The sequence below is a fragment of the Vipera berus genome (assembly GCF_964194415.1).
Source record: "Vipera berus genome assembly, chromosome: 2".
NCBI lineage: Eukaryota > Metazoa > Chordata > Lepidosauria > Squamata > Viperidae > Vipera > Vipera berus.
In genome coordinates, this window is record NC_138203.1 from 114,460,409 (window position 1) to 114,699,664 (window position 239,256).

Sequence of the window (239,256 nt, forward strand, 5' to 3'; positions counted from 1 at the left end):
TAAAAGTGCCATTGAGGTCACCAGGGGCTGAGATTAAACTGAAGGAGGCTTTACCACACCTACAAAAGAATGTGAAGCCTAAAAAGTCCAATGCTACCCCTGCCCCTTCCTGTACTATCATGGAATGCCACACTTGGAACTTAGAGCTAAGTGAAATATTGTCGGTTTGGTTGAACACTTTTTGAGTGGCTGGATTTTTCATTAAAATTTCTAATATTAGTTCTCTTTCATTTGAAAATTCCTAAACAAACCTAGGATATGATCCAGAAAAAGTGATAGCTCCCAAAAGGAGGTAATTACACATTTCCTAGCTAGTTTGTCCTTTGACTGGAAAATATTAATTATTTTTCATGGTAAAGTATTAATAGGTTCAAGACTGCCTTTTGGAGAATATAGGTGATAGTTTCACTGAGTTACAAAAAAGTCAAATGTAATTTAATATATCTTGATGTAGAAAATGTCAAAATACAGATGGTCCTCACTTGACAACCACTTGCTCAGCAACTGTTCAAAGTTATGACAGTCTGAATGAGTGATACTTAACAATTGGGCCTTGAAGTTCATAGCATCCCTACACTCATTTAATCATGATCTGGGTGCTTAGCATTTGGCTCAGAATTTTCAAAAAATGTTTTATTCACTTGTTTATCAAATTTATCACCACACATCTTTCCTAAGTGACTTTGGACATTGCAGCATCCCATGGTCACATGATCACAACTTGTGATCTTCACTGCTGGCTTCTGACAAGCAAAGTCAATGGGGAAGCTAGTAGGATATTGCAAAAATGTTAAGTCACATCACACCTAACACAGGTACAGGGTTCACTTAACAAAGGCAACTGGAAGTGTTGGAAGTGCCATTGCTACATGATGTGGTCATGTGATGTCACACTTTACAACCACATTGTTAACTGAGGATGACCTGTGTGGTATCTATTAAAATTATTTAATAAACTATTGAACATCCATTTTTACAAACTGCAAGCAAAACAATATAAGTATATTGATGTAAAACAAACAAGTATTCATTGTTTCTATACACAGTTTTGACTGGGAAAAGACAGAAGTTACATTGTTGTGCTGATCGCTAGAATCTGCATAGGTTCAGCTTTTAGTTTTTGTGCTTGTTAGATATAATGAAATCTTGTGTTGATGAGATTTCTCTGTTGAACTAAAACCTTCTCTCACAAATCCAATGAAAATTTTCCTTGCATTCATGATCATACCACAGACTGTTTTGCATCAAGGCACAGTTCTCACCTTTTCCACCATTAGGCTCATTTTGATGCCAATAGCTACCAGAGAGAGAGAGAGAGAGAGGGAAGGAGGGTCAGAGAAAGGTCTTGGTTTAGAATGTCAGTTGAAAATGCTGGAAGAAAAGCCCAGGAACCATACTACTTTAACATGTGAAGTTGTGGGGCTGAATCTGTAGGACAAAAAACTACAGGCAGTGGTGGGATTCAAATATCGGTCCAGCCGATCTGAATCCGACCGATTGCGACTAAGAACCCATATTAGGTCTTATCTCACAGTGATGAGGGTGGCGAGGTCTAACTACTTCGCTGCCCTCATCGTGTCCGCAGATAATCGCCCGGCCGCCCTGTTTAGGGTGACCCGCTCCCTCCTTAATCAGGAGGTGAGTGAGGAACCCTTGCAGGGGCGTGCCGAGGAGTTTAGTCAACATCTGTCGGACAAAATCGCTCGGATTCGGACCGGTTTGGACTCTGACTGGGCAGCGTCGGACGATCAGGACACGAGCGGTCTTGTCAATGTTACCTGGGAGGAGTTCGATCCTGTAACTCTGGAGGAAGTGGACAGGATTATGGGGAGGCTGAGCTCCACCACATGTTTATTGGACCCGTGCCCTTCCTGGCTGGTTTATGCAGCCCGGGAGGGGACACGAGGCTGGTTCCAGGCGGTTATATCTGCCTCTTTGAGTGAGGGTAGTTTTCCCGCCGCCTTGAAAGAGGCGGTGGTAAGACCTCTCCTCAAGAAGCCTGCCTTGGACCCGGCTGTGCTAAATAACTTTCGTCTGGTCTCCAACCTTCGCTTCCTTGCGAAGGTTGTTGAGAGTTTGGTGGCGCATCAGCTCCCTCTGGCCCTGGATGAAGCGGATTATCTAGACCCGTACCAATCGGGCTTCAGGCCCGGGTACAGCACGGAGATGGCATTGGTCGCGCTGGTGAATGATCTCTGGAGGGCTCGGGACAGGGGATATTCCTCTGTCCTAGTCCTATTAGACCTCTCAGCGGCTTTCGATACCATCGACCATGGTATCCTGCTGCGGCGCCTCAGGGGATTGGGAGTGGGAGGCATGGTTCTTCAGTGGTTCTCCTCCTATCTCCTGGGACGCTCGCAGTCGGTGTTGGCAGGGGGGCAGAGGTCGACCGCGAGGCCTCTCGTTTGTGGAGTTCCTCAGGGGTCGGTCCTCTCGCCTCTCCTGTTCAACATCTACATGAAACCGCTGGGTGAGATCATTCGTGGTTTTGGAGTTGGGTATCATCAGTATGCTGATGATACCCAGCTTTTCATTTCGACCCCAAACCACCCCAGTGATGCCCTCGACGTGATGTCCCAGTGCCTGGAGGCGGTCCGGGTCTGGATGGGGAGGAACAGGCTTTGACTGAACCCTGACAAGACTGAGTGGCTGTGCGTACCGGCATCTCGGGATATTCAGGATATCCCACCCCTCACTATGGGGGGGTGAGTTATTACCCCATGTAGATAGGGCTCGCAACTTGGGAGTCCTCCTAGATTCACAGCTTTCCTTAGAAGACCATATAGTAGCTGTGACTAGGGGGGCCTTCGCCCAGGTTCGCCTGGTGCTCCAGTTGCGGCCCTATCTAGATTGGGATGCCTTACGTACGGTCACTCACGCGCTCGTGACCTCTTGTCTTGACTACTGCAACGGTCTCTACATGGGGCTACCCTTGAAGACCACTCGGAGGCTCCAACTGGTACAGAATGCAGCCGCAAGAGTTGTGTTGGGAGTTTCCCGACACTCCCATGTCACACCTTTGCTCCGCGAGCTGCATTGGCTACCAGTTGTCTTCCGGGTGAGGTTCAAGGTGTTAGTAATGACCTACAAAGCCCTACATGGCATGGGTCCGGAATACCTTGGGGAGTACCTGCGGCCGGCGTCAACTTCCCTCCGCCCAGTATGCTCCCACAGAGAGGGCCTCCTCAGGGTGCCACCGGTCAAAGAATGCTGACTGGTGGCCCCCAGGGGGAGGGCGTTCTCTGTGGGTGCACCGGATCTTTGGAACCGTCTTCCGGTCGAGCTCTGGATGGCGCCTGATCTCCGCTCCTTCTGGCACGATCTTAAAACCCATCTCTTTGAACAAGCTGGCCTGGCCTGATGGGACAGGGTTGGATTTTATAAATGGATTTTAACTGTTAATCTGTATTAATTTATTATGGACACTGTTTAATTACTTTTTAATAATTTTTAATTTTTGTATCTTGTTTTTATGTATTGCCCTGTTCACCGCCCTGAGTCCTTCGGGAGAAGGGCGGTATACAAATTAAATTAATAAAATAAAATAAAATAAATAAATATGTGAACAACCGGTTCTCTGTGTGGATGCCGCTTCCGGAAGTCTATTTTGGACCTGGGCAACAAAAAATCAGCTACCGGTTCTGCTGAAGTGGTGCAAACTGGCTGAATCCCACCACTGGCTACAGGCCTCAAACAGTAGGACCACTTCCGCTTGTACCTCCCCTTAGGCTCAGTCTGAGAGACAAAGCTACTCTCAACTGGCTTGCTCTTCTGGCAGATAGAAGAAGAGAAGTGAAAGAGGTAGTACATTCTACAGAGCTGCCTCTTAGCCTTGTAACATTGAGGCAATTGACTAGGGCAGGGCTTTTCAACCAGTGGTACAGGTACTACCTGTGGTACATTGGCACCTGGCAGGTAGTACACGACCATCCTAGAAAAGTGGTAGCGGGGAGGGGAATGAGCTGAACCGGTGGTAGCACCACACAAGCCTGACTGAGCGAGAGATGGCTGGAGCTGCAGGGCTGTCAGGGCTGAGCAGAAGCGCTGGAGCTCGGTGCTGATCCTGCCGCTTCTGCTGCGCCCAGAAGTGCTGATCAGCTGTAATGTTGCAGCATGTCCAGGGTGGGCAGGCAGTATAGTTATAAAATTTTTAAAAGGGCAATAGGTAACAAGGAAAACAAAACAAATTTCTAATATGCTATTTTTGCTGAAATAAAATGGACTTGATGAACAAATACTCCACCTTACTCCACTTTATTTGAATTTTTCTTTTGTTAACTTTTCTTTTGTTAATTCTGAGACTCTTCAAAGCTCTTGAATCCATTCTTTTTTGCCTTACTCCAGCAACTTTCCCCAAACTTCTTATTCTGGTATGTCCTGGTGTCCAAAAGTATTCAATTCTCTTAAAGCCAGTAAAGAGGGAAGAACTGGAATCCCTTGCAGGCAGTCCTTAGCTTATTTTAGTTCATTCAGCAATTGTTCAGAGTTATGGCACCTCTAGGCCTCCCACAAAACTCCCACTCCAAGGGAACCTTACTTGGTACTCCTATCCTTTCCTGCTTAATGACTCATGTGTCTTTGGCTGTCAATGGAAAATGGGATTGTCCAAGATTCCTGTCATTAATCAAAGCAATTACCGGTACATGATGTTGCAGATTACAATCACATTGCTTAGTGACAACAATCCTGGTCCCAATTGCTGTCATAATTCAAGGACTATCTATATGTAACCCAAATTTAATTCAGACCACGTTGATTGATCATCTGTTCTGTATCAGAGCTTGAAGATTGCCATTTCGCATTAATGAATCCTTCTTACTATTATCCAGCCTAGCAATGTCATTTTTGATTGATCAATATGGTTTCGGTAAGAATCTTTTCCCTTTATATATAGTGTCCAAGTGGGCACCAATGGCATTAAAAGGACTATATGTTTGTATACCATAAATCATGTTGCATGCCTATTCATTCATTCACATGTACCATTCTTAAGAGACCACTATACCCAAAGCTAACATTACCAGTGTTAGGCATCAAGCTATATAAGTCAAGTGTGATGATAGATAGTTCTTAGACATAAAGAATCTTATATAACTGTGATGCTGATAAATTAACTTCCTTAGGCTAATCTATTTCACAGAGAAGCAATCACTGAAAGAGATTTAGATATAAATGTGACAATATATGCATTAAATTATTATCCTATCTATACTTTGGAGAGTTCACTCTTAAATACAGGACAGCTTGTTTCTGAGTAATCATGCATAGGCTTATGTTGTACCTGAAGAGTCAGCAAGTTTCAGTTGTGCAGTACAGGTAGTCCTTGACTTACACTCATTCATTTATTGAGCATTTGAAGTTACAACAGTATTAAAAAAGTGACTTATGACTGTTTTTCACTTATGACTGTTGCAACATCCCTATTGTCACATAATCAAAATTTAGATGCTTGTCAACTAATTCATATTTATGATGGTTGCAGTGTCCCAGGACCATGTGATAATCTTTTGCAACCTTACAAGTAAAGTCAATGGGGAAGCCAGAGTCACTTAACAACCAAATTACTAATGTAACAACTGCAGTGATTCACTTAGCAAATGTGGCAAGAAAGGTCATAAAATGGGGTAAAACTCAGTAATATCTTGCTTAGCAACATAAATATTGGGCTCAATTGTGGTTGTAAGTCAAGGACTATCTGTACTGCATAATTTTATGTAGCGTGGAAATATCCCCCAATAAAATTTTAAGTTTTTAAATAATTTATTTTGTGTTAAATATAACAAATAAAATAAAAATGGCCCAACACTTACTGATTCTCCATTGGGAACATGGAATGTTCATGAAATCTCACCAGTTTAACATTTTTGTTAAATGAAAGTTGGTGGGTGTTATTTAGTGGTAATATGGGCACTGTGGTACCTGCACACATCAAGGGCATGTTCAGAGATACTAAGGAGCCAATAACAACTGCTGAATGGATTTCACAATATTAAGAGAACCCAAGCAGAAGGCAACAGAGCCTCTGAAGGTAGGCGCTCTGCTGCCTGAGCTGGGTTCTTACAACAAACCATTGGACCCCAAAATATAGCATACCTGTTGCCAGGTTCTATGTGTGTCCCATCCACCCACTTCCAGTCACCTTCAAGCACCTGGTCAGTAAGGCCGATCCAGCAGGAAGGAGCCTTCATGATGGTTGCAACATGGCCCTGTCACACATATACACAGACACAAAATAAATTCCAGAACAGTAGCTAATGCCAACAATTGTAAAACTTGATTTGTACAGCTTGATTTGCTAATAGTAGAAAAGTTCTAGTATTACTGCATTTAATCCAATACATGTTGTGTATTGAAAAAGATGCAACCTTGCTTTGAACATGAATTGGAAACTAAAATTGAAAAAAGAAAGCAAAAATAGGATATGGATTAAATAAGTGGAAATAGAATACAAATGCAATTTAGATATGTTTCGGCTAGGAAAGATATTCTAAACTGATATTATTGATATTATTAGAAAAAATGTAACAAATGTTGATATGTAATTGTATGTTTACTAATAATAATAAGAATTGTATTTCCTTAATGTGGAAAAATGGTTATTACCAAAAGCAGAGAGGGTGTACTGGCGGGTGTAACATTGGATCTAGTTGGAAAAACCTATATGTATCACCGAATTCTTAATGGACTCAGTCATCCCATTGTCTATTGAGCACTTGTTTGTGAAAATAGAAAATTAATAAAACATTTATAAAAAGAAAAAAGAAAAAGATGCAACCTCAAGTGACTCCTTCAAAGAATTGAGTAGTTTGGAATGGTTAAGTTTGGTTAAGTTTGGAAGGCAAACAATGGTTCTTGAGGTCAGGAGTGGCCCTGCTGCCCTTGAAACTCTTTTTTGTGCCCTTTCTACCTCTCTCTGGTCCCAGTTATTGAAAATTAATGGCAGTTTCCCATGAAGGCCTGGGGGAAAGTGAAACTGAACTGTGAGAACCCACAAAGTCTTCAAGATCGTTTCCCTGGAAGAATAATGCCAACACATAGAGTGACTGTTTCCAAAACATCTCTTTTAAACTTAATTGGACAATGAGAGATAGACAATTGGAAGGGACTAAGGGAGGAAAGTTAACTGGCAAAAGTCTGGTGCAAACTCTCAGTGCTGGCTTTACACTACTGTAATTCACTTGACTTCTAGTAAACTATACCTTTCTCAACAAATGGAGTTAAGGATAATTTTAACTTAAAAGCCAAAATTGAGGCAAGTCTGACACCTGGATGCTTTTGAGATACTGTTATGTGGGTCAGCTCCCACCATTCTCTATTCAACTGTTGAGAATTATGGGAACTGAAATCTACTTAGTTTGGGAAACAGTCATATTGAGAAAAGTTGGTATATAACTTCAAGATATAATAACCTAATCCTTCCTGTACATTCTGCTGAGTGGGAACTTGGACTTCTGCCAAAGTCGTGTCCCATTAGCCTCATTACCATGATAGTCTGAAATTAGCTACATATCCTTAACTTTTATAACTACACATTAGCTACACATCCTTACTTTTTAGCTACATATCAACTGAAGGCCAATTTTCAGGGAATGCTATATTTACTAATTAATTATATGGACATTAAAAAGATTTCTGTAGACTATCAGCACCCACATGAAATTGTTTAGCAGTAGATGCTCCCCACCTTTTATATATATATATATATATGTATATATATGTGTATGTATGTATATATATATATATATTTTATATGTGTGTGTGTGTGTGTGTGTGTGTGTGTATGTATATATATATATGTGTATGTATGTATGTATGTATGTATGTATGTATGTATATATATATATATATATATATATATATATATATATATATATATATATATATATATATATATATATTGATTTTTTAACATAAACACCTTGATATTTGGTGAACAGCATGTTGTCTGGGTTTATCTTTACAAGTAATCACTAATGGTTAGTTTCTAAAATTCCTAAAATTCCAAAATCCACATAATAGCTTTGCTTGATTTTCTCTTCTTCCAATAATATTCTCTTTGCAACCTTAAATTAATACAATTCTTATTAATTTGATAGGTAACAATTAAATATAAAGATTTTTCTAAAATTTCTACAAATAATAATTACATCAATATCATGCTTCTTTTCTATCTGGTCAACTTGGTTGCCTCATCATAAATTCGGTTTACAATTCTTGTTCTAATTTATTTTCCCTACAATGTTCAAAACATTTCTACGGGTTAAAATTTTCCCAGAATTAATTACCTTAAAGTATTTAAATCTATTTTCATGTCTTAAAAAATAAGTAAGCAAAAGACGCAAAAGAAAGACATATAGAAAAAGAAAAAATGTGAGAGAGAAAAAGAAAAAAAGGGAAAAAGGAGAAAAAAGGAGAAAATAATAAAATAATATACTACTTAAAATACATATTCCTCTTGAACTAATATACATTTATTTCCAATTTTTTTCTGTTCTCTTTACCCATAATTAAATCCAATCATCTAATCTTTTTGTTGTTGTTGTTAGTTGCGAAGTGGTGTCCGACCCATCGCAACCCTATGGACAATGTTCCTCCAGGCCTTCCTGTCCTCTACCATCTTCTGGAGTCCATTTAAGCTCACGCCTACTGCTTCAGTAACTCCATCCAGCCACCTCATTCTCTGTCGTCCCCTTCTTCTATTGCCCTCAATCTTTCCCAGCATTAGGCTCTTCTCCAGTGAGTCCTTCCTTCTCATTAGGTGGCCAAAGTATTTGAGTTTTAGCTTCAGGATCTGGCCTTCTAAAGAGCAGTCAGGGTTGATCTCCTCTAGGACTGACCGGTTTGATCGCCTTGCAGTCCAAGGGACTCGCAGGAGTCTTCTCCAGCAACCATAGTTCAAAGGCCTCAATTCTTTGGCGCTCAGCCTTTTTTATGGTCCAACTTTCACTGCCATACATTGCAACTGGGAAGACCATAGCCTTGACTATACGCACTTTTGTTGACAGGGTGATGTCTCTGCTTTTTAGTGTGCTGTCTAGATTTGCCATGGCTTTCCTCTCGAGGAGCAAGTGTCTTTTAATTTCTTGGCTACAGTCCCCAGGGCCGGATGCCATGATCTTGGTTTTCTTAATGTTTAGTTTCAACCCAACTTTTGCACTCTCCTTCTTCACTCGCAGCAAGAGACTCTTCAGTTCCTCTTCACTTTCTGCCATTAGAGTGGTATCATCTGCATATCTTAGGTTGTTGATATTTCTTCTGGCAATCTTAATTCCAACTTTGGATTCATCTAGCCCTGCCTTTCTCATGATGTGCTCTGCATATAAGTTAAATAGGCAAGGCGACAGTATACAGCCTTGCCGGACTCCTTTCCCAATTTTGAACCAATCAGTGGTTCCATGTCCACTTCTCACTGTTGCTTCTTGGCCCGCATATAAGTTTCTCAAGAGACAAATAAGATGGTCTGGTACACCCATCTGTTTAAGGACTTGCCACAGTTTGTTATGATCCACACAATCAAAGGCTTCAGCATAGTCAATGAAGCAGAAGTAGATGTTTTTCTGGAACTCTCTAGCTTTCTCCATGATCCAGCGTATGGTGGCAATTTGATCTCTAGTTCCTCTGCCTCTGTGAAATCCTCCCTGTACTTCTGGTAGTTCTCGATCCACATACTGCTGGAGTCTAGCTTGTAGGATTTTAAGCATAACTTTACTAGCATGAGAAATGAGTGCAATGGTGGGATAGTTTGAACATTCTTTGGAATGTTTGCCTTTCTTTGGAATTGGAATATAAACTGACCTTTTCCAATCCTGTGGCCACTGTTGAGTTTTCCAAATTTGCTGGCAAATTGAGTGTAGCACTTTTACTGCATCGTCTTTTAAGATTTTGAATAGCCCAGCTGGAATACTGTCACCTCCACTAGCTTTGTTGTTGCTCAGCTTTTCTAAGGCCCACTTCACTTCACATTCTAGGATGTCTGGCTCGAGGTCAGTGACCACCTCATTGTGATTATCAGGGACGTTAAGCTCATTCTTGTATAGTTCTTCTGTGTAATTTTGCCATCTCTTCTTAATCTCTTCTGCCTCTGTTAGGTCCCTGCCATTTTGGTCCTTTATCATGCCCATTTTTGCATTAAACGTTCCCTTCATCTCTCCAATTTTCTTGAAAAGATCTCTAGTCCTCCCTATTCTATTGTTTTCTTCTATTTCTTTGCACTGTTCATTTAAGAAGGCATTCTTATCTCTTCTAGCTATTCTCTGGAATTCTGCATTCAATTGGGCGTATCTTTCTTTTTCTCCCTTGCCTTTCGCTTCCCTCCTTTCCTCAGCTATTTGCAAAGCTTCCTCAGACAGCCATTTTGCTTTCTTGCATTTCTTTTTCTTTGGGATGGTTTTGGTTGCTACCTCTTGTACAATGTTGCGAACCTCTGTCCATAGTTCTTCAGGCACCCTGTCTATCAGATCTAATTCCTTAAATCTATTTGTCACCTCTACTGTATATTCAACAGGGATATGATTTAATTCATACCTGACTGGCCTAGCGCTTTTCCCTACTTTCTTCAGTTTAAGCCTAAACTTTGCAACGAGAAGCTCATGGTCTGAGCCACAGTCAGCTCCTGGTCTTGTTTTTACTGACGGTATAGAGCTTCTCCATCTTTGGCTGCAGAGCATATAGTCAATCTGATTTCTATGTTTACCGTCTGGTGATGTCCATGTGTAAAGCCGTCTCTTGGGTTGTTGGAAAACAGTGTTTGCTATGACCATCGTATTCTCTTGACAAAATTGCCTTGGTGGAGCAGTGGGCTAATGCCTCCTTAAGTAACACCAGCTGCCTGCAATTATTGCAGGTTCGCATCCCACCAGGCTCAAGGTTGACTCAGCCTTCCATCCTTCCGAGGTAGGTAAAATGAGGACCCAGATTGTTGGGGGCAATAAGCTGACTTTGTAATAATGCTGCTTGGGGGGGGGAGCAAAAACCCTAATAAGCAGGCATATACATAGAATGAAGGATATTGCTAAGCACATTTGATTTGTGCTTAGATTGTAAGCCGCCCTGAGTCTTCGGAGAAGGGCGGGATATAAATGGGATTAAAATAAATAAAAATAAAAATAAAAGTTCTATCAGCCTGTGCCCTGCTTCATTTTGTACTCCAAGGCCAAACTTGCCTGTTATTCCGGTTATCTTTTGGCTTCCTACTTTAGCATTCCAATCCCCCATGATGATAAGGACATCATTTTTTGGTGTTAGTTCTATAAGGTGCTGTAGGGCCAGTCAATTTCATCCTCTTCAGCACCGGTGGTTGGGGCATAGACTTGGACTACTGTGATATTGAATGGTTTGCCTTGGATTTGAACTGAGATCATTCTGTCATTTTGAGGATTGTATCCCAGTATTGCTTTTCCTACTCTTTTATTGACTATGAAGGCTACTCCATTTCTTCTGAGGGATTCTTGCCCACAGTAGTATACCTGATGGTCATCTGAATTAAATTCACCCATTCCTGTCCATTTTAGTTCGCTGATACCTAAGATGTCGATGTTCAGTCTTGTCATCTCTTGTTTGACCATGACCAGCTTTCCTTGATTCATGGATCTTACATTCCATGTTCCTATGGAGAAAAAATCTTTACAACATCGGACTTTCCTTTCACCACCAGACATATCCACAGCTGAGTGTCCTTTCAGCTTTGGCCCAGTCGCTTCATTCTTTCTGGCGCTACTAGTACTAGCCCTCTGCTCTTCCCCAGTAGCATATTGGACGCCTTCCGACCTGAGGGGCTCATCATATCGTTTTGCCTTTTGGTACTGTCCATAGGGTTTTCATGGCAAAGATACTGGAGTGGGTTGCCATTTCCTTCTCCAGTGGATCACGTTTTGTCAGAACTCTCTGCTATGACCTGTCCGTCTTGGGTGGCCCTGCACGGCATAGCTCATAGCTTCATTGAATTACGCAAGCCCCTTCACCACAACAAGGCAGTAATCCATGAAGGGGTAATCTTTTAATTCTATTCAAAATATTTTCCCCATTTTTAGTTATCCATTGGGATTTTCTTAAAATCAATTACATTTAAATATCTAAAACATTTCCTTTATGAGTTTCTTGTAAACAAACAATATCATTTTTATGTTGCTTCAGGTAGTGAAACACTTTCTTTCTTTTTTGTGGTGAATTTAAACCATTAACATTCCATGTCAAAAACTTTATCGCCATCCTCAGTGACCTGGAACCTCTGGAAGGCCACCTGGAGATCCGCAGTTAGTCTCTTCGGTCGCACTCCTCCCACCAGCTCCGTAGTAACAGGGCCTTGTATCATAGGCCCAGAGTCCATCTTCTGTTTCAATTGCTCCTTTTCTTTCCATTTGTGCGCAGCACGCATCATTCTCTGCTCTTTTGGATCACCCTTTAACAGCAAACTCTGTTCAGTGGATTCAGCCAATTGTGCCTCTCCAACAGACTGTGCTGATGCGCCTTCAACTTGTTTATCTTCTTCCACTTTCTTAAGTAATGGAGATTGTGGTGAACCTGCTTTCAGGACATAGGTATAAAAATCTTTTGCCTTTGCAATTGTATTAAGTCTATATTGTGTCACTGCATAATTCACCACTATTCCAATAGGTATTTGTCGATTTTTAAGCTCATCAGACAAAAAACCAAAATCCTTCCTTTTTCTCAACATCTTAGGAGGTATTTCTTTCAGAATTATAATATCTTGACCTGCAATTTGAAATCTCTGTTGATAGAAGGCCTGGATGATCGCATTTCGAAGTGACCTCTTAGAAAAATAAATCACCACGTCTCTAGGTAAATTTTCCTGCCTCGCAATCCAGGAATTGACCCTAAAAATTTTTCCACCTCCCTTGATAACTCCTTAGAATCCCATCCCAAGATGGGAGCAATGACTTTAATCACCTCTTCCAGTAAATCCTCACGAGGGTTTTCTCTCAACCCCCTTATTCTCAAAGCAAATTCCATTTCTTTATATTGTGAAATAATCACCTCATCCTCAGTTTTATCAATTTTATTTTCTGCTTTAGCAATTCTATTTTCAAGTTTTTCACTATTTTCCACAACCTCATCCACACGATCATCTAAACGTTCAATATGTGCAGCTAGCCCTTGAAATGCAAACAAAATGTCTTCTCTCATCTCTCTATTTTTAAACTCAAGAAGATCAGCTACCTCTTCCTTTATTTGTTGAGTCATTTCTTGTGCCTGCAGCTTCAAAGCATCCTGCAAGTCTTTAAGTGTAAGTGCTGGTGGTGGAGGAGAGGGTGGAGGGGGTCTGGGCTTTGAAGTGGATTGCGTTGCAGATTGTATTACAGGAGAAGAAATTGAGGTTTTGGAAACAACAGGAACTGCCTGCCGTCTTGAAGCCATTTTCCAACTTGCTACAATTCACTTTCTCTTATCACTTTCACTTTCCCTCTGCACTTCAAAAAATAAAATCCAAAAAAAGAGGAACCCTTAATAATAATAAGAATAAAAAAGATGAACAAAATTCTTTAAAACTCTAAAATCCAATATATTGTTTAAATTTTAACAAAATCTTCGTGCTTTATTCTTTCAAAAAAAACATTTCGGTGCCATCTTTTCTCTTTCTCTTTCAAAGTCTAATTTATGTATGGAGAAGATTAAAGCACCTCAAGTTTATTTATTTATTTATTATTATTTATTAATTTTATTTGTATACCGCCCTTCCCCTGAAGGACTCAGGACGGTAAACAGGGCAGTACATGTTAAAAGACAAAATACAAAAATTAAAAGAGATTAAACAAAATGCCCACAACTCTTACAATAAGTTAAAACACATTAAAAAGTAGGTTAAAACACATTAATAAAACCCAACCCCATCCCATCAGGCCAGGCCAGCTTGTTCGAAGAGGTAAGTTTTTAGATCGCGCCGGAAGGAGCGGAGTTCAGGCGCCATCCGGAGCTCAACCAGAAGATGGTTCCATAAATCTGGCGCGCCCACAGAGAACACCCTCCCCCTGGGGGCCCCTAGTCGGCATTCTTTGACCAGTGGCACCCTGAGGAGGCCCTCTCTGTGGGAGCGTACTGGGCGGAGGGAAGTTGATGCCGGCCGCAGGTGCTCCCCAAGGTATTCCGGACCCATGCCATGTAGGGCTTTGTAGGTCATTACCAACACCTTGAATCTCACCCGGAAGACAACTGGAAGCCAATGCAGCTCGTGGAGCAGAGGTGTAACATGGGAGTGTCAGGAAACTCCCAACACAACTCTCGCGGCTGCATTCTGTACCAGTTGGAGCCTCCGAGTGGTCTTCAAGGGCAGCCCCATGTAGAGACCGTTGCAGTAGTCCAGACGAGAGGTCACGAGCGCGTGAGTGACCGTACGTAAGGCATCCCGGTCTAAATAGGGCCGCAACTGGCGCACCAGGCGGACCTGGGCGAAGGCCCCCCTAGTCACAGCTACTATATGGTCTTCTAAAGAAAGCTGTGAATCTAGGAGGACTCCCAAGTTGCGAGCCCTATCTACGGGGGGTAATAACTCACCCCCCATAGAAAGAGATGGAATATCCTGAATATCCCGAGATGCCGGTATGCACAGCCACTCAGTCTTGTCAGGGTTGAGTCGAAGCCTGTTCCTCCCCATCCAGACCCGAACCGCCTCCAGGCAGTGGGACATCACGTCGAGGGCATCACTGGGGTGGTTTGGGGTCGAAATGAAAAGCTGGGTATCATCAGCATACTGATTGATGATACCCAACTCCAAAACCACGAATGATCTCACCCAGCGGTTTCATGTAGATGTTGAACAGGAGAGGCGAGAGGACCGACCCCTGAGGAACTCCACAAGCGAGAGGCCTCAAGGTCAACCTCTGCCCCCCTGCCAACACCGACTGCGAACGTCCCAGGTGATAGGAGGACAACCACTGAAGAACCGTGCCTTCCACTCCCAATCCCCTGAGACGCCACAGCAAGATACCATGGTCGATGGTATCGAAAGCCGCTGAGAGGTCTAATAGGACTAGGACAGAGGAATATCCCCTGTCCCGAGCCCTCCAGAGATCATTCACCAGAGCGACCAATGCCGTCTCCATGCTGTACCTGGGCCTGAAGCCCGATTGGTACGGGTCTAGATAATCTGCTTCATCCAGAACAAGAGGGAGCTGATGCGCCACCACGCTCTCAACAACCTTCACAAGAAAGCGAAGGTTGGTGACCGGACGAAAGTTATTTAACACAGCTGGGTCCAAGGCAGGCTTCTTGAGGAGAGGTCTCACCACCACCTCCTTCAAGGCGGTGGGGAAACTGCCCTCACTCAAAGAGGCAGATATAACTGCCTGGAACCAGCCTCGTGTCCCCTCCCGGGCTGCATAAACCAGCCAGGAAGGGCACAGGTCCAATAAACATGTGGTGGAGCTCAGCCTCCCCGTAATCCTGTCCACTTCCTCTGGAGTTATAGGATCGAACTCCTCCTAGATAACATTGACAAGACCACCCGTGTCCTGATCGTCCGACTCTGCCCAGTCGGAGTCCAAACCGGTCCAAATCTGAGCGATTTTGTCCAACAGATATTGACTAAACTCCTCGGCACGCCCCTGCAAGGGTTCCTCACTCACCTCCTGATTAAGGAGGGAGCGGGTCACCCTAAACAGGGTGGCCAGGCGATTATCTGCGGACGCGATAAGGGTAGCGAAGTAATTACACCTCGCCACCCTTATCGCCACGAGATAAGACCTAATATGGGTTCTTAGTCGCAATCGGTCGGATTCAGATCGGCTGGACCTCTAACCGCTCTCTAGGCCCCGTCTCCGACACTTCATCTCCCGGAGCTCCGCGGAGAACCATGGTGCCCACTGGGATCTGCGCCAGGTCAGGGGCCGCAAGGGTACAACTCGGTCAAGTGCCTCCGTGGCCATCCTTTCCCAGGCTTCCACTAAGGCATCTGCCGAGCTGTGAGCAGAGGAGGCAGGTGGGGACCCCAGCGCTGCCTGGAACCTCTCAGGGTCCATTAAGCACCTGGGGCGGAACCATCTAGTTGGCTCAACACACCCACAGTGGGGAGTAGCAAAATGGAAGACCAGCCGCAGGAGATGATGATCGGTCCATGACAGGGGCATAACAATTGGGGAGCCCCCACCAAGATCATCTAACCACCGTCCAGATAGAAAAACCAAATCCAGGGTGTGACCTCCCACATGAGTCGGTCCATGAATTACTTGCGTCAGGTCCATGGCCGTCATGGAAGCCATGAACTCCCGAGCTAACTCGGATGATCCTCCCAGGGATGGTAGATTGAAGTCACCCAAAACCATGAGTTTGGGGAACTCAACCACCAGCCCCAACAGGATATCGAGAAGCTCAGGCAGGGCTGCTGCTGCGTGACTAGGCGAAAGGTACACCAGCAGCAAGCCCAACTGCGCCCTAGGACCACACCTCAGTAAGAGAGATTCACTCCCAAATATCTGAAGAACGGTGGCCTCCTGCGGACATAAGGTCTCCCTCATAACCACAGCCTCTCCCCCACCCCTACCCTGAGTCCGAGGCTGGTGTAGCACCCGGAAGCCTGGTGGGCAAAGTTCAACCAGGGGATACCACCCTCTGGGCCCAACCAGGTCTCCGTGATGCAAGCCAGGTCCGCATGCTCACCCTCGATCAGATCCCAAATGAGAGGAGCTCATTAACGATGGACCTGGCGTTCAGGTACACCAGCCGGAGCTCAGGTGGCTGCACATCCTCGCTCCCGGGGCCTTGGGGTGAAGGCAGAGGGTCGGAGCGCCTGACCGCTTGTAGATAGCAGGGATGCCCTCCCGGATATCGATATGGCCCTCTGTTCATACACCTGCTGCCATTCCCTAACATCGTGGGAATAGGAAGTCCCACAACCTGCTCCCAAGCTCCGGAGGCAGCAGACCCTGGCTCCTCCCCCCCACGATCTATCCCAGGCCTGGCCTGAACAACGGTTGGTGGATTATCCCCCATTTCCAACCAACCACAACCCTCCCCCCTCCCTAACCCCACAAAAAATTTGACTAAAAAGGTAATCAGGGGCCTCTTATTAAATTTATACCGGAGGCCCCTGCCCCTGCCCAACCATCTCTCAGGGTCCCAGCAATCGGGCCCTTCATCAAGAGGAAGTGTGAAGAGTGAGGCGGGTCGCACCCAGGATGGGGGGGGCGCCCTGAGGGCGAACAAAACCGTGCTCGGATAAGTCAGATGCATGGTAGTTGTTAGACAAATCTGGCAAAAAGGCAGACCCAGATGGAAACGGGAGGATCTCAAGATAGAAGGAGAATGTCCAGAGTGCAAACCCAGCTCCACTGCCACTAGAGCTGGGTAACCCCGGGACAGATCGATTCCCGCCCTCTCACGACAGTCAGAACCGGGGAGCAGCCTGGAACATACAACCGGGGAAGGCAATACCGCCTAGTTCTGAATACTTGCAACTTTACTCCTCCTGGTCAGCTCTGTCTGCTTTAAAAGCAATTATAAATCACTGTAGTCCGCAGATGTGGATGTAGCATCTGGCTTCGCCCCTGCATGGAGCAAAGACGTCCTGGACTCAGAGAAAGCCTCGGGCTCCATGGGAGCTCTCACCCTCCGACCCCCAGATAATTCTGGGAGGTCTTGGGGAGCTCTACCACTACCCGAGGAGAGCTCACCTCCCCCTCTTCTCCCGAGGGGGAAGTTTACGAGCTGCAGGACAGCTGATTGTCACCGTCTCCACGGATCTAACGAAGCCTCAGGATGGGCGGCCAGAGAAAAGCTGCCATTTGGCGTGGCGTTGCCACCGGAAGAGTGTTTAATTTTTAAATATTCCCTCTGATACACCCCACCATCTAATTCAGGCATGTCAAACTTGTGACATCACATGACATTGCATGACATATCAGAACTTTTCCCCCATTACTGGTAATGGGGTGGGCGCAGTTTCAGTGTGATGCATCCGGCCCACAGAGCAGCATTTTGACATGCCTGATCTAATTCTCCAATTCTCACTTTAGCCCTCTTCTTTTGCCAAGCTTCTTTCCCAATCAATATATTCTGTTGCATCAAAGAGTCTTTCCATAATCTTTTAAATGTTGTTGTAGATATAGTAGGCAAATCAAACATCATGTCTTTGTAAAAAGATTTTGCCTCTTCATATTCATTGAAGGTTTCTCTCATCATCCCTTGGCTCCCTGTTTCTTATGGTATTCCCACAGCTCAGCAATCCATTTTGTCAAATCTTTTTCCTTATCCTCAAATTTACTTTGTGGTCTTAGAGTACAAGTTATCTTTTCCATGTTTAATGTTTCTTGTAAGTCATTTTCCACTTGAGTCTCCACTAGCTTATATTCAGTTGTCTGCTTTACATGATCTCTCTCTCTTTTTGTTTTCTGATCATTTGATTGTTGTGACGTTAAATTGAGAATGCATTCATTTAAATTTTCAAATTCATTTTTAATTTCCTCATGGTTTGAAGTTAATATCATTTGCATTTGTTGTAACAGAACATATATTTCCTCTTGGTAAGTATTTTTATTTTTTCTTGGTATGTTCTTTCTGCAGATCTCTGATACTCCATAATGACCAAAAATCCTTTCTCTGCCAATAACTTTAAAGTTGCAATTTAAAAAATATTTGTAATAAATATGGGACTAAAAAGTTTCATTTAGCATTTGAATAAGTATTGATGTGATATTTATATTGCTTGTAGTTATTTTATATGAGTTAAAGTGCAATAGATTTAATAGTTTATTGTTGTTTGCATAAGGTAGATTATGATTGTTTGTACTTTTATACCCTGTATTTAGCTCTGGGAAGTCGGGGAGGGGGGAGGGGGAGGGAGGGAGGTGTTGGGGAGGGTTGGGGAGAGGGGAGGGGTTTGGGAGGGGTTTTGTTTTGTTAAAAATAAAATGTACTGTAAAACTTTTCAATAAAAAAATATATTTGTAATCCAGGAAGGTAAATTTTTTCTAAGTTTTATAATTCTCACTTTGTGGATAATCCGCAATGTTTTCTTTTCTTTTGTTACAGCTGCTCTTTGTTTAATCAAAGCCCTGAAAGTCACAACAACAGGCTTTTCTTTCTGGGCTGTATATTTAGGGCAGTATTTTCATCCACCACTGGGTGTCAGCACCAGTCCATCTTTCACTTTTCTGTATTCCCCCCCCCCCTAAACTTGGGTTTAGAGGAGGATGGAACAAAGAACGCCCCACTCACTTTCAGAGGATTTTTACTTGGGTTTTTTCTTTTTTCTCAGGAAATCAGTCAGGTAGAAGAGAGAAAATCAATATTCTTACCCAGTTCAGTCATGCTGTTTACAATCACGCTTAATTTAGTGCTTTTTGGCTTTGGCTGCATGTAGCTTGGCTAGATTCATGAATGATGCTAGCCTTTCTTCTGTCAGTTTTTGGAGAGCTTTCCCCAGACGTCCTGATCAACCACCATCTCCCCAGGATCGGTGGGGCTTCCCTCCTTCCTTGCCATCTCTCTGCGGTGGCTTTGGGCCCATTTAGGATCCCCAAACAGAGAGAAATCAGCCAAGGGGTCAGATTGTCTCGATCCCTCGGCTGTCACACTAGCTGCACAGAACTGGAAGCCTCTCCCCACCTTTTTGATAATCTGGCTAATCCTACCTTTTCCTCTATGCTGTTGATCATCACTAAGTGGAATCCCATGGAGGTGCATGATTGGTTGGCCACATCCCAAGTTCCTGGAGAGTAGGAAAAGAAATAGTAGCTCCCCTGAAAGAAGGTCCAATCCATAGAAAAGGGGTTGCAAGCTGGATTGAGAAGGAGAAAAAATATTGCCACCTTAGAATTGATTCAGTTCTTAAGTGTTCTTAGTATGAAAATTATTGTGTGAACATTAGTAACGATAAACTACTCTGTTTGGTTGGAATTCCAGATTTAAGTACCATACTTGTCACCAACCCAAATGCTGACATGGGAACACCATCATTTTACGTGTGTGTGTGTGTGTATGTGTTTGTGTGTATTTGGGATTGTAAAAGACAGTCAATAGCTACTTACACTTCTAATTATTGTGGAGGAAATACATATACATAATCACAATGATTGCAGGGTAGTGGATGTGGACTGAAAGCAATACAGTTATCTCATTCAGATAACATAAACATTAAACTAAAAGGAGCTTAAATGTCAAGTGCCACTGGGAAAGATCTTGATTTGAACAATTGCAAAAGAGATGTCCATGATTTTCCTTGCAAGGAAAAAAAAGGCTTCCTCCTTCCGTTATATATTCAAGATGGACAGTATTTAATATTTTATTGTTATGTATATGTAGGGGTGTGGGTCTATACATATGTTGTATGTAGTATGTTTTAGGTGTGTGTCATGTATGTGTTTCACTTTGAGAGCGGACAACTAAATTTCATTTTTGATGTGTGCCGTTGTGCCCACAGTAAAGAAAGATGATCTTGCTTTACGATAAGAAGGTGGACAGGGCTTTTAAATCCCATATTCTTAGAACTGCTTTATTGCGTGTCTGGAAAAAGTATTATTATAAGTTAAATTATAAAATACCGATTTGGGGAATTCCTGGACACGCGATAGAGGGCGTATCTATGGGAGTGAGTTTGGATATGGTTTCTTATAAGGAATTACTTAGATTGCAAGGGAATGATTGGCAACTTAAATCATTAGATGAGTTAAGACAAGAAAACATAAGTTACTGTTGGTTTCAATATACCCAATTGAAAGCTAGGTGGAAGTCAGACCAAAAGGTTGGCATCACAATTACAGATCAAAATTTAGTAAAACAAATTAGAGATTTAAATCGTGCACATATAAAGAGGATATATAATGCTTTAATTGAATTGGATTCAGAAACGGAATTAGTTAAAGATTGTATGATAAAGTGGGCACAAAATATTCAGGAACCAATTTCGTTGGACACTTGGGAGATAATTTGGGTCAGAAATGTTAAATTTACTCAGGCTCAAAACTTAAGAGAAAATTTTTATAAAATGTTTTATAGATGGCATCTGGATCCCAAGAAGTTGTCTAACATGTATCCTAATTTACAGTCTAAATGTTGGAGATGTGGTAGTTTAGAAGCCACCTATTTTCATATGTGGTGGACTTGTAGAAATATAAAAGCTTTTTGGGTTAAAATTTGGTGGAACATTCAAAAGATTTTTAAGAGAAAGTTTTCTCCGCAATTGTTTTTATTGGGTATTGTTGTAGATTGTGATGTTAAAGAAACTAATTTGATGTTGAATATGATAACAGCAGCACGGTTACTGGTGGGACAATATTGGAAGAAGGATAGTTTGCCTACTATAGAAGAATGGGTGCTTAAAGTTTCGAATCTTGCAGAAATGTCTAAGATTTCTGCTTACTTGAAAGATCATTCACAGGAAAGATATATTTCAGTTTGGAGGAGATGGATAGATTATATTCAGAACAAATATGGGACTAAAAAGTTCCATTTAGCTTATGAGTAGATTTTAGTGGGATATTGTTATTGGTACTTTGTATGTAGTTATGTTAAAGGGGAGTTAAAGCACATTATGAATTTGGTTAATTGTATATTATGCATAATTTTTATTTAGAATATGATTATTATAACTATAATCCTGTATTTAGCTCTGGGAAGTGTGGGGGGAAGTGGGCGGGTTTGGGGTGGGGGGGATTTGGGGATATATTGTAAAATTTTGTTTTTGTAAAACTCTTTAATAAAAAAAAAAGAAAGTTGATCTTATCTTAAGTCCACTTAGTGTTATGTCTTTACTGAAGAGATAGAAGTACTGAACTCAACATGTTCTATTCTTATTGTACATAATGCAGATCAGGTTTATGTCTGGTAGAATAAGATTAGGTGGTGACTTCCGGTGGCGACGCAACGCTGAAGACAGCCATCTCCGGGCTGTCCGCTCCGCGGCTTCGTAGAACTGCTGAAAACAGCGCCGATCAGCTGTTTCAGCGGTTCGGAAGCCCCCTCCTCGGGAGAAGAGGAGGGGGTGAGGCCCCAGGTAGTGGTTGAGCTCTCCGGGGCCGCCTGAGCTTCTAGTTCGGGCGGCTGAAGGATCGAGCCCCCCCGAAGCCTGGGTTTGCTCTGTGCTGCGCAGCGTTTCTGCTTCATGCTTTTGGGAGCAGAACTAAGTGTTAGCAACCACCCCTGGCAGAAGGAAGGACTTTGGAGTGTGAAGAGGCAGGCAGAGCGATACAGGAGGTCAAGGTGAAGTGGATTTTTGTTCTCTAGTTCAATGGATTTTATGGACTTTAAAAGTGAAAGTGCGTAGCAAGTGAAAGTGGGGGAAGATGGCGGCTAAAACTTCTAAAGTTCTCCGGAGTGCGGGGGCTTCCCCGGTGCACAGTCCTCGCTGCAAGCCTTATTGCCTCCTGCACTGACGGTTAAAGATTTACAGGATGCTTTGGAAAAGCACTCACAACAAATAGCAGATATTATAGATGAAAAGATGGAAAAGCTGGAGGAGAAGATGGAAAAGCTGGAAGAGAAGTTTACAGCAATGAGGGCAGACATCTTGCCTGCACTTCAAGGTGTGGCTTTATGTATTCAATGCTTGGACGAAAAAATGGAAGATCTTAGCCAAAAGAATTCCAGATTAGAAGCAAAAGTGTTAGAGAATGAAAATGTGATGGATAAAATGGACGGTGATTTGACTCTGGTCCAGTACCACCAGATGGAGTTTGCTATCAGAATCAGAGGTTTAAAAGAGAATCCTAAAGAAGATTTAAAGCAGATAGTCTCTGAAGCTTTGGAAGTGGTACTGGGACAGTCAGCAGCTGTAATTGAGGGAAATATAGACAAAATCTTTCGTGTGAATTCATGGATTGCAAGGCAGAGGAAGCTACCTAGAGATGTGGTGGTTTATTTCACAAAGAGAGCAATCAGGAATGAAGTTATCCAAGTTTCTTATGATACTAAGCTTGTGGTTGCTGAGCAAGAAGTTTTGGTTTTAAAAGAGATTCCTCCAAGAATTTTAAGGAGAAGGAAAGATTTTGCTTTTCTGGCACAGGAACTTAAGAAATGCGACATCAAGTTTAGATGGGAGATACCAGTGGGCATGGTGGTGATGCATGAAGGCATGAGACACCGTTTGGTCACAGTGATCCAGGCACGTGATTTTTATAATAATGTTTTAAAAGCAACCTCTTTACCACCTTTGGAATCTGCAAAGAAAAATGGCAAGGGAAAGCCTCAAGATGCTGAAGGAACACAGACAGATGAGAAAGCTACTGGAGGGGATCAAATTACAGCTTCATCGGAAGATGCCAGAGAGCAGAGGATGACGCGTGCTGCCTTGAGACGAGCGAGACAAGAGCAAGAGCAAGACCAGCAGAAAGTTATGGAACCTCCAAAGCGTACCTATAGCGAAGCTGTGGGAGGGGCGCGGCCTAAGGAAGTTAAGGGACTCTTGACAGACGTGCTCCAGGAGCTTCGGGCCACCAAGGATGGCGACTAAGTTTCTAACTTGGAATGTCAATGGCTTAAACTCACCACAGAAGAGAAAGAAAGTTTTTCAATACTTAAAACAATTTAAGACTGATGTTATTTGCTTGCAAGAAACACATATTAGGGTTATGGACCAAAAGTACCTATTGAACTCTAGATTGGGTACACAATTTAGTGCTTCTGCAATGAATAAGAAAAATGGAGTGGTTATTTATGTCAAGAATACGGTGACAGCGGAGCTAATAGAAGCAGATAAACAAGGAAGATATGTTATAATAGATTTGCTGTTAGAAGGCAAAAAAACGCTTTTGGTTGGACTGTACGCTCCTAATCAACAACAAGCTGATTTTTATAGTTCATTACATAGTAAGATTATTCAGTTGGATTATAAATCTTTTATTTTTATGGGAGATTGGAACAGAGTCTTGGACGTACAACTGGACAAGTGTGGCTCTTTTAGGCATATTCCAAGCCACGCTAGATTGCTTAAATCTTTTTTTGAAATGAAGGATGATCTGGAGTTGCGAGACATTTGGAGAGAAATACATTTACAAGAAAAAGATTATACTTTTTTTTCTGATAGACATCAATCTTTTTCCAGGATTGATTTTATATTACTGACTAATGATTTTTTTTCCAGGATTAAAAAGATAAAGATTTGTCCAAGAACTATGTCTGACCATAGTCCAGTTTGGTTAGAGATTGACAAGGATAATAGAGATAGGCGCTCTTGGCGCTTAAATGAGAACTTGTTTAGAAATCAGAGAAATGTGGAAGAATGTAAAAAACCGATGAAGGACTTTTTTTAAACTAACATGAATAAGGGCACTTCTATGGACATGGTTTGGGATGCTAGTAAAGCTTATATGACAAGGGTGTTAATATATATGAATAACAAATACAGACGTAACTTGGAATTTAGGAGGAAGGAATTGGAGAATGAAATTAGAGAAAAAGAAAAGGCCCTAATTCGGAATCCATCGGATGTGAAGATCAAAGAGGTCATTAATTTGTTAAGAGGACAATTTGATAAGTTGATGGCTGATCAGGTGGCAACTAATTTACGGTTTGCTAGACACAACACTTTTTGCAATGCCAATAAACCAGGCAGATGGTTAGCTTACAGGTTAAGGAAGAAGCAAAGGGCTTCTAACATAGATAAAATAGAACATAAGGGTAAGGTTGTGTATCAACAGGACCTTATTAAGGAAGCCTTTCTGGACTTTTATTCCAAATTATATGCTAAAGATAAGATTAATGAAGCAGATATTGATGTATATTTGAGGAATGCTAACATCCCGGTTCTTACACAAGAACAAAATGAAGAGATTAATCAACTGATAACAGAAGAAGAAATCCTTTTAGCAATTAAACAATTGAAGGTGGATAAAGCGCCAGGCACGGATGGACTGACTGCGGTGTACTACAAAAACCTACAATTGGAGATGATAAAGCCACTAAGGGAATTGTTTCAGACAATTCAAAGGGGAGGAAGGGTGCCTCCGTCTTGGAGAACTGCCTTTATTTTTTTGATTCCGAAGGAAGATCAGGACGTCACTCAAGTAAGAAATTATAGACCAATATCACTTTTAAATACGGACTACAAGATATTTGCTAAGGTTTTAGCTAACAGATTGATGAGGGTTCTGCAACAGATAATTCATGGAGACCAAACTGGGTTCATCAGTGGTAGACAAATGAAAAATAATGTGAGGCATATAGTAGACTTGTTGGAATTTTTGGAAAGGAACAACCAGATCCCTGCGGCGCTGATCTTTTTAGATGCCAAAAAAGCCTTTGATCAACTGGATTGGCAATTTTTGATGAAAGTTTTAGATAAAATGAATTTTGGGGATAAATTCTTACAACCAATTAGGGCATTATATCAAAAACAAACAGCCTGAATAATAGTAAATAATAGTTTGACTGAAGTATGTAATATTGAAAAGGGCACAAGACAAGGGTGTGCATTGTCACCTTTATTATTTATCTTAACATTGGAGATATTATTGATTAAAATACGGAATTCGGAAAAAATTAAGGGAATTCAAATTAGAGATCAGGATTATAGACTGAGGGCGTTTGCAGACGATCTGGTTGTTACGGTGACCCAGCCAAAAAATTCTGTTGTGGACCTGATGGAGATAATAATGCAATATGGAAAGGTTTCTGGATTTAAGGTCAATATACAAAAAACTAAAATATTAGCCAAAAATATGACAGTATCGCAAAAAGCCCTTCTAGAAGGGTTAACTGGATTTGAGATTGGTGGAGCAGTGGGCTAATGCCTCCTTAAGTAACACCAGCTGCCTGCAATTAGTGCAGGTTCGAGTCCCACCAGGCTCAAGGTTGACTCAGCCTTCCATCCTTCCGAGGTAGGTAAAATGAGGACCCAGATTGTTGGGGGCAATAAGCTGACTTTGTAATAATGCCGCTTAGGGGGTGTGTGAAAGCCCTAACAAGCAGGCATATACATAGAATGAAGGCTACTGCTAAGCTTGTAAGCCGCCCTGAGTCTTCGGAGAAGGGCGGGATATAAATGTAATAAAAGTTATATAAAAATAATTATGAAAAGTTATGGGGAAAAATTCAAAAAGAATTGGAGAGCTGGGAAAAATTGCAGTTGTCTCTACTGGGAAGAATTGCAGCAGTGAAAATGAATGTTTTACCTAAATTTCTATTTTTATTTCAAATGATACCTATTCTTAAAAAAGACTCAAATTTGGAGGAATGACAAAAGGGTATCAATAAATTTGTATGGGCAGGGAAAAGGCCACGAGTTAAATTTAAGATTATGCAGGATACGCGTGAAAGAGGTGGTCTTAAAATGCCCAACTTTAAATTATATTATGAAGCTGCTGCGTTGTCAGCGATAAGTGATTGGATTAATTTAACACAAGGGAGATTATTAAATCTGGAGGGCCATGACTTGTTATTTGGCTGGCATGCATACCGTAGATTCCGGTGTATAAGACTACTTTTTAACCCATGAAAATCTTCTCAAAAGTCAGGGGTCGTCTTATACGCCGGGTGCTGAAACTTTAGGGACAGGGCTGGCTGGAAAACCTGGAGCGGATCTTCCATTTAGTCTGCGCAGGGAAAGCGGGACCAATTGGAGTAGAAGCTGCAGTCTGTGATTTTTTACAGGCTGGGGTCTGGGCTTCTTTCCTTCTAAAGTTGAAGAGCAGCTGTAGGCAGGTGGGGAATGCAAGAGCAATTTGAAAGGCAGGTGGGGAATGCATAGCCAGAGCAGCAGCTTAGCTCTAAGGAAACATTTGACTCAGGAACTGGGCGGGCTGGCTGGAAAACCTGGAGCAGATCTCCCATTTGGTCTTTTTTTTTAATCCCATTTATATCCCACCCTTCTCCGAAGACTCAGGGCGGCTTACAATTTAAAGCACAAATCAATGTGCTTAGCAATAGCCTTCATTCTATGTATATGCCTGCCTATTAGAGCTTTCACCCCCCCCCCACAAGCAGCATTATTACAAAGTCAGCTTATTGCTCCCAACAATCTGAGTCCTCATTTTACCTACCTCGGAATGATGGAAGGCTGACTCAACCTTGAGGCTGGTGGGATGAGAACCTGCACTAATTGCAGGCAGCTGGTGTTACTTAAGGCTCTGTGCAGGGAAAGCTTTAGAGTGAATTAGGAAAAGTGAAAAAGTGAATTAGGAAAATAGGAAACGGTTGCTGGAATTGGGTATGTGTAGTTTAACGAAGAGAAGGGTGAGGGGTGACATGATAGCAGTGATCCAATATCTCAGGGGCTGCCACAAAGAAGAGGGAGTCAAGTTATTCTCCAAAGCACCTGAAAGCAGGACAAGAAGCAATGGATGGAAACTAGTCAAGGAGAGAAGCAACCTAGAACTAAGGAGAAACTTCCTGACAGTTAGAACAATTAACCAGTGGAACAACCTGCCTCCAGAAGTGGTGAATGCTCCAACACTGGAAGTTTTTAAGAAGAGACTGGACAGCCATTTGTCTGAAATGGTATAGGGTTTCCTGCCTTAGCAGGGGGTTGGACTAGATGACCTCCAAGGTCCCTTCCAACAACAACAACTTCTTCTTCTTCTTCTTCTTCTTCTTCTTCTTCTTCTTCTTCTTCTTCTTCTTCTTCTTCTTCTTCTTATTATTATTATTATTATTATTATTATTATTATTATTATTATTATTATTAAGTTTAATCCACTTGCACTGTTTTATGTTTACATGTTTGATGACAAACAGCCTTATGTTTATAAGTGACAGTTTTCCTACTAAGTACCTGCATGTCATAAGCATTTGAATTAAAATTACCATATTAAAATCAAATCTGATGTTTTTAAATTTTTATTTGGTGTGCGTTGGAAGAGGGGTAGTCTTATACGGTGAGTATAGCCCAAACCCTATAATTTAACAGGAAATGTAGGGGGTCGTCTTATACACCCAGTCGTCTTATACGCCGGAAAATACGGTATTTATTGTATGATAAGAAGGTAGATAATGTGTTTAAAATGCACATTTTAAGACAGGCATTGCTGAGAGTTTGGAAAAAGTATAGACATAAGCTAAACTATAAGATACCTTTATGGGCAATTCCAAAACATGCAATAGAAAACATAAATGTTGGCTTCAAACATGATGTGACTACATACAAGGAGATCTTAAGTTTGGAGAGGAACGTATGGTGTTTGAAGCCGTATAATTTTTTACGAGATGAGAAGATTGTTCAAACTTGGTTTCAATATGGTCAATTACGGGCCAGGTGGAAAGAAGACCAGAAAATTGGTTTCTCAATGACTGATGAAAATTTGGTAAAGCAAATTAGAAATCAGGGTCCAGCACATATCAAATGGATATATCTTGCATTGATAGAAATTGACTCAGAAACAGAACTTGTTAAAGTTTGTATGATAAAGTGGGCTCAGAATATCCAAGAAGTTATCACAATGGACACTTGGGAAAAGATTTGGGTGAGGAACGTAAAATTTACACAAGCTCAAAACTTAAGAGAGAATTTTTACAAAATGTTTTGTAGGTGGCATTTACATCCTAAAAAGCTTGCAAGTATGTATCCGAACTACCAACCTAAATGTTGGAGATGTGGTGGCGAAGACGCAACGTATTTTCATATATGGTGGACCTGTAAAAAGGTTAAAGCTTTTTGGATTAAAATCTGGTGGAATATTCAGAAGATATTTTGTTGTTGTTGTTGTTAGCTGCGAAGTCGTGTCCGACTCATCGCGACCCTATGGACAACATTCCTCCAGGCCTTCCTGTCTTCTACCATCTTCTGGAGTCCATTTAAGCTCACGCCTACTGCTTCAGTGACTCCATCCAGCCACCTCATTCTCTGTCGTCCCCTTCTTCTATTGCCCTCAATCTTTCCCAGCATTAGGCTCTTCTCCAGTGAGTCCTTCCTTCTCATTAGGTGGCCAAAGTATTTGAGTTTTAGCTTCAGGATCTGGCCTTCTAAAGAGCAGTCAGGATTGATCTCCTCTAGGACTGACCGGTTTGATCGCCTTGCAGTCCAAGGGACTCGCAGGAGTCTTCTCCAGCACCATAGTTCAAAGGCCTCAATTCTTTGGCGCTCAGCCTTTCTTATGGTCCAACTTTCACTGCCATACATTGCAACTGGGAAGACCATAGCCTTGACTATACACACTTTTGTTGACAGGGTGATGTCTCTGCTTTTTAGTGTGCTATCTAGATTTGCCATGGCTTTCCTTCCCAGGAGCAAGCGTCTTTTAATTTCTTGGCTACAGTCCCCATCTGCAGTGATCTTGGAGCCCAGGAAAACAAAATCTGTCACTACCTCCATTTCTTCCCCATCTATTTGCCAGGAATTGAGAGGGCCAGATGCCATGATCTTGGTTTTCTTAATGTTAAGTTTCAACCCAAGTTTTGCACTCTCCTTCTTCACCCGCAACAAGAGGCTCTTTAGTTCTTCTTGACTTTCTGCCATTAGAGTGGTATCATCTGCGTATCTTAGGTTGTTGATATTTCTTCTGGCAATCTTAATTCCAACTTTTGATTCATCTAGCCCTGCCTTTCTCATGATGTGCTCTGCATATAAGTTAAATAGGCAGGGCGACAGTATACAGCCTTGCCGGACTCCTTTCCCAATTTTGAACCAATCAGTGGTTCCGTGTCCAGTTCTCACTGTTGCTTCTTGACCCACATATAGGTTTCTCAAGAGACAAATAAGATGGTCTGGTACTCCCATCTCTTTAAGAACTTGCCACAGTTTGTTATGATCCACACAATCAAAGGCTTTAGCATAGTCAATGAAGCAGAAGTAGATGTTTTTCTGGAACTCCCTAGCTTTCTCCATGATCCAGCGTATGTTGGCAATTTGATCTCTAGTTCCTCTGCCTCTTCGAAATCCTGCCTGTACTTCTGGTAGTTCTCGATCCACATACTGCTGAAGTCTAGCTTGTAGGATTTTAAGCATGACTTTACTAGCATGAGAAATGAGTGCAATGGTGCGATAGTTTGAACATTCTTTGGCACTGCCTTTCTTTGGAATTGGAATGTAAACTGATCTTTTCCAATCCTGTGGCCACTGTTGAGTTTTCCAAATTTGCTGGCAAATTGAGTGTAGCACTTTTACTGCACTGTATTTTAAGATTTTGAATAGCTCAGCTGGAATACTGTCACCTCCACTAGCTTTGTTGTTGCTCAACCTTTCTAAGGCCCACTTCACTTCACATTCTATGATGTCTGGCTCGAGGTCAGTGACCACCTCATTGTGATTATCTGGGTTGTTAAGCTCATTCTTGTATAGTTCTTCTGTGTAATTTTGCCACCTCTTCTTAATCTCTTCTGCCTCTGCTAGGTCCCTGCCATTTTGGTCCTTTATCATGCCCATTTTTGCATGGAATGTTCCCTTCATCTCTCCAATTTTCTTGAAAAGATCTCTGGTCCTCCCTATTCTATTGTTTTCTTCTATTTCTTTGCACTGTTCATTTAAGAAGGCATTCTTATCTCTTCTAGCTATTCTCTGGAATTCTGCATTCAATTGGGCATATCTATGTTTTTCTCCCTTGCCTTTCGCTTTCCTCCTTTCCTCAGCTATTTGCAAAGCTTCCTCAGACAGCCATTTTGCTTTCTTGCATTTCTTTTTCTTTGGGATGGTTTTGGTTGCTACCTGTTGTACAATGTCGCGAACCTCTGTCCATAGTTCTTCAGGCACTCTGTCTATCAGATCTAATTCCTTAAATCTATTTGTCACCTCTACTGTATATTCAACAGGGATATGATTTAATTCATACCTGAGTGGCCTAGTGCTTTTCCCTACTTTCTTCAGTTTAAGCCTAAACTTTGCAAGGAGAAGCTCATGGTCTGAGCCACAGTCAGCTCCTGGTCTTGTTTTTACCGACTGTATAGAGCTTCTCCATCTTTGGCTGCAGAGCATATAGTCAATCTGATTTCTGTGTTGACCGTCTGGTGATGTCCATGTGTAGAGCCGTCTCTTGGGTTGTTGGAAAAGAGAGTTTGCTATGACCATCGTATTCTCTTGACAAAATTCTATCAGCCTGTGCCCTGCTTCATTTTGTATTCCAAGGCCAAACTTGCCTGTTATTCCAGTTATCTTTTGGCTTCCTACTTTAGCATTCCAATCCCCCATGATGATAAGGACATCATTTTTGGGTGTTAGTTCTATAAGGTGCTGTAGGGCTTCATAGAACTGGTCAATTTCATCCTCTTCAGCACTGGTGGTTGGGGCATAGACTTGGACTACTGTGATATTGAATGGTTTCCCTTGGATTCGAACTGAGATCATTCTGTCATTTTGAGGATTGTATCCCAGTATTGATTTTCCTACTCTTTTATTGACTATGAAAGCTACTCCATTTCTTCTGAGGGATTCTTGCCCGCAGTAGTATACCTGATGGTCATCTGAATTAAATTCACCCATTCCTGTCCATTTTAGTTCGCTGATACCTAAGATGTCGATGTTCAATCTTGTCATCTCTTGTTTGACCACGTCCAGCTTTCCTTGATTCATGGATCTTACATTCCAGGTTCCTATGGAGAAAAAATCTTTACAGCATCGGACTTTCCTTTCACCACCAGACACATCCACAGCTGAGCGTCCTTTCGGCTTTGGCCCAGTCGGTTCATTCTTTCTGGCGCTACTAGTACTAGCCCTCTGCTCTTCCCCAGTAGCATATTGGACGCCTTCCGACCTGAGGGGCTCATCTTCCAGCGTCATATCGTTTTGCCTTTTGGTACTGTCCATAGGGTTTTCATGGCAAAGATACTGGAGTGGGTTGCCATTTCCTTCTCCAGTGGATCACGTTTTGTCAGAACTCTCAGCTATGACCTGTCCGTCTTGGGTGGCCCTGCACGGCATAGCTCATAGCTTCATTGAATTACGCAAGCCCCTTCGCCACGACAAGGCAGTAATCCATGAAGGGGTGAAGATATTTAAGCAAAGGATAAAGTTTTGTCCGCAATTGTTCTTATTGGGCATAATTACAGATACTACTGTTGTGGACACCAAGTTGATGCTGAACTTAATTACGGCAGCAAGACTTTTAGTAAGTCAATATTGGAAGAAGGAGGAACTGCCGACTATAGAAGAATGGACTCTGAAAGTTTCTGACCTGGCGGAAATGGCAAAGATTTCGGCTTATTTGAAAGACCATTCGCAACAATGTTATATTATGGAGTGGAAAAAGTGGATTGATTATATCCAGAACAAATATGGGACCAAAAAGTTTCATTTAGCATTTGTATAAGTTTTTTTTATGTGATATTAGTATTGCTTGTAGTCATTTTATATGAGCTAGAGTGCGATAGACTTAATAGTTTATTGTTGTTAACATATGGTTGTTTATGATTGTTTTTACTTTTATACCTTGTATTTAGCTCTGGGAAGTCGGGGAGGGGGGAGGGGGGAAGGGAGGGGGAGGGTTAGGAAGGGTTGGGTGGGGGGAGGGGGGGAGGGATTGTTAAAGATAAAATGTATTGTAAAACTTTTCAATAAAAAAAAAGATTAGGTGGTATCAGCGAGACAAAGATAAATGGCCTTAATTATAGCACATGTAATATAGAACTTTTGCTGCTAGGAAGATTCAAATTGTTATTTTGCCCCCACCCCACCCCCAATCCTCTGACTCTCTGCCTCATCTGATTTCTGATAAGATTATTTTAATTAAAAAAAGAAGTGCAGCCCCTTCTCCTCCATATAGGGTACTTGCCTTTAACACAATCCATATTTCATATAATACCTGTGCTCTAACGTAGCCTCACAATCACTGAGGATGGTGAGATTGCTGTAATTCAAAGTGTGTCTAACCAGCCACCTACAAGGGCGAAGTAAAGCTGAAGGGATGTTGCTATGTGTTCCATTGATAGGCTTTCCTGGATGCTTTAACCAGGGAAGTTTGCTTTCCAGGATATTATGAATATCTAGTGATAGGCTGTGCCAACCATTCTGAGAATGGCTCACTGAGCACTCCAAATCCTAACTGATTAGGAATTCCATATCTACCATTCCATATTTCTATCTTCATTTATAAGGAAACCATTCCCCCACCTCCGCTGTTAAAAAGAGCTTTTTCTCCATAAAACCTCTGAGTAAAGTATATCCCACAATAGATTTCAGAACAAGAGATTTATTTGGTCTTTGTGAAATGTTTGGACTATACTGCAGAAATCAGGCAGAACCAAGATGGAGGCTAAATTTCATTTAATTTAATTTAAAAGCAATTAAAATTAATTAAGTAAACACTAACAAGGCAGAGTGATGAAAGCAGGATAGGCACTATCTTCAAAAAGGATATGAACAGTCCCAAATATGTAATCCCTGAATTTCACCATCTGCTCCTTTCTCAGAAGACACCATACATTATCCATATACGATCCAAGCAGAGATCATAGCTGCAGACATGACCCATGTCCTGTAAGACATAGCATGAACAGCAGTTTTGGCTGTCAGATCTCATTGCATCTAGAGCCTCCAAGCACCAACACCCTTCCTTCCTGAATAAAGTGAAGAAGCCCTTGAAAAGAGAGATGTTGCAGAGACTCACTGCTGCAGATGTTGCTATATGTTCCATAGATGAGCCAGCGACTCCAGCGCCCATTTTGGCTATATAGCATTGCCAGCTTTTTGGTACTATTGCCATAGTTGAAGTACAGATCTGTGCCCTGAAGGGCCAGCAGGTCATGGTCGCGGCACTCCCAGTGTTGAAATGATCTTTGCACATTGCAAGGCTTCAGAAGGATAGCCACCCTGTTTTTTGCTGTGGAGGCTTCCACACATAGCTGTGATGTCACATGACGAAGGAGGCCTCTGGAGAGCCACTGAAAGTGCTGGCTTGGGACATCAGGGTCACAGGAAACTTTGATGAGATTGTTGGGCTCTTTCATAGTCATGCAAGCATTGTGAGCTTCATTGAACAATAAGAAGGGGTCAGGTACTGGAAGAGGGAGCAGAGTTAGTGTGGAAGAGGGATAGACAAAGGGTGAGCCAGAAGTGGGGCAGAAAGAGGGAGAAAAACAGAGAGGAAAAACTTAGGTCTCTGCTCAGCATCATCAAACAAGCACCAAAGGAAAGGAAAGACCCACAATTCAACTTTTTGAAATGTGATTTTTCTTTCTCTTTTAGGCATACTTGAAACAGTTTTAGATCCTGGCAGTCCTAGAAACTATCAGATGCCTGAGAGGGCCAGCTATTAATTCATACTAATGTGATCGCTACACTAATGTAATTGTATAAGATCTGAATAGCCCACAAATGAAATACAATCAAATATTACATGCCAAACATTTATGTAAGATTTTTCATCAGTCATAGATAGGAAAAGTCAGTTGTACACAACTATTCAGATAGAGAACACTTAATAAAGAAAAAAGTAGCAAAATACTTTAAAAATATTTTTTCAAACCATTTAAAACTGAGGGCAGAGCAGTAGAGGGAATCTGGAATGATGACCCACAAGCTTGCTACTCTGATAAAGTAGACTCTCTCTCACTACAAGATCCAATCTCTTTCATACATTTTTAATATTTGTCTAAATAACTGATGTTCTAACACAGTTTTGTTTGGTTTTGGTTAAGTTATTGCACAAACATTTATATTCCATTTATTTCAAAGACATTGGGCTGCTTAAAATAAGGTAAGAGACATAGCAACTCCCTAAACACAAAATTTACAAAATAAGCGGCACAAGTGTACTTTTTAGAATTAATATTAAAAGTGCAAGCAGAAAGATGATAAATATTTTAACAATGAATTTGAAACTTGAATAACAACAGCCAGCCAGATGATCCTAAAATGGTAAATAACAGGAAGAATTGCATATAGATTTTCATAAACTACATTAAAAATGAGACAATTATTTATTAAAACACATTTCCTATTTCTGCTTGCAATTCTCCTGGCATTAGTTCTGAAAAATACTCCAGTGAAGAAAAAAAGACTTTACTATTTAAATATTAGTTTGCTTAAAATCTTTCAGTGGAGAATTGGTCCAATTGTTTCTCTCCCAAGAAATTAACACTTTGACATAGTGGGGGAACAGTTAGAGCACTAGTGATTTTGAGTGCATTGCTAGTGGGAGATGGAAGTCCTGGCAAAATCCTGGCAAGGTCACTCTTGGTGATACAGTAAGGTTAGTATCTAAGCTAAGAAACTACTTAACAGGGTTGAAGATCAGTGGAATTTTGCCGGAGAAGGGGAACCAACCCAAGTAGCAGCAGGAATTCCAAAATCAGACCCAGAAGGTAGTGGCAAGTCATTTTTGTACTGGTGCTAGTAAACACTACATGGTTATGACTGTAGCATTTAAATGAATCTAGGTGACAGATGATGGAGTACCTAGTTTGGCAGGCATTCCTTTAGTTCAATGTTTTCCAAACTTGGCAACTTTAAGATACATAGACTTTAACTCCCAGAATTCCCCAGCCAGTTCTATTTACTGGGAAAGAACACTGAGTTTTCACGAGTAGAACTGATGATAGAACCCAATGTGAGCTGCAAGAAAGGATGGTAACTGATAGTGTCACTATTGAAAAAGAAATTTCTAGATGTAGAGACATAAATGTATGTATATACAGATATGAAGACATAAATAATTGGAATATAGAATGTAATGAGCATGAACCAAGGAAACTTGAGATTGACAAAATGGAAATGAAATAAACTGAATGTTTTAAGATGACGGGACCTTTGGTAGACCATAATGGGCTGTTTTAAATCAGATTATATTATTCAGTCCTTATAAGGGAATGGAGTGGCTATGACACTCCACAAAGATATTCATATGTATTAATTTTTAAATAATAAACATCAGAATTTTACCTGTCAGAATTAGTGGATATTCAGTGATTATTTTATATACATTTATGCATTTATTATAGGTGGAAAAATAAATGACATTGAAAAACTCTAATGCAAATTGCAAGTGGAAATAAATGCAACATTTAGAAAGAACATAGCTGTATTAGTGATTGGAATATAAAAATTGGAGAACCTGCAATTACAGGAATATTTGGGTTGGGTTGTAAAATGCAAGAGGCAAATACAGACTGTTTCTAAATATCACTGGATCGATGTCAGAATTAAATTGATTATATAACAGGAAACAGCAGATAGAGAAATGTAATTCTAACTGCCAGGGTACTTTCAAGTACAGACTGTGGAAAAGACCATGAATTATTAGTGTCAAATATTGGGTTACAACATTTCAAAAACAGCAGATATATTCTCAAGATTTGATCTGAACATAATGTATGCAAAAGAGAACTATGGGAGCTATGAAAGAGATAGGAGACTTCCTCAGAACAGAAGTAGAAAAATATTTCCACAGTATCAAAAAAGAAAAGATCCAAATAGTCTTCTAATCTAAGTCAGATTGTCTGGGAAAGATGGAGGTTGAAAACCTAGGGTAATAAAAAATCATGCCATGCAGACTTTCAGTAATGGGCAAGAAATTGTAAAGAAATCTGCATCAATAGAGAATGACAACAAACAAGAAAATCCTCAGAGTTATTTTAAAAAGATCAGGAATATCAAAGGAACACTTGCAAGAAAGGTAGGAACAGTGAAATATAGTCAGGAAAGAGGAGCAAATTAGGTTAAAAAAAGATGGAAAGGTTACATTGATGTTCCTTGCATGCTTCAGAGAGCAAAGCAAAATTTTAATTTATGACCATCTTCCCCAACTGTCCAGGATACTCACCTGCCTCTTGCAGCTGCTTGTTCTCTTGGTGTGCTTGTTCCAGAGTAGCAACCATCCTAGAATCTGTTCAGGCACACACAGGCAGACATATCTCAGAAAGAGCTACCAATCCAAAGGGCAATGCTGAGGCCACCAAAACAGTAGCATTTGCCAAATGAGGCTGTTTAAAAGTGTTGTCTTCCCCTGGCTTTTATTGGGACTACTAACATGGGACTATTCAGCATGCTCATGCAAATATCATCAGCTTTCCTGTTCATACTGGTTACCCCTTCTTGGGTTTTCTTTGATCATTGTTGTAATGTACTGGCCTTACATGCTGTAATTACTTGCTTATGTTTAAACTGTTTGCTAATGGCTGAATTCACTTGCATGTGTTGTAACGGTTGCTGGGCCGAACTAGACTGGCTGTCTCCAGCCAATTAAGTAGGTTTGTGGGTGGGAAACTGCTGCTTTAAATCTATTGGTCGCCACCTAGAGGCCAACTGTATAAATAGCTGGGCAGCAGCTATTAGATTGCTTCTGTTATGTTCTGACTCTCAATAAAGCCTGTTGCTGTTTGAACCCTCTGTCTCGCTCAATGTCTGCAAGAACTGAACACACAACAATTGTATTCTTAGAAAATTACCCCACCACATTACCCAGAGCCACAGCTGGACTTTATTATGGAACACTTTCTTATTCCTCGAGCAGAACCAAGCATGCAACCAAATTAAAGCTACCTTGTTTTGATGCACTTCAAGATTGAATGGTCTGTAACACAGTTGTAAAAAGGAAGCTAAGGCATATTTTTGCTATTCATGCATTAGATTTCTATCCTGCTTTTCTCTAGGTGTTCAAATAAGTTAGATAGCACTTTCTCCTTCACTTTTTTCCTACAGTAACAATCTTATCATAAACATCAGACTGAAAGAGAGATTGGCCCAAAGTCAAGTCATGAGCTTCTATGACTGAGGATGAATTTAAATTGAGGTTTTCCTTTTCCTGTTCCATCACCTTAATTCAATAACTTCCAACTTTTTTCCAGACCAGTGGGGCATAGCTGGAATTTTGAAAGAGTGGAAGAAATCTCTCACAAAATCCCTACTTTTGTGTTTAATCACAAAATGGCTGTCACTGGGTGGGGGTGGGATGGAGAAGCAATCAGAGAGAAAATAGCAATTTGCTTGGATCTCACCTGATACAACTCTTTCTAGACGTCTCCTCTATTAGATTCTCTTTACTATGCCTGTTTATCTTTCTCCTTTTCTGGGTAGGTGAGCATACTTCTCAATAAAGCAATGAGTTGCAATCCTCTTTTCTGGGGGGACAAAGGCACTCTTGGAAATAAAAAACAACTGGATATTGGGATTTTGTTTTGCTTTCCATTTTTTTAAAAGTAAAAAATTCAAGTGGGACTGGACTTGAAACTTGTTGAACACCAAGGGAAGTGTCTGCAGATACATTGGTGTTCCTGGGCTCCATGCTGGCAATCCCCAACTGATCACTATTCCAGTTAATAGAGAAACATGTGGCATCTACAGAGGCATAAGAGATGGCTTGAAATGGTGTATGGATATGATAAATATGCAAACCTGTCACCAGAGGCAGTTTAAACTATTTTGCTTCCAGTGGTCATCTTTGTGGATATCTAGGGATCATACTTAGCAATTGACCCTTCAGCTACATCAATTTTTTTTCTGATGGATCCGCTGCTTCCTACAAGTTCTGAGTTGGTGGAAGTCAAAAGAAGGGAGACTATCTTGGGGAATCCAAAAATGCCATGGAGTGCTCCAGGTTTCCCCCCTCCAAACGTTAAGCAGGAGCTCTATCTTCTATCACTAAGTAGTGGACCTAAGTCTAGATCCCAGGAAGACTTCCTGAATCCCACCTCTACACTCTGATTCTAAGAGAATATGCTGGGGGTTGCATGGATGCCCACAGTATAACCCATCATAATACAGCAGAACACTTACAGTGTACTAGTCCCAGAGCAAGCAGCAATACGTTCAGAGACACAGATGTGGTCAGCACAAGGGCACCAGTTACCATGCCAGCTCTGCATATGAAAGCCGGTTTCCAGCATGCTGCAAAGAACAGAGGGGAGGATTTGGGTTGCTCCTGCTCTCCTAGCAACTGCCTTTCCAGCCCCATATTACAAATGACAGCACTCTTAAAACAGAATAGGAATTAACCTAAAGAGAAATCTATGTAAAGTTGGGGCAAGGGGCCAAATTTAGCATGGTGAAGCTACCAGTTGAACAAAATCAAGCCAATAAAAAGAAAGAAGTCCCAAACTTGCAAAAGTTGTAACTCTTTCCCTGCAGCCCTTAATACTGGCCATTTTGGCTGTGATGGAAGTCCAAATGTATTGGCAGCATCTTGTGCTTTCCTGATGACAAGAGGGCAATTTTCAGGCACAAAGAATTAGGACCTTCATAAGAGTGCAGCACAGAAGATTTATTTAAGTTTATATACAAGAATCTGGTACACTAAAGTTCAACAGTAAATTGGTGCCAGAAAGGGTCAATGGAATTCAGGAGGGATTGCCCTTGGAGCGCTTGTGAGAATGGAACAACTCTAAACTGATAATGCGCTTAACTCTCCCCCTCCCCCCACAGCTCTGCCTGCTCTTCTACAGCAACTGAGTATATATAGAGAGTTAAGGGTTTATTCTATGTACCTTCAGATAGACATCTGAAGTAACTTCTTTCTGTCTTTCTTCTAGGTTTCAAATGCTTTGAGCTTTTCTCATGGAAACTAGGTAGGCTTGGCCCATTCATAAATAAAATACCTATACCCAGACCTTTCTGAGAAGCTTGTTTTTGGTCCTTCCATACCTGGAGAACAATCTGCAGGTAGTAGCTCTACTTCTTTCCCATTCAGTCTGATTGCTGGGTCAATAGGTTCATATGTACTCTCCACCTCTGGGTTCCCTTTGGACTCTGTTGGGAGGCAAAGGAGATTCTAATAAGACATTCCCGATTGCATTTTGTGTTACTGGTATGTCAAGCACAAGCAATCATGAACAAATGAAAGGTTAAATTGACTATTATATTCTATATATAATACAAGAATCTCCTCAGGCTTCTTGTCCTCCCTTGGGAACAAATAGAAAAAGTTCATGGAACTTAGGACAGGGACAATCCTAGATCTCTTGTAGCTAAATTCCCACTTGATCCCTCCTCCTTGCCTGGATGAGACTTTCCCAACATCATAAGGGAAGGCCAGACCAAGATTTGAGAAGTTGTGGGGCATTTGGGATTGACATATTAATCAAGACAGAACAATACTGGTTAGCATGAATTCTTGGGATCACAACAATATCTCCTACCACTGATAGCAAGCTCTTTGCCTATTTCTTATTTTGTAATGAGAAATAAAAAGTTAAAGAGAGAAATGGAATAAAGCTTCTCTCTTACTGTCATTAATGTAAAACAAGTGAAAGTTATCAATCTACTTATTAATATCAACTACAATCAACAGGACTGGTTCTATTAATGTAGGGAATCTTTGCTGAACGGTCAGAAATCAATCTTCAGTGATCTGGACAATCACAAATGGTTTCATGACATCAGCATTTTGCAATTTTGCAAAGTTTTAAATTATGATGTCATATACAGTATGTCATACAATATCTGAAAGCTGGAACAAATGGTAAGTATTTTGCATATTAAAATCAGAGAATCAGAGTGTCAACACTGCAGCAACCTGAACTGAAGCCATTTTCACTTCATTTTTGGTTGCCACATATTTAGAAAGGAGGGAGGGGGTGTAGTTCTGAGTTAGCCAAAACTATTTCATGTATGGGAACCAAGGTCACTACTGATAGTATTTTGGCGGGCTGGAGCTGGGAGGAGTGCCCGTGTTTTCTACTAATTGATGGTGATTTATGACATCTAATGGGGTGAGAAATGCAACTTGTAACTTTGTAATCAAGGGGAGGGGAATTTAATCTTGGGTTCACCTTTGTATGTGCTTTTATTTTGTAGCCAAATAAAAAAACTGAGATTGCTTTCTGTAAGGGGTTACAGAACTATTAAAAACTGGCAAAGATGGGGATAAACCACAACCAGGTCACCCCCTACACTGGAGTGCCAAGCCACTTTTGAAAATTTAAAAAGACTGCTGCAGAACCAATCCTCAAACACCCTCATCCTGAGGAGCAATTTGTTATTCAAGCTGATGCCAGCGATGTGGCTGTGGGGGCAGAGCTGTTACAAAAAAACCATGGAGAAAATTTACAACCCTGCGCCTACACCTAGAAAAAACTCACTGACACAGAGAAGTGGGCCATTTGGGAGAAGGAAGCCTTTGCAATCAGATGGGCGTTAATGACTTGGCGTCATCCCCTAGAGGGGTGCAAGGTGCCTTTTAAAGTATGGACTGATCACAAAAACTTAGAGGCACTGAAACCTACCTGTAAACTGTCTCCTAAACAAGTACGCTGGGTGCAATATTTTAATCATTTTAACTTTCCTCTGAAATACATACCAGATGGAAGAAATTTCTTAGCTGATGCTCCCTCTAGACCAGGGGTGTCAAACTCAATTTCATTGAGGGCCGCATCAGCATTGTGGTTGCCCTCAGGGGGCCAGGTGGGTATGGCCAGTGTGGGCGTGGCCTACTGGGTGGGCATGGCTAGAGTGTGTATGGCCTACTGGGTAGGCGTGGCCAGCTCTACATCATTTGCATCAAGGGTGCCTATGGGGGCCTGGGCAGGAGTGGGACAGATCTGAGGGTCTCTGGCAGAAGGAGGGTCTCTGGGCCAGGGCCAAGGCAGTGGGGGCCGTTCCCTCACTGTTTCCAGGATGGCTTCGCGGGCCACATGAAACCACTTCGCGGGCCGGATCTGGCCCCCGGGCCTTGTGTTTGACATATCTGCTCTAGACTGCCTCAATATAAAAGCCAATATGAACAAGTCATAAATTCTGTTATGCTACCACCTCAAGTTATTTCTCAAATAACCCCTTGGAAACAATGACACGTGAAGTCCCCTAACCCAGATGACCCACTGACAAAGAAATTAAAGCAAGAACTGAAAAATGACAAATTCCTCAAGGAAAATCAAACCATCCTAACCCATAGGGATGGGTTAGCTTGGAAAGGGGGAAAAATTATATTTGCCTAAATCACTCAGACTCCAAGTGCTCCAATGCAGTCATGACGTTAAACAAGCTGGTCACTTTGGATATTTAAAGACACTACACTTAGTTCAGAGACAATTTTGGTGGCCAGGCTTAAAGAAAGATGTGGAGAGCTATGTAAAAAGCTGTGCAGTCTGTGCTACCATTAAGAGGATCCCAGGAAAGCCCCCTGGACTATTACAGCCTGTCATAGATCCTTCTCAGCCATGGGAGGAAATCACTATGGACTTTATTGTTGAATTACTGGAGAGTAGAAGAAATACGGTAATATGGACTGTAATTGACCTTTTTTCAAAGCAAGCTCATTTTATAGCATGCTCTGGTCTCCCATCTGCCCAGAAGCTAGCCAAGTTATTCCTTAAGCATATTTATCGGCTGCATGGTATACGGCACACCAAAATGAATAATTTCAGACAGGGGAGTTCAATTTACAGCCAGATTTTGGAGGGATTTTCTTAAACTGATTGGTTTCTTGCAAGGACTGTCATCAGCTTTTCATCCTTTTATGAATGGAGCGGCTGAAAAAGCGAATGCAAATTGGACTGATCTCCTCCCTTTTGCTGAAGTAGCTTACAATAACACAGTACATAGCAGCACTGAACTTATGCTGTTTAAGGAATTTTACTCTGATGCTTGAATACCCCCAGGACCCCCCTACCTCTCAAACATTAGATCAGTGGGTGTCTGCTTGGAGAGATATTCGGGATAATACAAAAGCCTCAGAAAAGAAAAAAGCACCTCAGAAATCATTCTGTGTGGGGGAAAAGGTTTATCTTTCTACAAAGTATCTAAGATTTCAGTTACCTAGCAAAAAATTGGGGCCAAAATACCTGGGACCCTTTCCTATAGTTCAGATCATAAACCCAGTCACTGTAGAACTAAAACTTTCTTGTCTTTTAGGAAAGGTCCACTCATAGCAGTCTGTTAAAACCTTTCAGGGAGTTGACTTTAAGACCCCCTCCCAAGAAAGTGCCTGGCCCGCTTGTGGTGGCTGGAGAGACTCATTATGAAGTAAAACACATTCTTGATGCTAGGTTATACAAAGGCAAATTGCAATATTTAGTGCAATGGAAAGGGTATCTGTTATCGGAAGCCACCTGGGTAAAAAGTATTGATGTGAAAGCTGATGATACACAAACTCTATGACAAACATCCAAATAAACCAAGAGGGGACTCTTAACCTCTATTGTTGTTTAAATTGTGGGATTTCTCCTTTCTTTAAAGGGAGATGAATGTCAACACTGCAATGACCTGAAGCCATTTTCACTTCATTTTTGGTTGCCACATATTTAGAAATGAGGGAGGGGGTGTAGTTCTGAGTTAGCCAAAACAATTTTGTGTATAGCATTTTGGCGGGCTGGAGAGCTGGGAAGTGCCCATGTTTTCTAATAATTGGTGAATGTGATTTATGACATCTAATTGGGGTGGGAATTGCAACTTGTAATTTTGTAACCAAGGGGACGGGAATTTAGTCTTGGTTCACCTTTGTATTTATTTTGTAGCCAAATAAAAATGTTCTTTGAGGAAGAATTCCTTGTCTTGAAGTTCTTTTAATTGGTCTCATCTACCGGAACCATGACACAGAGGTTTAGAAAGGACCTCACAGATTTTCTAGTCCAACCCTCAATCCAGTATAGGAATCTTTATACCATTCTAGACAAATAGTTAACCATCCAGCTATTTCTTAAAACCTCCAGTGATGGTGCATCCACAACTTCAAGAGGCAAACTATTGCTGATAGCTCTCACAGTTAGTTCAAATTTGGATGTAAAGCTGTATATAGCTTCTGCCCACCAGTTCTTGTTTTATCCTCAGGTGCCAGGGAGAACATATTTACAGATTTTGCCCTGTGAAATCCCTTCATTTATAGACTGCTATCATGATTCCCCTTAGCCTTCTCATATCTCCTCTAAGCCTTAAAGGAGAGTTAGGGGAACTATAGTGCTTTAGTATTAATTCTGTTTCTTCTGTAATAGCTAGATCTAATTTTCAGTTTCCACTTAAAATCACTTTCCTGTTCATTTTCTTTTGTCTGTAAAATATTTTTTCCTTAAATTAGTATTGGATGAGGTAATGAGGATCCCAATCCAGAATGTGCTCAATGTCTTCTGTTTTGTGCTGCACAATTTGGGTCAAAGATGCAGCTGATTGTTATCCCAAATGCTCCAGAAATATACCCTCATTTGTACAAAAAACACAAATGAACTGGCATTCAGAAAAAGTAAATGGTTACGGGGGAAGAGCTATTTATTTTTCAGGTTCATATTTACATTCAACATTATTTAAACCACCTTTCTAATGTCATAGTGGACTCTCACTTGCATAGCTTGAGATGCCCATACGAAAAATCGTGTACACCCCTAACAATGGCCATGAAGATGCTCCTTTGCTAAGACCAGAAATTTTCTTCTTTGCTCAATTCACCCACTGCTTATTTCAAGAGTCTGTATCTCTGCTCTTTAGAACAGAGGTCCCCAACCTTTTGGGCACCAGGGACTAGTTCCATGGAGAGAGGCTTTTCCGTGGACTGGAGGGGGCATGGTTTTGTATGCTGCCTGCATCTCATGGATGGGGCTTTGCTTATTTGTGCGGACCGGTTGCTGGCATGCCCTGGCCCAGTACTGGTCCATGGACCATGGGTAAATGGATAAAATTTACATAGAATACATAGAATCTTAGGGCTGGAAGGGACCTCAGAGATCTTCTAGCCCAACCTCCTGCTGAAGGCAGGAGATCTTATACCATTCTGGTCAAATGGTTGTCCAGTTTATTTTTGAAAACCTCCAGTGATGGAGCACCCACAACTTCAGGAGGCAAGCTCTTCCATTGATTAAATGCTCCATCAACTGCATTGGATATCTCTTTAACAAGCTTCCACCCATTACTTCTTGTCCTACCCATTGGTCCTTTGGAAAATAAGTCAATCTCTTTTTCTCTCTTAGTCCTGCAAGTATTGGATGACAATTATCATGTCCCACCTAATCCTTAAAAGGGACGCAGTGGCTCAGTGGGTTAGGACACTGAGCTTGTCGATCAGAAGGTCAGCAGTTTGGCGGGTTGAATCCTGAGTGCCGCATAACAGAGTGAGCGCCTGTTACTCGTCCCAGCTTCTGCCAACCTAGTAGTTCAAAAGCACGTAAAAATGCAAGTAGAAAAATAGGGACCACTATGGTGGGAAGGTAACAGCGTTCCGTGTGCCTTTGGCATTTAGTCATGCCGGGCACATGACCACAGAGATGTCCTAGGACAAGCGCTGGCTCTTCGGCTTTGAAAAGGAAATGAGCACCGGCCCCTAGAGTCGGAAACGACTAGCACACATGTGCGGGGGAACCTTTACCTTTTTACCTTTACCTAATCCTTCTCTTTGATAGGCTAGACATACCTAGCTCCCACAACTATTCATTATTGTATGAAGCCTCCAGACCTTTTATCATCTTTGTTGCTCTTCTCTGCACACTTCCTAGGGTCTGTCTTTTTTCTATCATGGTGACCAGAACTGTATGCAGTATTCCATGTGTGGCCTCATTAGTGCAGTATAAAGTGGCATTATCACTTCTCATGATCTTGAGCTGCATTGACTTTTTTGATAGCTGCAGCACATTTTAACATTCCTCCAGTTATTTGATTTGCAAAATCCTCTCCTCATCCTTAACAACCATCTGGTTGCCAGTTAGGATGGTACCAATGAAGTATGTCTAGTCTAACAAAGAGAAGGACTAGGGTGACATGAGAGCAGTCTTCCAGTATTTGAGGAGCTGTTACAGAGAAGAGAGGGCCAACTTATTCTCTAAAGCACCTGAGGGTGGAAGAGTTTGCCTTTAGAAGCTGTTGGACTAGAAGACCTCTAAGGTACCTTCTAACCCTATTATTCTAGGTTCTATATCCTTTTTTACGTCCTTGCATACTGTTTGTAGGAAAGAAGAAAAATATGGACAAAAAGAGCAGATTTTCATTATTTATGCAATAGAGTGTTAAGTATTTGTTAATTTTTAAAGTAGTTTTGATCAACCAGTTCTGAGGGTGTGCAACTTCCCAAATCGATAATTTGTGTTAAAATAAATTCCTACTAATCTAAAATTAAAACCAAGACCATACATTATAAAAAAAACATATATACACCAGGAATCAAACATTCCCAAACCACATTTAAATCTAATTAATCAACCAGAAGGATAGTTATAGTAGCCTTGCTCCTCACAGATTTTCTAATGATCTGGAGGGTTAGGGCAGCCCAAAATCTCAGGTAGAAAATATTCCAGAGGAGGGAGGAAGCAACTAATAATTCAGCCCTGTGTTATTTGTAAGAGGTACTGCTGACACTGAGGACAGTTCATCACTATAGTATTGTGGCAGCTAAGCAACTTCTTAAAACCTTTAGGAATAAATCACTTCCTCTGGAAGTTCTAAAATAGGGAGTAAAACTTAAGGAAAAAGTATGCTTGGGGTGGGGTGGGATGGAAGGGAAGGGAAGCATCAGGGAAAGAGGCAAATGAGTGAAACTTCATCCTGTGTACATCTAGGATTAGGCATAATACTGGTGAAGAGGTGTCTCTAAGTTTGCCATCTTACACTCCCACTTGATCAGGTGTTATTATACTTGCAACTTACCTGCCCACTTTCTCTGATCAAGGGCTTTGGGGTCTTCTGTCTGTTGCTCAAGCACATCCATATTACTATAAAGTCCCTTCCATGATGCCATCTTGTAGAAATGTTCCCCTGCAAAACTTGCTGTGCAAAATATGTGCCAACTAATCAAGTTCTGTGCACACAAAGTGGGAGGAGCTCATCATTACTGACTGGCTGATGTGAAGGAAATGAGGCAGGAGTTATATAATGGTCCTGAATGCCAGCAAAACACAAAGAAAGGTCTTTCTACTGTAGGTCCTGCCCAAGTGCCCTAATGTAAAGAGTAGCAATTCGGTGAATAAGGAAAAAATATATCCTACCAAGTGAGTTGATCAAAATATGAAATCTTCAGAATGGATCAATACAAGTTGGACACTTAGATTTTTAAACAGAAACTTAAAAATTAACATGAATGAAAATGAATAAATGTGTGCACACTATATTTCAGAGTTTACAAATATTTCAATAAAGTATTTCTAACTAGCCACATATGATTGTAATCCATGTGATATAGGTGCCCAGGGCTTAGTACAGACTCAGAGGCTGAAGGTACAGTCCAAGACTTAAGAAGGGCCCTAGTTGGGTTACAGAAAATGGTACATGTCTCAGGCTTGATCTCTTGGTGTAATGTTTCTGGCATTGCTGTTTCAAAAAAGTGAGGGCTGGCAGACTTTCTGAATGGTAGAAAGTTGTGCAATTTCTATGAACCCATCTACATATTCTTCCCTCTTCCTTTCACTATTCAGATTGAAGTTTGACAGTCACTCTGCCAGAATAGCAGCAGTTTTTGAGACACATACAGTATATTTAGAATTATCCAGTCTTTTTGATCACATAGACATGTTCCATTTCTAACTCCAGCAAAGTTGCCTTGCTCCTCCCCCTCCAAATTTTTTTGTAGCCATGTTTGTTGGAAGGGGATATTTCCCCATGTAGTTATATTTTTACTGTTTATTGTTCTCCTAAAGGTGGTGAGTTTTAAGCAATTAGATGTTAATTATGTTGAAATTCACTCCATGGCAGCCTGGGTTTGTGCTTGTTCAGTGTGGTTGTTGCTGTTATCATTAAGTTTAAGACAGTGAAGAGCAATATGCCTCAGTTAGAAGCCCCCCTTTTAACATTCTTGAAGATACATTGCTACAAGGGGTGTAGTTAGTGACAAAGTCTCTGGGGTCGATAGATTGGAGTTTTTCAAAGTGGGAATGTTGAGGGAATTCTGACTTTAGCTAGAAAATGAACAAATTGAACAACCCAAAATTTTAATTACAACAAATTGCAAACAAAAAGAAAGAAAAGAAAGAAAAAAAGCTGAATATGATTATAGAATTATAGGGCTAAAAAGGACCTTGGAGATCTTTTAGTTCAACCCCCACCCCCACCCCCGTCCAAAGCAGGAGTCCTTATACCATCCAGGACAAATGGATGCCCAATCTTTTCTTGAAAATCTCCAACAATGGAGCACCCACATGTTCAGGAAGCATGCTCTTCCACTGATTAACTGTTCTCAATGTCAATTAAATTCCTCCTTAATTCCAGGTTGGATCTCTCTTTGATGAGCTTCACCTGTTGCTTCTTGTCCCGCCTTCTGGTGCTTTGGAAATTAAGTCAGCAGCCTTTCAATTACTGGAAGACAGCTATCATGTCACTTTCTCTTTGTTAGGCTAGACATAATTAGTTCCCTTAGCTGTTCATCATACAGTTTAGCCTCCAGACCCTTCATCACCTTTGTAGCTATTCTCTGTACTCTAAGGTCTCAGTATCTTTTTTGTATCATGGTGACCAGAATTGGATGCAGTATTCAAGGTGTGGTCTCACTAGTGCAGTGTAAAGCTGTACTATCACTTCCTCTGATCTTGATGCTATCCCTCTATTGATGCAGTCTAGAATTGCATTGCCTTTTTTAACCAGTGCAACACAATCATGGCCCATGCTTAAATGGTAGTCCACCAGGACACCTGGATCCCTCACAGTTACTACTGTTGAGCTATGTACTGCCTATTCTGTATCTGTATATTTCTTTTTTCCGGCTTAACTGTACAACCTTACTTTTCTCACCCCTAAACTGCATCTTATTGGGTAAGGCTCAATGCTCAAGGCTATCAAGTTCCTTCTGAATCTCGAGTCTATTTTTCAACAAGTTAGCAATTTTCCCAAACTGGTGGCATTTGTAAATGTGAGTTCCCTTTTAATCCGTCCATTTAGGTCACTTATGAAGTTCAATTGAGGACTACACATTGAGTACAGTTTGTCAGCCAATTACGAATCCATCTGATGGTGATCTGTTGTCTTACCAAGAAGCAGGCTGTGGTCTACTTTGTCAAATGCCTTACTGAAGTCCAAGTATACTACCTATATCCACAGCAATTCCTTGATAAGCAGTTATCTTATTCCTACAAATTACTAAGATTTTACTGGAAATTTAATGGGACAAATGTAATTGCTGTTTTGTATTCTCAGTGAAAAGTCATATGCCCTTGCAGCTAAGTAAACATTTCCTAGACATCCTGGTTGCTGGATAGTATTGGACTGATTTTGAGAGCAACACTATTCTAGCAGGCTGTAGTGGAGACTGGAAAATGTTAGACCAATGTCTAATTTTACATTATCTTACACCAAACATTGCCAGTTACTCTCACATAGTGGTTACTAAGAATAACAACTTATCTTTCCTGTCTTATGTTGGGCAGATTCAATAATCTTCCTGTTGATAGGCAGCTAGAAAAATGCTTTTGCGGGGGGGGGGGGCAGAGGAAAAGTGATAACAAGTCTCATTCTTTTCCTGTCTTGTCATTTTTATAGATGTTGTTTTTATAGAAGATTTAAACAATTTATGCCCTTATCCTGGAGCATTCCATAAGTAAAGGAAGGAAATCTGTATTGTATGCACCTTAACTTTTATCAGATTTATTTATTAGATTTATATATTTGGACCATAATCCTGAGTGGTTACAAATAACCATTACAACAATTTTAAAAATATCTCCATTATCCAGAGCTTCCGTTGGCCCTGCTGGTGAGAGCTAATTTCAGAATACGAATGGAGGCGGAAGCAGGCAATCCACTGCACGCCCTCTTATCATCCAGGCAGCCTTGTATCCTTTCCTTCTTCCATCCAGCTGATTTGAATACTCACATTCAAGTACATCCTCCAAACCTAATTTTCCCAATGGGGTAAAGTGCTTTCCATTTCCATTCTGTCTTTCTCTGGCTGTCTTCTAGGTACATTACTTTGAAGCTTCTTGACCCTCTGGATGCACTAAGGTTACAATGCCCAGGAACACTAGCCAGGTCTAGTCACTAGACTTTAATGCTGAGTTGTAACTCCAAATACACAGCTCCATATTTGGGAAGCTTGGCCTGAATGGGCAGCTACAACAACTGGCTAGATCTGTTCTTTTGGACTTTTCTTCATACTACAGTATTAAATATTTATATTCCTATGAACCAAACTAATGCAGTACCGTAGATTCCGGCGTATAAGACTACTTTTTAACCCATGAAAATCTTCTCAAAAGTCAGGGGTCGTCTTATACGCCGGGTGCTGAAAATTTAGGGACAGGGCTGGCTGGAAAACCTGGAGTGGATCTTCCATTTAGTCTGCACAGGGAAAGCGGGACCAATTGGAGTAGAAGCTGCAGTCTGTGATTTTTTACAGGCTGGGGTCTGGGCTTTTTTCCTTCTAAAGTTGAAGAGCAGCTGTAGGCAGGTGGGGAATGCAAGAGCAACTTGAAAGGCAGGTGGGGAATGCATAGCCAGAGCAGCAGCTTAGCTCTAAGGACACATTTGACTCAGGAACTGGGCGGGCTGGCTGGAAAACCTGGAGCAGATCTCCCATTTGGTCTTTTTTTAAAATCCCATTTATATCCCACCCTTCTCCGAAGACTCAGGGCGGCTTACAATTTAAAGCACAAATCAATGTGCTTAGCAATAGCCTTCATTCTATGTATATGCCTGCCTATTAGAGTTTTCACCCCCCCCCCACAAGCAGCATTATTACAAAGTCAGCTTATTGCTCCCAACAATCTGAGTCCTCATTTTACCTACCTCGGAATGATGGAAGGCTGAGTCAACCTTGAGCCTGGTGGGATGAGAACCTGCACTAATTGCAGGCAGCTGGGGTTACTTAAGGCTCTGCGCAGGGAAAGCTTTAGAGTGAATTAGGAAAAGTGAAAAAGTGAATTAGGAAAATAGGAAAAGGGTTGCTGGAATTGGGTATGTGTAGTTTAACGAAGAGAAGGGTGAGGGTTGACATGATAGCAGTGATCCAATATCTCAGGGGCTGCCACAAAGAAGAGGGAGCCAAGCTATTCTCCAAAGCACCTGAAAGCAGGACAAGAAGCAATGGATGGAAACTAGTCAAGGAGAGAAGCAACCTAGAACTAAGGAGAAACTTCCTGACAGTTAGAACAATTAACCAGTGGAACAACCTGCCTCCAGAAGTGATGAATGCTCCAACACTGGAAGTTTTTAAGAAGAGACTGGACAGCCATTTGTCTGAAATGGTATAGGGTTTCCTGCCTTAGTAGGGGGTTGGACTAGATGACCTCCAAGGTCCCTTCCCACTTATTATTATTATTATTATTATTATTATTATTATTATTATTATTATTATTATTATTATTATTAAGTTTAATCCACTTGCACTGTTTTATGTTTACATGTTTGATGACAAACAGCCTTATGTTTATAAGTGACAGTTTTCCTACTAAGTACCTGCATGTCATAAGCATTTGAATTAAAATATTAAAATCAAATCTGATGTTTTTTAATTTTTATTTGGTGTGCGTTGGAAGAGGGGTAGTCTTATACGGCGAGTATAGCCCAAACCCTATAATTTAACAGGAAATGTAGGGGGTCGTCTTATACGCCCAGTCGTCTTATACGCCGGAAAATACGGTAAGTCCTTCTCTCTCCCTACTTATTTAATTGTTCAGGTGCTCTTTCTCTAACTTGGGACCTCTACATATTTAGAAAGAACTCCTGGGAGACGCTTCATCAATGAAGATGAAAAACAATCACCCTCAAGCTCCATTTGGGCTCAGATAAAGTGTAACTATTCTCCAAAAGATTTTTGTAAGAATCAGGCTGATCTTCTCATGGGAATTATTAGTGGATAATGTAATAATTGGTAATTCAGAATTTCCTGCTTGTTTCACTTCTGAGGAAACCCAAGGAGAAGCAGGGAAAGGACATAATGGTAAAATATTTACTTTACATGACATCGCTTCCATGTTTAGTCTCGGGCTGAAGCTGGGGCATCAATTTTATCAGTGTCCTTAGTATTGGGCTAGATGGAACAGTAGCTGTGTCGATAACATATTCAATCCACAGTTTACTGAATTAATCCAATACCTTAGATTTGCATGAAACTCTAAGCCACAAAAAACATTTTAGGGTATTATGCTGGTTAAACTAGTCACTATGGAGCTGCTTTCTTCCCACTTTTGTCTAAGTATCCCAGGTCTCATCCCATTGTTTCTTCACCAGCATCCTTTTTATACCATCATAAACAGTATTTGCAAACAAGAATGGTTTTTAATATATAACTGTAGAGAAACTGGTGGAGAACCTCAGTCCTTTCCCCACCCAGCCAACATTGAGACCACAGCACTTGTTTGTTGCAAACTAATCACCACCATAGCCATTTCTTGGTAAGATACAAAAAATATGGGATAGAAGATCACCACATGGATTCATAACTGACCGACCAACTGCACTGCAACATGTAGGAACATTGAGGAACTACATTCACATGGAGGTAAGCATGAGCGCCAAAGAACTGAGGCCTTTGAACTATGGTGTTGGAGAAGACTCCTGTGAGTCCCCTGGACTGCAAGGAGATCAAACCGGTCAGTCCTAGAGGAGATCAACCCTGATTACTCTTTAGAAGGCCAGATCCTGAAGTTGAAACTCAAAATATTTTGGCCACCTAATGAGAAGGAAGGACTCACTGGAGAAGAGCCTAATGCTGGGAAAGATTGAGGGCAATTGAAGAAGGGGACGACAGAGAATGAAGTGGCTGGATGGAGTCACTGAAGCAGTACATGGGCTTAAATGGACTCCAGAAGATGGTAGAGGATAGGAAGGCCTGGAGGAACATTGTCCATGAGGTCGCGATGGGTTGGACACAACTTCGCAACTAACAACAACAAAGGATGCAGTGGGGTGCATTTTTTATTTAGATGAGGGGATACAAGGAGAACTCATCAAATTTGCAGATGACAAATTCCTGCAAGCTGGCAGGAATAGCCAACACTCCAGGAGATAGGCTCAAGATACATAATGATCATGACAGTCTTGACCCTAGCTAACAAAATGAAATTCAATGGTGAGAAAAGTAAGATTCTACATTTAGGCAAGAAAAAGCAAATGCACAGGTATCCAATAGGTGGTGCCTGGCTCAAAAGTAGCAACTATGAGACAGATCTGAGTCCTAGGGGATAACCACAAGTGTAAGCCAACAGTGGATTACAGCTCCCAAAAAAATGCAAAGTGTTTGAAGACTTGAGGGCCTGACACAAAGTAGAGGGGGTCAACCTATTTTCCAAAAACCTGGAAGGCAAGACAAGAAATAATGAATGGAATATAATCAAGGAGAGAAGCAAACTAGAACTAAGGAGAAATTTCCTAACAGTGAGAACAATAAACCAGTGGAACTGCTTACCTTCAGAAATTGTGGGTGTTCTATCATTGGAGACTTTTAAGAAGAGACTTTTCTGGAATGGTATAGGGTCCCCTACTTGAGCAGGGGGTTGGACAAGAAGACCTCCAAGGTCCCTGCCAACTCTGTTATTCTGTTAAAAAGTTGATGCAGTCCCAAGTTGCATCAATAGATGGTTAGTATCAAGATCATGTGAAGTGTTAGTACCATTTTATAATGCACTAATCAAATGTGGAATACTGCATCCAGTTTTGGTCATGATAGAAAAAAGAAGTTGAAACTCTAGAAGGAGTGCACAGAAGAGTAACAAAGATGATTAGAGGATTGGAGGATAAATCACATGAACATTTGCAGAAAGTGGATATGACTAGTCTAACAAAGAGAAGGAGTAGCAGTCTTCCAATATTTAAGAGATTACCACAAAAAAGAGGGGTCAACCTATTCACCAAAGCATCTGAGGGCAGAAAAAGAAGTAACAGATGGAAACTTATGAAAGAGAGATCCAGTCTAGAACTAAGGAAAAATTTCCTGACAGTGAGAAAAATTCATCAGTGGAACAGCTTGCCTCCAAAGGTTGCGAGTGCTCCATCGCTGAAGGTTTTTAAGAAGATACTGGACAGCCATTTGTCCAGAATGATATAAGGTCTCCCACCTGAAAAGAGGTTTACACTAGAAGATCTCAAAGGTCCCTTCCAACTCTGTGATATTTTGTGGTCCAGGACACTAAAATAAAAAACCTATGAGAAAAAATTCCAGATCCATTGTTTCATAATATATTTACAACTATCCCATGTGGTTTTTAAAGTGTGTACACACCTTTGGGCTACTTGCTCAGAAATCGCAGTCAAAACAAATGATTTGCAGAGGGGAAAACTCCATGGAGTGGGGCAGATTATAAAGTCTACCCCTTAGAAGTCAGTTTCATGACAGTGAATGTTTTTCCCCTCATTATAGCTGGTGCACCCAGCATTCTGGGACAAATACAATGGCTTATTTTCTGTGTGGCCTCCCCTGCCCCAATTCTCATGACTGTATTACCAATTCCATTCAAGCTCTTCCATTCTGATCCTGGAACTGTTCTTTGTTCTAGGAAGTCATCAAGTTTGATTCCACTTTATCTGAGCAACGTAATTCATTTTCAAATTCAGGACATCCCTTTGGTCCCCTGATGATGCTCATAGCACAATAAGCTAAAATACATTTCCTCTTTCATTTCCCAGTCAAAAGGACATGCAGCTAGTCATACATTAAAGCCCACTATTCACTGGGCAAGTCATTCCATTATTGTTATAGGTGACATGATAGCCCTCATAGAAGGCTATGGACTTCACAGACTTCATAGAAGGGTTATTTATTTATTTATTAAAAAATCATTCTGATAGATTTTCAGTATTCCAGTAGTCAGGGCACTACTGCTGCTCTTTCCAAGGCAAAAGGCTGCTGCTTCTGAAACAGTCTTACTCACACCATACTGAAAGGAAGCAGTGGCCCAAGCTTCCATTCCAGTTCATTTCCCCCTCCCTTTGGCTTGTCTTGATTTCACAAGTGCTGCAAACTAAAACATCATGGCTGTAATAGATGGATGACTATCCATCCACCCTTACCAGTGGACCAGCTGTGAGGCACACCTTATGTTCAGTCTTATGCTATTGATGCACCAGAGCATTCTGAATAGTCCCTCCCTTGGTGCAGTCACATCTCTGCTCCCTGCTCTACCGTGGTATGCAGTCTGGCCAGCTGCATAGACATTTACTCTGGAGGCTGTCATGCTCTCCAACTGCTGCCACATATCATCAACCTCCCAACTCAGTGATTCTGCACTTAGGGCTTCTTCCACCTAAACGCAATGGGGCAGACATTTCTCCTCATCATCTTGGTATTGTATCTGCAAACTTGATTAATGCATTCTGAACACGCCCTCTGAACATACCTATGCAACCTTCTCAGCAGCCAAAAAAATGGCAGTCTCTTTCCACCTAGATGTGGGACTGCTTTTGCTTCACCCTTAACATGTTCTTTACTTAGTACTCATTACTTGCCTACTACCACTCAAGAGGCTGTAAGTGGATGTTGTTTTAGTGAGCTCATGGAAGGGATCAATTACTTGAGGGGCATTTCACTCTTCACTTTCTGTCTGGGAGGCTCTCACAATGCAAGTCAGTATCTCCAGAAGCAGTGGAGGATGGACACATGGAGAAGATATAAGAAGGTCATCTACTGGAAATGATTAGTATTATGCTTGTCATCATTTTATATATACAGTACATAAAATGTGTTTTTTCTATGTTATTTTGGATTTTTCTGTATTGTTTTTCTGTTGTAATGTACGCCTCCCCGAATCACACTACTTGAGTTGGATGACCTTACAAATCTAGTAAGCAAATAAATAAGTATAAGTAAGTATATACATAAATAAAGCAGCCTCAGACAGTTTGTATGAGCAAAAGTACAACATTCAGAACTTCTAGTATTTGCACATCCCTCTACTCACATTTTAGAAATATCCCAAGCTCCTGCCATTTTGCAGATTTGTGAGACATACTCAAAGCTGTTGTATAGGGAAAGTTTTTTGTGACAATAGGGTGAACTCAAGAGGCCTCTTTGTCTGAGGTTATCCTGTACAACACATGCTTAATGAATGTGCTTTAGATTAGCATGTTGCCTGTATTTCAAAGCTTCAAAACCTTCAAAAATTTGGTTTAATTAAAAAGGCCTTTTGGCATTGTAAGTTGGAAAGGATGTTGAAGAGGCCTAGTCCAGCAGGACACTCTTGTAGCACAGTCAGCTGCGTACATAGTTGGGTCTCTTGACTCTGAGACAGAAAGGGAAAAAATAGTACCCGGTTTAAAGTCTCTCTCCCCCCTCCTCCAGCAATCGCTTGTCATTGCCAAAGCTGCAAGAATTTGCCATACTGTAGAGATCACCAATCATGAGCCCAGTATCATTTCATTTGTTTCATTTAAAAAACAAACAGAAAACAGTTAGTGCAGTGCATAGCTTAACCCCTCAGGTTGGCTAGGAATGTGAAGATGTGCTGGGGCTGAGCTTGAAGCAGGACTAGATTAGTAAATGCAGAAGCTATACAGACTTCTGTACCTCTTTCAATGAAGAGCTGAAATAATTGCTAGTTCTGGAGTGGAAAAGCTCAAGGAGCAACAGGAAAATATTGTCACATCAAATTCTACTTCTTTGGTGTGGCTAAAAGAACAAAATCAGGCATCAGGAAATGACAGGAATCTGAATCGTTCTTTTCAGGCACTGGTATCATTTATCATCCCCTGTACTGTGTTTAGTAAAGTGCTTTTCTGTTCTCCCTTGCTGCTTCAGAGTTATTTCATGTCACAGCAAGCTAAAGGGAAAGGGTTAGACACTTTCTCTCAATCTCATGCTCCTACCCTATAGACAAGTCATTCAATTCCAGATCTGAAAGTACCAAGACTGCCTGCCCTTCCTGATAGTTTTACACAGCCAGAACTGGACACTGTTGCAGGCAGGTAATACTGTGCCACATCCATTATGCAATGCTTTACAGTTTGTGGCAGGAGGAACAGTTCCAGCAGGTTTTCTGTAAGATCTTCTAAGATAGCAGCTGGTGCTAAAAGCATCCACAAGTTTCTTGACTGGGCCTGCCAGATAGTAAAACTTGTTACAAAAGTGATTTGGGGGAGCTGTACCTATGCAACACCTCATGATAAGTCCAAGAATTGTTCACAGAGACTCAGCATTAAGGCCCTTTGGGAGTTGCCAATTGGGTAGGAGGCGCCTGGGAGATTCCCTGGCGATGACGCAAACTTTTTTCTTCATCCTGTAGGAAAAAAAACAACACTGCTGTGAATCAGAGACCACTGCCAGTGGAGAATTGCCACCACAAAGTTAATTGCTTGTCAGATTCTTGTGTAAAATTCAGGACCGATGTTAAAAAAGTAATAATAATACTAATACTAATACTAATACTAATACTACTACTACTACTACTACTACTACTACTACTAATAATAATAATAATAATAATAATAATAATAATAATAATAGAGTTGGAAGGGACCTTGGAGGTCTTCTAGTTCTCCAGTGATCTACCAGTGCAGGGAATACAGGATTTAGTAAGATTCCTCTCAAGCCAGTGGAATGCCAAACACAATGCCAACATGACAGTTATGCTAGTGTCATGCCACTTATCATGGGATTTCTTTTGGATTTGGTGAATCAACACTACATCAAATTTTCCCCATGTTCAGGAAAGGCCAGAAAAGTATAATAAAAAAATCTCATAGTTACTCTCAGGGAGATCCCCTCCCTTGAAAGAACATAACGTAACCCTGAAATGTTTCCTTAAAGCATGGTGCAACTGAAAACAGGTTTTGCTCAGCCATTCTAGATAAGACTGACCCAGAGGTTTCCATCTCACCAAACCAAAAGGAAACTTTATGGTAAGTACCAATATTCCATTCTCAGTTTGTGCAAGGAGGCATCAAACAACAGGACACAGGCAAGCTGATTTCATATCAAAGGTGGGTGGGAGGCTGTATTTTAGATCAGGGGTCTCCAACCATGGCCCATTGGGAATTGGGTCTTGCAAGTGACGGGTCATGTGTGCATTTGTGTAAGCGGTGTGCATGCATATGAAACCATCCCCTCTCCTCCCAAGATGGCCACCGGTGCCAGTCTGCAGAGCCAAGGTTGAGGACCACTGTTTTAGACAAAGGAAAGACACATTTTAGCAACTTTCAAAAACCTGTTTCTGCCAAAGCAAAAATTCCTCATTAAGAATAACCTAGCATTTATTTGGTTTTCATTTATTTGACTTTTATCCTGCCTTTATTTTTTTGTTAACTCAAGGTGGCATACATACCTAATGATCCCTCCTCCAATTTTCCCTACAACTACTCTGTGAGAGGGGAGTTTCGATGAGAGACAAGGAGTGACCTAAAGTCAACCATCTGGTTTTCATGCCTAAGGAGGGTCTAGAACTCATTGTTTCTTAGTTTCTAGTCCAATATCTTACTGCCAATCAATCTGACACTACAACAGATGAAAAGGGAAATGAAAGTAGGAGCTTACAGTCATGTCCGAAATTGTTGGCACCCCAGAAATTTTTCCAGAAAATCAAGTATTTCTCACAGAAAAGTATTGCAGGAACACATGTTTTGCTATACACAGGTTTATTCCCTTTGTGTGTATTGGAAAACAACAAAAAAGGGAGGAAAAAAAGCAAATTGGACATAATGTCAAGCAAAACTCCAAAAATGGGCTGGACAAAATTATTGGCACCCTTAACTTAATATTTGGTTGCACAGCCTTTGGAAAAAATAACTGAAATCAGTCGCTTCCTATAACCATCAATAAGCTTCTTACACCTCTCACCCGGAATTTTGGACCACTCTTCCTTTGCAAACTGCTCCAGGTCTCTCTTATTGGAAGGGCGCCTTTTCCCAACAGCAATTTTAAGATCTCTACACAGGTGTTCAATGGGATTCAGATCTGGACTCATTGTTGGCCACTTCAGAACTCTCCAGCGCTTTCTTGCCATCCATTTCTGGGTGCTTTGTGACGTATGTTTGGGGTCATTGTCCTGCTGGAAGACCCAAGATCTCGGACGCAAACCCAGCTTTCTGACACTGGGCTCTACAGTGCGACCCAAAATCCTCCAGTAATCCTCAGATTTCATGATGCCTTGCACACATTCAAGGCACCCAGTGCCAGAGGCAGCAAAACAACCCCAAAACATCATTGAACCTCCACCATATTTCACTGTAGGTACTGTGTTCTTTTCTTTGTAGGCCTCATTTCGTTTTCGGTAAACAGTAGAATGATGTGCTTTACCCAAAAGCTCTATCTTGGTCTCATCTGTCCACAAGACATTTTCCCAGAAGGATTTTGGCTTACTTCGGGAGATAGGGCGGCATATAAGTCCCAAAAATAAATAAATAAATAAAATAAATTTTGGCAAACTGTAATCTTGCTTTTTTATGTCTCTGTGTCAGCGGTGGGGTCCTCCTGGGTCTCCTGTCATAGCGTTTCATTTCATTTAAATGTCGACGGATAGTTTGCGCTGACACTGATGCTCCCTGAGCCTGCAGGACAGCTTGCATTCCTTTGGAACTTGTTTGGGGCTGCTTATCCACCATCCGGACTATCCTGCGTTGCAACCTTTCATCAATTTTTCTCTTCTGTCCACGACCAGGGAGATTCGCTACAGTGCCATGGGTTGCAAACGTCTTGATAATGTTGCGCACTGTGGACAAAGGCAAATCTAGATCTCTGGTGATGGACTTGTAACCTTGAGATTGTTGATATTTGTCCACAATTTTGGTTCTTATGTCCTCAGACAGTTCTCCTCTTTCTGTTGTCCATGTTTAGTGTGGCACACACAGACACACAATGCAAAGACTAAGTGAACTTCTCTCCTTTTTATCTGCTTTCAGGTGTGATTTTTATATTGCCCACACCTGTTACTTGCCCCAGGTGAGTTTAAAGGAGTATCACATGCTTGAAACAATCTTGTTTACCCACAATTTTGAAAGGGTGCCAATAATTTTGTCCAGCCCATTTTTGGAGTTTTGTTTGACATTATGTCCAATTTGCTTTTTTTCCTCCCTTTTTTGTTGTGTTCCAATACACACAAAGGGAATAAACCTGTGTATAGCGAAACATGTGTTCCTGCAATACTTTTCTGTGAGAAATAGTTGATTTTCTGGAAAAATTTCTGGGGTGCCAACAATTTCGGCCATGACTGTATATATTGAAAAGAAATGTGCAATTTGATAGAAAGGAAAAAAAAACCCAGTACTTAAGGACAGTGATTCCCTAAAATAATGAAAGAGCAACTTAGAAAACAGAAGGATTTTTATAATAAGTCATATAAGCCTTATTTTGTAAATAAACCTATTTAGTGAATTCAAATGGTTGCTCCCTGTGTTTACTGTTGCCAGGCCCAAATTCAAAGACAGATTTGAATGCTGTGATAGGGTGGCCTAACTGATCACCAGAGGAGACAAAAAGTTGATTTCCCTCACAGTACTTTCTCTCTTCATTTTCTGGATCTGATGAATCTATTGATATTTAGAAAGGACATTGAAGAATGATACTGGATTGTTGCAAGGGCAAGGGAAATCTGCCTGGTGGATGGTCATGCCTCCTAGAAGGCTGCTGATTGAAGGGAGTGAACACCTCAAACCATCAAAGGTGTTCAGGGAGAAGGAAGACTTCCTGCGCCACCCAAGGCCACCTGGTAGTACAACAGGAAGAGGAAAGGGTAAAGGAAAGTATGAAGAGAAATCAAGACAATGAGCAAAGGACACAGTATACTGTAGTTGGCAGCTCAGTGTGTAATGGCAGAGCAGAATGACCAAGTCACATTTCTCACAAGAATTTTTCAAATATAAAGAAAATACTCCCTGAAAATACATAAAGAAACTGTTTTCTGGAAACCAAAAGCTTCCCATAACATGTTGTGTTGTGAAAGGAAAGAGGGTCTGGGACAAGAAATTGGAGTAAAATATTATAAACAGTTAGCAAATGTTTACAAGTCGTGCATTTTGCATCGCATTACGTTTCTCTCTTTTGCCCTGGGGGTAGCAAAGCTGGTCAATTTGCAAGCAAATTAATTTTTAGTTGCCTCACCTTCTTCCTCTTTTAGCAGAGCATAGGGGTTTCCCATAGGAATAGGAAAATATTCCTTGTATTCTACTGCTATCTAACCTTGTCGCTTACTCTTTAGACTACAGTGGTCCAAAGAGAAAAGTCAGCTTGTTAGGGGGAAATTCAGCCTTTAAACTGTCCTTTCTTGACAGAAGAAAAGTACAAACAACATATTCATGTTCCAAGGATGGAAACACTGTCCTTGCATGTAGGAAGAATCACTCATGACCTAGGAAACAGGAGCCATATCTCTCAAGGGCTGAATGCCAGATATGGGCTCCTGTGCCAATTCAACTCTTCTATGGACAGGCTCCTCTTGAGCTCAGAGGGGACTTACTGTTTCAAAGACAGCATTCTGTTCAGCAGGAGCAAATAGTAATTCCTGCCCCTCTTCCTCCCGTACAGCATCCATTCCTTCCTCCTCATACTCAGTTAGATAATCTGACTCTTCTCCTGGTTGTGGACAAAAAAGGCTTTGGTAAACTTTTATAACATTTTCTTCCTCATAGCACAGAAACCACCTTCAGTTCTTTGCTTGGTAGTTTGCTTTATTTATTTATTTGTTTTTATATACCGCCCTTCTCCCGGAGGACTCAGGGCGGTGTACAGAGAAATAAAGTAAGAATACAATAAAAAATAAAATTATTAAAACCCAAATCCATCAGGCCAGGCCGGCTTGTTGGAATAGATAAGCTTTTAGATCACGCTGGAAGGAGCAAAGGTCGGGGGCCATCCGGATTTCAGCTGGTAAGCGGTTCCAGAGGATTGGCACACCCACCGAGAATGCTCTCCCCCTGGGGGTCACCAGCTGACATTCTCTCACCGGTGGCACCCTGAGGAGGCCCTCTCTGTGGGAGCGCACAGGACGGAGGGATGTTGACGCTGGCAGTAGGTGCTCCCGTAGGTAATCCGGACCCATGTCATGTAGGGCTTTGTATGTCACCACTAGCACCTTGAATTTCACCCGGAAGGCAACTGGAAGCCAGTGCAGCTCACGGAGCAGAGGTGTAATATGGGAGTATCGGGAGGCCCCCAAAAGCACTCGTGCAGCTGCACTCTGCACCAGCTGAAGCTTCCGAGTGGTTCTCAAGGGCAGCCCCATGTGCAGTAGTCAAGACGAGAGGTCACAAGTGCCTGGGTGACTGTATGCAAGGCATCCAGGTCCAGATAGGGTCGCAGCTGGCGCACCAGACGAACCTGAGCGAAGGCTCCTCTAGTCACAGCTCCTATATGATCTTCTAAGGAGAGCTGTGAATCTAAGAGGACACCCAGATTGCGAGCCTTATCTACGGGGGGTAATAACTCGCCCCCAATATTAAGAGATGGAATACTCTGAATATCCTGACATGCCGGTATGTACAGCCATTCAGTCTTGTCCGGGTTGAGTTGAAGCCTGTTCTTCCCCATCCATTCCCGGACCGCTTCCAGGCAACGGGACATCACATCGAGGGCATCATTGATGTGGTTTGGGGTCGAGATGAAAAGCTGGGTGTCATCAGCATACTGATGATAGCCCACTCCAAAACCACGAATGATCTCACCCAGCGGTTTCATGTAGATGTTGAACAGGAGAGGCGAGAGGACCGACCCCTGAGGAACTCCACAAACGAGAGACCTTGGGGTCGACCTCTGCCCTCCTGCTTTAAATGCTTTCTTCGTTTAAATGGATTTCTCCCATTTTATTCTGGAGCACAGGTCAAGTATACACAGAAGTCAATTAGGCTACTCTTATTAAGTCTTTGGATTAGCAGAAAGGTGTCTTAGGGCCACTTGCTGAGTTGGAATGAACTCAGTGCTGTGACATCTAAACTGAACTCAGTAACCACTGATACTGTACTCACCATCAGCATAGCCCTCAGAGAGATAGCTCTTGGCTGGCTCAATGCGAGAGATAATCTCTGCTAGATCTGTGAATCCTCCACTAGGACACATCAACACCTTGGGAATGAAAAGAGATGCCAACATTATCTGAAGCTATCTTGCCACAACCTAGTTGTGCAATTTAAGTCTGATTCAATTTGAATATTCATATTAATTTGGAAAACTGATTTGATTTTACCATTTGAACTGATCTGGAAAATCAGGTCTGACTACATTAAATTTAATTTTAAACACTGAAACCTAGATCAGGTAAGTTACTGCTGTAACTCTGAGCACTATGGATAGAAAGACTGGGTATGATCCATTAAATAATATTGCTGGGCAATTTTACTCATTATTCCATGAACCATATTCAAATGATACCTATGTCAATGCTGCAAACATTGACATCTTTTTGCACTGACAATACAAGAGGCAGCCTTTTGTTTAAACTGCTTTGCTTTGAATCACAGAAGGGAGGGAAATGTCAACCGGATATTTTGAGAAGATAAGAAATAGCCCGTGCACAGAAAGGGAAGTGAAACTTCATATGTAAAACTAATTGGATAATGTGATTTATGACGTGTAAATAAGGGTGGGAATTGTGTATGATACGATGGGCTTAGGGCTGCGTTTCATTATTAAGCCTTTTTAGATAAAAAATGCCTGAATTTTGTGTGAACTGTCTCATTAATCAGAACTACGACATATCTGCACTTCTCAAACCTTTGTTATTTGGGAATAGCTAGAACTCTGATTCTTTATTATTACTTCAGATATTTTTTAATTAGCAGGAGAAGATACAAGTAGACAAAGTTCTGGCAGTTCCTTCCCTTATACTTACATCCATGCGTTTGCTCTCATAGAAGTCTGCTGAGTGCCGGTCCTGAACCATTTTTTCAATTATATCACCGCGGCACCAACCACCAAATACCACTTTTCCATGCTGATAACCTACATCCTAAAGGAGAGGGATAAAGAGGAGTCACTCCAGAATAGAGGTAGTCTTCGACTTATGACCACAATTGAGCCCAAAATTTCTGTTGCTAAGACAGTTAAATGAATTTTGGCCCATTTTAAGCCCTTTCTTGCCACAGTTGTTAAGTGAATCACTGCAGTTGTTAAGTTAGCAACATGGTTGTTAAGTGAATCTGGCTTCCCCATTGACTTTGTCAGAATGTCACCAAAGGTGATCAAATGACCCCCTGGACACTGCAAGTGACTTAATATGAGTCAGTTGACCAGCATCTGAATTTTGATTACATGACCACAGGGATGCTGCAATGGTTGTAAATGTGAAAAATGGTCATAAGTCATTTTTTAAGTGCCATTGTAATTTTGAATGGTTACTAAACGAACTGTTGTTAGTCAAGGACTTCCTGTATTCTGATCCTGTAGGAATATTTCAAGAAATGATCTGTACTAGACTTCAGATCAATTGGGACTAACACTTATTCCAGCTAACATGCAAAGCAAATCCAGGATCCAATTCTCAAGAAAATGAGCCAAGAAATTCCAAAGGAAGTCAAACGTGTTTCAATAAGACTAGAAAAGTGTACCCAATACAACTTTATTCCCTGCATCTCAATGGAAGACACTAGCCAAGGGCATTTCTGCAGGCAGTAGTTGTTCAGGATCTTATAGTGGAAGGGGCAAATCAACAATTTTACACGGTTTTGTATCCAGGTTAAGTTTAAGTTTAAGTTTATTGAATTTATATACCGCCCTTTTCCTGTAGGACTCAAGGCGGTTTACAAGGTATTTAAAAATGTCAATACAATACAAAAGTTAAAAACAATTAAAAATAATTAAATTTGATCCCTGAAAAGTATAAAACCCCCAATTAAAAACTTTCAGCCTGGGCTGGAAAGCTCAAAGAGCCAGGTCTTCAGGTCCCGGCGGAATGAACAAAGGTTGGGGGCAGTCCTAAGCTCCACGGGCAGCTGGTTCCAAAGGGCAGGCGCCCCCACTGAGAAGGCCCTCCCCCTGGGTGTTATCTGCTGGCAGTCTTTTACCGGCGGCACCCTGAGAAGGCCCTCCCTGTGGGAGCACACAGGACGAAGGGAACTTGATGCCGGCAGCAGGTGTTCCCTCAAATATCCCGGACCCAAGCCATTTAGGGCTTTATAGGTCATCACCAGCACCTTGAATCTCACCCGGAGGGCAACTGGAAGCCAATGCAGCTCGCGGTGTAGAGGTGTTATATGGGAGTATCGGGAAACCCCCATCACAACTCGCGCGGCCGCATTCTGCACCAGCTGAAGCCTCATAGTGGTCCTCAAGGGCAGCCCCATATGTAGAGAGCATTGCAGTAGTCTAACCGGGAGGTCACAAGCGCATGGGTGACTGTGCGTAGGGCATCTCGGTCCAGATAGGGACGCAACTGGCGCACCAGGCAAACCTGGGCAAAAGCCCTCTGGTCACAGCTCCTATGTGATCTTCAAAATTGAGCCGTGAATCCAGGAGGACGCCTAAGTTGCGAGCCCTATCAACGGGGGGGGGGGGTAACACCTCACCCCACATCGTTAAAGATGGAATAGTCTGGTTAACCCGAGATGCCGGTATGCACAGTCACTCAGTCCTGGCAGGATTGAGACGAAGCCTGTTTCTCCCATCCAGACCCGGACCGCCTCCAGGCAACGGGACATCACGGCGAGGGCATCACTGGGTTGGTTCAGGGTGGAGAAAAAAAGTTGGGTATCATCAGCATACTGATGATACCCCACCCCGAAACCATGAATGATCTCACCCAGCGGCTTCATATAGATGTTGAACAGGAGGGGAGAGAGAACCGACCCCTGAGGACCCAGATTGTTGGGGGCAATTAAGCTGACTTTGTAATAATGCCGCTTGGGGGTGTGTGTGAAAGCCCTAATAAGCAGGCATATACATAGAATGAAGGCTACTGCTAAGCTTGTAAGCCGCCCTGAGTCTTTGGAGAAGGGTGGGATATAAATGGAATAAAAATAAAAAAATAAAAAAATAAAACTCCACAAACGAGAGGCCTCAGGGCGGATCTCTGCCCTCTTGTCAACACTGACTGCAAGCGGCCCAGGAGATAGGAGGAGAACCACCATAAAACGGTGCCTCCCACTCCCAACCCCCTGAGACGCCGCAGTAGGATACCATGGTCGATGGTATCAAAAGCCGCTGAGAGATCTAATAGGACTAGGACAGAGGAACAACCCCTGTCCCGAGCCCGCCAAAGATCATTCACCAGTGCGACCAATGCCGTCTCTGTGCTATGCCCAGGCCTGAAACCCGATTGGTATGGGTCCAGATAATCAGTTTCCTCCAGGAACAGAGGAAGCTTATGCGCCACCACACTCTCAACAATCTTTGCCAAAAAGCGAAGGTTGGAGACCGGCCGATAGTTATTTAAAACAGCTGGGTCCAGGGCAGGCTTCTTGAGGAGGGGTCTCACCACCTCCTTCAAGGTGGCGGGGAAGATACCCTCCTTCAAAGAAGCAATTATTACTGCCTGGAACCAGCCTCGTGTCCCGGGCTGCATAAACCAGCCAGAAGGGGCACAGGTCCAACAAACAGGTGGTGGAGCTCAGCCTCCCCATAATCCTGTCCACATCATCAGGGGAAACAGGATCGAACTCAGTCCAGATAACATGCTCAAGACCGTCCGATTCCTCCACGTTAGACTCCGCCCAGTCAGAGTCCAAGCCATCCCGGATCTGAGTGATTTTGTCCATCAGATGATGACTAAACTCCTCGGCTTGTCCCTGTAAGGGATCCTCCCTCACCTCCTGGTTAAGAAGGGAGCGAGTCACCCTAAACAGGGCGGCCGGGCAATTATCTGCGGACGTGATGAGGGCAGTGAAGTAATTAGCCTTCGCCATCCTCATTGCTGCAAGATAAGACCTTATAAAGGTTCTTAGCTGCAATCGGTCAGATTCGGATCGGCTGGACCTCCAACCGCTCTCTAGACCCCGTCTCTGATGTTTCATCTCCCGGAGCTCCACAGAAAACCATGGAGCCCAACGGGATCTGCGCCGAGTCAGGGGTTGCAAGGGTACAACGGTTGCAAGGGTACATCCACCAAGGCATCGGCCGGGTTGTGAGTGAGGGCGATGGGTATAGATCCAAGCGCCATCCGGAACTGTTCTGGATCCATTAGGCACCTGGGGCGGAACCGACTGGTCGGTTCCGCAGCCCAGCGGCGGGGGGTGGCATAACGGAAGACCAGCCGCAAGAGATGATGATCAGACCATGATAGGGGGACAATAGCTGGCAAACCCCCTCCCAGATCATCCAACCACTGCCCAGATAAAAACACCAGGTCGAGAGTGTGACCCCCACATGAGTCGGGCCCTGAATTACTTGGGTCAGGTCCATGGCCATCATGGAAGCCATGAACTCCCGAGCTAACTCTGACGACCCTCCCAGGGAAGGCAAGTTGAAGTCACCCAGAACTATAAGCCTGGGAAACTCCACCGCCACCCCTGGGATGATATGTTGTTAAACCACTGAAGATAAAATAAGATAACCTTTATTGTCATTTTTTTACTGTGGGCACAATGGCACACATCAAAAATGAAATTTAGTTGCCCGCTCTCAAAGTGAAACACATACATGACACACACCTAAACATACTATATACAAGTTATATACAGACTCACACCCCTACAAATACATAACAAATAAATATTAAATACTGTCCATCTTGAATATATAACAGGAGGAGGAAGCTGGAGAGTTCACAAGGTTAATGCTGTATGGAATGAAACTATGGATGAATCTGGATGTTCTGCTTTGGATACCACGAAGCCTCCTCCCAGAAGGTAACAGGGAAAACAGGTCATGAATACGATGTGTAGTGGCCCAGATAACCTCACAGACCCTGCTCAAGCAACGCTTCTGTGCTATGTCCTGGATGGGAGGGAGGGAACTGCCAATGATCTTTTCAGCCATCCTCACTACTCTTTGTACCGCTTTCCTGCTTTCAAGGACACAACTTAGTCCTCCAATCTAGGAATTTAAAAAAATACTTCTGGGTGATTTCCGGGTGGCGCTTCAGTGGTGCGGATGGTCGGGATCGCCAGCCTTCCAATTTTGTTAAAGCCGCGGAGCAGCTGACGATCAGCTGTTCCGCAGCTTAAAAACCCTTCCCCTCGGGCGAAGAGGGGAAGGGGAGACTCCGGTAGGGGTAGAGCTCCCCTAGAGCCCCAGAGTGTTTATTCTGAGGCTTGAAGGGTGAGAGCTCCCCTGAAGCCTGGAAATACTCCGGATCAGAAGATTTCTCTGCTTTAAAGCAGAGCAAGTCGCTGAATCCACTCCTGCTGGACTTGATTGACATCTTGAGAAACTGATGCAGGCAGAGCAGATGTGGGAGCAGTATAATCAGCAAGTATAAGACTTTAACTCTGGAATTTTAACTTTCTTTCTGTTGTCTTTAAAAGGAAGGGAAGATGGTGCCTGAATGATTCTTTGTAACAAAGAATCAAAAGTGTTTTTAAAGTGAAAGTGGCTGTTTGGACATTGAAAACTATAAGGATTACAAGAAATTATAAGAATCTTAAGAGGAGAACAGCAAGATTTTAAACTTATTGATTTGATAATACTTATTGGTTTAAGATGTTATTAAAATCATCGAAATCTGGGGTCTCCAGGAGCGCAGGGGCTTGCCAGCACAGCAATCAAATTTGCAGGCTTTAATGCCTCCCCCTGCGTCATGCCCACAAGCTTTGACATTAAAAGACTTGCAGGAGGCCCTGAAACCTCAAACCAAAGAAATAGAAAAAGAAATAAAAGATAAGATGGAGAAAATAGAAGATAAGATGGAGAAAATAGATGGAAAAATGAATGATAGATTGGAGTTAATGTCAGAAGAGATTGGAGAAATTAAAGAAACTATGCAGATTAAAAATAAAGAAATAAGGGAACATATTCTATTGGCATTTCAGGGGTTGGCACAACATATTCAAAACATGGATGAATGTATGGAAGAATTAACTCAAGGCAATATTGTTTTGGAAGATAAGACGACAGGCTCAAAATAAAATGGAAAAGATGGAAGATGAAACTGCAATGCTACAATATAGAGAAATGGAATTTGCTTTAAGAATAAGAGGACTGAAAGAGAACAAACAAGAAAATCTGAGAGAGATATTGGCAAAGGCCTTTGCTCCAATAATGGGTTGGCAAACTGAGGATTTCATACGGGAAATTGAAAAAGTTTTTAGAGTCAATTCCTGGATTGTGAAGCAGAGGAAACTACCAAGAGATGTGGTGATTTACTTTTCAAAGAGGATAATTCAAAATGAAATTATTCAAGCTTTTTATAATAGTAGTGGAAAATCAAGAAGTACTGATATTGAAAGAAATTCCTCCAAAATTTTTACGAAAAAGGAAAGAGTTTGCTTTTTTGGTAAATGAATTGAAAAAAAGGCAGCATCAGTTCAGATGGGATATACCAGTTGGAATAGTGGTGAACTACTTAGGTACTAGATATCGCCTTAATACAATAGGGAAAGCAAAAGAATTTTATTTTAATGTACTGAAAGCAGATTCGCCACCATTTCCTAATACAAAAAGCAATGAAGGAGAGACAAACCAGGTACAAATGGAAGGGAAGCAGACTCAGGCGGAAGGCTTGACTTTGCTGGCTGAAGAAGAATTACAACTAGTAGTGGATATGGATCAGCCTCCGTTACCAATAGAAGAACCTAGAGGTCAAAGAGTGACCCGAGCGGCAGCTAGACGAAAAGCGCAAGAGCAACAGAAACAGCAAGACCAAATTAAGACTCAAGAAGTTTCTAAAGTGGAAGCAATGGGAGGGGCAAGACCGAAGCAACAGGTTCATATGAATCTGCAGGATTTGTTCCAAAAGCTTCTAGTCACGAAAGATGGCGACCAAGTTTCTAACTTGGAATGTCAATGGCTTAAATTCACCACAAAAGAGAAAAAAAATATTTCACTATCTGAAACATGAAAACGATGTTATTTGCTTGCAAGAGACACATATTAGAGTAACGGACCAAAAGTACTTGATAAACTCCAGATTGGGAACACATTTCGTTGCATCTTTCGTAATTCCCAACAAGAAAAATTCTGGACTAAACTCAATATCTTGTTTCAATATTTCTTTCAGCCAGGTCCAAATCATTCTCCAAAATTTTTGTGTTTTACTGCAAGACCACCACGTATGGAAGTATGTGCCTATCTCTTCAGAGCACTTCCAACACTTGGGAGATGCTGTTATATACATTTTTGCTAGACGGGCTGGGGGAAGATGCCATCGATAAAACATTTTAAATAAATTTTCTTTGTACGAAGAGGCCAGTGTTATCCTTTTGTTTCTGTCCCAAATTGTTTGCCAAGTACCTAGATCAATGTTATGTCCTAAATTGTTAGCCCAGATCAACATGGGATCCTTCACTTGCTCTTCAAACAGTTTATATCCCAAAAGCAATTTATATAAATTCCTTATTTGTTTAGAGTCTGGTCCCAGTAATATTTTGTCCAATGCTGTTTCTGAGGTATATATCCCCCATTCATTTTTATCCTTCCTATATTTATTTATTTATTTATTTATTTATTAGTTTTTATAAACCGCCCTTCTCCCGAGGGACTCGGGGCGGTGTACAGAGGAAGGAAGGTATACAGACCGAACAATAAAATAATAAGAAACACTAATGAACACAAACTGGGACCCCAATTAACGTTATCATGCCAGGCCAGCCTGCTGGAACAGGAAAGTTTTTAAGTCGCGACGGAAGGTACGGAGGTCAGGGGCCATCCGGATTTCGGTTGGTAAGGTGTTCCAGAGGGCTGGCGCACCCACTGAGAATGCCCTCCCCCTGGGGGCCACCAGCCGACATTCCTTGAGCGGTGGCACCCTGAGGAGGCCCTCTCTGTGGGAGCGTACAGGACGGTGGGGTGCTGACATCGGCAGAAGGTGCTCCCGTAGGTAGTCCGGACCCATGCCATGTAGGGCTTTGAATGTCATTGTTAGCACCTTGAACTTCACACGGAAGGCAACCGGAAGCCAGTGCAGCGCACGGAGGAGAGGTGTGATATGGGAGTATCGGGAGGCTCCCAAGAGTGTCCGTGCCGCCGCACTTTGCACCAGTTGAAGCTTCCGAGTGGATCTCAAGGGCAGCCCCATGTAGAGAGCGTTACAATAGTCTAGGCGAGATGTCACAAGGGCATGGGTGACTGTACGTAAGGAATCCAGGTCCAGATAAGGCCGTAGTTGGCGAACTAGTCGAACCCGGGAGAAGGCCCCCTTGGTCACAGCTCCAATGTGGTCTTCCAGGGAGAGCTGCGAGTCTAGGAGGACACCCAGGTTGCGGGCCCTATCAACAGGGGGAAGTAACTTGTCCCCAATGTTAAGCAGTGGGACGTTCTGAATCTCCTGGCTTGCCGGTACGTACAGCCATTCAGTCTTGTCCGGGTTCAGTTGAAGCCTGTTTCTCCCCATCCATTCCCGGACCGCTTTCAGGCAGCGGGACATCACGTCTAGGGCATCACTGATATTGTTAGGAGTTGAGATAAAAAGCTGGGTGTCATCAGCATACTGATGGTACCCTACTCCAAAACTGCGAATGATCTCACCCAGCGGTTTCATGTAGATGTTGAACAGGAGAGGCGAGAGGGCCGACCCCTGAGGGACTCCGCAAGCGAGAGGCCTCGGGGTCGACCTCTGTCCCCCTGTCAGCACCGACTGCGAACGACCCTGGAGAAAGGAGGAGAACCAACGCAGAACCGTGCCTCCCACTCCCAGTCCCCTGAGGCGTCGCAGCAAGATACCATGGTCGATGGTATCGAAAGCCGCCGAGAGGTCTAATAAGACTAGGACAGAGGAATGGCCCCTGTCCCGGGCTCTCCAGAGATCATTCATCAGAGCGACCAATGCCGTCTCCGTGCTGTAGCCCGGCCTGAAACCCGATTGGTACGGGTCTAGATAAACCGCTTCATCCAGGATCTGAGGAAGTTGGTGCGCCACCACGCTCTCAACAACCTTCGCAAGGAAGCGAAGATTGGAGACTGGACGAAAGTTATTCAAAGAGGATGGGTCCAAGGTGGGCTTCTTGAGGAGAGGTCTCACCACCGCCTCCTTCAAGGCGGTGGGGAAGTGACCCTCACTCAGAGAAGCAGAGATGACCGCTAGGAACCAGCCTCGTGTCGCCTCTCGAGCTGCATAGGCCAGCCAGGAAGGGCACGGGTCCAGTAAGCATGTGGAGGAGCTCAACCTTCTCATAATCCTGTCCACTTCCTTAGGAGTTACAGGATCAAATTCTTCCCAGATGACATCGACAAGACTGTCCATGTCTTGTTCTTCCATCTCAGCCCAGTTGGAGTCCAGACCAGTTCGAATCCGAGCGATTTTATCCAGCAGATATTGACCAAATTCCTCGGCTCGACCCTGCAAGGGTTCCTCCCTCACCTCTTGGTTTAATAGGGAGCGAGTCACCCTGAACAAGGCAGCCGGGCGATTATCTGCGGACGCGATGAGGGTGGAAAAGTAGTTGGATTTTGCCACCCTTATCGCAGCGAGATAAGACCTGGTGAGGATTCTTAGTCGCAATCGGTCGGATTCGGATCGACTGGACCTCCAACGGCTCTCTAGGCCCCGTCTCCGACGCTTCATCTCCCGGAGCTCCTCGGTGAACCATGGGGCTCGCTGGGATCTGCGCCGGGTCAGAGGCCGCAAGGGTACAACTCGGTCCAGAGCCTCCGTGGCTGCCTTTTCCCAGGCTTCCACTAAGGCTTCCGCCGAGCTGTGAGCAGGGGGTGCATGCGAGTCCCTAAGCGCTGCCTGGAACTTATCAGGGTCCATTAGGCGCCTAGGGCGGTACCATCTGACTGGCACCGTGCACCCACGGTGGGGGGTGGCAAGGGGGAAGTCTAGCCGCAGGAGGTGGTGATCGGTCCATGACAGGGGCGTAATAGTTGTGGCACCCCCACCGACATCATCACGCCACCGTCCAGACAAGAACACCAAGTCTGGGTTGTGGCCTCTCTCATGAGTCGGCCCAGAAATTATTTGCAACAGGTCCATGGCCGTCATGGAAGCCATGAACTCCCGAGCCAGTTCGGACGATCCTCCCAGGGACGGTAGATTAAAGTCGCCCAAGACCATGAGTCTTGGGAATTCAACCACCAACCCTGAGAGGACATCGAGTAGCTCGGGTAGGGCCGCCGCTGCACGATTAGGTGGTAGGTACGCCAGCAGCAGACCCAACTGCGCCCCTGGGCCGAATCTTAGTAGGAGAGACTCACACCCGACCATCTGAGGGACGGTGGTCTCTCGCGGGCTAAGGGATTCCCTGATGATAACTGCCACTCCCCCGCCCCTCCCATGAGCCCGGGGCTGGTGCAGTACCTGGAAACCTGGCGGGCAGAGGTCAACCAGAGGAACACCCCCCTCTGGGCCCAGCCAGGTTTCCGTGATGCAGGCCAGGTCCGCATATCTCGATTGGATTTGTAAATAAGCCCACCAATCGAGTTTTATACCTTGTAGTTCTAGTTCATTCCTAGTTTTCAATTCCCCCTCCTCATTCAGAATATCCTTGTATGAAATTATGTTACCCAAATCAAATAGATTTGGGTAAACGATCGCTTCAAGGGTGGATAGCCAGACCGGTACTTTAGTGTAGTTATGAGATCTGATTTTTTTCCAGGTATTAAATAACGCATGCCTAATCTGATGTCTTTGAAAATGTGAGAAAAGACCTTGTTTCTCCGTCCATAGGAAAGCATGCCAGCCATATTGCAAATCGTGACCCTCTAAAGTTAGTAGTCTTCTATTTCTCAAGAGTACCCATTCTCTAATCCAACTCAGAGCTGCTGCATGGTAATATAATTCCCAGTCTGGCAATCCAAAACCCCCATTTTCCTTCGTGTCCTGTAGATATTTCAATTTAATTCTTGGTTTTTTTCCCTGCCAGACGAAATTTAATGATAATTTATTCAAATTTCGAAAAAATTTAGAATCGAGTTGTATTGGGATATTCTGAAATAGAAACAGGATTTTAGGCAGAATATTCATTTTAATGACAGCGATTCTTCCCAATAATGAGAGGTTTAGATTTCCCCATCTTTCCAGATCCCCTTTTATTTGATTCACTACGTTATCATAATTATCTTTTTTGAGTGAGGTGCATCTAGCCGTAATGTTAATCCCTAGATATTTTATTTTCTTAACTATCTCTATATCCATAATTCCAGCCAAATTTTCTTTTTGTTTATTGGTCATATTTTTAACAACCATCTTGGTCTTATTTCTATTTATTCGCAGTCCAGCGACCTCACCATATTTAGATAGTTCTTCCAATAAATTTGGTCCCGTCTGACATGGATCCTCCATAATAAAGACCAGATCGTCCGCGAAAGCTTGAAGTTTAAAGGTTTCCTTTTTAATGGTTAATCCTTTTATCTTTGGGTCATTTCTTATAGTTCTCGTTAATACTTCAAGTGATAATATAAACAGCAGTGGTGATAAGGGGCAGCCTTGCCGTGTTCCCTTTTGAATTTGAAACTTCCTGGATGCTTCCCCATTAATAATTATTTTTGCTTCCTGGTTGTCATAAATTGCCCTAATTACATTTATAAATTTTTCACCCATGTTCATGAAGCTAAGTTGTTGGTGCAAGAAAGACCATTTAACATTATCAAATGCCTTTTGGGCGTCTAAAAAAAGTAATGCCATCTGTTGACCACTATGTAATTCATAGTACTCCAACGTATCTAATATTATTCTAATATTGTGCTTAGTGTGTCTCTTAGTGAGAAAACCATTCTGGTCTGCGTATATGAAGTCGTTCAGAAATCGTTTCAATCGTTCCGCTATAATTGAAGTAAATATCTTATAGTCCGAATTCAGAAGTGATATGGGTCTATAATTTTGGATTAATGTATGGTCCGTATTATCTTTCGGGATAAGGGTTATGTTTGCCTCTGACCAAGATTTAGGCGTTCTTGCGCCTTCTAATACTGCGTTAAATACCTCCACTAGGGGTTGCGCTAAAATATTTTGTAATTCTTTATAGATTTCTGACGGGAGACCGTCAGGGCCCGATGCTTTATTGTTCTTTTGTGCATTGATAGCTTTTATCACCTCAGATAGCCGAATTTCCTCGTTTAGCATATTTCTAGTATCTTCTGTGACTTTGGGTAGTTTGGCTTTTTGAAAATATTCCTCCATTTTCTCCACACTTGCCTGGCTATCTTCTTTGTATAGACGCTCATAGAATTCCTGGGCTATGATTTTTTTTTTCTTCCTGGTGGAATATTCTCCCTTCCTCATCTCGTAATTCACGAATCCAGTTTTTCCCCTTTTGTTTTCCCAATTTATATGCGAGCCAACGGCCCGGTTTATTTGCATTTTCAAAGAAATTTTGTTTCGTGTTTCTCAGTTGTTGTGCTAATTTCTCTTTATCTAAAATGTTAAGCTTGTGTTTAATCAAATCCATAGATTGCTTAATATTCTCTTTTTGTGGGTCTTGTTGGAGTATAACTTCTAAGCTCTTATATTCCCCTTCTAATCTTTCCCGTTGTTGTCTTTTCCCCTTGTTTTTGTATACCATGTATGCCCTCGCTACCCCTCTCATCATTGCCTTGGCCGTATCCCAATTGTTTTGTACTGAGGTGTCTATGGCTTTATTTTCCTTAAAGAAAAAACTTAGTTCTCTCTCCATCTTAGATTTGAATTCGTCCTCTTTTAAGATTGCTCTTTGTAGCGTCCATCTAGGTATTTTTTTGGAACCTTTCCAGTTAAGTTTAATAGGATTGTGGTCTGCCCAAGTACCTATCGCTATATGCACCTCATCTATTTCAGAACTAATTTCTTCCGTCATCCATACCATGTCTATTCTAGACCATGAGTTATGTCGATTGGAGTAATGTGTATATTGTCTAGCCTTACGATTTCTTTCCCTCCAGACATCTTGAATATTTAGATCGTTAGCCAAGTTGAGAAAAGATCTCGGTAGAGTTCTTCTCTTCTTTTTCCTGAGCGTCTTACCCATATAATCCAAATTTATATCTAGGATAGCATTAAAGTCTCCTATTAAACAGATCTCCTCATAATCAATGCTACATATCTTATTGTGAAGTGTTTTAAAAAATTGTTCTTGATTATGATTTGGGGCATATATCTCTACCATCATGACCTTCCTGTGGTTTATTACAACCTCGACTATCAGTATTCTACCCTCTTTATCGTTATAAATTTGTTTTGCTATCAATTTTGGGTTTACATATAATGCCACTCCTCTCTTTTTCTTGTGTTGGTCTAAGGAAACGAATAGATTCCCTATTTTTGGTTGTACTAACAAATATTTTTGTTGTTCCTTTATATGGACTTCTTGTATTGCCACGATATCCAATTGTTGATGAATGAGCCTATTAAAAAATTTCCGCCTTTTCACTGGCGAGTTTAGTCCATTAATATTCACAGACATAATACCAAAATTTTTATTTTTGTTTCAAATGATACCAATAGTTAAGAAAGATGCAAATTTAAATGAGTGGCAAAAAGGTATTAATAAATTTATTTGGGCAGGGAAAAGACCGAGAGTAAAGCTTAAAATAATGCAAGATGCACGTGAGAGAGGGGGTCTGAAGATGCCCAATTTAAGATTATATTATGATGCAGTTGTTCTATCAACAATTAGTGACTGGTTTAATTTAATGGATGAAAGAATACTGAATATTGAGGGGTATGATTTATTGTATGGATGGCACGTGTATCTATTTTATGACAAAAAGGTGGATAATGTTTTTAAGACTCATATTTTAAGGAATGCTTTGTTTAGAGTGTGGAAAAAGTATCAATATATATTAAATAACAGAATACCTATATGGGCAATACCTAGACATGCAATAGGAAATATAAATGTGGAGCAGAAACAAGATGTGATTACTTATAAAGAACTTCTCAGGATGGAAGGGAATATTTTGAAATTGAAACCTCTAAATGTTTTAAAAGAAGAAAAAGAAGAAAGAAGAAAGAAGAAAAGATAGTACAGACTTGGTTTCAGTTTACACAACTACAAGTTAGATTGAAAGAAGATCAGAAAATTGGTATAATAAAAGTTGATGAAAATCTGATAAAGCAAATTAGAGATCAAAGTCACTCGCATATAAAAAGGCTATATAATGCACTAATAGAGATAGATTCAGAATCGGAGTTAGTTAAAGATTGTACGATAAAATGGGCTCAGAATATTCAAGAACCTATAATGATGGATACTTGGGAACAAATTTGGGTTAGAAATGTAAAATTCACACAAGCACAAAACTTAAAGAGAGAATTTTTATAAGATGTTTTATAGATGGCATTTAGACCCTAAAAAGTTAGCATGTATGTATCCAAACCAACCACCTAAGTGTTGGAGATGTAATAGCGAAGAGGCTACTTATTTTCATATATGGTGGAGATGCAAAAATGTTAAAGCCTTTTGGATAAAAATATGGTGGATTCTTCAGAAAGTTTTTAAGAAAAAGATAAAATTTACTCCGCAGTTATTTTTACTGGGGATTATTTTGGATTGTGCTGTTACAGAAACCAAATTAACGTTACATTTAATAACGGCAGCTAAACTTTTGGTGGCGCAAAATTGGAAGAAAGAAGATTTACCTACAATAGAACAGTGGACACTTAAAGTGATGGATGTGGCTGAAATGGCAAAAGTTTCAGCATATTTGAAAGAACAATCACAAGAAAAATATATTTTGGAATGGAAAAGATGGATTGATTATATTCAAAACAAATATGGGACTAAAAAATTTCAAATAGTTTATGAATAATTTTTAATAATTATAGATGTGTTATTATAATAATTTTAGTTTTGTTGTAAGGGAGTTAAAGAGTGGAAAGTTTGTTAATATTTTAATAGATATTTAGCATATGTTTGTATAAGATTGTTATATATAATACCCTGTATTCTGCTTTGGAAAGTCTGGTGGGGGAGGGAAGCGGGGAGGGCTGATGGGGAGGGGGGGTTATTATTAAATTTTGTAAAACTTTTCAATAAAAAAAACTTCTGGGTATGATTGCTTCTCTCATAGCCAGCTAGAAGGCAGAAATATAGAGATTAGAGGAAAATTTCTAGATTATCTGAATGTATTGCCTCTAGATGAAGAAGAGGACTGGCAATTTTTTAAAAATGGAAGGCTTTCAGTTTTCCACTATCATATACCGGAATGCGTTTCCAGTTTGGTGATCCCTGATGGAAGCCTACATTTTGGGCAAAATGTAACTGCCAATCACTAGGATTTAGATTAAATCTTGAGACTGATTTGAATGACAGCTCATTCTTGGAATGTACTGTATGCTGGAGATAGATTTAGATTTTAAAAAGTATGCTAAAGATGCTGTTTTCTTTTTGATAGTGGATAACAGATTGCAAAGTTGGTCTTTCTCGGTGCTCTGAATCAGCAAGATGAGGTTGCTTCACAGCAGCCCTTCTAATGTGGGAATGCCCCCTTTGTGATTTATTACTGCGAAACAACAGCTGACTCTCAAACTCACATAGATTTCGTCGAACTTTCCGAAGTCCATGGTTTTGAAGCGATCGATGGGAGGGCGAATGTACTCACAATATGAACTGCTCTTCACCACCTCCAGCTGTCGCACACATGAGACGTAAGCTAGGCGGGACTGGATTTCCGCCATGTCAGGTACCTGAAAGGCCAAGGTACTTATTGGTCACAGAGAGATATGTGAGGAGTTTCCCCTCTGAGCTTCTTTAATCAGTTTCCCCTCCTTCTAAATAGTCCTATGTAGATTGCACTGCAATGGTCCAAATGGGAAGTGAGTAAGGCACAAATGACCATGCCCAGGACCTAGAAATGGGTATAACTGGCATACAAGATGAATTTGTGCCTCTTGGCTATGGTTCTAATATGATTATGACCCCAGTGAAAGAAAGACAGGATGGTAAGAAGATGACTCTGAGAAACAATTGAAGAATCTTAGCAATCATACTGAAGCTGTCAGGAATATTAGAAGTATTTTCCAGTCCAACTCAGCCTGAACCTGCAGAACAAACTTAGAAAGACAGAGCAGGTAAGCCAAATCTGTAACCAGCCTTTGGTAATCTTGGGCTATTAAGATATGCTGCTTTACAGGAAACCACTGTATTGTGCAAGGCTTCTTTGAGTCAAGGGCAGTATTTAATATGCCAATTTGTTAACAATTCTGCAGATTTTTAGAATTATTCTAGTTCTAGGTATTTAATAAATATGATTGCTATGTAATGAAAAGTGTTATCTGTTAAAGTGCCATCCTATACATAAGCTTTGCTCCTGGAAGGCTTTAAGGTTTTGTGGAAGCTTTATTAGCTGCTACCACCATGAGAAAGATGCCAATGGAAGACCCAAAATTAGAGATAGAATTGGCTCTAATCCAAGACATCCAAGCAGATGTAGCAGCAGAAGCCAGAGAAGATTGATTTTCACATGTACTATTCTCACAAGATCTCTAGTATTCATGCAATAACATTTCATGCAGTGGTCTCAGCAAATAAAAATAGAGAAACATTGAGAAACATTGTAATTTGAATGCTTAGAAAACGTAACAGAAACAATTCCTTGAAAAAAATTCACCCAGCTAGTATCAGACTGGCATATCCAAGCAGGAATCTCCACCCACAAGCTACAGAAGAAAGAAGAGACTCACCTTGACCTTCTCAGCCCAAGGGTTGAGACGTTTCCACAGCAACCACCAACCTGACAGACTATCCCCATAGTTGCAGAGGTCAGTCTCATCCTGGCTTCCCACATCAATGGCAATGACCGTCTTGGCACCCATGTTACGAGCAATGTCAGCTACATTTAAGGGGGGGGGAGAAAGAGGGAAATGTTTCAGGGGAAAGACAATGTGAAGAGACAAAAGCTAAGAACATGCCACCACCACCACCAAATCAGAGAGCTGGGGAGAGCATTCTTTGATGTTGTAGAAGGCAATTCCCTCTGACCAACTTTCCTTTCTCAACATCAATCAATTGGGCCTCCTTTATAGGAAAAGTGGTTTGTCATCATGAATATAATTTCTTTGCCCTACTGAAAACTTTGGAATAACAACCCCTAAACTAGCTACAATTGGTCCTAGAAGGGACAGCACCTCCCTTTGTATTCATTTTTGGAGAAAGGTCTAGATCAGGGGTGTCAAACTCGCAACGTCACGTGATGTGTCGCGACGTATCATGACTTTTTTGCCATTGCCAGCAGTGGGGTGGGCACAGTTTTGCTATGATGCATCTAGCCAGTGGGCCGGCAGTTTGACACCCCTGGTCTAGACAGAAGGAAGGACAACTTGAATAACTTAAGTGTTATTCAATAAAGCAATATGAAGCAGCTGACTTATGCTTTCAGTACTGGGCAAACATTTATAGAAATAACAGAAGAGTTGGTTTTTCCTATTCTCATTCAGACATTATTCTTATAAGCCAAAGAATAACAGTAACAGGGGAGAAATCCTGCTGCTTTAGCTTTTTCTAACCTGACGTCTTTCAAACATGCCAATACTTAACACTCTGAAATTCCTAATGAGGGTAGCTTTTAATGGGAGCTAAAATCCCAAATACTTGGAGGACAGCATGTTGGAAAGTTAATTGTTAATTCAATTATATTAAATAGTATACCAGCTCTTTTAGCCAGCCCCAATTATTTGTAGTTTCCCATCTGAAACTTGCATGTTGGTTTAAAGTGGCATCTACTCTGTGGCTTGCTGAATGTGTAAGTGCAAGTACCTTCATGTAAACTGAACACAGCGGCCTTTTATTATTATCCCATATGCAGGGTGGTAGATAATGGTAAAAATATGAGGTAATGCCTCATTGCATTTTCAGAGTCAACAAGCAGATAAACAGAGGAAGAGGTTTAATATTCTTCATACTAGTTGCATAGTTACAAAAATATAGCAAAGAATATACAATGTGATCAATTTACAAAATGCTTCAAGCTTAAAGCCACACAAAAACTTACTTGCTGGAATGGACAATATGGCAAATACACAACTATTATTTCTCAGAAAACCAAGCAACACAAGAAGCATTTGGCAAAGCCAGATCAGGTTTGTTAAATCATAGCCTCTCTCAGTTCAGGCCTGAGAAGGCCTTTTCCAGGAAAAAAAAGATTGCTTGCCCAGCTAGGAGTGATGCTGAGAAAATGGTGAGTGAAACAGACTTAGAAAAGTTTACATAAATAAGTGAAGATCTAGAAAGCAAGTCACTTTAGAAAAATCATGATAAGGAAATAAGTAAGCTTAGCTCCAGGGAGCCAAAATTAAAAAGAAAACATCAGAATATGCTGATATTTCATGGACTTTTCAAGAGAAAGAACCAGTGAGCATATTTATTTGTTCCCATAAGTACAGAAACAAGAAAACACGTATCTAAATTTAAGAGAAATATCTGGAAAAGAACAATTTGCAATAAAGCTAACATATAAAGACATGACAAATAACATATCTAGAATGCTTAAGAAACCATTCATTGGAACCAAAAAGTAGGTTTACTGGCCATTGACTGGTTATCTAAAACTCTTGTGAATTCTGTCAGTTTACATACCTGACACTTGCAGGGCATGTGCTGGGTAAAATGGAACAAAGCTCCATAAAAAGTCATCTGAAATGCAAACTTTGGGAGGAAATGTGGAGATTATAGTTTGGTGAATATTCAGAACCAAACTAAGGACTATGCAGGACATCCATGAGTCTCCCAGGGTCTTTATTTCATAAAAAGTAAGGGAAGGGAGTCTGGGGCATGAGGGGAGATCTAGTCTATTTCCAAATGCAAATTCTGTATTCCCAGGGGAATACAGAATAACAGAGCTGAAAAGGGATCTTCAAGGTTTTCTAGTCAACCCCCTGCCCAAGCAGAAGACACTATGCCATTCCAGACAAATGGGGGGAAATATACAGTGGCTTATATAGTCTGTGATGTTTTCCATCTACAGTCAAGAACAAATCATGGGAGAGGACAAAAATTTCCATCAGGGCAGTAATATATTAATCCCCTCTTACTCACACAGAGTGGGATGCCTCTCAGTGAAAGCCCAACATCCCAGATTCTTGTGATTAGTAAGCCAAATTTTGTTTTCTGACCATTTTAAAAAAATAGCAAAAGAGACCCTAAAAATGTTTTCCTTACTAGAAGTACTACTCCCTTAATTCATTTCTCAACTCTTACCCCACCCTTTAATGGCTTCTATTGGAAGTCTTTGATCAACCACATCTTATTTGGTTGCATGATAACAAGAGGGACAAGAACAGCTCTCTCCCAGCCTAGTGAGCAATGCCAATCTCACTGGACCCGGCAATGGACAATCTGTCAGGTGAGCCAAAATATCTTCTGTAGATCTTTTCTTCTTTTGAACTTCTCCCTCTAGTGATCAGCAGCCCAAATTATAGCTGGCCAAATATTTCTGACACTGCATTTGTAAGCAGAGCTCAGTGGTACCTTGAATGGGAATCAGAACATCTGATCCTTAAAATTAAGATAATCTCAGCCTGCTCTCTGGCAGCTACTACTTCCACAGCACGCAGCAAAGAAACTGCATGGCAATACAACTGAGTTAACCCCTTCACTCCAACTCAGGTTTTCCCTAGTAGGATGTCCCAAACAGAAGATGCATTCTCCAAGGTACATGATTTGGCTCTGGCTTTCATGATTTTTCATTTGCTGTTCCCCCCCCCTCATTTAGGTGAAAAACTTAATTAGGCTTTAGTATGGTGATGGTGGTAAGACATTGCTCATGCCTTTCAAACTTTTGGGTTGCATTTATCTAAGTTTTCTTATATTTGTTTTGCTTTTCTTACACAAATTTGTTAGTTAAGCTATCAGTGTTTCAAACACAGTGAAAATCTATTCTAAGAAGCTTTGAATCCCTTCCTTTGTGGCCAGAGAGCTCCAAATGGGCTCTTGCTAGTTTGATAAAGTCACCAGTCTTAAAAGTCTCTCTTTCCCATATGGCCTCTTCAAGTCCAGGTTAGAGACCAGAAGACAATGAAATCCAGACAGAGGTAACCTACATGCCCTGAGAAGATAGCAGGTTTCACTTGGGGTCTCCTAGGTGCAATATATTCTTTCTTACTAAACTCTTCCCCTCCTTTGGCACAGATGTCTTTAATGTTATGACTTTTTATCATCTGGAGAAGCAGTCAACAAAGGGTTCCTGCCAGCACAACAAAGGCAGTTTGCATGAAATCTGAGAAGGTAAGCTGGCAGCCACCAGAACCTTCTGCACTAGATCTCACAGCAGTTGCTGCTCCTTATTTCATAGAAAACTGGGATTTCAGTGGCTCCTTAAGCCTGCCCCACCCCCTCTCCTCACCAAGATATTTGCTTGGTATTTACAGCAGAGAATAAGAGAGCTTCAGGGTGAAATAATGGAAGCCAGCCTCAGACCAGTCAGGCTTCACAGCCATCCTTCTCCTCCAGCAGATGGCTGTCCTGCTGTCACCAAGAGTGCCCAATACTTGCCTGGAAGGTTGTTGATGTAGCCGCCATCCATCAGTAAATTGCCATCCTTGGGGTCGCAGAGTGGCGGTAGGTACCCGGAAAGGGTCATGCTAGCTCGCACATACCGCCACAGCGAGCCTAACCATGTGGGAACAAATGCAATCAGAAGAACAGAGAGACACCCAGAGCAGCAACGAACCCTTCAGAGAGGGATGGATAGAGGTGCAGCCCAACTTCAGCCCAGCTGCTCAGGCAGAATTCTGCACAGCACTTTTATCAAGCAGCCAAGCAATATGCAGCCATCAGATTCATCACCCTGAGCCCTCATGTAGCCAAGTAGCCCACTAAACTTCCAAATCTACCTGGAAGCCAAGCAAAGCAATGCTTTGCATGTATCACCTAACAACCCAGTTTCCTGTGCCATGCAGAATTTCTGGCCTGAGCAAAAAGTGGCTGTGGGCAGAATCTAGGCTTGCTACCCCAAGCTTGTCATGCCCAGCCCTAGCAAAAGACAGATAATTGTGGTTCGGAAGGAGGAAGCCACATCAATTGACTGCCTCCATCCCTCTGACCCACCTGTGTCCCCAATGTCCATCAGCCAAGGTAGTGAGGCAAATGTGATGCTGACCTGGGACATTGTTAACATAGCAGCCATCCACAAGCAAGTGACTGTCCTTGGGGTCGCAGAGAGGAGGCAAATAAGGGGTGTAAGATGCACTGGCCCGGACGTAGTGCCACACACTGCCTGCCGGATGAAGATGGAAATTCAATCAAAGGGAAAGTGGGAGAGGAGGAAAAGAAAGGGAGCACAGGACAGGAAGTGACATCATGAGAGAAGCTTCAGAAAGACAAAATGCACCTGGGACAAAAGGGGGTTTCTGGAAGGCTTTCCTCAACAACTCAGCACCATCTTCTTGCCCAACTGGCTTCCCCCTTTCAACTAATGTTCCTTTCACCTCTTGTAGGTAAATATACCATTCCTAATGTTTACTGATGAGGGTTTTGATGAGAGCTATAGTTGTCATGGCTAACTCCATAGTCATGAGTAGACAACAGTTCCTGGTCCTTGTGACCCAGGACTCTGACACCACATGGATTAATCTGTCCTTGGCAAGTCATTTTTCTCTCTTGATGCTCCCAGCCATTGGCCAGAGGCACTCAAGACCAGGACTCTGTACAAGACAGTCTCAAATCAAGGGAGTCCAGTTTTATGGGGAAGAGTAAAATCCTTATGGGCAAGCATATAACACAGCAATACAGAAAACAACTCAAGAGAAATGATTCTACAATCCATCAAGATCAAGAACTCATGCTTCAAAACAGGAGGCTGGACTCTCTGATCATAGTGAAGCCAGATTGCCCCTGCCTATAAAATGGTCATAGAGGCTTACTTGGATAAAAAGGAATGACAAAGGGAGGAACCTAAAAAGTCCTGCTGATTGAAAGGAATGGGAACTGTAGTGTATACAACACAAGTAGCACAACAATTCACTTGCAAAAAAGAAGGCAAGGACAAATAAGTATTTTTTGAAGACTGCAACTACCAACTATTGCCAGAGTCTGAAAGCTGCACCTGCCTGGCCTAGCTTGCTATCCCACCAGGTATGAGAAGAGAAGCACACCTGTCCCCACAGAGAAAGACACCAAAAACTGTTTCTCACTTAAGTACTGCTCCATGGAGACCTAGCACTTCTAAGGTAGGCCATTCTGTGCTCTCACCTCAACAATCTCACACTTGCAGGTGAGAAGCATTGGTACTGAAGCTCCTCCACTTTAACTTGAAAATTCTGATTTCTTACATGAATAGGCCTTCCCCTACCTTACAATTTGCCAACCTCAACACTGCCTACCTACTGGAGACAGAAGAGGAAGTGTTAGCTGTGTTAGGAAGGGAAGGAAAGTAGGCAGAGAATGATGAGAGCCAGGCAGTTACAGCCTCTCCAGCCCCTGCCCTGCATGTGGGCATGGCTGCCAACAATGTCCCAGATGAGATCTGATGCTTGCTGCAGCCAGGGGAGGTCAGGGGTGTGTGTGTCACAAAAACGTCCCTCCTCCCTTCACATACAATCCATCCCTCTCTGAAGCTGATTTAAATTCCACTCATTCATTAGGTTTCACTAGCAATGAATCTTTCCCCTCCCTCTTCCCAAAATAAGCAGTGTTTGAATAACTAGCAACCCACAGTTTCTCTAGAAGAGCAGAGTTGGGAAACTAGATGAAGCCGCCAAGCTGCTCCAATAAATAAAAGGAACAGAACAGTTAGTGGGTTTAGTGAATAGCAGCAATGTTACCAAGGAAACGTAGATTCAAAGCTAGCCAAGATTATAGAGACATGGCAAGGGGCTCAAAGAAGCCATAGATTATAGGAGTTCTTTCCATTCTCCATTCTGCCTTTTCAGCCAAAGAATGGAATCCACTAGGCTTAAGGCAGGGGTAGGCAACCTCGGCTCTTTTATGACTCATGGACTTCAACTCCCAGAATTCCTGAGCTGAGAATTCTGGGAGTTGAAGTCCATGAGTCATAAAAGAGCCGAGGTTGCCTACCCCTGCCTTAAGGCTAAGATCATGATGCACCCAAGCATGCTACAGATGTTCTCACATAATGTTCTCCCTCCCTGGAGGAAGATAAGGAAGATTTACTCCTGGAGGAAGATAAGATAGGAATGGTCTTCCTAAGCTACACTAATGATCATTCTAATAGACAAACAGCACTACTATATATTTCCTACCACTGTATACAATAGGCTTCAGGCAAATTCCTACCCCCTCCCCAGATGGCACCATGTTCCCTGACCGTGCCGGGAAAAAAGGTGACCTTCCTCTAATGAAGGGTTCTTCAGACATATGCAGTCCCAAGCAAGCCCTGCAAGATCTTTGACAGTTCTAAAATCTATTCAAATGGAAATATTCATTTCAGACAATGAAAATTATTGCTGGACATGAATATAAGGCAATTCCCAGGAAACCACCTGGCATAACTCTCCTTAGCATGAGGCTGCAAAAGTGCCAGTATTGTTGTGGAAGGACACTTGAGGGTTCAGGTAGAAACGTACATCTTTTTAACATCTGGCCATTTTGTCTTGCACTTTCTGAAATTTAAAAAAATCAGAGGCCACAAAACAGATGTGGGTAGATCTCCTGTGGCCTTGGGAGGCCTTGGTGCATCTCTGCTCTCTGATATTTTGTAATTTATTTCCTTCTGGCTTCCCTGGCTCCTGCTGAAGTTCAGGAGAAAGTTGGAGGAGGAATGCATGCTGAATTACTAGTCAGTTATGACTACTGTACTGGAGGAAAGATTCACTTACCATCTTTATGCACACGCATGGCAGAAGCTGTGATGTCTGTTGTCACATTAAAATATGGAAGCCACAGATCCTTCAGTTGACAAAGTGGAAGAGAATGAAAATTACATGGAAGGTCACAGTAAGTGAGAGGGAGAAAGGCTACAATTTGTACATTTAATGTATCCTGAATACGTGCACATATATTAACCCAAATTCTGCAGTTTACTGCAGTTCATTTGATCAATAAGGGAGAAATTGTGCAAGCAGCCTAATTTATGTGTTTTCTGGCCACCACAGGACCAAAATCTGGACCAAAATTAACCTTCCCCTGGGTTTTGGAAACATCTACTATGGCTATTATGTGAAAACCTTTCAGACTGATGGATTTTGTGCAGCAAGTGGTCTTAAATGGAAAAGACCTTCAGCACTTTGTAGCTCATTCCTGTGTTGCTGAGAAAAGGATACCTCAATCTGTTTATCCTGGAACACTTTGTGAATACTGGTGTTGAAGGCAGAGCCAGAGAACATAGAGGTGATGGGGTAGGTGAGATCCAGCACAGTTGCAAACACTGAATTCATACTCTGTAGAAAGGATAAATGAGGACATGAGGCAGGAAACAAGCCATGAAAGACCCAGGACCGCTGCATTATGATCTTTCCAGAAACCAGGAGAAGAATAAAGACAGCAATCTAAGTAATTCCTTCTCTGAACAAATGCAATACAGGCCACACCAAAGAAGAAAGAGGGGTGTTCTTTGTAATAAGTATAACACAGAAATTGGAGGGGGTTAGAGAGTAATGGATGTGACATATCCACATACATCATACCTATAGTTAAACCATTTTTATAAAAAAACCAAACCCTGATTTCAACCTGTTGAATTAACATGTTAAAGCAAAAGGACTATTCATCTATATTTCATCAGCTGTAAAAATATGGCAGACCCCAAGAAGCCTGGGGATCATGGTACATTTCTTCTGCAGGAGCTCCAAAACACAAATACATGCTGAATCCTTAAGCCAAAACAGCTAATTCATGGCTTCAGAATGAACAATTGCTTTTTGTTGGACATGGAGCATCCTGAGATCCTGCACTGTAATTTGGAGGTGAATAGCTGAAACATGGGAATGTGATTTTCTGTGCATGGATGCATTAGGCCTCCCTCCAATCAACATTAGCTCTATTTCACTTTGTCCCCCACTGGAAACAGCCACTGAAAATTTTGAGCTCCTAAATGATAAGGTTGCATTTTATAACACTTTCTTCATCCCTCAACCACTTAAAACAGTTCTGCATAAAACAATCACTCTTTTAAAACAATCTATTGCTTTCTGGCCCCTTCATGGATTACTGCCTTGTCGTGGCGAAGGGGCTTGCGTAATTCAATGAAGCTATGAGCTATGCCGTGCAGGGCCACCCAAGACAGAAAGGTCATAGCAGAGAGTTCTGACAAAACGTGATCCACTGGAGAAGGAAATGGCAACCCACTCCAGTATCTTTGCCATGAAAACCCTATGGACAGTACCAAAAGGCAAAATGATATGACACTGGAAGATGAGCCCCCCAGGTCAGAAGGCGTCCAATATGCTACTGGGGAAGAGCAGAGGGCTAGTACTAGTAGCGCCAGAAAGAATGAAGCGACTGGGCCAAAGCCAAAAGGACGCTCAGCTGTGGATGTGTCTGGTGGTGAAAGGAAAGTCCGATGCTGTAAAGATTTTTTCTCCATAGGAACCTGGAATGTAAGATCCATGAATCAAGGAAAGCTGGACGTGTTCAAACAAGAGATGACAAGACTGAACATCGACATCTTAGGTATCAGCGAACTAAAATGGACAGGAATGGGTGAATTTAATTCAGATGACCATCAGGTATACTACTGCAGGCAAGAATCCCTCAGAAGAAATGGAGTAGCCTTCATAGTCAATAAAAGAGTAGGAAAAGCAATACTGGGATACAATCCTCAAAATGACAGAATGATCTCTGTTTGAACCCAAGGCAAACCATTCAATCTCACAGTAGTCCAAGTCTATGCCCCAACCACCGGTGCTGAAGAGGATGAAATTGACCGGTTCTATGAAGCCCTACAGCACCTTATAAAACTAACACCAAAAAATGATGTCCCTATCATCATGGGGGATTGGAATGCTAAAGTAGGAAGCCAAAAGATAACCGGAATAACAGGCAAGTTTGGCCTTGGAGTACAAAATGAAGCAGGGCACAGGCTGATAGAATTTTGTCAAGAGAATATGATGGTCATAGCAAACACTCTTTTCCAACAACCCAAGAAACAGCTCTACACATGGACATCACCAGACAGTCAACACAGAAATCAGATTGACTATGTGCTCTGCAGCCAAAGATGGAGAAGCTCTATACAGTCAGTAAAAACAAGAGCAGGAGCTGACTGGCTCAGACCATGAGCTTCTCATTGTAAAGTTTAGGCTTAAACTGAAGAAAGTAAGGAAAAGCACTAGGCCACTCAGGTATGAATTAAATCATATCCCTCTTGAATATACAGTAGAGGTGACAAATAGATTTAAGGAATTAGATCTGATAGACAGAGTGCCTGAAGAACTATGGACAGAGGTTCGCAACATTGTACAAGAGGTAGCAACTAAAACCATCCCAAAGAAAAAGTAATGCAAGAAAGCAAAATGGCTGTCTGAGGAAGCTTTGCAAACAGCTGAGGAAAGGAGGGAAGCGAAAGGCAAGGGATAAAAAGAAAGATACGCCCAATTGAATGCAGAATTCCAGAGAATAGCTAGAAGAGATAAGAATGCCTTCTTAAATGAACAGTGCAAAGAAATAGAAGAAAACAATAGAATAGGGAGGACCAGAGATCTGTTCAAGAAAATTGGAGAGATGAAGGGAACGTTTAATGCAAAAATGCACATGATAAAAGACCAAAATGGCAGGTACCTAACAGAGGCAGAAGAGATTAAGAAGAGGTGGCAAAATTACACAGAAGAACTATACAAGAATGAGCTTAATGTCCCTGATAATCACACTGAGGTGGTCACTGACCTCGAGCCAGACATCCTAGAATGTGAAGTGAAGTGGGCCTTAGAAAATCTGAGCAACAACAAAGCTAGTGGAGGTATTCCAGCTGAGCTATTCAAAATCTTAAAAGACAATGCAGTAGAAGTGCTACACTCAATTTGCCAGCAAATGTGGAAAACTCAACAGTGGCCACAGGATTGGAAAAGATCAGTTTACATTCCAATTCCAAAGAAAGGCAAACATTCCAAAGAATGTTCAAACTATCCCACCATTGCACTCATTTCTCATGCTAGTAAAGTTATGCTTAAAATCCTAGACTCCAGCAGTATGTGGATCGAGAACTACCAGAAGTACAGATAGGATTTCGAAGAGGCAGAGGAACTAGAGATCAAATTGCCAACATACGCTGTATCATGGAGAAAGCTAGAGAGTTCCAGAAAAACATCTACTTCTGCTTCATTGACTATGCTAAAGCCTTTGATTGTGTGGATCATAACAAACTGTGGCAAGTTCTTAAAGAGATGGGCATACCAGACCATCTTATTTGTCTCTTGAGAAACCTATATGTGGGCCAAGAAGCAACAGTGAGAACTGGACACGGAACCACTGATTGGTTCAAAATCGGGAAAGGAATCCGACAAGGCTGTATACTGTCACCCTGCCTATTTAACTTATATGCAGAGCACATCATGAGAAAGGCAGGGCTAGATGAATCCAAAGTTGGAATTAAGATTGCCGGAAGAAATATCAACAACCTAAGATATGCAGATGATACCACTCTAATGGCAGAAAGTGAAGAAGAGCTAAAGAGCCTCTTGTTGGGAGTGAAGAAGGAGAGTGCAAAACTTGGATTGAAACTTAACATTAAGAAAACCAAGATTATGGCATCCGGCCCTCTCAATTCCTGGCAAATAGATGGGGAAGAAATGGAGGTAGTGACAGATTTTATTTTCCTGTGCTCCAAGATCACTGCAGATGGGGACTGTAGCCAAGAAATTAAAAGACGCTTGCTCCTTGGGAGGAAAGCCATGGCAAATCTAGATAGCACATTAAAAAGCAGAGATATCACCCTGTCAACAACAGTGCGTATAGTCAAGGCTATGGTATTCCCAGTTGCAATGTATGGCAGTGAAAGTTGGACCATAAGAAAGGCTGAGCGCCAAAGAATTGAGGTCTTTGAACTGTGGTGCTGGAGAAGACTCCTGCGAGTCCCTTGGACTGCAAGGTGATCAAACCGGTCAGTCCTAGAGGAAATCAACCCTGACTGCTCTTTAGAAGCCCAGATCCTGAAGCTGAAACTCAAATACTTTGGCCACCTAATGAGAAGGAAGGACTCACTGGAGAACAGCCTAATGCTGGGAAAGGTTGAGGGCAAGAGAAGAAGGGGACAACAGAGAATGAGGTAGCTGGATGGAGTCACTGAAGCAGTAGGCGTGAGCCTAAACTGACTCCAGAAGATGGTAGAGGACAGGAAGGCCTGGAGGAACGTTGTCCATAGGGTCACGATGGGTCGGACACGACTTCGCAGCTAACAACAACAACAATTGCTTTCTGGCACTTAGGGAGACTAAGCTGGCAAAAAATTCAAAGACAGCTTAGTCTACCACTTCACCTAATTTCCTTTATCTAGTCTGTGATGCTTCAGTTCCTATGCACCGTACTCCAGACTGAAATTGCTGTAAAGAACCCCAGAACCTTTTCTCAGTTGCCAAAGGTTAGGCTCATGTATTTTAGTAAACAAACAGTGCAAATCTACCCTCATCTATTCAGAAGGAAGTTCAGGTGAGATCACTGTGATACAAACCCATTCAAGTATTTAGGGGACTGTAGCTTCAACAGCACACCTTCTCTTTTTGCTGTTTCTTTCAGCATTGCTGTTCCCCTGCCTACTTTCCTTCCAGGTTTGAATATATGCTTACCTTTGCCCATTCTCTGGCCCGCTGCTTTGTGCGTACTGCACTCCTCTCCTCTGCATAAAGGGCCCCTATGAAGGAGCCAATTGAGGTGCCGCCAATCAGGTCGATAGGGAGACTAGCTTCCTCCATGGCTTTGATCACTCCAATGTGAGAACAACCTCTGTGGGCAAGGGAAGGAACATCTTTGAAGCAAATCTGCCTCCCAATGTACTTTTGGTGTTCTCACCAAGTCATGAGAATGAGGCTGAATCTTTCATGCCTCTACTGTCAGGGAGGAGCCAAAGATGTGAGTGTTTAAAAAAGTATGGTGGTAGTAGTAGTCAACATTGATAGGGTAGTGGTGCTAGTCAAAAGTATAAGCTTCATGTTAAGGAGTACAGACCTCCCAACTTCCCTAAAATTCAGATGGGGAGAACAGTGGGATCCAGAAAAATTAGCCCATGGTGGGGGGAAAAGTCGCATCCTTCCTGCCTTTGGGAGATGAAAGTTCCCTAATTCCCTAATTCTTTAGGGCATATTACCTGGCTCCACCACCACCCAGAACCAGAGCGATGGTATTGCCTGTAAGGACTCGTGCCAGACGGGAGAAGTCACTGTGACGATCCGCATTCTTTTCAAAGACTTTCCCATACATCTCTCTCTGTAGTGAAGGATGGGAAGGAGAGAAGGAGTAAGACTATTTTCACCAGCTCAAAAAAAAGGGACCCGCAGAGGAAAGTTGTTTAAGTTCATCTGTTCCCATTCATCAATGTTTCCCCTCTACAAAGGAAAAATCAAATAGTCTTTGGACCCCACTTGGAGGGGGTCCAAGACTTTGCAGCAACTTGCTGTTCTTTATCTTCAAGGTGATGCACACCAAAGGAAGGAGTGGGGAAAAATCTGAAGTAGGAAATATTGACTCAGGATGAATAGTTTCAGGGGTCCCTGGGGGGAAGGAAGCCTACTATTCAGAAAAGTTATAGGGGAATCAACATCCTCAAGAAAGGTGGCTGTTCAGTCTTACCAGGTTCTCTGGCAAAGCAAAAGAGAAAGGCCTGACTAAGCCAAGAGATGCAATGGTGAACAAACAGAATAGAGGTACCAGTTTGTTGGGACTGCGTCGAGAAAAGACCCTGCGTGGGCACTTGATGTGTAGATGCCCTGAGCACCAGCTGCGCATGTTGAGCCACTCCACTGTACGGGCAGGGCTGGGGCCATCTTCACGATGCAGGAGGATAAGCTGCTTTAGGGCCCGCACTGCTGTGTTCTCCAGCATCTGTTCTAGCTGACATAGTGGAGGGAGAAAGGAGAAGTCAAGTCAATCACGTTCATTTCCATCACAACACACACAGCTGTCTTTGACTGATTATTTATTTATTTATTTTATTAGATTTATATACCGCCCTTTCCCAAAGGACTCAGGGCGGTTTACAGGGCATTTTAAAATCACACCAATACAAAATACAAAGTTAAAAGACAATTAAAAGATTAAAATATACCTGAAAATAAAACCCGTTAAAATTCTCAGCTTGGGCCAGAGAGCTCAAAGAGCCAAGTCTTCAGGTCCCGGCGGAATGAACGTAGGTCAGGGGCAGTCCTGAGCTCCACGGGCAGCTGGTTCCAGAGGGCAGGCGCAACCACAGAAAAGGCCCTCCCCCTGGGTGTTATCCGACGGCAATCTTTTACCGGCGGCACCCTGAGAAGACCCTCCCTCTGCGAGCGCACTGGACAAAGGGAACTTGATGCCGGCAGCAGGTGTTCCCTCAAATATCCCGGACCCAAGCCATTTAGGGCTTTAAAGGTCATCACCAGCACCTTGAATCTCACCCAGAGGGCAACCGGAAGCCAATGCAGCTCATGGAGTAGAGGTGTTACATGGGAGTATCGGGAAACCCCCATCACAACTCGCGCGGCCGCATTCTGCACCAGTTGAAGCCTCCGAGTGGTCCTCAAGGGCAGCCCCATGTAGACAGTGTTGCAGTAGTCTAAACGGGAGGTCACGAGCACATGAGTGACTGTGCGTAGGGCATCTCGGTCCAGGTAGGGTCGCAACTGGCGCACCAGGCGAACCTGGGCAAAAGCTCCCCTGGTCATGGCTCCTATATGATCTTCAAAATTGAGCCGTGAGTCCAGGAGGACGCCAAGTTGCGAGCCCTATCAACGGGGGGTAACACCTCACCCCCCATCATTAAAGATTATGTTCTTACACCATCTTTCTTATGGAGCCAGATCAAGAGAGAGCCAAAACCCAAGTCTATTATTAGAACAGGGAAGACAACCTATTAGCCGGAGAAGCAATATTGACAAAAAGGCTAATAAACTTTGATCCTATTGAAATCAATTTTAAGTTCTATGCAGTAGGATGTGGGTTTGTTCAATGGAAACCATTAATCAAACTCCCCCCTGCCCACCCAAGCAAGCTGTTGTAGAGTAACTGTACTTCTTAGATCAAGCTTCACTCTAGTCATGATGGCCCCCTTACCTCACCCAGTGTAGGCTCTTGGTCCCCCAGGCCCACAATGAGAATGCAGTCAGCTTGCCGGATGCAACGCACTGTCCAAGGAGTCAAGGTGTAATCAGTCTGGTACAAAACAATGCGATGAATGTCCTCTTGCTGAGCTAGCCAGCCAGACAGTCGATATTCATGGATACTGTAAGGGAAGAAAAGCAAAAGAAAGTTTTCTCATTCCAGTCTCACTGGCAGCACTGTAAGAAGGGAAGGGATAGAAAATACCCAGAAAAACAAGTCAAGATCAATTTCCATTGTGGACTTTACAGGATTCTAGTCAACTATCTTTGTTCTTCCAGAAATTCAACACTGCCCAAGTGTGGATATAAGCTGTTTCCTGTTGTTCCTTTTTCTTGATGATGAACATTTTTTTAAAAAAAGATGAAGATTGGCCTCTTTCAAATCATCTTACTCGAAGACTGAACCTATGCACAAACTCATACCAATATCCATATTATACTTATTGTTCAGACTCATGGAGGAACTCTATATTATGTACAAACTCTTTGCTGATTGAATAACCATGTTCCAATAGATAAGGGTGACTTTAAGAATCAGACAGAGGCATTAATATTGAGGTCTTGCAAGGTTGCTTTGAAAAAAATCAAACCATCCAAACTTCAGTTTTATAGTTGGAAAAAAATCAGATATTCAGAAAAAACATTTTCCAAATTCTATTAAAAGACTATTAAATTGTCTATTAAAGGGCAGTTTTTATGAGCTGCAACCACTTCATTAGATGAAAAGGAAAAAAAGCACAAATAAAGCACAACAAATAAACTAAAAATGTAGCACAACCTAGTTCCATCTGGATAACAGAAAACCCTCCTTGTATTTATTTGATGCTGCACACAACCTTCTTCCTTGGGAGTAAAGGACTCTCATAACATTTATGATTGTCATTATGACAATGCAGCCTAGATGCTTTGGTGGAAATATCTGCCAGTGTATTTCCCTACAGGACACCATGGACAGTTAGAATGGGTAAAACAGTATATATGGCAGATTGTGAATACTTTGGGGGAAGGAGTACAATATGCTATATTCCATCTCCATACTCCAGTATCTGTGATTATACGTTTCTGCTTACAAGCTTATGTGTGTTCTCAACCCACCTATCCAATGCTGATGCCCCAAGACGAGCACGGATTATGTCACTGGTGAGCAGCAGGGTTGGGCCTGTGAAGAAAAAGAAGAATGATGACAAAAGCAGCAGAATGAAGCAACACAAAGAAAGAAAGCACTAACAAGAGCTCACCAATTGCATTCAGAGCATGTTTGAGTTCTAAGGTGAAGGCTGCCATGGGTACCTCATCACACACTGGAAGGACTGCCACTGTTGAGAGATTACTAGCTGGATTGGTCAGTTCTGAGCTGGAGGTCACGCCAAGACCTGAACCTATATAGGAGATACAATAAACAGTGAAACAAATACCTGAAGTACCAGGCAGCAACATTAGATACTTGCAGCCACAACTCCATAGCTTTCTGTCATGCTAGGATGCTCTTTCAAGCTGTGATGCTTTTTAGGTCATATGGCAACAAGTTGGTGCATAGCCTGAAGTGGGACACTTACCTGGGAAAGGGCCATGTAACTGCTGCAGATTCCCCAGGATCTTCTGACTCAGTAGGTGGATAAGCCGGGTGACAACCTATATTGGGCATTAGAAGATTGGAGAATGCCAGTGCCCAGAATGTGAATAGTAACAAATACAGTATACACAACCATTTCTGTGAAATACCCAACTGACCTTCTTAAAATGATTTTCTCCCTATTCACATCTAAACAAGTGTTCACAATGCCTTGCCACTGCATTCCTCCATACTCTATTAAAATGCAACTCCACATGTATCCTGAAATATTTCCCTGGATATCATAGTATATCTTTAACTCCTTCTGGAAAAAGCATACTCTCAGCAATGAATCCACCTTGCTTAGAAGATAACTTGGTTTGCTACAACATGGAAAAGCAGCATTTTCTGTCATGATTTCCATTTGTAAACTTTTTGAAGACATGATGATTGTGGGGGTTAGTGTTTTTCTCATAATGCAATTGAGCCAGTTCACAGCAGACAAGAAAAACTCAACATGAGGGTTTATTTTCCAGCTCAGTTTTGATCATAAGGTTACTTTGAAAAAACTAGAAGCCTAAAACAAATGTTGTTTTGTTGGGGATATACAAAAGGTTTGTATAAGATATTAACAGTGCCATCATTTGTATTATTAACACATGGTGAGCTAAGTCAAATAATGAAGTGGAGCAGTTATCTACATATTCATTTTCCAGATCAGTATCTTATAAAGCTTTACAATCTTTCTTTACACTCAATATTTCTGAACACTTATAACTGTGTCCATACATATTATGCCACAAAGATCCTATGCATACAATGTGCATGCACATCCTGAGTGGAACAAAATCTGCAGAATGTCCCAAAGATGCTTTTTCATGAGGCAACTGGACTTTCTTGTTTTGCTTCTCATCCAAGAAGCTTCTTGGATGAGAAGTGAAATGTCTTCAAAGAAAAAACTAGAAAATCCAGTTGCTTCATGAAGAAGCATCTTTGGACAACTATGACCTGGATAACTGAGACTCTCCATAGACAAAATCTGTGGAGCCATTTGCAAATTCAGGAATGACTTGTACACCAGGACTGCAAAGCTTAGTTCAAACAGAAAATATGGAGAACCCCTGAGCATTCACCTGAGGGTAGCGTCTTTTGATGTTGTTGAGAGTCCCTTCTGGTAACTTGGCCAACTCTGTGTCCCGCACAGCATGCACAGTAGTAGCTCGTACTTGATGGGTCAGAGCTTCTACCTATATCACAAGAAATGGGTTACAGTAGATAAATCACATCACAGTCTTCCCACATGAAAAAGAGCGCTCCTCAACTAGCGAGAGATGCTCTTCTGTAGGTATGAATACCTAGTCCTCACTTAATAACAATAATTGGGACTGCAATTTCCATTGCTAAGCATTTTGGCCATAATGCATGATGTCATGTGACTATGACGCTTAGTAACGGCAGTTCTGGAGGTCTCTGGTTACTGCTGTTAAGTATGAATTTCATATGATCATGGCTTCAAAATATTCAATTTTTATTAAGGATTTAAATGACAATATTATGATATTATGATGTATTGTATCATTCTGTAAGTCCCTGTACTAACTGATATTAAAACCAGCTTAATAATTTTTTTGTTTCTACTGAGAATCTTTAATCCTCTAAAATTTTAGTCCCCCAAATTTAGTGTCCAGTTTTTAAAATTATAAATTTACTTATCTTTGTTATGACTTACAGTAGCAAGGTAGCCAAAATATATTTGATTCCCACAAGAACCTATTTATTTTCTTATAGTTAATTCCAAAATCTCAAAGAGTAAAAGTCAATATTCCAAATTTATGTGGACTCTTAATTTATTTATAATTTTCTTAGACAAAAATCTTACTGTTTTTGCTGTTTGATTCAAATTCATTCTTAAGTTTACAACTAATTTTGTTTTGTTCAGAACTGAAGCTAAATTCACCCAGCAACTTTCCAAAGTTATCATTCCAAAGGTCTTAATAGGTTTAAGATGGTTAATAGACAATTTCTAAAACTGTTTATATAGTGAGGCTTGCAAACCTAGCATCCTTTAAAAGCAGGATGGCTAATCCCTTTTTTTCCCAGTGCTCAAAATTGTGAAAACCCTTTGGTCTAGCTGTCCCTCACTGCATGTAGGCTTTTCCCTTACTTAGAACTTACCACTCCAATGAGGTCCCCACGCCCATATTCCCCAACAAGTTCCTTCTTGCCATTGGCCTTCTGGATGACAGAGCGCAAGCGCCCATTCAGCACAATGTAGGTGCAGTCAGACTTGTCGCCTTGCCTGGAGGAAAAGGAAGAATCATGAAATTGGTCCCCTTCTCTAATAACCAGTAAAGCCTGTCTCAAACCAAGTTATTTCTGTGCAAATATTATGGCACAGTGTGCATCTAACTGAACAGGATTCTTTAGCAAAAGAAAGGAATCACTTTCAGTGAAGACATGGCTAGCACCTGATACACCCTTAGAATCTCCTCTCTCTGGACTGTAGTTTTTCCATCTTAACAGAAAGAACAGGCTTCCTTTCATTTGTCTGACTTTCCTGGGTTAGGGAGTGTCCCAGAATCATCCCTCAAGATCCTCTGATAACAGCAACACTTTGCAAGCAGTTTTAGAAACCGTGTTTCAAAATAGCTGGTGAGCTGAAGCTGGGGGGTGGGGCTGAAATCACGTCATTGTTGGATAAAACAGCTGTTTTGGAATTTATTTTTCAAACGGACAATAAGCTGTGCCCCTCATTTCCTAATCAATTTATGAGACTGTTTTCCCAAAAGACCTACCCCGAAATAAGCCCTAGCATAATTTTTTGGGGTGGGCCTAAAATAAGCCCTACCCCAAAAATAAGCCCTAGTTTTGGGACTAGGCACACACCTAAAAATCAAGCTAAGGTGGGGGGTGGAGTGGAGCTGCCCACGCGCCCCACACCCACTTACCTTGCAGCCAGGCCTCTCCTCGCCAGCCCACTACTTCTCTGGTGTTCACAGGCCGGCATTTCGCAGTCAGGCCTTTTCAGAAGGCCACTGCAGCCAAAAACTGAGCTATGTATTCATTGCTTGGTTATCAGCTGCAGAGGCCTTCCGGAAAGGCCTGACTGTGAAATGAAGGCTGGAACACCATTCTCGGCTGCAGAATGAAGCTTCTCCTTTGGCTGCAGAACAAGTGGGCTGGCTGGGTGGGGCTGTCAGTGCCGGAGGTGAGTTGAAAAGCCACCCCCCAAAAATAAGATCTGGTGCCTCTTTTGGAGGCAAAAAGAAAAAAAAAGGAAAAAAGAAGACCCAGTCTTATTTTTGGGGAAACATGCTATTATCTCTAGTAGCTAAAAGAGGCTCTGTTTTGTTACAGCTTATCACTCCTTTCTGAGGCTATGTGTCAAAACCCATTCTTATTTTATTTCATTTCTATTTCATTCCACCTTTTCCTGGGTTTTGCCATACTTCCAAGGGGGAGGGGGGATGTGCCTGCAGGGCTATTACTTTCACTTCCTCTATTCACTATAATGTAATCATTTACTCGTAAGGGCCCCTTTCCAGGGTTACAGGAGAAGACGGTCAATGGTTTTGAAGGCGGAAGAGGGCCTTATGTCCCAACGGTGGATAAAATGGCAGAACCATCTTCTAGGAGAAGGGAAACCTCCACTGCCTTGTGGCTATATCTACTACTGGAAAAGGCTTCAGGAGTCAACCTTGAGGCAAAATCTGTAGCCGGAGTCCCGGAAGCAGTTCATGACTGTCTACAACCATGGTGCTGCCCTGCCATGGTCTGTTAACCTCACAGGGTGCATGGGGTTTAGGGTCAAAGCCGACAAGCAGATTGACAACTCTGTACCATGCAACAAACATAAAAATTTTTAGCCCTAAAGTTGGGCACTTGGAATGTTCTGACAATGACCCCCGGCCTTTCTGATGATTTGCAAGAAATAGATGACGTACATAAGACAGCTGTCATCAACATGGAGCTCAGCAGACTGCAGATGGACATTGTTGCCCTTCAAGAGACAAGGCTGTGAGACTCGGGATCTGTTAAGGAGAGAAACTTCTCGTTCTTCTGGCAGGGAAAACCACTGAATGAGACTAGGGAATATGGGGTTGGCTTTGCGGTCAGAAACACCCTACTAGGATTCATTACTTCACCTGCTGCAGGAAGTGAAAGAATTCTGTCCTTGCAGCTCCACTCAACAGCAGGGCTGGTTACTCTTATTAGCGCATATGCACCGACATTATCATCCTCAGTAGAATCCAAAGAGAAATTCTACGACGATCTGGCTGCTACTATCAAGAAAATCCCTTAGAAAGAACTACTGATTGTCCTTGGTGATTTTAATGCCAGAGTTGGAGCTGATTGTAGCTCTTGGCTCACTTGTTTAGGTCAGTTCGGTGTCAGGAAGATGAATGAAAATGGCCAACATCTGCTGGAGTTTTGCTGCTACTACAGTTTTTGTGTTAGCAATACATTCTTTAAAACAAAGCCCCAACACATCTTGGAGACATCCAAGATCAAAGCATTGGCCCCAGCTCGACTTCATTCTTACCAGACGCTCCAACCTTCCCAGTATTACAAGCAGCTATCAGGGTGCTGATTGCAATACAGACCACTCCTTGGTGTGCAGCAAAATAAAACTGAAAACAAAGAGATTGCATCACTCGAAGAAGGAAGACCATGAATCGACATCAGCAAGACCCACAATCAGGGCAAAGTGGAGGAATTTGCACAAGCACTCAAGGAAACACTTCCAGGCCTGGCTGAAGCAAATGCATCTGAACGATGGGAATATTACAAGAATGCTGTTTATAACAGTATTGTCAGTATTTGGTAGAGATCAGAAAGACAGCGGATTGGTTTGAAGCCCATTCTGAGGAGCTGACGCCAGCCATCGAGGAAAAAAGGAGAGCTTTAATTGCATATAAAGCCTGTTCCAGTGAGCACAACCTACAGGTTCTGCGAGCTGCTCGTAGCAAAGTCCAACAGACCGCCAGGAGATGTGCTAACGATTATTGGCTGCAGCTTTGCTCTCGGATCCAGATAGCTGACACAGGCAATATCAAGGGGATGTATGATGGCATCAAGCAGGCCTTAGGTCCAACGCAGAAGAAATCTGCCCGTCTGAAGTCTGCTACAGGTGAGGTTATCCAGGATGGAGCACAGAAGATGGCATGCTGGGTGCAGCACTACTCTGAGTTATATTGAAGAAGCATTAAATAATATTGAGTGCCTGCCTGTCTTGGAGGAGCTTGATAGTGAACCAACTTTAGAAGAACTAAACACAGCCCTGGATTCCCTTGCCTTTGGCAAGGCACCCGGGAAAGATAACATCCCTGCTGAAATTCTGAAGTGCTACAATGAGAACATTCTCACTGAACTGCATGAAATCTTCTGTCTTTGTTGGAGGTAAGGTGGAGTACCACAGGACATGAAGGATGCAAATATCAGACTTCCGGTAGCGCTGCCGCGCCGAATGGCAGCATTTCTGAAGCCGCCCGATCTTGGGATGCGTTAGAGCACCCGGAGGCAGTGAAAATCAGATGTCCCGTGGCGCCGAAGTCTCTCCCTTGGGAGAAGAGGGAGAGGCGAGCTTCTTTGGGTAGAGATAGAGCTCCTCTGTGATTCCCCCAACGAGTTTGGGGGCTAACGGAGTGAATTCCCTCGGAGCCCAGGCTTTCTCCGCTCCCAGGACGCTTTCACTCCATAAAGGAGTGGAACTAGATACGACAACTACATCTGCTGCTTAGATGGGACTGTGAGTATTTTTTTTCTTTGAGAAGCAGGCACAGCGAAGCAGGAGGATTTGAATTTTCAAGTTGGATTTTAACTTTAACTCAGATTCATTATCTTCTTCAAGTTTTAAGCTGCTGAAAATGGAGTAAAAATGGCGCTGGAATGTTGCTTTCTTGTGTGAATTGACTGTTTTGGAAAATTGTTATATTTTGCAACATAGCAAGAGATATAATCTGCAACTGATTCTACCCAGTACCGGATTTTGTGTATTTGAAAGCTTGTCCTTTTTTTTATTGAAGGATAAGGAACTTTGGGAGAAAAACTTTTATTTTTTCTCCCTTCTCCTTTCTTTTTTTTTTCTTTTTGAACTTTGATTCTGCTGGGAGAAAGAGGAAATCGAAACCTAAGAGATGGCTGCAAGGCGTGGGGGAGGCCCTACAATCTCTAAAAATGTTATTTCTTTACCTTTACCACAAGCTGCAGGGAAAACTACAACGAAACCTACAGTACAACCACCTTCCCCACCACCACCTGCATTTACATTGGCAGACATACAGCAAGTTGTGATGCAGTCAACACAAGTATTGACACAAGTATTACAGCAAGAAATAAAGGAAACAAAGGAAGAATTTGTTAATCAAAACAAACAGATGAGGGAGGATATAGTGCTTGCACTTCAGGGCTTGGCTGCACATATTGAACGCCTGGATGTTCGTGTGGATTCAGTTATGGAGTATGTGGAGAATCTGGAAAATAAAATCATCAGTGCTGAACAGAAAATAGACAGAGCAGAGGTTAAAATTGATAGAACAGAAGATGAAGTCATCATCTCACAATACAGAGACATGGAGTTTGCATTGCGCATCAGAGGCCTTAAAGAGAATCCTAAAGAAGACTTGGAATGGGAAGTGGTACAAGCAGTGGCTCCTGTCTTGAAATGTGAACCTGAAGAATTACTTAAAGAAATGGATAAGACATTTAGGGTTAATTCCTGGATTGCTAGACAGAAAAATTTACCTAGAGATGTAGTGATTTACTTTTCCAGAAGATCAACTAGAAATTCTATTATCCAGGCTTTTTATTGGGAAAGATTTCAAATTGCAGGCCAAGATATTATAATTTTAAAGGAGATACCTCCAAATATTCTTAGAAAAAGGAAAGATTTCGCTTTTCTGTCTGATGAGCTTAAGAAGCGACAAATTCAGTTTAGATGGGAAATACCCAATGGAATTGTGGTGAATTATGCAGGGACGAGGTACAGGTTGAATACAATTCTAAAAACAAAAGATTTTTATACTAAGGTCCTTAAAGCAGGCTCACCACTGTCTCCTCGAGTTAAAAGAACAGAAGTAAAACAAAAAGATAAACAATTGAGTGAAGGGGCAATGTCATTGCCTCTTGAGGAGATGCGGCAGGCTGAGATTATGGAGCAGAGTTTGGCGTTAAAGGAGGACCCGAAAGAACAGACGATGACTAGGGCTGCATACAAGCGTATGGAAAAAGAGCAAAAACAGAAGCTTGTATCTGGTCTAACTACGCAAGATGTAGGAGGAGCACGTCCGAAGAGAGCAACAGGTGATCTTCAGGCTATGTTCCAAAGGCTCATGGTCACCAGAGATGGTGAAGTTCCTGACATGGAATGTTAATGGCTTAAATTCACCACAGAAAAGAAAGTATTTTATTATTTGAAACAACATAAAACAACATTATTTGTTTACAAAAGACACATATTGCATTAAAAGACCAAAAGTATCTGGTTAATTCCCGATTGGGAACACATTTTGCATCTTTTGCTCTGGACAAGAAGACTGGAGTGGTCATTTATTTAAGAAAAAGATTTTTCGGCTAGATTAATTGAATCGGACAAACAAGGGAGATATGTTAGTATTGAATTAATGCTACAAGGAAAGAAAGTTCTTCTTATTGGATTATATGCTCCAAATCAACAACAGCAAAAGTTTTTCAAATTTTTATATCAGAGACTAATTGAATTGGATTACAAATCTGTTATTATGATGGGGGACTGGAATGGAGTTTTGGACCCATCTGAAGACAAGAAGGGATCCTTCAAAAACTTTTCTAATTAGAAATTGCCCAAAGCTTTTTTTGATTTGAAGGAGGATCTGGAATTAAGAGATGTATGGTGGGAAAGGAATATGAAAGACAGAGATTTTACTTTTTTCCGGATAGACATAAATCTTTCTCTAGGATTGACTTTATTTTAATTACTACTGATCTTTTCTCTAGGGTTAAGAACGTTAAGATTTTTCCTAGGACATTGTCGGATCATAGTCCTGTTTGGTTGGAGTTTATTGCTGAAGATGGTAGTAGAAGATCCTGGAGACTGAATGAAAATTTATTTACAAATTTGAATTTGAATTTTATTGAATTTATATACCGCCCTTTCCCGTAGGACTCAGGGCGGTTTACAGGGTATATAAAACATCGATACAAAAATTAAGAACAATTAAAAAGATTAAATTAAATCCCTGAAAAAAATATATAAAACCCAAATTAAAACCCCAATTAAAACTCAGCCTGGGCTGGAAAGCTCGAAGAGCCAGGTCTTCAGGTCTCGGCGAAATGATCGAAGGTCGGGGGCAGTCCTAAGCTCCACGGGCAGCTGGTTCCAAAGGGCAGGCGCCCCCACTGAGAAGGCCTTCCCCCTGGGTGTTATCCACCGGCATTCTTTTACCGGCGGCACCCTGAGAAGGCCATCCCTGTCGGAGCACACAGGACGAAGGGAACCTGATGCCGGCAGCAGGTGTTCCCTCAGATATGCTGGACCCAAGCCATTTAGGGCTTTATAGGTCATCACCAGCACCTTGAATCACACCCGGAGGGCAACCGGGAGCCAATGCAGCTCGAGGAGCAGAGGTGTTACATGGGAGTAACGGGAACAATTCGCGCGGCTGCATTTTGCACCAGCTGAAGCCTCTGAGTGGTCCTCAAGGGCAGCCCCATGTAGAGAGCGTTGCAGTAGTCTAAACGGGAGGTCACGAGCGCATGAGTGACTGTGCGTAGGGCATCTCAGTCCAGATAGGGTCGCAACTGGCGCACCAGGCGAACCTGGGTAAAAGCCCCCCTGGTCACGGCTCCTATATGATCTTCAAAATTGAGCCGTGAATCCAGGAGGACGCCCAAGTTGCGAGCCCTATCAACGGGGGGTAACACCTCACCCCCCCATCGTTAAAAGATGGAATAGTCTGGTTAACCCGAGATGCTGGTATGCACAGCCACTCAGTCTTGGCAGGATTGAGACGAAGCCTGTTTCTCCCCATCCAGACCCGGACTGCCTCCAGGCAGCGGGACATCACAGTGAGGGCATCGCTGGGTTGGTTCAGGGTGGAGAAAAAAAGTTGGGTATCATCAGCATACTGATGATAACCCACCTGAAAACCACGAATGGTCTCGCCCAGCGGCTTCATATAGATGTTGAACAGGAGGGGAGAGAGAACCGACTCCTGAGGAACTCCACAAACGAGAGGCCTCGGGGCGGATCTCTGCCCTCCCGTCAACACCGACTGTGAGCGGCCCAGGAGATAGGAGAACCACCGTAAAACAGTGCCTCCCACTCCCAACCCCCTGAGACGCCGCAGTAGGATACCATGGTCGATGGTATCAAAAGCTGCTGAGAGGTCTAATAGGACTAGGACAGAGGAACAACCCCTGTCCCGAGCCCGCCAGAGATCATTCACCAGCGCGACCAATGCTGTCTCCGTGCTGGTGAGGTGTTCTTGCAGAAATGTAGAGAACATGTGAAAGAATTTTTTGTTATAAATATGCATAAAGGTACATAGATGGGAATGGCTTGGGACGCCAGTAAAGCTTATATGAGAGGGGTCTTGATTTATATGAACAATGCTTATAGGCGTAAGCAAATGCAAAAACGTATAGATCTTGAGGAAGAGATTAAATCTAAGGAGAAAGACTTTATTTTGAATCCATTGGATAATAATTTAAGGATTTCGATACATTTATTGAAAGAACAATTTAGTATGCTATTGGCTGACCAAGTAGTAACTAATTTGCGTTATGCTAGACATAATACTTTTTGTAATGTTAATAAGCCTGGTAGGTGGTTGGCTTACCAATTAAGGAAGAAACAGAAATCACGTACTATAGATAAAATAGAATATAAAGGAAAAAAAGTCTATCAACAAAAGCTGATTAAGAGGAGTTTTTTAGATTTTTATTTGAAATTATATTCTAGAGAAAACATACAAGCTTTAGATATAGATAAGTATTTACAGGAAGCTCATTTTCCAAGACTTTCAAAAGAACAACAACTTGAGATGAATCGCTTAATAACATCAGAGGAAATCCCTTTAGCTATTAAACAGTTGAAAGTGGGCAAGGCCCCGGGAACAGATGGATTAACAGCAATTTATTATAAAATGTTGTTGGTTGAAATGATTGATCCTTTAAAGATCTTGTTTAATGAAATTCAGACTGGAGGAGCAGTTCCTCCATCTTGGAGGACAGCTTTTGTATCATTGATTCCAAAGGAGGATCAAGACCTTACTCAACCTAAAAATTATAGACCTATATCGCTTTTGAATACAGATTATAAGATTTTTGCTAAAGTATTGGCTAATAGATTAATGCAAGTTTTAAAACAAATGATTCATAGTGATCAATCGGGATTTATATCTGGAAGGTATATGAAATATAATGTAAGACAAATTGTAAATTTGCTTGAATATTTGGATAAGAACAACCAAGTCCCTGCAGCATTGATATTTTTGGATGCAGAGAAAGCTTTTGATCAATTGAATTGACAATTCTTATTGAGAGTTGTTGAGGAAATGAATTTTGGAGAAGGATTCCTACATTCTATTAAAGCTATATATCAACAACAAACTGCACAAATTATAATTAATGGGGGGCTAACAGAGACGTTTAAAATTGAAAAAGGTACAAGACAGGGATGCCACCTATCACCATTATTGTTTGTTTTAATGTTAGAGATTTTATTAATTAAAATTCGAGAGTCCTCTATGATAAAGGGACTTAAAATAAAACAGAATGATTATAGATTGAGAGCTTTTGCTGATGACTTGGTTGTGACAGTATCCAAACCGATACAATGGGTTATACAAATTATAACTCAGTATGGTAAGGTTTCTGGGTTTAAGGTGAATAGTAATAAGACTAAGATATTATCTAAGAATATATAAGGGAAATGTTAATTCAATTAACAGGTTTTGAAATAGTAAAAAAGGTTAAGTATTTGGGAGTGTATATTGCAGCTTCAAATGTATAAGAATAACTATGAAACATGGTTGAAGATACAAAGGGATATAAATAATTGGAAAAAATTACAATTATCTTTACTGGGAAGAATCGCAGTTGTTAAAATGATCTCTGGCGGGCTCAGGACAGGGGTTGTTCCTCTGTTCTGGTCCTATTAGATCTCTCAGCAGCTTTTGATACCATCGACCATGGTATCCTACTGTGGCGTCTCAGGGGGTTGGGAGTGGGAGGCACCGTTTTACGGTGGTTCTCTTCCTATCTCCTGGGCCGTTCGCAGTCGGTGTTGACAGGAGGGCAGAGATCCGCCCCGAGGCCTCTCGTTTGTGGAGTTCCTCAGGGGTCGGTTCTCTCGTCCCTCCTGTTCAACATCTATATGAAGCCGCTGGGTGAGATCATTCGTGGTTTTGGGGTGGGGTATCATCAGTACACTGATGATACCCAACTTTTTCTTTCCACCCCGAACCAACCCAGCGATGCCCTCTCCGTGATGTCCCGTTGCCTGGAGGTGGTCCAGGTCTGGATGGGGAGAAACAGGCTTCGTCTCAATCCCGCCAAGACTGAGTGGCTGTGCATATCGGCATCTCGGGCTAACCAGACTATTCCATCTCTAACGATGGGGGGGTGAGGTGTTACCCCCCCGTTGATAGGGCTCGCAACTTGGGCGTCCTCCTGGATTCACGACTCAATTTTGAAGATCATATAGGAGCTGTGACGAGGGGAGCTTTTGCCCAGGTTCGCCTGGTCCGCCAGTTGCGACCCTATCTGGACCGAGATGCCCTACGCACAGTCACTCATGCGCTCGTGACCTCCCGTTTAGACTACTGCAACACTCTCTACATGGGGCTGCCCTTGAGGACCACTCGGAGGCTTCAGCTGGTGCAGAATGCGGCCGCGCGAGTTGTGATGCGGGTCTCCCGATACTCCCATGTAACACCTCTACTCCGCGAGCTGCATTGGCTCCTGGTTGCCCTCCGGGTGAGATTCAAGGTGCTGGTGATGACCTATAAAGCCCTAAATGGCTTGGGTCCGGGATATCTGAGGGAACACCTGCTGCCGGCATCAAGTTCCCTTCGTCCTGTGCGCTCCCACAGGGAGGGCCTTCTCAGGGTGCCGCCGGTAAAAGACTGCCGGCGGATAACACCCAGGGGGAGGGCCTTTTCTGTGGTTGCGCCTGCCCTCTGGAACCAGCTGCCCGTGGAGCTCAGGACTACCCCCGACCTCTGTTCATTCCGCCGGGACCTGAAGACCTGGCTCTTCGAGCTCTCTGGCCCAGGCTGAGAATTTTAATTTTAATTTTAATTTTAACTGGGGTTTTATTTATTCAGGGACGGATATAATTTTTTTCTTAAATTTGTTTTTAACTTTTGTATTTTTGTTTTTAATTACCCTGTAAACCGCCCTGAGTCCTTCGGGAAAGGGCGGTATATAAATGTAATAAAATAAAATAAAAAAATAATAATAAAATGAATGTTCTGCCGAAGTTTCTCTTTTTGTTTCAAATGATACCTATATTGAAAAAGGATGCCAACCTTGATGAATGGCAGAAGGGTATTAATAAATTTATATGGGCGGGGAAAAAACCAAGAGTTAAATTCAAGATTTTACAAGATGCTAGGGAAAGAGGGGCACTCTAGGCGCCAAATTTGAAACTGTATTGTGATGTGGTGGTCTTGACATGGGTTAGCGATTGGCTAGTTAGAATATGATTATTATATCTATAACCCTGTATTTAGCTGTGGGAAGTGGGAAAGGGAAGGGGGGTGGTTTGGAGTGGGTGGGTTTTGGGGATGTATTGTAAAATCTTTTTTTTGTAGAACTTTAATAAAAAAAGGATGCAAATATTGTCACACTGTATAAGAACAAAGATGACAGGGGTGACTGTAACAACTACTATGGCATCTCTCTTCTTAGTGTTGTAGGGAAGCTTCTTGCCCGTGTCATACTGAAGAAGCTCCAGGTGCTTGCAGAGGGAGTCTATCCAGAATCACAGTGTGGATTCCAACCCAACAGGTCCACTACTGACACGGTATTTTCCCTAAGACAGTTGCAGTAGAAATGCAGTGAACAAAGACACCCACTTTTCGTAGCCTTCATAGAACTTATAAAGGCTTTTGACTTGGTTAGTAGGGACGGCCTTTATAAAATTCTCCCAACGTTTGGATGTCCATCTCAACACCTCACTATCATCAGGTCCTTTCATGAGGAAATGAAGGGCACCGTAGTTTTTGATGGCTTGGCTCAACTATCTCCGACACTCTCTCTTTAGATACTGAGCTGAACAAACGTATTGGTAAAGTGGCCACCACATTTTCCAGACTTACAAAGAAAGTATGGCTTAATAAGAAGCTGTCAGAACATACAAAGATCCAGGTCTATACAGCCTGCGTCTTGAGCACACTCTTGTACTGCAGTGAGTCTTGGACCCTTTACGTACAGCAGGAGAGAAAGTTGAACACCTTTCATATGCGCTGTCTCCGACGTGTTCTTGGTATCAGCTGGCATGACAAAGTTCCAAATAGCACAGTCCTGGAATGTGCTGGAATTTCTAGCATGTATACACTATTGAAACAGCAACGTCTACGCTGGCTTGGGCATGTCGTGAGAATGGCTGATGGATTCCAAAAGATCTCCTGTATGGAGAACTAGTGCAGAGAAAGTGCCCCAGAGGGAGACCAGAGCTGCGATATAAGGATATCTGCAAGAGGGATCTAAAGGCCTTGAGAATGGACATTAACAGCTGGGAAACCTTGACCTCTGATCGCTCAGCTTGGAGGCTAAAGACGCAGCATAGCCTTCTCCAATTCGAAGAGACACTTGTGGGGCAGGCTGAGGCAAAGAAGCAGTCCCGGAACTAGTGAAAACTGGGGGCTGGACAGGGGACAGATTGTATCTGCCCTCAATGTGGAAGAGACTGCCACTCTCGAATTGGCCTTTTTAGCCACATCAGATGCTGGTTTAGGACCTCTTTCCAAAGCACAATACCATAGTTTCTTGAGACTGAAGGATGCCAAGAGAGAAAGAGAGTCCTTTACTTTGTTTATTGGGTCTGTATCCTGTTTCCTGCGTTATCTCTCTCTCTGAACTCTATCTTTTAAACTGTCAGTTAAGATAAACTGTCAGTTAAGAAAAAAGGAGGAAATAAGGAATGTAACCTCAGTGCCTGGTTTATGTCTACGCTCTCAAGAAAGGTGTGAGCCAGCTGTCAGAGCGGGCGGCTGTGTGAACGGAGTTCTCTTCACACACAACCTCTTACCCAGTGTTCGCGGGGGCTTTTCGGAGCTTCAGGAGGTCCTGTAGGGACATCCGAAGTTGCAGGCAGCCCGGAGAACCTTCATGAGCGGCGGTTCGTGTTGGAGATCCGGAGAAAGTCTGATGCGAGCGAACCGGGGAGAAGGAGGCCAGTAATGGCCGACATGAAGATCTGACAGAGGGACGGAGCTAGCACAAATTCAGCGGGACAACGGTAGAGCGGAGCTGACGGAAAGTATATCCGAATATTTACTTTTGGAAACAATAGGAAGCGCTTGAGAAAGAGGTACTGGTTTGAAGTGGGTGCCTCACGGAGAGGGTACAAGCGGCGATAGAAGCGCTGAGGGAGGCGGTAGGCGAGAACGGCAAGAAGAGGAAACCGGAAAACCATATGACTGCATTCTAGCTGGGGATAAAATACAACAGGTCAAAGTCTGATCTTGGAGCCTTGGAGACTGAACTCTTGAATATCGGGCGTGGAAAGTGACTAGCCTGGTTTATCCTGGTAAATTCTGAACTTTTGAAACTTTACCCTACTTGTTGCGGGCGGCCATTTGACAAAGCAATTTAGTAATTGAGGTCTGTATAGTGGGACACCTACTGGTCTTTGACAGTAGAGGAAGACAAAAAAGGTGTTAATCTCTGCGCCGGAAACGAAAAAAAAAAAAGAACGTGACTTTGAATATATTCAGACATATATATTACAGAATTCTATTATATAATTTGCTTAGTTGGTAATAAGTATCTGGTTGTAACTGTTATATATACTTTTGTCATAGAGCTAAAAGGTTCATATAAGATTAAGGGTATTACATATTGATAAAACGCGTTTTACAACCGGGGAAAACATGACAAGTATTTCGGGAGTAACAGCCTAGCGCTGGCAAAAAGGCGGCAACACAGGGACAAGGGATGTCCTCAAGTCCCTCCAATCAGAAATCTATAGAGGATATGTTGCAAAGGGAAAGATCTAACTCAAATTCTTTTAAAGACCTACATGCCCTTTTGCAAAACTTACACAAGGCAATGGCCAAAAATCACGAGGAGATGAAGAGAGAAATAGGCCAAATAAGAAACGATACTGGTGAACTTAAGGGGAAAATTCAAGCGATAGATGATAAATTTGAAGGGATTCAACAACAATTAGTTAAAAATGAACAAAGACTTCAAGATATGGAAGCTAGAATGGAAAAAGAGGAGAAGAGAGTAGATGATTTAAATGAAACACTTCTTCAGGCTAATAAGGAGTTAGAGACAGCAGTCATTTTTCTGGAAGCAGAAAAGGCTGCTCATTATCTACGCTTCCAAAATGTTCAAGAAAAAAGGGGGGAAGATTTGTTGGTTATGATGGCAGAACTAATGGCAAAGGCACTCGGTGTAGGGAAGGAGGAAATGTTGTCGGAAATTGATGAAACATACAGGGTCCAAACTAATTATGCGAGGAGGCATAACCTCCCAAAAGAAGTACATGTAAGACTAGTTAAAAAATCAATTCGGGATGAGCTTTTGCATAGATCTAGAGAGGAACCATTAGAATTTCGGGGTCAACCAATTACTATCCTTAAACAGATACCTAAAAGGATGAGGGATCTGAGACGTGGCTATCAATTTTTAACATCTAAATTAATTAGGGAAAATGTAAACTTTAGATGGCTAACTCCAGAGGGTATTCTAGTCACATGGCAGGATAGAAGGTATAGACTGGACACGATAGAGAAGGCAGAAGATTTTTACAAACTCCACTTTCATAGCCAAGAGGAAGCAGAATCAGAAGATCAAGATGGAAGGGAGGTAAGAGAAAGAGATACAATACGAGTAGCAATGGATGGGAAGGTCTTAGCAATAGAGGATAGAAGGAATAAATCTGGAGAGTTAACAGAGAAACATGGAGCCAGAGACAAGGAAGAGAGAGAGCCCCGAATCACGAGATCTACAAAAACCAGAAATAAGTAAGATGAAGGGAGGTGAGTGTAGTATTATGTCTGTGAATATTAATGGACTGAACTCGCCAGTGAAAAGGCGGAAATTTTTTAATAGGCTTATTCATCAACAATTGGATATCGTTGCAATACAAGAAGTCCACATAAAGGAACAACAAAAATACTTGTTAGTACAACCAAAAATAGGGAATCTATTCGTTTCCTTAGACCGACACAAGAAAAAGAGAGGAGTGGCATTATATGTAAACCCAAAATTGATAGCAAAACAAATCTATAACGATAAAGAGGGTAGAATACTGATAGTTGAGGTTGCAATAAATCATAGGAAGGTCATGATGGTAGAGATATATGCTCCAAATCATAACCAAGAACAGTTTTTCAAAACACTCCACAATAAGATATGTAGCATTGATTATGAGGAGATCTGCTTAATAGGAGATTTTAATGCTATCCTAGATACAAATTTGGATTATATGGGTAAGACGATTAGGAAAAAGAAAAGAAGAACCCTACCGAGATCTTTTCTTAACTTGGCTAATGACCTAAATATTCAAGATGTCTGGAGGGAGAGAAATCATAAGGCAAGACAATATACATACTACTCCAATCGACACAACTCATGGTCTAGAATAGACATGGTATGGATGACAAAAGAAATTAGTTCTGAAATAGACGAGGTGCATATTGTGACAGGTACTTGGGCAGACCACAATCCTATTAAATTTAGCTGGAAAGGCTCCAAAAAAATATCCAGATGGACGTTACAAAGAGCAATCTTAAAAGAAGATGAGTTTAAATCTAAGATGGAGAGAGAACTAAGTCTCTTCTTTAAGGAAAATAAAGCTATAGACACCTCAGTACAAAATAATTGGGACACAGCCAAGGCAATAATGAGAGGGGTAGCGAGGGCATATATGATAAATAAGAACAAGGGGAAAAGACAACAACGGGAAAGATTAGAAGGGGAATATAAAAGTTTAGAAGTTATACTCCAACAAGACCCACAAAAAGAGAATATTAAACAATCTATGGACTTGATTAAACACAAGCTTAATATCTTAGACAAAGAGAAATTAGCACAACAATTGAGAAGCACGAAACAAAACTTTTTTGAAAATGCAAACAAACCGGGTCGTTGGCTCGCATATAAATTGAAAAAACAAAAGGAAAAAAACTGGATTCACGAATTACGAGATGAGGAAGGGAGAATATTCCACCAGGAAGAGGAGAAAAAAACTATAGCCCAGGAATTTTATGAGCGTTTATACAAAGAAGATAGTCAGGCAATTGTGGAGAAAATGGAGGAATGTTTTCAAAAAGCCAAGCTACCCAAGGTTACAGAAGATACCAGAAATATGCTAAACGAGGAAATTTGGCTATCTGAGGTGATAAAAGCTATTAATGCACAAAAGAACAATAAAGCATCGGGCCCTGACGGTCTCCCGTCAGAAATCTATAAAGAACAACAAAATATCTTAGCACAACCCCTACTGGAGGTATTTAACGCAGTATTAGAAGGCGCAAGAACGCCTAAATCTTGGTCTGAGGCAAACATAGCTCTTATACCGAAAGACAATACGGATCATACATTAATCCAAAATTATAGACCCATATCACTTCTTAATTCGGACTACAAGATATTTACATCAATTATAGCGGAACGACTGAAACGATTTCTGAATGATTTCATACACGTAGACCAGAATGGTTTTCTTGCTAAGAGACACACTAAGCACAACATTAGAATAATATTGGATACGTTGGAGTACTATGAACTACATAGTGGACAACAGATGGCATTACTTTTTTTAGACGCCCAAAAGGCATTCGACAATGTTAAATGGTCATTTTTGCTTCAACAACTTAGCTTCATGGAAATGGGTGAAAAATTTATAAATATAATTAGGGCAATTTATACTAATCAGGAAGCAAAAATAATTATTAATGGGGAAGCATCTGAGAAGTTTCAAATCCAAAAGGGAACACGGCAAGGTTGCCCCTTATCACCATTGCTGTTTATATTGACACTTGAAGTATTAACGAGAATTATTAGAAATGACCCACAGATAAAAGGATTAGCTATTAAAAAGGAAACTTTTAAACTTCAAGCATTTGCGGACGATCTGGTTTTTATTATGGAGGATCCATATCAGACGGGACCAAAACTATTGGAAGAACTATCTAAATATGGTGAGGTTGCCGGACTGCGAATAAACAGAAATAAGACCAAGATGATTGTTAAAAATATGACTAATAAACAAAAAGAAAATTTGGCTGGAATCATGGATATAGAAATAGTCAAGAAAATAAAATACCTAGGGATTAATATTACGGCTAGATGCACCTCACTCAAAAAAGATAATTATGATAATGTAGTGAATCAAATAAAAGGTGATCTGGAAAGATGGGGAAATCTGAAACTCTCATTATTGGGGAGAATCGCTGTCATCAAGATGAATATCCTGCCCAAAATTTTGTTTTTGTTCCAAAATATCCCAATACAACTCGACTCTAAGTTTTTCCGAAATTTGAATAAATTATCACTAAATTTTGTTTGGCAGGGGAAAAAGTCAAGAATCAAATTGAAATATTTACAGGACATGAAGGAAAATGGGGGTTTTGGATTGCCAGACTGGGAATTATATTACCACGCCGTGGCTTTGAATTGGATTAGAGAATGGGTAATTTTGAAAAATAGAAGACTATTGACTTTAGAGGGTCACGATTTGCAATATGGCTGGCATGCTTTTTTATGGACGGAGAAACAAGGTCTTTTTTCACATTTTCAAAAACATCGGATTAGGCAAGCATTACTTAATACCTGGAAAAAAATTAGATCTCACAATTATACTAAAGTACCGGTCTGGCTATCCACTCTCGAAGCGATTGTTTATCCAAATCTATTTGATGTGGGTAACATAATTTCGTATAAGGATATTATGAATGAGGAGGGGGAATTGAAACTTAGAAATGAACTAGAATCACAAGGTATAAAACTCGATTGGTGGGTCTACTTACAGATCCAATCAAGATTTAGGAAGGATAAAAAAGAATGGGGGATATATACCTCTGAAACAGCATTGGATAAAATATTATTGGGCCCAGACACCAAACAGATAAAGAAATTATACAATTTGCTCTTGGGATACAAGCTGTTTGAAGAGCAAGTGAAGGATCCCATGTTGATTTGGGCTAACAATCTAGGACATAGCATTGATTTAGATACTTGGCAAAAACTATGGGACAGAAATAAAAGAATAACACTGGCCTCATCTTATAAAGAAAATTTATTTAAAATGTTTTATCGATGGCATCTTCCCCCAGCCCGTTTGGCAAAAATGTATACAACAGCAACTCCCAAATGTTGGAAGTGCTCTGAAGAGATAGGCACATATTTCCATACGTGGTGGTCTTGCAGTAAAACACAAAAATTTTGGAAAATGATTTGGATTTGGCTGAAAGAAATACTAAAACAAGATATTGAGTTTAGTCCAGAATTTTTCTTATTGGGAATTACGAAAGAGAAATATCCTAAAGATGTGCTATATTTGATGATCCATATTATCACAGCAGCTAGAATGTCATTTGCGCAAAAATGGAAAAGGAATGAGATTCCAGGAGAAAATGAGGTTATTAGAAAAATTTGGGATTGCGCAGAAATGGACAAACTAACTTTGGAACTAAAGAATAAAGATCAATCAGATTACTATGAAATTTGGAACAAATTGTATCTTTGGCGGGAAAAAAAGAAAGGTCTCTATTAGGTTTTTACAGACTGGCTCACTGTTTTAAATATTGTGTCATTTCACCGATTTGTAACTTAAGTGTATTTAAGTGTATCTTTGATGTACATATATACATATATATATATATATTTGAACATTGTAGACAAGAAGGCTTGTCAGCCCGCTGGTACTGTGTCCAATGTTTTTAAACAATAAACTTAAGGCTCCCACAGTAGACTTGGTCTGTTCAATGAATCCCCTCGCTAGGTTTGTATCCACATATCGCTGCATCTCCTCCTTTTCAAGGGGGGACATAGTGTACATTCCTGGTTGTGGAAGTTTGGCCGCTGGCAACAGTTCAATGGAACAATCATTGGGCCGGTGAGGAGGCAAGGTATTGCATTCCTTTTCACTAAATGCCTCCGCTAGAACCTGGTACTCACTGGGGATGAGTGGTGGCCATGAGGCAGCCATGTGCGCTCGCTCATTGGGTGGGCTAAAATTCTCTGTAACATCTGTTGAATCAATGGAGGAATCGGGCCCTATAGGTAGTCTTACAGTTCTCATTCCTTTCTCCCACCAGATAAACTGTTTCTATTTCTCCAACCAGGCTAATTCTGATCACAGTCCCAATCATTTTTGGGGCCACCAGGAAGCAAATAAATTCCCAGTGCTCACCTATTTCTAAGCATAGGGGCTCTGTTAATTGTGTGACTAAAGTCCCTCCCATCAAGGAGCCATCGGCTTGCTTGAACCAAACAGGTTTGAAGAGGAGTTTTGCTCGTATGCTGTTTCATGGCAAATGGCAAGCTAATGATGCATCGGGAACATCCAGAATCAACTAGCACCTTTAAATCTACCTGCATATCCAACTTAGGGATTATGAGCTTGGCAGTTAGTAAAAAAAAGGTGGGACATGTTGGCTCACCATCAGATCATTCTCTCCTTCGTCTTTGCTGTCGAAAGAGGGTAGAACGGGGTGGATCCAGCCTTAGTTCCGGCGTCCTACCGTGTGGGGGATGTCACCTGGGCAACAGGTTCCTGTGTCATCCGGTTGGATTTCTCTCCCATTAGCCGCTGTGCAAGTTTCTTTCTCACTGGGGCTCCCACTGCTGCTGGCACCACTGGTCCTGCTGTATGTTCAGGGTTGGCACGTTCGGGCCCTGCTGTTCCCACCCTTGCTGTTTTTGTCCTCCCACCAGCTTCTGATCTCCAGGCTTCTGCACCACCCCTAGCTGTTGCAAGTCCTCTATTAGCTGTGGCAAGCTCAGAGGTTGTTGGCCTTTCACTTGTGGGGGTTCCCCAACCTCCCATTGCTGCAGACTCACCAGGCTGAGGTCCTCTGTCTCTGTGGGTCTGGAGGGCCTGACAGGGGACTCCTGGGGCTGGCAGGCTGTCTGGTCTGCAGACAGGATTTTCCACTCAGCCAAATTCTCAGTGGCAGATGGTCTTCTGCTTTTGAGGACTCTGGCAGTGCAATCTTGAGACATTTGTAGTCTCTGCAGTAATGGTTCCAGCCTGACGACCAGATAGGCTCACTTAGCTGCTGAGGGTTGGAGATCTGCCCAAACTCATCTTTCCACAGCAATCCATCTATTACTCCCTCTTCTGAGGTTTCCTCAGCAGCCAGGCTTCCTCTTCCCATGATGAAGTTTCTTCCCTGAATCTTTGCCAGGTTCTCTCCCTTACTAGAGACAGCGGCAGGGGCTCAGGACCCCTCAGGATGTTTGAAAAAAAGAAGATTTTGAGAATGGAGCATCGGCACTCATGGATGGATCCCAGAATCTGAATTCTCCTCCCCTTAACCCATCATATCATACAGAATTTCCCTCCCTTAATTACACATCATAAATCACATTCACCAATTAGTTTATTTATTTATTTATTTAGATTTATATACCGCCCTTTCCCGAAGGACTCAGGGCGGTTTACAGGATATTTAAAAGAAAATCAATACAAAAGTTAAAACAAATTTAAAAAGATTAAATGAAACCCTGAGAAAAAATAAAAACCCAGTTAAAATTAAAAATTAAAAAATTCTCAGCCTGGGCCAGAGAGCTCGAAGAGCCAGGTCTTCAGGTCCCGGCAGAATGAACGGAGGTCGGGGGCAGTCCTAAGCTCCGCGGGCAGCTGGTTCCAAAGGGCAGGCGCGCCCACTGAGAAGGCCCTACCCCTGGGTGTTACCCGCCGGCGGCACCCTGAGAAGACCCTCCCTGTGGGAGCGCACTGGACGAAGGGAGCTTGATGCTGGCAGCAGGTGTTCCCTCAAATATCCCGGACCCTCGCCATTTAGGGCTTTATAGGTCATCACCAGCACCTTGAATCTCACCCGGTGGGCAACCGGAAGCCAATGCAGCTCGTGGAGTAGAGGTGTTACATGGGAGTATCGGGAGACCCCCATCACGACTCGCGCAGCTGCATTCTGCACCAGCTGAAGCCTCCGGGTGGTCCTCAAGGGCAGCCCCATGTAGAGAGCGTTGCAGTAGTCTAAACAGGAGGTCACGAGCGCATGAGTGACTGTATGTAGGGCATCTCGGTCCAGGTAGGGTCGCAACTGGCGAACCAGGCGAACCTGGGCAAAAGCCCCCCTGGTCACGGCTCCTATATGATCTTCAAAATTGAGCCGCGAATCCAGGAGGACGCCCAAGTTGCAAGCCCTATCAACAGGGGGTAACACCTCACCCCCCATCGTTAGAGATGGAATAGTCTGGTTGACCCGAGATGCCGGTATACACAGCCACTCAGTCTTGGCAGGATTGAGACAAAGCCTGTTTCTCTCCATCCAGACCCGGATCGCTTCCAGGCAACGGGACATCACGGCGAGGGCATCGCTGGGTTGGTTTGGGGTGGAGAAAAAAAGTTGGGTATCATCAGCGTACTGATGATACCCCACCCCGAAACCACGAATGAGTCGGTCCAAGAGTTCGGCCATGAGGGACAGCGGGTAACGATTGTGCACCGTGATGGCGTTGAGTTTCCTATAATCGCAGCAAAGCCACAATTCGCCGGACTTCTTTTTGACGAAGAGCACAGGTGCAGACACTGGCAAGGATGAGGGCCGGATGAAACCGCGAGCCAAATTCTTCTCCAGAAAGTCCCGCAATGCAGCCAACTCGGGGTCCGACATGGAGTACAAACGCCCCACTGGGAGAGGTGCATCAGGGACTAAATCAATGGGGCAGTCATAGGGCCTATGCGGGGGTAATTGATCCGCCTCTGTCTCGCTGAACACATCAGCAAAGTCGGACAGTTCGGGAGGCAAGGAAACCCCTGGGGAATCCTCCACCTGACCGGCACAGATATGGCGGGTGTGGTCCATGCACTGCAAGCTTGGGAAGGTGACCAAGTTCTGTGACCAATAGATCTGTGGGTCATGCTCCCGGAGCCACGCCAGTCCCAAGACCACGGGGAAATGCCGATCTGAGGTGATATAGAACTGGATGGCCTCCACATGGGAACTGATGGCCATACATAATGGTTGCGTGGCGGCCTTAATTGGCCCAGACAGGAGCACTCGACCATCGATAGTCTCCACTAACATGGGCGGTTCCACCGGGCACTGGGGAACAGCCCATTTGGCCACAAATGCTGAGTCCATAAAATTTGTGGTGGCTCTAGAGTCAATGGACTGGAATCCCCTTTGGCTTGCCAGGAAGGATCAGATGTACCTCCAATATCAGATGCCGTGGAGGTCCACAGGCAGCATTGGAAAGACGTCGCTCAGTGTTGTGGGATGCCTGAGCTAACACACCGTCTAGATCGGGCTCAGGGCGCTTCCCGACAGAAAAGTAGGGGACTTTTTCGGGGCAGACTCGGTCACTGATGCCCATTGTCGCTTCTTTGGGCAAAAAGCAGCCAAATGCCCAGGGTCCCCACAGTAAAAACACAACCCCCCCCGATCATCATCTGTTCATTTCAGTCACCGATAGACGAGACCTGGCGGCAATCAGCTCTATTGGCTCCTCCCTTTGAACTGGGGTCTCACTCACAACAGGGGCTGCAGGGGTCTTTGGGGTGTCACGGCGACTCCTTCGCTGCTGCAACCGAGCGTTGATCCGCAGGCAGAGATGGATCAGCCCATTGAGGTCTGAGGGAATATCCACATGGGCCAGCTCATCCAACATCTCCTCCGACAATTCATCCTGGAAGTCATGCACAAGTGCAGCCTCATTCCAGGCAGAATCCTGGCTAAGCAGCCGAAAATCGCTGATATAGCCCTGTAGGGGGTGTTGACCCTGCCTCAGAGCTTTCAAGCGTTGAGTAGCGGTCTGCGTCTTTATAGGGTCCTCATACATCAGACGCATATGATCACAAAACCCCACAAAGTTGTCCAACAATGGACTAGGTTGAGCCAACAGAGGTGTGCCCCAACGAGCTGCATCACCCGAAAGAAGGCTTAACACAAACCCCACCTTATCCCAGTCAGTGGGGAAATCAGCTGCTCTCACGCTGATAAAGAGCTGGCATTATGCCAGGAAAGCAGGAAACAGTTCTGGATTGCCATTAAATTTATCCGGCATCGCAACTTGGCATTTTCTCCTGGGTGGTGGTGATGGTGGGGGTGCAGCATGGACCTGAGATTGCAATTGAGCCACCTGAGCTGCCAACAAAGTGAGTTGCTGGGCGAGCTGGGCATTCTCAGCACGTAGCTGCTCCATAATAATAATAATGGGTGGGAGGCTGAAGGCTGAAGGCTGAAGGCAAACTACTCCAGCCTACTACCGGCCCTGCAGAAATGTCAGGGACAACCCCTTTACAAAAGTCAATAGGCTGGAAGTAAGCCCACCAAATTTATTTACACAAAACAGATCCAAAACAGAACAAACAGAGCAAAACAAATACGAACCACGACTAAATCAGAAGCTGTTCAAATGGTTGCCTTCAGCAACCAGCACCTCCCACAAATTCCCCTTTTAAACAGTTTCAAGGCGTGACTTCTCTTTGCCTCCTCCCGAGGTGCCCCATTGCCTTCCTTTGTTTACTCCTGCTTGTCTGCCTCCTGCTTCGGGCGTCCTTGAACAAGGCCAGCTGTGGGTCGTCTTCGTCCAAGATGTCAGGCTCACACAGCTGGGTCTGAGGAGGAACCAGACGGGAGGGGTCTGGCTGAGAGCCCTGCAATGCCTCAGAACTGTCTTCTGCAGGCTCTCCAATCTCCTCCTCCTTGTCCTCCTCAGAATTGTCCGATTCAACTGCCGAACCCACAGGCTGGCACTGAATCACAACACCCATCTGCTGGGTGGTTGCAGCAGGTTTTGGTCACTTCACATGACACTGGGACACTGTGACCCTGATAAATATGAATCAGTTGCCAAGCATCTGAATGTAAATCACAAGACCCTGGAAATGCTGCAACATTCCAGCTGATCGGTGCTTCTTCTGGGCTCAGAAGCGCCAGGAGCAGTGCCGAGCTCCACCTGGAGCCTGACACTGATCCTGGTGCTTCTACTGAGCCCTGAGAGCTCCGAAGAAGCACCGATCCTGCCGCTTTCACTGAGCCCTGACAGCCCTACAGCTCCAACCATTTCTTGCTCAGGCTTGTGCGGTGCTGCCACCGGTTCAGCTCATTCCCCTCCCCCGCTACTTTTCTAGGATGGTCGTGTACCACCTGCCAGGTGCCAATGTACCCCAGGTGGTACCCATACCACTGGTTGAAAAGCCCTGGATTACCACGCCCTGAATGCAATCAGTGAAAGTAACCTGTATCCCCTACCCCTCATGGAGTACATGTTATCCCACCTATCGAAAGGAAGGATTTTTACCAAACTAGATCTAAGAGAAGCGTACTACTGCGTTAGGATTAAGGAAAGGGACAAATGGAAGACTGCATTTAATTGTCCAATGGGATGCTACCAATTCAAAGTTTTGCCATTCAGACTACAAGGGCCCCCCGCAGTATTTATGCAATTTATCAATGAAGTGCTAAGGGAAAACCTATTTAATGGGGTCCTGGTTTATTGAGACGACATCTTTATCTTCACCGAGTCCAAAAAGGAGCATGTCGACCTAGTCAGAGCAGTTTTTAAAAAACTGCAAGCTGCTCACCTATATGCCAATTTATCAAAATGCGAATTCCACCAGGAAAGAATAGACTACCTGGGTTATTGCATATCCCCACAGGGCATTGAAATGGACCCTGAGAATGTCAGGGCAGTTCTAGAATGGGCACCACCTCACACAAGGAATCAATTACAGTTTCCTGGGTTTTGCAAACTTCTACCACCAGTTCATCCCTTTGTTCACCCAAATAGCCTTGCCCCTCACGAAATTGTTAAAAACAAAGGGGGGGGGGTCCTCAGTGAAACCCAGCCAGCCACTGAAATGGACAATGGAATGCCAAGCGGCATTCAATTAGTTAAAGAGACTTTTTTCTGCCAAACCCATACTGAGGCACCCGGACCTGGATAAACTCTTCGTAATACAGGTAGACGCAAGCGATGTGGCGGTGGGGGGCTGTATTATTACAAGAAAATGATGAGGGGGCACTGCAACCGTGTCCAGGAAACTGAGACAGAACAATGCTGGGCTGTGTGGGAGAAGGAAGCTTACGCTGTGAGGTGGTTGTTACTTACGTGGTGCCATTTCCTTGAAGGGAATAAAATCCCCTTTCAGGTCTGGATGGACCACAAAAATTTGGAAGCACTAAGAACACGCAGACACTCCTAAGCAAGCCCGCTGGTCCCAGCACTTTCACCAATTCCGTTTCACGGTGAAACACTTGTCGGGGGAAAAAAACTTCCTGGCAGATGCAGTCTCGCATGCCCCAATATAACAGCATGCGAGCCACTGATTCTAAACCACTCATGCCTGAACCACAACTGGCAGCGCCAGTAACCACCAGGGCCCAAGACAAAATGAAGCCGTAGCTGAGTATCTAAACTGAAATCGAATTCCGGAAAACTTTAGAAACAGATGAATGGTTCCAGAAAAATAGACGTGTGCATGATCAAGGATGGGCTGCCATGGGTGGGGGAGAAGTTATATATACCAGCCACCCAGAGGGTCAATTTCATGCAGCTGTGCCATGATACAAAATCAGCAGGGATTTTGGATTTGTAAAAACTTTACATTTAATTAAAAGGCAATTTTGGCAGCCATCCATGAAAAAGGACATAGAAAGTTACATGGCCAGCTGCCCAACTTGCACAGCTGCCAAGAGGTTGCAAAGGAAATCATCCAGACTGCTACAACCAGTGGCAAATCCCTCAGCCCCATGGAAGGAAATATCCATGGATTTTATAGTGGAATTACCAGAAAATAACAGAAACACAGTCATCTGGGTGGTTACGGACCTGTTCCCAAAACAAGTGCATTTTATCCCTTGCCGAAAGATCCCCATCGCAAAAACTTTAGCGAAACTATTCATGCAGCACATTTACAGACAGCATGGGGCACCCCAATACATCATATCAGATAGGGATGTGCAATTTACATCAGAATTCTGGAGTTTTTATCCCTCTTAGGGACCACTCAGGGAGTGTCATCTAGTCATCATTCTCAATGTAACCATCAGATGGAACGTTCGAACTCAGTACTCAAACAATAATTAAGATGCTTTATTAATTGCCAGCAAACGAACTAGACCGACCTATTCCCTTTTGCAGAAGTTGCTTACAATAACACAGTCCACTCTAGCACAGGCTACACTCCCTTTCAAATAGCCACCGGTCAGAGTTTCAACCCTATGCCAGAACTAACCCCAAATGAACCGGCAATCCCATTGCTGAAAGAATGGATAGCACAATTACAAAACACCTGGCCAGTGGTTAGGAAAGCCCTGGACGAAGCTATTTTTTTTCAGTGCAGCTTACTGAAAAGAGAACAACAGTTGCCCTTACGGCCAAAACTCCCCCCTCCACCACCTCCAATCATGGTTGAAAGAGAACAACACTTTGAGATAAAAGAAATCTTATATTCTAGGAAGTATCATGGGGCAACTCAATTCCCAGTAGCCTGGAAACACCTTCCCTCCTCACAAAATGAGTGGCTCCTCAAACGTCACGTCAGAGCACCCAAACTGCTAAAGAAGTTTCATACAGAATATCCCAACAAACTAGACTAACCTCTATATCTGTTTTGTTTTCTCTACAGCTGGATCTCTCCTATTTTTAAGGGGGGCAGGATGTCAAAACCCATTCCTATTTTATTTCATTTCTATTTCATTCCACCTTTTCCTGGGTTTTACCATACTTCCAAGGGGGAGGGGCTAATGTGCCTGCGAGGCTATTACTTTCACTTCCTCTATTTGCTACAGTGTAATGCTTTACTTTGTTTATTGGGTCTGTATCTTGTTTCCCCCCCTTCATGGATTACTGCCTTGTCGTGGCGAAGGGGCTTGCGTAATTCAATGAAGCTATGAGCTATGCCGTGCAGGGCCACCCAAGACGGACAGGTCATAGCAGAGAGTTCTGACAAAACGTGATCCACTGGAGAAGGAAATGGCAAACCACTCCAGTATCTTTGCCATGAAAACCCTATGGACAGTACCAAAAGGCAAAACGATATGACGCTGGAAGATGAGCCCCTCAGGTCGGAAGGTGTCCAATATGCTACTGGGGAAGAGCAGAGGGCTAGTACTAGTAGCGCCAGAAAGAATGAAGCGACTGGGCCAAAGCCGAAAGGACGCTCAGCTGTGGATATGTCTGGTGGTGAAAGGAAAGTCCGATGCTGTAAAGATTTTTTCTCCATAGGAACCTGGAATGTAAGATCCATGAATCAAGGAAAACTGGACGTGGTCAAACAAGAGATGACAAGACTGAACATTGACATCTTAGGTATCAGCGAACTAAAATGGACAGGAATGGGTGAATTTAATTCAGATGACCATCAGGTATACTACTGTGGGCAAGAATCCTTCAGAAGAAATGGAGTAGCCTTCATAGTCAATAAAAGAGTAGGAAAAGCAATACTGGGATACAATCCTCAAAATGACAGAATGATCTCAGTTCGAATCCAAGGCAAACCATTCAATATCACAGTAGTCCAGGTCTATGCCCCAACCACCAGTGCTGAAGAGGATGAAATTGACCAGTTCTATGAAGCACTACAGCACCTTATAGAACTAACACCAAAAAATGATGTTCTTATCATCATGGGGGATTGGAATGCTAAAGTAGGAAGCCAAAAGATAACTGGAATAACAGGCAAGTTTGGCCTTGGAGTGCAAAATGAAGCAGGGCACAGGCTGATAGAATTCTGTCAAGAGAATACAATGGTCATAGCAAACACTCTTTTCCAACAACCCAAGAGACGGCTCTACACATGGACATCACCAGATGGTCAACACAGAAATCAGATTGACTATATGCTCTGCAGCCAAAGATGGAGAAGCTCTATACAGTCAGTAAAAACAAGACCAGGAGCTGACTGTGGCTCAGACCATGAGCTTCTCCTTGCAAAGTTTAGGCTTAAACTGAAGAAAGTAGGGAAAAGCACTAGGCCACTCAGGTATGAATTAAATCATATCCCTGTTGAATATACAGTAGAGGTGACAAATAGATTTAAGGAATTAGATCTGATAGACCGAGTGCCTGAAGAACTATGGACAGAGGTTCGCGACATTGTACAACAGGTAGCAACCAAAACCATCCCAAAGAAAAAGAAATGCAAGAAAGCAAAATGGCTGTCTGAGGAAGCTTTGCAAATAGCTGAGGAAAGGAGGGAAGCGAAAGGCAAGGGAGAAAAAGAAAGATACACCCAATTGAATGCAGAATTCCAGAGAATAGCTAGAAGAGATAAGAATGCCTTCTTAAATGAACAGTGCAAAGAAATAGAAGAAAATAATAGAATAGGGAGGACCAGAGATCTTTTCAAGAAAATTGGAGAAATGAAGGGAACGTTTAATGCAAAAATGGGCATGATAAAGGACCAAAATGGCAGGGACCTAACAGAGGCAGAAGAGATTAAGAAGAGGTGGCAAAATTACACAGAAGAACTATACAAGAATGAGCTTAACGTCCCTGATAATCACAATGAGGTGGTCACTGACCTCGAGCCAGACATCCTAGAATGTGAAGTGAAGTGGGCCTTAGAAAAGCTGAGCAACAACAAAGCTAGTGGAAGTGACAGTATTCCAGCTGAGCTATTCAAAATCTTAAAAGACAATGCAGTAAAAGTGCTACACTCAATTTGCCAGCAAATTTGGAAAACTCAACAATGGCCACAGGATTGGAAAAGATCAGTTTACATTCCAATTCCAAAGAAAGGCAGTGCCAAAGAATGTTCAAACTATCGCACCATTGCACTCATTTCTCATGCTAGTAAAGTCATGCTTAAAATCCTACAAGCTAGACTTCAGCAGTATGTGGATCGAGAACTACCAGAAGTGCAGGCAGGATTTCGAAGAGGCAGAGGAACTAGAGATCAAATTGCCAACATACGCTGGATCATGGAGAAAGCTAGGGAGTTCCAGAAAAACATCTACTTCTGCTTCATTGACTATGCTAAAGCCTTTGATTGTGTGGATCATAACAAACTGTGGCAAGTTCTTAAAGAGATGGGAGTACCAGACCATCTTATTTGTCTCTTGAGAAACCTATATGCGGGTCAAGAAGCAACAGTGAGAACTGGACACGGAACCACTGATTGGTTCAAAATTGGGAAAGGAGTCCGGCAAGGCTGTATACTGTCGCCCTGCCTATTTAACTTATATGCAGAGCACATCATGAGAAAGGCAGGGCTAGATGAATCAAAAGTTGGAATTAAGATTGCCGGAAGAAATATCAACAACCTAAGATACGCAGATGATACCACTCTAATGGCAGAAAGTGAAGAAGAACTAAAGAGCCTCTTGTTGCAGGTGAAGAAGGAGAGTGCAAAACTTGGGTTGAAACTTAACATTAAGAAAACCAAGATCATGGCATCTGGCCCTCTCAATTCCTGGCAAATAGATGGGGAAGAAATGGAGGTAGTGACAGATTTTATTTTCCTGGGCTCCAAGATCACTGCAGATGGGGACTGTAGCCAAGAAATTAAAAGACGCTTGCTCCTGGGGAGGAAAGCCATGGCAAATCTAGACAGCACACTAAAAAGCAGAGACATCACCCTGTCAACAAAAGTGCGTATAGTCAAGGCTATGGTCTTCCCAGTTGCAACGTATGGCAGTGAAAGTTGGACCATAAGAAAGGCTGAGCGCCAAAGAATTGAGGCCTTTGAACTGTGGTGCTGGAGAAGACTCCTGCGAGTCCCTTGGACCGCAAGGCGATCAAACCGGTCAGTCCTAGAGGAGATCAATCCTGACTGCTCTTTAGAAGGCCAGATCCTGAAGCTAAAACTCAAATACTTTGGCCACCTAATGAGAAGGAAGGACTCACTGGAGAAGAGCCTAATGCTGGGAAAGATCGAGGGCAATAGAAGAAGGGGACGACAGAGAATGAGGTGGCTGGATGGAGTCACTGAAGCAGTAGGCGTGAGCTTAAATGGACTCCAGAAGATGGTAGAGGACAGGAAGGCCTGGAGGAATGTTGTCCATAGGGTCGCGATGGGTCGGACACGACTTCGCAGCTAACAACAACAATCTTGTTTCCTGCATTATCTCTGAACTCTATCTTTTAAACAAGTTAAGAACAAAGGAGGAAATAAGGAATGTAACCTCAGTGCCTGGTTTATGTCTACGCTCTCAGAGAAAGGGGTGAAGAAGCCGCCAACCCTCGCTGTGTGAGCTGGAGATAGGCCGATGTTATCTCCCCGGTTCCCACAATGGACTTAACACTTGGGGATTGGATATCCCACATCGGGCAGTCAATCTATGGGGTGGGGTCCTGCTTGGGGGATACTATAATCTATTGCGTTGCACAGGAAATCTCAGATCCTTTGTATTATGCCTGCTATCACCTACTCTTAATAAAAGTTCCTGCTTGGAAGAAATTGTTTCCAAGAGTTATGTTTTCTTAAGATGTGGGCTTGAAGTGGGTCCTGACATTATGCAACATTTCTGAGATTCCTTTATTATTAAATGACAAGGAGAAGTGTTGCTGGAGGCAACTAAACTAAGGAAATATTTTGAAATAAGGATAAAAGTTGTGGTCTTAATTTACTGCTTTTAAAATAAACTGTAGCCCTGTATTGTGTTGTTTTGGTGGTTGAAATTTTCCAATTTTCATGAACTCAGATTGGCTAGAAAAATGAATGAATGAATGAATGAATAAATAAATAAACAAACATTTTGACCACTAGAGAGAGCTACGAAGATGTTTAACACTGAGCTGGAGTCTGTGGTCATGGACATTTTTGAAAAGCCCATACAGAAAATTTATACCACAAATCAGTTAGGGACCAAAGATATTAATTATACAGAGGATATTAAAAAAGAACATTATCAACCCACTGTAGAAAATTATCAACCCACTGTGTCAACTCTACAAATGCTGGACAATGCAAATAATCTGTATCTTTCAACTATAAATCTGACACCAGTTTTTATTATGGTGATGGTTTGAATATAACCCTCCCAGTGCAACTGAAACAAGAGTGCCAAGTAAATTCACAACTATTAAGAGGTCAAGTTTGGGACTTTTTTCCTCATGGATATGAACAAGGTCAAGAATTCTTTGAGAAAAAAAGATATGATAGACGTCTTAGAGAAGGAAACTTTATTCTATGAGGATTTGCTTCAGGTTAATCTACAATGTCTAACAGAGCAGTCTTGGGACATTTTTTTCATGGATATAAATAAGGCTGAGAATTTCTTGAAGGAGACTTGATAGACACTCCTGAGAAGAAAAAGATGTCATTCTATAAAGACAAGCTGGAAGGAGTGACTTAAATTTAATCATTTAATTAGTTTGAATGGATTTTTATAAGTTTGATATATGTATTGAAAGCTTTAATGTAGCTTTATATGTATAAAATAAGTTTGTAAATGCATGTCTTCTGTCTTTTTATGTAATGCTGAATAATTCCCGAAATTTGTAAAATACTATTGATTAAATTTGAAAATAAAAGCTGATAAAGATTTACTCCATCATGATAAACTCAAGGGAGAAATTTGAATTCATGACCTAATTGGAGTTAATTGGACTTATATTGGTGTGATATATATAATTGAAAGAAAGCTGTAATGTTTTGGGTTTTGGGTTTAAAATGAAGAGGTTTCCCCCCTCCCCCTTTATATATAATAATTGAGTATTTTTTAAAGTTAGTAAAATATCCAAAGTAGAAACAGTGTTTTCTCCCTTTAGGGTTAAAAAATGAAATATAGAGGATTCTCTTAATATGAATTATGGTAAAGATTAATGAGTTAACAGAAATATATATTATTCCCCACAGCAAAGAGAAACAGAGATTGTCAAATTGATTCTTTTATCCAAAGAAGAGAATATATAACCTTGTTTCTATTTTGAAATTGCTTCCGGATTTTGGACTTGCAATGGAAAAAAAAGAAACTTTGATTTTGTTTTTGCTAATTAAATAGGTTTATTGTTATAGAAATGGCTTGTACATACTGTTGCGTAAAAGAAAGTCGTGGTTGTTATGTTATCTTCTACTGTGCTAAAAAGAGTCAAAAGTTGGTGGCTTTTTCTTTTCTTTTCCCTCTTTACACCATTTTTTTTCCTTCTCCCTCCCCCTCCTCCTAGTTTTCTATTACTTTTTTGAATTTCTCTTTGTATTTTATAGCTTGATAAACCAATAATTTTTTTTAAAGGCATCAAATGGAGACCAGGGAGCCAAGAAAACAGCCCCTTTCTCTTACCTGTAAAGTGCTCGTCCAGCCTCTACTGCCATCCAATCAATAGCGAAGTCCATTTGACGCACAAAAGGAGACATGCGGGCTGCCACAGTATGAGCCACACTCAATACCACACTTGGCTGTTCCCTCATAACCCTAAGGAGGATTCAGAAGTTACTGGAAGACTACAATTTGCAATATATAGAAGTTCCAGTTCATTTCTCAATTTTGCCAGAGTGGAGAAAGAAATAGATCCAATTTGGATTCAGGGAAGATGCTGCTAGTTAAGAATTACAGCAATGGGTGTGGTGAATCTCAGGGCAAAGCTAAATTAATTTTTACTTATTTATTCATTTTGTATGGCTGGCCTTCTCAACAAGTGAGTTTGAGCAGAGAACAATAAATCATAAAACCAATTAAAAATAAAATTATAATGAAAGCTGGAAAATATTATAATTCATAAATGTTAAAACAACCAAGAGGTAGGATCTTTCACACACTTGGGGCTCAGACTGGGGCACATATAACCAAGTCTTAGGGCCCTTATGAAGGGGCCAGCAGTATCATGGCCATCCTGATCTCTAGAGGGAGGGTGTTCCATAAGGCAGGTGCTATGGCAGAAAAGGCCTCCTGGCCCCGTTAGGTGGCATTCCCTGACTGGCAGGACCCAGAGTATGCCCATCCTGCCAGACTGGACTAGATGGGTAGAAACATCTGGAGAATGTATGCAGCAATCAATGCAGCTCATGGGGTAGAGGTATTATATGTGCCAAATAACACGCCATTTACTGTATGTGCAGCTGCATTCTGCACCAGCTGAAGTTTTTAAATGCTCAAGAGCAGCCCCATGTAAAGTAGTTCAGATTTATGTATTCCTTTAGTGGAAATTTATGTGCTCCATTAGTTGGAAAAATGTATACACTGTCTTAGTGGGAAATACTGTAAACTATATAGTTTGTACAAGAGTATGTATACACACACATGTATATATCAGTGTCATCTAGCAAGAAGCAGAGATGAAAAAGGAGATGTGGCAGAGCGTTATTTCTATACAGCTCAACGTTGTCCACTAAGAGTTTCTGATTTTCACTGCCCATCCTCATATTTTATCCATCTGTCAGGCTCCTTGATTTCAAAGGAGCAGCATGCTTAAAAAGTCAGGCTTTGGATTCTGATAGAGCACCTTGCTTTTAAAGAAATACAACCATTATTTTTAGATAGCTCCTTCTACTGGAGAAGGGAAAGAGAGGAAAACTACACCAGAGCCATGGAAGCCCTTCCTGAACAAAACCACATTGACAGCATAAAGCCACAGACAAAACCACTCTTTTCTATTTTACCTGTGAGATAACCCAACCAACCTCACAGCAGAGAACAGCAAATGGCATAGACTAAAAGAACAGGAGCAGTTGCTGCATGTGAACATGGCTAATGATTGGAAAGTACATGATGGCACGAGAGCTAGGCAGAAACCAGGCACATTTATGCACATGGTACCCACTCGTAAAAATCAGACTTGGAGATCTTAAGAAAAGTACAATCACGATTTGCTTTGATGGTGAAAATCAGTGGCTCTCCAGTAAGCACTGCTAGCTGGCCCACCATCTCCCCAGGTTGCACCAAGAAGAGGCACACGTCTTCAGCCTTGTCAATCATCCGCTGGTAAACATGCAGACAGCCCCAGAGTACAAAGTGCAAGCTGACATCCTGCCAAAAAAGACCAGAATAAGCAGCCCCTTCCAAGGGAATTGGGTCATCATTGACCAGGATTCAGAAGCTTCAACAGGTTTCTAGAAATATCTTTTTTAAGCAAACAAATAAACAAATTTTATATCTCTTAAAATTTAAATTGATGAGGTTGCTAAAAAGCTGGAAATTAGTGTTTTAAGAGGAGTGTTTTGTACCCAATACATGTTCCACTTTCTTTTTCCTTCTTCCTTTCCTGACAAATTATTCTTCTCCTTTTCTAAGCCACAATCAAAGTGGGCAGATTCTTATTAAAAGCTACAGCATAGGGTTCTTACACTGTGGAAAGAAATCTTCAACAATTTGAACTGTGAAGAATCCACATACCACATGAAATGCTTCTTGAGAATTCTTTTCTTCTAGAACACAGTCCATCCAACATTAGGTCCTGATTACAGAAAAAAAGCTATTTTTTTTTAGGAAAGCCTCCCTTTCATCTTTTTTCTAACCTTCAAGGGGAGGAGAGATGCTACAGTTATCATATTTGTTTTTCTCTGACTAAGCTAATTTATGATTTTGTATGCCATCTACAATACTTACTTGATCTCCTTGACGGGCAATTACTGTTCCTGCCTTGGCATGGTGCAAAAGCACCCGATTATTTAGTAAGGATGAATCCTATGGAAAGAATGGCAGAGTGATGTTAGGTGTCTTCCTTGTTTGGAATAGGAGCTGAATCCATTACACTTCAATTACACCCTGTGGAACAGAGTCAAGAGTAAAGTCAGGAAACTAAGTCTCTTCTCTATAGCTCTCCTAAAATATCATTCTCTAAAAGGTCCAAGGCGAAGCTGTTTCCACAGCTTCTTTTTTAAAAAAACTGAAGAAAATAAGTTTCAGCCTCAAATGTTCCTATAGGAGAACAAGTAATTTACTAGTACTAGAGAACATTTGCAATATAGGTAGTCCTTGTTTAACCATGGCCCTATGATAATTTGGCCTGCAATTTCTGTCACTAATGGACGATTGTAAAGCATGACATCTTGTAATCGCATCACTTAGAGTTGGCAATTGCAGCAGTCTCTGTTGTCACTGTTAAGCAAGAATCGCAGGTTGTGAGAGTTCACCCCAGGTGTCATGGTGACACGGATGAAAGAAACCAGAGCTCCAGTTTTCTAGTCTGATTCGCTTTTTCTGGAGACCCAAAGAGGTCAGAAAGTCGCCCCAGAGAGGCAATGAGGAGGAAGGGAAACCTTGGGAGTTCGGAGCTAATAGTGGTTGGCCCAAACGGACTGAGGAAACTCTTTAAACAGGTGGGAGAAAGGCTGCCAGCAAGTACACAGACTGCCCAAGCCACAGACAGCTGGGGAACAAGTGAAAAGCTGTGGCAGAACCACCAAACAGCTGTCAGCAATGTGTTTGATCTGGGTGAGATTCTTCTTTATTTCTCTTCCCTATAGACTTTTAAAATATAATTGCCTGAATTGGATAACTTTTAAAAGTGAAAAACCCCAGGAAGACTTGGGAAGAAGAGAGTTAAAAGCGGCGAGAAATCTGGAATGGGGAAAACAAAATTAAGGAATATAAAAAATATGCAGAAAAGATTTGAGACTGATTGAAAAGGAAAAAAAATGATAATCTATTGTTGGCTAATTTTTCTGATTTGGGAAGATTTTTTTTACTTTGTTATGAAAGTACATTTTAAATAAAAGTTTTACTACTGGATAAAGACACTATAACTAATGAGGACATCTAGTGGTGAAGGAAGATACTACAATAAAACAGAAAAAATCAGAAGAGTGATGACCTTGAAACAACACCTGTGCTAAACAAAGAACATCCTGTGTTTCTACAAAAGAAAAAACAAAGATTTTTTTTAACTACATCATTCAACTTTAGACATAACTATTATAGAAACTATTTAGAGACAGGATTTTTTTCTTTTTTCTCTCTAATATATTTGAACTGACAGAAATATTTGGATTAGACTTATGCAGTTGGTGTTTTTTATTTTGCTGGATTACAGCTTAAAGTAGTTGGCTTTTTTTTAAAAAAAACTTGGATTAGCCTAAAGCAGTTGACTCCTTTCTAAACCTGGATTATAGCCTAAAGCAGTTGGCTTCTTTTTAAATTTGGATTATAGCCTAAAGCAGTTGGTTCCCTTTTAAATTTGCAATATAGCCTAAAGCAATTGGCTCACTTTTAAACTTGGATTATAGCCTAAAATAGTTGGCTCCTTTTTAAAGTTGGATTATAGCCTAAAGCAAGTGGCTTTTTTTCTTTCTCTTCTCCCTGTGGGTTTACAGAGTTTGCATGATTGAACAATGAGTGCACCAAACCTCACTAAAATTACAAAAAAAACCCCTGCTTCTGCATCCTCTTCTGGAACATCTAGTCCAGCAAGTCAGGGATCTATTGAAGCAATGTTACAACGAGAGAAGGCAAACAACCTCCAAAAAGAGATGCATGCGACCTTACAATTAATGCAAGAAATGATGCAGAAGAATCATAAAGAAACAAAAAGCAATCTTGATAAGCTAAGCAAACAGATGCTTGACATAAAGACACAATCTGAGGTTCACCAACAAATCCTTAAAAATGAAAAAAGAATAAAGAAGGTGGAAGATCAATCAGAAGATATTGGGGGAAAAATTGAAGCACTAATGACAGAGAATGAAAGATTAGAACAAGCAAATCAAAACCTAGAAAGAGTGGTCACTGCTTTGGAAATGGAGAAGGCAGTACACTATTTGAGATTCCAGAACATACCCGAAGATAAAGAGGAAAATATAGCAGAAATGATTATTAATCTATTAGCAGAGGCGCTAGAAATGGAAAGACTGAAGATGCAGCAAGAAGTGGATGAAATATTTAGAATGAATTCAAGTTGCACAAGGAAACACAAATTGCCCAGAGAAATCCATGTAAGATTTATGAAGAAAACAATAAGGGATGAGATATTAAGAAGAGTTAGAGATGATCCATTACAATATAAAGAAATAGTAGTGATGAAGCAGATTCCCAAGAGAATAAGGGATACTCAAAGACAATGTCATTTCTTGACTACAAAGCTGATTGCAAAAAGAGTAAATTTTAGGTGGCTGATGCCAGAAAGGATTTTAATCAATTGGAATAACACAAGATACTGTTTGGACTCAGTGTGGAAGGCAGAGGATTTTGATGAAAGATATAGAGCATTTCTGGGAGAAAGAACACACTATCAACAAGAGGATGGAAAAAGCCAGAAACAGACAGAACAAACAATAGAGGAAACAATTACACAGGTGGAAGTGGAAAAAGAGATGAATCAAGAAGATGAGGGAATAGTAAAAGAGCAGAGGATTACGAGATCAACAAGACCTAAATATAAGTAAATCAAAATGGAGAAGGAAAATGGATTTTTTTTCAGTGAATATAAATGGATTGAATTCCCCATCAAAAAGGAAAAGAATTTTCAAACAACTACAGAAATTAAACATTGATATAATTTGTTTGCAAGAGACACACATAAAAAACCAACATCATAAATTTTTGGAAAATCCAAAACATGGAAAACTTTATTATACATCAGCTCAGCAAAAAAGAGTAGTTATATATGTCAAAGAGACAATAGATTTCAATATGATTTATGCAGATGAAGAAGGAAGAATATTAATGGTAGAAATATTTTTAAATCAAAAACAAATACTTTTGATAGCAATATATGCACCAAATAATAAACAAGAAGAATTTTATCAAAACCTTCACAGAAAAATAGTAGAAATGGAATATCAAAATATATGCTTAATTGGGGATTTCAATGCAATAGTAGATGGGACATTAGACTAAAAGCAGTAAATCAGGGAAACAAGGAAGAAAAAGACTATTTAAGACTTTTTTCAATATAATAGAGGAAATTGGTATACAAAGATATCTGGAGAGAAACAAGGAATGCAGAAAAATGGTGTGGAAAGGAATGCAGAAAATTAAGATGGACTTTGAATCAAACTATATTAAAAGAGAAAGAATTTATAGACTTAGCAACAAAAGAAATGGATGTTTTCTTCAGAGAAAATAAAAAAGATACAACATTACAAAATGTATGGGATACAGCCAAAGCATATTTTTGAGGCGTTAGCGATAACATACATGGCAAAAAAATAAATAAAGAAAAGAGACAAATGTCAGTTGTTAAGAGAAGAATTAAAAAAATTAGAACTTGAACTACAAATAAACCTACCAAAGAAAATATTGAATACACAACTGGAAATAATAAAATATAAATTTAATTTAATAGAATCAGAACAACTGGCACAACAAATTAAAAGGGCAAAGCAAAACTTTTTTGAAAATGCAAACACACCAGGAAGATGGTTAGCTTATAAACTTAAAAAACAGAAGGAGAAAAATTGATAAACAATTTAGTAGATGAAAAAGGCTGTTTACCATTTAAAAATGAAACAATAAAAAAGACAATTAAAGAATACTATGAGAAATTGTATGACAAGGAAGAAACTCCATGGGAGAAAATGACTCAATATATGGAAGAAAATAATTTACCAAAAATTCCAGAAAACTTTTAAGACGTTAAATGAAAAAATAACAATGATGGAATTGACAGAGGCAATAAAAAGACAAAAAATGAAAAAACATCGGGACCAGATGGACTCCTGGTATTTTTATAAATGTTTACAAGATATTTTAAGTTCACCATTGAAAAATGTATGTAATGAATTTTTATTGGAGGCAAAACTCCCAAATACACGGACAGAAGTTAATGTTACTTTGATACCAAAAGAGGACTCAGATCTGACCCAGATCAAAAACTATAGACCGATATCACTACTGAATGTGGACTATAAAATCTTCACTTCAATAATAGCTGAGAGGCTGAAAAGATTTTTGACTGAATTTATACACCCAGATCAAAATGGATTTTTGCTAAACAGACAAATAAAAAATAATTTGAGGGTAATACTAGGGTTTGGATGGGCAGAAACAGGCTTCGTCTCAATTCTGCCAAGACTGAGTGGCTGTGCATACCGGTATCTCAGACTAACCAATCTTTTCCATCGTTAACTATGGGGGGTGAGGTGTTACCCCCGGTTGATAGGGCCCGCAACTTGGGCGTCCTCCTGGATTCACGGCTCAGTTTGGAAGATCATATAGGAGCCGTAGCCAGGGGGGCTTTTGCCCAGGTTCGCCTGGTGCGCCAGTTACGGCCCTATCTGGACCAAGATGCCGTACGCAGTCACCCATGCGCTTGTGACCTCCCGGCTAGACTACTGCAATACTCTCTACATGGGGCTGCCCCTGAGGACCACTCGGAGGCTTCAGCTAGTGCAGAATGCAGCCGCGCGAGTTGTGATGGGAGTCTCCCGATACTCCCATGTAACACCTCTTCTCCACGAGCTGCACTGGCTTCCAGTTGCCCACCGGGTGAGATTCAAGGTGCTGGTGATGACCTATAAAGCCCTAAATGTCATGGGCCCGGATTATCTGAGGGAGCACCTGCTGCCAGCGTCAATTTCCCATCGTCCTTTGTGTTCCCACAGGGAGGGCTCCTCAGGGTACTGCCGATCAAGAATTGCCGATGGGCGATCCCCAGGGGGAGGGCGTTCTCTGTGGGCGCGCCTGCCCTATGGAATCAACTGCCAACGGAACTCCGGACTGCCCCCGACCTTCGTTCATTTCGCCGGGACCTAAAAACCTGGCTCTTTGAGCTATCTGGTCTGGATTGAAGAGTTTTAATGTTTTTAAATTGTGATTTTAATTTTTTGGGGGCTAGACTTAATTTAATTTTATTTTAATTTTATATTGTATTGTTTTTAAATTTTGCCTTGTAAACCGCCCTGAGTCCTTTGGGAGTAAACCGAAATAATAATAATAACAATAATAACAATAATAACAATATTAACAATATTAACAATAATAACAATAACAATAATAACAATAATAACAACAACAACAACAACAACAACAACAACAACAACAACAATAATAATAATAATAATAATAATAATAATAATAATAATAATAATAATAATAATAATAATAATAATAATAATAATAATAATAATGGAATATTGTGAACTTCATCCAGGGAAACAACTGGCATTAGTATTTTTAGATGCCCAAAAGGCATTTGATAATGTTTCTTGGCAATTTATGATTCAACAACTAAAAACAATGGACTTTGGTCAAAGCTTTATGTAAATACAATTTAGACAATATATCAGAAACAATCAGCAAAAGTAATTGTAAATGGGGATTACACAGAGAATTTTGATATATGAAAAGGCACTAGACAAGGATGTCCATTATCCCCATTGCTATTTATCTTAACTTTGGAAGTTTTAAATAGAAACATTAGGCAAGATCCAGAAATTAAAGGATTGAAAATAAAAGGTGAAACCTACAAACTGCAAGCATTTTCAGATGATTTGGTATTCATTCTAGAGGAAACTTTAGAGACAATTCCTAAACTGTTGGAAAAGATAGAACAATTTGGAGAGATAGCAGGATTATAGATAAATAGAGAAAAAACTAAAGTGATAGTTAAAAACTTTACACATAAACAAAAAAAGCAATTATCAGAAAAATAGAATTGCAAATAATCAAAAAGGTCAAATATTTGGGAATATATTTGACAGCAAGATGTTCAACAATAAAAGAAGATAATTACATTAAATTGTTAAACCAAATAAAGCTTGATTTGGAAAAATGGAAGAATCTTCAACTGTCGATGTTAGGAAGAATTGCTACGGTGAAAATGAATATATTACCAAAATATTATTTTTATTTCAAATGATACCTATAAAACTGGAGAAAAAATTCTTTGAAGATTTAAACTCTCCAATTCAAAAATTTATCTGGCAAGGAAAGAAAGTTAGAATTAAATAGAAAATGTTTGTCATTGTTCTGACAAATGCAGTACTTCAAAGAACTTTAAAGCATTGTTTACCTTGAAGAATCTTTTAAGATAGTAGCATAGCTTCAGCACGTACATATTGGAAGCCAAGATCTGAATTCTCCTCCCCTGAACACATCGTATCAAGCACAATTCCCTCCCTTAATTAAATCACATGAATGTCATAAATCACATTCTCCAATTAGTTTAAAATGCAAACTTTCTCTCCCTTATTCAACCCACTAATTATCTTCTCTTATTACAGTCTTGAGATATATTCTCCCTACTCCCCCACCCCAGCGTCTACTAATTTTAACTCTAAAAGTAACATACAATTTAAAGAAAAAGGCTACATCTCCCTATGTTGTCAAGCAAGAACATCCGATGTTAGTAGCATTGACATCCAGCCCCTGTTACAAAAAGGACAGACCCTGTAGCGTGATTTAAAGCCCATGTTAGGGACTATCTCTTGGTTTGCTAGGGTGTTTCTTATAAAACTTTTTGATGAGTCTGTCGGCTTTTACATCGCTAGATTTCACCCATGTGGCTTCTGATAGCAAGCATCCCTTCCATTGTACTAGGTACTGCAATTTCCTTTTAAAAATTCTAGAATCAAGAATACACTTTACTTCATAGTGGGTTTGACCCACCACTATGAGGGGCCTGGGTGCCTTCTTAGAGGAAAGTCTTAAAGTGGATTCTCAAAAAGGTTTCAACAACCTATAGTGAAAGACAAGACGAATTTTTCCTAAAAGCCTAAGGAGTTTCAATTCTACTGACTGGGTTGATGATCCGTATAATGAGGAAAGGCCCCAAGAATTTTGGTCCTAATTTCTTACTGGGTAATTTAGGGCATAAATATTTGGTTGACAGATAAGACTTTTCCCCAACTTGGAATGTTCTTTTAGGGGCTCTCTTTTTATCAGCCTGCTTTTTATAAGTCTCAGAAATCTTTTTCAAAGCAGCTGTCATGTTTCTCCAAACGTCTTCCCACCCCCTCACCCATTGATCAAGTGTCTGGGAAGTAGAGGGCAACTGAGGGTATTCAGGTATTGGGCTGAATTCTTTTCCTGTGGGTACCCTGAAAGGTGTGTAGCCGATGCTGCTGTGAACAGAATTATTGTAAGACACCTATGTGAAAGGGACACCATCTTGTTAGAGGATTCCACAGCCCCATTGGTAGCTGGATGGAAAGCAGATGATAGGCCTTGAGATGATCCAATTAATTTAAGAAAACTCCAAAACTTCGCTGTGAACTGCATCCTCCTGTCTGAAATTATTCGCTTAGGGGCACCACGCACCAGGTAGATATGTTTCAGGAGCAATTTTGTGAGTCGTTGGGCCGATGGGAGTCCTTTGCAAGCGATGAAATGAGCCTGCTTCGAGAACAGGTCTATAACAGTCCAGATGACAGTAATTCCTCTACTTTCAAGTAGGTCTACTATAAAGTCCATAGCTATTTCTTCCCATGGTTGAGAAGGGGCTGCCACCGGCTGCAGTAACCCAGGGGTTTTCCCTGGAATTCTTTTCATGGTGGCACATACTGCACAACTCTTGACATACTTTTCCACACCCTGTTTTAGCCCGAGCCACCAAAATTGCCGGCAGATGAGGTGTAGTTTTTAGATATCCAAAGTGTCCAGCCTATTTTACGTCATAGCTGTGTTTGAGAGCATTAAGACGGAGGGCTTCAGGCAAATACATTTCCTCCCACTTGTAAGCCAAACCATCCCTGCATGTTAGGGAGGCTTGATTGTCTTTGGACCATTGATAGATACGAAGCTCTGGTTTTATCTTCTTTGCTCCCGGGTCATCAGGATTAGGGGTTCTGTGACGTATGAGTTGTGCCACAGGTTGTGAATCGGGGATAATTGCCTTGTAGACCTCTTTGCGTTCGCTTTTGTACTGTGGCAATCGGGATAGCGCATCAGCTAGGAAGTTTTTTCTTCCCAGTATATACTTTAAAGTAAAATTGAAATGGTTAAAGTACCGTGCCCATCGCACTTGCTTTGGGGACAACTTGCGGGGAGCTTTTAGTACCTCTAAATTTTTGTGATCTGTCCATACTTCAAAAGACACCTTGCTCCCTTCTAAATAGTGTCGCCAGTTTAATAGCCCCCACCTAATTGCGAAGGCCTCCTTCTCCCAGACTGTCCATCTCCTTTTGCCTTCAGTGAATTTCTTAGAGGTGTAGGCACAAGGTTGCAGAACTCCACTTTTATTCTTTTCCAGTAACACTGCTGCGACTGCCACGTCGCTGGCGTTTGCTTGAATTACGAAGGGCTCCTCTGGGCAGGGGTGCTTTAGGACCGGTTCAGCCGCAAAGTCTTTTTAAATTCTCAAAAGCTTTCTGACAACTCATAGTTCATGCTAGTGGTTGGCCAGGTTATGGTTTTCCCCCTCCCTTGCCCATTTTGAGTAGTACTGTAAGGGGTAGAGCAAGCTCGGCAAAAGAGGGAATGAATTGATAGTAGAAGTTGGCAAACCGTAGCAAGCTCTGGAGCTGTTTGCGAGTCTTTGGGGCTGCCATTCAATTATAGATTTCACTTTGGCTAGGTCTATTTCGATGCCCTTGTCGGAAATTCTATAGCCAAGGTAATCTAATCGGGTTTGGTGAAATTCACATTTTGACAATTTGACATAAAGCTTGGCATTCAATAGTTTCTTTAACATTTCTCTGACCAGTCTTATGTGGTCAGTCATATTCATACTGTATATCAGAATGTCATCAAGATACACCAGAACCCCTTTGTATAAATGATCATGTAGGACCTCATTAATCAACTGCATAAATACGGCTGGGCCCCCCTGCAGTCCAAAAGGCATGACTTTGAATTGGTAGCTTCCCAAGGGGCAGTTGAAGGCAATTCTCCACTCATCTCCCTCCTTTATTCTCACCTGGTAATATGCTTCTCTCAGGTCTAGTTTAGTGAAAACACTCCCCTTCGCCAGGTGGGTTAGTAAGTCCTTCAGGAGGGGGAAGAGGTATTTATTCTCTATACTCACCGCGTTCAGATCTTTATAATCAACACAGAGGTGGAGAGACCCATCTTTTTTTTCTTTGAACAACACAGGGGCTCCCAGTGCTGACTTTGTTCATTCAATGAATCCCCTCACTAGGTTTGTATCCACGTATCGCTGCATCTCCTCCATTTCAAGGGGGGACATAGTGTACAGTCTTGGTCGTGGAAGTTTGGCCCCCGGCAACAGTTCAATGGAACAATCCTTGGGCTGGTAAGGAGGCAAGGTATCACATTCTTTCTCACTGGATGCCTCTGCTAGGTCCCAATACTCGCTGGAGGTGAGCAGTTCGCCTGGTGGCCGTGAGGCAGCCATGTGCGCTCACTCATTGGGTGGGCTAAAATTCCCTGTAACATCTGTTGAATCAATGGGGGGCTTGGGTCCTATAGGTAGTCTCACAGTTGTATTGATTTTCCAGTTTTACATCCAAATATTTAGAAAGCAGCGTGGTGATTGGGTAATCAATAGTTCAATAACAAAATCTTTTGTACATGTCTCAGGTTACAGCATCAAAAATTCCCTCTCTATTTCCCTTAATTACTATATCACATTCAAGCTAATATATTTCTAGTTGAAGCATGGTTAATTAAGGCATTTATCAATATATTTTTAGTTATACAGTACATATCCATGTCCTGTTTTTAAATTTTACCTAATTTCAATTTTCAATTACAGTATTCAATTTAGCCTTTAATATCCATAGTATTTAGATTTCAGGTAGCCCAAATTTGCTTTATTTCTCTACATAACAATTGTCATATCTAAAATACACATATTAAATACACTCTTATTTTATTTCACAAACATGTTCTATTTCTCATCCTAGTACCTCATCACTTACTAATAAAATATCCTTTATTGTCTCAGTCTATCTTCTGTATTATAATTCAAAACTATGTTCTAATAGCTAATTTTCATATCCCTTATAAATCTAAGTCCTAAATATTAAGCCAATTGATACCTTTTAAAATCTCCCTTTATTTTTATTTATTTTATTTTATTTTAATTCCATTTATATCCCGCCCTTCTCCAAAGACTCAGGGGGGCTTACAAGCTTAGCAGTAGCCTTCATTCTATGTATATGCCTGCTTATTAGGGCTTTCATACACCCCCAAGCGGCATTATTACAAAGTCAGCTTAATTGCCCCCAACAATCTGGGTCCTCATTTTACCTACCTCGGAAGGATGGAAGGCTGAGTCAACCTTGAGCCTGGTGGGATGCGAACCTGCACTAATTGCAGGCAGCTGGTGTTACTTAAGGAGGCATTAGCCCACTGCTCCACCAAGCCCATTAAGTGAGATTTTAGGCTCTTCTATCATAAATCAAAAGATCCCATTTGTTAAATCTAACTCTGGCTTTCTTTTTGTGCCAAGCAGGCTTCCATACCAGTGCCTTTAAATCCTCAGGTGGATGTCCATTCCTGTACATGTTACTTGAATCAAGGGAGACCATCTAGTTACCAATTTTCCAAAGGAACTGGCCCATTTGTAATAATTAAATTGTTGCCCTAGTAGTTCAAATTTAGTATATTTGTCTTCAGTTCAGTCTGGTCTTCTTCTTCCTCAGGTTTCATCTGGTTTAAGTAAAAAGTCATGTCCAATGTTGTGATTGTTGTTTGGTTGTCTAGGTTTTCAGTATGCTGTACTTGTTGATCTTTTGCACCCTCCATCTTAGTATTGCTTTCTTTCGCTTCTGTTGCTTTTGGAATTGTAGGTCTTTTAGTTGCAATCAGGGTTTGACTGTCCAAGTTCTCAGTAGATTGTACTTGTTGTTCTTTAAAGTCCTCTGTCTTGATATTAATTTCTTCCTCTTCTGTTGCATTTTGGATTGTGAGTTCTTCAGTTGGAATCAAGGCTTCATTTTGTAAATTTAAGCTGGCGCCTTTGTCTTTCAGTCTGGATTTCATTAACTCAGTGGCTTCAAGGATTTTTTTCAAGTATGAGCTTATAATTAGCCTAAATTTGTTGGTGGTATTCCTCCATTTCAATGATGGTTACAGCTAGTCCTTTAGTGGAGGCTATTTTTTAATAAGGGTCCACTATTCGTAAGAGTTGTTTTCATTGCCCAGCTGTTTCAGCTTCTTATCTCTTTTAGATAATACCAACGACAAATCTAGGCTGTAAGCAGGTCTCATAGTCAAAGATATTCACTTGCTATACCAGGCTTTGCCACAAGATGTCCCCGATAGCACGTAAAGTCTTTTTCCAAACTCAGATTAGGCTTTTATCCAGTTTAATTTTTCCCCCTAACTTTTAACAAGTAGATAAAGTAATAGGTCCCCGTAGAAGTAGGAACTTTTTGGGACCCCAAATATCCAAAAAGTGCAAGTCTAATTGTTTAGTTTATTGTTCTTTTCTTTTCAAGGCTATATTTCCCCAAGGTAGACAAACGCCACAATTTTAAAGGGGAGGGGGGAGATTTCAAGAAGCTTTTACAGGAAAGTACTTGGGATACAAAGAAGGTAAGGTAAGGTCTCACCCAATTCCTCCGCGGTGCTTTTGTTGTGCTTGGTAGTGATTTTGACTTTCGGCTGGTAATGGCTTAGTGATCGGCCATGTTAATAGCCGATCTTTTGTCCGTCAGTCCGAAGAGCTGCCCTGGATCAAACGGAAGGGCTGCTGCCCTTCTGCGCTTAATCGGGGGTCCTCATCACGGTTGTTGCCCCTCCAGGGCAACTTTCAACCCTTTTCAGGGTCTCCCAATGGAAGAAAAACCAGATGGCAGAGCGAGTGATCTCCCTGAAAATCCACCAGCACCGTGATTGCAAACCGGAAGCTGTAGTGGGAGGTTTAGGCCCTATAGGTTGTCTCAGTTCTCATTCCTTTCTCCCACCAGATAAATGGCTTCCATTTGTCCAACCAGGCTAATCCTAGGATCACAGTCTCAGTCATTTTTGGAGCCACCAGGAAACAAATGAACTCCCAGTCCTCACCTATTTCTAGGCTAGTGGTTCCGTTAATTGTGTGAGTAAAGTCCCTCCCATCAGGGAGCCATCGGCTTGCTCAAACCTCACAGGTTTGGAGAGCATTTTTGCTCATATGCCCAATTTTATGCCAAATGGCAAGCTAATAATGCACCTGGAGCATCCAGAATCAAGTAGCACTTTTAAATCTACCTGCATACCCGACTTAGGGATTATGAGCTTGCCAGGTAGTGAGAAAGGTGGGATGTGTCGGCTCACCATCATGTCGTTCTCTCCTTCGTCACTGTTGAAAGAGGGTAGAGCGGGGGTCGATCCAGCCTGAGTCCCTGCATCCTCCTGTGTGGGGGATGTGACTCACACAACAGGTTTCTGTGTGATCTGGTTGGATTTCTCTCTCATTGGCTGCTGTGCAGGTTTCTTTCTCGCTGCTGGTCCCGGTCTTTTCTGCTGTTGGGGGTAGGGGCCTGGGCAGTTTGCTGCTCAATGTCCCTGCTGTTTGTATTGGAAGCACTTGATTGGCGGGCCTGCAGGTGGCCTGGGTCTTTCAGCAGCTGCAGCAGTTGGAGATCCTCGGGGTGGTGGTTGCTGTTTGGGTTGCTCTGGCCTCGGCTCGGCTCAAGGTGGGGAAGGTTTCTTATAGCGGGCAAGCTGAACGTCTAGTTTTACCGCTGCCTGGTACCATGCTTACAGCTGATCAGATACCGCTCGATAGATGCAGGCCCAAGAGAGGTGGTCATCCAACCCTTCCCTGAAGTGATGGACTATGGACTGCTGAGGCCACCTCTCTATCTGACTGGCTATCTTGCGAAACTCTCATACATACTCCAGGGCAGGCTGACCGGCTTGCTTTATCTTATGGATTTATTCTTCTTCTTTGAGGGCAATGGATGGGTCCTCAAATCTTTTTCTCAGTCCTAGGAGGAAGAGGTGGGGGTCTTCCAATTCAGGGGCTTGCTCATTGTATAAATTATTTATTTTATTTTATTAGATTTATATACCGCCCTTTCCCGAAGGACTCAGGGCGGTTTACAGGGCATTTTAAAATCACATCAATACAAAATACAAAAGTTAAAAGACTATTAAAAAGATTAAATTATCCCTGAAAATAGAACCCCAGTTAAAATTCTCAGCCTGGGCCAGAGAGCTCAAAGAACCAAGTCTTCAGGTCCCAGCGGAATGAACGCAGGTCAGGGGCAGTCCTGAGCTCCACGGGCAGCTGGTTCCAGAGGGCAGGCGCACCCACAGAGAAGGCCCTCCCCCTGGGTGTTATCCGCCAGCAATCTTTTACCGGCGGCACCCTGAGAAGACCCTCCCTGTGCGAGCGCACTGGACGAAGGGAAGTTGATGCTGGCAGCAGGTGTTCCCTCAAATGTCCCGGACCCAAGCCATTTAGGGCATGATAGGTCATCACCAGCACCTTGAATCTCACCCGGAGGCCAACCGGAAGCCAATGCAGCTCACGGAGTAGAGGTGTTACATGGGAGTATCGGGAAACCCCCATCACAACTCGCGCGGCTGCATTCTGCACCAGTTGAAGCCTCCAAGTGGTCCTCAAGGGCAGTCCCATGTAGAGAGCGTTGCAGTAGTCTAAACGGGAGGTCACGAGCGCATGAGTGACTGTGCGTAGGGCATCTCGGTCCAGGTAGGGTCGCAACTGGCGCACCAGGTGAACCTGGGCAAAAGCCCCCCTGGTCACGGCTCCTATATGATCTTCAAAATTGAGCCGTGAGTCCAGGAGGACGCCCAAGTTGCGAGCCCTATCAACGGGGGGTAACACCTCACCCCCCATTGTTAAAATTGGAATAGTTTGGTTAGCCCGAGATGCCGATACGAAAAGCCACTCAGTCTTGGCAGGATTGAGACGAAGCCTGTTTCTCCCCATCCAGACCTGGACCGCCTCCAGGCTATGGGACATCACGGCGAGGGCATTGCTGGGTTGGTTTGGGGTGGAGAAAAAAAGTTGGGTATCATCAGCATACTGATGATACCCCACCCCAAAACCACGAATGACCTCGCCCAGCGGCTTCATATAGATTTTGAACAGGAGGGGCGAGAGAACCGACCCGAGGTACTCCACAAGCGAGAGGCCTCGGGGTGGATCTCTGCCCTCCCGTCAACACCGACTGCGAGCGGCCCAGGAGATAGGAGGAGAACCACCGTAAAACAGTGCCTCCCACTCCCAACCCCCTGAGACGCCGCAGTAGGATACCATGGTCGATGGTATCGAAAGCTGCTGAGAGATCTAATAGGACTAGGACAGAGGAGCAACCCCTGTCCTGAGCCCGCCAGAGATCATTCACCAGCGCGACCAATGCCGTCTCTGTGCTGTGCCCGGGCCTGAAACCCGATTGGTACGGGTCCAGATAATTAGTTTCATCCAGAAACAGAGGAAGCTGATGCGCCACCACGGTCTCAACAACCATCGCCAGAAAGCGAAGGTTGGAGACTGGACTGTTATTTAAAACAGCCGGGTCTAGGGCAGGCTTTTTGAGGAGGGGTCTCACCACCGCCTCCTTCAAGGCAGCGGGGAAGACACCCTCCTTCAAAGAAGCAGTTATTTATTCAGCCATTTAGGATGCCTCTCCCTCTAGACTGAACGCAATCACGTCAACCATAGTGGCTGGGTCTGTAGGCACAGCGGTTCAAATAAGAGCACACTTGATTGAGAAAGAAAGTCAGTTTCTCTGGGTCCCCATCGAAGGTTGCTCTGAAAGGTGGATCAATCACTGGCTGCTGGGCTCCCCACTGTGACAGTTGTACCCCCAGTTGCTGCTGATCCCATCCTGACTGCTGCTGCATGCCCAGGGTTTGCACGTTCAGGGGCTGTGGCCACGCCCCTGCTGTGGTTGTAATATCTGCAGTTGCAACCTCCTGGTTTGCCAGGGGTCTCCCAAAGACAGCTGCCTGGGTGGGGGCTGTTGTTGAACTTCCTGCTGCTGGTTAGCAGAGTTGTGGTGCCCTCTGCTGCTGTAGGCCCCACAATGGTTGCTGGATGGGTGGGGATTGCTGCTGGATCTTCCTCATTTGCGGCCCCCTAAGTGGTTGCTGTATGTTCGGGGCTGGTGACCAATCTCCTTGCTATGGTCATCCTCCCACCAGCTGCTGATCTCCTGGCTTCTGCACCACCCCAAGCTGTTGCAAGGTTTCTATTAGCTGTGGCAAGCTCAGAGGTTGCTGACCATCCACCTGCAGGGGCTGCCAAACTCCCCATTGCTGCAGAGGCCTCAGACTGGGGTTCTCCCTCTCTGTAGGGCTGAAGGCCCTGGCAGAAGACAGGGTTTGGAAGGCTGTCTGATCTGCAATGGAGGGGCTGTAGGCTCCTCTCAGTAGGAGTTGATTTCTGCTTCTCATCTCTAGCTTTTCAAATCTTTCCATTGAATCCCCCAAACCTTCAGTGTCAGACGATCTGGTAGCTCTCCACTGGTCTGCTTTTGAGGGTGGCAAGGCAGTCTCAAGGCATCAGGAGTCTCCACTGGGCTGGGCCTGCTCTGATGGCCAGATCAGCTCTCCTAGCTGGGAGACCTGCCAAAGTTCTTCTTCCCCCGGCTTGTTATCTGTCACTTTCCCCCCGGGGTAGCAGCTGCTGCTAGGTTGCTGGCTTCAAGCAATTTCTCTTTTCCCATGATGAAATCTTCTCTTGAATCTCTGCCAGCTCCCCTCAAGTCTGGAGAGAGCGGCTGGGGTTCAAGACCCCTAAATAATTTGAAAATTTTTAGATCTTGGCTTAATGTCATGGTTCCGAGAAATGCAGTACTTTAAAGAACTTCAAGGCATTGTTTACCTTAAAGAATCTTTAAATATAGTAGCATAGCTTTGGCATGTACATATTGGAAGCCAACATCTGAATTCTCCTCTCCTGAACATATCGTATCAAGCACAATTCCCTTCCTTAATTAAACGTCATAAATCACATTCTCCAATTAGTTTAAAATGCAAATTTTCCCTCCCTTATTTAACCCGCCAATTCTTATCTTCTCTAATTACAAACAGTCTTGAGATACATTCTCCCTACTCCCCCCAATGTCCACTAATTTTAACTCTAAAAGTAACATGCAATTTTTTTAAAAAAGACTACATCTCTCTATGTTGTCAAGCAAGAACATACGATGTTAGCAGCATTGACAATGTTACAAGAAGCCAAGGGGGACTTCTGGGTGGCAAGGCTCCGTCGATGGCGGTCATTTCTGACCGTCAGCCCCGCTGTTCCGTTTAAACTTTGAAAACAGCGACAATCAGCTTTTTCGCGGTTTGGGAATACCCCCTTCGGGAGAAGAGGGGAGGGGAGTATTCAGGCAGGAGGTAGAGATCCCCTATACCCCCAGAATTTAAACTGGGGGTTGAAGGGTGAGAGCTCACTCGGAGCCTGAATTAACTCCGGACTTATAGACCTATATCGCTCTTAAATACAGACTATAAGATATTTGCAAAGATCTTAGCAAATAGATTAATGAAGATTATGCAGCAAATGATTTATAGTGATCAAACAGGATTTATAAGTGGTAGACAAATGAAGAGTAATGTGAGACATATTGTAAACCTATTAGAATATTTGGAAAGAAATAATCAAGTCCCTGCAGCGCTTATTTTCTTGGATGTTGAAAAGGCGTTTGATCAATTGAATTGGCAATTTTTATTTAAAGTTCTAGAGAACATGGAGTTTGGTGATAAGTTTTTACAACCTATCAGGGCAATATATCAGAAACAAACAGCTCAAATAATAATTAATGGTAGTTTAACAGAAGCTTGTAAAATTGAAAAGGGTACAAGATTGTTTGTTTTAACATTGGAAATATTATTAAGATACGTGACTCAAATAAAATAAAAGGAATTAAAATTAGAGATCAAGATTATAGATTGAGAGCGTTTGCAGATGACTTGGTAATTACATTAGCTCAACCGATTCATTCGGTTATAAATTTAATGGAAATAATTTCGCAATATGCGCAAGTTTCTGGATTTAAGGTTAATAGACAAAAAACTAAAATTTTGTCTAAAAATATGACTATGGAACAAAAGGTAGTTTTAGAAAAATTAACAGGATTTGAAATAGCTAAAAAGATTAAATATTTGGGGGTATATCTTACAGACTCAAATGTGAAATTATATAAAAATAATTATGAATTGTTATGGTTAAAAATACAAAAAGAATTAGATAGTTGGAGGAAACTACAATTGTCTTTATTGGGAAGAATTGCAGCAGTTAAAAAGAATGTTTTACCAAAATTTTTATTTTTGTTTCAAATGATACCTATACTTAAAAAAGATTCAAATTTGGAAGAATGGCAGAAAGGCATTAATAAATTTATTTGGGCAGGGAAAAGACCAAGAGTAAAACTCAAGATAATGCAAGATATACGTGAAAGAGGTGGTCTTAAATTGCCCAACTTTAAATTATATTATGAAGCTGCGGTTTTATCATCAATTAGTAATTGGTTTAATTTAACAGAAGGAAGATTATTGAATATTAAGGGACATGATTTATTATATGGTTGGCATGCATATTTATTGTATGATAAAAAGATGGATAATATCTTTAAGACACATATATTAAGGTATGTCCTGTTGCGAGTTTGGAAAAAATATCGATACAAGTTAAATTATAAAATACCAATTTGGGCAATACCTAAGCATGCAATAGAAAATATAAGTCTGGGATTTAAATATGATGTGACTACATATAAAGATATTCTTATACTGGAGAGGAATGGATGGCAATTAAAGCCATTTAATATCTTAAATGGTAGAGGACAGGAAAGCCTGGAGGAACGTTGTCCATAGGGTCGCGATGGGTCGGACATGACTTCGCAACTAACAACAACAACAAATATCTTAAAAGAAGGGAAAATAGAACGAACTTGGTTTCAGTATGGTCAGATACAAACTAGATGGAAAGAAGATCAGAAAATTGGTATTACAACAACAGATGAAAATTTGGTAAAACAAATTAGAGATCAAAGTCAAGCGCATATAAGGATATATAATGCATTGATAGAAATAGATTCAGAAACGGAACTTGTCAAAGATTGTATGATAAAATGGGCCCAGAATATTTAGGAGCCAATAAAGATGGATGTTTGGGAAAAAATTTGGGTCAGAAATGTAAAATTTACTCAGGCTCAAAATTTAAGAGAGAATTTTTATAAAATGTTTTATAGGTGGCACTTAGATCCTAAAAAATTAGCATGTATATATCCAAATTATCAGCCTAAATGCTGGAGGTGTGGTTGTGAGGATGCAACCTATTATCATATGTGGTGGACTTCTAAAATAGTTAAAGTTTTTTTGGATTAAAATTTGATGGAATATGCAGAAGATATTTAAGAAAAAGATAAGGTTTACCCCACAGTTATTTTTATTGGGTATTATTACTGATTGTATGGTTATAGAAACTAAACTGATGTTGAATTTAATAACGGCAGCAAGACTTTTGGTTTCGCAATACTGGAAGAAGGAGGAACTGGCTACTATAGAAGAGTGGACTTTAAAAGTTTCAAACTTGGCAGAAATGGCAAAAATTTCAGCATATCTGAAAGAACAATTGCAACAGAGATATATTTCGGAATGGAGAAGATGGATTAGTTTAGTTTATTAGACTTATATACTGCCCTTCTCCCGTAGGACTCAGGGCGGTTCACAAGGTTTTTAAAAGAAACAATACCACAATTACAAAATTTAAAACAATTAAAATGATTATATTAAAACTTGAATATAAAAATCTTAGTTAAAAACCAATTAAAACCCCAATTAATACCCTCATTCCAGGCCAGAGAGTTCAAAGAGCCAGGTCTTCAGGTCCTGGCAGAATGAACGGAGGTCAGGGGCAGTTCTAAGCTCTACAGGCAGCTGGTTCCAGAGGGCTGGCGCACCCACTGAGAAGGCCCTCCCCCTGGGTATTGTCTGCAATCTTTTACCGGCGGTACCCTGAGAAGACCCTCCCTGTGGGAGCGCACAGGACGAAGGGAACTTGATGCCGGCAGCAGGTGCTCCCTCAAATATCCCGGACCCAAGCCATTTAGGGCTTTATAGGTCATCACCAGCACCTTGAATATATTCAGAATAAATATGGGACTAAAAAATTTCACCTAGCATATGAATGAATATTAGAATTATAAGATGTACTATTATTTATCTATGTATAAGGGGAGTTAAAGTGTGATAGGATTTAAAGTGTATTCATAGTTGGTTAGCATATCTTAGTTTAAGCTTGTTAGAGGCAATACCCTGCTTTCAGGTCTGGGAAGTTGGGGGGAGGGGGGGATGTGGGGGGGAGGGATGGAGTGTACTTAAAATGAAGGCTACTGCTAAGCTTGTAAGCTGCCCTGAGTCTTCGGAGAAGGGCGGGATATAAATGGAATTTAAAAAAAAATGTACTGTAAAACTTTTCAATAAAAAAAATAAAAGAAGCCAAGGGAAATGGAGGCTTTGGCTTGCCAGATTGGGTTTTATATTATCAAGCATCAGTGTTAACATGGATAAAAGAATGGATAACTCTTAAAAATAAAAGATTGCTGTATCTGGAGGGACATGACCTGCAACTTGGTTGGCATGATTTCTATGGTATGGAAAAAATAAAATACACAAATACTTCCAAAACCACTACATTAGAAATGCATTATTATTAACTTGGGAAAAAATAAAATGTAAAATTTATTTGAAAATTCCAGGATGGCTTTCAACAATGGAAGCATCCAGATCTACTCAGTCTCGATAAAATATGGACACACAAAGATGTTCTAAATTCTGAAGGGAACTTAAAATCCAGGCAAGAGATGAAAAATCAGGGCATTGATTTACAAATGCAAGTCAGATATGATAAAGATATTAAACAGTATAGATTTTACAAAGAACAGACTATGTTGATCAGACATTATTAACTTCTGATGAAAAGTTAATTAAAAATGTACAATTTCTTACTAAATTTCAAAATGGAAGATGAACAAGTAAAAGAGACAATGATAGTATGGGCAAAGAATTTTGGATATAATATATAGACTTAGAAAAGTGGCAAAGTTTGTTGGAAAGAAACTATAAATTGACAATGTCAGCTTCATACAAAGAAAACTTATATAAAATGTTTTATAGATGGCATTTGCCACCAAACAAAATCAGCAAAAATGTTTAAAAACATGTTAGAGAAATGTAAACGCAAACCAGGTACTTATTATCATATGTGGTGGACATGTGTTAAAGCAAGGAGATATTGGACAATAATCCACATTGTTAGAAAAAATATTAGAGAAACACATAGACTATAAACCTGAATTTTTTTTACTAGGTATAATGCCAGAAAAACTTGACAAGCAAAGTACATATTTGATTCTATATGTTATAACAGAGGCAAGAATTATATTTGCACAATATTGGTAGAACGAAGAAATGCCACCAGAAGAAGAAATAATCAAAAAAATATTAGACTGTGCAGAAATGGACAGATTTACTTTAAGGTTGAAAGAAAAAGAACAAACAGAATATTTTCAAACTTGGGACCTATTTTATCAATGGTTAGAGAAAAGATTTAGGGATTAGGAATTTAATTTGTATTAGTGAATAAGATTCTCAGACAACATGTTTTTGCTTGAATAATTATTATTCAATTATGTTAAAAAAATAACAAAACTTTATTAAAAAAAAGAATCGAAGGTTGTTAAACAAGAACCTCCTTGGAACTTCCTGCTGGCTTCCAACAAGCAAAGTCATGGGGGAAGCCAGAAGGAAGCTGCAATTCCCAAGTAGCTTGCAAGCAGGTTGGCAGGCAGAAAAAACCAGTTTGGTGTAGTGATTAATGCTAGTCTAGAAGCCTGTAGACTCTGAGTTCTAATCCTGCCTTAGACATGAAAGCTGGCCAGTCATTCTCTCACAGTCCAATCCACTTCACAAGGCTGTTGTTATGGGGAAAATAGCAAGGAGGAATATTATGTATGTTTGCCACCTTGAGTTATTTATAAAGAGGTAAAGATGGGATAAAAATCTAATAAATAAATAATAATAATCAAAAGTGGCTGCTGTTGGGATGAGAGAGGGTGTACAAGTGGTTGTATCGTATATGCAATCTATTTCAAGCTAAGGATGGCTGTTGTCAGGTGGGAGGGTATAAGAGTGGCCAGTAAGGTATGGTGCAAGTGCTATGGAAGTGGTGGTGGCTACTGATACTGGGTGGGAAGACTTACTGGAGCGACTTGTGACCCTCCCTGCTGGCTTCTTCATTGACTTTGTTTTTTGGGAACCTGGCAGGGATTGTAAATGGAGATCATGTGGGTGCAGCATGCTGTAACTATTGTGTGAATCAGTTGCTAAGTGCCCAAATCACAATCATGTGACCACAGGAGTAGTGTGATACTTTGGAAACTTTGAGGACCAGTAGTAACTACTCTGTTTCAAAGCCGAAGAGCCAGCGCTTGTCCAAGGATGTCTCCGTGGTCATGTGGCCAGCATAACTAGACGCCAAAGGCGCACGGAACGCTGTTACCTTCCCACCGTAGTGGTCCCTATTTTTCTACTTGCATTTTTACATGCTTTCGAACTGCTACATTGGCAGAAGCTGGGACGAGTAACAGGCGCTCACTCTGTTACATGGCACTCGGGATTTGACCCGCCAAACTGCCAACCATCTGATCGACAAGCTTAGCGTCCTAACCCACTGAGCCACCGTGTCCCTAGAGTTGGAAACGACTAGCATGCATGTTCCCCTGAACCTTTACCTTTTAGTAACTACTACTTGTTCAGTGCCATTGTAACTATGAACGATTACTGAATGAGTAGTCATCAAGTGAAGACTACATGTATATAGAAAAGAAATGAGAGATTTTGCTTCACTTATTAAAGCAGCACGTAGTCCTCACTTAACAACTACCATAAGCCGGCGGAGGAAAAAGAGGCCGGGCCTGTTTTCCCTTGGTTTTCCTTTGGCTATGGCATGTCTCGTCCCCAAGGGTTGCTGGGCAGGTTGTGACCAGATAATCTGGAAGAGCCACGGCAGTCATGGGTGGCCAATGCTGACCAAGGGTCGACTGTCTTTGAGCCTGGCTCGCTTGGAGACCTGCTTGGCCCAGTCTGGGCTACAGGATGGGCCAACGGGGTGGGAGGGGAAGGGCTTTAGAGGCTCTTCCCTGATGAACATGCTCCGGAGAGCTCATCTGAGAAAAAACCGGGGCTTACCTGAGCAGTGATGAAACTAGACAGCAAGTCGTCGAGGACAACTTGAATATTAGGCTGGTAATCCTTAAAGAAGGATGTGTAGTGCTTTGGATCCAAAGGGAAAAAGGTGTTCAGAACAAGTATGGACACTCATGTTGTGTGCCAGAGATGCCTCATTAAAGAATTTGCATCTTTTTCTGAGTTTATATCCTAACCAAGCAAAACTAGAAAAATAGGTGCTTGCAGACAGCTTTATAAAGCCTTAGTAAGACCACATCTGGAATACTGCATCCAGTTTTGGTAACCACATTACAAAAAAGATGTTAAGACTTTGGAAAAAGTGTAAAGAAGAGCCACTAAGATGATTAAAGGCCTGGACACTAACACATATGATTTGGGATTGGCCAGTCTAGAGAAAGAAAGGACTAGGGGGGACATGATAGCAGTATTCCAGGATTTGAGGGGCTGCCACAACGAAGAGGGGTTCAACTTATTTCCCAAACCACCAGAAGGCAAGAAACAATGGATGGAAACTAACCAAGAAGAGAAGCATCCTGGATTTTTTTTTTTTTAATTTTAATTCCATTTATATCCCGCCCTTCTCCAAAGACTCAGGGCGGCTTACAAGCTTAGCAGTAGCCTTCATTCTATGAATATGCCTGCTTATTAGGGCTTTCATACACCCCCCCAAGCGGCATTATTACAAAGTCAGCTTAATTGCCCCCAACAATCTGGGTCTTCATTTTACCTACCTCGGAAGGATGGAAGGCTGAGTCAACCTTGAGCCTAGTTGCAGGCAGCTGGTGTTACTTAAGGAGGCATTAGCCTTTAGAAATCGTGAATGCTCCATCACTGGGGGCTGAACCAGAAGACCTCCAAAGTCCCTTCCAGCTCTATTCTATTCTATTCTATTCTATTCTATTCTATTCTATTCTATTCTATTCTATTCTATTCTATTCTATTCTATTCTATTCTATTCTATTCTATTCTATTCTATTCTATTCTATTCTATTCTATTCTATTCTATTCTCCTTTCAAAGTTATGGAGATGCTGAAAAAGTAACTGTACAAGCATTTGTCACACTTATGGCTGTTGCAACATTCACTACAGTCACAAGTTTGAGATTTGTACACTTATGACCACTGCAGTGTCCCACAGTCATGCAATTACCATTTGCACACTTCAGATTGCTTTTGACAATTAGAGTCAATGGAGAAGCCAGCAGTACAATTGCAAGTATCAGTCATGTGATATCTTGTTCAACTTGTTTAACAACTATGTCACCTAGGAACAGAGCTGACAGTTACATTTGAGCTTCTTAAGTGAGGACTACCTATAATATACAAGCTTCTGCATGGCATTATCTTATAGAAATTTTCCAAACAGAAACTTTGCACACTCTACAAGCAAGTTCATGCATTAAAGTAATGATTCCATATCTCTGTAAAGGACCTTCAGCATTTACTCTAATTACACAAACACACACAGTCCTTTATAAATCTACTTCCAGCATACAATAACCTTCACAAAGCAGCATTCTTAAGCAATTTCTCTGTCTCGGAACAATTATTTTCTCTTGACCTCCATTATCCTTTTATGAAAAAAGGGATTAAGACTAGACAAGACTCTTGCAAGATGAACCTTATGAAAGTTGTAGAGTACAAAGTGCAATAAAACTGAAGATGATTTCATTCCTTAGTTAAAAGGAATGTTTTCTTATAATGAACGGAAGAAAAATATCAAAACTGGTAAGGAGAAGACAAAAGGAGGACAGGATTATGAATTATCTTGTCCATAAAACTCATGAACAAAGCATAGCACTGGCACAAAGTGTTGTCTTGAAATGCCATGATTTTTATTTCTGGGCCATGATAACTGAAAAGGATTTGGAAGTAAAGGACAACTCGTTTTGTTTTGCTCTGGCACATAGAATATGTTCATACAAAGAAGATGTTATGATCCTAGAAAGAGTGCAGAGAAGATCAATAGGGATGATTAGGGAACTAGAGGCTAAATCATAAGATGAACAACCAAGGGAACTAGGCAGGGCTTTTTTTGTCATAGAATGCTCAGAACGGAGTTCCGGCACCTTTTTTGGATGGAACCTTGTAGGGTAGGCAAGGCGGGTTGTATGACATGTGTGAGTTCCGGCACCTTTTTCTTTTACAAAAAAAGCACTGGAACTAGGTATGTCTAGTCCAGGGCTCAGCAACCTGAAACAGTGAAAGAGCCACTCGGAACCGGTTGCCTCACAAAAGGAAAAACTGGGAGCTGCAAAAAATGTGTGCACATGCGCGTACATGCGTGCATGTGAAGAACAGGGTTTGACTGAAGAGTGGAGCCAAGGCGAGATATGCACCTACCCTGCATATTTGAATTGATTGGTTGAACTTTTTTAGTCCCACTTTTTTTTTTTGGACTGCACATGGCAGAGGACTGGGAGCCGCAAGAGACGGCTGAAAGAGCCGCATGCGGCTCCGGAGCCACGGGTTGCAGACCTGTTGTCTAGTCTAACAAAGAGAAAGACTGGGGTAGTATGATAGCAGTCTTCCAGTATTTGAGGGGCTGTCACAAGGGAGGCAGAATTCTCCAAAGCACCTGAGGGCAGGACAAGAGGAGCCTTGGTGGAGCAGTGGGCTAATGCCTCCTTAAGTAACACCAGCTGCCAGTGTTGTGATTCAGGGTCAGCCTGTGGGTTCGGCAGTTGGGTCGGATGACTCGGATGACTCAGATGAGGGGGAGGAGGGGGGTGTTGAAGAAGAACTTGCTGATGATGGCTTGGAGGCTCCGCAGAGCCCTCAGCCAGGCCCCTCTTACTTGGTGGAGACCCAGCTGCGTGAGCTCGACAGTGTGGATGAAGATGACCCACAGCTGGCCCTGTTCAAGGACGCCCGACGCAGGAGGCAGTCAAGTAGGAGACTGGACAACCATTTATCTCCTGCCATGTACAGAGTTGGACTAGAAGACCTTCAAGATTTCTTCCAATTTTATTATTTTATGTTCTAATTCCTGTTGAGAGGGGAGTAAAGATGACCCAAGCACTGAACACCACCAGCCTCTACACTGGCTGAGAAATGAAGAGAGCAGCAAGGGAGAACCCTCCCCAGCTACTGATTATCAGAAAACTCTTCCTGTAATGACTGTACCTCAATCTTCATGAGTTTGACCAGCTCCTGTTTGGCAGCCTCAAAAATGGCACTAGTCTGGCGGCCCTGGTATGGTCCAAATGGGCAATCCCCAGTTGCCGAATCATCCTCACAATAGTTGTAATGGTAGATGCCTGATGGCTGTTCCTCCACCGTCACATATTTTCGTTCGCGGGAGTCTTGGGAAGCTGACTGTTAAAAATAGAAAAGGTAGAAGTAACTCATGGAGGAAAGATTTCAGGCAGAAATATCTCCTCCCCAAAAGGCAGCCTCATTTCTAATGATATCTAAAAACCTATAAGATAATGACAGATATCAACAATAACATGCTTCTGTCCCCCTTGGCAGAACTTACTTGAGCAAAGCCATCCAATGCAACTGTACTGTCTTCCTGAAGAGAAACTGAGATGCGGCCTCGCTCATAGGCCATATCAAAGTCTGACCGTGGGCCCTTCGGTATTCCTGAGTGAGAAAGAGAACATGGAGATAATCAACTGGACTGCCCAAGGAATCAAACAAAGAGGGAGAATAGGCCAAAAGGGAGACATACCTGAAATATCAACTGGCATGGAGATACAACGGCTCAACAGAGGAGGAACAGAGGGTTCTAATAAACCTGGTTTCAAGGAATCACCTAGAAGTATACAAGGCAGTCATTCACACAGTATAAATGTGAATATCTGACTTTCCCATCCCCATAAGCAATACTTGCATAAGGAATGCAAAACTGTTCCTAAGGAAACCTCTGCCAGAGATGACTAAATTACATTCTATTGTTAGGGCCCAGAATATGCAGGGGGAAAAAACAGTAAAAATACTCAGTTGGTGGCTGGGGCCAGATGAAGCTTTGTCCTCTGGGTTGATCTGATCTTAGTTTCTAGTAGCAGCATCTGGACCATTGCTTCTGCAATATTATTATTAGAGGACATCACTGACAGAAGAAATTGAAGCCGCACTTCGTAAGCAAGTGAAGACAAGAGACAGAATGGAATGGATTGCACTGGAGGCTCAAAGACCAAACTCAACTCATACCTTGCTAGCAAATTCCAGATTTTGCTCCTAGGGTAGGCAACTTACCTTGATCTTTTGAAGCATCTGGTTGCCTTCCAGTACTATCCTTTGTGTCCTCAATAGAGGAAGCATTAATTATGCGTTTGCTGTGCCAGACAGGACTTGTGCGGGAGGGGTGACTCGACTGGGGAAAAAGCCGCAATGGTTGCATTTCCTGGGGATGGGAAATACACCCACATCCATTACACAAGAAGGCGGGAAGCTCAGAGCTTGCCCAAATTACTTGTGCTGGGAAACCCACCCTCTATGCTTAATCAACAGTGAGGCGAGTGAATTCTGCACATGCTGAAAGTACTGTCAATTCTCATGTGAAGAGGGCGAGGTTTAGTTTAGTTACATTCAATCTTCTGAATGTAAATCTGCATAAGATAGATCATGACTTACATGGCTGAAAAGCTCATTTGTCAGGCCCAGATAGTTGTGCAAGGCCAAGAAGGTGACTCTCTGAAGACGGACCATTATGATCTGCAATTGGAAACAGCAAAGTGGCAGGTCAACAGACAGTTACCCAACATGTGTCTGTGTATGTCAGGTGCAAAACATGAAGGTCCAATTAAACTGATGTATTGCTACTCATGCCTATGCACAGGAATCTTTTCAACTAACAGTTATCACCTGCTTGGAATTAGATAAGGGTCAACAAAATTCAAGAGAGGTTGGACTTAGCTCGCTGGTGGTTACATAGGGATTCTAGACTGATCCCTATTTTAATACTGCCTACATTGTGGCAGTTAGTGTAAAAGTTCATTGCAATATGTAGGGTAGGGTAAAAGAAATGCTCTTGTTTGTCTTTTGCTTTCCACAGAATTGCTTCCTGCTCGCCCCTGGGCTCACCTTGGCAACTTCTCCATAACCACCCAAAAGTAGCTGATTTAACTCTCCATGTGAGAGACCCTCTCCACCGCCCCCAAAGACAGGATTCTTGGTTCAGCCCACCAGCTGTGCAATAGTCACCTTTTAATGCATTATTCTAAGTTTAACTGTGCCACAAAGCTGTATTTAGGGATATGTATGGCAACAAGGGATGCGGTGGCTCAGTGGGTTAGGACGCTAAGCTTGTCGATCAGTTTGGCGGGTCGAATCCCAAGTGCCGCGTAACAGAGTGAGCGCCTGTTACTCGTCCCAGCTTCTGCCAACCTACAAGTTCGAAAGCACGTAAAAATGCAAGTAGAAAAATAGGGACCACTACGGTGGGTAGGTAACAGCATTCCGTGCGCCTTTGGCATCTAGTCATGCCGGCCACATGACCATGGAGACGTCCTTGGACAAACGCTGGCTCTTCGGCTTTGAAACGGAGATGAGTACCGGCCCCTAGAGTTGGAAACGACTAGCACACATGTGTGGGGGAACCTTTACCTTTACCTTTATGGCAACATTAGTTTGTAGGTGTTTTGTTTCAGAAGTGCAAACCAAGGAAAAACATTGTAGAGAAGACATGAAAGATTATGTTTGCAATGATGCAAATTTGCTTGATTGTGTGCTTAACTACGAGGGCAATTCAGAAATAAACCTCCATTTGGTTATCAATGACAGATACTCGCAGATACAGAACCTTTATTATACACATTAGAAAACTACATTACATTACTTTTCAACATAATCACCATTCAAATTGAGGCACTTGTCATAACGTCTTACAAGGTTTGAAATTCCTTAGTAGTAGTCGCTTGGCACCAAATCTGGACTATAGGAGGAGTGATCAAAAACATCCCAATGGAATTGCTTCGAAAGTTCTTGGGTATGTCTAGTGGTGTGCAGGCAAGCATTATCGTGAACCAACACCACGCCAGAAGTGGTGCTATATAAAATCCCGCCAAATGTTAAGATGCCAAAGGAATACTGCTAGTGAAGTTCATGGAGCGTGGTTTGACCATCAGTTCAGAAGTCTACTGTGAAACATTATGAAAACTCAGAAGAGCCATCCATAACAAGCGGCGGGGCATGCTGACTTCCGGTGTGGTGTTGGTTCACAATAATGCTCATCCGTACACTGCTAGATGCACCCAAGAACTTTTGAAGCAGTTCCGTTGAGATGTTTTTGATCACCCCCACACACCTATAGCTCAGACTTGGCACCGAGCGATTACTACTAATTTCAAACCTTATAAGATGTTATAACAAATGCCTCAATTTGAAAGGTGATTATTTCAAAAAGTAATGTCATCATTGGCATTCTTCAGTCATGAGAGACTATGGTATCGTGCTCTGGAAAGAGGTCCTAAAGCAGCATCTGGTGTGGCTAAAAAGGCCAATTCAAGAGTGGCAGTCCCTTCCACACTGAGGGTAGATACAATCTGTCCCGTCCAGCCCCCAGGTTTCGCTGGTTCTGGGACTGCCTCTTTGCCTCAGCCTGCCGCACAAGTGTCTCTTCGAATTGGAGAAGGCTATGCTGCGTTTAGCCTCCAAGCTGAGCGATCAGAGGTCAAGGTTTCCTAGCTGTTAATGTCCACTCCCAAGGCCTTTAGATCCCTCTTGAAGATATCCTTATATTGCAATCTCTGGTCTCTCTCTGGGGCGCTTTCCCTGCACTAGTTCTCCATACAGGAGATCTTTTGGAATCCGACCAACGGCCATTCTCACGACATGCCCAAGCCAGTGTAGACGTCGCTGTTTCAATAGTGTATACATGGTAGAAATTCTAGCACATTCCAGGACTGCGCTATTTGGAACTTTGTCATGTCAGGTGATGCCAAGAATATGTCGGAGACAGCGCATATGAAAGGTGTTTAACTTTCTCTCCTGCCGTGCGTAAAGGGTCCAAGTCTCACTGCAGTACAAGAGTGTCTTCAGGATGCAGGCTCTATAGACCTGGATCTTTGTATGTTCTATCAGCTTCTTATTAAGCCATACTCTTTTTGTAAGTCTGGAAAATGTGGTGGCCACTTACCAGTACATTTGTTCAGCTCAGTATCTAAAGAGAGAGTGTCGGAGATGGTTGAGCCGAGGTACACAACGTCATGGACGACCTCCAGTTCTTGTGCAGAGATTGTAATACAGGGAGGTGAATCCACGTCCTGACCCATGACTTGTGTTTTTTTCAATCTGATTGTTAGTCCAAAGTCTTGGCAGGCCTTGCTAAAACAGTCCATAAGTTGTTGATGGTCTTCAGCAGAGTGAGCAGTAATGGCAGCATCGTCAGTGAAGAGGAAATCCTGTAGGCATTTCAGCTGGACTTTAGACTTTGCTCTCAATCTAGAGATTAAAGAATTTTCCATCTGATCTGGTCTGGAGATAAATACCCTCTGTTGCAGTTCCAAAAGTGTGTTTCAGCACGACAGCAAAAAAGATCCTGAATAAAGTTGGAGCGAGGACACAGCCCTGCTTCACTCCACTTCGAATGTCAAAGGAATCTGATGTTAAACCATCAAAAAGTGCCTCAATTTGAATGGTGATTATGTGCCTCAATTTGAATGGTGATTGTGTCAAAAAGTAATGTAATGTTGTAGTTTTCCAATGTGTATAATAAAAATTCTGTATCTGGAAGTGTGTGTCATTGATAACCAAACGGAGTTTTATTTCCGAATTGCCCTCGTATTTCCTGCTTCTCCTGACACTGAAAAGCTTACACAGACCAAAACCAGCAGGAAAACACAGACAGGAGATGCATAAAAGGAAAAAGAACAGTGGCAGAGCATGCTGAAAATTCACCTGAACCACTCGGACCAAGCTCTCAGGATACTTCTCAAACACTGCTGAGAAGGCTTCCACCGGCAACCGCAGCACAGTGGAGTCTTCAGCTACCCGTGCAGACACTGTCCGATATGGCCGTTGGTGACCCTGTTGGACCCACCCCACCAGAGAGATTTAAGTGCTATAACTGTAGTTCTTTCTGATCCACTAGTTGCACATACAGCATATAAAAGGAGAGCCATGTTAGTCTATGTATCAAAAAGTCATAAGGATTCCAAGAGCCCTTTTCCAACTAACAAATCTTTTTAAATGAGTTATATCTTACATTCATGAGGTTTGGCTCACTTCATCAGATGCATATAGTGGCTTGATAGAATTTAAAAAACAGATTGATAAAGTAATTGCAATCTGTTTCACATGTTACCCACATCTTTATAACCAACCTATTTTCCTCTCCTTTTCCACTTTTCTCATCCAAATTTAAATTCAATTTATAATGCACTCTATTGTATCAGATGAGTTGTAGCTCACAAAAGCTTATGCCTTTAAATAACATTTGTTAGTCAGAAGAGGGACTATTAGGCTCTTCTGATTATTTATTTTTTATTAGTTATATGGAGAGATTTGACCAATACTTGGAGGATTCAGCAGCAAATCAAGTTTTATCTTGTGTGTCTGAAAGGTAGAAGTAGAGGATTAGGTCAAGAGACCTCCTTCTAATAGTAGGAGAGACTCAGTGTATATGATCAGAGAGAATAAATAGAAGGGAAAACATTGATCGGGTTCACATTTTAATGTCTGATTTTCACAATGCAAAACAATATGCACATGAATTAAAGCTCTCTGAAAATTTGTGAAGCAGCTGACAAATTAAGTATGTGTGTATACATAAAGTAGACATAAATAAAAAACATTATGCAGTAGAAAAAAATCTTCCTATATTTATATAGGAAAACATACACATATTTTTGTGTAAACTTTAAAACAACATTAAGAAGGCAGAAGTAGAACAAAGCAGTTATGAGAATGGTGGTTCTAAATAGTCAGTACTTACCGTGATGACATCCAGGATGCTGAGAAGACTATGCACACTGTCTCCTGGGAACACCTCTTTCACAAGAGTCTCTTTCCCATCCTGAATTACATACACAAACAGCTATGAGAAGCTAGCCATGGTTCTTTCCCTGCTTTAGCTTTTAAATAAAGGCTTTTGAGTAAATGCAGTAAATGAAAGGAGCCTCCCCAATGACTGCATTGCGTTTGACACTGGCAAATCCTTTCATTCCAGAAGCACCCTTTGGTGATTTATAGTGATTCTGACCCAAATACAGGCAAATAAATGGAAACAATTGGGAGAAGTCATCTTATAAGCAATATTCATTACAGCAACTCTCACTGGAAGAAAGACTAGGCCAGATTGCCCTTGTGGCTGGCATAGCAGAACACTGCGTATTGCAGCTCTTTCAAGATTTGCCCCTCTCTTCCTCCTACCTGTTCAGATAGAAAGAGCTCCAATTTTCCATCCTGGACCACATAGATGCTGGTATCAGGCTGACCTGGGCGAAAGACATATTCACCTTGCTGGCACTGTTGAAAGGTCATGTGTTTACACAATTCCAGGAATAAGGGTTTCTCAAAGTGGCCTAGCACCCTAGAGGGAAATATCAGGGCACAATTACAACAATAATTAAACACTGAAATCTACCACCCACACAATCCTAATTTGCTTCTTGGGGACAGTGGACTAGGTTCTCTAGACTAGGCACAAAACCCAGAAGAATAACCACAATAAGAGAAGTGCATGTAATCATGGAACCTCACTAGCTCTGCTGGCCATAGCACCATTAAAACAGGGATAGTGTTTTTAAGTGTTGTATTTCACTGGAAGCAGTGTTGGAGACCACTTGACAGAAAGGTAGCACATAAAGCTTTGAAGGGAACATTATTGCATCTTTCCTTCCTTCCTCACATGTATGTAGCCTTCCTATTGTTATCTTATTTAATTCTATTTGGTGCCAGTAACTGTGATAAAAGGCCAAATAAAAGTATTGCAAAATTGTTTCAGTCTTGTCCATAACACTGGACAAGCTCAATTGTGAAACAAATCCCCAAAGCAATCCTACTCAAGTTTGAGTTGTACTTGAGATTCCTAGTGAGGGCACATTTGTATTCCTTTTTCTTGCCTTTTCTTCTTTCACCTGTGCCAGGAAAACTAATTCTGGAAAATATGATTTGGAATTAAATATTAATGAAGCTTAGCTTCAAACCAAATCTTGAAAATCTGCCAGTGAGAGCTCAAAAGCCACATGGGCTTAAAAGTTGCACCGTATATTATCTGACTTATTGAAGGCAGATGAAGGTGGCCCTGGGATTCTTTGGAAAAGGGAGTGAATGTTTTAAGGATGCAATGGGTGCCTCGTGTAGGTGCTATTCTATTCCAGAGCAAATCTGATGTCAACCGTTCCACTCAGTCATGTAGCAAAGAAAAACTCCTGACCTTTTGTTTTTGCCAAGAATATACTTTACTGAACCTTAGGTGGTTACAGAAGTTGTGTAAGCTGAATCTGAGGATTTCCCATGCAAACAATACCAAGTTAATTTTCCTCCCCTACCCCTGCCCCTCTATAAATATCCAATTAGGTGCTTGTATATTGTTTAGGAAACAGGTGCTTGGTTCCCAGCTCTGGATATCAATAGTTGACCTTGGCTGGCTAAAGCTTCTCACAAGGCTCAGCTGGGCTTCCATCCCCTCCTTCTTCCTTACAGTCCAATCTCTCCCCACCCTTTGCTAATATCAGACTGTCAGTGCATGAAACTTGGATAGGAGAGATGCAACCATGACAACTGATCCTAGAAAGGAGGATCAATTATTCTCCAACCACAGAATCAGAGGATATTTACCATTTATTTTAATATGTCAAGAGTTCTTCACTCATTGCTCTCCATCCACAAATTGGCCATGCATTACTTAGAACTACAAAATAGTAATTTTAAAAAATCCACCCAGTCCTTGGGATTTCCAGGCAATAGGAGAAATAACAGAAAATGATGAGGAGTGAATAACAGCAACTTCACTACATGCTTTGAGATCCTACAGTGGAGAACCTTTGTGCTAATAGTTACTTTATGGAAAGGGCTAATTTAATAATACCAGTTTGGCCAACATGGGAATTGTGTTTTTCTAATTGACCCTTTTGAACTATGGTGCTGGAGAAGACTCCTGCGAGTCCCTTGGACTGCAAGGCTTAACCGGTCAGTCATAGAGGAGATCAACCCTGACTGCTCTTTAGAAGGCCAGATCCTGAAGTTGAAACTCAAATACTTTGGCCACCTAATGAGAAGGAAGGACTCACTAGAGAAGAGAGAAATTGAGGGAAAAATTGAGGGCAATAGAAGAAGGGGACAACAGAGAATGAGGTGGCTGGATGGAGTCACTGAAGCAGTAGGTGTGAGCTTAAATGGACTCCAGAAGATGGTAGAGGATAGGAAGGCCTGGAGGAACATTGTCCATGGGTTGCAATGGGTCGGACACGACTTTGCAACTAACAACAAAAAATTGACCCTTTCTCAAGATACCCTAAAGCAGGGGTCCCCAACCTATGGTCCGCGGCCCAGAACCGGGCTGTGGGCTCTTGGCCAGTGGGCCACAGAAATGGCTGGCTGGTGCACGCACGTGTAGGTGCGCATTTCCCCCCACTCGCGCTAGTGCCCATGGCCCTGTTTGCACATGCATGTGGGTGCAAATGGGAATGCTAGCGCGGGGCGGATGTCTGCAGCCCATTTGCGCATGTGCCACTAGCCTGTGCGGTTTGTGCAGCCCATTTGTGCATGCACGAATGGGCCACTAGCTGCCGTGGGGTGTGTGTAGCCATTTATACATGTGCACAGCACTAGCGCATGCCACATGTGTGAATGGGGCTGCTAGTGCCATGCCAGTGTGCACAGCCCTTTGCGCGCACATGCACACCAATTTTGAAGCTGCTCTCCTTCCCTCCAGTACTTGAGCCTGGAAAGGTTGGAGACCCTGCCCTAAAGAAATGTTAGATTACAAAGAATAGAATTATAACACATCTGGAAGACATCAAACCAGAGATTGCTTTGCATAGTGTCAGCTACTGTGAAGGCACTTCAGTTTCCAATAACTTCCATGCCAGCCTCAAGCTCAGTTAGTACGAGACTCCTACATATACACACCGCACATTCTTTAACATGTAGAGCACTTCAGAGGGGAGATGAGAGTTGGCCACATCAAACTCTGTGAGATCAGCCTCCAAAACAGATGGGGGTGGCTCCTTCAGCTGAAGGGTTGGCAGCTCCTTCTTGATACGCAGGATTCTGAGCACAGGAAGAAAAAGCTGAGATTTCTGCAATTAGCCAGTTCCCTTTTTCAAGAGAGGAGAGATGCTCCTATTAGGAAGACCACAAGCCACTGCTCCCTCCATCCCTCGCCCAAGCAACCTAAACAATGTTACAAGGATCTTCTTTCCATCTTGGCCTGAGCTCTATGTAATTGCACCAGCTTCTCAGCAAGAGGCCTGAGTTTACAAATAGCACATCTTATATTACTAGTATGAAGCTGGCATCCACCTACACAAAGAACCTGAGCAATTTCCCAACTGCACTTCCACACTCCTAGTCTCCCTTAGCTGCCACTCTTTTTTCTTTCCCTAACACTCATTATTGGCCTTCATTGTTGCATTTCTTCCTATCTGGTACAACAAAAAGTGATTCAGAGGAATATACAGGAACAATCCACCCTGAGCACATACAATTATTTGTATATATTTATTAGGGTGAAGTAAAAATAGCTTGCTTTGAAATATTAATAAGAAAGTACAGGAATAATTGTTTATTTTCTGAACTGGGAATCTGGCATAGTTTTGAAACACTGGGAGCCAGATGAGCATCATAAAAACTTCTTGTTGTACATATTATTACAGGAAGCTGGTTCCCTTGGAAGTACTCCAGCATTTCTTAGGAAAAGATTTAAGGATATTAGATTCTATGTCCTAGATTGACTCCATTCCAATGTTACTCTTCTGGGCAAAACCTGAAAATCATGGTTCCAGATGTCCAAAATTCCATCAGTTTGTTGGGAGATTCCCCTTCATTCGCTCAAACACTCTCCTCTTTCTGCTCACCTTTTGGCAATATTGAGCATCTTGAGCTTCTTTTTCATGCGTGGCCGTGAAGCAGACATGGAAGTGTCTACAAGGGAGGATGTAGATTGAGAAACCTGCCAAAAAATTGATGTGTTTAATGAAGAGATGATTTTCCTGCAAATCTTGTTATGCCTATTAGTACTAGTCAATTGTAGGATCATTTTTCAAGAACTGTCCAAATATGGGTTCATCTCCTAGTTTCCTGAGAAATATAACTATTCTTCCTTTTTGAAGGTAATTCAGTAGCTATAAGACAAACACCAATGGTGAAAAAATGGTCCTTGTCCAGAATTAAAAAAGGATACTTTTTCTAAACAAACAAAAGAAGAATGCAATGCTGCCAAATTCAAATATATATATAAAATATATAAAAAATATATAAAATCTGCTCCCGAGAAACTGCATCATGCAGTGTGCCCTTCAAAGCAGTTGGGCATATCATTTACATCAGGGGTGTCAAACTCAATTTCATTGAGGGCCACATCAGCATTGCGGTTGCCCTCAGGGGGCCGGGTGGGTATGGCCTGGGTGGGCGTGGCCTACTGGGTGGGCGTGGCTAAAGTGTGTATGGCCTACTGGGTGGGCATGGCCAGCTCTACATCGTTCGCATCAAGGGTGCCTATGGGGGCCTGGGCAGGAGTGGGACAGATCTGAGGGTATCTGGCAGGAGAAGGGTCTCTGGGCCAGGGCCAAGGCAGTGGGGGCCGTTCCCTCACTGTTTCCAGGATGGCTTCGCGGGCCGCATGAAACCACTTCGTGGGCCAAATCTGGCCCCCGGGCCTTGTGTTTGAGATGTCTGATTTACATGCTTGTTCTTGGTACTCTGATTTTTTTATTACCTTGCGCATAATCTTCCGTCCATAAAATAATACTTTATCCCGCTTGCGAAATCGATATTTTGGTTGCTCTTGAGCCTGAACCTCTGTAGGGAAGTAAAAAAAGAGACTAGGAATCCAATAGGATAGATTAAACCAAATAAAAAGATATCCTGTGGGACATGGCTTCTCTTCATCATTAAAAGAGAACTTACTCTGAAGGTGAAACCGGTGGATCAATATCAGTACCAAAGCAGAAACAAGGAACACCGAAAGCCCAGCTCCTATCACAACTCCCAACACCTGTGGAGAAAAATTGATTTCCAACTGATATGAAGCCTATGGTTATCAGAAACGTTCCAGATAACAGTTTTATTAGAGACATTCAGGGTGCCTCCATCATTCTTTGTGAAGACCAGATGAAGAGACTCTGCTGTTCTGGGCCTACTTATAGCAGATTCCAGCCTTGTGAAGCCACCAGGATTTGAATTTACACTTTACTAACCAAAAGATAACAAAGAGGATTTTTGTCACAGACTAATTAAAATGGACTATGGGCCAAATTGCTTCTAGACAAGGAATTTAAATGTGGGATTCAAAAAGAATTCAATTGCTTGACATATCCAGTAGTTCCAAAGATACAAAGGTTCCAACCCAGGATAGCAAATTTAGCTATATCTAATTCCTCACAGGAGCAATAAGCTTAGAATCTGTATTTGGGAATCAGTGCAAAACTAATTGCAAAGTATGGAGCTCATCCAGCTTGAACTACTATGCCATTCTGTTGTCTGGTTAGAAATATATCTGTCACAGCCGTCCACGCTGAAAGAACGATGACAACGTGGTACGGGTGACGACGAGGTTTTCTTTACTTCAGAAAAGCCTAGCAGATACAAAGTCAGTGTTGGGAGCTAGCCGTCCCAACGCGTCTCTTATACATTGGGGGTGATTAGCCCCACCCCTTCCCATGCAAACCAGCATCCGGCTGAGTCTGCTCAAAACCCGCCCCCTTCCCAGCTCTCCGCCCTTTGTGCCTGAGCTCCCACACAGACACCAGGTAAGTGTATGCCCTTAACCCCCCTTTTGTGCTCCTCCACCCCCCTCCATGCTCCCCTCCACCGTCCAGCGTGTCAGTGTTACAGCCCCCCTAACAGCTCCCCACAACGCCCCGCTGTCCGGGCTTCGTTCTGGGCCGCCCGACGCCCCCTCTGAGCCGCCCAACGCCCCCGCCGAGGAACAGGCAGCTGGATAATCCCAGGACGAGCTGCGGCTGCCGGTCTGACTGCCTGTGGGTCCCTTCATCAGCTCCGTTGACGCACACGCCAGAAAGCCCCAGAACAGCTGCCCGTCGGTGGCATGGCTGTGGGATTTGTGCAGCTGCCCGTGGTAGCTGGCGGCCGTTTGACTGCTGGATGTGCTGTTCCCGGGTGGCTCCAGCAGGAAGGTTTGGGCGGGCGGTTTGCGCGGCGTTTCCCCTGCTCCCCTCGTGATGTCGAGCCCACGGGGCTTGACAATATCTCCCTTTAAAATAATAGTAATGAATAAAAAAAGACTGGCTAGACTTATCCGAAGGGCTTAAACTAAAACTGAGCAGGAGGATGAACAATCTTTAGGATCTTTAGGACATAATCCCAAGCATAAACCCCAAGACAACCAATCAAACAACAAGGTAGAGAGGGATGGGAAGGAAGAAAAACTCAGATATAAACTAGGAAATATAAGAAGCATACCCAGGGACAGCTATAAAGGACTCAGATGCCTATATACTAATGCTCAAATTTTGGGGAACAAACAGGGTAAACTTTCAGTACTACACAAGGGCAGATAGGATATAGTTGCCATTACCAAAACTTGGTGGGGTGAAACTCATGACTGGAATTTACAGATGGAAGGATACAAAATATTCAAAAGAAACAAACCTAACAAAAGAGGAGGTGGAGATCACTATATCTCTACAGAAATGCACAAAAACAAGGATGAAAACCACCTAAAATGCATATGGGTCGATATAAAAGGAAAAAGGAATGACACTGCCATAGGTGTATACTACAGGCCACTCAAGCACAAGATCAGTTAGCAAAATATACGTGTGTAGGAAACACACTACACTAGTAATGGGGGACTTTAACTACTTTAACTACCCTGACATCAACAGGGAAACAAACTCTGCATCAAGTGGGAGATCAAGCAGGTTCATGACCAATCTAGCAGACAACTTTGTCATCTAAAAGAGAGAGAAGGGAACTAGAGGGACAGCTACACTAGATCTAATTCTTACTAACAAGAAGTTTGGGCGAGAAAGACCGCATCATACTGGAATTCAACATAATGCAATAGAACATAACCATAATATCGTGGTTCCAATAGATGAAATCAGTCAAAAGAACTTCAAGGCAAGAAATTCATCCTTAAAGAACATTTTATTCAAAAACAAAGTATGGGCACTTACATAGTTGAACCCAAAACTGAAAGTTCCTTCCCCTGATACAAAGTTACATATTGCAATTCCCACCCCAAACCAAGCTGTCACACATCACATTCCCCAATTACAAAAAAACACTGGCTTTTCTCCCCCATCCTTCTACCATCAAAAGTCTTCACTCACATTGACCTTGATTATAACCACAGCTGCAATTGTTATGACTAACTAAGAATGCTCATACCTCTGCCTCCCCTCTTTGTCTGTCTACAAGGAAAATCTCAGATATAGAGTGGAAAGTTACAAAGAAAAACAAAAGTAAAATGGCTACAATTTCTTCTGTTGTCACAATGCATTCGGCCCTTCTCAACAAAAGGAGAAATCCTGTAATATAAACAAACACATAGATCAAGAAACCCACCTGGGTTTGCTTAGATGCTTATCATAAAACCTACAAATAGGCCTATCTGCTTTCACATCAGTACATGTTACTCAAGTAGCTTCTGATAACGGATAACCCTTCCATTGTACCAAATACTGCAATTTTCCCTTTTACAGTCTAGCGTCTAAAATCTGCTTCACTTTGTAGTGGGTCTGCCCGCTACTACCAGGGGTCCTGGGGCTTTTTTGGAAGGGGTCTCAAAGTTGACTCTCTATAACAGGGCTTTTCAACCTTTTCACCCTTTGTACCACTTTTAGGATATGGTAACATCCGAGTACCGCCAGTCGCCTAGCAAGGTGTCAAAAACTTGATGACCAAACAAAAAAGAAAAAAAGTGGTAAGGTACATGCAGTCCTCAACTTACAACAGTTCGTTTAGTGACTGTTCAAAGTTACAATGGCACTGAAAAAAGTGACTTATGACCACTTTTCACACTTATGGCCATTTCAGCATTCCCAGGGTCAAGTGATGAAGTACAGGTAGTCCTCGACTTGCAACAGTTCGTTTAGTGACTGTCTGAAGTTACAATGGCACTGAAAAAAGTGACCCCCAAGCCACAGCTGAACAAGACACCTGCCTGCCCGCCCGGCAGCGCTCTTCCTCCTGTCTGAGGTTTTCATTGTTGTGAGCATTTCTGTTGAGGATTGGCAGCGGTGGTGGGGTGGGGGTGTTTGGTCTTTATTCCCTGTCTGCTGGGGGTTGCAGCAGGTTTTGGTCACTTCACATGACCCTGGGACACTGACCATCATAAATATGAATCATTTGCCAAGCATCTGAATGTAAATCACAAGATCCTGGAGATGCTGCAACATTCCAGCTGATCGGTGCTTCTTCCAGGCTCAGCAGAAGTGCCAGGATCAGTGCCGAGCTCCAGTTGGAGCCTGGTGCTGATCCTGGCGCTTCCACTGAGCCCTGACAGCCCCAAAGAAGTGCTGATCCTGGCACTTCTGCTGAGCCCTGACAGCCGTGCAGCTCCAGCCATCTCTCGCTCAGGCTTGTGCGGTGCTGCCACTAGTTCAGCTCATTCCCCTCCCCCGCTACCTCTTTTCTAGGATGGTTGCGTAACACCTGCCAGGTACCAATGTACCACAGGTGGTACCCCTACCACTGGTTGAAAAGCCCTGTTCTATAAGGCTTCAGTAAACTACAGTGAAGAATGGGATGAATGTTGCCCAAAAGACAAGGGAGCTTTAACCTTACAGTCACTGGATTCAAAATGCTTATGATGGGAAAAGGTTCCAGGAATTTCCTGCTGGGTAATCTGAGTCTCAAATATTTTGTGGATAAACTTTTTCCCCTACCCGGAATTGTTTTGAGGCTTTTTCCAAAGCTTTCTTTGCATTGTCCCAAATTCCCTTCCATGAAGATGACCATTGATCTAAAGTCTGAACGGCAGGTGGTTCATGAGGGTATTCAGGTATTGGGACAAAATCCCTCCTGGTGACAACCTTAAACGGTGTAAGTCTCATTCTACTGAGGACAGTGTTGTTATATGCCACTTCAGCGAAAGGCAAGAGATCAGCCCAGTTCGTTTGCTGGTAATCGACATAACACCTAAGGCAGGGGTTGGCAACCCATGGCTTTGGAGCCGCATACGGCTGTTTCATTCCTCTACTATGGCTCCCAGTCCTCCGCCGCTGTGTGCAGTCTCACAAACAAAAGAAGTGGGACTAAAAAAGTTCAATCAATCAATTTGAAACTTCTTGCAGAAAAAAAAAAGATCTTGCGAAGTTGGAATTGATTGATTGAACTTTTTAGTCCCACCTCCTTTTGTTTGTGGGACTGCCCACAAACCTCTTTTGTTTGTGGGACTGCCCACAAACCTTTTTTGTTTGTGGGACTGCATGTGGCGGCAGAGGAATTGACAGAGAACTGCGGTGGAGCAAGAAAGAAGGTGCCATGTGGGCCTGATTGAGAGGTGCTGGTGTGCAGGATTTTTGCCAAGCAACTTGTACAGAGGCAGGGAAACGGCCCAGGTGGGCTGCCAATGCTGCTGCCATGAGGCTTGGCAGAGGCCCCCCCGAGTGGCCATGATTACCCCCTCCCAGCCCGCCAACCCTCACCCGGCCTACTTCTCACATGGCCAGCCGCCCTCATGCTCTTCTCCTCCTCGTCCTCCCCACTCAATCGGCTGCCAGCGGCTGGGATGGATCTGTTCCATCCGAGATGAAGAAAGCAAAGGCACAGCAGCAGGCTTACTCTCAAACAATAAGAGCAGGTGTGCTGCTCACTTGTGTGTGCCCTACTTATTGAGAGCAATTCCACTGCTGTGCCTCCACTTTCTTCAACTCGGATGGAGCAGAGGCACCCAAGCCACTGGTGGCCGCTTGAGTGTCAAGGACGAGCTTTGCTGCTGCTGCTGGGCCACACCTGGGCTACGCCCTACTGCTGCCTCCCAAACTCCACCTTCACCACGGGGGAAGCAGCGGTGAAGCACTCCGTCCTGGGGGAAAGCAATGGCAGTGGTAGAGCACTCCATCGGGAAGGTGGGGGAAGCAGTGGCGGCAGGACACTTCATGGAGGAGGAAAGCAGCAGCGGTGGTGGAGCACTCTGTCAGAGGGGTTGGGGGAAGCAGTGGCTGGTGGCGGGCACTTCATGCGGAGGGAAAGCAGCAGCAGCAGAGTGCTCCATCGGAGGGTGGGTAGGTGGAAGCAATGGCGGCAGGGCGCTCTGTGCCAGGGGGGGGGTAAGCAGCAGGGTTTTGTGGCTCCCAGTTTTTTATACAAATGTTCATGTAGCACCTGGTTGATCAGTTGCATGAATACTGCAGGAGCCCCTTGCAATCCGAACGGCATAATATTGAAATGGTAGCTACCCAGGGGACTATTGAAAGCAGTCTTCCATTCATCCCCTTCTCTTATTCTAACATGGTAATATGCTTCTCTCAAGTCCAACTTTGTGAAAATCTTTCCCTTTGCCAAATGGGACAATAGATCCTTCATGAGTGGGAGTGGGTACATGTTCTCCACACTCACGGCATTAATCCCCTTAAAATCCATGCAGAGCCTAAGAGACACATCTTTCTTTTATTGAACAACACAGGAGTGGCTACTTGGGATTTGGCTGACTCAATGAAACCCCTGGCTACATTCTTATCAATATATTGGTGCAGTTCCTCCACTTCAAGGGGGGGGTCATTGCGTACATTTTCGGCTTTGGCAGCTTAGTTCCAGGTAAAATCTCAATGGTGCAGTCATTTGCTCGGTGAGGGGGTAAAACATTGCATTCCTTTTCACTGAACACCTCTGCCAAGTCTATATCCACTGGGGACGAGTGGCTCCCTGGGAGGAGGTATGGTGGCTACTTTTACCAAGTCTGTGGGTGGTCCCTTGTCCCGTGACATCAAAAGATAAATTTGGGGGGGGGGGAGATGGACCTATAGGAAGTCTCAAGGTTCTCATCCCCTTCTCCCACCAGATGAAAGGTTTCCATTTATCTAAGATAGGCCTAAAATCACTGCTTCTGTCATTTTTGGGGCTATAACAAAGTGGATGAATTCCCAATGTTCACCTCTCTCTAGCCCTACTGGCTGAGTTAGCTGAGTGATTAAAGCTCCTCCCTTCAATGAACAATCTACCTGTTCAAACTTAATGGGGTTAGAAAGCAATCTTGCTCATATACCCAGCTGTTGAGCAATGGGTAGGCTAATGATGCATTGGGAACACCTTAAATCTACAAGTACTTTAAAGTCCTTTAGAGCTCCAGTTTTTAGAACTATAAGCTTAGCATTTAGGGAGAAAGGTGGGATAGGTTGACTCATCATCGTATCGTTTCCTCTCTTGTCGTTGCTGTTGTAGGGTGTCAGGACAGTGGCCAGGTAAGCGGTGTCCCGTCAACTCCTGTGCAGGGGTAGTGACCTGAGTGATCTGCTCTTGTGTGATTTTGATCGATTTTTCCTTGGAAGGGGGCTGATGGGGTTGGGGTACCTCTTCACTGAGGAAATGGAATGGGACGAACAGCGGCTCTGTGTCCTGACTGGCCACACCTAAAGCACTTGATCGCTGGGCCAGTGGATTGCTTAGGAGATTCCGTGGCCATGATTGCTGGGATTTTCCGCGGTGACGGCCATCTGGGTTGTTCTGGCTTCGGTCCAGTTCCTGGAGGAGTTGGCTTCTTATAGTGAGCAAGCTCGATGTCTAGCTTCACTGGCATTCAGTACCACTCTTGTAGTTGATCAGGAACCCCGATAGATGCAGGCTTGGGATATATGGTCATTTAGCCCCTCTTTGAAGTGATGCACCAGGGAGTGCTATGGCCATCTCTCAATCTGACTTGCTACTCTCCAGAATTCTTGCACATATTCCAATGCAGGTCTGCCGGCTTGTTTCACCTTGTGAATATATTTCTCGGCCTTGAGGGCTATGGACCCGTTCTCAAATCTGGTTCGCAATCCCTGGATGAAGATATGGAAGGCCCATAGTTCAGGCGCTTGTTCATTGTATAAGTTATTTAGCCACTCAGATGTTTTCCCTTCTAGCTTGGCTGCGACAACATCAACCATGGTAGCTTCTCTGGATCACCATCAAAGGTGACCTCACCATCAAAAGTGACCTTAAGAAAGGGCGCCATTATAGGTTGTGGTCCACCTACTTGCTGTTGTCCCCCCAGCTGCGGTTGCACACCCAACTGCTGCTGGCCCCCCAGCGGCTGCTATGTGCCTAGTGGTTGCTGTCTGTCTAGTACATTGCGCAGTCGCCCCAGTTGTTGGATCAAGTCGCGTTGAATATCCACGTTTGGGTCAGCTCTTTGCACCGGTCCTGGGCTTGGGTGACGACAGTGGTGTTAATTGGGGCTGTGCGACCAATGATAGTAATCGTCAGGGGTCTCACAGTACCGATAGCGATCAGGGCTCCAATGATATTGGCGACAGTCGGGGGTTCGATTGAGGATGTCTCTCGGGGCTTTTGGAATGATCCCGTTTGGATCTTTTGCGACGGTGATGCCTGTCAGAAAACCGTGATGAACAACGCTGATCAGGGTTTCTCCTATGGCCAGGACTGGCACAAAAGTGTCTCTTAGGGCTGTTGGAATGTTCCCTCCATTTGGATCTTTCGCAATGGTGACACTGGTCAGGAGACCATGATGAATGACACTGATCAGGGCTTTTCCAATGGCCAGGACTGTCACATTGTGAGTGGCGTTCTGGACTCCTTGACAATCGACGACGACCCAGACTATCACGCCGTGGGTGATGGTGAGGACTCTTCCTCCCCACTGGGCTTGAGGTCAATGCTGGCGGCTCCAAATGTGGAGTGGCAGCCTGAGCTCCACCAGTAGGTCTAGGGCTTCTTCTGGGTATAGATTGGCACTGACTCCGCCGGTTGTCACGCTCACTAGTAGGCAAGGAGCAGGTGACCTGCCCCTCACTTCCATTTCTAGCCCCTCAAATGTCACTACCAACTTCTCCACCAATTGGTTGCAGACTGCTGATAGGTACTCCCTCACCCGAATCTTCCGCTGCTGCCAATCTTTTTGCTCTTCTACAATTGGGAGAGCATGATACCTGTGAGCCACATGCTTACAACTCCGACTCAGCTACTCTTGAAGAACTCTTCTTTGGTTGGGTTGTCTTGGGACGCTTAGAGTCTCCACTGGGCAGGGTCCACTCCGAAGACCACAATAACTCCCGCATTTTGGGCCTTGCGCCCACTGCCAGAACTTCTGAACCCATTTTCTCCAACAATGCAACAGCTTGCTCTCCCTCCGCTGAGGCAGCCACCATGGTCGGGGTGCTGGTCGTGGGTGCTTCTTTTCTCTCCATACTGAGATCTTCCCTGAATCTTTGTCAATCTCCCTCCTAGTTATAGGAAGGTGAGTGGAGCTCAGGATCCCAATGATATTAATGTAGATGTCAGTTTTGGGTTAATGTCATGGTTCCGATAGATGAAACCAGTCAAAAGAACTTCAAGGCAAGAAATTTGTCCTTAAAGAACATTTTATTCAAAAACAAAATATCGGCACTTATATAGTTGAACCCACAACTTAAAGTTCCCTCCCCTGATACAAAGTTACAAATTCCAATTCCCACCCCAAACCAAGCTGTCACACATCACATTCCCCAATTACAAAAAAACATGGGCTTTTCTCCCCCATCCTTCTACCTCCAAAATTCTTCACTCACATTGACCTTGATTATAACCGCAGCTGCAAATGTTATGACTAAGAATGCTCATACCTCTTCCTCCCCTCTTTGTCTATGAAGAAAATCCCAGCTATAGAGTAAAAAGGCTACAATTTCTTCTGTTATCACAAAGCTGACACATAAGAGATGATTTTAACAAACTTAGAGAGAGCTTGGGAAGGATTCCATGGATGAAAAACAACTCAAGAAGCTTGGGAAACCCTGAAAAATATGATTATAAAAGTCCAGTCTACCATAATACCACTAGAAAAGAAAAATAAGAAATCCAAGCAGAAAACAGCATGGTTGCATAAAGATCTCTCTGATAAACTGAAAGATAAAAAGGATAAGTACAAAAAATGGAAAGAGGGACACATAACTAAGGCAGAATACTAACAAATATACCAAACTTGCAAAGATGAAGTCAGGAAAATTAAGGCTCAGAATAAACTAAGACTTGCAAGAAATGTCAAAATTAATTTTAAAAAGTTTCTTTCAACATATAAATAACAAGAAAAAATGTCAAGGAAATAATTGATCCACTAATGGGAGAAGATGGCAAGGAGGTAATGGGCAGTAGAGAGAAAGCAGAGCTGCTTAATTCATTCTTTGCATCTTTCTTCAAGCAAAATGAAAATATAGCCCAACCTGCCAAAAACATGACCATAAAAAACAGACTAGGAATCCAAAATAAAATACAGTAGTGGCCAAAATTGTGGAAACCTTTTGGGAAAAGTGTACATTTGAGGTTTGATGGCTAATAACACCACTTTTTTTGGATTAGTACCATAAAATTATATATCAATGGAAAGATAATTTAATCAAGAATGTAATGCAATAACTTTTATGAAGGATTTGCTATTAGTTGTAAAGAAGAAAAGTGAAACACATAGAAAAAATGGGATATACAAATATCACCATAGAAAAAACGAGATACTGTATACAAAAATTTTCACCATGTCAGTTATTACTTAGTTGGGTAACCTTTAGCATGAATTACGGCCTTACAACATCTTCCCATGGAGTGAACCAAGTCCTTTAGTTCTGCAGCTGTTAATAATGTAAAACCAAGATTGAATGATTACTTCTATTAACTGGGTTTTATTGCTGGGTCGCTTCTAAGTAACAAGTTTCTTTAGTTGGCTCTATAGATTTTCAATTGGGTTAGGGTCTGGGCTATTCCCAGGCCATTCCAGCAGTGGAATATGACTATCTTGAAACCACTTTTTGCACAAAGCAGCAACATGACATGGAGCTGAATCCTGTTGAAATATAAATGCTTCATTGTCTTGGAAAAGATCATGTGCAGAAGGCTTCAGTTTGGGCTCAAGTATTTCATTAATGTATTTTTTCGCCATTTATATTTCCATTAATCACACAAATTCTGCTCACATCTTTTGATGTCATACAACTCCAGATCATAACACTGACTGGGTGTTTCATGGTACATGTAATGCAATCAGGATGCAAATCTTCTCCGATTCTTCTCCTTACATATTTTATGCCATCACTACGAAACAGGAAGATCTTGGTCTCATCACTCCAAATAACAATGTCCCATTGTTCTTCTATCCAAGTAACATGGGTTTTAGCCCAGTCTAGTCTTTTCAACCTTTGTTTGAGAGATAAAAGTGGCTTTTTTCGTGGAATTCTAGATTTTAGGCCAAATTCTTGCAGTCTGCGCCGAACAGTCCTTGCACTCAACTTCACATTGCACTGCACCATTTCATCTTGTATACACCCAAATGATTTTCTTCTCTCACTTAATTCTTCTATTATCACTTGCTGTTGTGCACCTTTTCTTGCCTTTACCACTGTGGTTTTGTAGTGACTGAGTCTCCTTATACCTCTTCAAAAACTTAGAAATGCCACCTTTGGTTAACTTTCCACCAATTTTTCTTCTAATTACTTTATAACTGTAGCCTTGTTCACTTAATAATACTATTTTACATCGCTTTCTGGGTGACCAGTCAACTCTTTCCACCATTACTTTAATTTTATTATGTTTTACAAGCTCACTAAATGAAAGAACACAAAAAAACCCAACCAACCTGATAGTGATCACATAACACACTGATAAATGTCCTCCTCTCAGCTTCAATACATGACATCAATAACTGAATCCTACTGATCTGATTGGCTCATTGCCAAAACAATATATCAACGTAAGCAAGTTGTACTTCCTTTTTCTGGTTATTTGGCTGTAACCTTTCATAGAGTACAGATAATTGAACAAACTTGGTCGCAATTACATTCTTGATTAAATTATCTTTCCATTGATATAGAATTTTATGATACTACTCCAAAAAAGTGGTGTTATTAGCCATCAAACCTCAAATGTACTTTCCCCAAAAGGTTTAAACAATTTTGGCCACTATTGTAAGCAAGAAAATGGTAAGATAACATCTGTCCACTCCAGATATTTCAAATCACTGGAACATCCCAGAGTTCAGAATGAGCTGGCAGACGTGATCTCAAATTAAACCATATCTTTCAATGGTCCTGGAGCACCGGGAACTACCAGAGGACTAGAAAAGAGCTTGATCGGTTCCCATCTTCAAAAAAGGGAAAAAAGCAGATCCAGGAAACTATAGACCAATCAGTCTGACATCAATACCCGAGAAGATCCTGGAAAAAATAATCAAGCAACAGATTTGCAAACACCTAGAAGCAAACAAAGTTATAACCAGTAGCCAAAATGAGTTTGCCAAAAACAGATCATGCCAAGCAAATGTTATTTCATTCTTTGACAAAGTGACTAAATTAGTGCATCAGAAAAATGCTCTGGACATAGTATACTTGAATTTCAGTAACACATTTGACAAAGTAGATCACAACCTAATTCTTAGTAAGCTAGAAAAATTGGGATAGACAGCATCACCACCAGATGGATTTGTACCTGGCACACTTAACTTGTAGTCCTTAATGGAACTACATCTATATGGATGGAAGTAAACAATGGGGTAGCCCAAGTTTCTGTTTTAGCCCCAGTACTCTTCAATATCTTCATAAACAATATAAATGAGGGAATAGAAGGGAAACTCATCAAATCTGCAGATGACACTAAACTGGCAGGAATAGCGAATACCCCAGAAGACAAGCTCAGAATCCAAAAAGGTTGTCAATGCTGCTAACATCGAATGTTATTGCTTGACAAGAGATGAAGAAGTAGCCATTTCATATGTTAAACTTGTGTATTGCTTTAAGAGATTGGATTAAGGTTGGGAGGGGGGAAGAGGAGGATTGTTTCTCAAGGCCATCTGAAATTAAAGAAGATAAGAGCTTGGCCGAACTAGAACAAAGAGCAGCCCCTCGTGCAGAGGTATTTATGGGGGGTCTTGGTCCCTCCCTGACCATAAAACACTCTCACCAATGGGGCTGTGGGTCCGAGACCCTTGGCTCATCAGTGGAAGCAAAGAAGCCTCTTTGCCTCCATCTGATGACCTTTTTGGGGAACTGCCAATGGCTGGCACTAATCATCCAACAATTCCCCTTCTTGCCAGCCAATGACAGGGACCAGTGAATGTATGTAAGGGGCGAGCAGGTGTCATAGACATGCATGAAAACATTCAGAAGGCCAAACACAAACGCTTACACAGAAGGTTGTGCCGGTCAATGGGAACAGGCTTGGTAAACAGATCAGCTATCTGGTCAGCTGTATTACAGTGCTCAACATGTATAAAACCCTCTTTCGCAAGCTGCCTGACATTTTTATAGCGTATGTCTATATGGCGAGATCTGGAGCCTACTGCATAAGCCTCCGAGATTGCAATTGCGGCTGTGTTGTCCTCTAGAATTTGGATGGGCAGAGGGGGAGATGCCCAGATGTTTGTTATCAGCTCATTGAACCAAGTCAAATCATTGGCCGTGTCTGACAGGCTGGCAAATTCAGCCTCGGCCGTGGAGCAAGAAATAAATTTTTGCTGCCTAACATGCCAATGTATTGGGCAGCCATTTAGCAATATGAGGAAACCGGAAGTGCTCCGTCTAGTTTTGGTGTTGCCAGCCCAGTCTGCGTCTGAGTAAGCGGAGAGCTGGGCCGTCTTCCCCTTCTCTGGTTCTAGCATAAGGAGGGCATCAGCTGTGCCCTTTAGGTATCTAAGCACCCTTTTAACAGCGGTCCAGTGGAATTCCTTTGGGTGTTCTACATGCCTGGACAATAGATTCACAGCTAAAGCTATGTCAGGTCTGCTCCAATTGCTGATGTATAGCAAGGAGCCAATCACAGATCTGTAAAGCGTGTTATCTGTGAACTCAGGACCGTCCTTATGGGTGTGGTTGTAAAAGTCGCTTTGCATTGGGCTATGCGTAGGATTAGATTCTGTCATTTTGCATTTGGCCAGTAATTCCTCTATCTTTTCTTTTTGAGATAGAGCGAACCCCCCTTTAGTGGCCAAAATATGCACACCCAAGTACTTGTCAACCCGCCCCAAAGACTTCAGAGTAAATTTTTCTTCCAGGGCCTTGGCAAATTCATCACACCCTTTCTTGTTAGGCCCTACATATAATAGGTCGTCCACATAAACTAACACCCGTTCTGTGGTTCCCTTGGAATTGCGTGTGAAAACACATTGATCTGCATGAGATGTATGGAAACCAACTCGTTCTAAACTCTTTCTAAGACAGTCATACCATAATTTCCCTGACTGCTTGAGTCCATATAACCCTTTGTGAAGCAACCATGTATTTCCCCCTTCTTGCTGGTAGCCAGGTGGGGCCCTCACGTAGATCTGCCGGTCCAAGTTGGCGTGGAGGTAAGCCGTCTGGATGTCGAATTGGAAGACTTCCTCTCCCAGAGCGGCTGCAGTCACGAGGGCGGCCTTGACGCTCTCTGCCCAGACGGTTGGAGAGTAAGTCTCTGAGTAGTCTTCCATATAACGCTGAGCGAAGCCCTGGGCTACCAAACGGGCCTTATACAGGTAGAGACCATTGGCAAGTGGTTTGGCCTTGTAAACCCACCTTGTGCCAATGACTTTCCTCTCCTTTGGAGGTTGCTGGGGGGTGAAGACCTTAAGTTGTTTCAGGCTCTGCATTTCCTTCTCCATCGCGAGCTGCCATTTCTCTTGCTCTTCGATGGGCAGCTCCTGGATGTCAGAGAAGGATTTTGGGGTGACCACAACGCTGTTGACAGACGCGATGTGGCCAATGTCAATTCTCTTTGGCGGGACCCCTTTGTTGGACCGCTTTGACCTCCTTACCTTCTGCCACTCACCGCTCTTTTCTTCCGCGGGTCTCTGAGGTGTCGCTGGGGGTGAAGACGGTGTGTCTTCCTCCATGGGACTGGACGTATCTTCGTCTTGTTCCTCACTTTCGTCGGTGGCAGGGTACGAGGTCGCCTCTGGTGATGTCGCGGTCGGTGCGTCCTTGCTGGGTCGGTTGGCATATGGGCTCAGATCATTTGAGTGGATCTGAGTCCAATTGGAGTCCTCTTCGAAAGAGGCAGATTGGGAAGTCACAGGCCTGCCCCCTTCTCCCAGGAAACGATAGGCCTTGGAGCCAGGAGCATAGCCCAAGAACCTTAGTCTCTGAGAAACAGATCTCCCCTTCTTCCGCAGCTGCTTGGGGATGTGTACCCATGCATAGGAACCGAACACGCGCAAATGTGCCAGATTTGGTTTCCTACCGTGAACCAGGAAATATGGGGTCTGGTTCACAACATTGCTCCAGGTGCGGTTTAAGGTGTAATTGGCGTAATGGACCGCCTCTCCCCAGTATGATTCTGCGACACCCGCGTCTGCAATCAGACTACGCATCATGGTTTGCAGGATTCCATTCCTTTTCTCAGCTACACTATTCTGCGAAGGGGTGAACGGTGCAGTTAGAAAATGGCGGATGCCCTTACGCCTTACCCAGTCCTGGAACTTCTGAGACATGAACTCAGCCCCGCGATCGCTCTGCAATTGTGCGACCTTGGTCTTGTACTGGGTCTCTACGAAGTTGTACAGTGACTTTATGGCGTCAAAGGCTTCAGATTTCTCTGTGAGAGTATACACGTGACCGTAACGTGAAAAATCATCAACGGCAGTGAGAAAATACTTTTTCTTTCCTAGGGATGGTGTAAAAGGCCCAACCAAATCAACATGTACTAGTTGGTATGGGTATTGAGTCTTACGGGATGACACCTTTGGTATAGGGGCAGCCTTCCTCTTTGTTTTCTTGCAAATGGCACAGTCCAGAAACACGTCACAGTCCTTGAGCTGGACTCCCTCAGCAAACTCTCCCATCTTTTTAACTACAGGGAAGCTTGCATGTCCTAGCCTTCTGTGCATGAGGTGGACGCACTTATTGTGAATTGGCTTCCCCATTGACACTCTCTTGGCTCTGGTTGCTTTGAGTGGTGCTGTAGGTACCTGCTGAGATTCAGGCTCCTTGCCCACACTGGACTTGGGAAAGTTGAAGGTGTCTTGCACGCCCCTTCCATAGCCAACAACCTTTTAAGCATCACCAAATTGTGTGGAAGGGAAACTGATTCTTAAAATTAATTGGAGAATATGATTAATGACAAAATTAGAAAGGTGGATAATTCTGTTTTAATATATTGTGCAAGGGGGCGGAGATTTCAGATTCCAGCTTCCTTCAAGCAAGCATTTGCCAGTTTATTAGGCTAATAAAGGACTTTTAAGGTAAACAATGCCTCAGAGTCACTTGAAAAGCCCATACGTCGGAAACTTGACAAAGGTCTTGACAAACTTGAACAATGGGCCCTATCCAATAAAATGAATTTTAATACAGAGAAAAGTAAAGTTTTACTTCTAGGCAGGAAAAATCAAAGGTATAAGTACAGATTACGCCAGACCTGACTCAAAAACAGTAACTGTGAGGGTCCTTGGAGTCCTAATGGATGATCACTTGAATATGAGCCAGCAGTGTGCAGTAGCAACCAAAAAAATTAATACAATCCTTGGCATGAGAAGTATTAGTACTGCATTATAAAACCCTAGTAACACTGGAATTGCAACCAACTTTGGTCACCATACTACAAAAAAGATGTTGAGACTTTGGAAAAAGTTCAGAGAAGAACAACTAAAATGATCAAAGGCCTGGACACTAAAACATATGAAGAATGGCTGCAGGACTTGGGTTTGGCTAATCTAAAGAAAAGAAGAAACAGGGGTGACATGATAGCAGTATTCCAGTATTTGAGAGGCTGCCACAAAGAAGAGGGGGTCAAATTATTCTCCAAAACACCAGAGGGCAGGACAAGACACAATGATTGGAAATTGATCGAAGAGAGAAGCAACCTGGAATTAAGGAGAAACTTCCTAACAGTGAGGACAATTAACCAGTGGAACAGCTTCCCTTCAGAAATCATGGGCGCCCCATCACTGGAGATTTTTAAGAAGAGACTGGACAGCCACTTGTCAGAAATGGTATAGGATCTCCTGCTTGGGCAGGTAGCTGGACTAGAAGACCTCCAACGTCCCTTCCAGCTCTATTCTATTCTAAAATGAAATTCAATGTAGAAAAAAGTAAGGTTTCACACTTAAGTAAGGAAAACCAAATGTACAGGTAGATAGAGATTAGGTGAAACCTGGCTCAATAACAATAACTGTGAAAGGGATCTTGGAGTCCTAGTGGATGGTCACTTAAATATGTGTGACAGTATGCAGCAGCAGCCAAAAAAGCCAATGCAATCCTAGGTTGCATTAACAGGGATAGAATCAAGATCACAGGCTAGATGGAAAGAAGATCAGAAAATTGGTATTTCAATATCAGATGGGAATTTGGTAAAGCAAATTAGAGATCAAAGTCGAGCGCATATAAGGATATATAATGCATTGATAGAAATTGACTCAGAAGCGGAATTGGTTAAGGATTGTATGATAAAATGGGCCCAGAACTTTCAAGAACCAATAATAATGGATACTTGGGAGAAAATATGGGTTAGGAATGTTAAAAACACAGGCACAAAATTTAAGGGAGAATTTTTACAAAATGTTTTATAGATGGCATTTAGATCCCAAAAAATTAGCATTGGATTAAAATTTGGTGGAATATGCAGAAGATTTTTACCACAATTGTTTTTGTTGGGTATTATCACTGATTGTACTGCTATAGAAACCAAATTGATGCTGAATTTAATAACAGCTGCAAGACTTTTGGTAGGGCCCTGCTGGGCTGGGGATGACGAGGATCTGCCCTCTGCAGAATAGGGGCAGGGTTACTATGCTCCCTGTCAATCAGGTTTGATTTCCTTTCTTTGCCCCTCCCTCCCTCTCCCTGCCTCCCCTGCTTGTAGCTACCTTGGGCCCCTCATTCTTGGGAGTTAGCATTGGTGGCATTTCTTTCTCCTAAGCCCCTCGTGCAAGGTAACTGTTGCCACCCAAGAGCTGTTTTAAGGTTAGGGAATCTTTGTGGGCGATAACCAACTAGCACCCTGACACACCCCCCATGTCCCCACTTCAACTGCAGAAGCCGTACCCCACAAAGCCCCTGCAATCACATATTGGCAATCGCATGCTGCTCCGAGGAGGAACGCTGGAGGCAAATGGATGGAGGTGGGAGGCTCAAGGAGAAGGAGGCATGGCCAAGGGTAAGAGGCAAAAGATCCTAGACCTGCTGCCAATCAGCTAGATTCTGGGCTCTCAGCAAAACCTAGGCAAACCTCATGCAGCTGCAGTTGAATCTCCGCCCTAGGACTGTGTGGGGCTGCCTGCCACCCCCAAGCCCGTGGCCAATCAGCTGGAGCTGCGCGTGCTGATTCTCGGCTCTCAGCAGAGTCCTAGCGATACCTCACACAGCTCCAGCTTACTCTCCCACAGACCTGTGCGGCGCTGATGCCACTTCACCTCATCTACTTTTACATTTTTTACAATGCTTTTCAACCTGTCCTATGCATACCACCTGCCAGGTGCCGACATACCACCAGTAGTATCCGTAATCACCGGTTAAAAAGCCCTGGTCTAGAAGACCTCCAATATCCCTTCCAATTGTGTTATTCTTGTCCTCCTGGGATAGGCTATTATTTTTCTCAAATTGTCAAGATCCCAAAGAAATGTATTATTTTTCTTTCTATCATTATAAATGCTTTTTCATTTTTTGGGGCCTGCCATTATTTTGGGAGGGGGGATGCTTTGCACTGTCTTGCCACTTTGCCCTTCCCTCAAGGGAAGGAATGCAGCTGAATAACATCACCATTATCTAGGAGATGGTTTGTGCTTGGAGCCAGAGGGAAACGAAAGCAAGAGAAACCTTGAAGACTACACCAAAGGAGCCAGTTACCAAAACAATATACCACCTGTAGATTGGCTGCGATTCAAATGGACACTGCAACCCTGGGAGGGAGGAGTAACAAATATTGCTTTAGATATTCCGCTTGCACAGGTTTTTCCCTCAGACCTAGCTTTGCTTCCCTGCTATCACTAGTCCCTAACAAAAGTTCCTTTTGAGACAATGCCTGTTTCAAGAGTTCTGCTTTCTTGGGAGATCTAGTTGAGGCAGGTCCTACATAAAGCGAGGTCTGCATAGTGCCCAACCCAGAGAGACAGCTTCCCTATCCAAGTGGGTCACAATCAACCTGTCCCTTCCTACCAGCGGAATGGAAGAGGCTGAAATAGAGACCTGAAGCCGTTGCTCTAGTAGACCCCAAGGAAATACTTCCAGGAACCTGGAAGAAGCTGGATCCTCGGCAGAAGGCAATGGAGCTAGGTGATCGCTCGGGGTCAAAAAGAAAGAAGACTGGGAAGGAAGGGCTCAGAAAGTGTCCATCACACGAGGTGGAGGAAAGAAAAAAGTTAAAAAGAAAAATCCGGAACCTAGCCCTCCTGAAAAAGAGAAAGCAGATCCAAAATCGGAATGTCATGGTTCTGATTAAAAAGACACATCAAAGAGCACTGCATGATTATGTATTCTAAAAAAGTGTATAATGAGCAGAACGGAGCATCGGCACTCATGGATGGATGCCAGAATCTGAATTCTCCTCCTCTTGACACACCACATCATACAGAATTTTCCTCCCTTATTTACATGCCATGAATCACATTTACCAATTAATTTAACACGTTTCACTTCCCTTCTGAAGTGGCTATCCCTTATCTTGTCAAAACATGCAGGTTACATTCCTCCCACGCTTTAGTGATTCAAAACCAAACAGTTAAAGCAAAAGGCTGCCTCTTATATTGTCAGTGCAAAAACATGTCAATGTTTGCAGCATTGACATCCGGCCCCCCTTACAAAAAGGACAGATCTGTAATGTAAACAAAACACAAGTTAGGGGCTGGCTTTTGGTTTGTTGGGGTGTTTCTCATAATACTTTTTGATAAGTCTGTCAGCTTTCACATCGCTAGGTTTCACCCAAATGGCTTCAGACAATGGGTATCCCTTCCATTGTACTAGGTACTGCAATTTTCCCTTAAAGATTCTAGAGTCCAGAATATGTTTCACTTCATAATAAATAAATATAAATAAAATAAATATTTATTTTATTTATAAATAAAATAAATAAATAATGGGTTTGGCCCGCTACTACGAGGGGTCCGGGTGCCTTCTTGGGGGAGCCCAAAAAGGTTTGAGTAAGCTACAATGGAAAACTGGGTGAATTTTCCCCAAAAGTCTGGGGAGTTTCAATTTTACTGTGACCGGGTTGATGATTCTCACAATGGTGAAAGGTCCCAAGAATTTTGGTCCCAATTTCTTGCTGGGTAACTTGAGGTGTAAATACATTTAGTTGACAGATAAACCTTTTCCCCGACTTGGAATGTTCTTTGGGGAGCCCTTTTTTTAATCAGCCTGTTTTTTTTACAAGTCTCAGAGGTCTTTTTTTAACACCGTTTTCTTGTTTCTCCAAACCTCTTCCCACCCCTCACCCACTGATCAAGTGTCTGGGAAGCAGAGGGCACCTGAGGGTAGTCAGGCATTGGGCTGAACTCTTTACCTGTGGCTACTCTGAAAGGTATATAGCCAGTGCTGCTGTGAACAGAATTATTGTAGGACACCTCGGCGAAAGGGAGGTCAGTCCAGTTTGTCTGTTGGTAGGAAACATAGCATCTGAGGTATTGCTCCACCATTTTGTTAGCAGATTCTGCAGCCCCATTGGTAGCTGGATGAAAATCAGATGATAAGCCTTGAGATGATCCAATTAATTTAAGGAAATTCCTCCAAATTTTCGCTGTGAACTGCACTCCTCTATCTGAAATTATTCACTTAGGGGTGCCATACAGTCAGTAGATAAGTTTCTGGAACAATTTAGTCAGTTGTTGTGCAGATGGGAGTCTTTTACAGGCAATAAAATGAGCCTGCTTAGAAAAAAGATCTATCACAGTCCAGATAACAGTATTTCCACAACTTTTGGGTAGGACTACAATAAAGTCCATAGCTATTTCTTCCCATGGTGAAGGGTCTGCCACTGACTGCAGTGGCCCAGGGGTTTTCTGTGGAATTATTTTCATAGTGGCAAATATGGTACAACTCTTGACATAGTTTTCTACATCTCGTTTTACCCCCGGCCATCAAAATTGCCGATGGATGAGGTGTAGTTTTTAAATATCCGAAGTGTCCAGCCTGTTTTGCATCATGGCTATGTTTGAGAGCATTGAGACGGAGGGTTTCAGGTAGATACAATTTCCCCCCCTTGTATGCCAAACCATCCCTGCATGTTAGGGAGGTTTGATTATCTTTGAACCATTGATCGATAAGAAGCTCTTATTTTATCTTCTTTGCTCCTGGGTCATTAGGATTAGGGGTTCTGTGAGGTGTGAGGTGTGCCGCAGATTGTGAACTGGGGATAACTGCCTTGTAGACCTCTTTGCATTCGCTTTTGTACTGTGGCAATCAGGATAGCGCATCAGCTAGGAAGGTTTTTTTTTCTTCCTGGTATGTACTTTAGAGTAAAATTAAAATGGTTAATGTACTGTGCCCATCGCACTTGCTTTGGGGACAATTTGCAGGGAGTTTTTAGTGCCTCTAAATTTTTGTGATCTGTCTATACTTCAAAAGGCACCTGGCATTGAGGAGGGCAAGGTCTAATTACTTTGCTACCCTTATCGCGTCCGCAGATAATCGCCCGACCGCCCTGTTTAGGGTGACCCGCTCCCTCCTTAATCTAGAGGTGAAGGAGGATCCCTTAAAGGGTCGTGCCGAGGAATTTAGCCAACATCTGCTGGACAAAATCGCTCGGATCCGGACCAGTCTGGATTCCGACTAGGCAGAATCTGACGATGAGAACATGGACAGTCTTGTTGACGTTATCTGGGAAGAGTTCTATCCTGTGACTCTGGACGAGGTAGACAAGATCATGAGGAAGCTGAGCTCCACTACATCCTTATTGGACCCATGCCCCTCCTGGCTGGTTTATGCGGCTTGGGATGGGACACGAGGCTGGATCCATGCAGTGATAACTGCTTCATTGAAAGAGGGCAGTTTCCCCGCAGCCTTGAAAGAAGCGGTGGTGAGACCCCTCCTCAAAAAGCCTTCCCTGGACCCAGCTGTTTTAAACAACTTTCGCCCGGTCTCCAACCTTCGCTTTCTTGCGAAGGTTGTTGAGAGTGTAGTGGCGCATCAGCTTCCTCTGTTCCTTGAAGATACTGATTATCTAGACCCGTACCAATCGGGTTTCAGGCCCGGACACAGCACGGAGACGGCATTGGTCGCTCTGATGAATGATCTCTGGCGAGCTTGGGACAGGGGTTATTCCTCTGTCCTGGTCCTATTAGACCTCTTTGCGGCTTTTGATACCATCGACCATGGTATCTTACTGCAGAGTCTCAGGAGATTGGGAGTGGGAGGCACTGTTCTTCAGTGGTTCTCCTCCTACCTTCTGGAACGTTCACAGTGGGTGTTGGCAGGTGGGCAGAGATCGACCCCGAGACCTCTCATTTATGGAGTTCCTCAGGGGTTGGTCCTCTCACCTCTCCTGTTTAACATCTATATGAAGCCGCTAGGTGAGATCATCCGTGGTTTTGGAGTGGGATATCATCAGTATGCTGATGACACCCAGCTTTTCATCTCGACCCCAAACCACACCAGTGATGCCCTTGACGTGATGTCCCGTTGCCTGGAAGCGGTCCGGGTCTGGATGGGGAGGAACAGGCTTCAACTCAACCCGGACAAGACTGAATGGCTGTACATACCGGCATGTCAGGAAATTCAGATTATTCCATCTCTTAATATTGGGGGCGAGCTATTACCCCCCGTAGATAAGGCTCGCAATCTGGGTGTCCTCTTAGATTCACAGCTCTCCTTAGAAGATCATATAGGAGCTGTGACTAGAGGGGCCTTCGCCCAGGTTCGTCTGGTGCGCCAGTTGCGACCCTATCTGGACCTGGATGCCTTGCGTACAGTCACCCATGCACTTGTGACCTCTCGTCTAGACTACTGCAATGCTCTTTACATGGGGCTGCCCTTGAGAACCACTCGGAAGCTTCAGCTGGTACAGAGTGCAGCTGCACGAGTGCTTTTGGGGGTTTCCCGATACTCCCATATTATACCTCTGCTCCGTGAGCTGCACTGGCTTCCAGTTGCCTTCCGAGTGAAATTCAAGGTGCTGGTGATGACATACAAAGCCCTACATGGCATGGGTCCGGATTACCTGCGGGAGCACCTACTCCTCCGTCCGGTACGTTCCCACAGAGAGGGCCTCCTCAGGGTACCACCGGTCAGAGAATGTCGGCTGGTGACCCCCAGGGGGAGAGCATTCTCTGTGGGTGCACCAATCCTTTGGAACCACTTACCAGCTGAACTCCGGATGGCCCCCGACCTTCGCTCCTTCCGGCGTGATCTAAAAACTTATCTATTCGAACAAGCTGGCCTGGCCTGATGGATTTGGGTTTTAAAATTATTTAACTAATGTATTCTTATTTTATTGCCCTGTACACCGCCCTGAGTCCTTCAGGAGAAGGGCGGTATATAAATCAAATAAATAAATAAATAAATAAATAGCCCCCACCTAATTGCAAAGGCCTCCTTCTCCCAGACTGTCCATCTCCTCTCGCCTTCCGTGAATTTCTTAGAGGTGTAGGCACAAGGTTGTAGGATTCTACTTTTATTCTTTTGTAGTAACACAGCTCCAACTGCCACATCGCTGGCATCAGCATGAATTACAAAGGGCTTCCCTGGGCAGGGGTGCTTTAGGACTGGGTCAGCCGCAAATAGTCTTTTTAAATTCTCAAAAGCTTTCTGACTACTCATAGTCCATGCTAGTGGTTGGCCAGGTCACGGTTTTTCCCTTCCCTTACCCGCTTTGAGTAGATCTATAAGGAGTAGAGCATGGGTTGGCAACCTTAATGTGTCAAAGAGCCACTTGGAACTGGTTCTTTCACAAAAGCAAAACGATGGGAGCCATAAAAAAACGCAGAACAGGGGACTTAATTGAAGAGTGAAAGAAGCAAAGATTGGGAACTGCCGTGTTTGCCGTCTTTGGCAGCAGGAGCAGCGGTGTGTCAGGGCAGCACCGCCTGCCTGCCAGGCAGTAACAACAGGAAGGTTGCAGTGGCGGCAGCAGGTACAGTTGGGGCAGCCTAATGCCCTCGAGAGATGCTGCAGGTGCTCTAGGCCCGGTGTAGGAGCAGCCGGGCTTGCCGTCTTTGGCAACTGTGGAAGCAGGAGCAGCGGTGTGTCCGGGCAGCACCACCGAGGGGATGATTAAGGAAAGCAAGGGTTTGCTGTCTTTGGTGGCTGTGGCAGCAGGAGCAGTGGTGTGTCCGGGCAGCAATGCCTGGTACTTGGAGGGGTGGGAGCTGCCGGCGCATTACCCATGCCCGCTTGCCGAGTACTGCCTGCCGGGCACAGCGAGGGCACTAGGCTGCCCCAACCGCAGCCGCCACCGCCTTCCTGTTGCTGCCCCTGCCACCACAGCCGCCAAAGTCAGCAAGCCCTCACTTTCCTTAATCATCCCCTCCCCTTCCAACTTTTCCAATAAACAGCTCCACGCCACACCCTAAAAACAAGCTCCATGCCTAGGTTCTGGCGCTTCAACGCTTCCAAACAATCCCCCCCCCCTTCGCCCTACACCGGCTACTTTCCATGCTAGGAAGGCGAAGCCTGCCAGCTCCAGGGCTGGCCTTTCCAAGGAAAGCTGCGCGTGGTCGAACTGTCAGGCCAGACATCCCTCCCCGCCCCTTCAGGGGGGTGTAAGCTGGGGGAAGCTGATTCAACCTGGGACTTGACAGGAGACCGGACTCGTCACTCTGCCTTCTGGGCTGGGAGGGCAAGGACTCTGAGAGGCTTCAGCCTGCGAAGCTCAGCCAAGGAAAGGCGTGGACGCAAGAAGAGCCCTTTGTCCCAGACCATGCGCTGCACTTGCCCAGCCGACATCAGCTTACCTATCTCTCGCGCCTCGGCTCCTGGGTCGGCCAGTCCCGTGCAAACTCCCGGGCCAAGTGGGAACTGCATGGCACAGCCAGCAACTTTCCCTGCCCCCACTTCCATCCCTCCCAGCTTGCCTAGCCCAGCGTCCAGCGCAGGAGAAGACAATGGCAGGCATGGCCTCCCTTGGTGGCAGCGGGCAGGCGCTTCTCGCCTCCTTGTCCAGTTTACTTCGTGAGGAGGCGGCAGGTGGGACTGGTAGCGCCGTGCTTGCACGCTATTATGCCCGACTGCCAAGGGATCGTGGAATACGGGAACCCCACAGCAGGGAGCCACCACACTTGCCATCTTTGGCGGCTGTGGCAGCAGGAGCAGTGGTATGTCAGGGGAAAGTAAACAAAATTCTGGCAGCATCCCAGAGCTGGCCCAGCCTTGGCCGTTGGGCCATGGTCCGCTCATCGGGCAGCCCGATGTCCTGGCAGCACGTCCTGCAGGGGATGTCTGCTAGGGAGGTGGCAGTCCGGTGTTGTTTAACTCCCTCCTGTGTTTGTGTGTCGGACCCGCGGGGAACGACTGGTAGAGGCGGCGGCAGTCTGGTGTTTGCACCTCTCTGTGTGTCGAGCCCCATGGGCCCAAAACACACACAGGAAGGGGGGGAACACTGGACTGCCACCTCCCTACCAGCCATTCCCCGCAGGTCTGACACACACACACACACACACACAGACACACAAACAAGGGTGGGGGAAACACCGGACTGCCGCCTATCAGCCGCAGGTCTCTCTCTCTCTCTCTCTCTCTCTCTCACACACACACACACACACACACACAAAGTGGGGGGGAATGCCAGACTGCTGCCTCCCTAACAAGTTGTTCCCCGCGGCGGAGGACTGGGAGTCGCAGGAGACGGCTGAAAGATCCGCATGCGGCTCCGGAGCCATGGGTTGCCGACCTGTGTGCTAGCCCAATATAAGATAACAGATGTTAATGGAAAAAGAGAGGAAATATTTGATGTTGTAACAAGATTTACACTAAAGATTTATGTACACTGTTGAACTATTGGTTAACCCAGTAATCACATTACTTTTTAAATATCCAGTTTGTTTTCTTGGTAGATGAATTAAAAAAAATGACAGCTTCAGTTCAGATGGGAGATACCAACTGGGATAGTGGTGAATTATGCAGGTACAAGATATCGTCTTAATACAGTTCTGAAGGCACGAGATTTTTATTGTAATGTACTGAAAGCAGGTTCATCGCCACCCCCAGAATTTAAAAGGGGAAAGGAAGAAGAAGCATGACAGGCACAAATGGAAGGCATACAGCAAGGTGAAGAAATAACCTCACTGATTGTAAAAGAAGTACAGCAAAAACTGCACAACCCCTGGCACCATTAGAAGAACTAAAGAGTCAAAGAATGATACGGGCTGCAACCAGACGAAAGGAACAACAACAAGAACAACAGAAACAGTATCCTATAATCACAGTGCAAGAATCCATTAACAATGAAGCAGTGGGAGGAGCGAGACCAAAGAGGCAGGTGCTTATGGATCTGCAAGATACGCTCCGAAAGCTTCAAGTCGCAAAAGATGGCGACAAAGTTTCTAACATGGAATGTTAATGGTTTAAACTCTCCGCAAAAGAGAAAGAAAATATTTCAGTATTTAAAACAATTTAAAAATGATATTATGTTTGCAGGAAATGCATATTCGTGTAGCAGATCAAAAATATTTGACAAATTCCAGATTGGGTATACAATTTACTGCATCTGCTCCAGACAAGAAAAACTGAGTAGTTATTTATGTGAAGAAGGACTTAACAGCTAATCTAATTGAAGCAGATAAACAAGGAAGATATATTGTAATTGAACTTTTAATAGAAGGGAAGAAAACACTTTTAATTGGAATATATGCACCCAATCAACAGCAAGGAGAATTTTACAAACTTCTTCATAATAAAATAATTCAATGGGATTATAAATCACATAATTTAATGGGAGACTGGAATGAAGTGTTGGACACACAAAAAGATAAAAAAGGACCTTTTAAGAGTACTCCAAATCATGCTAGATTGCCTAAATCTTTTTTTGATATGAAAGATGATTTGGAACTGAGAGATGTTAGGAGAGAATGAAACGTGGAAGAAAGGGATTTTACTTTTTATTCTGATAGACATCAGTCTTTTTCTAGGATTGATTTTGTACTAACCACTAATGATTTTTTCTAGGGTTAAGAAGATTAAGATATGTCCAAGAACTTTATCAGACCACAGTCCAGTATGGATGGAACTGGACCAGAGGAAGGGAGACAGGAGATCCTGGAGGTTAAATGAAAATTTGTTTAGATATGAGGAAAATGTGGAAGAATGTAAAAAACAAATGAAATAATTTTTTACTATAAATATGCATAAGGGTACTCCAATTGAAATGGTTTGGGACGCAAGTAAAGCTTATATGAGAGGAGTTCTAATATATTTGAATAATAAACATAGACGTAGATTGGAATATAAGCGTAAGGAGCTAGAGGAGGAAATAAAGATGAAAGAGAGGGATTTATTTTGAACCCATCTAACAAAAGGGTGAAAGAAGCAATTAATTTGCTAAGAGGGCAGTTTAACATGCTGATGGCAGATCAAGTGGCAACTAATTTAGGATATGCTAAACATAATACCTTTTACAATAAGACAGGTAGGTGGCTAGCTTATCTGTTAAGGAAAAAACAAAAAACACGTAATATAGACAAAATAGTATATAAGGGTAAAGAAGTGTTTCAGCAAAATATTATTAAAAAGATTTTTGTAGAATTTTATTCAAAATTATATGCTAGGGATACAATTCAAGGTTTAGATATAGATAGATATTTACAAGAAGTGAATACCCCTATACTTACACAAGAGCAAAGGGAAGGGATGAATAAATTAATAACTGCTGAAGAAATTATTTTAGCAATTAAACAACTAAAAGTGGGTAAGGCACCTGGAACAGATGGTTTGACAGCTATTTATTATAAAAACTTAGAATTAGAAATGGTGGAACCTTTAAAGGAGTTATTTAGAACAATTCAATTTGGAGGAGAAGTGCCTCCATCCTGGAAAACAGCTTTTATAACGTTGATTCCAAAGGAAGATCCTTACCCAATCTAAAAATTACAGACCAATATTGCTTTTAAATACTGATTATAAGATATTTGCAAAAATTTTTAGCAAACAGATTAATGCAGGTTTTGCAACAAATGATTCATATGACCAAACAGGTTTCATAAGTGGTAGACAAATGAAATATAATGTGAGACATATTCTAAATTTATTAGAATATTTGGAAAGAAATAATCAAGTCCCCGCATCGCTGGTTTTTTTGAGCCGAAAAGGTGTTTGATCAATTGAATTGGCAATTTTTATTAAAAGTATTAGAGAAGATGGAGTTTGGGGATACGTTTTTACAATCTATTAGGGCAATATATCAGAAACAAACAGCTCAAATAATAATTAATGGTAGTTTGACTTCCGGGTGGCAAGGCATCGCCGGAGGCAGCCATTCTAAGGCTGTCAGCCCTGCGGCTCCGTAGAGCCGCCGAAAACAGCGCTGATCAGCTCATCGGGAGAAGAGGAGGGGGTGAGCGCCCAGGTAGGGGTAGAGCTCTCCGGGGCTGCCAGAACTAAAAGTTTTGGCGGCTGAAGGATTGAGCCCCCCCGAAGCCTGGGTTTGCTCCGGACTGCGGGGTGCTTCTGCTCCGGGCTTTTTGGAGCAGAACAGGGCGTCTGCAACCATCCCTGCCAGCAAGAGAGAACTTTTGAGAACTTGGATGCAGGCAGAGCGATACAGGAGATCCAGGTGAAAGTGAATTTATTTATTTATTTATTTATTTATTTATTAGTTTTTATAAACCGCCCTTCTCCCGAGGGACTCGGGGCGGTGTACAGAGGAAGGAAGGTATACAGATGAACAATAAAAATAATAAAAACAATAGTGAAAACAAACTGGGACCCCAATTAACGCTATCATGCCAGGCCGGACTGCTGGAACAGGAAAGTTTTTAAGTCGCGTCGGAAGGTACGGAGGTCGGGGGCCATCCGGATTTCGGTTGGTAAGCTGTTCCAGAGGGCTGGCGCACCCACTGAGAATGCCCTCCCCCTGGGGGCCACCAGCCGACATTCCTTGAGCGGTGGCACCCTGAGGAGGCCCTCTCTGTGGGAGCGCACAGGACGGTGGGGTGCTGACATTGGCAGAAGGTGCTCCCGTAGGTAGTCCGGACCCATGCCATGTAGGGCTTTGTATGTCATTGTTAGCACCTTGAACTTCACACGGAAGGCAACCGGAAGCCAGTGCAGCGCACGGAGGAGAGGTGTGATATGGGAGTATCGGGAGGCTCCCAAGAGTGTCCGTGCCGCTGCACTTTGCACCAGTTGAAGCTTCCGAGTGGATCTCAAGGGCAGCCCCATGTAGAGAGCGTTACAATAGTCTAGGCGAGAGGTCACAAGGGCATGGGTGACTGTACGTAAGGAATCCAGGTCCAGATAAGGCCGTAGTTGGCGAACTAGTCGAACCCGGGAGAAGGCCCCCTTGGTCACAGCTCCTATGTGGTCTTCTAGGGAGAGCTGCGAGTCTAGGAGGACACCCAGGTTGCCGGCCCTATCAACAGGGGGTAGTAACTTGTCCCCGATGTTAAGCAATGGGACGTTCTGAATATCCTGGCTTGCCAGAACGTACAGCCATTCAGTCTTGTCCGGGTTCAGTTGAAGCCTGTTCCTCCCCATCCATTCCCGGACCGCTTTCAGGCAGCGGGACATCACGTCTAGGGCATCACTGATATTGTTCGGAGTTGAGATAAAAAGCTGGGTGTCATCAGCATACTGATGGTACCCTACTCCAAAACTGCGAATGATCTCACCCAGCGGTTTCATGTAGATGTTGAACAGGAGAGGCGAGAGGACCGACCCCTGAGGGACTCCGCAAGCGAGAGGCCTCGGGGTCGACCTCTGTCCCCCTGTCAGCACCGACTGCGAGCGACCCTGGAGAAAGGAGGAGAACCAACGCAGAACCGTGCCTCCCACTCCCAGTCCCCTGAGGCGTCGCAGCAAGATACCATGGTCGATGGTATCGAAAGCCGCCGAGAGGTCTAATAAGACTAGGACAGAGGAATGGCCCCTGTCCCGGGCTCTCCAGAGATCATTCATCAGAGCGACCAATGCCGTCTCCGTGCTGTAGCCCGGCCTGAAACCCGATTGGTACGGGTCTAGATAAACCGCTTCATCCAGGATCTGAGGAAGTTGGTGCGCCACCACGCTCTCAACAACCTTCGCAAGGAAGCGAAGATTGGAGACTGGACGAAAGTTATTCAAAGAGGATGGGTCCAAGGTGGGCTTCTTGAGGAGAGGTCTCACCACCGCCTCCTTCAAGGCGGTGGGGAAGTGACCCTCACTCAGAGAAGCAGAGATGACCGCTAGGAACCAGCCTCGTGTCCCCTCTCGAGCTGCATAGGCCAGCCAGGAAGGGCACGGGTCCAGTAAGCATGTGGAGGAGCTCAACCTTCTCATAATCCTGTCCACTTCCTTAGGAGTTACAGGATCAAATTCTTCCCAGATGACGTCGACAAGACTGTCCATGTCTTGTTCCTCCATCTCAGCCCAGTTGGAGTCCAGGCCAGTTCGAATCCGAGCAATTTTATCCAGCAGATATTGACCGAATTCCTCGGCTCGACCCTGCAAGGGTTCCTCCCTCACCTCTTGGTTTAATAGGGAGCGAGTCACCCTGAACAAGGCAGCCGGGCGATTATCTGCGGACGCGATGAGGGTGGAAAAATAGTTGGATTTTGCCACCCTTATCGCAGCGAGATAAGACCTGGTGAGGATTCTTAGTCGCAATCGGTCGGATTCGGATCGACTGGATCTCCAACGGCTCTCTAGGCCCCGTCTCCGACGCTTCATCTCCCGGAGCTCCTCGGTGAACCATGGGGCTCGCTGGGATCTGCGCCGGGTCAGAGGCCGCAAGGGTACAACTCGGTCCAGAGCCTCCGTGGCTGCCTTTTCCCAGGCTTCCACTAAGGCATCCGCCGAGCTGTGAGCAGGGAGTGCATGCGTGTCCCTAAGCGCTGCCTGGAACTTATCAGGGTCCATTAGGCGCCTAGGGCGGTACCATCTGACTGGCACCGTGCACCCACGGTGGGGGGTGGCAAGGGGGAAGTCTAGCCGCAGGAGGTGGTGATCGGTCCATGACAGGGGCGTAACAGTTGTGGCACCCCCACCGATATCATCACGCCACCGTCCAGACAAGAACACCAAGTCTGGGGTGTGGCCTCTCTCATGAGTCGGTCCAGAAATTATTTGCGACAGGTCCATGGCCGCCATGAACTCCCGAGCCAGTTCGGACGATCCTCCCAGGGACGGTAGATTAAAGTCGCCCAAGACCATGAGTCTTGGGAATTCAACCACCAACCCTGAGAGGGCATCGAGTAGCTCGGGCAGGGCCGCCGCTGCACGATTAGGTGGTAGGTACGCCAGCAGCAGGCCCAACTGCGCCCCTGGGCCGTATCTCAGTAGGAGAGACTCACACCCGACCATCTGAGGGACGGTGGTCTCTCGCGGGCTAAGGGATTCCCTGATGATAACTGCCACTCCCCCGCCCCTCCCGTGAGCCCGAGGCTGGTGCAGCACCTGGAAACCTGGCGGGCAGAGGTCAACCAGAGGAACACCACCCTCTGGGCCCAGCCAGGTTTCCGTGATGCAAGCCAGGTCCGCATGCTCGCTCTCCACTAGGTCACGAATGAGGTGAGCTTTGTTAGCTACGGACCTTGCATTCAGGTAGACCAGCCTTAGCATGGGAGGGTGCGCACCTTTGCTCCCGGGTCCTCCGGGGGAGAACAGAGGGTCGGAGCGTCTCACCGCTTGTACAGAGCGGAGATGACACTCCCGGTGACGATATGGCCCTCTGTCTGTGCACCTTCTGCCATTCCCCACCATCCTAGGGATGGGATGTTTGTCAGTACGCCACTGGGTGTTATCGGCGACTGGTCCTCGTTGTACGCCGTCGCGAATGGTCGTGGGCCTGGCATGCGTTATGGTGGCTGGAAGGCGTGCCTTTCCCGCGCAACCATAGTCTTCTCCCTCCCCCCTCCCTAACCCCACAAAAAACTTAACTAAGAACTTAATCAGGGGCCTCTTGTTGGGCTTATGCTGGAGGCCCCTGACCCTGCCCGGCCATCTCTCAGAGGCCCAGTGGTTGGGCCCGTCATCGAGATTGGGTGTGATGTAGGCGGGTCGCACCCAGGAGAGTGGGGAACCCCTGAGGGCGTGTAGTACTGTGCTGGAGTATTGAACGAGCATAGTCACAAGGGGTTCCGGGAAGGCAGTCCCCTGGATGGTGAATTTGTAGGAGGGTCGAGTCGGGTAGGTGCGTTTCTGGATCGTCGCCCTGCCACTGCCACTTGGCCGGGCGAACCCCCAGAAGCAGGCCATTCCTCATCCTCTCACAATGGGTTGTGTCTCTGCTTCCGGGGGTGGTCCAGAACGTACTCTGGGTGAAGCATACCCCATAGAGCTCTCACCTCTATGGGGTTGCAGGTGTAAGGCCAAGCCACTCTGCCACCGTGGCTTGCACCCAGGCCCGTTATGTCCTGTGGGGAGAGAGTGGGCAAGGGTGGTTGAGAGTGGGTAGAAGGCAAGATGGAGGGATTCATTAATTGGCGTCAGCTCTGGTGGTTCAGCCGCCCAAACAGTTCTCTCCCTGATCCTCTGGGCGTTGTTCCTGGCCGCAGCTCCATAGGCCCCTATTGGTTGGGGACCGTCCAGAGCGTGGCCTCCCAGAGGTATGGGAGTCCCTGGTGTCATGCCGCTGCTGTTGCCGTCTCCGATCAAGGCGTCTCGAAGAGGTGGCTCAGGGTGTGAGCCGTAGATGCCTCGCCTCCGCCGCTACCGCCGCTGTCAGAGGGCCCTGGGCAAAAACGGTCGACCGAGGCCCGGAGAGGATGTCACCGCCGTCCTCGCCTCCGTTGCCGCCGCTTCCGCCGTATAGGGCATAGAGGAGTCGTTGGCACCCATTCGCTGCCGCTACCGTCGTAAAGCTGGCCTGCGGCGTCTTCTTGATCACTCTGAGACGCCGCCGCTATCCGGGAGTAGATTAGGCAGCCGAGGTAGAACAGCAACTCCGGCCCCGCTCAGGATGGTTGTAGCGGCAGCAGCGGTACAGGGGGTGGGGTGGAGATGCCACGCCGTCAGCGCTACCGCCGCTGGCAAGGCCCCTGGGTGGCGAATGACTGGGCCTGGAGAAGCAGTCCCGGTCACCGTCGTCTCCACTGCCGCCTCTTCCACCGCCCAGCTGATCCGCGGCGCCTCCTCTGATCCTCGGAGACGCCGCCGTTGCCCGGGAGCGGGCCAGGGGAGCCGAGGTAGAGCGGAGGCGTCGGCCGCAAGTCAGCTGGCTGTGCAGCCGCAGCGGCTCAGGGGGTGTGCCGAAGATGTCACCGCCAACCGCCTCCGCTGTTTCCAGCCCCCTGGGAAGATGGCCGGCTTTGGGCTTGGGCGCTCTCACCGCTTTCGCTTTCGCTACGCCGTGTTGTGACTCAGGGCCAGCCTGTGGGCCCGGCAGCCGGCTCGGATGTATCGGATGACTCAGATGAGGGGGAGGAGGGAGACGAACCGGCTGATGATGGCTTGGAGGCTTCGCAGAGCCCTCAGCCGGGGCCCTCTTCTCAGCTGCGTGAGCCCGATAGTGCGGAGGATGATGACCCACAGCTGGCCCTGTTCAAGGACGCCCGACGCAGGAGGCAGTCGAGCAGGAACAAACAAAGAAAGGCTGTGGGACTCCTCGGGAGGAGGCACAGGGAGACCACGCCCTGAACTCTAAATAAAAGGAGTGTTTGGGGAGGGGCTGGTTGCTGAAAGCAACCCTTCCGCTTGAGGATTCAAGTTCCTGTGTTTCTTGTTCTGTTGTTTTGCTTGTGAATTAAACTTGGCAGACGCTTTGCAGCCTCAGACGCTCTCCAGTCTCTACTGCTTGAACAGGGGTTTGCCTTATTACAAGGCCGGTAGTTGGCTGGTTCAGAACACGCCGCCTCCGCCTCACAGATGATCCGCGGCGCCTCCTCTGATCCTCGGAGACGCCGCCATTGCCCGGGAGCGGGCCAGGGGAGCCGAGGTAGAGCGGAGGCATCGGCCGCAAGTCAGCTGGCTGTGCAGCCGCAGCGGCTCAGGGGGTGTGCCGAAGATGTCACCGCCAACCGCCTCCGCTGTTTCCAGCCCCCTGGGAAGATGGCCGGCTTTGGGCTTGGGTGCTCTCACCGTTTTCGCTTTCGCTACGCCGCCTCCGCCTCACAGCTGATCTGCGGCGTCTCCTTTGATCTTTCGGAGACGCCGCCGCCGCCGCCGCCCAGAGTAGATTAGGCGGCTGAGGCAGAGCGAGGATGCTGGCCCCATTTAAAACGGCCAACGGCCCAGGCGGTGTGGTGGGGATGTCCCGGCACCCCTACAGCTGATTCGGGGCGGCAGCGGACAGCACATTGCCCATCTCAGTTGCCCAACTTCTGACCCCACCCCAGGGGTCTGTTGACATCCCTGGGGGGCTCCTGGGGGGACGCCTTACCACCGGGGGTTACGGAGCTCTCCCCAGCACGTCCGCCATCTTTGGAGCCGGCAAAAAAAAAAAAAAAAAAAGGAATTTATGATCTTTAACTCAATGGACTTTGCGGAGTTTGAAAGTGAAAGTGCGTTGCAGGCAATAGTGGGTGAAAATGGGGCTTCTCCGGTGCAGCAGTCTTCGTTACAAGCTTTATTGCCCCCTCCCCCTGCACCAACTCTTACAGTTAAAGACTTGCAGAATGTGATGCAAGAGGCTATGGAAAAGCAATCGCAACAACTAGCTGAGATTATGGATGAAAAGCTGGATGAGAAGTTAACAGAAAAATTAGCTGAGATTATGGATGAAAAGCTGGATGAGAAGTTAACAGAAATAAGGGCAGACATCTTACTTGCATTTCAAGGCATGGCTATATGTATTGAGCGTTTGGACGAAAGAGTGGAAGATCTTAGCCAAAATAATATCAGATTAGATGCAAAAGTGACAGAGACTGAGAATGTGGTGGAGAAAATTGATAGTGATTTGACCTTGGTACAGTATCATGAGATGGAGTTTGCTGTGAGAATCAGAGGCTTAAAAGAGGATCCTAAAGAAAATTTGAAGAAAATAGTTTCGGAGGCTCTGGAAGGGGTGCTGGGGCGACCAGCAGATGCAATTAAGGAAGATAGACAAAATTTTTCGTGTTAATTCGTGGATTGCAAGACAAAGGAAATTACCTAGAGATGTGGTGGTTTATTTTACAAAGAGAGCAATTAGAAACAAGGTCATTCAAGCCTCTTACAATACTAAATTTGCAATTGCTGAGCAAGAAGTCTTGGTTTTAAAAGAGATCCGTCCAAAAATCCTAAGGAGAAGGAAGGAATTTGCCTTTTTGGCACAAGAATTAAGGCGATGTGATATTAAGTTCAGATGGGAGATACCAGTGGGTATGGTGGTGATGCATGAAGGTATGAGACATCGTCTTACTACAGTGTTGCAGGCACGTGATTTTTACAGTAATGTTTTAAAAGCAACCCCCATACCACTTTTGGAATCTACAAAGAAGAATGGTGAGGGAGAGCCTCAATTACGCAGTGAGAACTTACAAGATGCTGAAGGAACAACGCAGATAGAGGAGAAAGCTACAGGAGTGGATCAAATTTCAGTATCATCGGAAGAGGCCAGAGACCAGGGGATGACGCGTGCTGCTTCGAGACGAATGAGACGAGAGCAAGAACAAGACCAGCAGAAAGTCATGGGACCTCAAAAACTTACCTATAGTGAAGCTGTGGGAGGGGCGCGACCTAAGAAAGTACAGGTGATTCTGGGAGAAGCGCTCCAAAAGCTTTGGGTCGCGAAGGATGGCGATAAAGTTTCTAACTTGGAATGTTAATGGTTTAAATTCACCGCAGAAGAGAAAGAAAGTTTTTCAATATTTAAAACAATTTAAGAATGATGTTATTTGTTTACAAGAAACACATATTAGAGTTACGGATCAAAAGTACTTATTAAATTCAAGACTGGGTACGCAATTTATTGCCTCTGCAATAGACAAGAAAAATGGAGTGGTTGTTTATGTTAAGAATACTTTAACAGCGGAGCTAATTGAAGCAGATAAACAAGGAAGATATGTTATAATTGAACTGTTAATAGAAGGCAAGAAAACACTTCTGGTTGGATTATATGCTCCTAATCAACAACAAGCAGACTTTTATAGATTACTACACAGCAAGATTATTCAGTGGGATTATAAATCTTAGCTACTGCTAAGCTTGTAAGCCGCCCTGAGTCTTCGGAGAAGGGCGGGATATAAATGTAATAAGAAATAAAAATAAAAAATAAATAAATCTTTTATTTTTATGGGAGGCTGGAACGGTGTTTTGGATGTACAAATGGACAAGAGAGGTTCTTTTAAAAGTGTTCCAAGTCATGCTAAATTGCCTAAACCCTTTTTTGAAATGAAGGATGATTTGGAACTGTGAGATATTTGGAGAGAAAGAAATCTGCAAGAAAAGGACTATACTTTTTTTCTGATAGACATCAATCTTTTTCTAGGATTGACTTTATACTAATTACCAATGATTTCTTTTCCAGGATTAAGAAGATCAAGATTTGTCCAAGAACTATGTCTGATCATAGTCCAGTCTGGCTAGAGATAGACAAGGATAATAGAGATAGGCGCTCCTGGCATCTAAATGAGAACCTGTTTAGATATCAGGGAAATGTGGAAGAATGTAAAAAACAGATGAAGAATTTTTTTGAAATCAATATGCATAAGGGTACTTCTATTGAAATGGTCTGGGATGCCAGTAAAGCTTATATGAGAGGTGTGTTAATATATTTGAATAACAAATATAGACGTAATCTGGAATTTAGGAGGAAGGAATTAGAGAATGAAATCAGGGAAAAAGAAAAGGCTTTAATTTTGAATCCATCGGATGTGAAGATTAAAGAGGTAATTAATTTATTAAGGGGACAGTTTGACAAGTTGATGGCTGATCAAGTTGCAACTAACCTACGGTATGCTAGACATAATACTTTTTGCAATGCTAATAAACCAGGTAGATGGTTAGCTTATTTGTTAAGGAAGAAGCAAAGGGCTTCTAATATAGATAGAATAGAGTCTTATTAAGAAAACTTTTGTTGATTTTTACTCTAAGTTATATGCTAGAGATAAGATTAGCGAGGCAGATATTGATGTATATTTGATGAATGCTAATATTCCTGCTCTTACACAAGAAAAAAAGGAAGAGATGAATCAATTGATAACTGAGGGAGAAATTTTTTCAGCAATTAAACAATTGAAAGTGGGCAAGGCGCCAGGGACGGATGGGCTGACTGCTGTGTATTATAAAAATTTACAGTTAGAGATGGTAAAACCATTAAGGGAATTGTTTCAGACAATTGAAATGGGAGGAGGGGTGCCTCCGTCTTGGAAAACTGCTTTTATTTCTTTGATTCCGAAGGAAGATCAGGATGTCACCCAAGCAAAAAATTATAGACCAATATCACTTTTGAATACAGACTACAAGATATTTGCTAAGGTTTTAGCTAACAGATTAATGAGGGTACTGCAACAATAATTCATAATTATGAACTGGGTTCATAAGTGGTAGACAAATGAAGAACAACGTGAGGCATATAGTTGACTTGCTGGAATTTCTGGAAAGAATCAGATCCCTGCAGCGTTGATCTTTTTGGATGCTGAAAAAGCCTTTGATCAATTGGATTGGCAATTTTTGCTGAAAGTATTAGATAAAATGAATTTTGGGGATAAATTCTTACAACCAATTAGGGCACTATATCAAAAGCAAACAGCCCGTATAATAGTAAATAATAGTCTGACTGAAGTATGTAACATTGAAAAGGGCACAAGGCAGGGGTGCCCGTTGTCACCTTTACTATTTGTTTTAACATTGGAGATATTACTGATTAAAATACGGGATTCGGAAAAAATTAGGGGAATTCAAATAAGAGATCAGGATTATAGACTGAGGACGTTTGCAGACGATCTGGTTGTTACGGTGACCCAGACAGAAAATTCTGTTGTAGAATTGATGGAGATAATAATGCAATATGGGAAAGTTTCTGGATTTAAGGTTAACATACAAAAAACTAAAATGTTGTCTAAGAATATGACAGTATCACAAAAGGCTGCTTTAGAAGGGCTAACGGGATTTGAAATTGTCAAAAGGGTTAAGTATTTGGGGGTATATTTGTCACCCTCAAATGTAAAGTTATATATAAATAATTATGAAAAGCTATGGGGAAAAGTTCAAAAAGAATTGGATAGCTGGAAAAAACTACAATTGTCTTTATTGGGTAGAATTGCAGCAGTGAAAATGAATGTTTTGCCAAAATTTCTATTTTTATTTCAAATGATACCTATTCTTAAAAAGGATTCAAACTTGGAGGAATGGCAAAAGGGTATTAATAAATTTGTTTGGGCAGGGAAAAGGCCACGAGTTAAATTTAAGATTATGCAGGACACGCGTGAGAGAGGTGGTCTTAAAATGCCTAATCTTAAACTATACTATGAAGCTGCTGCTTTGTCAGCGATAAGTGATTGGATTAATTTAACACAAGTGAGATTATTAAATCTTGAAGGTCATGATTTGCTATTTGGTTGGCATGCATACCTATTGTATGATAAGAAGGTGGATAATGCATTCAAGGTTCATATTTTAAGACATGCTCTGTTGCGAGTTTGGAAAAAGTATAGACATAAGCTAAATTATAAGATACCTTTATGGGCAATACCGAAACATGCAATAGAAAACATAAGTGTTGGATTTAAACATGATGTGACTACATATAAGGAAATTTTAAGTTTGGAAAGGAATGTATGGTATTTGAAGCCGTATAATATCTTACGAGAAGGAAAGATTGTTCAAACTTGGTTTCAGTACGGGCAATTAGAGGCCAGGTGGAAAGAAGATCAGAAAATTGGTTTTTCAATGACTGATGAAAATTTGGTAAAGCAAATTAGAGATCAAGGTCTAGCACATATCAAACGGATATATCTTGCACTGATAGAAATTGATTCAGAGACAGAACTTGTTAAAGACTGTATGATAAAGTGGGCTCAGAATTTTCAAGAAGTTATTACAATGGATACTTGGGAAAAGATTTGGGTGAGAAATGTAAAATTTACGCAAGCTCAAAATTTAAGAGAGAACTTTTATAAAATGTTTTATAGGTGGCATTTAGATCCTAAAAAACTAGCAAGTATGTATCCGAACTGTTAGCCTAAATGTTGGAGGTGTGGTGGTGAAGATGCAACGTATTTTCATATATGGTGGACCTGTAAAAAGGTTAAAGCATTTTGGATTAAAATTTGGTGGAATATGCAGAAGATATTTAAGAAAAGGATAAAGTTTTGTCCGCAATTGTTTTTACTGGGCATTACTACTGACACTACTGTTGTGGACACTAAGTTGATGTTGAATTTAATTACGGCAGCAAGACTTTTAGTAGGGCAATATTGGAAGAAGGAAGAACTGCCGACTATAGAAGAATGGACTTTAAAAGTTTCCAACCTGGCGGAAATAGCAAAGATTTCAGCGTACTTGAAAGACCATTCACAACAGAGATATATTGTGGAGTGGAAAAAATGGATTGATTACATCCAGAATAAATATGGGACTACAAAGTTTCACCCAGCATTTGAATAAGTATTGATGTGATATTTATATTGCTTGTAGTTATTTTATAAGAGTTAAAGTGCGACAGATTTAATAGTTATTGTTGTTTGCATATGGTAGATTATGATTGTTTTTACTGTTATACCTTGTATTTAGCTCTGGGAAGTCGGGGAGGGGGGAGGGGGAGGGAGGTGTTGGGGAGGGTTGGGAAGAGGGGAGGGGGTTGGGAGGGGTTTTGTTTTGTTTTGTTGAAAATAAAATGTACTGTAAAACTTTTCAATAAAAAAAAATTAATGGTAGTTTAACAGAAGCTTGCAAAATTGAAAAGGGTACAAGACAGGGATGTCCGTTGTCACCATTGCTGTTTAACACTGGAAATATTACTAAGATACGTGATTCAAATAAAATAAAGGGAATTAAAATAAAACATCAAGATTATAGATTAAGAGCGTTTGCGGATGACTTGGTTATTACATTAAGTCAACCGACTCAATCGGTTACAGATTTAATGGAGATAATTTTGCAATATGGACAAGTTTCTGGATTTAAGATAAATACGCAAAAAACTAAAATATTGTTTAAAAATATGACCATAGAACAAAAGGAATCCCTAGAAAAACTAATGGGATTTGAAATAGTTAAAAAGATTAAATATTTGGGGGTATATATTACAGCTTCAAATGTGAAATTATATAAAAATAATTATGAATTGTTATGGCTAAAAACACAAAAAGAGTTAGACTGTCTTTATTGGGAAGAATTGCAGCAGTGAAAATGAACGTTTTACCAAAAAAATTTTTTTGTTTCAAATGATACCTATACTTAAAAAAGATTCAAATTTGGAGGAATGGCAGAAAGGTATTAATAAATTTATTTGGGCAGGGAAAAGACCGAGAGTAAAACTTAAGATAATGCAAGATATACATGAAAGAGGTGGTCTTAAAATGCCCAATTTTAAATTATATTATGATGCTGCGGCTTTATCGTCAATTAGTAATTGGTTCAATTTAACAGAAGGAAGAATATTGAATATCGAGGGACGTGATTTATTACATGGTTGGCATGCATATTTATTGTATGATAAAAAGGTGGATAATGTTTTTAAGACACATATATTAAGGTATGCCCTGTTGCGAGTCTGGAAAAAATATCAATATAAGTTAAATTATAAAATACCAATTTGGGCAATACCTAAACATGTGATAGAAAATATAAGTTTGAGATTCAAACATGATGTGATCACATATAAAGAAATTCTTAGATTGGAAAGGAATGTTCTGCAACTAAAGCCATTCAATATTTTAAAAGAAGGGAAAATAGTACAAACTTGGTTTCAGTATGGCCAGATACAAGCTAGATGGAAAGAAGATCAGAAAATTGGTATTTCAACAACTGATGAAAATTTGGTAAAACAAATTAGAGATCAAAGTCAAGCGCATATAAGGATATATAATGCATTGATAGAAATAGATTCAGAAATGGAACTTGTTAAGGACTGTATGATAAAATGGGCCCAGAATATTCAGGAGCCAATAACGATGGATACTTGGGAAAAAATCTGGGTCAGAAATGTAAAATTTACACAGGCACAAAACTTAAGAGAGAACTTTTATAAAATGTTTTATAGATGGCATTTAGATCCTAAAAAATTAGAATGTATGTATCCAAATTACCAACCTAAATGTTGGAGGTGTGGTTGTGACGATGCAACGTATTATCATATATGGTGGACTTGCAAAAAAGTTAAAGCTTTTTGGATTAAAATTTGGTGGAATATGCAGAAGATATTTAAGAAAAAGATAAGGTTTTCTCCGCAGTTATTTCTGTTGGGTATTATTACAGATTGTACTGTTATAGAAATTAAATTGATGTTGAATTTAATAACGGCAGCAAGACTTTTGGTATCGCAATATTGGAAGAAGGAGGATCTGCCTACTATAGAAGAGTGGACTCTAAAAGTTTCAAACCTAGGAGAAATGGCAAAAATTTCAGCTTATTTGAAAGATCACTCGCAACAAAGATACATTTCGGAATGGAGAAGATGGATTGATTACATTCAGAATAAATATGGGACTAAAAAGTTTCATTTAGCATATGAATGAATGAGTATGAGAATTCAACAAGATGTATTATTATTTTGCTATGTTTAATGGGAGTTAAAGTGCGTTAGGATTTTAAGTGTATTTATAGATAGCATATTTTAGTTCAAGTTTGTTAGAGGCAATACCCTGTATTCAGCTCTGGGAAGTCGGGGGGGGAGGAGGGGGAGGGAAGGGTGGGCTCTATGGGGAGGTGGGGGGAAGTTGGGGGGAGAGGGGGAGGGAAGGGGGGCTTTAAAATGTACTGTAGAACTTTTCAATAAAAAAGAGGAAATCTTTGATGTTGTAATGAGATTTATATTAAAGATTTATGTACACTATTGAACTATTGGTTAACCCTGTAATCACGTTGCTTTTTAAATATCCAATTGTAAAATGAGAAAATCAATAAAATATTATTTTAAAAAAGTTCCTTTTGAGACAATGCCTTTTTCAAGAGTTCTGCTTTCTTTAGAGACCTAGTTGAGGCAGGTCCTTACACAAATATTTATTTTACTGTATATCTCTGCATTTGGTTTTTGTTGCCTATCTATTGGACCTTACTTTTCTCACCACAGAATTTCATTTTTCTGGATAGATCCCAGTGTTCAAGTTTGAATTTTGAGTCTCTCATCTAAACTGTTAGCTATTCCTCCCAGCTTCGTATCACCTGCAAATTTGATGAGTCTCCCTTCTATCCCCTTATATAATTTATGAAGATGATCTAAGACAGGTACTGCACTGCATGCTTCCCTCCATGTAGATGTAGTTCCATTGAGGACTACTCGCTAAGTGCAGTTGGTCAGCCAGTAGCAAATCCATCTGGTGGTGGTATTGTCTATCCCACATTGTTCTATCTTACGAAGGAATAGGCTGAGGTCAATTTTGTCAAATGCCTTACTGAAGTCTAACTAAACTATGTCCACAGCATATCCCTTAAACATTAATTTAGTCATTTTGTCAAAGAAGGCAATAAGGTTTGGTCACAATCTGGCATAATCTGTTTTTGATAATTTCATGCCAAATTCTATTAATTGTCTTGTTCGTTTGTAAGTGCTCACAAATGTGCTGCTTGACTATTTTTCTAGGATCTTCCCAGGCATTGATGTCACACTGATTTATCTGTAATTTCCCACAGCCACTCCCACCACTTTTTTTGTAGATCGCAACTTCTTACTTTGAAATCATTGCTTTCAAAATCCACATGTCCTTGAGTAACAAAAGAGTAACCCACTTCAAGTGGAAGCTCATCCCCATCATCCCACTGTGTTGGTTTTAAAGCCCAACACCGGGAAATGATTTTATTGTACAAGCCATGTCCACCCAGCTGCTTTGCTGTTTGTTTCCCTGTTTTAGCTTTGGCAGAAAATCATGCCACCCTCAATCCTGCTTCTTTCCATCCATACTGCATAGCCAGGCATCCAAAGGGCTGTGATTCGTGGCTCCCTGAGCTGAGTATGAAAAACTTTCTCCAACTGACATGCATAATGCTTTGGTAACTCCATGCATTGCATTTTTAAAATGTATTTCTTCCCACAGTACCCTCAAATGATAAACTTTTTAAAAATCTAAGAGTTGATCAATTGATTCTTTGATCTAATTACCACAAGGTAGAATCAAATATTTTTTTTGTATCTTTTGAATATTAGGTACTGGATTTGTGCAACAACGCACCCAGTAGATGTGCTATGGAACAGCTACAATTTCAAAGAGAAACTTAACTGAGAGGTGTGCTTTTTCTTTTGATATCTGAAATTGGTATCTGGTACCTGTCTGAGTAACCAAATGTTTAGTATTTTTAAAACAGAGGTATGCATCCTATTTATGATGGAGTAGCATTCCCATCAAGTATCAGATGTCTGATATTTGATATCTGGAAGTCCTTCATATCTAGGAATTTTTATCATGAGAAATGATAATTTTGCTCTTCTCCAGATGAATCAGGTTTGGCCACTGTCACTCATTGGTTTCCGGCTTCTATGTTACCTCATTACAATGCTTATTACGTGAAGTGCTTTCTGGAATAATTAAATGCTGCACAGAAACAATAACCAATATACTATGGCATTGCCCTTAGCTTTTTCCAGGGTTGCAAATTATTCTTGCATTCACCATTAATGTCTGGAAAAGTTATTTTATTCCATAGATCAGGCATGTCAAACTGCCAGCCCACAGGCCGGGTGCATCATGCTGAAACCATGCCCACACAACATCACGTGATGTCGCAAGTTTGACATGCCTGCCATAGATAGCAGCATTGCATGAGTTTGACCTACTGAAAGCTTTCTCTTCCACCTCCACCTCCCCATGCTGATCTGGAGCTGATCTTCCACAAAGAGCTTGATGCTGGAAAGCACAACCGTCACAACCATTGCATCGTGCAGTGGAGAGAATGGAGCAGGCCTTAAGTGAGGGAGCAGAGCCACAGCTTTCAGGAAAAAAAATGGCAAAGAAAGAGGCAAAACAGATTAGCATGCTTTATGGTGTATCCTAGGTTTTTAGGATTACAGACACCATCATTCCAAACTGCTAACCCTTGGACATGTGATTTAATTACTATAATTATTTGAAGGGCACAAGGATGGAGATGAACAGGATGTATTAGGTGCTATGTTCCAATAAAGGAATGGAATGGAATAGAAACAGAAATAGAATCTGGAAGGGACTTTGGAGATCTTCTAGTCCAGCCCCCTACTCAAGCAGGAGAACCTACACCATATCAGACAAGTGACTGTCCAGTCTCTTCTAAAAAAACCTCCATGATTTCTGAAGGCAAGCTTTTCCACTGGTTAATTGTCCTCACTGTTAGGAACTTTCTCCTTCATGCCAGGTTGCTTCTCTCTGTTTCCAACCATTGTCTCTTGTCCTGCCCTCTGGTGCTTTGGAGAATAATTTGACCCTCTCTTCTTTGTGGCAGCCTCTCAAATCCTGGAATACAGCTATCAAGTCTCCCCAATTGTTTCTTTTCTTTAGACTAGCCAAACCCAAGTCCTGCAGCCGTTCTTCATGTTTTAGTCTCCAGGCCTTGGATCATCTTAGTTGCTCTTCTCTGAACTTTTTCCAAGGTCTCAACATCTTTTTTGTAGTATGGTGACCAAAATTGGTTGCAGTATTCCAGGTGTGGTCTCACTAGGGCAGGCATGTCAAACTGCCGGCTCGCGGACTGGATGCATCATGCCGAAACAGTGCCCACCCCATTGCCGGCAATGGGGAAAAAGTTGCAATACGTCATGTGACGTCATCTGACGTTCCAAGTTTGACATGCCTGCACTAGGGTTTTATAAAGTGGTACTAATACTTCATGTGATATTGATTCTATGCCTCTGTTTATAAAACTCAGGATTGTATTAGCTTTTTTGGCTGTTGCAACACATTGCTTGCTCATAGTCAGTGATCGTCCACTGGGATTCCAAGGTCCCTCTCACAGTTACTGTTTTTGATCCAGGTCTCATCTAATATGTACTTATATCTTTGATTTTTCCTGCCTAAATGTAAAATGTTGCTTTTCTCCACATTAAAACTCATTTTGTTGGATAGGGCACATTGTTCTAGTTTGTCAAGATCTTTTTGAATCCTGAACTTGTCTTCTGGGATATTGGCTATTCCTGCCAGTTTAATGTCTATTCCCTCACCTAAGTCATTGATGAAGATATTGAAGAGTACTGGGTCTATGACGGAGCCTTGTGGTACTACTTACTTCTCTCCATGTGGATGTAGTACCATTGAGGACTAATCATTGAGTACAGTTTGCCAGCCAGCTACAAATCCATCAGTGGTGATGTTGTCTATTTCACCTTTTTCTAGCTTACCAAGCAGTAAATTGTAGTCTACTTTGTCAAATGCCTTATTGAAATCTAAATATACTATGGCCACAGCATTTCACTGGTCTATTAATTTGGACACTATCAAAGAATGAAATAAGATTGGTTTGGCATGATCTGTTTTTAACAAACCTGTGCTGGCTACCACTTATAACTTTGTTTGCTTCTAGTTGTTCACAGATCTGTTTTTTGATTATCTTTTCTAGGATCTTCCTAGGTATTCATGTTAGGTTGATTGGTCTGTAATTTCCTGGGTCTGTTTTTTTCCCCTCTCTTGAAGATGGGAACCACATCAGCCCTTTTCCAATCATCAGGTAATTCCCCAGTCCTCCAGGATATGGTGCAATGGTTCTGAAATAACTTCTGCCAGCTCCGGACTTCCAGTTCACTGTGCGGCTGCCATGGACACCTGGAAGACAAGCTCCGTCTTCCTTATCCAGTTTCGCATCATTGGGGAGGGTCCCCCAATGGAAAAAGGGTCGAAGGTCACCCGCAGGAGAACGGTAGCTCTCTCATTAGAGCTGGCGCAACCCTCCAAACTGGCCAACGAAAGACCGGCCATAGTAATATGGCTCGTCACTAGGCTGCAGACATCTTTTGGATGACAAAGTTGTCGGCTAGGTTAAGAATCTGTTTGAACTCCTGCTCACTGCAGAGTTTGTCTCCCAGCTGTTATCTGGGTAGTTGAAGTCTCCCATTACTACTGTGGTATGCTTCTTACATACATTTGTTAACTGGTTGGCAAAGAGTCCATCTATTTGTTCTGATTGGTTGGGTGGCCTGCAGTATACCCCTATGGCAATGGACTAAACGTTTCATTGGCAAGAACCATATTGCATTAAGTATCAATGCAATATAAAGAGGTAAGCCAACAAGCTGATTTTGGAAACATGCAAACTCATGTTTAAAAGCAAAGTGGTCTCTATATGTCACAAAAAAAGATGCATGATGGACAGTTAAACATGCACTTTTTACTAAGCAGGGAATGGTGAAAGGCAGTACTATTGGGTTCTCCACTTGTGAAAGTCTACTGAGCAAAAGGAAGAGAAAGAGAGGAAGAGCAGGAGGAAGTAGATGAGCAGCTATCCATTAGTGAAAAACACAGTGACCATACCTCTTCCTCCTTCTGTGGCTCCGATTCACTTTGCCCCATGATGGCTACGACTTTTCTTCCTAGCCTAGTCCATGAAGGACCCTGCAGGCAAGAGAAAAATGCATATAGCTCCTGGGTTATATGTACATATTCTGGTGATCAAGTTTAGGCACTCTCTGAGAATTGGACAAGATTGAATGGAAGGGAAAAAATGTTCATCTACACAATAAAAATACAGGCTCTGAATTTGCTGCAGTTGTTAAATACAGACTATCTCTAAGGATTTTTAATGCTTTAATATAGTGCGAAAAGAGCTTCTTTCCTTGATTAGTTTCCATCCATTGCTTCATCTTGCCTTTGGGTACTTTAGAAAATAGATTGACCCCCCTCTTCTTTGTGGCAGCCCCTTAGGTATTGGAACACTACTATCATATTACCCCTAGTCCTTCTTTGCACAACTCTATTATCCATAATGCGTCTTTTTAAAAAGGAAATTCTAAGCTCAAAACAAGTTTACTGTCAGAACCCACCCTAATCCACATCTTAGGAAAGAAGAACTCTTGGAGACAGGATTGTCCAAACAGGAACTTTTACTAAAACATGGTTGACAGTGGATAATCTAGACAGTATCTGGAAACTGTCTTGCAGGTCAATACTTTTAAAGTGTACCCAATTAAAACCCCTCCCCTCAGTCCATTTGGTCAGTACCGGATCAGTTGAGTTTCAGGTGTCAAACTCCTCATGGGAAAGGAGAGCCCCAGTACATTTGCAACATTATTACTTCCTCCCCTTCACATTCCAGTTGGAGATACAAACCAGAATTCCCCCCCTCTCCCTCTTTCTTTGTTCTACTTAGTTCAAAGGATTTCTTCCCTGGTCTTTTGTGATGGCCTCCAGGCAGGCTGAATAAACAAACCTTGCATCTAAGGGATAGAGATGGCTCTTAACAACCCTGCCTTCTCTTTCCCTCCTTGGAAATGGCAGAATTCAGTAAGGAGGTGAGATTTAGATTTGCACAGATAGGAGTTAGAAATGAAATATAAATGGATTCTGTGGCCACTACTGTGGCTTCGACAGAGTCCCTAACTGCAAAAATAAAACCATCCTTCCTGCAAGTTGCACAATATCAGGAACTTAAGCTACTGTTGCCCAACGCTGAAACAATTGCTTTACTCTCTTAGTTTGTACATCTCTCCTATTCTTAAGAAACCTCCTCCTTAGGCTATAAGGCACAGAAAAGATAAACAGAAGCTGTTTATTATCCCAGAGAGTAGCTGCCCTGGCCTCAAGAAGGAGAAAACAAACAGAAATTTCTGAAGCAGTCTGATAGCATCTTTTCAGACTAATATTTTTTATTAAAAGGCATAACAGCTTTTGTGAGCTATGGCTCACTTCATCAGATGCAATGCAGCAGAGTGACAAGGTTGTGAAGGGGGGTCAAAAAGGGGAAGACAGAAAAGAGTGTAGCTATGCAAATCCAGGTTGCATATGAGACAGTATTAGTAATCATTAAAATTAACAGATTAAAAAACACTTAGACTTCAATAAGTTAACTCCCAAAAATATAAAAAGTATCCTATAACAAAATCAAATGGCTGATTTGTAAACTCTTTTTAAATCCTCTCATTGTTCCTTCACAGAATCTACAACATCATTGAGAATAGATGTCTCATTTCTAAATTTTTGGGCAAGCAAATAAAAAGTTTCCAAGTTATTATTATTTATTAATTTATACACCATACATCTTTCAATTAAATTAGATTAAAGGGGATGTTACATGTAATACCCTGCATCTTATGTAATGCAACTGAGAATTTTTCTTTCCATTAAATATTCTTCTGGTAATTTGGAGTACTAAAGTTGGATACTAGTCTCTTTCACTTTCTGGGCTGCAGGCATTCTTTCACAATTCTTATGTCTGTAATTTTAACATTTCTGTTTCCTCTTTCAAACAGTGATAAAATACCCAATTATAATGCTATTGGGAAAGAGAATAAACAGATCTTATCTCCCTAGAGATTTATTTTCAAAACTGCTGGATCATTAAACAATTCTACTAAGCATACCAATATGATCTAATTTTATCATATCCCTTTTCACAATCTTTCAGATATATAACTTAACATATTGGATAAAAAAGTGGAGTAGAACAGTACAATGATAAGTTTCATTGAACTTTCTCTAATTCTTATAAAGATTTCATAAAGCTTTCTAATTTTTATCCCTAGTATTTTTCCCAAATTCTTATTCATATGTTGTAATGTCTGAGTCTTCCTTCCAGAAAATGTTAACAATACACTGCATTTTTTAAATATAGCAGAGTGCATCATGCTTTTTGGCTGCAGCCCCAAACCCAAGGAACCTCCACTTCCCTGAGATCCAACATAGTCCTAGGAGAGCACTCAGACCTGGCTCTTTCCCCAAGTGCTGGAGTCAGGTGAGAGGAGAATGTGGGTTACATCTGAGAAAGCAGTCATGGCACTAATACAGTTATTCTGTATTTTAGTTTTATTGATTTTTGTTTTTTGATTGTATTTACTGCTTAAAGAGACCCAAAGTTACTTTTAAGATTGGTGGCTATACGGCTTCTGGATGGCAAGGCGACGCCGGAGGCAGCCATTTCTTGGCTGTCAGCCTCGCGGCTCCGTAGAGTCGCCGAAAACAGCGCCGATCAGCTGTTCGGCGGCTTGGAAGCCCCCACCTCGGGAGAAGAGGAGGGGGTGAGCGTCCAGGTAGGGGTAGAGCTCTCCAGGGCCGCCAGAACTTAGAGTTTTGGTGGTGGAAGGATTGAGCCCCCCCGAAGCCTGGGCATGCTCCGGACTGCGAGGCGTCTCTGTTCCGGGTTTTTTGGAGCAGAACAGGGCGTTTGCAACCATCCCTGCTAGCAAGGAAGAGCTTATGAGAACGAGGACGCAGGCAGAGCGATGCAGGAGATTTTGGTGAAGATGATGTTTTGATCTTTAACTCAATGGACTTTGCTGAATCTGCATGTGAAAGTTCGTAGTTAACAATAGAGGGTGATAATGGCGGCTATATCTTCTAAAGTTCCTGCCCTGAGGCAGCAGTCTTCGGTGAAAACTTCATTGTCCTCTGCATCTGAATCTGTATCAGCTTTTACAGTAAAAGATTTGCAGAGTTTGCTCCAAGAAACTATGGAAAAGCAAATGCAACAATTTGTTGAGATAATGGAGAAAAAGTTGGAGGAGAAGTTTACAGAGAAATTAGCAGAAATGAGAGCAGACATCACATCTGCAACGTTAGGTAAAGGTAAAGGTTCCCCCACACATGCGTGCTAGTCGTTTCCGACTCTAGGGGCCGGTGCTCATCTCCGTTTCAAAGCCGAAGAGCCAGCGCTTGTCCGAGGACATCTCCGTGGTCATGTGGCCGGCATGACTAGACGCCAAAGGCGCACGGAACGCTGTTACCTTCCCACCGGAGTGGTCCCTATTTTTCTACTTGCATTTTTACGTGCTTTCGAACTGCTAGGTTGGCAGAAGCTGGGACGAGTAACAGGCGCTCACTCTGTTACGCGGCACTCGGGATTCGACCCGCCAAACTGCCGACCTTCCGATCGACAAGCTCAGCGTCCTAACCCACTGAGCCACCGCGTCTGCAACGTTAAATATGGCTAAAAGCATTGAGATTTTGGATGAAAAAGTGGAAGATCTTGTTCAAAATGATACTAGAATGGAAGCCAAAATGACAGAAACTGAAAATATGATAGCGAAAATGGATTATGATTTGATTTCGACACAGTATTCTCAGATGGAGCTTGCTTTGAGAATCAGAGGCCTAAAAGAAAATCCTAAGGAAAATTTGATGAAAATGGTTTCTGAGGTTTTGGAAGGGGTGTTGGAGCGACCAGCAGATGAAATAATGGAAGATATAGATAAAATCTTCCGTGTTAATTCGTGGATTGCAAGACAAAGGAAATTACCCAGAGATGTGGTGGTTTATTTCACAAAGAGAAAGATTAGAAATGAAGTTATCCAGGCCTCCTATAATATTGATTTTGTAATGGATGAGCAAAAAGTTTTGATTTTAAGAGATTCCTGCAAGAATTTTAAGAAAAAGGAAGGAATTTGCTTTTTTGACACAAGAATTGAGACGACGTGATATTAAGTTTAGATGGCAAATACCAGAGGGTATGGTGGTGACTTATGAAGGTACGAGGCATTGTCTTACCACGGTGATTCAGGCATGTGACTTTTACAGTAATGTTTTAAAAGCAGTCCCCATATCGTCTTTGGAGTCTACAAAGAAAAAAGGTGACAGAGAGCCTCAACGTTCCAGAGAGAATCCACAAGATGTTGAAGGGTTAACGCAGACAGATGTGAAAGCTACAGGAGTGGGTCAAATTTCATCACCATGGGAGAAGGCCAGAAATTGGAAGAGGTGTGCTGCTTCTGGAAGAATGAAGCAAACCTGAGGATTTAGTTGCATAATTGCAAGAGATAATAATGTAATAAGGATGCTAGAAGGATTAAGTATGTGGGGATTCATTTTTCACCCTTATAAAATAATTATATAATATTTTGTGTTGCTTTAGTTTTAAGATGATTATGAAAATTTAATTGGGAAGATTTGTAGTAGTGTTTATTGATATTCTGTAGGTTATGCTTTGTTATTTGGATGGAAAGTTTTAAGCCTGGAAGGTAGTGTATGGTATTTTAAGTTGTATAATACATTAGGAGAAAGGTTGTATAAATTTGGTTTTAGTATGTTAAAGCTTAGTTGGATAGAAGAATAGTTTTATAAAACTGATATAAATTGTTTTATGTGTGATTGAAATTAATTTGTAATACTTTTATGGGCAATATTGGAGTAGGTAATAGAATATAAGAATATAAGAATGATGTGATTATATAAAAAAAATTTAAGTTTGGAAGTAATCTATGGTATTTTAATTTGTATAATATATTAGGATAATATGAACTTAAAGCTTAGTTGGGAAGAAGAACAGCGTTAGACAATTGATATAAATTGTTTTATTTGTGATTTTTTTTATTGGGTAGATTGAAAAGTATTATATTGTTTTTGAATAATTATTGATATGATATATATATATGTTTGGAGTTTATCTATATGAGTTAAAGTTCGATAGTTTATATAGTTCAGGATTGTTTGCGTAAGCTAGATTATGATTGTTTGTATTTTTATACCCTGTATTCTGCTCTGGGAAGTGAGGGGGGGAGGGGAAAGGGAGGGTGGGGTTGGGGAGGGTGGGAGGGAAGGGGGCTGGGGGGGTTCTTTTTCTTTTCTTTTCTTTTGTTTTTGTTGTTTGTTAAAGAAAAAATGTATTCTAAAACTTTTTAATAAAAAAAAAGATTGGTGGCTATACAAATGTTTTAAATAAATAAATGCTTTCTATAATCTTTTAGAGTACAGAAAACTTTAAGACTTGCACAGCTGAACATTATTCTGCAGAGAACCCTCTTCTATGGATGTATAATTGGTAGAATGCAAAGTTTGAGGTCTTTAGTCTTTTGAAAATCATAACAAGCTAATATTGAAATGGCTAGGATTTCAACTTTCATTGGCTTTATAGAATGTAGGGGTAGAATGTGAGGATTGGAAGGGATGTTACAGGTCTTCCAAGCCTTTCTTTTGGCCACTGAAGGAATCCATTGCTAGAGCATCTATTTAAACTATTTTAGTGAAAGAGAGTGTTAGGCTTGTCAGCCATCACTATCCATCTGATAGTGATGTTGTCTATTCCACCTTTTTCTAGCTTACCAAGGAGTAGGCTGTGGTCTTCTTTATCAAATGCCTTACTGAAATCTAAGTATACTACATCCGAAGCATTTTGCTGGTCTACTAGTTTAGTCACTTTATCACTTTATTTTGCTCCCTGCTTCTTGGGAAACTGCCTCTTTACTGTAGTCTATCACAGATGTCAGTAGTTATTATTTAGCATATGGCATATCATACATGGCCCCTTCATGGATTACTGCCTTGTCGTGGCGAAGGGGCTTGCATAATTCAATGAAGCTATGAGCTATGCCGTGCAGGGCCACCCAAGACGGAAAGGTCATAGCAGAGAGTTCTGACAAAACGTGATCCACTGGAGAAGGAAATGGCAAACCACTCCAGTAACTTTGCCATGAAAACCCTATGGACAGTACCAAAAGGCAAAACGATATGACGCTGGAAGATGAGCCCCTCAGGTCGGAAGGCGTCCAATATGCTACTGGGGAAGAGCAGAGGGCTAGTACTAGTAGTGCCAGAAAGAATGAAGCAACTGGGCCAAAGCCGAAAGGACGCTCAGCTGTGGATATGTCTGGTGGTGAAAGGAAAGTCCGATGCTGTAAAGATTTTTTTCTCCATAGGAACCTGGAATGTAAGATCCATGAATCAAGGAAAGCTGGACGTGGTCAAACAAGAGATGACAAGACTAAACATCGACATCTTAGGTATCAGCGAACTAAAATGGACAGGAATGGGTGAATTTAATTCAGATGACCATCTGGTATACTACTGTGGGCAAGAATCCCTCAGAAGAAATGGAGTAGTATTCATAGTCAATAAAAAAGTAGGAAAAACAATACTGGGATACAATCCTCAAAATGACAGAATGATCTTAGTTCGAATCCAAGGCAAACCATTCAATATCACAGTAGTCCAAGTCTATGCCCCAACCACCGGTGCTGAAGAGGATGAAATTGACCGGTTCTATGAAGCCCTACAGCACCTTATAGAACTAACACCCAAAAATGATGTCCTTATCATCATGGGGCATTGGAATGCTAAAGTAGGAAGCCAAAAGATAACTGGAATAACAGGCAGGTTTGGCCTTGGAGTACAAAATGAAGCAGGGCACAGGTGGATAGAATTTTGTCAAGAGAATACGCTGGTCATAGCAAACACTCTTTTCCAACAACCCAAGAGACGGCTTTACACATGGACATCACCAGACGGTCAACACAGAAATCAGATTGACTATACAGTATGCTCTGCAGCCAAAGATGGAGAAGCTCTATACAGTCAGTAAAAACAAGACCAGGAGCTGACTGTGGCTCAGACCATGAGCTTCTTGTTGCAAAGTTTAGGCTTAAATTAAAGAAAGTAGGGAAAAGCACTAGGCCAGTCAGGTATGAATTACCGTATATACTTGAGTATAAGCCGAATTTTTCAGCCCACTTTTTGGGCTGAAAAACTCCACTTCGGCTTATACTCCAGTCAACAAAAAAAAAGAACTGTCCCTTCGTTCGGAACAGGCTGCTGAGAGAAGCTGCCTCGCCTGCTGCGCCCCCAACAACCGCCGCCGCTTTCCCCCCCATCTCTCGCTCGGCCGCTGCCTCGCCTGCTGCGCCCCCAACAACCGCCGCCGCTTTCCCCCCCATCTCTCGCTCGCCCGCTGCCTCGCCTGCTGCGCCCCCAACAACCGCCGCCGCTTTCCCCCCATCTCTCGCTCGCCCGCTGCCTCGCCTGCTGCGCCCCCAACAACCACCGCCGCTTTCCCCCATCTCTCGCTCGGCCGCTGCCTCGCCTGCTGCGCCCCCAACAACCGCCACCGCTTTCCCCCATCTCTCGCTCGGCCGCTGCCTCGCCTGCTGCGCCAACAACCGCCGCCGCTTTCCCCCATCTCTCGCTCGACCGCTGCCTCGCCTGTTGCGCCCCCAACAACCGCCGCCGCTTTCCCCCATCTCTCGCTCGGCCGCTGCCTCGCCTGCTGCGCCCCCAACAACCGCCGCCGCTTTCCCCCATCTCTCGCTCGGCCGCTGCCTCGCCTGCTGCGCCCCCAACAACCGCCGCCGCTTTCCCCCATCTCTCGCTCGGCCGCTGCCTCGCCTGCTGCGCCCCCAACAACCGCCGCCGCTTTCCCCCATCTCTCGCTCGGCCGCTGCCTCGCCTGCTGCGCCCCCAACAACCGCCGCCGCTTTCCCCCATCTCTCGCTCGGCCGCTGCCTCGCCTGCTGCGCCCCCAACAACCACCGCCGCCGCTTTCCCCCATCTCTCGCTCGGCCGCTGCCTCGCCTGCTGCGCCCCCAACAACCACCGCCGCCGCTTTCCCCCATCTCTCGCTCGGCCGCTGCCTCGCCTGCTGCGCCCCCAACAACCGCCGCCGCTTTCCCCCATCTCTCGCTCGGCCGCTGCCTCGCCTGCTGCGCCCCCAACAACCGCCGCCGCCGCTTTCCCCCATCTCTCGCTCGGCCGCTGCCTCGCCTGCTGCGCCCCCAACAACCGCCGCCGCCGCTTTCCCCCATCTCTCGCTCGGCCGCTGCCTCGCCTGCTGCGCCCCCAACAACCGCCGCCGCTTTCCCCCATCTCTCGCTCGGCCGCTGCCTCGCCTGCTGCGCCCCCAACAACCGCCGCCGCTTTCCCCCATCTCTCGCTCGGCCGCTGCCTCGCCTGCTGCGCCCCCAACAACCGCCGCCGCTTTCCCCCATCTCTCGCTCGGCCGCTGCCTCGCCTGCTGCGCCCCCAACAACCGCCGCCGCTTTCCCCCATCTCTCGCTCGGCCGCTGCCTCGCCTGCTGCGCCCCCAACAACCGCCGCCGCTTTCCCCCATCTCTCGCTCGGCCGCTGCCTCGCCTGCTGCGCCCCCAACAACCGCCGCCGCTTTCCCCCATCTCTCGCTCGGCCGCTGCCTCGCCTGCTGCGCCCCCAACAACCGCCGCCGCTTTCCCCCATCTCTCGCTCGGCCGCTGCCTCGCCTGCTGCGCCCCCAACAACCGCCGCCGCCGCTTTCCCCCCATCTCTCGCTCGCCCGCTGCCTCGCCCGCTGCGCCCCCAACTCACCGCCGCCGCCGCTTCCCCCCCATCGCCCGCTGCCTCGCCCGGGACCAGCGGTGGCGCAGCAGCCCAGCCAGCCACGTGGAAACAACGCTTTACTGCCACACACACACACACACACACGCACGAGGGAAACAAGCTTGACTGCCACACACACACACAAACAAGCCCCCCCCCCCACACACACACGCACAAGGAGGGAAACAAGCTTGACTGAGGAGGGAAACAACACTTGACTGCCCCCTCCCCCCCACACACCCACACCCACGAGGAGGGAAACAACGCTTGACTGCCGCCTCCCTAGCAGACCTCCCCATTCCTGTTAGAAATGGAGCCCAGTACTTCTAATCCTGCACCAAAACAAAGACGCAGGTCATACGAAGCTGCTTTCAAACTAAAGGTTGTGTCAAGAGCAGAAAAAAGCAATAACAGTATTGCAAGTAGGGAATTTGGTGTTGATGAAAAACAAGTGAGGGAGTGGCGGAAAATGAAAGCTGAGTTGGAAAAGATTCCAAAGGCAAAAAAAGCTCGACGTGGTTTAACAACTCCATATGTGGCTCTAGAGACTGAATTGCATAAATGGGTTATGGAGTGTCGTCAAAATGGTTACTGCGTAACACGCATGGGAATTCGCTTACGTGCCCTTCAAATGGCTAAAGATGACAAATTAAAAGTACCAGGCATTGAAAATTTTGTTGCGTCAGCAGGATGGTGTACTGGCTTAATGAATAGGTATGGCCTATGTTTGCGGCAAAGAACAAAGATTTCACAGAAGTTGCCAAAAGACCTTGATGAAAAAGTGATGTCATTCCATTCATTCATCATAAAACAAAGAAAGATCCATAACTATGACCTGGGAGATATTGGGAATATGGATGAAACACCTATGACCTTTGATCTTCCAAGCAACAGAACCGTGGCAAGTTTGGGAGACAAAACTGTTTTACTCAGAACCACAGGTAATGAGAAAAACCATTTTACAGTTGTTCTGTCATGTTTGGCTAATGGAACTAAGCTGCGGCCTGTCATTATTTTTAAAAGAAAGACCTTGCCTAAAAAGGTCAAATTCCCACCACGAATTACAGTGCGCCCACATGTTAAAGGCTGGATGGATGAAGATGGAACAAAAAAGTGGCTGGAAGAAGTTTGGAATGGACGACCAGGAGCAGCCTTAAAGAAAAAACCATCATTGCTAGTTTGGGATATGTTCAGAGCCCACACATCTGATGACATAAAAACATTGGCAAAGTCTTCTCAAGTTACTTTAGCCGTTATTCCAGGTGGGCTTACATCTGTATTACAGCCCTTAGATGTGTGTTTAAATAAACCTTTCAAAGACCGTGTGCGAAAGATGTGGTGCGAATGGATGTCATCTGGTCAAGCCCGACTAACAAAAGGTGGAAATATAATGAAGCCTGACATAGAACTGATAGCAAAGTGGGTTCGTGATGCATGGGAAGAGATTCCAGAGGACATGGTGAAGCACGCCTTCAGGAAATGTGGCATAAGTAATGCTATGGATGGCAGTGAAGACACTGCTTTGTATGAGGACAACAACTGTGATAGTGATGACAGCGAACTCTGTGACAATGTATATGATGATAACCTCACACCAGCTACAGCTGAAGCTCTGTTTGCAGATACAGATGAGGAGGAGGAATCCAGTTTTGAAGGATTTTGATGCTTGTGTTTTAGCTTGGTTGCTTATTGAGTTAAGGTTTTTGTACATTTAAAGTTATTGTTAATACTTTAATGTTATATATTGTTTTTGTTGAATATACTGATAATATATTGTTTTTGTTGAATATACTGATAATATATTGTTTTTGTTGAATATACTGATAATATATTGTTTTTGTTGAATATACTGATAATATATTGTTTTTGTTGAATATACTGATAATATATTGTTTTTGTTGAATATACTGATAATATATTGTTTTTGTTGACCCTCTTTTCCACATGCCTCAATTAAAGCAATTTTATTGTTATCTACCTGTATTTTTATTTTTGAAATTTACCGTGAGCTGCTGCATTTCCCAGCCTCGGCTTATACTCGAGTCACTAACTTTTTCCAATTTTTGGGGGTAAAATTAGGGGTCTCGGCTTATATTCGAGTCGGCTTATACTCAAGTATATACGGTAAATCATGTCCCTGTTCAATATACAGTAGAGGTGACAAATAGATTTAAGGAATTAGATCTGATAGACAGAGTGCCTGAAGAACTATGGACAGAGGTTCGCAACATTCTACAACAGGTAGCAACCAAAACCATCCTAAAGAAAAAGAAATGCAAGAAAACAAAATGGCTGTCTGAGGAAGCTTTGCAAATAGCTGAGGAAAAGAGGGAAGCGAAAGGCAAGGGAGAAAAAGAAAGATATGCCCAATTAAATGCAGAATTCCAAAGAATAGCTAGAAGAGATAAGAATGCCTTCTTAAATGAACAATGCAAAGAAATAGAAGAAAACAATAGAATAGGGAGGACCAGAGATCTTTTCAAGAAAATTGGAGAGATGAAAGGAACGTTTCATGCAAAAATGGGCATGATAAAGGACCAAAATGGCAGGGACCTAACAGAGGCAGAAGAGATTAAGAAGAGGTGGCAAAATTACACAGAAGAACTATACAAGAATGAGCTTAACATCCCTGATAATCACAATGAGGTGGTCACTGACCTCGAGCCAGACATCCTAGAATGTGAAGTGAAGTGGGCCTTAGAAAAGCTGAGCAACAACAAAGCTAGTGGAGGTGACAGTATTCCAGCTGAGCTATTCAAAATCTTAAAAGACGATGCAGTAAAAGTGGTACACTTAATTTGCCAGCAAATTTGGAAAACTCAACAGTGGCCACGGGATTGGAAAAGATCAGTTTACATTCCAATTCCAAAGAAAGGCAGTGCCAAAGAATGTTCAAACTATCGCACCATTGCACTCATTTCTCATGCTAGCAAAGTTATGCTTAAAATTCTACAAGCTAGACTCCAGCAGTATGTGGATTGAGAACTACCAGAAGTACAGGCAGGATTTCGAAGAGGCAGAAGAACAAGAGATCAAATTGCTAACATACGCTGGATCATGGAGAAAGCTATAGTTCCAGAAAAACATCTACTTCTGCTTCATTGACTATGCAAAAGCCTTTGATTGTGTGGATCATAACAAACTGTGGCAAGTCCTTAAAGAGATGGGCATACCAGACCATCTTATTTGTCTCTTGAGAAACCTATATGCAGGCCAAGAAGCAACAGTGAGAACTGGACACGGAACCAGTGGCGTAGCGTGGGTTGTCAGCACCCAGGGCAAGGCAAGTAATTTGCGCCCCCTAACCCGTGGATTTTAGCACTCGAGTCTCTTCCACTAGCTCAGGAATTCTGGGAGTTGAAGTCCATGAGTCATAAAAGAGCCAAGGTTGCCTACCCTTGAGTTAGGTTCAAGGCAAAAAAGGGTCTCTGGAGAAGAGGGAAAATGCTAGTTTAAAACTGAAACAAGGCAACTTTAAGCTGCCTCAGCTGTGATTTAGGATGAGACAAAGAGAGGACATGGCGTTGAAAATGGTTAATGGGGCATGTTTGTTCCACTCTTAGTGGATGTCAAGATAAACCCCACGAGAGAATGACCTTACAACAGATGTGAATAGGCTTGGACTACGTTTGTAGATTGAGTGCATACATCACATGGAGCGATGATGGGCTTCATCAAGATTTATGATCCCACAATTGGCTAGTTTTCTCCATCTTGTCCTAAACCCTGGATACCAACCACGGTTTATGGCTTAGCATGTGGTGTGGGGTGACCCAACATGTTAGGCAACAAACAATGACTTCCAACTTACAATGCCTCAGCTTCCCAAGGTTATTCCAAAGCCGGAAAAGCCAACCAACCCACCCTGCAGCTTTGCCTGCTTAGGCTGAACCCCAGGAGTTCATACTTGCTGTGGCGCCTGACCTATTTTCTGCCCAGACGCTGCTTATCCAAGCCAAGCCGCCTCCTTCTCTTTGGCACCTCGCCCCAAAGATTCGCCGGACTGGCTGGAAACTCTCGCTGCTGGCGACGTGTGTCGGGGGGGCGTCCCGATCACCTCCTGCAGGGGGAACCGAGTGGCCACAGAGAGTCAATACGGCAGGAGGAGGAGGAGAAGGAGGAGGAGGAGGAGCAGCAAGCCGCCGCAGGTGCGGCGGCTGCAGTTGTTACCTTTACCTCTGGGAAAGGAGGAGACGGGGGCGGGAGCTGGGTCGGGGGGGCCGGGCTTGCAGGTTGAGAGCCAAGCGGAGGAGAGCCGCGGCGGGAGAAAGAGAGGGAGGCGAGACGCCGCCAAGCCTCTCCACCCCCACCTGAGAAAGGAGGCGATCCGCAGCCGCGAGAGGAGGGGATCCCGCTCTGGCTGGGCGCAGCGAATGCGGTTGCTTTCTACGCTCCGCCCACTCACTCGCTCCTCCGACCCTCGGCGAAGCAGAATCGTCCCCCTCCGGCGAGCTTAATGGGCGCCCCCCCAGATGTTGCGCCCGGTGCGGCCGGCCCCCCCTGCACCCCCCATGCTACGCCACTGCACGGAACCACTGATTGGTTCAAAATTGGGAAAGGAGTCCGACAAGGCTGTATACTGTCGCCTTGCCTATTTAACTTATATGCAGAGCACATCATGAGAAAGGCAGGGCTAGATGAATCAAAAGTTGGAATTAAGATTGCCGGAAGAAACATCAACAACCTAAGATATGCAGATGATACCACTCTAATGGCAGAAAGTGAAGAGGAACTAAAGAGCCTCTTGTTGCGAGTGAAGAAGGAGAGTGCAAAACTTGGGTTGAAACTAAACATTAAGAAAACCAAGATCATGGCGTCCGGTCCTCTCAATTCCTGGCAAATAGATGGGGAAGAAATGGAGGTAGTGGCAGATTTTATTTTCCTGGGCTCCAAGATCACTGCAGATGGGGACTGTAGCCAAGAAATTAAAAGACGCTTGCTCCTGGGAAGGAAAGCCATGGCAAATCTAGACAGCACACTAAAAAGCAGAGACATCACCCTGTCAACAAAAGTGCGTATAGTCAAGGCTATGGTCTTCCCAGTTGCAATGTATGGCAGTGAAAGCTGGACCATAAGAAAGGCTGAGCGCCAAAGAATTGAGGCCTTTGAACTATGGTGCTGGAGAAGACTCCTGCGAGTTCCTTGGACTGCAAGGCGATCAAACTGGTCAGTCCTAGAGGAGATCAACCCTGACTGCTCTTTAGAAGGCCAGATCCTGAAGCTAAAACTCAAATACTTTGGCCACCTAATGAGAAGGAAGGATTCACTGGAGAAGAGCCTAATGCTGGGAAAGATTGAGGGCAATAGAAGAAGGGGACGACAGAGAATGAGGTGGCTGGATGGAGTCACTGAAGCAGTAGGTGTGAGCTTAAATGGACTCCAGAAGATGGTAGAGGACAGGAAGGCCTGGAGGAACATTGTCCATAGGGTCGCGATGGGTCGGACACGACTTCGCAACTAACAACAACAACAACAATATCATACACGGACCAGCAATATATATTAACATTTTAACTACTCAATTACTAGAACAGTGCTAGGCTGCATTAACAGAGGGATAGAATCAAGATCAAGTGAAGTACTAATACCACTTTACAATGCTTTGGTAAGGCCACACCTGGAATACTGCATCCAGTTTTGGTCACCACGATGTAAAAAAGATGTCGAGACTCTAGAAAGGGTACAGAGAAGAGCAACAAAGATGATTAGGGGGCTGGAGGCTAAAACATATAGGGAACGGTTGCTGGAATTGGGTATGTGTAGTTTAATGAAGAGAAGGGTGAGGGGTGACATGATAGCAGTGTTCCAATATCTCAGGGGCTACCACAAAGAAGTCAAGCTATTCTCCAAAGCACCTGAAAGCAGGACAAGAAGCAACGGATGGAAACTAGTCAAGGAGAGAAGCAACCTAGAACTAAGGAGAAACTTCCTGACAGTTAGAACAATTAACCAGTGGAACAACCTGCCTCCAGAGGTGGTGAATGCTCCAACACTGGAGGTTTTTTTAAGAAGAGACTGGACAGCCATTTGTCTGAAATGGTATAAGGTTTCCTGCCTGAGCAGGGGATTGGACTAGATGACCTCCAAGGTCCCTTCCAACTTTATTATTATTATTATTGTTACCCAATAAATACGTTAAAAAGATCTATGTTCAAATATCAATGTCTATGCCATCTAACCATTGAAGTGCAGCATCATTTATTTTTTTAAAAAATCAGATACTGGACCATTATATGCCCTCAACTTACAGCCAGTCATGATATGATCTACAGTTTGACATGGGACCCCACAATTACACTGAGGAGAGGATACAATGCCCCATTTATACAGAGTCCCTTAAGGTGCAAATCCTATTCAGGATTGCCATTGCTGACATGGTAGTTCAAAGCCTGGCACCTTTTTGTGAGGTCATTTATATGTCATCCTATGTTTGGCTGTTCAGTAACCCATTTGTCTTTCCACTGAGAATTGATCTTAAAGTTGCTGGGTAGATGTTGTGTAAGTGCCATTGGGAGCTTCCTGGATTTGTGTCTTCTTGCTGATAAAAGAGGAAGGTCAGCATGCACTGGTAGCAGTTCATGATTTTTCTGTGTTCTTTCACTAGTACATCTTGCCTTCATAAAGCTGAGGATGCTACCATGTTTGCCCAAAAGTAAGATCTACCCCGAAAATAAGCCCTAGCTTGATTTTTGGGGTGGGCCTAATATAAGAGCTCCCCCCCAAATAAGCCCTAGTTTTGGGGCGAGGAACATACCTAAAAATCAAGCTAGGGTAAGGTGGAGCTGCCCCACGTGCCCCACACCCCATTACCATTGCAGCCAGGCCTCCCATGAATCGACACCTGCCTTACCAGCTCACTTATTCTGCAGTACGCCCCGGCCTGCATTTCGTTGTCAGAAGCCTTCTGTAAAGGCCTCTGATGGCGAAATGCAGGCCAGGGAGGGGCGCCATGTGCATCAATCTGGAGCTTCATTCTCAGCTGCAGAGGCATTTCCTTCAGCCACAGAAGAAGTGGGCTGACTGGGTGGGGCTGTTGGTGCCGCCGCTGCAAGGTGAGACCATGGAAAAGACACCGCCGCCCCCCCCCCCCAAAAAAAAATAAGACCTGGTGCTTCTTTTGGAAGAAAAAAAAATACCAGGTCTTATTTTTTTGAGAAACACAGTATATGAAGCAAGTTGGAGTGGTGTCATTGAGTGTGGTGTCTAATTTACTAGTATGGTAGCCGTTAAGCCATATAGGGATCACACTATTCTGCTGCAGAGTAGTCCAACCTAGTGTTGATGACCTGAGGGTGAAGCTCCCCATTTAGTTCCACATAATTTCTGAAGTATGTTGTTCCTAGTATTATTTTTTGCCACCGTATTCTCTAGCTGTTTCCCAAGATTTTAAAATCTTTGGGTAAGAGGCTGTAAGCCACTTCCATGTTTTTTTCTTGCACAGCTATGTCCAAATCATCTGTGTGTCCAAATTTGTGTTCCCTTGATGCTGGCATATCTGATATATAAATTGAATAGTGTAGGTGCCATTACAGAGCCTTGGGGGAGGCTGTTATTCACTCTTCTTATCTTACTTATGTTGTTCCCCATTATCTGAAAGGACCTATCACTCAGTATGTTATTAATTAGTTTTTTGCAGGGGATAATATCGCACAGTTTGTACAACAACCCATCAAAGCTGTTTGAATACATTCAGGATCACTCGACAAGCTTTATTATGAATGATTCTGAAGTTGCTAAAAGGCTGCAGAATACAGAACAGGTTATAAAACCTACCAGTATTACAATTTTTCCTGTCCATAGAGCTAAATCAAAAACTAGTTAGTAATGGAAAGCCTGTTTTGGAAAGCAACAGAGCTAAAATGCCAGTTGTAGAAATAAGAGGAAGCTCTGGGACTGCAATAAGCAATTTTATCAGTCTTGGATGAAAGCCATCCTATGTAATGGATACAGTCAAGTGTATGGGGAAAACACCAGCTGTGCTCTCCCCTATTCTTGTTTAATCTGTATTCCATGGGAAGAGCACTGTCCTCCTAAAGAAGAACGTTCACTGAAGAAATAAAACCACTCAAACTTCTATAATTTAATTTTCTGGTATCTTTTAATAATATTAGTTGATATAATTTATCACCTTCAAGTTCCATACATAGTTCCTCTTTCAAAAGTCATGGTGTGGTTTGGTATTATAAGGTTGGAGGAGAACAGAATGTTGTTAAATCTAGCCTGTGTACTTCACACAGGATTTAAAATGCAATACATAACCACAAAATGGCCATTCACCTGTGTATTTTAGGAAATCTATTCTATGTTTAAATAGCTCACATAGTTAAGAGGCTTCTCTCTATATATTTAGCCAAAATGTATTTCCTACAATTTCTGCTCATTGGCACTAGGTAATAGAGGGCAAAGCATTTCAAATTAGTTCTATTCTACATTTGAAACAGCTATTTTTAACCTTCCAGAAGTGTTTTAAGTACAAATCACTTTTGAAGCAGTCGAAGCAAAGTGTATCAGGACAAAAACAACTATTTCTAGAAAAATGATATGACAAAACTAGTAGTATTTCAGTTCCAGAGTCATCTGGACTGAGGGTTTTTGGGTTAAGGTTTTAATTTTTAATTATTTTGGGGCTATTTAATTTTATTTTATTTTAACCTGTATATATATTGTATTGTTTTAATTTGCCCTGTAAACCGCCCTGAGTCCCTCGGGAAAAAGGCGGTATATAAATCGAAATAAATAAAATAGAGGGCAATGGATTAGATAGTGAAAACATTTTGAGAATCTCAGCTTTCATTTGAATATGTACTTGCCTTAAAGTGGCAGAGCAGGCTTCAAAGCATATGAGTAATGCTCAGCAAAATCACCAAACTCCAAGGATTCTTTCCTCTCCCTAGGACCAGTGGAAGGAGACTAAATTATGTAAAACAAGCAAGAAATTCATAACTAGTTTATACAATTATTTCAGATTATGTATGTAAAGACCAAATAATTATTTAACACTTTATAAAAGAAGAGAGCCAGTTTCGTATCGTGGGTAGGGCATCAGGCTAGAGAGTGAGTTCTAGTCCCACCTTAGGCACAAAGCCAGCTGGGTGAACTTGAGCCAGTCACTTCTCTCTGGAGGCAATGGCAAACCACATTTGAAATCTTGCCAAGAAAACTGCAGGGACCTATCTAGGCAGTCTCCAAGAATTGGACATAATTAAATGGAACAAACAACAACACAGAATTAAAAATCAGGTAATAAATGTAAAAAGAGCCTGAAGTGTATAATAGGCATACTTCCTGCTTGGAGCATATACATCTGATTGCTCAGTGGTGTTTTCTCTTCTCATTTACCATATTTGGCAGTTATCATTATACCCCTTGATCACTGAACACAGAATAAAGAACAGGACTCTGGTGGTCTTCTCAGTGTGAATTTTGTTTATAGATCTTGAAAATCTATTTCACAAATCCCTACATAGAAAAGGTAAAGTTTTCTCTACATCAAGTTCAGCTGCTAGTCGACAAACCCAAATAATCATCTTAGCATACAGAAATGATTCGTCACGGCATTTTTGACATCTCAGTCTAGCTTACAGTTACAGATCTCCTGATCTTCTGGTATTTTCCTATAGAGATATAAATCAGGTCTAATCTCAACTTTTGAGCTCAGGCAAGATTGTTTATTCCCCAAATCTACCAAAACAAGGCTGATATGACAATTTTAACTCTATTCTTTAATTTATTTTAATTTATTTCAATTTTTAATTTTAATTTACTGTACAGAGACCTTTAAGTTTTGTTGTTGTTAGCCGCCCTGAGTCCCTCGGGAGATAGGGCGGGATATAAGTCCCATTAATAAAATAAATAAATAAATAAATACATTCTCTCTACCATTCTCCATTAAAACCTATTAGGATATCAAAGAATCAAACCTGGTCTTTAACAAGAAAGTAAAAGCTAATTCATGTTAATGATACCTAGATTTGCAAAGAAATGACCATGATCTTAGCTGAGTGGAAAACATCTTGCTGGCAAAGATCCAGGCAGTTAAGCAATTCCAGTTGCTTAAAATATCTGTCCCTGTTTTAAATACTATTTTTTATTCTAAGTTCTGCATGGTCTCACTCTCTTAATCACTCTCTCTCTTCCCCCCCCCCCCCCCCCCGCTTCCCATGAGACCAACTCAACTGCAGAAGGAGGCTGCCTTTGGTCAGCTTGAGACACCTGATAGGAGTCAGAAACCTGTCTTGTCCTGTACTGGGGTTTATTTACCATCATCCCCAAATCTCTGTTCCAACCTTGGTTTTGTTGCCTTAGCTTCACTTTCATCCCCAATGGCCCAGATTAGTTCCCTTCAGGAGGGCTCAAACACTTATTAAAAGATATTCCCTTTAACAGAACTGACCTCCTTCTTCTGGCTGTTCCCATTCTGTAGATGCCTTTGATGTGCTTAGTGTCATCTTTCTTTTTTTAACTTTAAGTTCTAAATTATAAATTACAACACTTCGATATTGTATACAGCATCTAGCATATATTTACAAGAAGTATAGTAGATAAATAAAATACTAAGGAGCCTGTCTTAGCCCCACCCAGAATAGATAACAATCCAAATTTGTCCAAATCAAAAGGTAATTTATTAACACATCTCCTGTCCACCGGATCACAAATATATAGCAAAAAGGGATTAGATTTAGATTTTAGATTTTATTAGATTTATATAGAGCAATAATGAAAAAATATGACTACCGGGATGGTGGTGTGAGGTGGATAAATACAGTGTTCTTGATACCTGAAATTTTATAGCTACTTTTCTGATTTAGTCCTGCTGGTTGATATAATATCTTGTCCTACACAGCTCAACTTTTGCCCCGAAAAGTCCTTATTCTCTAATTTCTGCTTCCTTAATTTTAATTTCTAATAATAGAAGCTGTCTCAAGCCATCCATCATGCCTTTCTGTTTTGTCCATATTTAAAAAGTCCAGGTTTTTCTAACTGATAAACGAAAGATACACTCTACGCATACTCAGAGACACTCTTATCCCTTATAACAAGTGCGCGATGTAGGTCTGACAATGTTAATGAAGTGTCCTATCTGCCTCCCTCCCTCCTATTCTCTTTCTTCCCGCTCACTCACCTATTGATAGCAATCGCAACTCCGACCAGCCAGACTGCCCTCTGAAACGCCATGCCTCCCTCTGCCCATCTCCAACCCCAGCGGCGCCTGGAAAATGACGCAGTTAAGCTGCGTCACCACCACCGGTGCCTGCAGCTTGCGAACCGGTTGCTGTGCAACTCGCTCACGGGCGATTTTTCCAACCCAGCAGCGGAACGAAGATGCGCAGATCGAGGATCGGGAGGGATACAAAGCTTAAGTCTCTGTAGCGGCTTCGCCTTTTTACCCTGCTGCACATCTCGCCTTTATAAAAGGGATGCTTCTGATAAACTCATGCCTCCCGGAAAAAGAAAGGAAGGAAATGGTGAAGATTTCAGCGACAATAACATAGCTGAAGTCTTTCGATCTCTTAGCGCTTCTATCCTAGGAAGGGCAAGCTGCTTAAGGGATCTTTCTGCTGATCGGCACGTTGGGCTATACTGCAGCCTTTTTCCCCAATAGCATAATCGAGCATATATTTTGAGCAGGATAAACTTTTCCATGATTCCTTCCTAGCCAACCATTTTCTCTGGCATACTGCACCTCCTCCTTCCCTTGAAAATTTAACCTCCATGGAATCGTGTGAAAATATGGAAAATTGTGTCTATGTTCAATTTCCTGTAATTTGACCACATTGACCCATAAACTAGTGACGAAGACAGGTATGCTGAGCTTCATTAGGTTTGGCTGCTTTTTATAAGGGTACCAGGCAAACTCAGCCAATGCTGTTTTGTAGCAACTTTCAGGGGCTTCCTGAAAGTAGTATCATTTATTCATCCAATTTGTATAGTTTCCCATCTCAAGCTATGACTCTGGACAGTGGACAATCAAAAAAGTGTTGAAAGAAAAATCTTCATCAGGGTCCAGTCCAAGTTGGGAATAAACAAAATGGAGACTACTTTAGAAAGAAGATTGTAGTTTATTGAAGAGCAGAGCCAGACAGAAGCATGGCTCTAGGAAAGCTGACCACGTGTAGCTGGGAGTGGTGGGTTTTTATACCTTCTTGGGCTCTTGAGGTTGTTTCCTGTTCTTATCTGAGGCTTTGTATTTCCTGTGTCATTTACTTTGACCTGAGTCTGAGTGTGTCCTTTTGGTATTGGTGGCTTAATCCTATTATGTCCCCAAACGTCATGTCTTTTAGAGTTTGGGTGGGGTATGTAGATTTTAGGGGTCTTTGTCTTCCTAATCTCATCAGCTTCTAGCTTCCTGGCTCTAACCTTTCGGAATGGATTATTACATCTGCATTTCTAAAAGTTGGTTTCAGCTGAGTTTTCTGGCTGGGGGGAGGGAGACGTTTCTGCCATTTATTTATTTATTTATTTATTTATTTATTTATTTATTTATTTATTTATTATTTATTTATTTTTATTTTACCGCCCTTCTCCCGAAGGACTCAGGGCGGTGAACAGGGCAATACATAATAAAAACAAGATACAAAAATTAAAAATTATTAAAAGTAATTAAACAATGGTGCCCGTAATAAATTAGTACAAAATAAAAGTTAAGTTAATTTATAAAACCCAACCCCATCCCATCAGGTCAGGCCGGCTTGTTCAAAAAGGTGGGTTTTAAGATCGCGCCGGAAGGAGCGGAGATCAGGCGCCATCTGGAGCTCGACCGGAAGATGGTTCCATAAATCCGGTGCGCCCACAGAGAACGCCCTCCCCCTGGGGGCCACCAGTCGGCATTCTTTGACCGGTGGCACCCTGAGGAGGCCCTCTCTGTGGGAGCGTACTGGGCGGAGGGAAGTTGACGCCGGCCGCAGGTGCTCTCCAAGGTATTCCGGACCCATGCCATGTAGGGCTTTATAGGTCATTACTAACACCTTGAACCTCACCCGGAAGACAACTGGAAGCCAATGCAGCTCGCGGAGCAAAGGTGTGACATGGGAGTGTCGGGAAACTCCCAACACAACTCTCGCGGCTGCATTCTGCACCAGTTGGAGCCTCCGGGTGGTCTTCAAGGGTAGCCCCATGTAGAGAGCGTTGCAGTAGTCAAGACGAGAGGTCACGAGCGCATGAGTGACCATACGTAAGGCATCCCGGTCTAGATAGGGCCGCAACTGGCGCACCAGGCGGACCTGGGCGAAGGCCCCCCTAGTCACAGCTACTATATGGTCTTCTAGGGAAAGCTGTGAATCTAGGAGGACTCCCAAGTTGCGAGCCCTATCTACAGGAGGTAATAACTCACCCCCCATAGAGAGGGGTGGGATGTCCTGAACGTCCCGAGATGCCAGTACGCACAGCCACTCAGTCTTGTCAGGGTTGAGTCGAAGCCTGTTCCTCCCCATCCAGACCCGAACGGCCTCCAGGGCTGGCGTGCCCACAGAGAACGCCCTCCCCCTGGGGGCCGCCAGCCGACACTCTCTGACCGACGGCACCCTGAGGAGGCCCTTTCTGTGGGAGCGCACAGGACGATGGGAAATTGACGCTGGCAGCAGGTGCTCCCTTAGATAATCCGGGCCCATGCCATTTAGGGCTTTATAGGTCATCACCAGCACCTTGAATCTCACCTGGAGGGCAACTGGAAGCCAATGCAGCTCGCGGAGAAGAGGTGTTACATGGGAGTATCGGGAGACTCCCATCACAACTCGCGCGGCTGCATTCTGCACCAGCTGAAGCCTCCGAGTGGTCCTCAGGGGCAGCCCCATGTAGAGACCATTGCAGTAGTCTAGCCAGGAGGTCACGAGCGCATGGGTGACTGTGCGTAGGGCATCTCGGTCCAGATAGGGCCGTAACTGGCGCACCAGGCGAACCTGGGCAAAAGCCCCCCTGGCCACGGCTCCTATATGATCTTCCAAACTGAGCCGTGAATCCAGGAGGACGCCCAAGTTGCGGGCCCTATCAACCGGGGGTAACACCTCACCCCCCATAGTTAACGATGGAAAAGATTGGTTAGTCTGAGATGCCGGTATGCACAGCCACTCAGTCTTGGCAGGATTGAGACGAAGCCTGTTTCTCCCCATCCAAACCTCCAGGCAACGGGATATCACGTCGAGGGCATCACTGGGGTGGTTTGGGGTCGAAATAAAAAGCTGGGTAAAGATCTTCTCCATTGTTCCTTTGGAGAAATATATTCTGCCTTTTTAATATTCCCCAAAATATTTCTTTCTCTGTATTCTTCCCACAAAAGCAACCGGTTAAAAACAATATAAAAATAAAAAAATAAAATAAAGGTGGCACACATCCTTGTAGGGTTCCCTTGTTATTTCTGACATTTTAAGAGATACACAAACACATAAAAATAGCTGCCATGGGACGTCTGCCTATTAACAGAATGGCAGTTATTAATTGCAACCTGTCACAAATCGTTTTTGGATAATAACTTTTATTTGGTGCCTTCAAATCAGTGTTGATTTTTGGTAACTGTCGACTAGGCCCTGCAATATTCTTGGCAAAGGCTTTTTGGAAATGTTTGTCACTGCCTGTTTCCTAGGATTGAGAGAGTGTGTCACCCAGTTGGCTTTCACCTAAGGCAGGGCTAGAATTACATCTCTCAGTTTCTAGCCTGAGGTCTTAAACACTACACCAAACTGGCTCTGGTTGGAGTAAAAAAAAAGGATTACCTAACAATTTCAATAAGAGAGATGGAATGCTAGAATCTCAAATCAATAAATAAAGGAAAACATTTGGAACTCAAAGTTGAAATGAGGGGTCCTTGGTGCAAACAAACACATGAATACCATCGACCATGGTATCTTACTGCAGCGTCTCAGGGGATTGGGAGTGGGAGGCACGGTTCTCCAGTGGTTCTCCTCCTATCTCAGGGGACGCTCGCAGTTGGTATTAACAGGAGGGCAGAGATCGAGATCGAGGCCTCTCACTTGTGGAGTCCCTCAGGGGTCGGTCCTCTCGCCTCTCCTGTTCAACATCTACATGAAGCCGCTGGGTGAGATCATTCGTGGTTTTGGAGTCGGGTATCACCAGTACGCTGATGATACTCAGCTTTTTATTTCGACCCCAAACCACCTCAGTGATGCCCTTGATGTGATGTCCCGTTGCCTAGAAGCAGTTCGGGTCTGGATGGGGAAGAACAGGCTTCAACTCAACCCCAACAAGACTGAGTGGCTGTACGTACCGGCATCTCGAGATATTCAGAACATTCCATCTCTTTCTATAGGGGGTAAGTTATTACCCCCCACAGATAGGGCTCGCAACTTGGGAGTCCTCTTAGATTCACAGCTTTCCTTGGAAGACCACATAACAGCTGTGACTAGGGGAGCCTTTGCCCAGGTTCACCTGGTTCGCCAATTACGGCCCTATCTAGACCGAGATGCCCTACGTACGGTCACTCATGCACTTGTGACCTCTCGTTTAGACTACTGCAATGCTCTTTACATGGGGCTGCCCTTGAGGACCACTCGGAGGCTCCAACTGGTACAGACTGCAGCCGCGAGAGTCGTGTTGGGAGTCTCCCGATACTCCCATGTTACACCTCTACTCCGTGAACTGCATTGGCTCCCAGTTGTCCTCCGGGTAAAATTCAAGGTGCTGGTAATGGTTTTCAAAGCCCTACATGGCATGGGTCCGGAGTACCTTAGGAATCACCTGCTGCCAGCGTCAACGTCCCTCCGTCCAGTACACTCCCACAGAGAGGGCCTCCTAAGGGTGCCGCTGTTCGGAGAATGCCGTCTGGTAGCTCCCAGAGGGAGGGCGTTCTCTGTGAGCGCACCTGACCTATGGAACCGTTTACCGGTTGAGCTCCGGATGGCTCCCGACCTTCGCTCCTTCCGACGCGACCTAAAAACACATCTGTTTAAGCAATCCGGTCTGGTCTGATGGGTTCTGTTTTAATTATTGTTTTAAGATAACTATTTGTGCATTCTGTTATTTATGTTCACTGTTCACCGTCCTGAGTCCTTAGGGAGAAGGGCGGTATACAAATCAAATAAATAAATAAATGAATAGGAATTTGAGATTCTGAGAGGTTCTTGGTGCTTCCCTCAGAGCTTGGTTGTTTTCTTGCAGCCGTTTCATTATCCAAACTAGGTAACATCATCAGTGGTTACCTACTTACCTGCTGCCGGCGTCAACCTCCCTCTGTCCAGTGCGCTCCCACAGAGAGGGCCTCCTCAGGGTGCCTCCGATCAGAGAATGTTGACTGGTGGCCCCCAGGGGGAGGGCATTCTCTGTGGGCGCGCCAGACCTGTGGAACCACTTGCCGGTTGAGCTCCGGATGGCCCCCGACCTTCGCTCCTTCTGGCGGGATCTAAAAACCTTTTTATTTGAGCAGTCCGGCCTGGTCTGATGGGTTTGGGGTTGGGTTTTTTAATATGGTTTTATTCTTGTATATATCGGGCATAAATTATTTAATTGTTTTTTAACTTTTGTATTTTGTTTTTTAATATTTATTGCCCTGAATCCTTCGGGAGAAGGGCGGTATAAAAATTAAATAAATAAATAAATAAATAAATAAATAAATAAATAAATAAATAAATAAATAAATAAATAAATAAATAAATAATAAATAAATAAATAAATAAATACATACATACATACATTCACCATTTTCAAGATAGACTCAGGATAGAGTTCAGGATAGGAGAATAGACTTCAGGATAAACATTGTAAAACCAACTGGTCTTTTGCAGTTGCTAGGTTTTCGATATTAAATATACAGATTTGTTACTGCAATAGTGATAATATCCATAGGATTCAGGATGAAAAAACAAAATAAATTGCTTGCCCTCTTCATGTTTTTCTCATTTATTTGAATAATACTGTTGGCTATAAATAACTGGTTTTTATAGTCCAGAACTGTACTTCATAAATTAAACTAACAGAAAAAATTCAAATTAATGTTTTATTCTTTGTTACAGTTGTATTAAATTTAAAACAACTGGCCCTTATTTAACATTATTTGGGTCACTTGAATTTTTAAAACTAACTTGTTATTTAATAGACAGGAACATACGGTGGTGGGAGGATGTAATTAATCCTTCCCTGTAATAAAAGTCCAACAGGGCAATACTTAAATTTCTGCTTCTTTTGGATCATGAGCTATTTTGTAAAGTTGAGTATGAAATAGTACACATATGATATTATCTGCTCAAAGCAACTTTATCAGATGAGACAAGCCTTGAGGGTCATTGGAGGGGGGGATTAGAACTAGACCAGAGAGAATTCCAGGGGATGATGTGCACTGGGGCACTTCGGCACTACAACAAGGAAGTGTTTTTGGTTCAAATTCTGATACCCTTAAGGAGCAGGGTCAGCCTCTCATTCTAATGGTGACATGGATATTGCCTCTTCATTACCTCACTGCA

The 239,256-nt window shown here is 42.8% G+C and overlaps 2 protein-coding genes across 3 annotated transcripts; both read right to left on the bottom strand.

Annotated features, from left to right (window-relative positions):
- Positions 1-932: 932 nt before the first annotated feature.
- On the bottom strand, positions 933-47,148 carry LOC308662286 (CD209 antigen-like protein C). 2 transcript variants are annotated; one of them, XM_081317914.1, is made up of 7 exons: positions 46,295-47,148; positions 39,380-39,484; positions 38,516-38,626; positions 36,564-36,626; positions 19,581-19,657; positions 6,094-6,206; positions 933-1,297 (listed from the first exon to the last, which is right to left on the bottom strand). In XM_081317914.1, exons 1-7 carry the CDS (start codon positions 46,383-46,385, stop codon positions 1,174-1,176), a joined length of 684 nt encoding a protein of 227 aa, XP_081174040.1. In that variant the 5' UTR covers positions 46,386-47,148; the 3' UTR covers positions 933-1,173. The 2 variants fall into 2 exon arrangements, with proteins under 2 accessions (XP_081174040.1, XP_081174039.1); XM_081317913.1 differs by having other exon boundaries at positions 19,581-19,726.
- An 8,755-nt stretch (positions 47,149-55,903) lies between these two features.
- Positions 55,904-233,055, bottom strand: PNPLA6 (patatin like domain 6, lysophospholipase). Its single transcript, XM_081317915.1, has 36 exons — positions 232,974-233,055; positions 230,662-230,761; positions 213,119-213,199; positions 167,410-167,497; positions 167,219-167,301; positions 166,359-166,453; positions 165,412-165,552; positions 162,709-162,868; positions 162,272-162,352; positions 161,236-161,364; positions 157,972-158,052; positions 157,594-157,741; positions 157,067-157,150; positions 156,872-156,978; positions 156,517-156,708; positions 131,002-131,079; positions 130,217-130,422; positions 128,740-128,871; positions 97,331-97,454; positions 96,289-96,402; positions 95,160-95,235; positions 94,842-94,982; positions 94,699-94,762; positions 93,557-93,725; positions 92,177-92,359; positions 91,617-91,735; positions 91,099-91,255; positions 86,644-86,760; positions 86,200-86,269; positions 82,916-83,032; positions 79,111-79,259; positions 77,962-78,114; positions 63,316-63,432; positions 62,453-62,549; positions 60,949-61,064; positions 55,904-56,778 (listed from the first exon to the last, which is right to left on the bottom strand). Exons 3-36 carry the CDS (start codon positions 213,155-213,157, stop codon positions 56,698-56,700), a joined length of 4,008 nt encoding a protein of 1,335 aa, XP_081174041.1. The 5' UTR covers positions 213,158-213,199; positions 230,662-230,761; positions 232,974-233,055; the 3' UTR covers positions 55,904-56,697.
- Between the last annotated feature and the right edge of the window lie 6,201 nt (positions 233,056-239,256).

Coding starts and splice junctions, on each gene's coding strand:
- PNPLA6 (XM_081317915.1), bottom strand. CDS start 213,157: ATGGGGCAAAGTGAATCGGAGCCACAGAAGGAGGAAGAG. Junction 97,455..128,739: donor GCTGGACGAGCACTTTACAG/GTAAGAGAAAGG, acceptor CTTTTCCTCCAG/GCAAGGCGACAAGTCTGACT. Junction 94,763..94,841: donor ACATGCTCTGAATGCAATTG/GTGAGCTCTTGT, acceptor TTTTCTTCACAG/GCCCAACCCTGCTGCTCACC.
- LOC308662286 (XM_081317913.1), bottom strand. CDS start 46,385: ATGGCATCATGGAAGGGACTTTATAGTAATATGGATGTGCTTGAGCAA. Junction 6,207..19,580: donor TCAACAGCATAGAGGAAAAG/GTAGGATTAGCC, acceptor TATGTGTGACAG/GGCCATGTTGCAACCATCAT. Junction 1,298..6,093: donor CACATAGAACCTGGCAACAG/GTATGCTATATT, acceptor TCTCTCTGGTAG/CTATTGGCATCAAAATGAGC.